The sequence below is a fragment of the Artibeus jamaicensis genome, unplaced genomic scaffold (assembly GCF_021234435.1).
Source record: "Artibeus jamaicensis isolate MK-2021 breed Jamaican fruit bat unplaced genomic scaffold, CSHL_Jam_final contig_388, whole genome shotgun sequence".
Lineage (NCBI taxonomy): Eukaryota > Metazoa > Chordata > Mammalia > Chiroptera > Phyllostomidae > Artibeus > Artibeus jamaicensis.
The window spans coordinates 4,090,678-4,379,035 of record NW_026521813.1 but is presented as its reverse complement, the minus strand read 5'-3'; the positions used below and the strand labels follow the sequence as shown (position 1 = coordinate 4,379,035).

At 33.7% G+C, this 288,358-nt stretch overlaps 1 protein-coding gene, 1 non-coding gene and 1 pseudogene across 2 annotated transcripts; 2 read left to right on the top strand and 1 right to left on the bottom strand.

The window, feature by feature from the left end:
• Positions 1-56,873: 56,873 nt before the first annotated feature.
• LOC119045428 (protein eyes shut homolog) lies at positions 56,874-236,616 on the bottom strand. Its single transcript, XM_053665001.1, has 10 exons — positions 236,472-236,616; positions 232,001-232,114; positions 136,314-136,462; positions 135,322-135,449; positions 110,141-110,255; positions 91,901-92,054; positions 83,122-83,261; positions 73,364-73,402; positions 70,752-70,896; positions 56,874-57,100 (listed from the first exon to the last, which is right to left on the bottom strand). The coding sequence occupies exons 5-10, from the start codon at positions 110,249-110,251 to the stop codon at positions 56,883-56,885; spliced, it is 807 nt and encodes a 268-aa protein (XP_053520976.1). The 5' UTR covers positions 110,252-110,255; positions 135,322-135,449; positions 136,314-136,462; positions 232,001-232,114; positions 236,472-236,616; the 3' UTR covers positions 56,874-56,882.
• On the top strand, positions 64,728-64,849 carry LOC119045435 (small nucleolar RNA SNORA61). Its single transcript, XR_005081782.2, has one exon. It is a non-coding gene; the product is annotated as a small nucleolar RNA SNORA61 (small nucleolar RNA).
• Positions 136,666-139,050, top strand: LOC119045425 (L-lactate dehydrogenase B chain-like; annotated as a pseudogene).
• Positions 236,617-288,358: the final 51,742 nt, after the last annotated feature.

The following is a 288,358-nucleotide window of genomic DNA, read 5'->3' as shown; positions in this document are numbered from 1 at the left end:
CCTAACTCTGAAAAAAAAGTACAGATACAATGTCTATGGCCTTGAATTGTATGCAGTGAAATGGAAGAGAAAAAGCAAACATCATTTTAGTGTATTTTCTAAAAATCAAAAACTTCCTTTTATCTTCAGGAACTATTTTTGTAACAAGCAATGATAATAAAATAATTATAGGGATATTTTTGTAATATGAGTGACTTAATTCAGAGAACAGCTAAATCAATCAGTTACCCAAGAGCCCCACTGTGAGGTGGTAAGATCTTTTAGAAGCTTGAGAACACAAATACACACACACACACACACACACACACACACACCATCACTTATCTAATAGAAAATAATTATATTTCTTTAATAAAAGGTACATTGGGCTGTTATCATGTAGAAAAAAAAAGTCAGTGTTTTAAATAAACTAGGATTTTTATACAGTGTAGTATAAAAGCCATTTCCTGGATCAAAAGGAAACTTATTAAGGTAGAAGTTACTGTAAAAGCACTGTTAGATACTCTAGAAATGCTAAAATTCTTTGATTTTAGGTGGTGATTGAAAGTTCTAAGAATTTAGTGTAATTTCTTTAAATAGGTCAGTTTAATGAACTGGAATTTACCAATTTAAAAGGTCATAAAATAACTACCAGACCTATTGCTACAAGTTTACCAAAATGTCTACACCAATAGCTTCAATAGCTCAAGTACTAAAAGTGGCTTCTTTCCTCATTGAAACACTGTGAAACTACTGGTAATATGAGGAATGCAGTTATGTTTTAATACTTGAGACCAATACTAAAGCAACAGAATAGAATTACCTACTCCAAAATATCAAAGGTATCAAAATCTATAAAACATTTAATGCAGAAAATTGAGAAAAATATTTATAGATTTTCTATCTAATATTTTCACTTATTTTTAAAGTTGCATCATAACCTTTGTATAGCTAATAATTATGGCAGAAATTAGGAATGGATTTTAAGACACAATAAGATTCACCAAAGAATAAAACTCTCACCATATTTTTTCAATAAAATATATTTTAAATAGCAAATCTCTCTCTTATGAAACTTTCAGCTACTTTCTCTCCTCAAGGCAACTCCCACAGACAATGAATAATTTAGTAATAATTCTCATTAAAAACTGAATAGGAGCCCCACAGTATGTATGAGTTATAAGGCAATGCCACTAATTATTTACTTTCATTTATGGTCTGAAATAGTTGTGGGCAGCTTCTAAAATGTATGTGTAGAATTAGCAATCCAGACCAAACCAGTTTCTCAAAAATACCATTGAGCTATTACTGATTTCATAATTATTGGGTTTTATGCACTTTTCTAATTGCCTTTACAATTTATACCCTTCCCCCCTTTTCCAGAAAAGTACATTAACAACAGTTGTGGATTATTCATAGCTGCCCTATTAAATAATCTTCATGATATCCATTCAATATAATAATAATTATTGTATTAATAGCTGATCTTTTTTGGGAACTACAATTTAACCTTTAAGTTTTTACTGCATTCATTTCAAATTATATACCACAAAGTCTAGTGTGCTACCCATGATAATGACGTTAAACAGAAACAGAAAGTATTTCACATGTAAGACTGCAATGTCAGATGTATATTTCTACACATTTGGCAGAAGCCATTATTACCTTAGTTTTGCATTAGGCAATTTCTGGTACTGAAAAGGAATTGCATGGAAATACTTTACACACACACACACACACACACACACACACACACACACCCTTGTCACCCACTCCCAGGACAAGACAGAAAGTGATCATTTGACCTTATTCACACACCCAATGTTCATGAAAGTGATAAAGCTAAAAAATTCCACCCAATCAGATTGGTTAAAGATTTACCTTTAAAATGTTGCTTGACACACTGTAACTTTGTATATCCATTTCTTATCCATTTAAAACCAATAGATAAGAAAAGTACTTAATTACTTTAAAAAATTACATTTTTATTAAAAACAGTTCTTTTAGTTTATTTCACATTAGCTTAAACTCTTATACACCATGATCATTAAGAGTTTAAAGAACTGTATCAACTTGGAAAACAATAGCACAATATCAGAAAAACATGACAATAGAAATTTGTCATATTCTTAAAACTCAATTATCCTTTTGAGATAAATTGTATAGACAAAGCAAATAGAAAACTGACTTTCAATTCAGTCTCTTGTTTGTACATAAAGCCCCAGTAGTCATTGAATTTTTGCATAATATCACAGCTGAGTTGATAATTTATTTTTATAAAACTTTGTACTTTTGATTAAAATAATCCCAAGGTAAATTTATTAACTCATAGAAGGTAAATTGAGTTATAGAAAATATTTATCCAGGCTCAGCCTTCTAAAACTAAGAAGAAATAGAGAAAGTTGGCTGATATAGACAGATGCACTGAGTAACATCACATTAACTTCTTGCTCTAGTACAATTTTGAGTTTCTAGTCCTAGACTGACAAAGAGGGGCAGATACATGCTCATAAGAATATTTATTACAAATTGTCATTTGGATATTCCAAACACTAATAGTATTGCTGATTCTGCTAACTGAAAAGGAGAAAATTAACTAGGATATACCTACATTTTACTACTACTTTAGTTGTTGAGTTACTGAAATAACATATCTATGATATTTATGTTTTAGTTGTTTTAAAAATATTCCATACTTATATTAAATTATTTCATTACTTTATATTCCTAATACAACAGCTTGTCAAGAAGAGAATAGGGAGGAGGATGTAGATGAACAGCTCATAAAATCTAAAACAATATTTTTAAATTAATTGTGCAATATAATTGATTGAATGCTGCCACCACATTTTAAGAAAAACGTAAGCTACTTCGGTAAATCTCTGAGATTAGCCACTGTCCACTCCTTTCGTATGAAGGAGAATTACTTTCTGTTGTCAATTATGCAGGTTGGACCATGTATGAAATAATGTTTGCAATTTTGGTTCTTAAGAATTTATTGAGAAAATATTGAAGGGCACTTACGTGAGGTTATAGTGGCTCTGATAGATCTACTTTATGATTGTTCCAAATAATATATTTAGGATATTTTCATATTTAACTTAGGAAGAGAATAAAGTCTTTGACATTGCCATAAAACTTAGACAGCACAGAATTTATTGAGTGTGTTAGAACATAAAATAACACAAAATGTGGTCAGTCTCAAATTTGTATTGTTAATGTAAATAGTTTGTATAATTAGTGAATTAATGCAAATTAATTAAGTAATACAAATATGTTATATTGTTTATGAAAGCAATGCAATTCCTAAGCCTGGAAGTCAGAAAATTTTATACTTTTATATACAGCGTATGTAAAGGAATATTAAAGATGGACCTGAAGAATATTATGCTAAGCAAAATAAGCCAGTCAGAGAAAGACAAACATGTACTATAGATGTCACTCATATGTGGAATTTAATGAACAAAAAAAACCCCAGAGCATGGATACATGGAACAGACTGACAGATCTCAGAGGGGAGGGAGATGGGGGGGACTGGAAGGGATTAGCCAAAGAACACAGATGCCTATACTCAGAGAATAGGACACAGGCAATAATGTGTTTGAAGGCCAGGGTGCTGGGGCTTGGTAGAAGAGGGGAAATCAGGGACATCTGTAATAGTATAAACAAAAAAAATTGAGAAAAATAGAATATTTTTAATTGAAATGTCCTCTACTATATTTTGCTGCTTTATAATAGTGAAAGAAAAAAGAAGGGAGAGATTGGCTGGCTAGGATTCTTGCAGAGGACTCCATTGTATTAACCTACATATTACAATAAATAATCTCATCCTTTGTTAAAGTAACATGATGCTGTGATAGCCTTACGGCTTGTTATATTATAGAAAATGCTAATCTTCATTTACTTTTTCCGTATCTTTGGTAATTTAGAACATGCTTCTTAAAAATGTGATGGTTTAAAAATAATATTATGTAGAACTGTAAAACACTTAGTAGAAGTCAATGAAACACAAAGAACTTCTTGCTACTTCAGTGTAAATCTACAAATCTCCCAAAATATAAATCATAAAAAAAAATACTGTCATTCTTATAAGGGGGGGTCACTTTGTAAGTTATACAAATGTCTAACTACTATTCTGTACACCTGAAACTAACATAATATTGAATGTCAGCTCTAATTGAAATTTTTAATTAAAAAATTGAAAAATTCATTTTATTTCATAAAAATGAAATTCTGACATAAAAAAGAATAAAATACATATTAAAATAGAATAGGAGACTCATCAAACCAAGGTTAATAAATGCTAGGTACTATTATTAAACACTAATAATTCTTTCTTCACATCTAGTATTAGCATTAAATTTATTAAAATAATTCACTAAAATGCAATACATATGAAAACCCATTTCAAACAATTATTATAAAAATACAATAATGGTTTATATAATAAATCTTTCATTTTCATGTAAGAATATAAATAATTTCAATTATTGTTTTTTAATTTTATTAAAGACATTAATGAATATTGCATCCAGATTTAACCCTGGCAAATCATAAGAAATAAAACAATATTCTATCAGTAAAATTAGATATGTAATTTTGTATAATGAAAATTATTATATTCTTGAATGAATTATGTTGCAATTATACTACTTAGTTTTTATTGAAATTTAGCTGTATCATAAGGCCAAATTTAAAGGCATATGTTACAATTACATTGACAGATTAAAAGAGTTTAACTAAAATTTCATATATATCCTTAATTATACCATTGAGCAATTACAATGTATACAAATAACTTTTTAAGAATATATCATGGATTTTGACTTCAAAGGGATTGGATAATAATATGAGAAATAGTACACACCCACACATATGATAAAAAATAATAAAAGCTGTAAAACAGAAAATTCTATAGTTTGGGTATTTTAAATGCTAAAATTCACCTCAAAAGAAACAGATAGTATATATCTGTTTACATGTCAAAATAAGTCTCTGAAAGAGAACATAATTTTATATGAAACATGCTCACATTAGATTAATATGACTATAAACATCACGTAGGAGGCTTTCCATTGTCCATCATTGTTTATAAATACCTCCTTTCCCCCATTATATGAAGCAAAAGATGAGTTGTAAATAGTTCTAGAAAGAAAATTTCAAATATAATTGTCATTGCTCTTTCCACCTTCAGAAATGAAACTGCTGCCAATTTCTTTTTATTTTGTTTTACAAATTTTATAAGTCTTTGTGAACAGAACAGAGTCTTCCATGCTTGCCTAACCTAACCACTAACAATTTATAACCTTTTGAAATTAAATGATATGTCAACATAATCTGAAAAATCTTGTGGATTTTACAAGTGACAAGATCTCTTAGTGGGTGTTTATGAGATAATTTGATCTTCTAAAACTTTATCTGATAAATTTAAAAGAGAAAAGAACTGCTTTTCTTTTTGGCAAACTTCTGTTTTCTATGTTCTGTAGGTTTGATTGATTAATACAATTGTTGCAGATCATCTAAGCGGAATTCTAAGTAGAATATGAAAAGTAGAACACTGAACATTTTCAAGATAAAAAACTGTGTGTATATTATAATAATATTACATATGCAAGAAGCAGCACATTTAAATCTTATATAGCAACTAAACATTGGCAGATGTTTTGAAAACTTCAAGCATGGGTTATTAACAAAATGAAATCTATTTTTCTTTAAACTAGTTTATTTATTTATTTATTTAAAAATTTTTATTTTAATTGAGTACAGTTTTCTGTCAAAACATTTATTTTTTACTCATGGATATACATTAAAATGTTATTTATTTATTTTAAAATATATTTTATTATATTATTACAGTTGTCCCATCTCCCCCCCTTACTCCTCTCCACTCCCACCTGCATTCTCCCCCTTTAGTTAATGTCCATGAGTCGTACATGTAAGTTCTTTGGCTTCTACATTTCCTATACTATTCTTAGCCTCCCCCTGTCTATTTTCTACTTAACATTTATGCTACTTATTCTCTGTACCTCTCCCCCTCCCCCATTCTCCAGATGATAACACTTCCTCTGTGATCTCCATTTCTGTGATTCTGTTCCTGTTCTAGTTGTTTGTTTAGTTTGTTTCTATTTTTTTTTAGGTTCAGTTGTTAATAGCTGTGAGGTTGTTGTAATTTTATTGTTCATATTTTTTAATCTTTTTCTTAGATAAGTCCCTTTAACATTTCGTATAGTAAGAGCTGGGTGGTGATGAAATCCTTTAACTTGACCTTATCAGGGAAACACTTTATCTGCCCTTCCATTCTAAATGAAAGCTTTGCTGGATAGAGCAATCTTGGATATAGGTCCTTGTCTTTCATGACTTTGAATACTTCTTTCCAGACCCTTCTTGCCTGCAAAGTTTCTTTTGAGAAATCAGCTGATAGACTTATGGGAACTCCTTTATACGTAACTGTCTTCTTTTCTTTTGCTGCTTTTAAGATTCTCTTCTTATCTATAATCTTGGGTAATGTAATTATGATGTACCTTGGTGTGTTTCTCCTTGGGTCCAACTTCTTTGGGACTTCTGAGCTTCCTGGATTTCCTGGAAGTATATTCCCTTTTCTATATTGGGGAATATCTCCTTCATTATTTTTTCAAATAAATTTCAGTTTCTTGGTCTTCCTCTTCTCCTTCTGGCACTTTTAGGATTTGGATGTTGGAACTTTAAAAGTATCCTGGAGTTCCTATGCCGCTCTTTTTTTTTTTTCTTTAATTTTGTTTCTTTATTCTGTTCTGGTTAAATGTTTCCTTCTTCCTTCTGCTCCAAACCAATGATTTGAGTCCTAGTTTCCTTCCCATCACTGTTGGTTTCTCATAGATTTTTGTTTATTTTGCATAATGAAACTTCATTGCTGCCTGGGTCTTTTTTATACTATTGAGGTACCCAGTGAGTTCCTGGGGCATCTTTTGAACTGTGAAACTGATAGGTTAGCTATCTGTCATTTAGTTGTGTTTTTCTGGAGCTTTGAACTGTTCTTTCATTTGGGCCATTTTTTTTTTTTGTCTTGGTGCACCTGTTATGTAGTAAGGGGTGGAGCCTTAGGCATTCACCAGGGCGGGGCAACCCATGTGGCTGTGTTATGGTGCCATCTGAGGGGAAAGGGTCCAGGAAGGAACAGTGCGCCTTGTTCCACTCTCTGCTGGTTTTTAGTCATTTCCCTCACTATCCACAATCAAATTGGACCCTTCTGGTGCTGATTCCCTGGTGGGTTGGCTTGTGTACATTCTAGGACCTTGTGGGTCTAATGAGCTCTCCTGTGAGACTGGGAGTTTCTCCTGCTGCCACCTCAACCCCCACAGGTTTTTTCAATCAGAGGTTTTGAGGCTTTATTTCCCCATACCAGAACCCTGGTTTGTGCAGTCTGTTTTGCTCCCTAGTTGTTCCTCCCAGTTTATCTGCATGAGACTGTGGGACCACCCAGTCTACCAGCTGCCACATCATTGAGTCTGCCAGCTGCTGCCCTGCCACAAGTCCTCTCACTCCCAGTTTCTTGTCTTTGCCCCTCTACTTGTTTGGATGAATATTTCTTCTTTAACTTCATGGTTGTTGGACTTCCATACAGTTCATTTTTTTGTTAGTTCTGGTTGTTTTTTGTTTTCAAATTTGCTGTCCTTTTGGTTGTGTGAGAAAGCATAGTGTGTCTAGCTATGCCACCATCTTGAGAAGAAGTCCTAAATTAAAATTAAAAAAAAAACACTTTTTTTCTTATGGAGAGTTTCATTAAGTTTACAAAAGCCAGCCTGAAAATGATGTCAGAAATGAAAATGAAAAACTTTTAGCAAAAAGAAAACACTTTTGTTTTTAATAATAGTGTTACTGAGTTATCTTAAAGGGTATTATAGAGAATAAGAAAAATGTTTTTACACTAAACCAAAATGTTAAGGTCAAATCCATGGTGAGTAAGAAAGATAATATTGGTCATTGTATTTGAATTTAATGGAATTTAGGCACACAGTATTTGAAACATGGATAGAATGTTCATCTAAAAGAGGTTATCAAGATTTGGATATGCAAGATAAATCAAGGTAGGAGTTGGGCTTCTGTAACCCATAGCACCGATTATTGCACAATTTACAGGCCATTGTTTAAGTTATAAGATAATCATGATATCCCAGGTTACAAAAAATGGAGAAGGGAAAGGAAAGACACTTGAAGGGAATATACATTTAAGTAGTATGAGGAATGAAAGAAAGGATGGAAAAATCTGGTATTAAATAGAGGTCTCAAAAAAGAATAAAAATAAATAAAGAGAATAAAGAATGAGAAGAATCTTGCTTTTATGGTGGTAAATGGCTAGGTAGTGAATTTCTAGTAGAAGATTTCTCACTGGCATTTACAAATAAGTAGCAAATATGGATGAACAGGATCACCTCCTTAAACCGGAGATTATATATAAAGATGAAGATCTTGACAAACTGAAGTTTAAGTTTTACCATAAATTCAATATTCACTCTGAACATCAATATGTTAATTTTTGAAACTAGAATATTTAATTTCTACATCTAAGGCTTTTGTCAAGATTAAGTTAGTTGATTGAAAAACACCTCACAAATTATTTCTTTTCCTGTGTTAGTTCATATATTTTCTGTAACAGAAACTTGGGTATAATATTTGCTTGCTTTTTAATATTATAGGTCAGTAAATAAAATAATTTTCCTCAGATATTGGCCATGCTGAATGCATTAATTGGTTATTAGCGCTGTATTAGGTAATTTAGTATGATCAACTTCCTTTCCAAAATGCTTCTTTTGAAAGAACTTTATTTAAACAAAAATTACTCCCAAATATTTAATGTGCATTAAAGAAATGTATTTCTGGCAATTTGTGAAGCTAATTGAAGCTAACATAGAGGGGGCGGAAACACAGTTCAAAAGAGGATTCAGTACTTCTTGATACGGAATTTTTGGGAAAAAATCAGATTACTCCTCAAGCATGCAAACATTTAAAGTAAGATAGTAAGGGCAGTAAGTGAGAGCATGTGGTATGTCTTAGTACACTGTGTGCTTTTACATTATGCTTGAGTCACTGGTAGCTCTACAGGTACTACAGCTCTTCACTTTGGGGACTCATCTCTGCATAGTGACAGAACAGGAGGGAGGGACTCAGAGTACAGTGACGACATAAATGAAATGGTGCAAAGATACTTTGGAAGGGAGATGATAGAATTCACTATACATTAAGGATCATTTAAAATCAATACACACAGTTATCTTCTTAAAAATGTACTTGTCATGGGAATTACATCTTTTAAAATATTGTTCTTAAGACGAGGGGTTTGGGCAGGATAACCACTGGAAATGTAGTATAACCTCCAGCTTCTGAAGGCATTTTTTAAAACCAAATGGGAAGGCATTTTTTTAAACCAAACTTTTTAAAGTTTCATAGTTGTTCCCATGAAACTTTAAAGTTTGAGAGACTCTTGTCTCTCCTATTGATACTGGATCCATCCCTTAAATTCTGCCCCCAAAATCCAAGTTTTATTTATATTGAAAGCATGCCTAGGCAAGTAGCCCTCCTTTCTGATATTGTTACATGTGAAAATCTCCCTCAGCATCTTTAACAACAGCATTCATCTCTGTCACCTTGAGGGTGGAGCACATGCAAATAGGTTGTAAATGGGGCAGCATTTGGGACTGTATGTTAAAGTTTAGACAATGGCAGTCTGGCCACATAAATTTTGTGATTTAAAAAAATTGTTATTTAAATATATTCTTTATGTTGTCCATTAGAATTGCATCACATTTATCCTGAGCAATACAAGTTTCCCCTACTATTTGAAAATAAAGCATTTTTATGAAGCCTTTCATAAGACAAAATGGCATAAACAGTACATCCCCCACTTTCAGAAAGTGCATGACATACCACTTTGCTTTTACAAAGACCTACATTAGCGCTTGGCTTTTTACATAAAAATGAAGTGGTGCAAGGTGAACTTCCAAAAAGCAGGGGATACATTTATAACATTCTATTCAATACTCAATTTACAAATAGAATTCATGTGATTGCTTAGGATAGTTTTTTGAGGTTGTACATTAAGTAAGATTTAATACCTTCAATCAAGGAATAAAGCCACCAAAGATGGATGGGGACAGGGTAGGATGAAAGAATAGAGGTGATATAACTTTCTCTCTATTTCAACTTATAGTTTTTATGTCAATTATTTAAATAGCATGTCAACTGTTTTTCTATATATTCTAGGCTCAATTGCTACTGGTAAGAAAAACTCATGCCAACATGTCATTTTACAAACACAGAACAAGAAATAAAATAACATAGCCAGAGTAACAGACATTTTTTGCTAGAATAAGAATAAATTCAACCCTTTGATGCAGCTATAAGTTCTATTGAGGTATAAGGGCTTGTTCAGTTGCTATTTTGTGTTTGCTATACATTTTATAAATGTTGTCTGTCAAGTAATTAAATAAATACCATTCTCCATACTATGAATCTTGAGCAATAAGAATAAAAAATAACTTAGCTTGAAAGAACAAAGTCTCCTTAATCAGTTAAGAGATATGTCTATTGAGGATAAGTTTTTCCAATCTTGAAAAACAATTCTGTAATGACAGCTACCACTTACTAGGAAAACCTATTGGGAATGATGGTATTCATACATAAATATTACAGATTTTATTCTTCATAAATTAATTTTTGTATTTGACATTAACTTAGTTACTTAAAATTAATAAACTGCTTAGTTTTCCCCTTCTCATTTTGCTATCCTTATATATAACAATGGCTTTTCACAGTACACATATGATATATTATAGAGTTTTATAGTTGAAATCTATATAATTTTTAAATCAATTATCACCCCAAATATTCAATTAATATCACAGCTTGGTGTATGTGATCATATGATAACCACAAAATAAAATCAATAAGAGCTACACAAAAATAAAGAAAAAATCTACACAAGACATTATAGAAAGTCATCAACAAACAAAAGAGTAAAAAAGGAACAGAGAACTACAAAAAAATCAGAAGACATTAATAAAATGCTAATAATAATATATGTATATGTATACATATATATACACATACATATAGATTTCCATTAAATGTAAATATTTAAATGATCCAGTCAAAAGGCAGTTTGGCTGAATGGATTAAAAAAAGAACAAAAAGCAAGACCCATACATATGCTGCTTATAAGAGCCCCTCTTCATATCAAAAGACACTCAGACTGAAAGTAAAGAAGTGGAAACTGTTTTTCATGCAAATGGAAATGAAAAATTAAAAGCTAGGGTAGCAATACTTATATCAGGCAAACAGATTTTAAAACAAAGGTTGTAATAAGAGAAAACAAAGGGTATTTCATAACAATAAAGGAATATTCCAATAAGAGAATATAACTCTGGTAAACATGTACACACCCAACATAGGAGAATCTAAATATATAAAGCAAATATTGATGGACATAAAGGAAGAGGTTGACAATAATATAGTCACAGTAGGGGACCTCAATAGATAGATCATCCAGACAGAAAATCAATAAAGAAACAGTGGCCTTGAAAGACACATTAAACCAGATGGATTTAATTTATGTTTTTAGGACATTTTACTCAAAAGTGGAGCACATGGAACATTTTCTGCGAGAGACCACATTAGGTCACAAAACAAGTCTCAATAAATTTAAGATTGAAATCACATCAAACATCTCCAATCACGGTGGCATAAAACTAGAAATCAATTACAAGAAAAAAACTAAAAAATACACAAACATGTGGAAGCTAAATAACATGCAACTAAACAATAAGTTCACAACCAGATCAAGGAAGAATCAAAAGATAACTTGAGACAAATGAAAATGAAAACACAGAGGCCTAAAGTCTATGGGATACAGTCGAAGCAGTTCTGAGATAAAAAATGTATAGCAATACAGGCTCGCATCAAGAAAAATATCAAAGAAACTAACTTTAGACCTAAAAAAAGCTAGAAAAAGAAGTACTAAAAAAACTCAAAATGAGAGGAAGAAAATAATAAAAATGAGAATGGAAATAAATGACATAGGGTAATTAAAAAATAAAAACAGTAAAGATCAATGAAATCAAGAGCTGGTTCCTTGAAAACATAAAAAGTAAATGGATCGGCCTTTAACCAGATTCATCAAGAAAAGGTAAAGAGCCCTGGCTGGGTGGCTCAGCTGGTTGGAGTGCCAACCTGTACGCCAAAAAGTTGTGGGTTATTCCTGGTCAGGGCACACAGATAGACTGCAGGTTCAGTCCCCAGTCCAGGCGTGTGTAGGAGGCAACTAATTCTATGTTTCTCTTTCACATCAATGTTTCTCTTTCACATCAATGTTTCTCTGTCTCTCCCCACCTTTCTATATATCTAAATTCAATAAATGTATCCTCACATGAGTAATGGGAAGGGAGAAAGGAAGGAAGAAGAAAAGAGAGAGGGACCAAAAAAATAAATAAAATCAGAAATGAAAATAGAGAAGTAACAACCAACAACACAGAAATTTAAAAAAAAAGATTATAAGAATATACTATGAACAATGATATGCCAACTAATTGAACTGGAAGAAATGGATAAATTAAAACCTTCCAAGTCTGAAGCCAAAAATTTGAACAGTAATAAAAATAAAAGAGTTCCAACAATGACAAAAAAAGCTCTGGACTACGATGGCCTCCAGAAACTGAGAAAGATAAGACAATGGATCATCCCTTAGTGCCTCCAGAAGGAACACCACCTAGCCAGTATCCTGATTATCTCACTGAGACACATTTCAAACTTCTGAGTTACAGAACAGTAAGGTAATAAATTTGTGTTTTTTTAAATCACTAAATTTGTAGCAATTTGTAAAGACAACTACAGAAAAAGAATACCCCATTTCTGAGTCTGCATCTATCTTAATTGGGTAATTAATTAAAAATTTCAAAACTTATTTACAATGCAAGCCCCTAGAAAGTGTAAGCAATATAGACAGCAAGTGCATAAAAAAAAAGGCAAATAAAACAGTATAAAAAGAATAAGCAACTAATACCCTAAGCCTTTCTTATGGAAGAATATATATAATATACAGAGTGGGGCAAAATTGGTTAACAGTTATAGGTATAGATAATAATACAATAATTAATAAAGAATAATACAAAAATAAACTGTATTTTGTATACTCACAACTCTAAATCTACTTTTCTCCTACCTTATATATGGTATAATATATATTTATAATAATAGTATTGCAATAATTTAGTATGTTTGGAATAGAAGTTTTAATATACCAGTCTAAATAATCATTGCAATAAAAATAATCCTGATCAAAGATAGTCTTGAATGTTGTAAGTCAAACACACACTGTTCACTATTTTGGAAAACTTATTTCATAAGTTTTATAGGCTGATAATTTATACTTATTTGCCATTTGCTCCTATACTATCAAAAGAAGTAACAGTAGCCACAGCGTGTGTCACTCTGTGGAACATATTAATACAGTTCTCGGGGTGCATGTTACTCGGTGCTTCCTTGTAATAGCAGTTTAATGTTAGTACACAATGTCGAGTCATTAAAGCACCGAAGGGAATAAAATAAAGCAAAATCAGCACAAATAAAATTCATTAATTGTGTATTTGCTATTGAACCTGTTTCCTTTAAGTTAAAGAAGCTTAAAATTGACAGGCACATATACTGGAAATGATGGTGTTGCTGCTTATTCCAGGTTGTGCTGCTTCCTGGATCACAGTTGGTTAGTTATTATTACTTAATGTTGTAAAGTGCTCTGAAGCTGAAATCACTCCCTAGGTGCTGAGTAGGATCATTGTGCCTGAACAAAACTAATGCTGAAAAGGCATGTGTTATGATTTTCTAAGCTTTTTTTTTTTAGGAAAGTGAATACATTTATCATCAAAAAAATGAAACAAGCAAGTAAACAGGAGAGAAAAAAAGTTCAAAGAAGTTGCAGACCAATTTAAAAAGAAACAAAAGTACGCTTCTTCAGTTCAAGCTCCAGTGACTGGTCCTACTGTGCTAACCACAAGAACCAGACACCCAGGGGTACCTGCCAGAAGAGGTCATACAGTTCCTGCAGCCAAAAGAACATTCTGGTAAATGGGACAGCTCTAGGTAGTTGAGGTCTCATGAAAACAGTTCACCATCATTTTGCTATTGTCCTGATACAGTAGTGCATTCACTTACGAGCAGCAAAGCAAGTGATGGTAAGTGTGATTCTGCCTATGGTGATGGAAGAGCCATGTGAAGAATATTTATAGGTAGTGAGTTACATTATTGGTACTATTTTGTCTAGATGATATCCCTTATGTTTTGCATAAACTCTCACTACAGTTTTAGTGCAAGGAAATATGGGTCATGGGTCTAGTAAGATTGTTTTTACCCAGTGTACATGAGGGACCTAAACACAATGTCCAAAGAAAAAGCAAAAATGAGAATGAACCCTAATGAGGCTAGTAATGATAGACTAAACATAGTGGACTTCATCATATAGCTGTATGGTTTTATGGGGGCTTCATTACAAGTTTTGTGGAACCCAAATGTTTTTATATATGTGGGTCCCTTCCTTTCTCGCTCTCATATGTTATATGCAAAATATATTACATATGCAACATAATACATACTATATGATTAATATTGTAGGCTATGTGCATTATTTTATATTCATTATTATGTATCCTTATCAGACTTATTTTTCTTTGGTTTTTAAAATAACTTAAAATTAAAGCTTTTTCATGGGCCCATGAGCCCAGGCGCTATTCTTACCTGGTCTGATGCATAAGTTGCTTCTGGTTTATAACTATCTACTAATGTTTTTTTGTTCCTTTATATTCTCCAATTCTATATCTTTGATAACCAAATTTACCTTGGTAGTGATATATGGGCAAGCTAACTACTTCTAATTCAAAATATGAATGGATTAAGAATGTTATTTATGAAGGAGGACCCTCCTCAACAAAACAGAATTATCTTTTGAAGATCTGACCCCTTATAGTACAGGCTTCCCTCCACAGGTGAGTATTCTAGGAACCCATCTGTATCAGTGTACCAGCTGGCATTGTTGTGAGAGGCTGTGTTCAGCTTCTGTGACTTTTTTTTTGAAGACTCTTTTAACTAGTTTACCCATATTGTAATGGGTGATTTCCAAGTACGTCTGCCCACAACTATGCTGAGTGTTTAGCAATTTTTTACCCAAAAGTACATGACTCCCTCATGTCCAACCCTCACTATTCATCCAGTCTTGCCCCATGTGACTATTTTTTGTTTTCCTGGAGGAAAAAGTCTTTGAAGGGAAATATTTTGCTATTGTGGAAGAGGCAGAAGCACTAATGAGGCATCAAAATCTATGATTTCAAAACCTATTTTGAGCAGTGGAGAAACTGTCTTGATAGGTGTATTACATCAAACAGAGAGTACTTTGAAGGTGACTGAAGTTTAAACCTGTTGGAATAAATACACAATAAATAAATTCCAGGTTTTTGCCTCCAACATACTTGTTAAAGCCATTCAATTTTATCCTCTCTCTTTATTTGAAGTGTATGAAAATGTGTTTGAACATTACAAATATATATTTCATGAAAATATTCTATAATCTGCATGTTTCACCTCTAAATCAAACAAGTGAACATTGAAAATGAGTCTATTAGTCAAGGCAAGTAATACATGATAACTATAAGGTAAGGATATTACTTCCCCATGTCACCCTGTAGGGTATGAATGAAGAGCTGAACTAATGAAGAAGACACCTCATATTCTTATCTGAAATGTTTGCACTGACAGTAATGGCTTAAGATTGAACTGACTCCATCTCTGCCTTAGAAAACATTCCCTCCATGTGATATGTTTAGGTAAGTTAGGTAACTAGAAACTCTTAAGGGTCTAGTCTTCACTCTAAGACAAAGCAGTATTCTCAACATTTTTCTCTAGACTAAAAATATTTAAAATGATGTGTACTTTTGATTTTAGTGTGATTTCAGCCTTACTTTTTCTGAAATAAAGTGAATATGTGAGATTTTGTTAAATGTATATATTTAGGCTTGGCAAAATAATACTTACATCCTAGAAAATTGTGAATGTGATAAGAATATGAAATATGTTAAATATAATTTGACCTAAGGAATACTGGTTTTGTTGTTGACAGAATACAAGATGGGATGGGTATTTTAAAGCACAGTAAAAACTGTTCTGACACTCAGATAAATTACTATTATTTGATTTTCAGCATATTGCCTTCCTTTCAAGGAACTTAGAGAAATATGCTCACATATCACCTGAGTAAAAAGGAACAATTTATGTTCTTTCAACTGTGAACACCAATCACACACAGACATTTGCAGATTTACATGAGATGGAAAACAATTTCAAGGCAATCAACTAAACCACAATAAAAATTACACATGCATCAAAGCATTGGGAGAGGAATAAAACTGTGACTTACCAGAAAAAAAATCAGTGTATACATAACTATGCCTGAACAATACTAGGGCTCTGAACAACAAAGAATTATCTCTAGACCAGAGACACAGGAGACTAGACCGATGTGCTCACTACATCTGCAATAGGAACATAAGTGTCCAAGGACACAGTGCTATAAAGAAGTGCTCTGACCCTGGGGAAATAGGTCGCTTGCATGTTGCTTGGAGCCATTTCAGAACTGCCAAGTAGAAATAATTTGGACTATATTCAGCAGTTAATTTAAGGGTAACAGAAATTGTACTCAGCTGTACTTTCTTTTACCAAATTTAAAAGACTTCCAACATATAAATTGCTTTTAAAATCTAGTCAAATGGCCATTCAGGTTTACAATCAAAAGACCCATTTAAAGGAAAAAAATAAAAAACTCAATATTGTTAATTGGCCACATTAATATAGAATCCAGTTCCTCTGTGGTAGGAGTAGAGTACACTTCAAGTGTTTTTATGCTTAGGCTTTTGTTTTTCATATTTTTAAGTAATTGTTTACTCAGGGTTTGTTATTTAAGAAAATATAATAAGGAATTAGAAAAAAATATGTACCCTTGGCTGGTGTTGTTCAGTGGATTGAGCACTGGCCTGCAAACCAAAAGCAACTGCCAAGCTTTTATTATTTTAATTTTACTTTTTTTATACCTTAATAAATACCTTATATTTATATATTTAATACTCCATAGAAGATATTCTACCTAATCAACCCAGTAACCCAATGAGGTATGTATATTTTTATCATGTTTTATAGATGAGGAAGTTAAAATACACAGATTTTAAGTAATTGCTCAGGTTAACGGAGCTGGCAATTAATGTATTCAATATCTGAACCTACATAGTTTTTGTTAAAGTATACAGCTACCACTAGTTTAATAGAACATATCTTCTTTTGTAACCAACCCTGAAAGTCACTTATGAGAAAACTTGGATATTCCTCATACTTGCATGCTTATAAAAAGGGCAATGGATTAATGTGTTTTTTCAGAAAGATGGTGTGAAATCATAAGGCCAAAGAAAGACAGATAAGAGTGAGGACGTGATAATTTTTCCTGCTGAACTTTTGAAATGGCTTGAAAATAAGAATAAATTCCATATAATGTAGAGAAGTGCTTCCCAACATTTTATCCAGTCATTGTTTGTTCAGCAAATATTTATTGAGTGCCCTCTTCATGCCAGGCACAGTTCTGAAAACTTAGAGTATATCCAGAAACCAAACAAAAATCTCTGTCCTTATCTAGTTTATATACCGGAAGAACAGAGAGCAAACAGTCTAGTATATAAAAGGCTTATGTGATAGTGCAGAAAATAATAATAGTGAATACCCTAGAGAAAGATGTTGAGGCTGCTCATAACGTAGGTCTATAGGTGTACCCAATATAAGTACCTGAGGTAATGCAATTGACTTCTCAGAACACCTATGGGCAGACTAAATTAAGATGTATGCAATAATACTGCATTTTAAACTACTTCAGAAAACAAACATTTCCATTAAAGGTTGTTTTTGAAGAAATTTTACTTGTTCTTTATGAACAATTAAAACTGGCTAATTGGAATTCATTAAAAATTTTAGCCTAATAAAATAGGATTGTTTCCCCCAAATTTTGCACTAAGTATGGCTTGGACTAGTGCCTAAATCGAACCAAATTCTTGTTGTGGTAAGTTAAGAATATGTTGAAATGTATTCTTTAAATTGACAATATCTGAAACACAATTTGTCCATTTAACTTTTTAGTTTAAGAAGACTTAGTCCAGTTTAACTTTTTAGTTTAGTTTAAGACTATAAAGGAAATCAACCCAACAGACAACAACAAATATTTTCTCTTTTTATTTTACTGTTGATAAATTTTTATGTCTCCAGTGGTTTAAAAGTTAAACAAAACAATGTGTGAAGACAACTTCTAATCACATAGCTAAAAGTAATAACAGAGTATTTATTATCATATTTATTTCATGTTAATTTTAAGTGTTAAGATTCTAATTATTAATGCTTGCAATCATATATAGATACTTTATTACACTGATAAAATTTGATACTAATTTAGATACAAATTTGTGTTTTATTCCTCTTCTCCTCCCCTTCCTTTCCTCCATTTATGCTGGAAGCAGGCTCTGTGCTCCTTTGCAAAACCAGAAAGTTGTGGTAGAGTTTCAAGAAGAAATCATCATTATTTAAACATGTTTCTCACCTTCTGATTAAGCCTTTGTCCAGTAGTACTCTTGCTGAAAGGGTGAGGAGGGAGAGTTCCTCTGGGAAGAGTCAGGTAAGCAGGGAAGATTTTCATAACGCTAGAGAGAAGATCGGGTCCAGTGGAACTGAGGAGCAGGAGGGACCCATGCCTTTGAAAATGGTCTAAGGTGTTGGTACAACTTACAAAACCAGTGAGGATCTAAAGCTTGTCCAGTGTTCTTTTTAGACTTGTGTTGCTGATGGAACTCTACACAATTTTATACCTAGTTTAGGTCTTGTTCTCTTGGGTGGTCTAAGTTTACAGTGTTTTCCCCTATTTCATTAGATTAAAATAACCATATTAATTAAATTAGTGATTATAAAATATGGTCATAATGCTATTTATGGAGGAATTATTTCTAATTACTTACATTTCAATGGTATTAGATGTAACTTTAATTTTTTTTCCTAGGATGGGAATTGGATTTGAATATATGAAGAGGGAACCCCCTCCAAAAATATAATTTATGTATAAAAATTGTATATTTATTCTTACATGTTTAAACTTTAGTCACCTTCAAAGTACTCTCCATTTGATGTCATACACCTATTAAGATGGTATTTCTAATACTCAGTTTTCAAACTTGTCAATTGTGATGCCTTTTAGTGCTTCTGACATTTTTTGTTTTACCATTTTTTGTTTTATGGTAAATGAACTATCACCAAAATAGTTCCTTTTGAGGACTTTTTTCATCCAGGTAAACAAACAAACAAAAAACATTGCTTGGGGTAAGATCTGGTGAGTAGGGAGGTAGGGCGTGTGGGTCATGCCATTTTTGGTCAAAAACTGAACACGCAGTATATTGTGGGCAGGTGTGCTTATAAATTACCCATCATGAAATGGGTAACACATTGAAAGAGTCTTCAAAAAACAAAATCATGGAAGCTGAACACAGACTCGCACAACAACTCCAGGTGATACACTTATATAGATGGGTTTCACCTAGTGGGGGGAACCTGTACTATAGGGTGCCTGCCCTTCAAAAGATAATTCTAATTTTTGGGGTGCCCCCTAATACATGATGGGTCAAAAGTAAGTTTATAGTTGTTCCTATGAAAAATAATACAATAATTAGTAAATAGTAATATGAGAATAATCTCTGTGTCTCATGTACTCACAACTGTAAACCTACTTTTACCCCATTCTGCATTTTATTATATTAAGGACGTGTCCTTCTACTTCTTGCTTGCTTTAAAAATTTGGAATGAATTTTTAGTATTATTAACTGACTTTTATATATCTTTTGAAATCACCATCTATGTTTTTTCTCCATTTGACCTATTGTGATGCTGCATTAATTAATACAATTACCTGACAATTCCATCATAAACTTGTAAATTATTTTGCTGGATATTATTTGTTAAAATATTTAATATAAACATACTATTTTCATAAAACTCATTAGATGATGGGTTTTGAAACTCATTTATATTTTCCCATATACTAATATGGTTTTATTTTTGTAGCTACATGTGAATATTTCATAATTTAGATATTATTTTAAGATAAAAAGCAGTAATCAAGTAATCATACTATTAGATCTGCATATTTCATGCTTTTCTTTTATCCCTTAGAGAAGACTTGTTCATAATGCTATAGCCATATCTGCAGAAAGCGGTAAACTGAAATTAGATTAAGAAATTTGTGGATACTTAAGTATTAGAATGACATTTTACTAGAAATATTGAAGGGAGTCAAGTGAGTATTTTACCATCTTTCTGAGCACTTACTTGTCTGAGAGCGGCCAAGCCGTTTTTCATTTTAGTTGTGAGTATAGTGTGAGCACATCATATCCTTGTATCACAAAACAAAACCCTCTATTATTAATACCCACACAGGTATAGAGATCTACTTTATTTTAGTATTAGTGGAAAAATATTTCATACAGAACAAAATTCTGTCTCTCTGTCTAAAACAACTATGAAATAATAAATCACACAATGTGAATATTTCCAAAATAGACTTCTAGGATAAAAATTGCCAATGTCACAGACTAGCTCCCAGGAACGTCCACTAGCCAATCATCCATCTAGCACGCAGTATAAAGGATATCATTTGAACCTACAGTGGATACCAAATGCTTTAATATAATCTATTTTGAAAGATAATTGGATACAATTTGCTAAACAGATGTACCATATGTAGGTCAATAAAACAAATCATGTTATTCCACTAATATATTTTTGCTTTTCAATTTTTGTCAGTTTGCTAGAATATTGTTCACTCCCAATGGTCCTATTTCCCAGAAAAGTGCTCCTGGACTTTTACATGAGTTCTAAAAAAGGCAGATTATCTGAATTATGACTCACTAACCTTCACTTATAAAGAAATACACTATACTTAAGAAATATATTATATATTTTATATTCTCAAGCACAAATAAGATTTACTAATCCCATTGTCTCATATTAATTCTTACAATCCCCACTTATAATAAATTTAATAAAATGAAAATTTGTATATGTGTGTGTATATATATAATTATTTAATAGTTTATTCTACAAACATTCACTAAACTCCTAATCTTCATTCATTTAATCAACATTTTTGAGAAACTACCTTGTGCCAAACACTATACTAGGTGCTAGGAATACAAATTCCCCACCCTTTTGGCATTTATATTTTAGTGTAAAGATTGAGAAAGCAAACACATTTATTTAATGTGTTTAGAGCTACTATAAAGAAAATTAAAGTGGCAAGAGGATAATGAGTAAAGAAATTTTTAGTGATCATGGTAGTAGTAGTAGTAGTAGTAGTAGTAATAGTATTTTTCAAACATATTCATCACAAACCATCTATCTGTTAAGGTTACATTAAAGCAAGAAAGTGATCAATGCAACTTTTACATTTACAGAGCAAATAGCAGAGTATGCTTAGTATGCTGGAGGAATAACAGCCCAGCAGATTTACCAAACTAGAGTCAACACTGGTGTTTGTAATGGGGTTAGGGTAGTAAATTTCTCAAGTGAGAATAATATCATGCTCCATAGAACTTGCTTTGGTAGAACTTTGAATTTAACTCCATATAAATTGCATTTGAAACATAGATGTTTAAAAACATCACTGATAATTTTATGGAGAATAAATGCAGTTAAGGCCATGAGAAGCTCAATACAGTATGTTTTTGAACAAGATAGACAATGACCCCCCCTTTCATAGAACTTACAATCTAGTGTGGAAACACATGAGAAAGTTAAAGTAAATACATATAAATGATATACAAGGTAGTGATAAATGACAGGGTGACAATTAAAAGGAAGAGTGTGATGAGAGTGAAGACAGAGGGTACTACTCCTCTATGGAAAATCCAGGATCTAACGCAGAATTATACTTCCTCTGAGACCAAAATGTCCTGAAGGAGATCACCATGGAGACAGCTCATAGAGAATTCTGGAAAGAGGAACAGCATGTGACCTCAAACTTATGTAAGAACAAATGAAGATCAGCGTTTTGTGATTAAAAAGAAGTAGACAGAAGTTGATATTAAATGAGCAGGATAGCAGAGGAAAGATGGCATTGCAACTTTTATGCTTCAGTGAAGAGTTTAGCTTTGACTAAAGAGAACTGAGAAAGCCACTGGATACTTTTATGCAAAGAAAGTAACATCAGCTAATTTTTATATTTGCAAGATCAACTATTTGGAAAACTGACTTTGGTGGAAGGGAGTAGCAGGAATGGAGGCAAGAATGCCATTTTGAAAAGCTACTTAATTAGTCCAAGAGGGGTGTTTGGTGATTTAGATTAGATGATATCTATAAAGATGAAAAAAATGAATGAAGTTGAGATGTATTTTGGCAGTAAATATTATAGGACTCACTGCCTCATAGATACAATGCACAGATGGGGGTGAGGTTGGAGACAACAAAGATGCTTCCTTTGTATTTGGTTTGAGCAAACATGTGAATGGAAAACCTATGAATTGAGATGTGTAAGACACAGGTTTTAGTAATTGTGGGGATGGCATTATTTCTCTTTTGGGCATAGCAAACTAGAAATACAAATTAGACACACAAAGACTTGTATCAAGTAGACAGTCAAGCAGGCAGCTGCCCTACTCCAATTTAGTCTGAAGGGACATTTGCAGCCTACTTGAGTGAAATACTTTAATTTTATTGCACTAAAAATTCTATGCTGATTTTATATCAATCCCCAGTTTCTATCAATATTCTTGCATTTAGCATGGGATCAAAATATTTCCGTGGCAGTATTTCAAATTTGAGACCAACATCAAAGTTTAAGGGTTCCAATGTGGACTTGACATTTCAGGTTCCATTGTGATTTGTTTGACTAGAGTGGGTTTTACTCCCATACTCAAACCCAGGCTAAAACTTCAAGACATTGGCCTGACCCCAAGTGGCTACTTCAAAATCACCTTTCTCTGCTAGAAGTTTAAGTACTTCTTCTATAGGAAAAAAGCAAAGTTTTCTGTCACTTGCACAGGACATATTTTTTGAAGCTTCCAATATTTATTTGATATTCTTTCCAGAGCAGTGAAGCACTGTATTAAAAACTCAACAAGGTCTAAGACTGTAAGGCGCCTAGAATTTATCTGGAAATCAAACCATGTGATGGCATATTATGTGACATATAAATGGGAGCACAAATATGGGGGACTTTCATTCTGCTGAAAAGAGTTAAACAGGTAATAGGGGTTGGAGCATATGAGTTATATCTTGAAGCAAAAATAGTAATTTCTAAGAAGAAAATAAAAGAGAAGTGGTAAGTTGAATATACAGGAAAAAGCTACGAGCAAAAAAGAAAAAGAAAAATAAACTGATATTTGCATTACAGCTCGTCATTGAAAGGTACCTAGGATGCATGAAAGGTAGTTACAAAAGGTAAGGTGGAAAGATTAACTAGGCTAGACAGTGAAAGATGTTGGAGTCTTATAGAAAGAGCTTGGGCTGTGACTAATAAAAATAAAATGAGAGTAACATGATCACATTTGGGTTTGAGTGTCTATTTTTATATAATCCCTGATTTATTTGACCAAATTTATTTTATAATTGCACATATATGATGAATTATATTCTTTGTCTTAGTAACTGATATTTTTAAATTGAATTTATTGGGGTGACATTGGCTTGCAACACCATACAGGTTTCAAGTGTATAACTCAATAAGCCATCATCTGCACATGCGTCATACATATTTGGGTTTTAGAAAAAAACCTTTGTTACTTCATTTATAATGCAACAGAGAAGAGCACAAAATTTAAAGAAGAGGTGAATGAAATGGCTTACGACAGTAATAATGCATGCTATGGACTGAATGTCTGTGTGCCCCTGAATTCATATGTTGGAATCCTAACACCCAAGGTGATAAGATTACGGTTTGGGAGGTGAGTAAGTCATGAGTATGAAACCCTCATGAAGGAGATTTGAGCCTATAAAAGAGGTCCCCAAAGAGAGATCTGAATCCCGTTTATCATGTGAGAACACAGCCAGATGGCACTATCTGTGAACGTGAAAGCAGGCTCTTAATCAGACACCAAAACTGTTGGCTCATTGATCTCGAACTTCCCAGTCTCCAGAACTGTGAGAAATTAATTTATGTTGTTTATAAGCTATTCAGTCTATGGTATTTTTTATAGCATCCTGAGTGGACTAAAACAGTGAGATAATAGAGAACAGGATAGAATTATTAAAAAGTCTACAGAGCAACAATTTTTCACAACCTAGACAGTAAGTTGGTGTGTTTTTAGATGAGGGAAAGTTAAGTGTCAAAGATGATTCTGAGAATCTCTTCAGCTGGGACTGAGGGAATAGTAGTGTTTCCTGACTGAGAAAGAAAGTCAATTTGATGTGGAAGAAGTGCTGTTACAGAAAGAGTTCAGTATTTGGAAATATGGTAAAGATTATCAGTAAGCAGATGGGAATAAAATGAGTTGATCAAGACAGAAACAAAGCTTATATCCAAAGAACTGAGAGTAATTATCAAATTAAAAAAAAAAACACCTAAAAACTTCTGGGCTCTATGAATTCAGTAGAATCTATTAATTTGAGAGGGAAACCAAGCATGAAACTATAGGGAGCCTGGACTTTCAAAAAATAGGCAGAGGAAGCCCAAGTCAATTAGAGAGGACCTGCTACAGACAAAGCAGGGGCAAGAAGAGAGATAAACCAAGAGAACAGGAAGGTGAAAAAAAAACAAAAGAGGTAAGAACCGACCACAAAATAAAGTCACCATGTCTGAATGTGCACTTACTAGATTTATTTTCTTTTCTAATTTTTAACATTATTATTTGAGAATTCTATCTATTCCTCTGTTCTTTCTATCTCTAAAACTCCATGTGCATTTCTCAAATCCTGAAAAACAAATCTACCTCTTTATTTCCTATTATTTGTATTTAAGAGAAAACTTAAATACTTAGAAAATCAATAAAACTGCATAAAAGAAAGAAAAAAACTAAGACTCAAAAGAGAAATAAAAACTCTGATAATTCATTTTTTGAAACTGAAAATAAATATATATCTCAAATGTTTTCTATCCTTTTTATGTCCAAATGACACTTTTAAAATTCTCTCTAGAGGCTCTACATATAAGCTAGATTTTAGAATATAGTGGTGATTTATTTGGGGGAGGAAGCATTTTATATTGGGTAATTCAGTCATTTCAAATATTATATTGATCATTAACTATTTACTATAACATTGACTAGAACTGGGTGTGAACCAGAGGATATCCTCAATGCAGTGGAATTCAGCTGACTATAATACATGACAGGGGAGATCTACCCCTTTAAGAAGTACACATAAAGATCTAGAGTTTTCTGGAACAAAGTTATCTGAGCTATAGGAAAGAACACTTTATGTAACATTACAATTAAGTTAAAAGTAAATGCTCAATTTAAATATATGAAATATTATGTGATGTACATAATTGTTCATGCTATGCCAGTGATTTTCAAATTCTCATCTCATAGCACACATAAACTAATTACCAACATTCTATAGCACACCAAGAAAAACTTTTTTGCTGGCAAAAAAAAATAGTATAATAATTTTGATCTATTTGCAACAGATGGCTGTTGCTGTGTTGGCTGTTTTCATTTTTTTTTTAATTTGACAATCTGAAGGAAAAGAGGTCAGTTACCCTGAAGTCAGGTATAGCATGGCACACCACTCTGCCTTATGTGGCACACAGGTTGAAAAATACTGTGCTACGGTTTTAAACAATTGGAAGCACAATAGGTTTATTTAGATTACAATGACTACAAACATGTGCAAATGCGTTGTGTCAGGATGTTTGAACTGCTGTGATGTCACTAGACAATAGGAATGTTTTGGCTCCATTATAATATCATAGGACCACCATCATATATGCAGTCTGTTGTTGAGTAAAATATTGTTATGTGGTAAATGACTGTTAAGTGAATGAAAATCTTTTAATCACTTTGTACTTTGTTCCAGAGGGTTTCATTATACAAGGAAATATACACAGTACATGAGAAATACATATGATATATTTTAATGTCTCTAACTTCTTTTTATACATTAATTTCATTGTAGTTTTTAATAGTCCTCTTAATGTACTGTGAGTGGATATTTTGTGGTCAGGTTACTCATTAGAGTCTAACACTGCAAATTAACACTGTCTTTCACTTCTTATAAAAGCTTATAAAACTTCTTAAATGATATAATTCTTTTATTTTTAATACTCATGTATCGTTTCTACTCAGTGCAAGATACCAATGAATTTATGTAAACTTTAATGTTAATTTTATGCAATGGAAAAAGTATGTGTTCTTTGATTTGGTTTGCTTTCTTTCTATAACAAGCTCAAAGAGCTAATATGGCCCAGAAAGATAATGATGTCATTCTTTATGCTCCTTGTGGCAGGAACATTACATTGTAAACACTTTCAGGCTTGGTTTACATTCTGTGACATACTTAATACTAAAAAAAAAATTTGGCATGCTAATTCAATTTAAAAATTTTAAATTTCAAATAAAAGATATTTCAAAACAGATTAGGAACAATATAGGTTGATATATAACATTTTGATATTTATTCTGTTAGCTGTTACTTATTATCATAATAAAAGCTGGTACAAAATAATTTGTGAATTCTGGATATATATGTGTGTATATATACATGTATATATATGTACATGCATATATATACACACACACATATGTACAAATAAAATATATAGTGCTTCAAGAACATCGTGTTTGGTTGTGTTGGCTAGATTCATAACTTTTACAATAATAGATTCATGCTAATCTAAGGGCCAGTGAATGAGTAATTAGTAATTATTCAGCAGTGAGAAAAAACATAAAACTAATTCCATAATCATGAATATTTGTACTCACACATGATGTCAGATAAATTATTTATAATACATCAGAAAAGTAGGACTAAGAATAAAACATGAGCCCCAGCAGGTAGGACATATTTACAAATAAGATAATGGCTGACAATTAAGTTAGTGATATTTCAGTGTGTTACTACAGGGAATCAAGGGCTTCTGAAATAAAGCCTTACCTCTGTGTCCTTGGGCACATTCTGTAATGTAGAATAGCTTTATAACCTATAAAATAGGAATAATAATTTTCATATTTTTCACAAAATGTTTGTGAAAAGTAAATCAGATAGTAGTATGAAGGGTGTCATAAACAGCAAAGCCTGATACTTATGGAATTTATTATTTTATCTGAACTTTTATGGTTCCATTTATTACTTGACTCAGTAAACTGAACTAATCTTAATACTCAAAAACATCCCACACTTTTCACAATATTTTAAAAGACAGAATATGAAATAAAAGAGATGGCAATAAATGTTATAGCATTTAGCTTGTTGAATGCCATGTTTCTTTCCTTCTTCCTACTCCCATGTTTACGTCCACTAATAGTTACTGCTTTACTAACACAAAAGGGAGTTATGAAGAAGACAGAAGACTCATTTATTTTTATATTCCTGACCTCAGCTTGATTCTCAGGTCTAATTAAATTATATATTCATTTATTAAAAATATTGATTTACTTAATTTCCATTACATGTCAGGCACTGTTATTGGCACTGGTGATACAGCAGGGATTAGGCAGAAAAACTCTCTCCCCTGCCTGATGGAATGTGCATGCTTGTGAGAATATGACACAGAATCCAAGAATAATGTATGAGGTCTGTCCAGATGGTATCCAGCCATGCATACTGAAAAAGAGACATTTATTGAAGATACAAGATACAAAAAACATTGTGCATGGGAAAATGATGCCTCTGTCCTCTTCAGAGTAGGCACCTTGGGACCTCACACAGTTCTCCCAAGTGCCATCAGCTGCCCCATTGTATTTTCCTGAATCTCATCGCCAGTCTGAAATGTCTTCCCTTTCAAAGGTGATTTTAGTGTTGGGAAAATCTAGGAGTCACAGGGTGCCAGATCTAGGTTGTTGGGGGGCTGAGTCACCTGGGTAATTTGATGTTTTGCCAAGAAGCTGCACAAGATGTGATGCTTGTGTAGGCACCTGGTCATGGCGAAGTTGCCAATCACTAGTTGCCCATAGCCATGGCTTTCTGAAAAACGTAAATAGTTTCCTGGGCCCTAGATGGTGTAGCTCAGTGGATTGAGTGCAGGCCTGTGAACCAGAGGGTGGAGGTTCAATTCCCAGTCAGGGCACATGCCTGGGTTGCAGGGGACACACGAGAGGCAACCATACATTGATATTTCTCTCCCTTTCTCCTTTCCTTCTCCTCTAAAGATAAATAAATTTTTAAAAAATTTTAAGTGATCAAATCCTTAACAGAATGACTCACAGCTCTTGCTTTACTGTCATATAATTTTCTTCTACTTTTATGACATTGTGTTTCTATATTTTGATCCATAATTAGATTTTAAATCCAAAATAGAACAATATACAAATAGTTAGTGAATAACAGAGCATTGAGTCACCTACATAGATTTAGCAACCATATAATAAAATAAATGTATTGATGCAATTAGTGATGCCTTCCCATGTAGGCCCCTCCCATTCCCCTTCTTGTTAATGTTACTTCAGAATGCTGCATTTGTCTCATCTAACAAAATAACATTGATGCATTATTATTAAGGTTTGAAAAAAGTAAAATAAGATGGAATAACTTATATCACAGGTTTTTAAATGAAGCTGGGAGGCAATTAAGGAGGTGGACCATACGCACATCCTTACCAGGAAGACTGGACCAAACCACAGATATTTCAAAGACTCGGCAAAGAACGCTTTGCTCAGTGATAGCCTTAAGTAACCACCAATCAAAACTCTTTGTAAACAAATTATACATTCTTTTTCTTCCTTTTAAAGGCCCATGACTTCTGCTCCATAATTGGATAGTATTTGGATTGCTGCCCAAAATTGTATACGCTGATATGCAAATCTTTGATGCCAAATACAAGCTTTTACTTGATTATTGCCTCGTCATAATTTTTGGTTAACAAGTTCATACCTAGTTCAATTTTGCATAGGATTTTTTTTAACCAAATGTCCTTTTTTATTCTAATATCCCATCTAAGATACAACATTACCCTTTATCCAAATACATCACATTCTGAGGTACTAGATGTTAAGACTTCAGCATATAAATTGGGAGGGACCCATAAATCTGATAATAGCCCCCAAAGCAACCACTAATCTATACATCTGACTATTCTGGACATTTCATATAAATGGGTATATATATGTGTGTGTGTGTGTATATATATACATCTGCATATGTAATTACACATAGGTATATACATGTCATAATATATGTACATATATTATATATAATGGTGTTTGCAACTTTTTCTGTCACTTACAACGTTATTAAGACACACACGCATTGTAACTATGTCAGTACTGTTGAGACCCTCTAGTGAATTTTTCATTTCTATTATTAAAATTTGCATCTATAGACTTCCCATTGTGTCTTTTTATATCTATCTTTTGATATTCTGTATTTGATAAGAATTGTCATTATGATTTTTTTTAATTAATCTTAGTCCCCTTTGGTTCTTGGAACATATTTAGAATAGCCCATCTGAGCCCCTTGAAAGACAGTTTTTATTTTTTGCCTTTTTTCTATGCATGGGTCACATTTACCTACTTATTTGCATGTCTCATTTTTGTTGTTGTTGCAAAGTGGACACTTTTGTTAATATAATACAGTACCTGAACACGATCCCACCCCCAAACTGATGGCAGTTATTGTGTTGTTTGCTTGGGGATATATTTATTTAGTGACATGTATAAATTAACTCAATAAAGTATATTTTCCCTATTATGTTGACCTTGCTCCTATTATTGATTCTCTGTTTTTATTTTTAGCCCAAGCTACCCAGGGATTACTCCTGGGGTTGTGGGAGTGAGGTATATGTGTTAGTAATTTAGTGGTAAAAGGTTCTGCTTAAGTCCTCTTAGCCAGTTAGATTTTTCCCTTTTTACTGTTGGATGTGTTTGTAGCTTGGAGGCTACATCCTTCAAGGAAGGTAAACATCCTTCAAGGAATTTATGCACCTTTGCTTCACATTGAATCAGAGAGTATTATCTCAAATGTTCCCTCTCTGATTGTTCCTCAGAGGGTGCAACTTGGGTATGCACACAATCTTCCACGTTGGAGGGGGATAAGTATTATTTTATTTTTAGGCTGGACTCTTTAAGAGTAACCCCTAGGACAGAGTAGCTAATTGTCTAGTCAGTGTTTCTTTAGCAGTTCTATTTAAGCCCCTTTCTGCCCTGTGTTGACAGATCTGCGGGTGGCTTGGGGAATGTATTTAACTCCACCCTACATCCCGCCCTGATTGCTGTGAGTGGGTGCAGCCCTGCACATGCATACGGACTTCTCAAACCCTGAACTTGATCCTGATTCCAGCAGGCCTCTTTTGAGCAGTCTTTCTTCCTGAATCTGTTAAACCTCTGGCTTTTTGTTTTCCTTGTGTTATGAACCTATTAGCCTTTTCTTAATTGCTTGCCACCAAGATCTCCATTATTTTTGACAGTACTCTTAGGAATGGAATTCTCCATTCTCTGTCCCAACTAAAGTCAGTACCCTCGGGCAAAGTTGCAGAACTCTTTGTGCTACATTTCCCCTTTCCCATAGGCAGAACCCCTTGCCAGTGCACCAGAGCTGGAGGAGGAGCGCACTTTCTCAGAGTTGTACTCCTGCTCTAAGACTGGGTACTGGTTAAGGGAAGTGAAGTGGTCGCCCCACATCATTCTGGCTTGCCGCTTCCTTTACCACTGAGATGGGTCCTAAGCAATCAAGGCCTCAGCTTTCTGTCATCTGTCAGAGCCCTCCCATCCAAAGGCACACTTCCTCCTCGGGGGGCTGTGTAGAGGATGGTAGACCTGTTATTCTCTGCGAGCTACACCTGCCTGGAATAGAACTTTCAAAACATGGGGCTAGATAGTACGATGAGAAACAAGGGCAGCCTGCCTCCCCAGGGCTGAAACTATACTTCTTCCTTATGAATTGGGAAGAGAATGAGCCCAGGCCTTCTTGGCTATACCTGCTTGGAACAACATGTTTACAGTAGAAATTCTGTAACACAGAACTGAATGGTAGTGAAGGTGATGGATAGAACAGGTTATATCTCAAATTCTTGCTGTTTCTATCAAGATTTAGTAGAACATTTAATAAAGTATGTCTTTATTTACTGCATAGTAGAATATTTCTTTATTTGCTGAATCTTTTTTAGGACAGTTTACAGAGTTTAAATGATTGCCTTCTTATAATTTTCATCAGCTTAATGGTTATTCTGCAGGGGCTAAAGCTTCACTGAGCTTCTTGTTCTCCCATTACAGAAGGCCCAGATTTTTTTTTCATTTGTTTGTTTATGTCCTTAATTTAAACAACCAATCATTCATCCCTGGTCCCAGACTCACTTTCCAATATTTTTTTATCTTGTTATTTACTCTAGAAACATTCGACTCCTTATTTCATTAATTTGTTATTTTCAGCTCCTTCTTTCTCTATGGGTTTTCCTGTGTTCTGCTGACTGCAAGGATCTTTGTGTAAGATCTACACCTCACCTTATTACCTTCTACTCAACCTTCAGCTCTTCATTTAAACAACATTCTCTGGCCCAGGCTAGGTAAGTCATGCCCTTATGACTCATGTTTGCAACTTTTTTTTCTTTTGAATAACAGCCTTGATTTATTCTTTGTGTTAGTATAATGACTTCTGTTTTCTGGGAATAATGATAGCTCCCCTAAGATAAGAATCTCCCTACTCCCCAAATGTGGGCCCTGGCCCATACTGTAGTCCTGTAATTCTGGTCTTTTCAAATACCTAAATCTAGTAGAACCACTACCTAAATGCAGTGAGTACCTGAGTTAATGTGAGCCACCATAACAAAAACAATATATATGTGCTATCCATCTAGCTCTTGTTCCCAAAAGGACAGAGGTGAAAGATTTATCATAAAAGCCTTATCCATATGGGCAGATAACAGAGAATTCCTCCACTGGAGCCTGATGGAGAGTGAGCTCATCCCTACTGGTATTTAAGCTTGGATGAACAACCTTTAGGTGGCCACAAACTATAGGGGACACAGGCCAGTTGGCAATAGTCTTCTGAGAGTCCTTTACTGATCTGCTGCATGGGCTCCCCTCAGGTCTGTCAGCTAATCTCAGCATTACATGATTCTGCACTTTAAAGAATTCCATTTTGGGATGCTGCTTACTGCAGTATAGCAAAATATTGCTGTATTTACTAAATTAATTTTAGATATCTACTCAAACCTGAGGACATCTTGAGTTATGATATACCTTTTATACACCATGATGAAATTCACCTATATTCTATTTCATCTGAACATTGCTCCATCAATTTAAAAATTGATTTAAAACAGCAAGCCTGGCTGGTGTAGCTCAGTGGATTGAGTGTGGGCCTGTGAAGCAAAGGGTTGCAGGTTCGATTCCCAGTCAGGGCACATGCCTGGGTTGCAGTCTAGGTCCCCAGTAGGGTACACATGAGAGGCAACCACACATTGATGTTTCTCTCTCACTTTTTCTCCTTTCCAACCCCTCTCTCTAAAAATAAATAAATAAATATTTTTAAAAAACAATAAAACAGAATTTCTAAGAAACAATAATAAAATAACTGTTGGCTTTATTGTGTATCTTTATATAAATTCATGATTGAAACATTTTTAGACACCATTAGTTTCTACTATAAAAACTGATATAACTTGTAAGATCTAGGTTCAAAATTGCCACAATTTTTACGGCATAAAATATTATTCCAGTTTGAGTTAGATTACTTAATTTATAAATTTTTGTTTAACCTCTTCTTTCTAACAAGCATGCTATTAGGCACTTGAGAAGCCAAGGCACAACATTTGAATTCGTGGGGTTTATATTTTGATGCAGCACATATGTATAAAACCAGATAAACTATGTGATTTATTTGGTCAGTAAATAGGGATAGATATGTACAAAACATTGGTATAGTATGCAGATAACTATATAAAATATTTTGAAATCAAAAGCAAGCCCATGATTGGACTTCCATGAGTTAAAGAAGGCATATTATAGCTAGTGACATTTGATATGTTTTAAAAATTATACAGATGTTCATTAGAAAATTGGTAGTGGGATGCATAGAATTTTTTGCAATTAACAATATGAAATGAATAAAGTCACAGAGGACTTTGGAGCCTGGTTTATTAAAATAACTAAAAGTAGATTAGCATAGCTGAAATAAACATTAAGTGTGGGTTAAGGATATTTTAAGGAGCTTAAAATCCATCTTTGTAGAAATAAAATTGTCATAGAAACCAAGATTGCATTGCAAAGAAATATTCAAAAGATGAGTTTGAGCCAGACCTTCTGCCTTAATGCATTGCTGAAGAATTTTATCACTGTTATTACAGAGCATGTCAAGATTTCATTCTTTAACATGGAAAATAAAATAACTAATTTACATTGTTCAAGTTTCTCTTAAATATGCAGAGAAGTTGTCATCCACAGTTGTACTGTGGCTGAGGCACATTTAATCTGCTAGAGGTAAATTGAGATAAATGGAATATATATGACACTCTAAAGAGTGGAATGCATAAATGTGCAGTGAAAACATGTGGCTAAACTGCATGATAAGACACCTTAAGGGAAGAAGCCATAAGAAAAGTAGCTAGTATGAAAGTTAGGCAATTTTTCTACTATAGTTACTTTATATGTTACAGCTGTTTTATATAATTAATAATGCTAAGGGGTTCAAGCAGAGAGTGATAGTAAGAGAATTATAAATTAAGAGATAGGGGTTCAGTTCCCAGTTTCTTCATCACAATTTTGTCACTTCACACAATCTCTAATCTTCAGAGTTTGAGCTTTAATATGATAAAACAGAAAAATCATCTGATTCTGAGTAGTTTATATTATAGATAATTTAGCAAAAATGTATTTGTTGGTATTTCAAATATGTGTATACCTCCTAAGAGAATAAAGCAAGATATTAACTTAGTATTTTATAGTAAATATATTTATTAATGAGCTAGTAGACTATATCAATATTTCTTTCATATGAATAAAAACTCCTTAAAGGGAAAAAATTCTTATAGACCCAAATTGTTGATTTAAATTTTCACAATGTTACCAAAATTTCTATGGTATAGTTAAAATGTACATAAACAAAATCAGGCATATGTTTCTTGGGCTTTCAGAACAGTCAATTCAACCATAAACTAAAATAAATTTACAAACTGACCTGGCTAATGTGTCTCAGTTAGTTGAAGTGTTGTCTTGTGCACCAAAACAGCATGGGATTGATTTTCACCAGAACACATACATACTCAGGATGTAAATTTAATCCCAGTTGGGGGAACCTACTACAAGAAGCATCTAATTGGAATCTCTCTGCCTCTCTCTCTCTTCCCCTGCCCCTCTCTCTAAAAGCAGTGTTAAAAATGTCCTCAAGTGGCGGGGCGGGGGAAGCTGGGATGGGAAAAATAGACAAAAAACTGTACTTGAAAAATAACTAAATAAAAATTTAAAAAAATGCCCTCAAGTGAAGATACAAAAATAAAAATTAATATGACAAATTGAATATAAATCTAATAAAATGAAAATTATGACCAGAGGGGAGAGGGAAGGGAATTTCAGGGGAAAAGGGAATGGTTTACAGGAACTAGTATAAAGGACACATGGGCAAAAACTAAGGGGGGTGGAAATGGGAGGGAGGTGGGGAGCACTGGGGGGGTGGGCTAGGATGGGAGTAAAAGACAGAAAACTGTACTTGAACAACAATTAAAATAATTAATTTAAAAAATAAAATTATGATAACAGCATTGTTTTTGCAGATGATGGTTAGTAGCTATCAAATAATGTTAACAACACCCATGTGGTTGTTGATGTCAGGGATATAGCTTCTCTAAATTTTAATAAGTTGACATTTCATGTGATATAAATAGGGAAACTTTCCCTACTTTTCTCAATGCAAACTACTATGAAAGCTTTCTTCACAAAGCGAGTTGGGACACTTTCAATTTTTCCTCATGCAATCTAGATTAAATCATCCTTTATTTTTAATTTTTTCTCATACGTGACACACTTGTAACTTTTTCTGCTAAAGTGAATAATCATAAACATAAATTCAAGTGAATCATGAAATTTAATAAATTGTTTATAATGCAGGCACTCTGAAGATCCAAAAGAAGAAAGCCACACACATTTTCCTCAGAGGGGAATGGCTCATGGATGGGATGCCAATGGCAAAACTGAACTGGAAGGCTAAAGAAGACAGAGTAAAAGACAGCCCAACTGAAATCATAGCCGTAACTCGTGAAACTGTGTTGAGGAGACTAAAAGAGCTCTACTTTTCATTGTTCTACTCGCTCAGTCATTTTGAATGTGACAGCCACAAAGTACACATGCTCACTCAATGGCATCTGCCACCCCCACAACTGGTACAGTGAGGTCATCACTGTTCTTGCATGTGTATTCCAGTCCACTCTCTTTGGTGCCAGGTTCATTGATACTACACAAACTGTTCTCGTTATAATAACATAGTTGGTCTTTTTCCACACAGACCTCATATATGGTGCTGGAAGATGATTTGATTCTGGTAGGCACACAATGCAATATATGGATCATGTATCATAGAAATGTACACTTCTAAATGAATGTACACTTAATATAATCTTATTAACCAATGCCACGCCAATGAATTTAATTTAAAAATAAACAAAACAAGAAACCTTCAAGAAAATGTTAGGGGTCTATATGGTATACACTAAAAAACTGGGTTATCAACAAACTTTTGCTGAATCATAAAAAAGAATGACATTTTTAAATTTAATTTTTAAATTTATTGAGCAATATCTGTTATTAAGATTAACCACTCTTATAAGGGAATAACATTTCTTGACATTACTCGATTATTTATTTCTTTTGATATGTCAGAGGACAAAAGAACAACCAAGGACATTATTTGGCTTTGGACTTCTATTTAGTTTCTATCAATTATTATAATTATTTCTATGAGGAGTCAGTCTGCCTAACAGAAGCTTGGTGGTCAGTGATAAAATACCCCCCAGCTATATAACATTTTTTTATTTTCCTCCTTTTTGATTACCTCTAACATCCCTCATTTCTTCGTATTTTTTTTCTGAATGTAGCTGAAAGTACATTTCATGGTCGTCTTCTGGCATCTGTGTGGGAGATTCTTGCACCTGCATGTGCACCACACACTCACATCTTTCTCAATGGAAACTTTTAAAACTTCAGAGAACTCTGGATGAGCAGGTGACCACTTTCAGCAATCACCAAAAAGCCATTATTTTAGTTCTTTCTCTTTTTATTCACTGTGACAGCATATTTTTATACATTTTTCGTGTTACAGAGAGATAGCCAAACCAAAAGCCAAGAATGAATTCTGAAATGAAGAGGACTAAAGATCTTCACTATTTCAGGTATTGTTTTCTCAAAGCTAAGTCTTGTGGAAGAACAGGAAGTGATGAAGTATAAATAAAATAAATAGTTCACAGGGTGATTTTACATGTATTCAAAAGCAGATTCAGCATTATTGTAACTGCAACCTGTGAGTAGGGTTCACACAGGACAAATAAATAAGCCCTGTGTGAACCCTAATAAATAAATAAAATGTGGATGAATTTTCCACATTTTAAAAGAAGAAATGGTCTATAGTGAGGAATACACTGGGAGTAACTGCCTCTGCCTTTCTTACAACCTCAGAACAAAGTCCTTAGAATGATGAAGCATTTAGTAATATTTGAAAGTTGGAACATTTAAAATTCAGATGGTATTTTCAATACATATTTTTGCTAGTTCTTCTGATAAATCATTTAAACAAACTAAAATATTCTAACTAAAATTCAAGTACTTGTTTTTGGTCTATATTTGTCAATATTTTAAAAAAGCACTCAAGAAGGTTAATGAAGATAAAGTAACATTATTATTGAAACACGAATTTTATTTTTATCCTTAAGCATTAGAAAAATTCTCAGTACAATTTATTATCAAACTCCAAAGAGCTCTATAGGGGGCCATGCTATTAATCAATAGGGCATAAAAGATTATTAATTCAGCTTATTTTATTATTTTTGAGATCTGAGATAGAGTATCTACCATTAGAACCTGTTAGGGGTGCTTGGTCATTAGGTCATTACATCATTTCATTACTGTCAATTTAAAAAATTCTCTATTTTGAAAGAAAAACAATGGATATGCATGCTGTTATACAAATCCTAGTTTTTCATGAATCTATATGACATAAAGAATTGTGTTAATAAGTATTTTACTTCCATCAGCATAAAATATATGCATCATTTTTTGTGTAAACCAGTTCTAAAATTTTTATTCACAGTGCCTAATTTTAATGCCTATTGGTATTATTAAAATTGATCTAAGCATATTTAATATTAATATTTTTGAATATTATCTTATATGTATATAATTACTTGGTACTTAAATTCTAATTTAAATTCTCTATACCAAATCTCATGGAGGTATGGTAAAGGTGATTTTATAGATTTACCAAAAACTAGAGATTGCTTTAGAAAATAAGTTTTGCAATTTGGGAGTATATGGTCAGTATGAGTAAAGAAAAATGCACTACTTATAAAACATTTCATGGGGACAATTCATTATGTTAACTTACGTAATATAGTTGATATCCAGCTTTTTGAATATAGGCTTAAAATTCTGACTTTCATCAGTAGAATAAAGATAATAGTAACAATGATAAGACCCATAGCAGCAATTAATGTCATATAGTACCACAACCAGTAACATTACTCCCACTTCACTGCTGAGAAAATTTAACCACAAAGACCTTAAACAACTGTCTTTCTCCTGCTCCCTCCCCAGTTACCCTCATTAACTAAGCATTAAAAAAAATTTTGTCTTCTGCCTCATCTCCATTTCCCTTTTTTCTGTGATGTAAGCTGTATATAAGAGGGTGATGGTTTCTTTGTCTCCTAATATTTGGGGACTATTGCATTTATGTAACAGGTTGTCTCTTTTGTCCCAGCCCTCAGAGAACTTGGGAGATGTGCACTTTAGTTGTGTCATGCCTAATTGTGGTAATTTTCCTATTTCATTGGAGATACTGTTATTTAACATGTGAATTAGAGCATCTATAATTGTTTCCTTGTTTCATAATAAAGGCTAAATTACTTACAATGGCCTCCAGGAGGTCCCCTACCTCTCTAACCTGTTTTCCTACCATTCTTGCTCATTTCTGTTCAAACATAGAATCTTCCTTGAAAGTTCCTGAACAAAACCACATGTTCACCTGCCTCAGGACCCGAGCTTTAGGGGTCTGGAATTCTCTTCCTCCAGATACCTATTCTCTTATTTCTTTCATATTTCTTTTTTTTTTTTTTTTTCTTTTTTAAAAAATTTTTTAATTGATTATGCTGTTACAGTTGTTCTATTCCCCCTTTATTCCCCTCCACCCCTCATCCCCAATTACCCCGACATCTTTTTCCCTTCTTGCCCCCCCTTTTCTTGTTCTATTATTTCTTTTTAATGTCAGCTTGTCTGAGATGCCTTCCCCAACAATCCTGTATCATATAGGACTCCATACTCAAGCCATCTTATTGTTTTTTACTTTTTAAACAGTGCCTTTTGACTCCTAATTTATGATGTTTGTTATTTTGTTCACTGTTTGTCTTCACCCTAAAGTAAAACCTCCATTAGGAACCATAACCATATAATATCCTTACATTTCCAGTGAAAAGAACATTCCCTATGATATGGTGAACATGAAAATATTTGAAGAAAGAATGAGCTAACTTTGGAAGACTACATTTTCCTTCAATAACTACATTATGTATTTTAATATAATTACCAGACAGTGGCAAATATGTAACCCACTGAAGAAAATAAGAATATTTTCTTTCTTTTGTATCCTTATTTTGTCTAGAACCACTCCAAACTATTTTTGTCAATAAGCCATATATCAATTTTTTTTCCTGTAAAACTCACTTGTCAATATTTTGTTACATTGGAAATAAAATATTTTTAAAAATCACAATAAAATTTTACCAAAATTATTTTTTATATTTTATAACTATATTAGGGAGTAAAAGACAGAAAACTGTACTTGAACAACAATTAAAATAAAAATTTAAAAATTAAATAAAAATAACTATATTAACTAGTTTGAAAGATTTTCATTATGCTTGTTTTGATAAAAAAAAATTACATGTATAGCCCTGGCTGGTGTAGCTCAGTGGATTGAGCATGGGCCTGTGAACCAGAGGATTGCAGTTTGATTCCCAGTCAGGGCACATGCCTGGGTTTCAGGCCAGTTCCTGGCAGTGGATGCATGAGAGGCAACCATACATTGATATTTCTCTCCCTTTCTCCTTCCGTTCCCCTCTAAAGAGAAATAAATAAAAATTTAAAAAATTAAAAATTACAGGTATTAGAAAATCTATATTAAATATCAAGGTATTTATCTTATTGATTTTCCCTTATGATGTCTTCATTTTTTACTTTTTTAATTTATTGATTTTAGAGAGAGGAATGGTGGGAGATATGTATATATATATATTCTATGTGTATACATACATGTGTATTTATACACATATATATATAGAGAGAGCAATTTATTGTTCCTTTTATTGTATTCATTGGCTAATTCTTATATGTGTCCTGATGGGGGATAAAACCTTCAACATTGGCATATGGAATCAATGCTGTAACCAACTGAGCTATCCAGTCAAGGCCTGTATGATGTACTCCTAAAAACAAAACAAAAAAAAAAAAAAAAGAAAGAAAGAAAAGAGAAAGGAGAGGAGAGGAGAAAGGAAAAAGGGGAAAGGAAAAAGGAAAGAAAAGGTCCTATAAGATTATTATTTCCCCTGCTGGTTTCAGCAGCTCAATTTTAGCACTCCCCAAAGAGCTCTCAAACATTTTGTGATTTAATGTCCTGCTATTACTAAGCCAGAGATACTTTACTTTATTTTATGTTGTGATTGCCATAACTATTACATTAACATTTGAATAAAAAGCAATATCGCTGAGAATGTGTCAATGTATCTCTTAGTGAATTAATCTATATCCCTTGACGAGGACTTGCTCTTTGGCACATACTACATGTAGTAATAACAATGATAAGTCATTAGATATTCTGGCAGAACTGCCAGTGAGGGGTGGTGGGAGGAGGTGCATGGAAATGAGCTTGTTAAGAGACAGTTCAATGCAGGAGAAATGATATGCATCATTTCATCCCACAGTGAGATATGGGGATGGTCTCTTGTCAGCAATGTGTGCAAGTCTGGCATGATTTGAATCTCTGGTTGTGTTTCTGCTTACCCTACATAACACAATAACAATGGATCATTAAATCAGTTGTCAAATACCACAAGATGTATATCATCTGGAATAAAAAAGAGAGAAAACAATGTGGAAAAAAATAGAAAATACATTTCCCTGTAAATCAAATCTTCTAGCAGTCTATAAGGAGTATAAAACTTAGGGTAATATATTCCAGGGAAGAAAAAAAAATTGTATATGTATAAAAAATATTAAAATCTCTCTTTATATGCATGTTTATCTAAATATAAGAAATAATAGCATATTGCCCTAAAATTTAATATTCAAACTGACATAGATATGCTCATTCATTGCTTAGAGTGTACATGGGGCATGTTTTACACCCAAAATACCCTAAAGGAAAAAAAGGGGATCCATAGTGGCTGCTAAATACCTCTGTGGTACCCAGATTGGTTGTTGCAGTTCAGTGCACTGTGATGCCTTTCATTATTAAGGAGGATCAAATAAGTTATTCAGCAAAAAAGAAAAAAAACTCATGGGCACAGACAACAGTGTGCTTATTGCTAGCAGGGGGTGGGGGGCAGGTCGAGGTGGGAGAGGAAATACAGGAGATAAATGACAATGGAAAAAATACAATAAAAATGAACTATTACGATAAATAAGTAAATAAAAATATTTTATGGATTTAATAAAATGTAGTCTTACAAAATTGACAAGCAGGCATAAAAACAAAAAACAAATGAAACAAAATATCCCAACTGTAGAAATTAACAGTAATTAGAACACAAGTAAAAAATAAAATGACATTGCTGATATTTCTCAAATTCTGACTTTATCAGCCATATTATGAGTTAAAAATAATATTCTAATGTAATTTGATTCCCAGTTCCTCTAAAACTCAAAATTGCCCCAATTTAAGACATATGTATTTGTCTTTATAGCATGTGATACATAATGCTTTAGGGTGTTTACTGATAAACTGTATAGAGCAATAAAAATCAGTAAGTAATATGAAAACTAGGCATCTTAAATGAGAAGATAAACATCTTGTATAATATTTAAAATCATGTAACTTTCAGTTCAATATTTTATACAAGTTCATCCCAAAATCCTATAGACATAGAGTTCTATTTGTAACTTCTCACTTAATAACAAATCCCCCAAATTTCATTTGAAAAAAATATATATACGTTTTATGTTACAAATACTATTATAAAAACAATAAAGTGACAACTAAAAGTTGTCTGTAAACAATGTCAAGAAGATGCATAGAGACATTGATAAAATTTTGTAAGATTAGCATTAAAACAAATTTCTCAATGTTAGTGACTTTTTAAAAAATGTGGTTTTAAAATACAGCTACTTGGGACATGTTTTGCTTCTGGCATAATTATGGAAGACTGCTGAGAAAGATAGCTACTGGAGAAGATATATTCTTCATAATAAATTATTTCCCTATAGAAAAAGTTGTTGACTGTTTGCTTTACCAGCGTGAAAAGAAAGGGCCAGATCACTGAGATACCCCTACATTAAAGGATTTCATTGAATCAGTAATATACAAGCTACGTAGACTGTTGCAACAAAGAAGTTGATAACTGAAGGACATCATTGGAGATATGTAGTTTTAATGTTTGTATAATAAGTAAAATGATCCCTTGGGAGAATCATGCAGGAACCACACACAAAATGTTCAAATGTCAGGCCAAGGATTAACAGAAGCAGAAGAACATGTCGGCATTCAGAAATATTTGAGATGGAAAGCTTTAAGTTGTGCCTCACCAGCTAAAATATCTAGAATAGGAATGACCTTTCATAGTGATGAAGAGACAGATATCAATTCTCTGGTACAATCTTGGTTGAGTAATTAACCTCCTAAATTTAGGAATAACCTTGAAAACTGGATTGGAGATTATTTTGAAAAAGACTTACAATGGGTTCTGAAGCACGGTGTCTCCTGGAAATCTGAACATAAAATCATGTCCAAAATTTACCAAAGAGGTTTTTAATTGGGTGTGGAATCTCCTCCAGACTCTCACAAACCAATAGACCCCTACTATGACTTGAGTAAAGGACAATTAGCATCTTGGAAGTAGTCTGAAGAAGACATTCTTGAAGGAGTTTTAAGATTGATGAGTATGTTTGATATGTCTTAGGTGAGCATAAAAAGTTTTCTTGCAAAAAGAGGTGTGAGAGAAGACATAGCAACTATCGATGCACAAAATATTTTGAAGGAAGTAAGAGAGTATTGAAGACCTTCTTTTTAAAAATAAAGAATCTTTTAATCCAAAGAGTGCTAAGCATGGCAATATTTCAGCTCTTCCTTTGAGTGCCTGGGTTAAAATGAGTGTACAATATTCCTACGTCTTGGAACAAATTCAGCCTTTGGAAATTGAATGAGCAGGAATGGAATCAAATTTGAAGAAAACTGAAAACAGAAAAAAGGAAACTAGAAGAGCTTTTTAATTCTGCTAATCAAAAACTATCAGAACTAAAACAGAATTTCAGAGGAGGACTTCAGAGTAAGCCAAGCTTGAAACTGAATTAAGCAAAGCATGAGAAACAATTAAAGCTGCAGAAGTCTTAATCAATCAGCTTGATAGAGAACAGAAGAGATGGAATGCTCAGGTTGCAGAGATAACAGTTGAATAAGCTACTCTTCCTAAAAGAGATCAACTAACTGCTGCATTTATTACATATCTTTCTGCTGCTCCTGAGGGTCTGAGAAAAATCTGTTTGGAAGAATGGACCAAGTGAGCTTGTGTTGAAAAATTTGATCTAAGGAGATTTCTTTGTACCGAAAGCGAGCAGTTAATTTGGAAATGTGAAGGCCTACCATCAGATGACCTTTCCACAGAGAATACTATTGTTATCTTACAAAGTCGAGTATGCCATTTCTTTTAGATCTTTCTTCCCAAGCTACAGCATGGTTAAAAACACATTCAAAAGGCTTGTATTTGGAAGTTATTAACTGCATGATAGTAACTTTATCACCACTCTTGAGTTGGTAGTGCATTTTAGGAAAACCCTTATTATACAAGAGATGGATGGTATAGAAATTGCCTTTTACCCACTATTAAGATGAGATCTGGTTGCTCAAAGACCATGTTACATGGTACAAATAAGTGACAAAATGACTGACTACAATGAATAATTTCAGCTTTTTTTTTTGTCAACAAGAAACCCAAATCCCTTTATTTCACTGGATGCAGCTTCCATTATTACTAAGGTTAACTTTGCTACAATAAGAAGAAGATTATGAGGACAGCTTTTGGCTTTAACTATTCAGTGTGGAAAACCTGATTTAGAGGAACAGAAAACAAAACTATCACAACAGGAAGAAGACAAGGAAATACCATTAGTCAAGATGGAGGAATCACTTTTAGAGACACTTGCCAAATCTCAAGGCAATATTTTGGAAAATAAGAATTTGACTGAATCTTTGAACCAGACAAAAGGAAGCAGTGCACTTATTCAAGAGTCACTTAAAATCTTACAAATTCCAAATTTTTCTTGATCAAGAGTGGGATGCGTATCTTCCACTGATAGAGGGTGCCAGTAGGAAGTATGTCACTATCTCTGACTTGCCCAAAATTAATAACATGTACCACTTTAGTTTTGGTGCATTTCTTTGACTTTCCCAGTGAGCTCTGCAAAACAAACAGGATTCTGAAAACACAGAACAGCAAATTCAGTCTCTTATCAGCTCATTAAAATATGGAAAATGAATATGTATGCTGTTGTCTATTTAAGGCTGATCAGTTGATACTTGCTTTATATTTTGTTTGAGGCATGCATCTTGAACAATTTCAAGGAAATGAATGTGATACGGTTCCTAGTGTTGGAGACATGTTGCGGAAAGCTGACTCACCAAAGAGTACATGATCAACTTCCAACTTGGATAGTTAAGAAAAGAAGCTGGGCAGGGGCAACATTAAAAATTGCTCTCCCCGGTCTTTATCAGACCCTGTGCCTTGAAGATGTAGCTCTGTGGCATATTTACTATCATCATGCAATGTGTGAGCAAGAGTTTTCACCTATTCTTGCAAAGAAAGTTTCCTTATTTCAGCAGGTTCTTGGGTTAAAGGGTCTCAGAACCAGGCAGACTGCAAAGTGTCATAGCTATATTTGCATGTAAAATCCTGAGAATCAAAGAGTTATTCCCACTTCCTCTAAATCTCAAACATTTGTACAAAGAAACAATAGAAATTGAGCCCATCTTGATAATTATTTCTCCAGGTGCTGATCCTTCTCAGGAACTTCAAAAACTTGCTAATGCTGAAAGAAGTGGAGAGTGTTATTACCAGGTTGCCATGGGTCAAGGTCAAGCTGATTTAGCAATTTAAATGCTAAAAGAATGTGCCTACAATGGAGATTGGCTCTGTTTGAAGAACTTACATCTTGTGGTATCTTGGCTGCCAGTTCTGGAAAAGGAGCTGAATACCTTTCAACCTCAAAGATACCTTTTGTCTTTGGCTCACTACAGAAGTTGGTCTCAGCTTTACTCCTATTTTATTACAGTCAAGTTTGAAGATAACATATGAGTCACCTCCAGTTTTAAAGAATTAATGCATGCTTATACTTATGAATCTTGGACCCCTGACCAGATTGGCAAAAAAGGTAATATACATATAGCCCATGCTCCTTTCAGTTTTGCCTGTGTCATGCTGCATGTAAAGAAAGAAGAAATTATGTTCCACAGTGTTGGACCAAATTTTATGAGTTTTTCTTACCAGAACTTCAGACTGTGTACCACATTACTGAAAGGCGTACCGCAGGTGTACAAAGAATTTGTACATGGTTTACCTAAACATGCTATTTATTGAGGACATATAGATAACTGTTTTGACCTTAGAGTTCTTCCATCATGTCTGAAACAGTTTTTTTTTAAATTCTGTAACAATCGATGCATTTAACCAAAAGAACAAGAAAAGTGTTGTTCCATATTCCCTTTCTCTACCGAAGTCCTGCATCATTTTGTGCTATTGTGCTGTCATTGAAGAACTTCCAGAGGATGACAGACCTAGTTTCCTTGGTCTGCCTGCCACAATTGCTCACTCATCTCAGCACATGATCAGTTCTCAGGTTATTTCACAGTTGAGGATCGTGGGCAGATCAGTAACAGCAGGTTGCAAATTTAATAGAGAAATCTGGTCTAATGAACTTTCTCCTGTCTTCAGTCTCTAGAAGAAACTAAACCAGAATTTCAACCTGATTCATCAGAAAGTGACTCCTCTTAATGACTGACAAGAATCTCCACTATTGTCATTCATCACTCTTGAACAATTTAATGCCATTTGCTTAGTACAAAGGGTGATATATGTGATATAAATATGTCAAAGTTGCCCTGACCAGTGTGTCATGTGTCTCAGTTGGTTGGAGCATTGTCCCATAAACTGAAAGGTTGTGGGTTTGATTCCTAGTCAGGCCACATGCCTGGGTTGAAAGTTTAGTTCCTAGTTGGGTACCTACAAGAAGCAATGGATATTTCTCTCCCTCTCTCCTTCCATTCCCCCTCTTTAAAAATCAATAAGTGTGTCCTCAGGTGAGGATAAATATATATATATTGAAAAGTTATCCCTATTAAATGGGATACTATCCCTGAGTACAGTTGCATGTAGAATCTTAAATATGATCTTCATATAATTTCCATTTTGATATAATTATTCCAAACTTGGTTTTAACTGTTCTTTCTTCAGATTAGGTAACAACCCCCCGCCCCCAAAATACGAAGATTACTATGTGCAGAAAACTTAATGTGATATGTTTAATATTTGTAAAACTGTATTATACATACACTTAAAATTTTATTAAAATAAAAAGGAATCCTATGTAATGAGTAGTAATATCTCTTTTTTAAAAAGAATAAAAAATGCTTTGAATAGAAAGAAAAATACCCAAATAAATTTTCAATAACATGTTACCAATCTAGGCTGTGTAGCTTCACATTGAATTTAAGGCACATATTTTAAAATTCTATGTGGTTTTGGACTTATTGATATTTGATATAATTAACAATAGCTAATGGGATTTTGTAGCCTGGTAGAGTATGGGTTGAATGTCTTATGGTGGTCTTTTAATTTACTGGGGAAATTCAAAAAAGTAAAATAAAACCTGGAAATAAAGAAGTCTTATACTGTAGCCATATTGCCACTTTCTATTAATTGTACCAGTTTTCTCTCAGGAAGCTCGGAATTATTTTGGTATTTCTTATAATATTAATGTAGGACAAGTAGAAAAAGGAGAAATATACCAATCTATACAGTGAAAACAATTGGAAAAGGAGTAAACTGCTTTACAGAGATTATTGTCTCTAGATGAAGCAAGATCAAAACCCATTTCTCTAGTAACTACTTTGGACCAGAGTGGTTGAGATTTATGCTTATATTTTAATTGCCATTTGCTTTTGAATATTCTGCAGTGTACAAATGAGCTCAGCATAAATGATAAGTATATCAATGCAAATATCTCATGTAAGATGAATTTATTTGGTCATTCCCCTTGAGAAGTAAATTTGTACTAGTTCTGATGAAATGCTGCTCATCTTCCTTATTACAAGATGGTTATTTAATATAAATACTTGACCTTTAGAAATCTAGTTCTGCTGGAGAAAATCCAAGATGTGCATACAATTAAAACCAATGTTGAATATTTTGTGTTGCCAGATCACTAATTAAATTCATTCACATAACCTTTTTCTTCCTGAAATGCAACATTTACTAAATTATTTTCTAATTATGCAAACATTGTTTATATAGCTATTGCATTCTAATGAGTTTAGGCGAAACCACGATTTAGAATGAAATCAGAATCTGAAGAAAATATGTACCTTAGCTAAATAGCTGCCATCCAGTCATATTAACACGTTACTTTCAGTGATGCTGCAACTACTTTGCCATTTTAAAAGTCACATATTCTGTGTTTAACTTTTGTTTTCCTTTTTTGGAAGAAGTTTAAATAAACCCACAAAGGACAGATAAAAATCTTCCAGAGTGAAAAAAAAAACTAACTGTCCTCTTTCCCTTAGCTTTTTCTTTAATATAACTTCTCAGATATGTTTCTATTGTTTCTGTCTTCCATTTGGTGCGATCAGCCCTCAGAAAGCTCAAGGCCCAAGGACCACATGGGCAGAAATATAATTCCTGTCATCATTCCCCTGATTTCAGGAGAATTTCAACCAGACAATGAATAAAGAGAACAGTATATTATTTATAGGACTAATTATGCAATAATCATTAAATAAAAGTAGATTTTTATTACAGAATAATTATCTCAAAATATTTGAATTTGCTGATTTATTAAGTGTTTTGACCCTATCTACATTTTTGGTTCCTCAGAAAATAATCAGTATACAGGAACCTCAGACTTACATATGAGGGACTTCACTGAGTAAAGAACTAGAATGAATGGCTCAAGTTGTGGCATAAATTATGTGAAATAGTTGGTATCTCAGTTTTCTGAGCAGTTTGCTAAATCCTCTGTACCATGATACATATTATAAAATAATATAGAATCTGATCAATAGAAACCCAAGATATATATATATATATATATGTATATATATATATATTACTATATATTTTTTATTTTATATATATATATATATATATATATATATATATCATCACCAAAGACATACATCTTTAAATAGATGGTCACCGAGGCATATAACTTGTAGTTACAGTTCCTTAATTTCATTTAACTCATTTACTGATCTCTTACTATAAAATATCTTTTAAGTGTAATGATGAAGAAAAATATATTTCAATAGAGCATGGAGAATTCTTCACATCAGAAATGCTTTAAAGGATATACTAAATGGTGATTATCATACATTTGGTAAAATAAACTTATAAACTTGGAAATGTAGGAAGGAAATAGAAATAATAAAAAATACATTGTGGGTAAGTCTAAGTAAACACTGGCTGTATCAAATGATAACAATAATGGCTTCTGTAGCCTTAAATATATGCAAAACAACCTGTACAAAAATATGCACATATCAGAAGGGGTTAAATATGGTTAAAGTGTTTAAGATCTGTGCATTGTCTGGAATGTGATATAAGAACCAATTACTATTAAGATATGTGGACTAATTACAAAATGTTGTAAATGTAGGGAAAACACTCAAGGCATTCGAATAAAATAACAAGACAATCTATCCAAAAGAATATAAGAAAGAAGAGAAATAGAAAAGAATACATGAAAGAAAAGACAAACAACTAGAGAGTAGAAATGTACTTAAATTCAAATACAAAACAGTTATGTTAAATATAAATGATCTAAAATCTCCAAATAAAAGATAGAGGCAAAAGTAATACCTGATAAAGGAGTATCTTACCAATAGGTAAAAAAAGGGAAAATGTGTTTATTTTATAGCAATAAAGATTATGAGACAAACTGAAGATTTTTTAAATATATGCTAAAGAGCATAACTCAAACTTCAGTCCAAACTTTAGAAGAATGAGTTGAAAATTATTTAAAAATTATAATTTCATGAGGGCCTTTCATGTATTTACACAGTGTGTGTATGTGTACACATTTATTTATGTGTATGTTCATACTTATAAAATAACATAGGCAAGTGACTAACATTCTACTTTGCATCAAAGCCACATGGGAGATTAGTGGGGTGTCCAATCTGTGGCCCGTGGGCCACATGTGGCCCAGGACTGCTATTAATGTGGTTCAACACAAAATCATAATTTAATTAAAACATTATGAGATTTTTTTTTAGTGTGGAATTATATCACAATGTAGTTAATGTGTGGCCCAAGACAACTCTTCTTCTTCCAGTGTGGGCCAGAGATATCAACAGATCAGACACTCTGGCACTGAAACATAATTGTTCTTAAACACTACTTTTACACATTTAGATTTGTTACATGTGAGGTGGCACTTAAAAATCTATTATTCCCCCTCTACCCACAAATTGGGGCCTTCTTGTGCTGATTCCCAGGTGGGTGGTTTTGTGTACATTCTAGGATCCTGTGGCTGAGAGCCAAGCAAACAGCATTGTTTCCTCTTGGACCTCTCTCCCACATATAGCATTGCAACTCAGCAACGTGGATTGTCCCACCACAGTGAAAACCTGCTCCTTACTATGTAACAGGTAGACAGAGACACACAAAAAAATGCCCCAAATGAAAGAACAGATCAAAGCTTTAGAAAAAATACAGCTAAGCAATGAAGAGATAGCCAACCTATCAGATGCACAGTTCAGCCACTGGTAATCATGATGCTCATAGAAATGGTTGAGTATGGTCATAAAATGGAGGAAAAAGTAAAGGCTAGAAAAATGAAATAAAGAAAAATATACAGAGAACCAACAGTGATGGGAAGGAAACTGGGACTCAAATCAATGATTTGGAGCAGAAGGAAGAAATAAACATTCAACCAGAACAGAATGAAGAGACAAGAATTCAAAAAATAAGGAGAGGCTTAGGAGCCCCTGAGATAACTTTAAACATACCAATAACCAAATCTTAGGGGTGCCAGAAGGAGAAGAGGAAGAGCAAGAAATTGAAAATTTAGTTGAAAATATAATGAAGGAGAACTTTCCTAATCTGGCAAAGGAAATAGACTTCCAGGAAGTCCAAGAAACTCTGAGAATCCGAAGAATGTTGAATCCAAGGAGGAACACAACCAAGGTATATCATAATTATATTACTGAGATTAAAGATAAGGAGAGAACCTTAAAAGCAGCAAGAGGAAAGGAGATAGTTACCTACAAAGCAGTTCCCAAAGACTATCAACTGATTTCTCAAAAGAAACTTTGCAGGCAAGAAGGTGCTGAAAATAAGTATTTGAAGTCATGAAAGGCATGGAACTACATCCAAGATTACTCTATTCAGCAAAGCTATCATTTAGAATGGAAGGACAAATAGTGCTTCCCAGATGAGGTCAAGTTAAAGGAGTTCATCATCACCAAACTCTTATTATATGAAATTTTAAAGGGATTTATCTAAGAAAAGATTGAAAATACAAACAGTAAAATGACAACAAACTCACAACGACCAACAACCAACTGAACCTAAAAAAACAAAAATAAAAACGAATAAAGCAAACAACTAGAACAAAAACAGATTCGCAGAAATAGAGATCACATGGAGGGTTATCAGTGGGGAGTGGGAGGAGTCAGAATGGGGGAAACATATAGGGAATAAGAAGCATAAATGGAAGGTACAAAATAGATAGGAGGAGGTTAAGAATATTTTGGGAAATGTAGAAGCCAAAGAACTTATATGTATGACCCATGGACATGAACTAAGGTGGGGGAATGATGGTGGAAGGGGAGGTACAGGGAGAAGGGGAATAAAAAAATGGGACAACTGTAACAGCATAATCAATAAATCACATAAACAATAAAAAAGATAAAAATTTCTCATTCCAAAAAACCTCTTGAGATTATTCTTATCCCCAACTTGATATGTAAACCATTGAAAACATTTTAAAGAATTTTCACTGACAATGTATATTATTTTCAAATGACCAAGTACTAGTATTTAAAAGACTTGTCATATGCTAAATCAGTAATAGCAGATGAGCTAATTAACCCAACATTCCTTACTCTTTACTTCAATGCACAAACTGCTAACACATTAAAATACTATTTTTAAAAAATGTTTTATTTATTTATTTTTAGAGAAAGGGGAAAGGAGAGAGAAAGAGAAGGAGAGAAACATCAATGTGTGGTTGCCTCTCATGTGTCCCCTACTGGGGACCTGGCCTGCAACCCAGGCATGTGCCCTGACTGGGAATTGAACCACCAACCCTTTTTGCTTCACAGGCCTGCGCTCAATCCATTGAGCTATACCAGCCAGGGCTTAAAATACTCTTTTAGCTTGATTTTAGAGTTTTGTTTTTTTAGCATGTTTCCCTTCAGTCCCCTAATAGCCACCAATAACCTTCTACAGTTAAAAATTGTAAAAAATAATTTCACTTCTCTGTATGCTTCCAAAATAAAAATAAAACTTTAGCAAAAAGCAATTATTGATGATTATATTCTGTGTTAATGATGCAGTGACACCAGAAACAAATTACTAAAGAATAAAGAAAATTGCCAAGTTACTTAGAAATCTTATCTTAAAATCCCATGTTGACTTATAAAATCAAGCCTGAAATAGCAGTCTATTTAAAGAAGAGTATACATAAGAAAAATGTATATCACATTTCTATAACAGTCAGAAAATACACAGAATAATTATATATATGTATATATATCTCCAAAATTTTTATTACTAAATAACAAAGGAAACAGCAAATTAGCTAAGAGTTAATAATCAAAAATTAAACAAAGGACAAGACATTAACTCAGATAAAATTATTACTCTATGACAACTAACATTTTAAATGCCAAAATGATATTAATACTTATCTCAAGTAATACAATAATTACTAGGGTACCCTGGAAGGTGTTGAGATTATAGAAGATCTATTCTTACTAAGAGTAATAAACAGAAATGTTTGTAAATTATTAGCAAGCCCTAAGGAATGTTTGCATTTTTTGCAAGCAATTTTATTTTAAATATTTCAGACTACAGATTAAGAAGGAGTATTTTCCATGTCTTTGTATAAAATAAGCCTAAAACTCTGAGGTTGAAAATAAGTCTTAAAGTAAATAAAGGTAAATATCACTGTATTAAGTGACTATTATGCCTTCCCCCTCTATTCCTATTTAAAATGTTTCAAAATAGAAATGGAAAGATTTTATATTGTTTATTACCTAGTTAATATGAAGCCAACCTCATGTTGAACGGTAACAAAATCTAAAGGTTCATGAATTTCAAGGACGAGAAAAGGATTGCCACTATCACCATTAGTACCGTACTTTAGTCTAAAAATTTGACCGAATGATATTAAATAGCACCATAAAACCAATTAATATTTGAAGGTAACATGTGAAAGTATCTTTACATTATAAATAATGCTGAGAAGATGTACTTTCCAATAGAAAAAATAATTGGTGAATAAAGATCTCATAAAATTATTGCAAGTAAAAGAACTTCACAGTGTAAATACTCAAAGCAACCTTTTTTAATTACTCTAAGAAATGAAAATCAAAATAAGATAAAATCTTGAAATCAGAATAAAAGGAGTTAAAACAAATTGTTGATATAATGAATGTGTGACAGAACAGTACTCACACATACTGCTGGAGAATGTATAAGAAAGAGTAAATGTTTGGTTGTACAAAACAAAAACAAATAAACAAACAATAATCCACATGTATTTCCTTTGACCTAGCAATTCTATTTCCAGTTCAGTCCATCATCAAGTAAATACTTTGCAGCCACTAAAAGTAAGGATATATATCTTACAGTATTCCAGTGATGTTCACAATTCATGTATAAGTTTTAAAAAGTAGGTTGTAAATATATATACAAAAAATAATAAAACCCTTCTGGACTCATCTCTGGGAATTGAGGATGTTTGTTTCAAGCTACACATTTTTCATTATTAAATAACAAGATAAAAAACAATAAATTAACTGTGCTTATAATTGATTATAAAAAAATAAAGAGAGACAAAAATTATCTTTGGTATCTAGGTTCTAGGTTTAATAGAAAAACAATTAGAGAAGAAATGGGCATCCTATGACCCCAGTGAGCTCCATCATATAGAACAGACTCACAATGTCTTATGTACCTCATATTGGAATATGATCTGAGAAACAAGGGAACATATTAGAACACTAGTAATTAGGCATCGCTCTTTGAGAGTATATAGTGGTAACAGAGTTCCAGCTACAGTTCAAATTTGGTTGAAACATACTATTGAATTTCTATAAGAGTAGGAGTTAACAGATGAAAGGGAGAAAAATAGGTCTGTGAAAAAAATTGAGATGCATGAACTTGAAAATGTTCTTCATGCCAAGGTAACTTAAATCTTAAAAAGAGAAGAATAGTATCTAGCTAACATATGTGAAAGTAAAAACCACAGAACTGTGTGGGTCAAAATTGTAATATATAAGACCATATCAGAGAATGAGTTTGCTTAAAGATAGGAGTATTCATTATGGGAATCATTTGAAAAAAAAAAAGGCAGTATATTAAGCCTATTCCAAATAGGGAAAAGTTGGGTGTAATTGTATAGAATAACTTGGCTCCTCCCACTGGTCAAAGAAAACCTCCGTAGCCTCTTCCTATTATCAAGAAAATAGTCACGGGAAGAGAATTGTTACTCAAGTCAAGAAGCAGAAGAAACACTCGTGGATGAAAACAAAAACACAAACAAACAAAAACAATTCCAGGAGAAGTCAATTTGCAGGGTGATCGGCTCATAAACTCCCAACTGGGCAGGTCATGGGGGTAGTCATGTCCCAGGCATACAACTCCTTTACTAAAGGCTTATTTTTGCTTAAGCAAACCCTGTATATTGTTTCTGTGCATCTGGGTTAACACACCTTGGACTCCCTCTTTTCAGGCCCTCCCTCTGAGACATAACTACACTGAAGAGCAAAGTACCTTAACTATCCTATAATCCACTTGCCACCTTGCTTTCTCCCACCTTCATGTAATGTTCTTTACATACCTTCCTTAATTTCAAATAAATAAAAGAAACCACAAAACTCTTATTCTCTGTAGCATTTGAGATCCTACTTCCCCAGCAAGCTTATGGTTTCATATTGGCTCAAACAAACTCTTATAAATATTCTATAGAGGTTGAGTGCTTCTAGTAGTATAGAGCTCTTATATTTACTGTAAAGGATTTTAGAAATGACAGTGTTAGAAGTGTCAAATGACAAGTGAAGAAAATTAACTAAAAAATCAAATTTGCATCCATTACTAAAATATCATAAACATGGATTATATGGTCATTCCAGAAAGGCTGTGGCTTGAAAACATTTATTGGAATTATTCCCAGATCATTAAATATCCAGGGAATCTTATACAATAGCACTGGAATCAAATTTAAATCATACAGGAATCCATGCAAGTATATGTCCTTACCATATGATGGCATCACCTTCTGATTGCCAGGGTTAGTGTTCTCTACATGAGATGGTAGACCAGATGAGTTCCTCATCATCTGCAGAATGGTAGTTTACAGTTGAAGTTGAAAGTTAATTTGTTTTATCCACACTAAGCTCTCTTCATTAATATAACTTAATGGGTTAGAAGAGTAGTTCTCAAAGTTTGGCTCATGAAGCTGCAGCACCAGTGTCACCCAGCCTACTGAGCCCCAGAACTACTGAATGAGGAACACTGGGGAAACAATCTGTTTCATCAAGATCTCCAGGTGATTCTCGTGAGCACTAAAGGTTGTGATGCTCTGGGCTAGAGACCCATAGACCACAATTTGATTGTAAAGTAAAAATCCCCCAAAACATGATGGGGATCAACGGTGAGGTGATAATACCTCTGAAAGGCATGGAAACACCATACAAATCTTTATAGGAAATATGCAAGTTCATAGATGGACATGAAAACAGATTGAGAGGAAAAAAGACAGGGGTTAGAATAGAAATCAGGTGGGATGGGAACAAGGGGAAAGAGGTGAAGGAAATGAAAGGAGGAAAAACCAGGTGGAAGTGGGAGACTGAATCAAGTGGAATAATCCAGAAAAAGGTGGAGAAAACTGATGGAGAGAAAGAAACCAGGTAGCAGGAGAGAAAGGGGTCAGGGGAAGAGAGGAAGAGGAGCATCAGTATTAAACTGCACCCAAAATATTCTGCTTTAAGTGTAATTAACTCTGCATCTTTGGGAAAATTCAAATTGATCAGTTATTTTACATTTTACTGTGTGAAGTGTTGAGAAGTAGGACTGAATACTTTGAAATATGGACACATGCAGAGTTCTTTTCTATTCCAGGGAAGCAGACCTCATAGAAAATACCAGCCTTCCTGATAATATAGGCTGGTATCTTTTTTTCTACTTTGTATTGTTATGCAATTACAGTTGTCCCCACTTTCATGCCCATGACTCTCCTTTGCTCAGCCCACTCCGTCTCCCACGTTCGATCCTCCCACCCTGTCGTCCTTGTCTGTGGTTCCTTTATACATGTTTAGGATGGTATATCTTCAATTGGGGAGTGAGTTGTACCAATTTTCAGTTATAAGCCAAAGGTAAGTACTGTGTATGTGTATGATTTAACCATATGAAAAGTGTATATGTAACACATATTTAATGATCATACAATATATAACCAAAAAAGTCTTGATATAAAAGTGGTAGAATGCTCACTGATTATATATTTATACATATATTTAAGCATATGTACATATAGTCCATGAAAACATCAAGTGATTTTTTTCTCGTACAAGTGTTATTAAGAAGAGTTAAATTTAATCTAGTCTATTTGTGTATAGCTGCTACTTAATGTTATATTTTCACAGAAATAGAAAGGGGGTACTATGTTATAAAAGCAAGTGTGTATATATGTATATATATATGAATATATATATACACACACATATATATACATGTTTTTTCTAAGGCAATTACATATATTTCAACAATTCTAGCACATTTTATATTATTTTATTCTTACTAAAACCACATTGGAAATGTAAAATATCACATACTGTTACCAACTTTTTAGCAAACTTGCCAAAATTCATGCACTTAAATATATTTTCATCTTTGAAAAGCTAATCTGGATGGCCATATGTTTATTCCAATGATATCACCATTTCCATTTTCTGAACTTATCTTTTTAAATTGCCTCCAAAACCTTCAGCATATTACTTTAAATATCAAATAGAAAAAAATAAGTTTCTTTTTAAGATGAAAATCCAAAATTGGGTCAGTTCAATAAAATGAAATATCAAACTTGTAAAAATTATTTTACTGAAAATTAGTTGTGATTTAAAAGTGACACAAATAATTTCTTCCTGCATGGCCTCTGTGTTGCTTTCAATAGGCAATTATAATAAAGAAGTTTATTATGATCACTTCAATGGAACACCAAGCATAAAATTGCAAGTAACATAAATTTGAATGGTTAATTTCTTATATTTTTATATCAAAAGTTGCTTTATTACTATGTAGATGCTGTGAGTCTTATTTATGACTTTAAAGAGGAGATAGTATGTTTGTGATTTTGTTTTTATTTAAATCTTATTAATGCTGGGGTATAAAACTGACGTAGAAAATACAAAAACCAAGTTTTATTTTCAAACTAAAAAAAAAAAATTGGCCCTCAATGTGCTTAGGCAGCCACAGAGGAGGTTGAAGGGCAGTACTAAAGCTGTTTAGGAAAAATGATTGGGAGGTGGTAGCAGCCTGTGTTTTCGTCAGACCTTTGACATATACATCATTTTCTTAATGGTAGAGCCTGGCCTTATTAGCCTCATTTTCATGAGCCAAGGCCCTCTAGTCAGCAATGTAATTGTCCAAAGAAGCAATTCTATTACTCCAAGTGAAGACATTTTTACTTTGCCAAATGAGAAAGCGGAGTATAATGCCAATCATTAGACATATATGAGATGTTAAATATATTATAATTTCCACTAGATTATTTGATTTCTCAAGGAATACTTGCCTCTAAATCCAGGGACACAGGTGCCGAAGAAATAGCCACTTAAAATGATACCAGCCACTCCAGTTTTGCAGGGCATAGATTTACAATCTTCAGTTTCTGTTTCACAGATTTTTCTTTTATATATTTGCAGACAGCTACAGTTACAGCTGTGCAAATGGACTCCGCAGAGGCCATGTGATGATGTACTCCGGTTTCTGAAGCAATCTCCAGCGTTGAGAACACAGACTCTGTCAGTGTAACTGAGAGAACAGCTGCATCTGAAACATGCAAAGACAAAAACCCAATTAGTCTTAAAGATAACATATGTAAAATATTTATCTCATACTTACTCAAATACACAGGATGAGAAACATAATAAAGATGGCTGTGGGATTAAAAAATATTCTTGTAGAAAGCATCCATATTTAGCAAAGTTTAATTTTGCATATTGTGCAGAATATTGAATGAAAAGAAGTTTTGCTATAGACAGACCTAGATTCAAGTACAGGTTCTGCCACTTAATTGCTATGTAACCTAGAATAGTATGGTGTTATTAAACCTGCTGAGGCTAAATGACAGGAGGTATATGCATTTCAGGATTATTGTAAAGATATGCAGTAAAGTTTTGTAGTGAGTGTTTGACAACTAGTCTTTTTTTTGTAATAAAAGTGTTCTAGACCGCCAAGGCAGCTGCTTCACTGACCTTTATTTTTAATAAACAGATTGCCAGCTGTATAATCAGATAAAGAACCAGGCTGCACAGCCCATGAAGTTCCCCTTTTTAGAAAGCCCCAATTAACCTAGATAGCTGACTTTTTATGTCACCCCACTTTTCCCTTCAAGCTGTTAAATTTTTCCTCTTCTCTTTTACAGTCACAAGAAGAGTGAAGCTGGGAAAACTCAGGCAACCCTCCCCACCCTCAACTCCAACAGAGGTGAATCCCAGGTCTGCTCTCTATCTCTTCACCTAAGATGGGATTGATCTTGCCAAGTAGCCCAGCATGCCATGTATTTTCCAGGATTTGAGGTGATAAAGCTTGTGGTCTCAAAGTCCCCTGGTTGTCCTGAGGTTCATTTCATAATCATAGTAAGAACCACAAGGGCCAGTCCCGGGCCTACGGGAGAGCTCCAGGCATTTCTCACCAATGGCATCATTATCCATAGATAGAGAACTGCAGAAAACAAGTTTTAAATACCTAGTCTCATGCCTATAAAAAAAGTTTTTAATCAATAGTAGGTTCCATTGATAGTATTTATTCATTCATTTCTATGTTCATCATATGAATATGTATTTACATTTTCTCTCTCTTTTTTAAGATTTTGTTTATTTTTCTTTAGACAGAAAGGGAATGAGAGAGGAAGAGAGATATCAATGTATGGTTGCCTCTTGTGTAGCCCCTGCTGGGAACTGGCCTGCAGCCCAGGCATGTGCCCTGACTGGGAATTGAACCACCATACTCTGGTTCACAGGCCCGTGCTCAATCCACTGAGCTACACCAGTCAAGGCTCACATTTTTTTAAAAGATTTCTTTCTTTATTTTTAGAGGCAGGGGAAGGGAGGAAGAAAGAGAGAGAAAGAAACATCAGTGTGTGGTTGCCTCTCACACACCCCTAACTGGGGACCTGGCCTGCAACCCAGGCATGTGCCTTGACTGGGACTCAAACCTATGACCCTTTGGTTTACAGGCCAGAGCTCAATCCACTAAGCTGCACCCAGTATTTGCATTTTCTATGTGATTAGTATTGACCTAAGTGAATTGATACTGAGATAAAAAACAAAAAACACTTCTGGTTCTACTTTACTTCAAAAGGTATGCCCTATATCCTCTTCTTGCCCTAACATAATGCTAATACATTTTATTACAAATGCTTGAGTATCTCAGCTCTTCAGTGGCCTATAATGTAAGTACTTGGAAGGCAGGAATGATGGTTGTCTTATTCATACTGAATCCCTATCACCTCTCATATATGCAAATAAATGTTAGTGCCTAGCATAGAGAGAACCCAAGTGAATGTGTTCAATGAATAATAATAAAATAAATAAATGAGGTGCTAAAAGACACTTAGAATTTGTGGGGGGAGGGAAAGAGGGAGGTGATAAGTATTAGAATGTATTAATACCTGAAGTTAAATTAAATACAAATATTCTGGGAATTCTTAAAAGGAAATAAACCTTAACCTGACATGATGAAATGATGAGGCAGGAGGAATCTTATAATATATTGTTTGTGTATGTTATTATACACAACACTCAAACTTAACTTTTTACTCAGTGTAGTTATTCATCTAAGATAAATGTAGGGCAAAACCAAATATTTTTGGATACTATTTTAGAAAGCTATATTGCTTTGAATTTTGAAGTATATCTATCCTTGAATACATGAACACAATCCATAGATTTATTTACTTTTAATTTTTAATCATTGATTTTAATTAATTCTAAGATCCTGATGAGACTTTGCTTTAATAATCACAAAATTAATTCCTATAGTAATTCTAAGTTAGCTAATATTTTTTAATATTTTATGCATTTTTCTCTATTATAAAATAGACTATTTTGTGTAAATGTATTTGAAATAGTTGCAAATTTAAAGGTGTTAGCCAGACTAGCTATCAACAAGAGACGAGTATTTTTCCAGAGTTAGAGAAGCACTAGCTTTTAATCTATTTTTCATTTGATTTGTACACACACAGCTTTTCAGCACCTCAGTTATTCATTAAATACATTGAACAAACATTCTTGGGTCTTCTCTGCATTCTAGGCACCACCTCTAGGTATTATGGGTTATTCATTTTAATTTGATTGTACGTTATCTAACATACATATTTATTCCTTTCTACATGGCACCTATATGTCAATAAAACATATGAAAAACAAAGCATAAGGTAATAGAAATAACTGAAATCACAATGATAATCTTTGGTCCAAGTAATTTTTAAGTATCTTTTGCCAACTATCCAAAGGGCACTTAAGATAATTATGTAAACATGTCAATGAATTGAGAAGAGCAATGTCAAATCACTTTGCTTGTTATTATTAATGAAAATTAACCTACTGAACCTAAGTCTTTACACTCATAAATTTATGTGATGGTAGGTGTTTGGAGTCAGCTAGAATGTTAAAGGTCTTTTAGTTCAAACCTTTCTTCTTGTGTTTGCAAAAAACTTGGCCATTTAATGAAACTTGCCAAAGATCGTTGAAATTAATAATGGCAGGCAATAGAGTTAATATTTTTATATATTCAAAGCACTGGCCTTGGAGAGGGAAACTTGGTTCTAATTCTTCTCTAACTTATTTCCTAAATAAGTTTCTCTGTGTCCTAGTTTTCTCATCTGAAAATTATTAGTACTACATCTATTTCACAGAATAAGATTATATTTATTCATTACTAAGCAGGTAATGGTGACCAGCCAAACAAAATGTGTATGTTTACCTGAAAAAAAGTTACAGAATACAGTTTCTTCCCCTCAATGACCTCTCGTTTGCTCTGCCCACTCCCCTCAAAATCAACAATGACAAAATCTAGGTAAAGTATAAACAACTGTTACATGGCATATAATTCTGCCTGTTTCATACCATGTTTAAGCATACTTTGTAGAACAATTATTAATAGTGTTCATGTACTTTAAGAGCATTTGGGTTGGAATGGTAAATTACATAGTGTCCTACATATATTACTAAGATAATTATGTAGCTATGTGCCTCAACTATACCGATTTAGTCATAGTACGAGTTGTTAGTCCATAAATATAAAAAGAAAATGAAAGTTTTCCTAAATGGACAAGATATTCTGTGTGAGAATCAAAAAGGCCTATCATTTAATTCTTCCTAAATTAATCTCTAATTTAATGAAAGCTCAATAAACCAGGAAATAATGCAGTGATTCAAAAATATATGATCATAATGAATGAGTAGGAACCTTGTGGATGGTGAGGAGTGTCCATTCCAGCATATATTTTGAAAAGATAATTTGCCATATTTACTAATAGATTAATGGTAAGATATAGGAGAGGAAATTAATTTAGAATGACTACTTCCCTTTAGGTCTTAGAAGTTTGGGACTCTAGTACCTTTTATATTGAGAAAGATTTAGTAGAAACAATTTTTCAGATCTAGAAATCTGCATTTGGCCATAAGAAAGTTGAGAAAGTTATTATACATATAAATCCATATGTCTACTAATCAATTGGAAATATAAGTCAGTATCATTATCCAGTAGTAGGCCCAGAATGGATGGACAGTTTGCCTATAACCCCACACCCTCAAAACCTTCAGTCTGTGATTCCTTACCATCTCTTAAAGAAACAAATTGCATCAATATTTTTTGTTTATAATATTTATGTTATTGTAGTACTCTCTTTACTTCATACAATAGTATTTATAGGCATAGCCTGTCTACACAGGCTACAGTATTTCCAAATATTTTGAAAAGTCAAGTTAATGACCTAACTGTAATACAAGAAGATATACAAATATTAATTGTTATTGAATGCATCCATACATAAAAATATAAGAATACATCCTTTGTGGAAATGACTGAACTAGAAGATACATGCATGTGGTTAGCCCTTGGCATTTATACACAGAATTACCATGATTGTAGTACCTATAATAGAGGCTGATGATAATAGTTAGTTAGAAATTCAAGTAGGATGATATGATTTTCTAATGTAGTTAACAAAGCCTAATAAATTTTTGAATAAAACATCCACTTGATTAACATGAAAGTTTCGTTTCTAGTTAATCCAAGGATTATTAATTTTTTTGTGAGAGTATTTTGTGTCAGTACATTAAGTGAAGTTCTTGGCTCGGATATTTATGAAGGGGTTTTATATTTATATTGTATTAATGTATGTGGGAACTTTTTAAATCATGCAAACCTTGTAATACTTTTTTTTATCACTGAACCAGTGTGTGCATTGAAGGATTTACTACATATATCACCTACCACTCACCTCGGAAGTGCCAGCTGTTTCCATCAGTTCTACTGATTAGAGAGACAGCAGAAATTTCCAAATAGTCCCTAAGATGAAAGTATAGCCCTTTGAAAGCCATTAATCTACAATAAATTTCTCCGGTTTACTAAAGCACTCACCACTTCTTACCCTATTATATACCAGGTTGCCAAGCACTTTTTCATCATAACTAATAATATTCATTTAAATGCTGACAGAGTCCAGTACAAATAATGTCCCTGTTTGTTTTTAACAAAACTTTTTATTACAATATTATAAACATGCAACTCTGTAATATAACAATACCACACTCAAGCACAACATATAACGTTTTAGGTGAAATGTTCAAATTAAAACTATAAATTATTATACCCATATTATTACCCCACCACCACACTTGGCAGGCCTTACTTCTGCCAGACACTCTATATGTGTATATGGATACCCAATGCTAAGATAAATTGATATTAAGTTGAAAGCAATTCAGTGACAAGTACATCAATTTTGTAAGAAAAAAAGTCAAGAAAATTAGAGTTATAGTGATCTGCATACAGTGTGGGATGAAATTACGTTTACAGTTGCAAATACATGAAACATATTTTTGTATTATTATTTATTAATTATTATATTATTTTCCATATGGACAATGATAAACCTACTTTTGTACCATCCCGTATAGTATTAAAATTTTTTTAATATCCTTATAATTTAAAAGACAATGAATGTATTATTACCTTCATTATTAATTATCATGTTGAATTATACTTAAATTTGAAACAAGTGAATAATATAATTGAAAGGCTAAAACAAAAATGTATTAGGTAAAAGTCTAAGTTGAAAATATAGTCTCATATTTAAATATTGCAATTTAACTTTTATCATTTGTATTTTTAATAGAAAAATATTCTAGGGATAGAAGAAATTAAACATATTCCTTTATTTATTACCTTAAATTTTAATATTATAATCCATATGCCTTATATGTGGTCAATGCCCATTAATATTGTTTGACTATATAATTATCCAATTTATTTCAAAATTGAGCTATTCTCTGAGAAAGGTCATCTTAAAGGTTCTGAATAAACAGCTTCATGACATTTCAAGTCAAAGAAGATAATTTGAAAAGCAATTCATAAAGGTTAGGCCTATAAAAAGCTATTTAGATAATATCAAGTAAAGTTAAAATCTGGCCCAGGTACACAAAATCATATAACATGCATAAAATTTTTGTTTGATATATAAATTTGAAGTATAAAATCTCATAAAGCCTGAAGCTATAATATAGTCAAACCTTCACTTTATGTGCATAATACATGTATTGGGTCATATCCAAAAGAATAAAAAAAGCTACATGAGATACAATATTTAATACATTAGCTATATTTCAACTTATACTATAATGTAAGCTGAAAATTAATTTCACAAAACTGCTTCTTTTTCTGAGGTTTATTATAATTAATTTTCAGCATGTATATGGATATTATAATATCTACTTTAGAATTGTTTAAATGGATTAAGTAAGTAAAGGCCTCTGTATCATTTTACTATAAAACTTAAGGAAGCAAGGTTATTTAAGTTTTTCATGGCAAAATAAAGAGGAAAATCATACAACAGTACATGAAAATGAATAGAATATAAGGATCTGGACACTAAAAAAAAAAGGTCTCTTAATAGTATTAAGACCATCCAAAACCAAAAATACACCCATCATACACACACAGTCCAGTTTCCTTTTGTTTTTTTCTCAAAGTAAAATGTAACCCATAACTTTTACCAGGAAGGCACAAAAATTTGTGTGGCACATCCAAAATTTAAAATATAAACAAAATAAGAAATTCAGCTTCTTAAAAATGTCACTAACATCATGGCAGAAAGTATAATGATCTGGAAATTCATAATTATTAGAATTGCTGGTTCAGAAATAATTTAAGAAAACTCTGATCAAAGTATATTATATTTCAGTGACAAATTCACATAAAGCTGTATTAATACAAGCCTCCCAAGTCTACAGAAATATATTTTGTAACTAGATTTGAATTTATCATGGAATTTGAGATTTTACACTTCAAAACAGACTTCTTACTTATAAATGAATAGTGTTTGGGTTATATTTAGCTTTACATGGCAAATGCAAAAGTACTAAAATAGCCCACAAAAGAAACATTTAATTTATAAAGAATCCAGAAAGTAAGTCAAAAAATTCATTGCTATAACACAAACTACTTGTATGTTTAGGAAGTAAAAATAATAGTTGTTCTAGTAATTTAAAAAGATGTAGGCTTTCTAAATAAAATGAAATAACCATGAAATATGTTTTATGGAAAATATTAATTTACTGATGGATGGTACATTGCAAAGGAACAGAAGTCAGATCTCATTTCTACATTTTTTAGTTAGAAAATACTCAAATGCTTGATAAATGTGTGAATGAAAGGATATTCTTTTATTTTGATATATCTAGTAGTAGGTAGGAATTAGTGACTTGAGCATAAATCAAAAGCTTCGTAAGTGTATTGGGCAACAAAAACCTCACAGTCTAGTGTTGAGGAATTACAATGCCATACTTACCAAGAACTATCCTATCCTGAGTGAAAAAATGGCTGGGGAACTCTCCCTCAACCCCTTTAAGGTTATCCAAATTCTTCAGAAATATTTTTGAACATTTAAGGCAAATATGCAGTAATAGGACTCAAACCTTTGTAAAATACTTCATTTATATTATGTCCTTTAAGCTACAATAATAAAAGTATACTTCAATAGAAATATGTTTAGGCATTAATTATCAACTGGTAACATTATTATTACTTTTGTCATTGTTACATTGTTATAACATTGTTATTATTGTTGTTAGTATCTTTCATTCAGAAGAATTTAATGTTATTACATTACTCTCATTGTTTTACTTTATGTTATACCTTGTTAGTTTAGTTTTAAAAGTTCTCCATTCCAACCCTCTGGTCCCTTTGCCATTGAATCAGATAGGACACCGTCTTGGTGGTCATAAAAGGAGGGAAAGTAACACTGAAGTTGGCCTCACAGCTCTGTAGCATGTGGGCTAGCTTTAAACAAGGTTAAAAAAAAAGGTCTCCATTCTAAAACCAGGGACATTTTCCAACATTTCTTTTAGTTACATTTTAATCTTGCTTTTAAATTATAAGTCAAATTGTTTCTCTGGTATCAAATGCTACAGCATTCCATATATTTTTATTAAATTACGGACAAAAATCTCATATCAAGATCCCATATGTATATGGGTTTTCTCAAAGCTCTCTGTTAGTTATTCATTTTGACAGTGGCACCATATGAGTTTTATAGTTGGCATACCAGATGGTACATGAATTCCCATCCCATTATCTTTTATTAAAAAGATAACTTAGTTCTTTATAAATTATTATCTTTTTATAGTTTTTAGAACTTGTTGATTCATTTCTAAAATAAAATGCAATATTTTGGGTATAGCATTCAATGTGTGAATTATTGAAAAAATTGATCTCTTGGCCAAATTAAGGCATCATAACTAAATGCATGGATTATATTTTAATATAATCAGAACATCCATTAATTTTCTATTTTTGTTTGATAGGCTAATAAAAATTTTTATAGAGAACCTGAGCATATTTTGCAAGTTAATTATAAGATTTTTCATTTCTTTTGTTATTATAGAAATATAATAATTTCCAGATATTGTGACTGATATAGAGAAACAATTTTATATGAACTACTTGTATGGGCAATCTTTATAAGGCTCTACTTTAAATATTAATTGAGACAATGTCAAGAGCCATAATGAATTGATAATTTTAACTATAAAAATTCCAGGAATTTCTGAATGTCATAAAAAATTACCATAAACAAAGAAATAAACACAAACTCAGGTATAACAGTTATACCACAGAGCAAAGGAATATTATTTTAGTAAACAAAAATATCCTAAAAATCATTGTGAATTAAATAAATATTTATTGACTTCTCCTACATGCATCATTTGTGACTGGTATCCTTCCCATAACAAAATATTTTATAGATTCTTTCATGTTGTGGCATATATTAGTAATTCATTCATTGTCATTGATGAATAATATTCTACTGTGTAAATATAGTAAATCTTATTTATTTATTCATCATCAGTTGACAAACATTTGGGTTATTTTAGTTTTTTGACTACTATAAATAAAACTATAAACATGAATATTTTTGTGTGAACATATATTTTTATTTTTCTTGAGTATATACTAGAAATAGGAGTGGCAGGTTATATGAAAAGTCTATGAGTAAATTTTTGAGTAACAGACACTGTATTTTTAAAATACCTGTATGTACCATTTTACATTCCACCAGTCTGGTATAAGGGTTCCAGTTTCTACAAATTCTCACTAATGGAAATATATATTAACATTTTTTTATCTCTATGTGGATATAAAGTTATATCTAATTGTTTTCATCTGCATTTTTGTTTTTTATTATTAAATGTAATGCTATTTTTTCTGTTTTAATTTAAATATTTTTATCAGGTTGAGAAAGGTCCATTGTATTCTTTATTTGCTGATTATTTTTATCATGAAAGAGTATTGGATTCTTGCCAAATAATTTTTTCCTGCATCTATTGAAATCATTTTGTGTTTTCTTTCTTTTTCCTCACATTCCATTGATGTAGTATATTATGTATATCCATTTTAGGATGTTAAACCAACCTTATATTCCTGTGATATATCCTATATGGTCATGGTATGTAATCCTTTTTATGTGCTGGATTTGTTATGCTATAATTGCATTGAGGGTTATTACGTTCAGACTAGTAAGCTATATTGGTTTGTAGTTTTCTTGTGATGTCTTTGGCTTCATTATTCTTGTAATATTGGCCTCACAGAATAAGTTGAGAAATGTCCTCTCCTCATTTATTTTTGGAAGAGTTTGCATAAATTTCTATTAATTTTGCTATAAATGTTTGTTAGTATTTGGCAGTAATGTCTTTTAGGTATAGACATTTCTTAGTGTAAATATTTATTTATTTGTTTGGTAAGTAGTGATTTAATATATTTAGTTGTAATAGATATATTCAGATTTTCTATTTTTTTTTCAGTTTCTTTAAGTCATTTGTATTTTTCTGGAAATGTACTCATTTCTTCATAGATATTTGGAAACACAGTTGTCTCTGGTGTTTTCTAATACTCTTTTGCTTTCTCCAATTTCTGTAATAATGTCCTTTCTCATTCCTGATTTTAGAAATTTGATTCTTGTCTCTGTTTTTCAAAGTTTTAGTAAGTTCCACTCATTTTGTTATTTTTTTCAAAGGATAGACTTTTGGTTTTACAACATTCTATACTATTTATACTCTAACTAATTTCACACTGCAGTGTATGATTTTCTTCCTTTGGCTGGCTTTAGGTGAAATCTCCAATGGATTGCATGTATTAAGGTGAAAATTTAGGATATCAATTGAGATTTTCCTTGTTTTTTAACACAGGCATTTATAGCTATATATTTTTTTTATTATAAGCACTGTTATAACCTATGTCCCATGAGTTTTGACATATTGTGTCTTTATTTTAATTAACCTCAAATAATTTTGTAATTGTCTTTGCCATTTCTTTTTTATTTATGCACATTGGTTTATGTGAATTGTTAATTTCTACATATTTGTGAATATACCAAATTGCTTTATTGTTTTGGTTTTTAATCAAATTCATTGTGGTCAGAAAACACACTTTTTATTATATTGCAGCTTTTAAAACATACTGACTACATTAAAAAAATGTTGTTGTGCATTTGAGAAAAATGTCAGTCTGATGTTGAATAGAGTGTTCCATAGCTATCTGCTGTAGTATAGAGCTATCTGCTAGTTCTAGGTAGTATATAGCATTGTTCAAAGCTTCTATATATTCATTAATCTTCTGCTGAGGGTTATATCCACTATTGGAAGTAGGGTATTGGGGTCTTGAAGTATTATAATTCAATTGGCTATTTTCCCCTTCAATTCTAACATATTTTTAAATTATTTTATTGTTGTTCAATTACAGTTATCTACATTTCCCCACTCCACTCCCCCCACCCCAGCCTAAACCACCTCCCTTGCTCCCCCCTCTGGTTTTGTCCATGTGTCCTTTATAGTTGTTCCCGAAAACCCTTTCCCCCGTCGTCTCTTCCCACTTCCCCTCTGGTTATTGTTAGATCATTCTTAATTTCAATTACTATGGTTATATTTTACTTGCTTTCTTCTTTTGTTATGTTCCAGTTAAGGTTAGATTATATGGTATTAATTCCTCACCACCAGATTTATTTAGTTTACCATAATGCTCTCCAGTTCCATCCATGCTGTCACAAAGGGTAGAGCTCCTCCTTTCTCTCTGCTGCGTAGTATTCCACTGTGTAAATGAACCAGGGTTTTTTGATCCACTCATTTACTGATGGGCACATAGGTTGCTTCTATCACTTGGCTATTATAAACTGTGTTGCTATGAACATTGGGTGCATAGATTCTTTTGGATTGGTGTTTCAGGTTTTTTAGGATATAATCCCAGCAGTGGAATTGCTGGGTCAAAAGGCAGATCCATTTTCAGTTTTCTGAAGAAATCCATACTGTTTTCCATGGTGGCTATACCAATCTGCATTCCCACGAACAATACACTGGATTTCCCTTTTCTCTGAATCCTCTCCAACACTTGTTTGTTGGTTTGTTTATGATGGTCATTCTGACTGGGTAGAGATGGTATCTCATTGTGTTTTTAATTTGTATCTCTCTAATGGCTAATGATGCTGAGCATCTTTCATGTCTTTGAGCCCTTTGTATGTCCTCCTTAGAGAAGTGTCTGTTCAAGTCCTTTGCCCACTTTTTTAATTGGGCTGTTTATCTTGCTGGTATGGAGTTGTGTGAGTTATAGGGAAACATATTTGCCAGTGACACCTTGAATGAACAATTCTAACATTTTTTGGTTCATCTATTTTGGGTCTCTGGTGTTTGGCATATATGTTTATAATTGCCACATCTTATGATGGATTGTCTCTTTTCTCATTATAAAATGAAGTCTGTTTTGCCTAGTAACCATTTTTTCTTTTAAAATCTATTTCATTTCATATTAATATAGATAATCTGGCTCTCTACAGTTATTTGAAAGATACTTATATCTTTTCTCAATCTTTTACTCTTAACCTAATCGTACATTTAACTGTAGAAGGTGTCTCCTATAGATGGATCATATTTGTCTATATGATACAGGGTGCAGCCGGGGGGGGGCCCAAAAAACAGATTTGGAATGGTGTCCAGAATTCAAAGTGTATAGGAATATTGGAGAGACATATAAGATGTCCTCACCTCGCCCCCCCCCCCAGGGGGAAGAAAGGAATGGAGCCAGGCCATTGAGAGCTGTTTTGCATAGCAACACTTTTGCAGCTAACCTCTGGAATGATTATTTAACATATCTATAACCTTTAACTGGTTTCATAGATATGTTAAATAGCTGTGGCCAAGTTTGGAGCCAGGGAGAGGTAGTGGACTGGGACTCAGGAGGATGTAACTAAGGTCTGCACTCCTGAGTGAGAAGGGCTTGAGGACTCAAGATGAAACTAGGGGCTACGCTTCTGAGTGAGATGGCCTGGATGGGAGCTTGGAAAAGACTGGCTCCAAGACATGAAGGGTCCTCCCTTGGCCAGATGGGAGAGAGAGCCACGCGGTTTCAGCAGAGTGAGGACCCCCTCTTGGTGAGGTGAAAGAGGGAGCCACGTGGTTTTGGCGGGGTGCAGACCCCCTCTTTCCCAGGTGAAAGGGAAGAACCACGCAGCTTTGCCAGAATGGAGATCCCTGCAGCCAGGTGAAGAAGACAGCCACATGCTTTTGGTGGAGTGCGGACTCCTGAAGCTTTGGTAGAAGAGGCCCACGCAGCTTTGGGGTGCCCCTTTTGGCTGCGGGGCCTGAAAAAGCAAGAGAGACTTTGACTGGAACTGGGTACAAAGGACTCTTGCCAGTGGACCATGAGAGGGTACCACAGTACTTTGGATTAACTCGAGATCCTGCACAGTGACACAGCTGACGGTGCCAGCAGCCTGCAATACAGACGTGTGCTCTTTTCCTGATTACAGTACCCGGAGTTGGGACAGTGGGAGAAGGGAGCGCTGTGTGGGTGTAGGTGTATACCCTAAAGGACTTTGATATTTTAGTGGAGGCATTAGGCCTGAATAGCATTAAATAAACATTTTGTTTCCTTTTCACAAATCTCTGGCTTTAAGAGATGTCTTTCCAATTGGCGGCGGACAGAAGGGCCCAGTAGATTTTAGTATTTTGTTTTTGGGAGGGGCCCCTGTTGTATAGCAGTTTTGGGCATCCCTAGGTGGGCCAAATATTGTATTGCCCCTCCCTCGGACCACCTCTTGTTGTTTGGTAACATATACTCAGAAATTATGTGGACTGAAAATCTCTTTTATTGAATATTTAATCTATTTGATTTTTAATGTTATTATTAGTGTAGTTGAGTTTATGTATGTTATTTTCTTTTTTGTTTTCCTTATGACTCATGTCTTTTTCATACCTATAATATTCTAACAATGCATTCTTTTATATTACTTAAATATTTGTAGAGCAAAATTTTAATACCTATAATGTTATTTTTACCAGATTAGGTAAGTTATTTTCTTAATAATTGCTCTGGGGCTTATTATATACATCTTAATATATGAGACTCTACCACTATTTATTTACCACAAATACTAACTTATGTTTAGGATTATATAGAAAAATGATTTCCCAATAAGTCTATGCCTTTTCCAACTATATTTTGCTCATATTATTATACGTGAAAATATACATACTTTATAACTATATAGGTATATGTTTCACATAAAAATCCCAATATACTGAACAAAATGATTATTAAATATTATAAAATAATTCAATTATAGCTTCTCAGTACAATTAACTTTTTTATAAATAAGAGGTAACCTTTGCTGAAATAGTGCATAAATACCTGGATACATTAAGTTCACCATGAACAGCTTTAGGTTGACACCCACTTTCTTGATAGTCAGTTGTATTTTTCTGATTCATTTTTCTAGGCCTTCTATGAATACACAGACAAAAATATTCTTTACTATCTTCCTCAGTCAAACAGCTGCATCCATTTGCACACATCTATAAAAACAAGAAATGAGAATATTTTATATCTCCATCATACACTAAAATGTTAAAATTATTTCAATCTTGAATTCTATGCTTTCTGTTATTTATTAAATTATTGTGTTCCTTTAGCAAAGGTGAAATAAATTCAGTTTTGATTTATGTCAAATTCATAAATCAAATAAAAATAGTCAGTGTCATTCATGGCATTCAAATTATGAAAGAAATATATAAATTGTACAAGGCTAACTAAATAACCATCATACAATTGTTTTTAAAATATTTTTACATTTTTTGTTAATCATGTGTTTATAGGAACTGCTCATATGTTAACTGATATGGTGGAAATAACATATTCAGGCCCAGATCCATGGAAAATCTGTATTCTGTATCACTAAACAGTTTTTACTTCTTCAAAGTTATTTGAATTCACCTGTGAATTGAATATAACATTTTACTGAATCCTATATTAAAAAGTAATTAAATAAAGATTTTAACACATTTATTTTATATTTACATAAAGTCATAATTTTATCTTTTTAAAATAAAAATAATTATCTTTTAAAATATATTATGTTTACTATTCTGCAAGTCTTCCACAGTTATGTCCAATGGATTTACCCACAGAATTAATTATTTGTCAACAGAGAAGTGCACCTCTTGTGGAAAGCTTAAACCCAGGCATATATTTTCCTAGCTCTCAGAAATGAATTCAAAACATCTGTAGAATGTTTAAATAACATAGAATGCTTTGATCTCATTTTTTCTTTCTGATACTTTCACATTTCTGGGGGGGGTGGTTTATTTGTATCCAAAATTTATCATCAGTGACAACAGTGATTAGAAATTTGGTTTCATGTTCTGATCCTCTGATGATAGATGAATGATTTATAGAGATCTAGTTAGCCTCTGTTGGGTAAAAGTTAACTAAGAATTTGTTTTTTTCATTTTTCTGTTTGGTGGTCAAGTCAATTAAGAATTTGAAATCTGTTAGAAATTAGAGCAGTTCTTTCACATGGGCAGATGAGTTCTTTTTTCATATGTTATTTACCCTTAACCCATGGCTAAAATATTATAATTAAATCTATAAGCTTTCTATATGTTTGTCTGTATGTCTATGTGTTTGTAGCTCAGAAAATTCTTTATCCCTCAGTGTTTAAGCATGTTATCATTTTTTTTTATTTGCAGAAGGTATTCATTGTAAAGTTTCTTAAATTAAAAGAGCAATGCTATAATTGGATTACTAAGTAAGCACTTTCACAGGAAGCAACAAATATCTATGTTTTATGATACTGTTTTATTATTCTTTCTCCTTATACATATGTAAATACATATAAAACATATTGTTATATTTGTTTTATGAAATTTGTGAATGTATCACACTTTATCCCCAATTACTTTAGTATGTATTAAAAAAAAAAACAGAATACTCCACTTCCATGAAATTATCAAATTTAGGAAATTAATTTTGATCCAGTACTATATTTCATAACCTATACACTTTAACAAAATGTTCCAATTATTCACAAATGCTATATTAAAAAATCCAATATATACATTCTGCAACTTCAACATGACTAGAGAATACAAAATACCAAAACTGCAAATTAATCATGAGATGATATGTAGAAACCTGGATTATTAGCAAAGTATTAGAATAAAATTGCACCAGCCAAACCAAGCTAAAAAGTCAGGAAGGACTATTCAAGGTTATTGTAATAGAGATGAAACCAGTACTGCTGAAACAAAGACAGGAGGGTTTTTAAGGGCTGTCACGAGCTGGTAAAAAAGTTCTGTACAAAGTTGTGGGAGAGATTGATCAATAAGAGGTATAAGGTGCATTGAATTATTCCTGAGTTTGCAAAGGTTGTGCTCTGAGTACAGGCCTCCTGTGTTTGCTAATTGGCACCCCTGTCATGTGGACTAAGAGCCAGGGGTGCTCTCTCTTTCAGTATTTACATTTCAAAGAGCTGGTTCACAGGTCCCTGAGTTTAAACCTGCCAAGAATCTCAGAGAAGATTTCCATACATTTCAAAAAGGCAGAGAAAGATTTTACAATTGAATGTTTTCTGTAGTAAATTCTCTAACCAAAAGGAGGTTGAGTTTTAGAGTGGAACAGAAATTTACCTAAAGGTTAGTCATGGCAAAGGAAACATCAAGAATATCTCTTTCACATTCTTAGCTAAATAAAAATAGTTATGTACCACTCAGTGGCAGAAATATGTTCTGAGAAATGCATCACTGGGCTATTTCCTAGCTGTGAAAACATCAGAGAGGGCCATTATACAAACCTAGATGACATAGTTTACTACTAACCTAGGCTATAGGAGAAGAAAATTAATTTTTTCTGTACCCTTTTTGGTTCTTGGCTGAGACATCCCTGACATAAAAGACAATTAACAGGAGAAAATCTAACAGAAGTTTAGTAACATATATACATTCTATATACATGGGAGAAAACCAGGAAAACTGTGTAACTCACCAACACGGCTAGACCCACCACCTTAAATGTCATTTTTAGCTGGAAGACAAAAGAAGATATTGGGATGGGTGGAGTCAATTAGAAGGTTGACAGGAAAAGTACAATAAAAACAAGGGAAGGTTGTTATGCAGATTTATGTCTTCTTCCTTTGCATCCATAAGAGTTTCTAGATAAGAGGTCAACCCTTCTTCCTCAGGCCTCCAGGGAGAAACAAATGGAGATTTCCCTTACAAATGTAAATGTCTTTTTACAAAGGGTCACTGCCACTTTATTTTCAGGGCTTCTCCCATGTCTGCTATTTCCTTCAATTAACAAGTCTAAAACAATCCCTATGACAAAGAGACATATTTAAGGATGACAAATTCTCTCTTCCTACAGCTCCTAAGTTACAAATATGTACAGCAGATGACTGTACTAAATGCTTTAGGTAATTGTAATGCAAGAGAAGTGTGTGTATGTGTTTCACTAAGACTACAATGGCTAAGGCCACTAGGCGATAGAAACTTTTCAGCTCCATTATACCTTTATGGGGCCGCCATCCATCATCATGGGGGTCATGATGTAACATACCCCAATGCGAGCAAATGTCGGAAGCCTTCAGGAGTTTAAGATGGAACTTTATTGGCCAGAGTTTCAAAGTTTTACCTGCGCAGGGGCGAACTCTCGGGGTGCCTCCGGAGACACACGAATGCCAAAATGGCTGCAAATGAGAGTCGCCCCGAACGCTTACAGACTAGGGTTCTTATAGAAGCGAGCAAGCAAGGGATTTCCAGAAGCGAGAGGTGGCCGTTAGCCGCTGGTCAGGGGCTCAAGCTAGGGCCCGTGATCTTGCTGATGATTGGCCTGCAAGGTGCATGAACAGCTCGTGCTCAGGTTAGCCATTGGCCTAGGGGCTCATGCTCTACCGACTGAGCTAGCCGGGCTCACGCTAGGGGGTTAAAAACTTCCAGGAGGCTATCCGCTTGACTAGTTCTTATTACTTCATTGTTCTTTTCTTAACTTCTTAACTTCCTGGAGTATCTGCCCGAGGTGGGGTGTGCGGTTTCCCCCACCCAAGCTTGAGCAAGCAGCTAAGGTTGAACAAACAACTTAGTTTTCTTAAGACTATTTCCCATAGCCCCTAACAATGACTGATTGTATGTTGAGATGAATTAAAGTTCAAATTTACATTTGAACTTTATATTTACAAAAATAGGTAAAATTTGGTAGAGGTCTTTCCCATTCCAACTTCTAGTGTCCCTTTGTCTCTTCCGTGTTATTTCAAAAACATCCTCCATTCCTAATAACTGAAGACCGGGCACTTTTAACCCAAAATGACAAGAGAAAAATTCTGAATTATCCTAAACTAAATTATAGTGGTCCAGAGAATAAGGGAGAGACAAAAAGTAATTAACCAGTTAACATCAACGAACAACTGTGAAAGATAGCTCACATTCCTGAAAGTATGTTGGAGCTCAATCAACTTACAAGCAGCTATCTGACAAGAAGCAGCCAACCACCAAACAGAGATGCACCCTGCTTATTCGTGAACTTTCCAAACTGCTCCCCACAACCAATCAAAAGTAGAAAATATTTCTTCTGTGTACTTCCTTGGACTGTGTACCTAAAACCACCTGCGCTTTATATTTTCCTATTCCCTTATCTATAACCAATGCAAGTTCTTTCAAAACAACTTACATCTTTCTTCCTCAAAACATAACATATAAGAGAACTGTCAACTCCAGGTCACTGGATATGTTGACTTCCCCATTAACCCCATTGCTGGGGTTCAAACTGTATGCCCCAGCACCTGGTCTCTTTACTCGCTGCCATATGGCTCAATACACACATTCTTTTACAAAAGCTTTCAAGAATAAATTTTTTAATTTGTTTTGTTTAAGAAGAGAAATGAAAGTATACTTTTGAATGTTCAGTCTTTGATGATGAAAACTGAAATAAACCCAACTTCCTTTCTTATATTAAAAAAATACTGAGAAACAGCAAAAACATAACTTACTCTTTGCTTCATGAAATCCTTGCTCCTAAAAGTAAACTGAGAACTAACTAAAATAAATTATTTACCAAGCCTAGCAATTTACTCATCAAACTCACTTGAAGATTATCATCACATTGTGTCCACTAGAGCGAAACTTTATAAATTCTTATCAGTCCTTAGCAGTAATCTCCACCTCCTGCCAACCAAGGTTTTAATTATCTTCCCATAACTCCTCCCTTCTGAGACATTAGTAAGATTCTGTGAAGATGTTGTTTTCCTTTATTGCATTAATCCATGAGGATTATTTTCTTGATCAATGGAATGTCTAGTAGTTTTTGGAGGGTCAACCATAACCCAGCACGCATTTATGTAAAGATCTAGTTAAGGCGCCCTTACTACCAAACCTGAGGACCTCAGACTGCAAACAATGCCCCACTGTGAGACCATTAAATATGCTTCTTTCCAACTATGACCATGATATATGAATAGTATCAGGTCTGAACTCCAGTGTCTTTTCATCAAATCCCTAGTTACTAAGTTTAGTTGGTTTTCTTAAGAATAAGAAAATAATTTAAGAAGTATTTGATTATGTGAGCTAGTTGAATCTACAGAGACAAGAAATTTCTGTCAACTTCACTTCTTCTGGTGATCATATAAGAGGCGATCTGCTAGGATAGGGCAAGCACAGGTCTTGAAACTCCATCATCCGGTTGACCTCGGTAAACAGTGAGTTCACACAGTGACATCAGCCTGCATTTCTTGGAAAAATTTTTTCTTGAGTCATCTTTTCGAAATCTAGTGCACACTTTTGCCAGGCCCCTAGTTGATATTGACTGCTCTTTGAAACAAGACATGGCATTACACAAGCACCTGTAGAAGTTTTCACGCAGTCCTCTCAGCCTCACAGGCTTTGACACCACTCATTCCTTCCTTCATGTTGTAAGTCATGTACACATTTCTGTAATTGCTGATTTCTCAAAGGACAATATAAAATTGTAGTGACTACTCTGGGGAAGTTTTAACAAGAGACAGGGTTGTTCATTTAACAGATGTATTAAGACAGAAAAAGAAAAACTCTCACGAGGACAGTTTGTCTGTGTGTCTAATAGTGTTTAATGTATAAGAATCTCTCATTTTCATACTTCTAGGGTTAATAAGCACTAGATTTGTAGTTATGTAGCTCTACTTAATTGTCAATTTGTGAATTACTATTTCCCTTCCCCATGTTAATGTTACCGAACAAGAGGTCCGAGGGAGGGGCAATACAATATTTGGCCCACCCAGGTACGCCAAAAACTGCTATACAACAGGGGCCCCTCCTAAGGACAAAATACTAATATCTACTGGGCTCTTCTGTCCGCCGCCAATTGGAAAGACATCTCTCAATGCCAGAGATTTGTGAAAAGGAAACAAAATGTTTATTTAATGCTATTCAGGCCTAATGCCTCCACTAAAATATCAAAGTCCTTTAGGGTATACACCTACACCCACACAGCTCCCTTCTCCCACTGTCCCAACTCTGGGTACCATAAATCAGGAAAAGAGCACACGTGTGTATTTCAGGCCGCTTGCACCATCAGCTATGTCAGGCAGGATCTCGAGTTAATCCAAAGTACTGTGGTACCCTCTCATGGTCCACTGGCAAGAGTTCTTTGTACCCAGTTCTAGCCAAAGTCTCTCCTGCTTTCCAGGACATGTGGCCAAAGGGGGCACCCCAAAGCCACATGGGCCTCTTCTACCAAAGCTGTAGGGGACCGCACTCCACCAAAAGCATGTGGCTGTCTTCTTCACCTGGCTGCAGGGATCTCCATTCTGGCAAAGCTGCATGGTTTTTCCCTTTCACCTGGGCAGTTATCCCCTCATGTCCCAGAGCCCATCTTTTCCAAGCTCTCTCGCAGGCCTTCTCACTCAGGGTGCAGCCCCTAGTTACATCCTGAGTCCCAGCTACTCCTTTCTCCCTGGCTCAAAATTTGGCCACAGCTATTTAACATATCTATGAAACCAGTTAAAGGTTATAGATATGTTAAATAATCATTCCAGAGGTTAGCTGCAAAACTATTGCTATGCAAAAGAGCTCTCAATGGCCCTGCTCTATTGGTCTCTTCCCCCTGGGGGGTGGTATGAGAACATCTTATATGTCTCTCCAATATTCCTGTACACTTTGAATTCTGGACACCATTCCAAATCTTTTTTTGGGCCCCCCCCCTTGGCTGCACCCTGTATCATTAATAACGTATTCTTTCTGGGCAGGTGGGTGTGTTTGTAAAACTAATATTTTCTGCAGTTAAGACTTTATACTTTGCAGTGAGGATGATACAGGGTGCAGCCGGGGGACCCCAAAAAAGATTAGGGTTGGGGGCCAGAGTTCAGGGTATCCAGGAAATATTAAGATGTCCTCAGCCCCGACCCCCACCCCCAGGGGGAAGAGACAAATAGAGCCAGGGCCATTGAGAGCTGTTTTGCATAGCAACAGTTTTGCAGCTAACCTCTGGGATGATTATTTAACATATCTATAACCTTTAACTGGTTTCATAGATATGGTAAATAGCTGTGGCCAAATTTTGAGCCAGGGAAAAGGGAGTGGCTTCAACCCAGGATGTAACTAGGGGCTGCACTCCTGAGTGGGAGTGCCTGTGTGGGAGCTTGGAAAAGATTGGCTCCGGGACATGAGGGGAGAACTGCCCAGGTGAAAGGGAGAGAGCCACGCAGTTTCAGCAGAGTGAGGACCCTCTCTTGGTGAGGTGAAAGAGGGAGCCACGTGGTTTTGGCAGGGTGCGGACCCCCTCTTTCCCAGGTAAAAGGGAAGAACCATGCAGCTTTGCCAGAATGGAGGTCCCTGCAGCCAGGTGAAGAAGAAAGCCACATGCTTTTGGTGGAGTGTGGGCTCCTGCAGCTTTGGTAGAAGAGGCCCACGCGGCTTTGGGGTGCCCCCTTTGGCCGCAGGGCCTGGAAAGCAGGAGAGACTTTGGCTAGAACTTGGTAGAAAGAACTCTTGCCAGGGGACCGTGAGAAGGTGCCACATGATTGGATTAACGAGGGATCCTGCCTACATGGTGATACTGATACAGGGTGCAGACAGGGGGCCCCCCAAAAAAGATTTAGAAAGGTGTCCAGAATTCAAAGTGTATAGAAATATTGGAGAGACATATAAGATGTCCTCACCGCCCCCCCCCCCCCAGGGGGAAGGGATGAATGGAGCCAGGCCATTGAGAGCTATCTTGCATAGCAACAGTTTTTGGAGCTAACCTCTGGAGGAATGGTTATTTAACATATCTATAACCTTTAACTGGTTTCATAGATATGTTAAATAGCAGTGGCCAAGTTTGGGGCCAGGAAGAAGGGAGAATGGAGTAGCAGGGACTGAGGAGGGAACTAGGGGGACTCAGGATGGAACTAGCAGGGACTCAGGATGGAGACTAGGAGCTGCACTCCTGAGGGAGAAGGTCTTGGACTCAGAATGTAACTAGGGGCTGCGCTCCTGAGTGAGAAGGGTTTGGACTCAGGAGGATGTAACTAGGGGCTGCTCTCCTGAGTGAGAAGGGCTTGGACTCAAGATGGAACTAGCAGGGACTGAGGATGGAACTAGGAGGACTCAAGATGGGAACTAGGGGCTGCGCTCCTGAGCGAGATGGCCTGGGTGGGAGCTTGGAAAAGACTGGCTCCGAGACAGGAAGGGTCCCCGCTTGGCCAGATGAGAGAGAGCCACGCGGTTTCAGCAGAGTGAGGACCCCCCTGTTGGTGAGGTGAAAGAGGGAGCCACGTGGTTTTGGCAGGGTGTGGACCCCCTCTTTCCCAGGTGAAAGGGAAAAACCACGCAGCTTTGCCAGAATGGAGATCCCTGCAGCCAGGTGAAGAAGACAGCCACATGCTTTTGGTGGAGTGCGGGCTCCTGCAGCTTTGGTAGAAGAGGCCCACGCAGCTTTGGGGTGCCCCCTTTGGCTGCAGGGCCTGAAAAAGCAAGAGAGACTTTGACTGGAACTGGGTACAAAGGACTCTTGCCAGTGGACCATGAGAGGGTACCACAGTACTTTGGATTAACTCGAGATCCTGCACAGTGACACAGCTGACGGTGCCAGCGGCCTGCAACACAGACATGTGCTCTTTTCCTGATTTACGGTACCCAGAGTTGGGACAGTGGGAGAAGGGAGCGCTGTGTGGGTGTAGGTGTATACCCTAAAGGACTTTGATATTTTAGTGGAGGCATTAGGCCTGAATAGCACTAAATAAACATTTTGTTTCCTTTTCACAAATCTCTGGCATTGAGAGATGTCTTTCCAATTGGCGGCAGACAGAAGAGCCCAGCAGATTTTAGTATTCTGTCCTTGGGAGGGGCCTCTGTTGTTCTGTAGCAGTTTTTGGCGTCCCTTGGTAGGCCAAATATTGGCCCCTCCTTGGGCCTCTTCTTCTGTAACAAGGAAATAATTAACTTTCAACTTTCATGATTTCACATCTGCTTAGAACTAAGTCCCTCTCATTTCTTCATTTTTTTCAATATTTTTTTGTTTGGGAAAGTATAAAAATTATGATATTTTCTCTATCATTAGATGCATAATGTAGGACCACTGTTTGGGAAGCCAAAATACAAGAAAAAGGAAAATGATTGTGCTTTATTTCTGTTTGTATTTTTCTAAAAACTTAGCAAAGCAGAAAATGTGAATGGGTAAAGTAATTAGTCTTCTAGCTAAAAAGAAAATTAAGTCTCTAGATTTTTGGCATACACTTAAAAGTCTTGATTTTTTAAAAAAAATATTTGAACATAAGCATTCACTTATATTAAAAAGAGCTTATGTAATTTCCCAATTTAAAAAAGTATTCTTTATGCAAATAAGAATTATTAAATTTAACCTTGAAAGAACTATTCTATATAGTTATTCTATTATAACTATTCTATTATAGGTTAATGATTTTAAAAATATGAAGTAAAATAATTGACATTTTCATAATTGACATAATTTAAAAGGTTTTAATCTTGTGAATTTATTGATTCAATTACACTGATGAACTAGGATGTTTTATTGATGATACTGTTACAGAACAGGGCCAAGAATGGGTATGATATACTATTACTGAAAGGACCCCCCACACACTAGATTAGCTATGTCTGCCACCACAGGAAAGATATCTCTCAATGCCAGAGATTTGTGAAAAGGAAAGGAAATATTTATTTAAAGCTATTCAGACTTAAAGTAGTGACCTAATGTCTTCATTAAAATATTAAAGTCCTTTAGGATACCCACAGATGCACACAGTCCCTCCTTCTCCCTCTGCCCTAGTCTGGGGTACCGTATCTCAGGAAAAGAAGTAGAAGTCCCTGATTCGGACTCCGGGCACCATCAGCTGTGTCACTGCCAGGATATCCAGTTAATCCAAAGTCCTGGCACCTTCTCATGGCCCACCAGCAAGAGTCCTTTCACCTTTTTTCTTCCAGGCAAAGTCTCCCCTGCTTCCTAAGCCACATGGCAAAAGGGAGCACCCCAAAGCCACATGGTCCTCACTCTTACCAAAGCTGCCAGGGTCCCCACTCTGCCAAAACCATGTGGTTATCTCTCTCATGGCTGATGAGTCTGGGTTTAAATCCCTGTGCCAACCTTCCTTTGTACCCCAATTTCCAACTCCTCCTACAATCAGTTGCACCTGCCAGCATTCCTGTATTATTCCAAGTTTACTGGGCTGCCATCGTGCGTCTGGGCAGGTGCAGCCCCATGTCATGGAGCTAATCTCAAAGCTCTCATGCAGGTGCTGTAACCAGGGGGAGCTGCCCCCCAGTTACATCTTGGGTGGAAGTCACTTCCATCCCCCTGGCTCAAAGCATGACCACAGCTATTTAACATATCTGTGAAACCAGTTAAAGGTTACGGATATGTTAATTGACTGTGCCAGAGGTTAGCTGCAAGGCTGTGGCTGTACAAAACATCTCTGCATGTTCCTGCTCCATGTATTCCTTTCCCCAACTCACACCTCTGTGGGGGAGGAGTGAGGGCATCCTATATATCTTTCTAATATTTCCTGGACACCTTGAGTTCTGGACGCCATTCCAAATTCCTATTTGGGGCCCCCTCTTGGCTCTAACCTATTACAATACTACACATTGTAAGGACTTAACACGATGCTGTAAATTTTAATTTCCAAATCTTTGGTTAATATTAAGACCTACCTAACACTGATATTAAAATGAATTAGTAAATTATCTTTTAACAACTAAACAATTTTTAAGAAACATATACAAATATTAGTATATAACTATAGTTTAAAATTACCTCTTTCTTACATTAAAAAGTTAAGGCATGCAAATAGAATTAATTGATGGGTAGTAGTAGACAATAGTACATTTAGAGTTGTATGTGAAACAAAATCCATTTTTAAATAAAATATAAAACATATTTTTATTTAATAATTATTATATTATTTTCCATACAAACAATATAAACCTACTTTGGCCCACACCTGTATATTTATGTTTGTATTGATACATGCATATTTATGGTTATTTTGCTTAAAATAAGAGATGTAAAAGTTATATAAAATGGGGGATTATGAAAATATAAAATAGCTAAAACACTATTAGATTTCTGCCTTTGTGTTTTCTCAAGTGTAAAAAAATCAAAGCTATTTTCTTTAAGGTTGGTAATTATTTTCAAATAAGACAAAGGTATATTGATATATATACAAGATAAAATTTGCTCACTTGTGCTGTATGAGAAAATATACAGTTACTTAACTGGTAATTTTAATATAATATATAATGTTCTTTAATATGTTGATAAAGTTAAGTATATTCTAAAGGTCAAATCTTTAGTCATCTATGTGCATAGTGTTTTATGTTTCATTGGCTAAATGCATATATGTCAAAGTATATTAAACTTCATATATATGTTTATAAATTTTAAAAAGTAGTAAAAGATGTATTTGAGGGCATATGTGAAATTAAAAATTGTGAGGAATTTGAAATCTGCCTATATTTGTAATTCCTCTCAAGTTGGTTCATTTTAAAACAAACAGTATTTTTAAAATAAAACTGGCTTAATGTTAATGAATTTATTTATAATGAATCTTTATTCATAAAGACTCATAATGCATCCTTATTAAAATTTTCACATGAATGACATGGCAAACATAAAATTAAAATATGCTTTGGTTTCTATAAATTAACCAAATGAGTTTGTGTTCAGAGAAGAGAAATTACAAATATTCTGCTAACACTCTAAACTGTTTGAGAAAATCTTGAATAATTTTGACAAACTATTCATTATTTATTTAAAATAAATATCCTAAAGTTTTTGTTTCTTATATTTATTTGTTTAAATTATTGCCCTAATGTGTACAAGATGAAGGTTAGATGGGGAAAAAAAAAGACAACTCTGTATTCTTGCACTAGGCCTGATGACTGTTAGTGGTAAAATTGCACAGTATTAGAAATCTTCCAGAGATTTAAATATATCCAAAAAGACAATGGCAGTTTTTACGACCTGTAAACAAAAAGATGGCATAATTACAACTATGTCTGAGAGGCTTTATTTAGTCAGCAAATTATAACATGAATAGGACCCAAAAAGACTAGAAATAAGATAATTGTTAATACTCTTCATTACCTTTCTAAATTACAAATCTAACAAGTAAAAAAGGTTTCCAAGCAGTTTGTTGAAAATTTGTTTATGAAGTTCTATTTAAACTATGTATATGTTGAACCTTGAATTTGTAAACTTAACATTTCTAACATTTTTTTCAAATTAGACAATTAGGAGTTAAATAGGAATATGAAAAACTAGAACATATATTTACCTACCTCCTTTGGCTCTTCACATTGAAACAAATGTAGGTAACCAAGGTCTTCAGATTTGTTCATGTAGACTGCATCATCAGTACAATTTTCAGCATGAAAGGAGTAAGCATCAATAGTCACTTCATATTTTTCACCTTCGAATACTTTCAAAGAGATTAAAAATAACTTCTCGCAAGATTGAACTCATATAGAATTACTAAAGACAGTTGTCAAATTACCTGATAAGATTATTTTGACAGCACCTATCACAAAATTAGGTTCTACATCTACAGCTACTAAATATGAAAGAGACATAAAATAGAATCATGCCCAGTCCTTTCATTGTAAAAATAGCCTGAGAAATAAAGCATCAGAACAAGACCAAGCATCCAGACCAATCCATTTTTTAAAAAAATAATGAAATGTCAAATAAATTTTCAATTAATAATTAAAATAATGTAATAACCATAAACAATATATTTTATAAAAATACCCTTTTGTATATTATACTTGTATAGGTAGGGACCACTTCAAAATAAATATAAAAATTCTTTAAAATATTTGCAATAGAAAGATAATCAGGCCTAACTGGTTTGGGCCTCAGTTGGTTAGATCACTGTCCTGATATGCCAAGGCTGCAGGTTTGATTCCCAGGCAGGGCACATATAAGAAGCAACCAATGAATGCGTAAATAAGTGGAACAACAAAAATCTCTCTCTCTTTCTCTCTCTTTAAAAATCAATATTTTTTAAATGTTAAAAACAAAAAGAAATAAAAACAATCAGGACCTCATCCTCATTTTCTCACAGGAAGAAATAAAGGAAGGGAATATGTGTTTGTGAGTATGTGCAGGTATAGACACAGATATGCATATGCATATATATATAATATATAATTTACCTACTTCACACTATAATATTAGATATATTTGTGATACAATAAAAATAATAATGCGAAAAAGCAGAAGAATATGACCTATATTCAAGAGGAAATTTGGTAGACATACAGATGATCTTAACTTAGAATTATTTCATTTCATGAAAACTATATCTATGATAAATGTGTTGAAATATCTATAGAGAAATATGAATATAATTGTTAGACAGAAAATAAATTAGAGAGTGAAAACCTTGGAAATGTAAAAACACAAAATCAAATGGAAATCCCAGAATTCTGGGTATAGTGAGCTAATTAAGCTGAACTGAGGACCTATTATCTTTCATTAATGGATGTAATATTACAGGTGATTAAAGAGCATAGGAGACCTGATAACTAAACACAAATAAACATCCTAGAAAAATGATATTTTGTAGGGAGATATTATTCATCCTCAGAATCCTATAGTTAATACCTCTATTTTAGAATAGTTTATGATTAACAAACCTAAAATCTATGGTTCGTGAAGCATGACTTCCTGAGAATACCATATGAGCTATGCAACTTACAACTGAATTGTAAAGTAGAGATGGTTTTAAGCTGAACTCTCCCTGCTGTGCTCAGACCTTGTTTAGAAATCTCACATATCACTCTGAAAATAAAGGAAGAAGCTAGGAAGCCATACATAATGTTCCAAACCTTTTCAACCTGACCAATGTAATCCATCTCCTTAAAATCTTAAAAGTATAGAAAATTATTACTATATTGGTAAGAAACTAATCAGTGTATGAAACTATTATAAATGAGAACAAAGGAAATAAATTATCATTAAATTTAATATTGATAAAAATTACATCTTCAATGCGATCAGAGAAAATAATTTAAATATAGTATACCAGTTTTATATAATTGATTGATGAATGTTTCTCTGTTTTCTGGAGGAATTCAAGTTGTATTATATTTAATTCTTTGTTGAATATCTGGAAGAACTTGGATAGAAAACTATATATTTTCAGTGTTTTTTCTTCCTTGAAAGATTATTAAAAGTATATTATTCAGTGATTTTAGAGCTTATAGGATGATTCAAATTTTATATTCATCATTGAATCAGTTTGCCAAATATAATTTTCTAAGAATTTATTTATTTTATTAAATTTGACCTATTTATGACTTTGTTCATAATAATGTATGTGATTAAACATTTGACTTTAACTGACATATTATTGACCCTTCCTCCCAGAGCCTCAAAAAGAGGTATTAAAAATTCTTTAACCCATAGAGATTATGCAAGGGAAGATAATAATGAAAACATATTTTTAATACTTTTAAAAGCTGAAAAGCAGTGGTTATTTTAATTACAATTACTGTGGTAATCATTTTATATACTAACTAATCATTTGACATACTAATCATTTCTATATTTACTTATATATAATCATATTATTGCATATCTGAGGCTCCCATAGTGTTATATATCAATAACCCACCTGAATTTAAAAATTAAATGTAATCCCTGAACATCCCAACAGAGTGATATTTTAGAACACTAGGGCAAAAAACATAGAAAGAGCCTTTCAGAGAGATAATCACAAGTTGAGTATAAATAATTAAAAGGCAGCTTATTGCATGTGATTCTACATTATTTCATGCCTTCCCTTACTTTTCCCTTTATCATATGCATGATGTCATACATATGATAAAGGGAATGATAAAGGGATTCTATGGTATCATAGGCATAATACCATACATATGTAACCATATGTGGTATAACATATACATATACATATATGTACACAATTTTCCACACATATACTCACCACACATATACCACACATGGTATCACACATGATGGATGATGTGATATATGATATATGGCATGCATGGCACATGACATATGGCTACGGAATACTGACACTATTGATAGGGCATTGATTGCCCTATCAATAGTGTCAGTATTCCACAATCATTTGTACATCTGAGTTTATTCTTTTGTTCAAATAACCAAAGATACCATGTGTAATGTTGTATGTATATTACTCAGCATGCAGATGGTAAGCACGTGTGATGGAAAATCTAGGTCAAACAGTATATACATTTGTAATATTGCCCTGCTCAGATATTAGAGGGAGGTTACATTGTGCCTTCAATGGATAAAATCATCAAGTTTTCAAACTCTCAATTTTTTGCCAGACTCATAAAAGATGATATATTTATGATTTAAATTTTTTTCTTTACTCTCATGATGAGTAAAGCTGAGCATTTTCTCATATATCTAGAAATACCTTCCGTTCACTCTGTAGTTTTCTTTTGCTGTTTGATGGCTTCTGTGACATCTTTTACTAGCAGACATTTTTGTGTCTCTTGCAGTTAAATGACAAATCTTTTCTTTCTGATATCTAATTTTTTATTAAAAGTTATAAAGGTCTTCTCAATTCAAATTTATATAGCAATTCTATAACATTTTTCTGATAATTTTTAATCTTTAAAACTTTTGTATATTTGAGACTTTTATTTAATATGAATTTAACTTAGAGTATGTTGTAAGATACAAATCTGACTTTACAGATGATTATTGACATCAAGTATTGAATAGTTCCTATTTTCTCTAATGATTGAGATGGCAATTCTGTCACCTGAATACTTTCTTCATGATTTAGATTTGGTTTTGAACTTTGCATTTTGCATATTTTGGATTATGATTGCAAGTACCAGGTTTTTCATTATTGAAGCTATATAATATACTTTAGTATCTATTAAAGCTAAACTCTATCTCATGTACCCACACAGTGCACTTTTTGAATATACCTTGTGTTATTTTATTTAATTTTCTATGTAGACAATAAAAACAAGCATAAAGGCACTCCTGTTATTTTATTAAAATCTTTTTTTTAAGTGTTGTATTCTTTTTTTTCAAGATTTTATTTTATTTTTATTTTTTAGAGAGGGGAAGGGAGGAAGAGAGAGTGAGAAATATCAATGTGTGGTTGCCTCTCACATGGCCCCCACTAGGGACCTGGCCTGCAGCCCTGGCATGTGCTCTGACTGGGAATCGAACCAGCAACCCTTTGGTTTGCAGCCCGCACTCAATCCACTGAGCTATGCCAGCCAGGACCCAGTATTTTATTAAAATCTTAATAAATATATGTAATAATATGGAGATGGTAAATTTTTAATACATCTTTTCTCAGACAGCATGGTTTATCTTAAGAATTTTTTCAGATTTTTTGTATTTGTAACTATACAGTGGCAATGAAGTTTTCCCAATTTAGAACTTATATGTGTTTGTTCATTTGAGTCCCAAGCATTATAATATTGTAACTGAACTGCTATTTTTATGATTTTTTTTTGTTTCCATTATGTCATTTAATTTGTTCTTATCTATATATAAAAGCAATTCATTTCCATTTAGTATATCAACAAAATTTTGTTACTGGAAAAATATTTGAAAACATTATTATGTGTAGAGTGTAAAAAACTAATATACACTTTAAAACTTTTCTTCTAAACTCAATGTTTTTTAACCTTGAAGTTAGGCCCTTATGTTCTAAAGAGATAGAAAAATAATAGATGGTATTAACAAAAGAAGACTTCAAAGTGCAGCAGTATTGTAAGAAAAATACTTTTGTTTAATAAACAAAATAAACTAGGGAGCAAAACAGAACCAGAGGCATGGCAACAAGAAACAGACTGACTGTGGCCAGAGGAGGTGGGAGTAGGGATGAAGAGGGTAGAAAGAAGGGGAAGGGACTAATCAAAGAACAGGTATGGGTGACCCATGGACATAGACAACAGTGCAGGGATTGACGGTGGAAGCCGGAGTTGGGATGGGCAGAGGAGGGCAAAGAGGAAAAAATTGGGACATCTGTAATAGAATAGCAATAAAATATTTTTTAAAAAAACAAAAATACTTTTAATAAAAGTATTGATTTGGGGGTGTGGGAGTTTCTACTCTCACAATTATTATAACATTTCAAAGGTAATTTATAATGAATAAATTGTAATTAATACCTTATACTATCTTCTAGCAAAAGTATTACCCACCATTTTATTTTTAAAAAGAAAATTTAAATGATATTGGTTTACAACATAATTCATAAATGTAGCAATCACTATTCATTTAGAAAAGAAGTTCACCGGCACATATGAAATGTTTAAATGTGTATGTTTAATTTAGTCAAGAAAACTGTAATAATCATAAGCTTTAAACAAAAAAAAGGTGTTAAAAGAGAACTTAACTCTTTTTTTGCTATGATTTTGTCTTTTCTTAACTATAATTCATATTCTTATTTCATTTCACAACTCATTATCCAGTCTATCAGGATCTTCCTTTTTCAAACCTAATAGTACATATAATGAACATAGATGATGACATTGAAAAGAAACAGTGCATGTCAGCTCTTTCTCAAGTTCTGCACTCTAGACCAACTGTCCTTGAAGGGGCTGCTTCTAATTAATTACCATCCCTTTTTGTAGAGCAATCATATTGGCAAGAATTGATTGGGCGTGTGAGTCACTCATTTAGTTGGTAGAAAATTATCTTAATTAAAATTATTTTACTGCTGATAAAATTAATGCACCACATGCAAACTTACCAGCTTGATTTTAATGTTTCTCTTCAATGATATTTTATGAAAAAAATGAAAATAAGATCTCAACAGAAACAACCAGAAAAATGAGAATTACATAAAGTGTGTCATTCTATTTACATATTCCTTTCCTTTTTCACTTATCCTAAAATCTGTTTGTTTTTTTTTTAAATTTAACACTACTGAAAGTGTTTACAGTGCTGAGTCTTTGTATTAACATTAAAAAACCATGTGGATGGCTCTACTCAAACATTTGTTGACTATTGAGCTGTATTACACTGACTTCTTTTGCTTGGACAGCCAAATCCTTTAGAATCTCAGATATGAAGGTCACATAATTCTTATTTTTGTAATAATTAGCTATGTTTATTAAGGTCTGACCATAGACTCATGAACTTATGTTGACTAAATATGGTTATATTACTTTGATGATACTTGCTCTAAGCTGATTTATCCATGAGCAATTTTGACTTCATATTATCCCCATCTCCTAGGAATTATTTTTTTTATATTACTGTCATTCATAAAATTAACTCTATTTGCTTAGAGATCATTTATTCATGAGCAATTTTATTCTCTATTTACTCCTATTTTTCCTAAAAAATACATTTACTATTTTATTGTTGTGACTATGTTATCTTTAGCCATTTTTAGTTCTCAAAGAATTTTAATGCTTACCATTAAGTAAATGTATACATACATTATTCCTACTTTGAGATAAATAGAAATCAAGCATAAAAATAATGTTGTCCCTAAAGTCCGTGAACTGATTTGGCTGGTAAGAGTATATTATGTTTCTCAATCTGCACGTTGAAAGCATTTGGGGAGACTTCACAGATCTCTCATGTCCACCTCACTACAATTGATTGTTCTGTACTGGAGGTCACATGGTAAAAACCATTAAATGCTCCTCAGGTGACTGTAGCATGTGGCCAAATTTTAAAACAATGGAGCTAACACAATTGCTAAATAGTCCCTGAGACCAGATGTTTGAGGTAATTTCCCTAAGCGTAGCTGTTCTTGTTTGTTTTGCTCCTGTCATTTGTGAAAGAGTAGTAACACTGTCTCTGAAGTTCTTTTTCATCACTAACAATGTAATCAACAAGCCATTGCTCTCTTCTACCACGTTTGGTCTTGTGTGATTTGCTTAATGAACCAATAACTATTTCTGTCATTAGGGGTTGTTAACTCTCCTGAATACCATTTTATGAGCATGATGGAATAAATTATCATGCCTTCTCTTTAAAAGACTGTTAGATTACTTCCACACTGTTTTAATGTAATAGTAGTCTTGTAAGTGCAGCTGCTGCCAGTTGAACATAATAAGCCATTATTTGAGAACAGACATATCAAACCATTTAATTTACTGATTGTTGATAAGCTGTAATGCCAAACTATCACTGACAGAGGAAATATTCTCTGACAGAATTAAAATTGGAGTACCATACATTTTTAAGAATGTGGATTAATTTGCATAAGCTAAATAAGAGTATTCAAAGTGTAAGCAAAGACCAGAAAATTATGCTTATCAAAATTGATTTTGAAAATAAGAACTTCCAGATTATAAAACAATAAAGTATATATTTAATAAATATGTATGAGAATTATTTCATTTAAAGTTCTAAGCCAAACAACTGGAATTCTTATTGACACCTCTAATCCCTGGCTCTCCACACACAATTCATGAACGAGGACTCCCAGAGTCTCACGATATGATTACCACTGACGATGTGGTTTCTACCCTTGCCTGCCTATTTCTCCACTCGATCTGTTAAAAAATGTGTCAGACTCTACCATGATTTCATATTCATTTTAGAATAAAATATAAATATTTAAACCAACATTTAATTGTAGCATTGCCCTTTCCCCAAGCTCTATTTTTACTCTTGCCTTCCGAGTTCTAGCCAGGCCTTCAGAGAATTCATCTCTTCGGTTTTGTATTTTTGGTTTGTTTTGTTTTTCTACTTGTTCTATTGGAGATATGATTGATATACGAAAATTGTTGATGTTGAATATATGCAACTTGAAAGGTTTAGACAGAGGTATTCGCCCATGAAATGTAATCACAATGATTACCAAAAAATTATTTATCATCTCCAAAAATGTTTCCCAACCCTTTTGATTCCTTTGTTTGTTTTAATTATTTTTCTTTTGTTTTAAAAGCATAAAACATAAGGTCTATCCCCTTAGCAATTTTTTGTTTTATTTTTTTATTGTTCAAGTATCGTGTGTCCATATTCCTCCCACCACAACCCTGACCCCAGCCATCTCCACATCCTATCCTAGATCCCAGCCCCCTTTGGTTTTGTCCATGTGTCCTTTACCCATGTTCCTGACAACACTTCCCCCTCTTCCCCCCATTATTCCCTCCCATCTACCCCCCCCCCCGTTACTGTCAGTTTGTTTTTTATTTCAATGTCTCTGGTTATATTCTGCTTGTTTGTTTTGTTGATTAGGTTCCACCTAAAGGTGAGATCATATGGTATTTGCCTTTCACTGCCTGGCTTATATAGCACAGTATTAATCATAGGCCCATGTTATACAGTACATTCCCAAAACTTATGTAACTTGCATAACTGAAACTTCGTATCGTTTAAATACACACACACATGCACAAACACGCGCACACACACACAAAGTTTAATTTCCTCATTTCTCCCACTCCTCTACCTTGGCCTTATTCTCCAAATCTCTATTCAAAGGTCATTTTATCATGGAAACCTTATCTGACCTTCCAACTTACTCTCCCAATTTCTCCTTCCTTCCTTCCTTCCTTCCTTCCTTCCTTCCTTCCTTCCTTCCTTCCTTCCTTCCTTCCTTCCTTCCTTCCTTCCTTCCTTCCTTCCTTCCTTCCTTCCTTCCTTCCTTCCTTCCTTCCTTCCTTCCTTTCTTCCTAAAAAAATTTCTTTACTCACAAGCAGTCATGGGAGGATCTCCTTCTGTAGGAACATTTTTACTTCAATTTACAATTATATCTTTATCACTGTATTTGACCAACAATGTCCCTCTTAAAAAATAGATCCATGAGAGTAGGGAATAGTTCTAGTTTTCTTCACAATTGCCCAGGGTAAGGCAAAAGTAAGTTTATAGTTGTGGGTACACAAAACACAGGGTTTATTCTTGTATTATTATTTATTAACTATTGTATTTTATTTTCATAAAAGAACTGTAAGCCTACTTTTGCCTCATCCTATAGATCTTGAGACAAGTGGAATTTCTGAGATGTAGTAGGTGCTAAGCATGTGTTTGTTAAGGGAACAAATCAGAGAATAAGCCTATTAAATTCATGTAAATGTTAAAGTGGTTCAAGCAAATAAAAATAAAAAATAATATTTTATTACCTGTAAATCCCAATTGCCATACATATTTAAGTTGAAGAGAATGAGGAACTTCTGCCTGGCAAATATCATGGCTGATGGATCCACAGTAGCAGGGGTACAGATAAATTAAGCAAATATTCTTCAGAAACCAACAAGAATTTCTTGTGCAGGCATCCTAGAAAAACAAAGTAAAAAGAAATAATAAATACCTTACTGCAATATTTCTGTATATACTTTGGCTTATAAAATACACACCTAAATTCTAAAACCACCAATTAAAAACAAGTTTACAGGACACACCTTTTATTTCATATTTTATATATTTTATTATTTTGACTTGTCTTTCTGTACCATCTGTCACCATTTTTATATTCAAAATGCCTATATAAAATGTTTTGGGCTTTGCCTCACTTCTCAATCGATAACTATAGTCTACAGTCTTCTGTTTGCTGAGCTATAATTTTTTTAATCAAAAGTAACTGTGGTATAAATGATCAGCCGCACTACCTAAAACATGTATGTCCCAGTAGGATTAGTACAATGAAATGCCAAGGTACTATTTGAATTTGTTAATATTTAAATTTTAAATTAATATTTTAATGTAATTAGGGCATATCTTCTAACAAGATGATACATCTATGGTAATCTTTATTATTTTAAAAAACTGAATTGATCACTGGTTATACCCACAATTAAATTAATTACATTTAAATAATTTCAAGTCACGCTTAAGCCATCACTAATTTTAAATACAGGGTACTCTACTGAGGTTTTAGGATGAAATAAACCAATAAGACAATTTTAAGCTCTGGACATGGAGCAAGGTTACATATTCTGTTTAGAGCATACTTGAAAATAATTTCTGCTTCTCTGAGTTTCCAGTGAGCAAGTTCTTCACAAATTTGGCAGAGGGAAGCACAGCTGAGTCATGAGGCACAAGGAGTCAGTAACGTCTGACATTTCCTTTAATGCAATTACTACACCATTTAAACTTCATTCTAATTGTCTGAAGTCATAACCTTCTATCTGGATTCACAATACGATTTCTTAGTGGATACACAAAGTTAAAGTCTGTCTCTGTTAATTAATAAATGACCATATAACTAACTGGAATCAACTGCTAAAGATTAGAAACAATCAGAAAAAAACATTACTTCATTATATTGAATGACAACAAAGAGTACATTTCTATAATTTTTTTAAGTCTCAAGGTTACCAAGAGCATTAACCTTGTAACTTTTATACTAAAACTTAGAATTTCAGTTTTTCTAATGGCATCCACTAATCTTCACTGTCAGTGAACATTGTGTCTTACATGATTTGTTTATTTTTTGAGATAAATATAAGGTATACTATATTGGAATTTATGACTGCACAAAATAAATTTATCAAAATAGAATGTTATGATAGAAATCTATAGAGTCATCTCTTCCCTTCAAACCAAACCAAACAGAGGACCCGAAACACCTCAGTTTAAAAGTCATCTTTTAGGATTTGTTTGTTTTGTATTGTTTGGTTTGTGGGTACGTGTTTTAAACTAAGAAAATCAGAGGCAGCTGCACTGAAGATATACAACCCTCATTTTTGTCTGGCATACTCAGGAGGACGGAATCCACTGAGAAACAAAACTTCATACATTCTCTAGCAGCTCAGGGGGAGATGGAGCAGTATGAACTAGGTACTGACTAATGGTGATAGATTCAAGGCAAAATGACAGGAATTATGTTGGTTCCTGCTCACTGTGGTGTGATGGTGCTCATGTGGCTAGTTTGAACATTACTTGGAGACAAAACAGGTTTCTGACTTTTCTGAATTAAAAGAAAAGTCCCTCACACAATAGGCTTCAAGATAAGTCAAAATAATATATCTGTTATCATACCACCCTATCTTGAATGAGGAGTCTGAAGGTATCCTGACTTAAGACAGCCTGGATTTGCAGGCAGTTATTTGGGATGGGCAATTGAAGGTCTTGTTACCATTTACAAATTATGGCAATACCACTGAATTGCCATTGATTTCAAACCTGTATGTTAGGAGCAGTTTATTTCACTAGACCATATGCAGAAGTTATACGATGCAGGTCTATTTCCGAATCTGACCTCTCATTTATGACTTGTGTGTTCACATGAAAATTCAGACACATCCCCATGCTCCACAACAACAATAAGAAATGTGAAGTACAATATAACCTTTAATGCAGGTTAATAAAACATGAATAAAGTAAAATAGTGAGATGAAAGGGTAGAGGCTTTTGAACAAGAAAACGAAAACCTCATCTTTAAATAGCTCTAAGCTTTTTAGCAGCCAAGGAAAAAGAGAAATCATGAAAATATAGCATTATTCTTTGTATTTATTAGTTTTATTTTTTATTCATTCTAGTTTATTGAGACAATCATATTTGTAGACAATATTCCCAAGAAACAAATGTCATATTGTGAATAATGTTAAACCATTAATCATGAAATGATATTTATGTGGAAAATTATGTGTTAAATTGACCAGAAATTCATAGAGTTTTCCTTGAACAGTGTTACATATTAGAAAACTTAACTTTGAATTTCAATAAGCATTTAAGAGCATAAATTTGGTAAGAAAGTAGAGAAATTAAGACAATGATGAGCTAGTTTCACAATGACAGTAAAAACAAGCAAGAAAATCTAGAAATTTGTTCATAAAAAGAAAAGTAATTTATTTCTTATATCACATGTCAGTATGTGTTATATTAGAAAGGAGCGAATTTTTCAGCACCGACATTCTGTGACTTTTATTTGACACAAAATACCTATTCATAACAAACTTATTACCCTGATTTAACATATCACATGCTGAATGTGTTTGATGATGCTTTTCTCAAGGGTTTTCTTTTTTATAAGGGGCAATCAATTTTGAAGGACAGTATGAAAAAAATAAAAAAAAAACACTGGATGATTAGTTCTTATTTTAACAGCTTCATTTCTGAGGCAAGAAATGGTATATTTTAGATAACCAGCTTCTCACGCTGTATTAAGCATCTTAAACTCTCTCTCAAAGAAACTCTCCCTAAATCATGGCCTATACCTATCATTGCAATGTCTATTTGAAAATGACTCTATTTATATTCATTTTAAGCAATTACTAATTTTTGGGAACTGTACAATAATATGTAGAAATATTTTCTTTTATATAATGAAGATATTTAAAATAGGAATAAGGGATACCTCATCTCTCTCTTTCTCTCTCTCTCTTCTCAAATCCCACCTCTCTTTCTCCCTGTGCATGTATTTGGGAGAGAAATACCATTTTAACATATACATGTGTGCATACATACATATACATATACACTTTATCATTGTTCAAATGGGTTCAAAAATATTATTTTCTTTAATTTTTTTCATGTGAATTTTCAACAGCCTTGAAAGAATTAGTCATATTATATTCTATTCCTTAGTAGATTTATTCATATTATACTTTATCTATTAGATAAAAAGATGACAGTTATGAGGTTCTTTATTCTTTTCTTAAGTTTATATACCTCAGTCTTTACAGGGCTAGAATATAAATCTATATACTTAAGATTGAAATGTCATCATCTTTTACTTTATCATTGTTTCTTCTTTACTCTTAAGTAGAAGTAGTACTGGTGCAAGTGTGTTAATTGATTGACAGAACTAATATTTTCACTAAAAATAGGAAGTATAAAATCTTATAAATCTGAAGTTTGATTGTTTTTCTGACACCACATTTACATTGTCATTTATTTTCACTCATCATTCTTTTTTTAAATTTCTATTTATTTATTTTTTTAGAGAGAGGAAGGAAGGGAGAAAAAGAGCAAGAGAAACATTAATATGTGTCTTGTGCATCCCCTAATGGGGACCTGGGCTGCAACTCAGGCACGTGCCCTGACTGGGAATCGAACCAGGGGCCCTAGGGTTTCCAGGCCTGAGTTCAATCCCTTGAGCTACACTAATCAAGGTCATTTTCACTCATCATTCTTGAGTTAGTACTCATAATTAACATTTTATTTATTTGTAAAACATTTTACCTAGTTAAAAAACTTAATAATTTTTGAAAAAACAGTAATTATTAACCCACACAGAAGAAAATTAAAACTATTTAATTAAGACTCAATTAAGTTTGAAGAACACACATAGACTGAGAGCAAAGGAGTGGGAAAATATTTTAATCAATAGGAAAACAAAAGATAGCAGGGATAGTTATCCTTATATCAGACAAAATATAGTTTAGAAATTTAGTCAAAAAGACAAAGACAGGCTATAATAATAAAAGGATCAATCCATCAAGAAGGTATAACATTTGTAATTTGCATTTAAATTTGGAGCATCTAAATAGCTAAAGTAAATGCTAAAACTATTAAAAGGATAAATGAATAGCAATGTGATTCTACTTGGGGACTTTAATACCCTACTCACAATAAGGAATAGATCAATTCAGAGAATCAAGAAGGAAACAACCGTTTTGAACGAAACTATAAACCTAATAATGTTAATAGTCATACAGAACACATTCTATCCAATAGAAGTATAATATATAATTCTCCAAAGCAGACATGGACATTTTCTAGTACATTTCATGTCCCCTAAACAAAGTCAGCAAAGTCAAGAAAAATTATATTGAGTGTATTTTTTATCACAGTGGTGTGAAGTAAAAGTAAATAACAAGAAAAGCCAAAAAATCCATAAATATATAAAAGTTAAACAACAAACTAATGAAGAACTGATGGATCAATGACAAAAATCAAAGAAAAAGTAAATATATCTTAACACAAGTGAAAACAGAGACAAAGCATTATAAAATGTATAGGATGCAACAAAAGCAGTTCTAAGAGGAAAGTCTGTAGAGATAAATACATACATCAAGGAGAAAGAAATATCTCAATTAAACAAACTTTGTACCTCAGAAAACTTGAAAGTGTGAAAGACCAAAATTAGGAGAAGGGAAGAAATAATAGATCAGAGCAGAAATAAATGAAATGGAGAATAGGAAAATAATAGAAATGATTAACAAAACTAAGATTTGGTTCCTTGACAAGGTTAAGCAATATTGACAAATTTTAGTGAGACCAACCTGAAAAAAAAGATGATGCAAATAAATTATGAATGAAACATTAGATATGTCATCTTATACTGAACAAATAGAAATATAAGAGACTACTGTGAATAAGTGAACATAAATTTAATAATCTAGAAAAAATGAATAAATTCCTAGAAATATACAACTGCACAACACTAAATCATAAAGAAATTAAGAAATCTGAACAAAAAACCCCAAAAGATAAGGGGATTGAGTCAATAGTTAAAAAACCTCTTAATAAATATATTTCCAGAATCAGATCATTTTACTGGTGAATTCTACCAAATATTTAAAGAACTAACACGAATCTTTCTCAAACTCTTACAAAAAATAAAATTAGGTCAGTATTACTCTGATACAGAACAATATCCCTGATAAATACAAATGTAAAAATTCTCCACAAAAAATTATCTAACCAAACTCAATACCATGTTAAAGATCATATATTATGATAAAGTGAGATTTAGCCTTAGGATATAAGAATTGTTCTGTGTATGTAAATCAATACATATATGCCACATTAATAAAATAAAAGATAAAATCATATGATCATCTTAATAAGTTCATAAAAAGCATTTGACAAAAACTCAACATCCATTCATGATAAAAACTCAGCAATTTGGGAACACAAAGAATGAATGCTAAAATAATAAAGAGCATATATTACCAGCATATAGATAACACCATACTCAATGGTAAAAAGGTTGGCAGCTTTTCCTGTAAGATCAGGAACAAAACAAGGGTGTCCACTGTCATTACTCTTATTCAGCAGACTACTGAAAATTCTAGTCAGTTCAATTAGACAGGAAAGATATTCCATTTAAAAAGAAAGAAATAAAATTTTTTCTGTTTACAGATTACATAATCTTTTATAAAGACTCCACAAAAAAAAACTATTACAATTAACATTGAAATCAGTAAATTTACAGGATATAAAATCAACATGCAGAACTTGATTGTGTTTCTATACACTGACAATGAATTTCCTTAAGAAATAAAGAAAATTTTATTTTTAATGGCATTAAAAATACTTAAGAATTAATTTAACTAAGGGGATGAAAGATCTGTACATTGAAAACTCTTAAGACATTGATAAAATAAATTGAAGAAGAAAAACTAATCGAAACATATCCTGTGTTCATGAATTGGAATAATTGATATTAAATGTCCATACTACCCAAAGCCATTTATAGATTCAGTGCAATTTATATCAAGATTTCAGTGATTTTTTTTTACTGTACTAAAAAAAGTTTCTAAAATATGTATGGAACAACAAAAGACCCCAAATAACCAATGTAACTCTAAAACAAAATATAGCTTAAAGAAAAAAACAGTTCTTGATTTCAAACTATACTGCAGAGCTATAGTAATCAAAACATTATGATACTGTATATGTGTAAAGAACTCATGGGCGAAGCCAAATGGAGGAAGGATTGAGGGTGGCAGTTGTTGGGGCAGGGGAAATGGTAGCAGGAAAATGGAGACAACTGTATTTGAACAAAAAAAAAGATAAAAAATAAATGGAAAAGAATTTGAGATCCCAGAAATAAGCACAGGCTGTATATATAGAAATAATTTTTGACAAAGGAGTCACAAACATACAATTGAAGAAAGAAAGTCCATTTAATAAATGGTTCTTGGAAAATTGGATAGCCAAAAAAGAACCTGCAAAAAAAGAACCTGACCACTCACTATTCATCACCATAAACAAAAATTAATTCAAAATTGATCAAAGACCTAAAGAAAATTAATGCTGTTTTTCATGGTATGGTCACTCTTAGTTAATACTGTTGCTACCCCAGAAAGACTAAATCAGGCTAAGAGTGGCTTAAATACCCTTTTTTACTTGCATAAGTTATTAAATTTTAATACAAATTTAGTTATTGTAGCATTTTCTTAAATTACTTCAACTCATCTGTAGTTGGCATTTTGCCATTAAACTAAATATTTAAATTAAATATTGTATTAAATATCATTTTCATCTTTAAAAATATACATTAAACTAAATCTTTATCCAAAAAAGTCATATGATTTTCCAGTATCATTTTTGCATAATCAATCTTTTACCACACTGATTTCAGTTTTTACATGTAGAAACTTAGACCTTGTTTTGTTTCTAAATAAACTCCTGAATATTTTTCTTAACCTTTAGAAGCTAATTCTTAAGTAATTTCATTAATGTCACATGAATTCTAATTTTTTCTATATAAATCTCTGCAATGGTTGGTTATATCTTTTAATAAATTACCATTGAAGTAACATGATTTTCCTCAGACTAAATTTACTTATTTTGTTTCAAGTCATAGCAGGCATATTGAGGCAGTCTCTTAAATGTAAATTTTCTGAATTATTCTTAATTGAATTTAAAAATTATTTAAAGCAATAACTAGAAAATTTTCTCACATGAGTAATATTTAAAAATAGTAATATACAAATTCTATTAGTCATTAAGTAGAAAACAATTATAGATTTGCTAAGTTATTAGTACTGAAATGCAAAAGGAATAAAACTTTAAAATATGGTAATTTGTCATTAGCTAAAATAGCCCACTTTATTGTCAGCTATGAGCTTAAGGATTTAATTTTAGGCCATCATAAAAGGAAGTATGTTGGGTTTTTATTAAACATATTAAAATTCACCGTGATATTCTTCTCAGGGGTGATTGTAGGTAACTTTATGATTTCTTCAGGTCTTTCTTATATCTACCTTTTATGTCAGGAGTTTAATGAGGAAATTAGGTGATGGTATGCTTCTAAGAGTCAATTAGGGTCATTTTAAAATTCAGATCATTCACTCTGGATAACACCACCAAGCTCTTACCATCATTATTAAAAAGATAGAATGCATATTAAAAATATGTCTTGGCCAGTTATAACTTTGTGGCATAAGAGGAGAGACACCTAATTTAAAAAAAACTGAAATTTAATTTGTTTCCTAATTTCTGTATTTACTGTTCAATAAATAAGTGTCATTTTAATTTTCTTTATATACAAATTTAACTGAGTGATAGTGCATAGCAAGCTGTTTGGTACAATGATCTAATTAAACTTTGCACCTCACTGTAAAAAGTTCTAATCATCAAGATATTGTCAGGAGCAAGTGCATGAAAGTTGAGACAGAGTGCTTGCAAAAGACATATTAACTCTCATAACAGATGGAAGAATAATCAGGGAGTGACCCAAATCTGCTAATAATAATCCTATTCAAAATACAATAGCAACAACCAAAAAACAAAATAAAACAAAACAAGCAAACAAATAAATAAACAACAATAACATCTGTCACTTCTATTCTCTTTCTGGACCTACATTTCTCTAGGAGCCGTCCCTCCATCTGCCTGTGGCTCTAAATCCCTAAATCCCCAGACCGTTCAGCTCAAGCACAGATTGAGCTAGAAAAATGTCATGAAGAACTACAAAAAGGAGGCAGAAAATATACTTGCATATATTTAAGTATACTGAAATATATGCTTAAATATTTGTTTTCCTCCTGTCTGTCTTTCTTTCCCTTTGTGTCAATTTGAGGAAACAATCCTTCCATGTAATAAGTGGACACTATTATTGAACCTAAACTTTGAGTGACTATTACAAAGCATGAGAAAGGATCCTGGTCTGTCTTGTTCAGCAATTTGTGTCTGGGGTACAGTTTCCACAAGGTTTTTCAATAAACTTACTTTCAATGAGAACAACTAGTGATATGGTATAAATAAGTAAGCAAAGACACCTTAGAGATTAAGAGCAAAGGATAGAAACATTTTGCATAAAGGTACCTGACAAAAGATTTCACCAACAGTTATGAGGAAGAAGGAAAATTAGTTAATCCATGGGACTCTTTAATTCCTGTGAGTACATCTGTAATCAAGATGCTGGCTGTATAATAAATTATACGTGGTTCTCTCTTTGCAATGTGCATTGCTTCGTTTTTAATAAATGCCTTCAGCTGGTCTCTTAGAGGACCAGGTAAAAACATTCACTTATAAATTGTTAAAGATAACATCAAGGACATTGAAAATTAATAAAATTGGATATGCATTTTGGAAAGGACAGCAGTTTAACTATGCCTGATGTCTAAACCAAATCTAGTTCAATACCTGTTATACCAACCAAATAACTGGTAACGCTTCTTTTCTCCAATATATCATGTGTGGATGATAAATAGTAAGTCATATATACATTTAGGATATGGCATCAGCAGGACCAATTCCTGTCTGAGTGATCAATAGGAGACTAAAATGTTAAAGGACCACATCTTACTTTATAAACATGGGTGCTGCTTCCCTAAGTAAGTGACAAATGGACCCACCACAATATGCCCACCATTGTAAAGCCAATGGGGAATTTTAACCATTGAACGATGAGACTATTCCTTCTTAGATACAGAACTGAGCAATCATCCTGCTGCTTTTCTTTTATTCTGACCTGTTCTAATGCTCCTGTGTCAATTAGTACAGATGGCCTTAACACTCCAACTGGAAATGGCCACTAAGTGTGTTTTATGAATATCTTTTAAAGAGGAACAAACACCATTTTTACCATCGAATTTATGTGTTCAGTTTGAGAGCTTCTCTAATCACTTAAATCAGAAAATGTATTTTTGTGTTAAAAATAAAATTTCCTGAAATCTCTGTGGATGTGTTCTTTTGCTGCTGTAATAAATTACTCATATTCTTATAGTTTAAAACATTCCGTGTATATGTGTTTCTTGAATTCAGGAGTCTGAAATCACTCCTACTGGGATAAAGTAGATTTCAGGAGGGCTAGTTGCTTCTGGAGCTTCTCAGAAGAATTGATTTTCTTTGCCTTTTTCAGCTTCTACATGTATTCCTTAACTTGTGGACACTTTCTGCATCTTGAAAGGACATCACCCCAATCTTTGCTTTTGTAATCACATCCCTTTTCTGTCTCTGACTCCTTCCACAGCCCCCTTACAATAACCTTTGTACTTACTTCAGACCCATCTAAATAATCCAGGCAAAGAATCTCATGGTAAGAAACTTGTTTTGATTATATCTCCATTCTCTTTTTCCACATAACATTAGTAGGGTCTGAGGATTAAGATAGGAGCATATCTGTGGTGCCATTATTCAGTTAACCATACTCTAGATTGCCAGAAATGGTTTGTGAAAGTTTGCCTTCAATTTATTTAACATTTACATTTGACATCTCTTCTTAGGTCTACAGCCTTAGTATTATAAGAGATATTGTGGCTTGAACTCTTATTAATGAGCTTCTGGGGGGGGATGACAACTCAAAGATCCAAAACATAATATGAATGACATTAACATAAATAACAATTTTTATAGCTTCACCAGCAATTTCTCCTTAATTATGAGTCAAAGTTTTGAATTTTTAAAACTTCTGAAGGCACTTTTTATACTATTCACTCTTTAATTTCATTATTAATAAAGATATTTGTCACCTTTAGTTTCCCTAAGGCATTTAAAGTGTTTATATTTGTTTCTTTTAAATATGAGCATCTGAACCATTCACAGGGATTACATTAATTTAGATAAATTAAGCTGTCACTTCTTATACTTAAGATGTTTACTTTATTACTTGATATAAATATTCTGCTGTCATACAAAAAATTCTGCTGAAAATAAGCAAATAAATAATTAAACATAATGAAAATCCTCTCCATTCTTACTCATACATGAATAATAGTATCAAGTTACTATTATTCTAAATTAAATATAGAAGATATGCAAAAAGTTTCTAATCATATTCATCACTTAAAATCTTTCTATTATATAACTAGTACTAATTATTACAATCAATCAAAAGAAAATATGTGGAATTATAAAGTACTCCTTATTATATACTCATTAATTTCTATGCATTGCATATGGAAGTGACTTTGACATAAGCACTAATCCCTGAGGGTTTTTATTGTTGTCCTAGATTCTAGGACATGGAACTACAGTTGAATATAATTTTTGCATATGAAATCCCTGACATAAATTGGACACTGTGCAGTAACCTTAATTTCCATTAAGCCTTTAATTTGAGAACATCTGTTGCTTCATTACTGCTTGCTGTTTGTGAAAGAAAAGTCAGAAGGACCCAGATAATACTATGGAAGTTTAACTTTAAAAGAAGTTCCTACCACTTTTTGTGAGTAATAATTGTGGGATAATAAAACCATTTAAGAACTGCTTAGACATGAAATCTAGGCAATATTTTTTGTTTTTTTGAAAAAATTATTCTAAGTCAAAACATGCATTAGTTTGCTGATTTACAATATGACAATGATTCAAATGATTAAAATAGATCTAAGCACTAAAATTGAGATATAACATAATACACATGAAAAAGACTTATATTCTAGTGTGAAGATGTTATTCTCTTCCAAACACTTTTAGGCAGAGTCAGCTTTCCTACCAAGACCCTGAACAAGAGCAGTATAAATAATTCATTTAACGAAGGAGAATCAGAAAACCATTAAGAAATATGTCCATGGAAAACAGACAGGAGCGGAGGAGTAACTACCTAGGACCGTAAGACATGGGCTAGGAGATTATTGAAGTGGATCCTGATCATATGGCATCACTGAAGCTATTTCTAGAAGTTCAGTGACTTTTTAATTTACCCACTTTATGCTTAATAAATCTGTAATCTTACCTCCTCCTCTCTTTAAAAAGAAGTGGAAAGAGTTTTCTTTCACTATTATACTAGGTCATGCTGCCTAAAACAACTTCTCCAAACTTTTCATGTCAATGTCCAATAATATAAATAAGGAGAACAAATCCAAGTGCCTTTAATATAAGTGAGTATTTCAGAGAGAAGAATTGAGAAGCAGAGTTCTTGTGACCTAGCAGCATAAACCTCTTTTTCTGAATTGGATGTACACAGTCTGGTCTCAACAAAGGAAGGAAAAATAATGTAAAAGCAACTTGACTTAATCAATTGCATGGACATAACTCTGAGACCACATGTACCAGTCAAACAAAGACTTCTCAGCCTTGGGTTCACCTTATGTTAGAGTCTACTTTGAGACAAGCTTTTCCTTTTTTTTTTTTTTTTTTAAGATTTTATTTATTTATCTTTAGAAGGGAAGGGAAGGAGAGAGGGAGAGAAACATCAATGTATGGTTGCCTCTTGTGTGTCCCCTGCTGGGAATTGGCCTGCAGGGAACCAGCCTGCAACCCAGGCATGTGCCCTGACTGGGAATCGAACCGCGATTGTCTGGTTCGCAGGCCCGCGCTCAATCCACTGAGCTACACCAGCCAGGGCAGAAGCTTTTCTTTTTTAAAAAATTGAGATTCTTTAAACTTTCACAAAGTATAGTTTCTTGTTGGGAACTGCTTTGCCGGGTTTCAGGAATTGTAACTACCTCCCCCCCCCCCATGGCTAAGGCTCAGTGAGCAACCTCCAGAATGGGAGGCACTAAGGAGACAAAGTTTGTCTCTGGTAGCAACACTGCTTCAGCTTATACACTGCCCCCAGTGCTTGGTCGGTTAGTCTATGACAGGTACGACCCTTCAGAGGAGGGGCAACCTAAGCCAGACACGCTCACAAGGGTGGCTCCTCCCTTGGGAGCCTATCCCAAAGAGGGAGTGATGGACCCTCGCCCCCAGGCTATTCTGACATAGCCCGAGTCCCCATGTCCTCTGGGAGAAGTGCTTCCTGGCTCTTAACCACTTAAGCCTGAAAACCTATGATGGGGGAGGCAGTGTAGCCCCTTGCCAGTTAGAGCAGGATCAGGGGTGATTGGCATAAGAAAGAATTCCTAATGTCCTGTGAAGCCTGCTTTGTTTGCTAAGAGTACTTTTATTCATATGATAAGGGTCCCAGCAGGAAATGAGTGTCTCCCAAAGTTTCTGCAACCCCCTTACCTGACAGACACTGACTCAGATTAAGCCCTCAGATTTCTTTGAAATGTTATCTACTGTTTGATCCTTGCCACCTGTATTCCTGTGTATCACAACCCAATAAAAGCCCCTTGAGGAAGGGGCTCCTGACCTTTCTCCTCTGAGAGACTGGCCACCTCTCCTCCCCAAGCAGATCATGTCTTGGTAGTTTCACTTTCATCTGTGGTCGATGGGGGGACTTTGTGGGCAAAGTTGCCCCCACAGTTTCTCTCTGTGCACAAGTTTTGTGATTTTCTAACTTCCATGGCCTACCTTCCTCTAAGGCAGGTTTTCTTAACCACAGCATGTAGATATTTTGGAATTGATATTTCTTCATTGGAGGCTGTTGTGTTATTGTAGAATACTTAGAAGCAGACTGAGCCTCATATCCACTAGGTGCCACTTGCAAAACCAACCCTAATTTGTAACCAGACATGTCTCTGGACATTGCTAAGGATCCGCTAGGAAGCGCAATCACACCTGGTTGCTCCAGTGATCTTATACTTGACTTGAACAATTCTTTTTTTTCAGAGATGTCTGTGTAACTGAGCACAGACTATGGCACTGCCCAGCCATTTCTTCACCCTGAAGAAAGTGTTTCTGAGGATTGATAAAAAATGGAAATATCAGTGTGTTTTTCTGGTTGAGGGTACAATTAGAAGGGGGAGCTTAGAAAGTATTTCTTGCACCAATAGGAGATAGTTTCTGCTTTTCTGTTAAATTTAGGCTTTGGTAGCAGATCGTAGTATATATTTTTTTAAATTTTGTGTATATGTGTAAACTAGTATTTTCTGTGTTCATAACATACTAAGTTAATCCAATCCCCCTTTTTGGTTTGTTAACTTTTGTATTTTTTTTTTTTACATAAAACACATTACTGATGGGTAATTTGTGCATAATTCTTTGTACTTTTCACCAAACACACCTCCTCCAAATTCCATGTTAAGCTAGCTCCAACTACCTCATTACTAAGAGAGAGGTCACCTGGTGGTCAGTTTTTGGAGTCTGTGCTTGTTGTACATAGAAGTATCCTTCCAAATAGGTTCTCATCCACTATATCTGGCATAACTTGTCATTGCTGGAATTTTGTGGACTTCTCTAAAAGGTTATTACTGTACAAAGAAACAAATGTATCTACCTTCATAGAACTTGAATTTTGGCATAAGATAGTCTCATAGGCAATAAAAAATACATGAAGAACTACTTATATTGTTATCTGGAAAGCAGGATGGCAATAGATGTCAACATATTCAAGACAAAGGCTATGAGGCAGGAGCATGCTAGGATTCCTCTAGGACTGTCCAAGAGCGCACTGTTGCTGTTTTAGGGTGACCTAGAAGGTATGTAATTGAATCGAGTCTGAGGTTAGATGGTTACCTGGTCTATCTAGCCCCTGGAAGGTCTAATTATGTAAATTGTGTGTGTGTGTAAGAGACAGAAACAGAGAGATTCTGTTGAGATTTACTGGTGTTTCAGATAAAACTCTAAATCCTATCCCAAATGCAAATTTCACTCATATGGAATACTCATTTGAGCTTACTTCTTTTAGCGTGAGTTTGCATATAAGTCACGCTTGTTGAAAATAATTGTTAAAAAATTAACTAGAGGATGGAAATAGAAGAGAGAAATAAAACAGATGGCAAAGTTAAACTAGACGGATTTTCAAGGTTTTTTTCCCTGCTGATTCCCCTATGAAGACTTTAAAAGATGAGATAAAACAAAAACTTCATTCTTTATCTGTGTCCCTGAACCAGTTGAAAAGGAAGAGAACCAAAAGAGTTGTATATAAAGCTCCCATTGCATTTTCTTTGATGATAATAAAGAGAAGCAGTCAACAATTCTAAGTCATAATAACATCAGGAACTTATAAAATATTTGGATTGACACAAACCATATATTGTGGCTCCAACTATGTGTATTATCCATTAAAAATAAAATCGAAATATTAGTAAATCATTAAAACTCTAAGGAAAAGAAATCTTGAATCCCTGCTGAGGTGATGTGAATAGTTCTTAAATGCATAATATTTGCTTTTTTACTTTATTATGTGCATAACATCAATTGTGTTCTTTATTTTAGTGGCTGTCATTTATTCATTTTTATAAATATGAAATGACACTAAGAACCTTTTGCCTTTTTATGCCATGAGCTCTTAATTTCTTTAATGATTTATTCTTACATGCTGGTTACTAGAAATCTGACTCTCATTTGGGAGCTGACAATTGTTTTATCATGGGCACCATTTACATTATTAATGTTGAGAATGCAATTGACATTGTAAAGTGTTGATTAGAAATTCCTCATCACAATTTCAATGAGAAAGTTCACCATTCTTATGCCACTTTTATTATAAAGAAAATGAATTGAAAATAGAGAAATTTAACTCATAATGAAAAGCATGGCTTAGAATTAATAAGGTTTTGACCTTCAGGGTTTTCTTTTAGCTGCTAATGTTGTCTAGCCTGTTATATTTACTGTATACTCTTAACCTTAAAGTCATTATAGAGCATGTTTTATTTTCATATTATTTCAATTAAACATACATTTAAAAATATTCTTCTGATTATAATTTTAGTCTAATCTTATTAAGAGGAGGAAACAACGGTCAGATTGTTGATTTGCTTCATTTTAACCTGTATAAACACAGGCCCCAAAGGCCACCAAACTCTGATTAACCTTGGGGTTAAGTTAGCTCTGACTTCAACTCAGAGCTTCTCTGGGATTTCTGGAGCCCTTCTTCCCCATGACTGTCTCTGGTGCTCTGCTTCTCTGTTCCTTTGTATATTAATTTGTGCCCAGGTCACAAAATTCATATATTTTACTGCTTCCATAAAGTTATTGTGAATATATTAAGGGCATGTTATGTCAATTAAAAATCAGAAAGCCCTGAATGATTATAGTGATGGATGTCAGTTTGTGTTATATGTATTGTACAGTTCTGCTATTAAATGTATCATTTCATCTTATCAGTTGATCCCGTTATGTTTATGAAATAAAGTTATTCCTCCTTGTTATTTCCTTATGTTGAAGTCTTCCTTATTAATAAAGCTACACTGGTGTTCATTTCACTTAATTTTTATGTGATATCTTTCCCATGATTTTACTTTCATTATATCTGTATCTTCTTATATGACGTGAGTCTATTTTTTAAAAATATTTGCCCTGGAAGGTGTAGCTCAGTGGATTGAGTACAGGCCTGCGAACCAAAGGATCTTGGTTCAATTCCCAGTTAGGGCACATGCCTGGGTTGCAGGCCAATTCCTAGCAGGGGCCAATTCCCAGCAGGGGCCACATGAGAAGCAACCATACATTGATATTTCTCTCCCTCTCTCCTTCCCTTCCCCTCTAAAGATAAATAAATAAAATCTTTAAAAAAATATTTTATATACTTATAGAGAGAGGAAAAGGAAGGGAAAAAGAGAGACAGAGAAACATGAAAGTGAGAGAGAAACATCAATCAGCTGCATCTCCTACATGCTCCTATCAAGGACCAAGTCTGCAACCCAGGCGCCCTGACTGGGAATCGAACTGGCCACCCTTCATTTTGCCAGACAATGCCCAACCAACTGAGGCACACCAGTCACGGCAAAAATGAATCTCTTTTAAAAAAAAATATTTGATTAAGTCTTTCTTTATGTGCCATTAACAGTCTCTGTCTTTTAACTTATATGTGTAATCAATTTATATTTACTGTGATCTTGGATATAGCTGGATTTAAGTGCATCATATTACTATTTGCTTGTTTTATGCCCCCTCTATTTTGTTTTTCTCTAAGTGTAAAATATATTTATCTAAATGGGAGAATGAGTAGTTTACACCACCTCCTAAAATATTATAGCTCATCAAATAGTCTCTTTGAAATCAGTTGACATATTCAAAAGTTAATAATATAAATATCAACTTAGAAAAGCAAATATTAGTTATAGAATTCTAAAAATATTATAACCTATATAAATTCATGTTATATTTACATGTTAAAATAAATTCATTATACAACATTTTATTTTATTTAATATGTTACATTACTTAAGTATCATGAAGAATAATAATTTCTGTCATGTACAACCATCATATAATTTGAAAAACATATTTTAAAATATGCAAACACTTTAATATAAACTGTATGTATAACTCAATACAGGTAAATTGTGATGATGAATTAATAGGAAAAACATACTTTTGATGAAATATTATAAGTTAAAACATTTATTAATGTACATTATCATTATGATCCCCTAAATTATAACCAAATGAGAAGTCTGATAACAGTCCTTTTTCACTAATATTTAATCCACAGGAGTTAGCAAACTTAAATTATAATTTTTTAAAAAGTCTGCAATGTGATGAAAGCTCCAGCCATACTCCTTAAAATGGAAAGTCAAATGGGTTATAGGGTCCATACATTGTTGAGGCAGTGGTTGATATCTCCCGGGGAAAAGTGTGATAGAAGAATAAAAACTTGAAAATAAAATCAAAGGTAAACACTCAGAGACCATCCTGAAATGGAAGAGAACTAAAAACAAAAACATAAACAAGATAACATAAAATAATTTGAAACCAAAGTTATAAGAGACATTTCAATTAGAACATTTCATATTAAGGATAGATAAAATTTAAATGGAAAAATGGTGGCATATACTTTTTATTGCAAATAGATATGTGTAGTACTTTGAAAGTATGTATTCTGGGGTCATACAGAACAAGTTTAAATCTAGGCTTATTTATTGCTATTGATGTGTGTAAGCTGGAGGAAATATTTCAAAAGCTCGGTGATTATTTTATTTTTCTGTAAAATGGAATGGGATTTATGTGCAGGTCAAATAAGGTCATAACCATAAATTATAAGGTCATAATCATAAATGATAATTTCTCCAATAGACATATCTAAAAATGGAATCTCTAAGTTGTCGGACATGCTGGACTGTGTGTAGTACACACACCATATTTGACAGATTATTTTAAAAACTATCCAGCTAAAAAAGTATATTTTTATATTCTGACTAACAACTACCATACTAATTTTATGCCCCATCTAGTTTAAGAGCTTAAGGCATAGTTACTGTGGTCTTACATAAAAAGAAATATATCACCAGTACTCAATTAGCTATATTCATATTATGAAATATAACACTGCCTAGAACATGTATTAATACTCTCTCAACATAATTCTAATTAGTTAAAGATCTCTATTACTAAATTACATATACAGGATGTTTATAATATCCATATAAGGATATATTTCTCTGGCTTAGAATGATATAAGCATTCAAAGTACAGAGTGCCTGAAGCTCTTGTGTTCTGACATGCTAAATTACTTTGCCATGTATTAAATTACTTACTCTGAATCTTCCAATTATATTGAAACACCATTCTTCATTCAGACAGTTGATGCTGAGCAGTCTACAGTGGTCAATTACTTTCTCACTGTTCTTTCCAGTAAATCTTGGCATACAACTGTAAATACATCAGTGTAAATAAGAGAAGTTGCAAATTAAATATTTTAACTAAGGTCCATTAACGATTTGCGAAAAATAATGATGCTTTGTTTGAATTACGTTCAACATATATTATTACATGATATATTCAACCATTAATTTTGTCCGTGCATACTTGTGCTCTTAGCAAGGGAGAAAAGATTTGTCTATTTAAGGGGAATTAGAGTGAAATACGTTTTCATTGATGGTGTTCATATTGTCTTTTGAGAACATAGATCAACTTTGGTCTAACTGGATAGTAACAATAAAATATAGGTTATAGGAAACTTCTGAAATAAAGGAAACCATTATTGAATATAAAGAAAAAGATGATGAATGAGACTTTTAATCTTTATTGGAGCTCTTGGCTACAGATGACACACTACCGGAAACTGATGGCCCGTTGGAACTTTAGACAGTGTGATGAGTAACAGTGGAACACAACAGTATGGCCATGTTTAGGCCTACTGCGGAGTTTTGTTTATTGTCAATTTTACATTTTTTAAATAAATCCCTCTTGTAGTGTATGTTCCTGATCATAAGTTGTTTTTTTTTTTTATTGTAATGTAAGTGCCTGACTTTAGGCTTTTGATTACTGAGGCATCCATTTCAAAGACATCCATTTTGATCAAAAACACATAGAGAAAGGTCTATGAGAACTACTAGCTATACAGGGAGATAAGCACCCAGGCCTCCCCTACCCATGATGTGTCCCTTTTAGAAAGCCTTGGACAGCCTGGATAACAGATCACTTGAATGACTCTGCTATTTTCTTCCCACTCCCTAATTCTGCCCTTATGTTTTAAATTCAGTAATAAAGAACTTAAGACACATGGACATGAACTAAAGGGGGGGAATGTGGGAGGAAGAGGGTGTGCAGGGTAGAAAGGAATGAAGGGGGAAAATGGGACAACTGTAATAACATAATCAATAAAATATATTAAAAAATAAAATAAAGTGTGAAAAAAAGAGTAAACTTTCAAAACCTTATGTATATCACCCTCAACTCTAATAAAGGCAGAGCCCCAGGTCTGCGCTCTCTCACTCTCTTTCTCTCTCCCTGTACCTAGCTGCCTGACCCTTGGAGCTGCTATTTATTTCCCAGGGCCCGTGAGTAAGAATCCTCCCATTTTCAAGTTCCCTTGTGGCCGTTGCTGTGCTTCTCCCAATCATAAGAACCACAATGGCCAGCCCAGCGACAACACTGGCTCCAGTTGGAAAGATGCCTGTGGAGACTCACCACAAGCAGTGGGGCCCAGGCAAGTGTCCCAGGAGTTCCTAGACTGATAGAGCAGAAACGAATTGGATTTCTGTTCATTAGCTGCAGTCAATAAGGTGCTGAAGAACACATGCCACTGTCATGACTTCTTTTGCCCTCACTCTCATTAATTTGTGAAAAAATATTCCGGTACTTTAAATCACATTTAGTAATCAAATGGAGGTCCAAACTAAGGGAGCTCTAAAGTAAACACTAGAGAATAAGGAGCAAAACTTATATTTGTTAAGACTACATTGTTACAAGCTGACTTAGTAATAAAATTAATGATACTATATATTTCTTACTTTAAATGTCTCATAAAAACAAAGAGATAATTTTATAAAAAGAAAAAAACAAAGGTCATCTTAATATAGTTCAACTGAATAGTATCAGTAAAACATTTTTGCAAATGACCTTTCCTGATATTCAAGGCCCAACTTTGAACTTCCATCTTATAGAATTAAATCATTACTTCATTTATATCAGTAATAACATTCATTGTTTTCAACACCTATTATATGCCAGCCACTAGATTAAGTTTACACAATTTATTAATTGTTTCATTCAATCCTTATAAACACCATGTAAAATATATCATTACCACTATCTTATAAATGAAGAAACATGTTCTGAGAAGTTAGTTGCTTTGGTCACATCACTAGTTTTATAGCTGGTATTAAAGTTAAATACATTCTGACTTTACATGTATTGTACTCTAGATACTCCATTGATGAAACCTGTTAAGATATGTTTGCCTAACTTGTCCCATTCTGAGGGCCTAACCAGTGATCTGGAATCATTCCAAACACCACTCTCTTATAAAAGGTGCATTCCTATCCTTTCTTTCTTGTGGTAAGAATGGCGGGAAGAAGGAAGCACTAGAATGTCAAACACCGGTGAGTTGTGGTTCCCATACCTCGGTGTTCCTTTTGAGTAGGAATGAATCGAATTGGCCTAGACTAACTAAGGACATGCATGGAACTTGGGTTTATATTATTCTGGATTCCAGTTTCCAAAGATGGGGGAGGGCAGAGCTATGAATGAAATGAACAGCTAATATTCAGTCATTGAGGACATCAGATCAACAGGTTATTGGATGAGATTAGGCAGCAACAATTCTGAGAAGGATGTTTCTAAACGGAGCATAGTTTTCTGGTCATAAAAACTTGGGCCAAAGTATTAGCATTTTCTCTACACACTAAGGAGGAAGCCCCAAAACACCATCTGTGACACCTGGCCCAGGAAGGTTTAACCCAAAGTTTAAACTATGGAGGAAACTATAGTTACAAAATCTTCCTGTTGAGTCATAGGCTATCAACCCTCCAGGCATCCAGTCCTACTCATAGCTTGAAATCTAAAATATACACAATGGAATTCTATGCTGCAGAGAGAAAGAAGGAGCTACTACCCTTTGCAACAACATGGATGGAACTGGAAAGCATTATGCTGAGTGAAATAGGCCAGGTGCTGAAAGACAAATACCATATGATCTCACCTTTAACAGGAAGCTAAACAACAAAACAAACAAGTAAGCAGAAAAAAAAACCCCAAAAAACAAAGACACTGAAATAGAGAACAAGGGGATAGTGACAAGAGGGGGAGAAGGAAGGGAAGTTAAGGGGAAAAAGGGGGGAGGGATTTGGAGGAACAAATAGGAAGGACACAGGGACGAGAACTAAGGGGGGGGAGGAAATGGAAGGGAGGTGGGGAGCAAGGGGCAGGGGAGGCTGGGATGGGAAAAATAGACAAAAAACTGTACTTGAAAAATAACTAAATAAATTAAAAAAAAAAAAAGAAATCTAAAATAAGCTCCTGAAATACATCCATAAGACAAATGGCATCCTATCAATTCAACTGCAGTGAGGTAAAGAGAAGGCTTAAATAGAATTCTTGCCACTGAAGAATTTAAACCAGAAAAACAAAAACAAAGGGGGGAAAAAAAGCAAATTATAGAACAACATGGATCCTTTAAGAAGTTCTATTACAAAATTTTTCCTTTGTAATTTTCATTTACAATAGTAAAACTGAGACATTTATGTGGGAAAAATACCTAGAGAAAGAGAAACATTTTAAATAACATCAATATTTGACCCAATGAGTTATACAGATGTGATTTTTATAAAATACAATATAGACAATAATATAATAAAATAATACTTAAAAAGGGGTGATTTAGTGGCTAACAAAATTTTGAATGGAGTCAGATGAGTTAAGAAAGAATTATTTAAAATAACAGTAGATTAAAATAATTTATTCAATGTAAGCAATAAAGTCAGAATTATCAGCTTAGCACCTTCCAAACATCAAAACATGGTGTACAATTTATATTTGAGAAAATATAACAGAAAGTGGGAGAAAGTATGAAAACTAACATTTATTTATTTTTGTCTTTAGTTTTTATTAATTAATTAATTAATTTTAATTTAAAATAGTTAATTAGACTATTTTAAAATTGATAAGGGTAAAGATATATTTTATGAGAACTTGTCTGCATAAATATCAGAATCTAAGAAGCTCTATAATTAAATTTTGAGGATTAAAAAATTCTATACCACCCTGGCTGATGTAGCTCAGTGGACTGAGCATGGGCCTGTAAAGCAAAGGGTTGCCGGTTCGATACCCAGTCAGGGCACATGCCTGGGTTGCAAGCCAGGTCCCTAGTAGGGGACATATGAGAGGCAACCACACACTGATGTTTCTCTCACACTCTTTCTCCTTCCCTTCCCCTGTCTCTAAAAATAAATAAATAAAATATTTAAAAAAATTTATACCTTTTATTTTGGTTTTCCTACTCTTTCTTAATTCATATTTCAAATTTAATAAAATAAGCTATATTAATCTAATATGCTACTGATTACATTACTATAGTTGTAAATATTAAATGTAAGTGATCTTTTTTAAAAAAGAAAGATTTTCTTTTCCAGCACATATGCAGTGCCCAATACTTACATTTTGAATGAATACTTAATACAATATTACATTGACTACAATTCATATTAAGAGAAAGGTGCTACAATTAAGAAGGCCACATTCATTTTTACAGAGAGCATGAGGTAGATAGTCTTCTGGAATCATAATTTTAAAAAATTAAGAAAGAGAACACAGATATACAAACATAAAAATGCCAACAGGAATACGAGGAAATTGAGAAGCTGATAATATTAGATATTCCAATGTATAATTATGCTAAAAAGTTTATGTCAAAATATAAATTGCCAAAATTAAATTAAAATAAAAATAGCTGAATAAAAAAATTTGATGGAAAAATAACTCTAAACCATGCTTGGCTCAATTATTTACATGCATGAAGATTTCAAATTTCTATGAAAGAAATGATTTTCATTCTGTATAAGTATTAAGCTAGGATAATTTATGCTACTTACTTATTACTTATAAGAATCATTAGAATTTTGATGTGAAATTCTCAAAAACTACAACAAAAATAGTCACGACCAAACTTGTATTTGAAACTAAAAACAATGTTGTATCCATTGACACAAATTTTTCTTCTAGGAATTTTTCCGGAAGATATAAGATATAATAAACATAAATTTATATCCACATTTACCTCATGATATTACAAATGAAGTATCTATAGGAAGCAGACATCACCTGATCTTAGCGGTGATCAATTCTAGTCTATCATATTCCCACCTGTAGGGTAAACGGAGTCAGTCTGGCTCCCTCGCCCACAGTCTGGGGAACTAAGATAAGCAGTATTCCCACAGCCTTGAGAGGGCCCGCATGTCTAGAATCACACTGTGTGATACAATATTTTGGCACCCTGCTGGCTTTGTGTATATTTAGTATATAAGAGACTCAGGGGCTTCCTGCTGTAGGACACATGACTTGTGGTATGTCTAGATCGCCACATCCTAGAAAAAAAGTACATTGGGTCTCCCAACAGCTCCATCTACCGCAATCCCTGGTGAAAACTTCCACCTTGACAGGCTGCAACATGCCACCCATACTGCCAAGAATCCAAGGCCACTATAAATAAGAAGATAATTCCTTTCTGAATTGTCCATTCTTTTGTAGATGCTGTGGTTATCAAATGGGACCATATTCATGAATTTGATTCTATTGTATAAGGAAGAATTTACATTATATAACTAATTTGATTATTTTTTCTACAGAGTATAGATTTTATATTATGCTATTGAAATGAAAAGAAACATGCTGTTCTCAGGCAACTGCAAGCTGTTCTAAAAGACTAGAGTTCAAAGCAAATGATGAGAATGGCAAAAGATGATAATAAAGAGCCGAGAAAGAGATTTGTAAGATACACCAAAATTCACCAAGTATTCAAATCCTAGGAGTAAAATCCAGGGGCTCGGAACTGCAGAAGGAGAATTAAAAAAAAACAAAAAAACAAAACGAGTATAAAAAATGTAAGAAACCTATGTGAATTAATGTTAATGTGCCATTAAACTGAAGACTATGATAAACTGAAATCACTACAACTAAAGTTTAAAACATGAATGAGAGTAAAAGGCGAGACAGAGAGACATCAGCCTATCAGATTAACATTTGGATCTGAAGTGGAAGTGAAGTGAAATTTGTTCTGCTTACTTTAAATCTTCTGTCCCCTTCAATTATCTGTCAATCTCTAGCATACCTGGGTTCCCCAAAATCCTCAGTGCTACTCATATTCTACTTTCCCTGGCACTGTGATCATTTCATTATTTCACATTCTTCAGGTCTGGAATTGCAGCACCAAACTTTCATGCCGGCTCTACTGAGATAACTACCACTCTGCCAGAAACATTACGCACATTTTGCTGCTTACATCTTCACACTTACTCTACTCCAACCAACCATGCCTTTCTCCTCTTCATGATGATCCCACTGTCAGTCCAAGCTGCTTTGCCTTTCATTGCCTGCAGCTTTTCTGACTTCACTGAAAACATCTGTTACTCAAACTTCACCTTTAAGGTAATTAGAGAATTGCTCTACCACCTTGGAGATCTGTGCATATGGAAGATTCCCACAGCAGGGGTCTACATATTTAGGTCCTTTTGGTCCACGCATTCTTTACAACCAGGAGCTCTGTGGATAAGCCCAGGCAATGGAGCTCATTCCCACCCTTGAGATTAATTCTTCTTCAGAGAGATTTAGGTTTCACAAACACTTTCTTTTTTCTTTTCCTTTTCTTTTTTCTTCTTTCCCCCTCCTTCCCTCCCTTTCTACCTTTTTCCCTTCCTTCCTTCCTTCCTTCCCTCCCTCTGTTCCTCCTGCCTTGCCACCTTCTCCCCTTTCTTATACATTTTCCAGTTCAACATATATTCCATTATACGCATCAATGTGTGTAGTCATGTTTGCAGTTAACCTTGAACAAGGTCTATTATTCCCATTAAAAATCAGTAAGTGCATATGCATACTTAATTCCAGTTTTGCTTAACTTCAAATCAGACAACTACATAACAACCCCAGCACCTGCAGTATATTTGACATGCACATTTTTCTGGATTTCATTTGGATTTGATCCTGAAATGTGGTGAAAGTAAAAACAAATTGAAATTTTTAGTAGTATGCCTAGATTATTCATAATGAGTCTGGCATGAAAATGGAGGTTAAATGTTTACAAGACTATGGTTTGGCGACTAAGCAGGGGACAATTACAGCAATACAGGATAAAAGAGATGTATTCTATAGCAGGCCAGAGAAAAAAATAGAAGACATATTCAGGAGGCACAGTGAACAAGAGGATGAAAACTTGTTGACATTAACAAGAAGGCAACAATGAAGTGTCAATTACTGTTTGCTAATTTTATTCATGTCTTTAATAGCTCTCATATTTAATAATTTTATGTTGTTTCTTTTCCTCTGGTTTAACTTGCTATTTATTGCACTTCCCTTCATAATATGGAAAAGATACCAAACATTTTTATTCCACTCATGGTATCCTTCTCCTTCCCTGATATATAATAAATTATATACTTTACTATTTTTTGCAAACAAAATTTTAATTATTTTACCAATGTAGACACATAGTTCTTCCTTACAGACAGCCAGATTTCTTCCTCCCAATGTTTCCTTTTTTTCTCCTTCTCACTACAAGTCTTGAGGCATTGCTTGAACAATTTATTTATTTTAGTTCTAGATCCTAAATACAATTTCCTCTACTGAATATCCCTTTTGTTTCAGGGCCCCTATTTTACCACCTGTGACACACACACACTTAATACATATATAAATGTGTGTGTATATACATATATATACACGCACAATACATTATATTATATATATAATCACATGCATCTGTGTGCATCTATGCACATGTATGTATGGACACACACATTTTTCCTATTCTAGTCCATTTTATATTTAGTAGAAATATGTTTTCTTTATATAGAGATCTGTATGATGGATTTTCTTAATTTTACATAGACATAAATATTTTTCTCACCAACCAGTATACAGTATAATATTTGGAGAAGGAAGTATTTTCTCTCAGTAGCCTACAGATGCTTCCCACTGTTTCTGGGGCTATAAATGCTATTTCACTGTCTTCGAGCTACCTGTATTACAAATAAACAATGTGGTGCCACACTGATTATTTTTTCTTTGTAAGTAAATTGTCATTTCTTCCTTGAAGCTTGATAGATATTTCTCTAGCAATCAATCTAGCTTGGATACAGAGCCTTTTTAATATGCAGACTCAGTTCTTTCTTCAACTCTGAAAAACATTCTACAGTTGATTAATTATTGCTTTTTCTCCATATGTTCTTGTTTCTCCTAGAACTGCTATCATTCACATGGTAGATTTCCTTGATCTATATTCCAAGATATGCAATTTCTTCATCATGATTCAATAATAAATTCATCCCTTAACTCCTCAACAAATAATTCTTGAGCCCCTATCATATAGTTATTTTTTCTAGGCATGGTGGATATTTCAGCAAACAAATGCCTTTCCCTCATGAAGTTTATCTTTCAGTGGGAGAGTTCATGGTAAAGTGGGTAAGTAGTTGCTGTTTTTCCAAAGTTTTCCAGGGACAGCTTTATGGGCAAATTACTACTTTATAAGTCCAGAAGAATTTATGCACATGGAGACAGAAGCAGATCCTCATTTCTTCATTTTAAAATATTTTTTTATGAACATACTCTAGATTTCCATAATTTGAGACAGCACTTCCTTTCCACTTTTTCAACTAAATTATTTCATCAAAAGGTATGTTTTCTAGCTGGATTCTTGGTGTGTAGGTAGGTATATGTGCTCTCTTGAGTCTCTTATTTTGACTATATATATCTCCTTTTTTAAGTGTTTGTAGGAGCTTTATTTATATTGACAAAATCTAGGAATAACCCAAATGCCCTCAAACGGGTGAATCATTAAACAAGTTGTGACATGTATACATTTCTCAGTAATAAAACAGAATGAACTATTGATACATACAATGACATGGGTGATTCTCAAAGGCCTTATGCTAAGTGTAAGAAGCCAGACCAGACAGGCTACATACTGTATGGTTCCTTTTTATATGACATTGCAGAGGAGGTAAAATTATAGAGACTATAGGGATGGAGAACAGATCAGCAGCTCCAGGGCTGAGTGGGACAAGGGGTTGGTCACAAAGGGGCACCCTGAGCGAATTTTTTGGTGTGATAGAACTGTTCTGGATCTTGATATTAGTGGTGCTTCCGTAACCACATGCATTTGTCCAAACTTATATAACTATGTACCACAGAGTGAATTTTGCTGTGAGCTTTTATTTTTTATTTCTCTAGAAATAAAAATATATATTCATAAATTTTATTTCTAGAAAAATAAAAAATAAAAGCATATGTTATGTGAGCTTATTACACCCTGATATTTTTTCTTAAATCTCTCAGATTTTGAGTGTTCAAATTTCTCTAGCATCAGCGCTTGTCAGAAGTAGATATGAGTCTGTGTATGTGTGTTTCTGTCTGTCTCCCAAACTCCAGTTTCCAAAAGAACAGAAATCATCCATACTAAATAATTCCTCCATCTCTGCCTCAGCAAGTCACCTGCATCTATTTGTTTCATAGTTACCTAAGTTGTTCTTTCTTTCAGAGATGCTAATACCTTCAAGTTGTATCTGTTTTGTTTTCACTCTATTTCTTTACTGAACATCTCTAGCTCGAGATATTTTTCTCTGCTAGCTCATCAGGTCTCAGGTCTTGTGCTATGGTGTTCTAAATGGGACATTCTTCAGTGAAGAGAAGGCCAGCTGGGCCAAGAGAGCTAAAGCAGTCCAGTCCCCAGTGCCCACCTGAGGGCCATAGACCTGGCTTCTGTGCTCCATGACATCACAGAGAATAAGCCCACTCTCTGCAGCTGAGAAGCTCTAGTCCATAATTTAGATAATTCTTCCAGGCAAATAATAAACAAACAAACAAGCAAATAAAAATAAAACCTTAAAGGGTTTTTTTGACTTTGACTTACCCTCAAATATTAAAAGTATTTATACTGATTAAGTATTCACTATTTTCTGTTTATTGCTCTGGTATTCCTTATGCTAGTTTACAAATGTTTGCTTAGCTCACAAAGCAAGAACAATCTGCATAACTCTCTTTTGTTGAGACTAAGACCTAACTCATTTAAGATATTCAAGGTGTCCAGCAGTAATTTTTGTCAAAATAGTCAGCAATTTTAAAAACAGGAATAGCTGACAACTGTAATTGAACAACAATAAAATAATTAAAAATAAAAAAACAAAAACTGGGGTGGGGAAAATGCTGTTTAGATAACCATGTTTCTTTTATATCTAAATTATAGTAATATTTCTATAAATAATTATTTTTATAATAAGCATGAAAGTATTAGTAAATCAGGAATGTTTTTGTGAGACTGGAAGGTAAGAGGGACTTATATAATAGTGTTGTGTGTGTGTACACATGTATGTGTATATACAGACATATGCACATAAATACATACATATGTATATATATACATACATATATATATAAAATGTAGAAAAGCAGAGAGGACCTGAAAAGGTACATATGAGGGAAGAAAATAAAGATAATGGGAATAATATGTTAGCAGAAAAGCTATGGTAAAACATTTTCATTATGTCATTTTCCCCCTGTGAAATTATTTCCTGTAACAGCCTTAAATTTCTATGATTAGATTGGATTTTATCAATTTGCCAATATTTATTGAATGATTGGGTTAACACTATTTCTTGGATAGAGTAGCATAAACTTTGTTCAGTGACTTATAGAATACATGCCCCTGATTTTAACAAGAAGTGTCAGTCTCTGTTGGGGACATTGCATTGTACAAAACAGAGTAATGACAGCAATACCAGAACAAAATTTTATAACCAGCATTTTGGTCAATATAGTACATGTAATGCAGAAATACAATATTATTTTTAAAGTACAGAGAAATCACAAAATAAAATGCAAACCAGTGAAACTAAACATATATTTTAAAATAATTTAAAAAATATTTTTCAGAAAATGAAGGAAACCATAAATTTAATAAAATTATACTATAAATGATTGCTGGAACATTATTAAAGTAATGCACTAAAATAATTAAGTAACCATCCTCAAGGCAAAAGAAAGTGGGAATTGAAAATGAAATATATTTGATTTTTTGAAAGAGCTACTTCAAAGGTAGTATGCCAACAATATAACTTTTGGATACAGAGTATATTCTTGCTTCAAGTTTTCCAGCTGCTGAAATAGCTCTTTCAAACACTGTACTATTCTAGGAAATGAAAAGGACATCATTACAAAGTAACTTCAAGTAGTTTTCTCTTAGTGATTTCGTTATCTTGAAATACTCCTATCACTTGTTTGAAGAGTTGGAGGGGTTTTTGGTCCTTTTTTTGTTTTTCCAGAACTTGAAACACTCTGAGTGAGTTATAATTTTTATCTTAATGAAAGCTCTGCAGTTTGCTTTGTTTTGTTTTGGTTTTCTTGTGTATAGATGGGGATTCTGATGCAGTTAAAATTTGTATCAGTTTCAATACTGTTGAGTGCCCATTCCACTTCTTGGGAAAAACAACTTTTGAGGCAAATAAGGACTCATCCTTCCAACAGAAGCTTTGCAATGCCACTATACGCTGACTTACTGCAACTTGCATGGACATAGATGAATGTCTAGACTTAAAAACTACTCATCTCATCAATTTATCTTTTGTACATTATCTGAGCAACTGAGTGATCATCTGGATCCCAAGAGGTAAATGAATTATATTTTGTAGTTCTTTAAACCTTAAAATTAAATGAGTAGATGAAAATAACTGTATTTTTGGTATTAACATGATATACTTTGATTTTAGATTAAAGAAAGCCAAATTGAAAATATTAAAATAGAAAAAATTGTCTCCTAGTTTACATTAGACCATGGGTCAGGATGGATTGTAAAGACATAAAAATATAATAATAAATAAGTGCTATAAAGTAAATAAATAAAGTCACATTAAAGTGGAGAGTAACAAAGAAGAGATATTTAAGGAATGTTTATCAAGACTGACAGAAAAGATATCTTTAGAAGATTTTTATCTGAGCAAAAGCCTGGCTGAAAATAAACATGGAATTGTAGTTTCTGCCAGAAGTTGAATAATCAGAGGGGATAGAGTAGGAAGTTAGAGTGGAAAGATAGGCAGGAACAAGATATGGCTACACTTGTAAGCATTTGTAATGCTTTAATTGAATTTAAATGTTATAGGAACAAACTCATTAAATGGTAGTAGACTGAAGTAACATGATTTTAAAACATATACACTTTTTGTGGGGAAAAAAGATGATAAGGAACAACTCATTTCAAATTTTCTTTTTTTTTAAATTTATTTATTTATCTTTAGAGGGGAAGGGAAGGAGAAAGGGAGAGAAACATCAATGTATGGTTGCCCTTTGCGCATCCCCTGCTGGGAACTGGCCTGCAGGGAACCGACCTGCAACCCAGGCATGTGCCCTGACTGGGAATCGAACTGCGATTGTCTGGTTCGCAGGCCTGAGCTCAATCCACTGAGCTATACCAGCCAGGGCTCAAATTTTCTTTATCTGCAGTTTTCATTGTATACGACAATGACAGCTAGAAGACCATGTCTTCTAGTTGCTCTGGCCAAAACTATAGAGACATTTTTATAAAGAGAAAAAAAAATTTATTTTATATACATTTACCTATTTTTCTCTTTATAGTATATATATATTTCTTCTCTTTAATCCATATAATATAGCTTTATAAAAATTCCCCTGTATTGGATTATTCCATTGATTCCACTTTTAAAATATATCCACAATTCAACCACTGGTTACCATGTCTTCTCTCCTATCTAGATTACTACATTATCTCCTAAAAGGGTTTTTTTGTGCATTTATTATGCATCTCTACAGATTTCCTTTTAACACAACAGCCAAAGCATCATTTTATAATATTGAATAATACCACTAATTTGCCAGAAAACAGAACAACTCTGCCTATTTCACTTGGAATAAAATTCCAAGACATTCAAATGATATGTGTGATCTGCAACTGCCCTGATCTCTGCTTCCTTCTCCATCCTGTCTGATTCTCTCTGCTTTCTTCAGACCAGAAACACAGGTCTCATTGGAATGATCTGACTAGGAGAGAGGTTTTGCGTTAAGAGCTCTCTCTGTCATAAACATTCCCCCCCCCCCAGAGAACTGCATAGTCCACCATCTCCCTTTAATCATTACCCAAATATTAGCTTTCTCAAAGAGGCTTTCATTCACTATTCTACCTATAACTTGATGAGTCAAAGCAAGGAGGTCAAGTGGAGGACTATTGAACTCTCCCAGATGGTAAGATTTGGTGGCTTGGACAAGAATGGTCTCTTCATAATAATAAAAGTGTTTATATCCATGATGTATATTTATGGGAGAGCTTGAAGGATTGCTGATGTGTAGGGAACTGCTTCAGAAGTCATGGGAATGTAGCTAAGCACCCACATGGAAAACCAGTGGGCAGTGAGTTGGTACTCAGAACCATGCCTGTGAAGAAATTCTTCTGTGGGAAATCAGGCCTGCATAATTCCCAGGCTGCTTTGTGACTTGCTCTTGCTAAAACTCTCTCACCCTGAGTTCAGGCAGAAAATGCTTACTCCATATCTTTAAAGTAACTTGCTGAAGTCTGTACTAATTCTCCCAAGCACTGAAGTTCAACCGGAACTTTGACTTTTATTGTTCCTTGTATTTGCAACATTTTTTCTTGTTAATCTGCAAGAAGTAATCAGTAACATCCCTTCCATTGCTATCTGTAAAAAGTAATTACCTGAAGCAAACCTAAGTATAATGAATGAAAACCTTCTTTGATGTATGCTATTAGAAAGCCAATAAAAGTCTGTCAAGGCAAGGGTGGGGTACTCTCCCCTTGAGAGAGTAGCCATGCTGACCCTTTTCCTCCACGGGACTCAGCAGTCCCTGTGAATTTGTCTCGTCTCATCCATAATGTCTTGGACACTGTGAGCCAGTGTCTGTGTCACTGATGGACAAGAAGTAGGTGGAGAGAGAGACAAAAACTTAAAAATCCAAGGAGCACTAACAAAAAAGCAGGTTTATTCAAGGATTGAATATCAACCATTAATTTGGAATATATGAAGTTTGAGATGCCACATCAGATATGCATGATAAACATAGGTGTACCTGGTGGGATGCAGAATTAAACCAGTTTGGTGTTTTCAGGTCAATAGAACATAAGAAGAGAGAAATAAGTTTAGAGTGAATATAAAGGTATGTTTTGTAAAAAAGGAAAATGAAGACCTACCAAGGGTGAGGGACAGAAGTGAGCAAGAGCGTCAAATAATTAGGGGTGCTCTTTGGTTACAGAAAAACATTACATCATTTTGGCAATAGAGTATGTGATTGAGTGAGCTCAAAATACATGAAGTCTTGATTAGAGAGTAGAAATATTTAAATCGAGATACTGGAGGGTGTGCAATTATAGGTCATGATAAATTATAATATATGACCTTGAGAAAGAGATCAAGAATGAGAGAGGGAGAAAAAATAATTTTAAAATTATTGTCAGAGTATTTAAGAAACCAAGGTGGGTGGATTTCCGAGATGCCAAAACCATCAGTGGAGAAGAGATAGGAATTGAGAGAAGAAGACATAGTTGAAAGGGAGCATTGGGAGGGAGAAACAGTGTTAGAGAGAGAAAGATAGCTGCTGTCATTTGCTAAAAATGAATAGACTTTTCTGGAGCATGAAGAAAATGATGTAGATATGGTAACAAGAACATGGCTCTCTGTACACTTTCTCACCAGGTATACACAGGTTGTGGAAAGGGAAAAGGTATACAAAAGAGATCGTGGTATTGGAGAACTGGCTGCTGACAAAGGGAGATCCTGAAGGTACAGTGGAAGAGTGCTGGATATTTGGAAGTGTTAGAAATTGTAGGGAGAATTATGGGGTTGGAATTCATACGATTAGTTATGTCCTTGAGCACTTAGAGATTACATGGTGTTAATTCAACCTTTATGTACGTAGGCCTGTACTAAATTCTGCCATGATGTTTTATTCTTTATTACTTATAAGAAAATACCCTGAGACTGGTATAGCTCAGTCCCTGGCTGATGTAGCTCAGTGGATTGAGCGCGGGGCCTGGGAACCAAACAGCCATGGTTTGATTCCCAGTCAGGGCACATGCCTGGGTTACAGGCCAGTTCCCAGCAGGGGACGCACAAGAGGCAACCATACACTGATATTTCTCTCCCTCTCTCCTTCCTTCCCCTCTAAAGATAAATAAATAAAATCTTTAAAAAAATCAACAGGCTCAGGACTCATGGGAGAAAAGTTATGCTAATGCGAGCATACATTGTCAAAGTGAAGCAGTTGGGCGATGAGATTTGAGGATGACTTCTGCCAACTCTACAGTATCAGAAAGTATTATATGAATAGTAGCAGAAGACACTTTTGATGAAGTAATGTCAACAATGTCCTAGATATATTCAATAGTATATAGTTCACAACCAGAATCTCAAATTATGAAACTATATTTAAACTTTAACAAGGTTTTTGTTTGCTAAATTTTAGAATATTTATTCGAAAGGGAAAGTTAGTCTTTAAATAGAATTATGAATTTCAAGGAAAGAAAAATGTAACCACTCAGCTTTGACATAATTAACTCAAAGAAATGGAGGTGTCCTGTTAGTTGAAAATTATTGAGTGACCAAATGGACACATTTAATTAATTATCAAGTTCCTCACTCAAATGTGTGATTGCTATTTTTAAAAGCATTTTTTCAAAATTAATGTAAAATATAACTTTATTATATGTTGACCTATGTGAATTCTGTGGTGCAATGTTCTGTTTCAAAGTCACAACGCCTGCCTAATTAGGTTTACTCTGACACAAGCTGAAAACCTTGACTCTACTCATAGCGAGACATCACACAGACTAATGAAATGTTGAAACTGACTTGAGAAAAATAAAGTATGTTAATGCATTGAAATGACACTTAAGCAGGGGGAAACTATAATTGTAATTCAGTCACTAAGAGAAGAGAAAAAACAGCAAGATGACAGAATAAAATAGAACATCACTTTCCCCTGAAATATCTTAGAATTTGAATAGAGAAAATAAAAGCTTTAGAAGTAAAAATGTGCGTATCACAAAATTTCAGTTAAGATATTTATATTTTTTAATATCCAGTTTTTGGTGTTTTATACAAAGATAACAGTAAATATTTGTTAAACCATTGATTGGAAAATAAAATGTTGTAAGAGAAAGACACTAGCTGTTTTTAGTAACATTTAGCTCCTGATTTGCATTTTCCTTTTTGAATTTAAACACTCAAAATGTGATCATCTTTATGTATAGACAACATTACCCATTGCATTTGTAAATATTAGAATAGATGTGTACATCTGTGCATGGATGCATTTGTGTGTATGCAATATTAGGAGTACAGTTAACTGTAGTCATCAGAGTCTTCATGTGGTCTTGGGTTTTGTGGATTGAATACTTCCTGCTGTAGTGTGTAATGAAGAGCTCGGAAACCTGCATTTCAGGTCATAATGCCTCTCCCTCCACTACCCCTGTGCCTCCATCAGATGGGTGGCCAGGATCCCTAGAAAGCTGCATTGGAGCTCTCTTCTGCTGTGTCCTGGATATTACCACCCATAAAAATGAAGTGGGGCCCATGGAGACCTGCGGCTTCAGCATTGCCTTTGAAGGAGTTTTCAAAAATTATCCATTAGCTCTATGACCTCCTGTCAATCCCTCACACCCATAACTTAATGCCAATACTCGTGGCTGCCCCCTGTGATCTGCCTTCTAAGCCATCATGGTTTACCCCGGTCACTGTTTACCTCAGACACCCAAGAAGCCAGGTGCTCCCAGGCCATTCAGCATGATGAGGATCTTTGTACCCACCCAGTTCTGGAAAAACTGTTTCCTTTTGACTGCAATCTCTTAAGTGGTGGCTACTCTTTCTCCCTCACCTCTCACATTTTAGAGCATGAATGTTAGGTAGGTGTCTCTGTTTTCTCATTTGTGTCATGTTTTTTTCCTAATAAATCTCAGTCATTTGAACTTGGTGCCATTATACCATGCCATTCCTATCTCCACCTGTTGTATTCATAGCTAACACTTCCTGGGCATCCCCTTTACTTCTACTTATTTAACATGTAACACCTGGTTATTATATCTGTCTTTTTTTTAAAATAATTTTATTTAGTTATTTTTCAAGTACAGTTTTTTGTCTATTTTTCCCATCCCAGCCTCCCCCACCCCTTGCTCCCCACCTCCCTCCCATTTCCACCCCCCTTAGTTCTCGTCCCTGTGTCCTTCCTATTTGTTCCTCCAAATCCCTCCCCCATTTTCCCCTTAACTTCCCTTCCTTCTCCCCTCTGGTCACTATCCCTTGTTCTCTATTTCAGTGTCTTTGTTTTTTGTTTTTTGTTTTTTTCTGCTTGTTTGTTTGTTTTGTTGTTTAGCTTCCTATTAAAGGTGAGATCATATGGTATTTGTCTTTCAACCCCTGGCTTATTTCACTCAGCATAATGCTTTCCAGTTCCATCCATGTTGTTGCAAAGGGTAGTGGCTCCTTCTTTCTCTCTGCAGCATAGAATTCCATTGTGTATATGTACCACAATTTTTGGATCCATTCATTTACTGATGGGCACCTAGGTTGCTTCCAACTCTTGGCTATTGTAAATTGTGCATAAAAACAGGCACATAGACCAATGGAACAGAACAGAGAGCCCAGAAATCAACCCAACTCTCTACAGTCAATTAATATTCGACAAAGGGGGCAGTAACATAAAATGGAGTAAAGATAGCCTCTTCAACAAATGGTGTTGGGAGAACTGGACAGCTACATGCAAAAAATGAAACTTGAGCACAGACTTACACCATACACCAAAATAAATTCAAGGTGGATAAAAGACTTAAATGTAAGTCATAACACCATTAAAGTCCTAGAGGAGAACATTGGCAAGAAAATCTCAGATATTTCACGCAGCAACTTCTTTACTGATATAGCTGTCTTTAATATGATCTCGGCCACACTTAGTTATTTTAATATTTGCAGAGTTGATCCACTTAAAACTTTGGCTTCTCTAAGGAGTAGACCATCTCACCACAAAAATCTTAATCTTCATTCTAACTTTCCAACTGACTCCCATACTCTCATATCATCATACCTAATTGTATTCCTTCCACAACCATAATTTCTTTTTTAAATGTATTTAATTGTTGTTCAAGTAAAGTTTTCTGTCTTTTACTTCCATCCCAGCCCACCCCCTCCCATTTCCACCCCCATTTAGTTGTTGTCCATGTGTCCTTTGTACTAGTTCCTGTAAATCCTTCCCCTTTTCCCCTGAAATTCCCTCCCCTCTCCCCTGTGGTCACTGTCAGCCTGTTCTCTCTTTCAGTGTCTTTGGTTATATTTTCCTTGCTTGTCTGTTTTCTTATTTAGCTTCCTGTGAAAGGTAAGATCATGTGGTATTTGTCTTTCAACACCTGGCTTATTTCACTCAGCATGATACTTGTCAGTTCCATCCATGCTGTCGGGTAGGAGCTCCTTCTTTCTTTCTGCTGCATAGAATTCCATTGTGTAAATGTACCATAGTTTTTAAATCCATTCATTTACTGATAGGAACCTAGGTTGTTTCCAACTCTTGGCTATTGTAAATTGTGCTGCTATAAACATTGGGGTGGATAGGTTCTTTTGGATTGGAGTTTTAGGGTTCTTAGGATATAATCCTAGCAGCGGAATTGCTGGGTCAAAAGGCAGATTCATTTTTAGTTTTCTTAGAAAATTCCATACTGTTTTCCATAATGGTTGTACCAGTGTGCAATCCCACCAACAATGGATTAGGGTCCCCTTTTCTCCACAACCTCTATATTTTAAATAACTTATAGCCTGCCTATAGCTTCATTTTCCTTTCCAGCTCACTTATTCTAGTTACTTTTTCAACAATAATTCTTCAACCTTACAAGTCATTGACTCTAGCAATTCTTTAATTCCCCATCTCCATCATATTCTTACTTCCTTACTTACCTGAATTATATTGCATGGTCCATTTCCATACTCGCTTCTTGCATACATCCTCAAATCAGCTAGCTCTCTTTCTCTATTATTGTAGCCTGGTTAAGACCAAACCCTAGCTTAATTTAATATCCAAGCTATTACTTGTGGGCATATGAGTAATTATACATGGTTTGAGGATGCCTCACTTTATTGTACATTGAACTCACTTCAAATTAATGTTCACTAACTTTTAAGAGACCCTTATTGCTATATATTAATAATACTGAATTTCCCTCCCACTTATCTGGATTTCTGTTTCACAGCTTCTCATCTCGTCTTGCTTATTTCTCTGAAAGAATAGAAGACACTTTCTAAATAATTCAATACCACCTATTCGAAACACATATCAGTACAAATATTCTACTTTTCTCTCCTACTGTAATTGATATAATATCTGCCATCTTATTTAACCAACTCTTTTGCTTGTATACTACATCACATTTCATCTCTCCCACAGTTTAAAAATGACTTGTTTGAACTTTCTTCACCTGTCATCCCCTTACTCTGTATTTTCCTTTTAAGAAAAGCCCATTTCTTTCCTTCTATTAACTTGCAAATTGGATCTCATCAATATTTTCCCCACGGTTCTGTCAAATTTTTCTTTTCAAGGACACTCTCATCTTTAGTTTTCAGTTGCAAAGATCAACTTTCATTTTCCTTTAACTAGATCTAGCCACATTCTTGAACTAGTACAGCATTGTCTTAATATGATTAAAATAATCCATTGTTTCTATGATGATGCTCTGTATTTTTCTCCTCTTAACTCACTGATTCTTACTTTTTAATTTTATATTCTTATCTTCTAACTCTCGGCTATAAGAACATCCAAGGCGCTAGTGTACCAACCTTTCACTTCCCTATCTAGCCTCACTCCAAGGTAATCTCATCAGTTTCCTGGGTCTCAGTGCCATGTCCATATTGCTGGCTTCCAAATGTACAAAGGTGGCCTCTTCTAAAATGGAAAATAATGTACCTGAACCTCTACCTTATTATTTCCATTTCTCTGTATTAGGTGTCTCAGTTAACATATTCCAAACTGACTTCTTGATTTTCACCCTTTTCAGTAATGTTTCTTTTCATAAATATTTCCTCATTTTAGAAAATAATATTCTAATTTTTAGAGTTACCCTTGGCATCCTATTATCTCTTGATTCACATCAATTTCTTCAGCAAAAATTGAAAATTGAATCTTCTTTAGAAACATATTCCAATTTGAGTCCTTAATTATCATCACCATTAGGTTAATAGACAAAAAAATATTCAGAGGATTCTTTAAAATAGTATGTAGCTAACTTCTAGAGTGTAAGTTTCTTGTCCTTCTTTTTTTCTTTTTTGGCCTGCTGCTATATAAGAGTTCCTATGATAGCAGAAATGTTTCTGAAAAAGCAGGAACTCAAAAATTTATCAGTAAGTTAACAAGTGAATAAGTTATTTCATGTCGCATCCAGTCAAGACTTTTCATCTTATTCAGTAAAATTTTTAAAAAATGTTTTGAAACAAATTAAATAGTAAATAAACTCTTGGTACAGTAATCTTGCATTACACAGTAAAAGGCTCCAGAGATACAGAAATTATTAAAACACTGTCATACTCTTAAGCATCTCACAGTAAAATAGACTTTCATAGTAACTGAAAATATTTATATATAAAATTGTCAACTGAATTGTAGGGATATTTTGGTTTATTTTACTAGATAACTAATAACTGGTTAAACAATAGAACAATTATGACAAAAGGTCATTTTAAGTAAGTGATAAAATAAAATTATTTCCACTGTATGAATGAAGATATTCAGTTCTAAACAACATAATCTCAATTCAAACACTGAACTGGTGGAGGATTTATTAGCTCAAGGTCAAACTGTTTAGGGAAGACCTTGCTCATTGCTTCTATCTCTTTTTATTCCTCTCAGCCCTACATTTATTTGTATTTTGGCTTTGTTCCCTTTTTAGATTTCTTCATGGTTACAATATGGCCTCTAGTAGCATAGCTACTTACTTCAAGACAGTTTTTTTGTTTGTTTGTTTCTTTTCTTTTTTATATATCATTGTAGAGTTTGATTGTTTTACTTTTTCTTAAAACCTCTGGCAGGAAATCCAGTATTACTCAAGTTGCAAAATTTAGCCGCATATTTTCTTAAGGTATCTAAGAGTAAAAAAAAAATAAAGCACCAAAAAAACTTAAAACAACTTCCTGTGACTAAATAAACAAAAAATACGAGGGTGGGGAAATTCTCTCCTCTTTCCATTTAGTAGACAGAAAACAAGTGATGGTAGACAAGAGTGAGAAGAATTCTTTAGTTTCTATTGCCCCATCTCTGTGCCAGCTGTGGTGCAGGAAATGCACAGATTTCTGTACCCCAGGATCCACCGCGAATGACCTTCCTGTGCAGGAGAGCTGACTCTTGAGTTTGGGCCATCCTTGTGGTCATATGATTGTATAGCTCGTAGGTCCCTGTGCATTTGCAAGTCATAGAATTCAGACCATGGTCTTCTTATGTCACCATATTTTAATTATATTTAGACTCAGAGTTGCCTTCTAGAAGATAGATCAAGGATTATGCTCCTCAGGAGCTTATAGACAGGTACAGATTCATCGCATTTTCATCTCTGAAAATATCTCTTCTCTTTTCACACTCTCTTAATACACCGATCCTTCCTTCCCCCTTCAGCATAATCCCCTCTAATGCCTTATAGCTTTTAATTTATTAAATTTATCTCCCATACGTTGCTTTGGCTACTAAGTGGTCTTCTATAGATTCTTTCTCTCCATCCTTCTCTATCCTGCACTGTTTCTCAGGATGCTGAGCAGTGGCCTCCACCTGGTGTCTGCTAATGTGGTGCACCAAGCAGAGGTCAGAATAGGTATGTACCATATTTAGTTCCTCTAGTGCCAGGTTGTAGGTTGGCAGTAACTGTGTTTATCTACATTAAGTTAATGGTTAATGTCAGACCGTTCCATACTACAGATACAGTTCTTATTTCTATTAACTACATGCTTGGCCTGCCCTTTCAGCATACAGAAGGGAAACAGCCCCCTCCCGCTCTGTTTCTAAACCCAGGATGATTCATCACACACTTTTGGTTCTTTTGGTTTCCCTAACCTCTCCCACCCTTTAGTATTTTCATTCAACTCCTTCAAATTTCTCTGAGTAAACCATTCTTTTCCTGGCAGAAGCTTAGCTGATTCCCTTTGGGTATTAAGATAAATTCTTCAAGCATTAAAAATAATCTGCAATTACTTTATCTCACAAATTTTATTTAATTTTAAACCATTAGCCAAAGTATTGTCACTCTCAACAAAACATCACTTGGTAATTTTAGAAAATCACCAACACTGGGCTCCACCTGTCTGATTTCCTCCAAGGCCTCAATGGTCTATTTTCCCTTCCCACCAGATTCCACCTGGGCTGCACCTGCTCCCAGCAATGCCACACCCAACACTTCGCCAGTTATTTACTGCTCTTAAAAATAGCATTTGTTTGGCAAATGTCCGTAGACACCTCAAGTTTTCAGTTCTCTAATTGTTAAAGGAAATGCTAATTTGTAGGCACATGTAAAAATTAACTCCATTCTAACACAGTTTTGCTGTGGTTATTAGGTATCAAATAAGTTCTCATAAACATTGTTTACTGATTTTCTCAAAGGGACAATTTTGCTTCAGTTACTCTCTCATCGAATAAGGGGAGTTTAGATCAAGTCTACATGTTAAGAAAAACTGATAATGTCATCACCTTCCTACTCTCCTCTCTTTATTTTACTCTATCCCCAACCCCACATTTTTTTCCTCCCAAATTCAGAATAGAAAATGCTTGGGTTGAGGTGTGTGGGTGTGGTAGGGGAATCAGAATAGAAGGATTTTCTGCATCGATATTATTTGAACTTAACTTGTCTTAATCCAGAATCCTCAAAGTATGGTTTCAGATCAGCAGCATCAGCATCACTTGCAAATTAGTTAGAAATGCATGTTTCCAGTCCCCATCACAGATTTACTGAATTAGAAATTACAGGGCAGGAAGTAACTATCTGTGTTTTAAGTTAGACCTGCAGGAAATTATAAAAATTTAACTTAAAGGCATTTAAGTCAATGGGCTATTATTTTTCTTATTATTTTCAGGGATTCTCTTAATCAATTTTGAGAAAAGAAAAATAGACTTTAAGACTAATTTTTTCATTGTTTCAACTTCATGCTTTATTAATTTATATTGACTATATATCTTTACTTTATCTGAGTCAGAAGTAGTAATTTTTTGACTGTCGGTGGTTAGTTTAGGGACTGGGAGTCTGAGGTCTAGAAATTTCTGCTTTTTCATTTAAAACTTTTTCCATCTTCTTATTTGTTCATGAGGCTCAATTTTATACTCAACATTCCAATTAGGCTATGTGCTATGTCTGCCCTTTTGAAGCAGTTGTTTAACTTTCCCTATAATTTACCCTCTATTATTCAGGGATCTAATTTACCCAACAGAGGGGACAATGTTTTCAATGAGGTAGATATGAAATGAGCAAAACATGTGTGAGACTCTTAAAGAACATGGACAATCTCAACAATGAGAACATGTACAGTGGCTCATATCAATTTCACAAGTAAATTTACATCCAAGTTGCTACAACTAACATACCTATTGGACATATTTCATTCATCTTTAGGGAACCTACCTTGAATTTCTACAACATTTGCCATATCTAAAACATGCTTAACAAAGATTTCTAGATTAAAATCCATCACTTTAAAATGGAATCAATTAATTAATAACAGAGCAATCAACTGAGGGATGGCAACAATGCCTTGGTTATCTAGTTTTCCCCTTGATGATGACATTTCAAAGAAAAGCCTTCTAGATGACAGAATATTGCTATTAATAAGAACCAGTAAAAGCATCATACTTAATCAAAACAAAATAAGTAATACATATGAATATATTTTCACCCATATTAATATAGTTCTATACCTATTTTTAAAGGTTGACCTTTTTTTAAAGTACATTCATTAAAACACTAGCACTATAAGGCTTAGAACAGAAGTTATAAATTAAGTCAGTATTTTTAAAAGGATAATAGTTGAATTTATTTGTAAGTTAATAGATTGCATATACAAATTTGACTAGATGAGTTAGATAATACAATATCTTCATATAATGATGAAGTTCCATTCTCTTTTGAAAATCACATTTTAAAATCTTAAAAAATATATATTTTTATTTATATTTAGAGAGAAAGGAAGGGAAAGAGAGAAATATCAATATATGGTTACTTCTTGTGTGCCACCAAGTGGGGACTTGGCCTGCAACCCAGGCGTGTGCCCTAACTGGGAATTGAACCAGTGACATTTTGGTTCACAACCCACGCTCAATCCACTGAGCTATATCAGCCAGGGTTGAAATCTTAATATGCTTTTTAAACCTTATATTTATATTTCTTAAAACTGATGAAAATACTATCCATTGTGCATCTATGATGTATACGCATGTTCTAAGTTTCTTTTCAATGTGTTTTAAGTCTTTCCTGTACAACAGCTTTTAACCATATTTTAAAATTTAAGCCTGTTTATTGCCTTTCAGGAATGCCCAACTGAACTTACTTTAAGCAGACAGCTAAAAGTCAAGCAAGTATGAAGAGTACAAATTACAATTCCTAATGGTGTGAGGAAGTACCTACAAAGTTATTTATGATGGATTAAAATTATAGGCCCAGATAACCAGGTCACTTCTGTCATTTATAAATTGATAATTTTTAAAGAAAATTCTTATTTAGGTAAAGCACAGTTTCTTAAAAAGTTTGCCTGAAGACCCTAAACGACATTCTTAGCTGAGGTCTGTAAATTGAAGGAAGAGATGGTCACTCTATACTTTCACAATATAATATTAACATGGTATGTCTACAATGGAAATAGTATTGTGGGGACTTACCTTTATCCCTTTTTCTACACCTTCAAATATTATTCAGTTATAAAAATCACCATTATAAAACAAAATATATGTTATTTATAACTCATGTCCAAGTTATGTATGAGAATTCCTTAAATATTTATTCAAAAGCAATACCACAATTAAACAACTCATGAAAACATTTAAAACTTTTTACTTGAACTTGAAGTGATTTTTAAAATCTGTGAATCAATTTTGTTATTGTTGTGCAAGTACAATTGTCTCCACTTCCCTCCACTACTCTCCCCCACCCCACCTACCCCCACCTGCCACCCTCAATCCTAGAATACTATATGTCATTAAATAAAATTTAAGTTTCAAACAGAACATGTCTTTAAAAGCCATGGATTTAATCAAATAGGAAATAAATCACCTATACCTGCAATGATAATCTTTCTTATAGTTCACATATGTGTCATTATTATTGCAAAGAAATGGATCCCATGGTGTTTGAAGTCCCTTACAAAGCTTGTCTGCAGATTTTGGTGAACAGATGCATATAGTATCCTAGGAAAGATTAAAATTTATTTTTATTAAAAATTTTAAGATCTCGAAAATAATGAAATAATTCTAACATGGAAATTCTTTTTATAAGCATGTAGTTTAAGTTTTCTCTGTGACATTGTGGGATATTTTGTTTTCCAAAACATCACAGCAATGTCTCTCATTTCAAACACCTTTCCTAGCTGTGTGAATTCCACACTCCTCTAAAGGAGACCTGGGGACTGTCCGTCACCCACTTGAATGTAAGAAATCGCTGACAGAAAAGAAAATGATGCTCTGTTGTCTTTCAGAGCTATGTTTAAAAGGCCACATAGTGTCAGTCTAATTATCTCGAAAGTCAGTCTCCAGGACATACAGGAGAGTTGGACTTGGGGTTCTGACTGACAGCCCAGCTGGGGTCGTAGACCACAGCCAGCACACCTGGCACGTATGTGAATGCAGAAGCCTTTAGGCTTCAGGTTGTGAATTCAAATGTAAATATTATCAAAATAGACAGCTAGTAATTGTGGGGACTACTGAGTATTTATCTAATGTTATTTATTTAAATGTTACATTTAAAAGTTGAAATATAAGAATATGCAATATTCAGATAACTAAAAGAATTAAAAAGTGATTCATAAAAAATGTCTGCAAAATTACATTGTTTACAACAGAGAATGATGGTGCAAGAGCAAGAAGAAAACTGAATGATGCACTTGAAAGTGTGGTTTCTATTTAAAACGGGAAAACTTAGGCAAGTAGATTTCTTGATTTTCCTGACTGAAATTATAATAAGTTAATGAAAACTATAATTATTTGTACTTTGAAATAGTACGATAATTGAAAATGTTTTCAAACCATTTTCTTGTATGTAATATTCAAACTTACATTTGAAATGTCAATGTGGTCAGCACCGATCTGACATGGTATCCATAAACACTTACTGACACCAGTTTCACAGTTTTGATTGGGAAGTCCCTCTGGGCACACACAAGTGTAAGCAGAGCTTTCATTTTGGCAAATTCCTCTTTTCCAACCTGATGGAGAAAAACAACATTCCACTGAGTCTTCACAGAATGGACCTTAAAAAGATCACACAGACAAAAAGAAAATATAAATGTATATATGTAGTAAATCTTACTGAAAAGTATATAGAAATTATGGAATGTTTTAAACCAGATTTTTCATAGTATAATTTATATATCATAGGATTAATCCATTACTAGTCAGTTTTTAGCACATGGTCATGACCCTCTTTTTGGTCGGTCACTCATTGTCTCCAACTCCAGTGCCAGTACATTTGCTTTGTCTGGGCATTTCATGTAAACAAAATGGTACAATGTGTTGTCTTTTGTGATTGGCTTCTTTTGCTGAGCATAAAAGTTTTGAGGGTTTTTGATGTTGTATCATGTATCAGAATTTTGTTACTTTTATTGCCAAAGAGTAGCTCACAAAACACATTGCTTATTCCTTCATCAGTTAATGAACATTTAGGTTATTTCCACTTTGTGCCTTTTTGTTGAGATATAATTAACATTTAACATTATATTAGTTTCAGGTTGTACAACATAAAATGTAAATATTGAGAAATGATCACAAGTCTAGTTAACATTCATTACTATGCATAGTAACATTTTTTTCCTTGGGATGAGAACTTTGAGATTTATTTGCTCAGCAACTAAGTTTTATAAATAATGAATTCAAACACAAATATTTGTGTGGATACATATTTTTATATCTCTTGGACAGAGTCTTAAGGGTAGAATTGCTGAGGTGTATGGTAAATTATGTTTACATTTTTAAGAAATTACCAAACTGTTTTTGCAATGTGGCTGTGCCATTTCACATTTGAACCAGAAATGAAGGAGATACCCTGTTCCCCATTTTTACTAACATTTGATATTGTCTATCTTGTTTTGTATAGCCATTCTAGTGGGTGTAAAATTGTATATCCTTATGCTTTCAGTTTTCATTTCCATAAGACTAACACTTTTGAGCATCCTCTCATATGTTCAATACCCATTTGTACATAATCTTCCAAAATTGCTATTTATATATGTAGTAGAGCATTTTAAAATTGTTGTTATTTTCTCATTATTGAGTAGTATTCTTTTTATTCTAAATATAATTTCTTTTTTTAAATTACAATATATGTGACTTGCAAATATTTTCTCCTCATCTTGCTTTGCTTTTTCTATTCACTTTCTTAGTAGGTAAATTTTAGGTAAAAAAGTTTTATTTAAGTCCAAATGATCAATGTTTTTATTTTATTAAATTCAATTGATAACTTTCTTTTTGCATATCCTGCTATATCATGCTTTTTATGTAACATCAAAGAAAGTTTTGACTAACCATTGGTCATAAAGAATTTCTTTTGTTTTATTAGAAATTTTATTATTTTAGCTCTCACATTTAGATCTCTCACATGTTTGAGTTAATTTTTGTGATTAGAGAAAGTGAAGAGGCTGCAGAGGGGGCTGCCCCCCTTCTCCTCCTTTCCTGTGGATCCTGTGTGGGGGAGCAGACCCATGAAGCAGGCATCGTCTCCTTGGCAGGACTCTTACTAAAATCTGGAGAGTCTTCCTTCTTTTGTGGACAGTGGCAACTCCTAAGGAAAAAGTGATTGCACCAATTGCAGAAGAGGCAGCAATCCCAAACCGTAAGATCAATGCCGTGGGTGTCGGACAAGTTGTTGTGGCATATGCCATCAGCGTTCTAGGAAAGTCTCTGGCTGATGAGCTTGCTTTTATGGATGTTTTGGAAGATAAACTCAAAGGAGAAAAAATGGGCGTGCAGCATGGGAGCTTATGTCTTCTGACACCGAAAATCGAGGCAGACGATGTTCACTCTGTGACTGCCGATTCTGAGATTGGGGTGGTGACCACAGGAGTTCCCCATCAAAAAGGAGAGAGTCATCTCAGTCTAGTGCAGAAGAGTGTCAATGTCTTCAAAATCATTATTCTCAGATCTTCAAGTACAGCCCCGACTGCAACATAACTGTGGACATTCTCACATATGGTACCTGGGAACTAAGTGGATTACCTAAACATTTTGTAACTGAAAGTGGGTGTAATCTGGATTCGGCTAGATTTTGCTACTTTATGGCTGAAAACTTGGCATTCATCCCAGCAGCTGCCATGGGAGGATATGGGGCGAACATGGGAACTCAAGTGCGGCTGCGTTGAGTGGAGTGAATGTGGCAGGCATTTCTGTTTAGGAACTGAATCCAGAAATGGGAATGGACAATAACAGTGAACATTGGAAGGAAGGGTATAAGACAGTGGTTGGAAGGGTCTATGAAATTATCAAGCTAAGAGGTACATCAGTTGAGCTTATCTCATTAAGTCTGGCTGATTTCATTGCATTAATATTGAAAAATTTATCCAAGATTCATCCAGTGTCAACGATGGTGAAGGGGGTGTATGGCAGTGAGAATGAAATCTTCCTGAGCCTTCCATGTATCCTGAATGCTTGGGGATTAACCGGGGTCATCAGTCAGAAACTGAAGGACGATGAGATTGCTCAACTCAAGAAAAGCAAAGATATCCTTTGGAACATCCAGAGGACCTCAAAGCCCTGTGACTTCAGGCTTCTAAGCTGTAGAAATGTAAAAAGTACAACGTGAATGACCATGAGCCTTTAGTTTCCATCCATGTGTGTGGATCAGAGTTTGCTTTTATCTTCCTATATATGAAATTTGGGCTCATAGAATCAAAGCCCATGTTTAGCTTAATGCTTGAAATATGAATCCTTGAACAAATAAAATGAACTATTACACTGTAAAAAATTTTATGGTGTGAGATAAGGATATGATATTTCATATACAATGTGTCTGTGTATTTGTATATGCACAGACACACACATATATATGCATATATTTCTTAGATGTTTATATAAAAGTGTCCCAATACAATATTTTGAAAGAAACTTTTTATCCATTTTATTTATTTAATTGTATTTTTTCATCACCATTTATTCCCCTTTATAAACCCTCCACCCCACAATCACCACAGTCTTTGTCCATGTCCATAACTCCTTTTTCCTTTTTGCTCAATTCCTCCACCCCCAACCTCCCACAGTTTTCATCCTGCTCTCTATGAGTCTGTCTCTAATTTGCTTGTTAGTTTAGTTTGTTCATTAGATTCCACATACAATGTTCATAATGTGGTATTTGTCTTTCTCTGAGTGGCTTATTTCACTTATGTGAAAGGTCCATGCATGTTATTGCAAAGGGTAAAATCTTCTTCTTTTTTACAGACAAGTAATATTCCATTAGGTATATGTACCACAATGGTTTTATCCATTCATCTACTGATGGACGCTTGAGCTACTTCCAAATCTTGGCTATTATAAATAATGAAGCAATGAACACATGGGTGCTTATCTCCTCTCAAATTAGTGTGTTGGGTTTCTTTGGATACATTCCCAGAAGTGGGATCGCTGGGTCAAAAGGCAGATCCATTTTTATTTTTTTGAAGTGTCTCTATATTGCTTTCCATAGTGTCTGCACCAATCTATATTCCCATGAAAAATGCAAAAGTGCTACCCTTTCTCCACATCCTCAATAGCACTCATTTATTGGTTTATCACTGATAGCCATTTTGACCAGTGTGGGGGTGTATTACGCTGTGGTTTTAATTTGTATTTCTGATGATTAGTGATGTTGAGCATCTTTTCATATATCATGATCTGCATGTCCTCTTTGGAGCAGTTATCTATTTAGGTCTTTTGTCCAATTTTTAGTTTGATTGTTTAGTTTTTGGTTTTGAGTTTTATAAGTTCTTTATAAATTTTGGACATATATCCTTCATCAAATGCGTTGGTGAATGTGTTCTCCCATTCCATGGGATGTCTTTTTACATTTTTTATGGTCTCCTTTGTTGTTCAATTTTTTTGATGTAGTCTCATTTGTTTATTTTTTCTTTTGTTTCCCTTGTCCAAGGAGATATATTAGAAAAAAAATATAGCTACCAGTGATGTCTGAGATTTTACTGCCTATGATTTCTTCTAGAATTTCAGTTCTAACATTTAAGTTTTTAATCCATTTTGCTTTTATTATTCTGTTTGATATAATGAAGTGGTCCAGTTTCATATTTGTATATGTTCAATTTCCCCAACACCATTTATTGAATAAATTATCTTTAGCCCATTGTATGTGCTTGCTTTCTCTGTTTAATATTAATTGATACAAATATGGGTTTCTATCTGGGCTCTCTATTCTGTTCCATTGATCTATGTGCCTGTTTTTATGCCAGTACCATGCTGTTTTGATTGCTATGGCCTTATAGTATAGGTTGATAATAGGTACTGTGATTCCTCCAACTTCATTCTTCTTTCCTAAGATTGTTGTTGCTATTGTGTGACATTTTGTAGTTCCATGTAAAATTTTCAAATATTTTTCTAATTCTGTAAAATATGTCATTGGTATTTTGATAGGAATTGTGTTGAAGCTCTATATTACATTGGGTAGCATGGACAGTTTTAAGTTGTTAATTCTTCATATCATGAACATGGTATATGCTTCCACTCATTTGTATTTTCTTTAGTTTCTTTCTTTGATGTCTGTCTTATAATTTTCCTAATACAAGTCTTTAACGTTTTTGGTTAGATTTATTTATAGCTGTTTTATTGTTTTTGAAATGATTGTAAATGGGACTGTTTTCTTAATGTCCCTTTTTGATAGTTCATTATTGGCATATAAAAATACTACTGATTTCTGGACATTAATTTTGTATCCTCCTACTTTGCTGAATTCATTGATCAGTTCTAGTAGTTTCTTGGTGGAATCTTTGGGGTTCTTCATGTATAGTATCATGTCATCTGCAGATAAAGAAACTTTTACTTCTTTTTTTAATATGGATGCCTTTTATTTCTTTTTCTTGGCTGAGTGCTATGGCCAGGACTTCTAGTACTATGTTGAATAAGAGATATGAATCAGATATCCCTGTCTTATTCCTGATCTTAAGGGGAACAGTTGCAGTTTTTGCCTATTAAGTATGATGTTGGCAGCAGGTTTGTCACATGTAGTCTTTGTTATGTTTACATGTTCCCTCTCTTCTCACTTTGCAGAGAGCTTTTATCATAAATTGGTGCTGGATTTTATCAAATGTTTTTCTGCATCTATTAATGTGATCATGAGGTTTTATATTCTTCATTTTTTTATGTGACGAATTGCATTTATTTACTTGTGATTGTTGTACCAACCTTGCATTACTGAATAAATCCTACTTGGTCATGGTATATGTGCATTTTGATGCATTGCTATATTGTTTGATAATATTTTGTTGAGGATTTTAGCACCTATGTTCTTCAGGGATATGAACATAGTGCCATGTTCATATGGTTTCCTTAATGTTGTGCCCTAGGAAAGTCACTTGCCTCCAAGTTCTCACTTTAAGATCATGTGAATAGAATAAGTAAAGTAGTGATATCAAGACCCCAGTCAGGCAGGTCCACTGCAGCTATCATAAAACTTAGATCAACATGATTCATTGCAGACTTAGTCAGATTGTGTTCAATATGTTGTCATTAGGCACATTGTAGCATCAATAAAAATACCTATAGTAGTGACCTGATATCCCTTGTTGCTTCTGTTAACTCCTAAATTTCCAAAGGAAAACATACTCTTTTAGTTTTTGTCAGCCAAAACAGGGCTTTGGACAATTCATATGTACGTGTTGGGAAAACCTGAATGGGGTAATACATGAATTCCTGCTAAAAATGACAAATTGTTCTCCAAAACTTATCTACAGAAATTTATTTTAAGGTCTTTGTACTTAAAAGCCATAAACTTGTCAAACAATTTACTGTATAATCCAAGGCTCAGAAGTATATGTGCTTATGGAAACAGAAAAAAAAGTTTATATAAAATTCACCATTATTATATGAACAGGAGCATCAAGAAAATTAAGCTATAAAGAATTAAGCTAATTACCAATAACATACAAGCCAAAAAAATCTCACTTAAAATATATAATGTTAATTGATTTGAAATTAGAATTTTATGCTAAATTCTAAAACATAAAGACATAAAGGCAGCATAAAATGTTGAATGACCACACCATTGACATTATTATATTAAAATAATTTAGCCTCTAATTTCAGGATATTAGTACTTGAATAATTATTTTGATCACACAAAGAAGAATGAACATGTGCTTCTCACGATTGTGCTACATTAGCATATTATGTTATTAAATAATTAAATATAGATAATATCATTCAATTGTATTTAAGATAAATATTAGCATCACGGTAAGATATTATTTGAATGATACTACTTTATAGATATGTAATGCTTGACATTTCCATGACACTTACATCCATATTAGAAACTAGGAGCTCCTACAAATTAATACAAAAATATGTACATTATATATATTAGCCAGTTTTATATTTGAATTTTTTAAAGTAAAAAGCTAATTTTACTAGAGGTTAAGCAATTTGCAACATATCACATGGTTGGTTAATTAATGCCAGATTAATAATAAAAATTGGTGCATCCCACATAATCCTATAATAACTTCATACTCTTCTCAGTACAACATATGCCCACGAGATCAGTTCCTTATAAAAGGTAGAAGGCACAATATCACTTGATTTTTAGCATTAATACAATATTCCTGCTTTAAGTTACAACATTATGTTGTTGGCATTAAATTTAGAATACAAAGAAGACATAAAAATCAATAAAACATTTATTTGGCTTTTTCTACAAAACCCCTCCCAAATACTCCCAATAGAGAAATATACCTTTACAGATATTTGTTATGGCAGTATTCATTGTGATCTACAGAGTGAAATGGTGAACAGTGATGTGCATTTTTTAGCATTTATTATGAAAGAATTCACACAAAGTTGGAAAAATAATATTAAAGTTTCTAGGTACAGTTAAATCTTGTACAACTATATAATAATATCAAAACTAGGAAATCAACATTAGTACAATGTGTGGGTAAAGTCCTATATCATTTTATCATGTGTGTAGATTTAGGTAACCACCACCTCTTTTAAGATACAGAACAACTTTATCATCATAAAGATTTCCTTCATGCTATCCCTTTATAATTTTTACTTATCCCTTTTCCCTCTGTCATTTGTAGGCAGTGGTATACATTACTTCTCCATCTCTATAGTTTTGTCATTTCAATATTGCTATATAAATTGAACCATACAATATGGGGCTTTTTAAAAGTGCTTTTTTACCCCCCCCCTCCAGTTACAATGTCCTTGAAAAACCCTTAAGTTCATATGGACTTAGACAATACAAAGTTGCACAAAGTAGTATGGGGTAGTGGCCCAGAATCAAAGTGACCAGAAATAATATATCAAATAAAAAGGAGTTGACAACCAGATAGCTGTCGTCTCACTAGTGACAACAGACTGGTTTTTGGAGCCCTGCAGCAAAGATGGGAAAGCTAGCCTCTATTCCAAAGCCTGCCTGAACTTCCATTATGTGGCACATATGTTCTAGCTAATGGGATCTTAGTAGAAATATTGGGTGTGCAGTCTGGGTCAAAGCCTTTTAGTGCTAATATTCTTCCATCTCTAACCCTTTCACTGGCCATGTGGAAGTCTTATGTTCTATTTGACTTATGTGAACTATTCTAGCAGACTGGACTCTGGAGTCATTACTTGGAAAAAATCTACAATGCAGAGGTACCAGATTTCAATGACTCTTTTGAGAGTTAGAAAAACATTGAGTTAAGGTTTATTTGTTCACTAAACATAATTGAGCCTAATATGACAACTATGAAATATTTTACCAAAATTGGAGTTGTACCATAAAAAGAACTTAACACTTACAAAATTAGATTACTGAGTGGTGGACAATGGGAAAACATAAAAGGCTGAAAAGATGATGATTCACATTATAATATGTCACTTGCTATATGTAACTGAGAAAAATTTGAATCAATGTTTATTAGCCAGCTATAGCAGAAGGGGTGAGAAAACAAAATTAGCAGAAGGTTTCAGTTGCTATTACTGTTTTGACGAGACAATATATAAAACAGATAAGTGGGAATATCTACAAGCACAAAGAAAATAATATATATAATTAGCATATTACTAGTGTATTTTATTTTTATATATCACATATATGAATTATTATATACCAATATTAGAAATAAAATGAAATATAACTCATTATGGTCATAAATTGGTATGACCTAGAAAATATGGGTTCTGTTTCTATTCATTTTGTTGAAGTAGTTGTACGACTCACCATGTGAAAATAAATCTTTTTATATCAAAATATAGGGCAGATAAAATAGCTGTTCAATATAAAAATAATTGCTAGAGGGTAAATTCAAAAGTCAGTGATAACATCTTTCCATTTTAGACTTCTTAAAGCACTAAGGCACATAGTTACTCCCAGTTAATGATGAATCTGACTAAAATGCTAAAAGAAAGCATAGACGGTAGGTAGAAAATAGACAGGGGGAGGGCAAGAATAGTATGGGAAATATAGAATCTAAAGAACTTGAGACACATGGTCATAAACTAAAAGGGGGGAATGGTGGGGGTGGGAGTGCAGGGTAAAGGGGAATGAAGGGGGGGAATAGAAAAACCGTAATGGCATAATAAATAAAATAAAAATTAAAAAATAAAAGAAAGCATAATATTATAAATATAATCTCTAAAAACACTACTTGGAACAATTAAACAATCACATTTTTTAAATAATAAATTCAATAGCTCAATAGAAGTTATTGAGAAAGAAAATAGTTTAAAGTTAGCATCAATAGTTGAGCTTCTTCAGTTTTTTGAAATTCTCACCTGAGGATGTGTTTATTGATTGTATATAGAGAGGAAAGAGCAGAGAGAGAGAAACATAGATGTATGTACCCTGACCCAGGATTAAAACTGAAACCTTTTTGTGTATGTGATAACACTCCAACCAACTGAACCATCTGGCCAGGCAGATTCTTCCGTTCTTTTTTTGTTGGTGTTTGTTTTTTTAAAAACTCAGACTAGTTATTTTTATTCAATAAAAATTAATAAACTTTAAATTCATTATTAGAGAAAAAGAAGTAAAATATAAGTGAAAATGCAAAACTTTGAAAACAACAAACCAGCAGTTTTTACACAATTAACATGATGAGATACTCTTTCTAGAAAGTGTGGTGTACAAACAACAAATGATTTCATTGTGACTGATTTGCATGTGGGCATCTACTCCATCAATGCATTAAGTGTATCATATATGCTGTGCATTTTAATTTATATTTTTAAAAATAAAAGTGAAATGTTCATATATTTTGTATTTACTCTGCAATAAAGAATGTTATATATCTGCTATAAATTATATTACATATATTTCTCATTTGAATATGATCTTGCAAAATTGCCTGATCACATCAGTTGTTCCTTTCAGTCTATCGGTTGATTTATATATCTGGGTATTACGCATGTGATGTTGATGCTTCTCTTGTTACTGTTTGTATTTAGTTAGAAAAGGGAAGCAAAGAGATTTATACGTTGAGTTCAATAAATTTGGGAACACGAGCCTCTCTGCTTGCCAGCCAGAAGCCGCAACTTCGCAGTCTGGGGATTACAGCATTTCTCCAAGGGGACTGACATTCTTTCCTTCCCCCCTCCAGGACCAGATTGCCAGGTGGGAGAAGAAGAAGGTGGCCACATGCATGACGGAAGTAAAAATGGCACAGGAGAAGGTGTTGAACCAAAGAGGCCGGCCAGTGTATACTGGGGAAAGAAGGCATTGGTTGGGAAGTGGACCAACCCTAAGTATGTCAAAGTTTTGGAAGTTGATTGGTCATTTTGAGAAAGCACATGTTAATAAAATTCCAGGCAAGCAAAAAAGCTTGTCTGCTGGTAACTCGTTTGCCCATTTACTCATGTGCTCTCTCATGTGGAAGCACTTGACCATGTGGGTTTAGCAGCTTCCAGGCCCAAAGGAGATGGCGTGGCCTCAAAAAGGACTAAGCTTTCTCCCCTTTACTTGTGACGCATACTCACATGGTGCACTCACCTGACCTCTCCATGTGACCCTAGCAGCCATATTGCCCATGGCCATACAATTCCACACACCAGCTGATGCTTGCACTGGCTCGCAGTGTCCACGGTGTCATGGATGAGACATGAGACAAATTCACACGGACTACCGAGTCTTGTGAAGCAACAGGGACAGCGTGGCTACTCCCTCAACAGGGGAGTGCCTTGGAGCAGCCTGGCAACTCTCTCAAGGGGAGAGTGTGCTGACCCTTGCCTAGGCAGGCTTTTATTGTTTTTTTTGCACAGGAGTTCAGGTACAACTTCTAATTATTGTCAGACAGTAAACAGTAGATAGTATACAAAGAACCATTAGGGCTTCTCCTAAGTCAGGGTCTATCAGTTAAAAGGCTACAGAACTTTGGGAAAATAAACTCATTTTCTGCTCAGGTCTTATTATTTAACTAAAAGCATTCTTAGAAAAGCAGGCTTCACAGGATTATTAGGGATTCTTTATGCCAGATCACCCTGGATTCCACTCTAGCCAGGCAAAGGGCTGCACTGCCTTCCCCATCACAGGTTTTCAGGCTTAAGTGGATTAGAGCCAGGAAATGCTTTTCCCGGAGGACATGGGGACTGGACTAAGTCAGAATAGCCAGGGGGCAAAGGTTCATCACTCCCTCTTTGTTGCAGCCCTCCAAGTCCTTCCATGATGCTCCCAAGTAATCGTGCCTGACCCCACCTCTGAGGGGTCATACCGGTCATCAACTATAGAACATGCTTTGGGGGCAGGGGAGGAAGCAGAGTCAGCCTTTGCTACCAGAGACAAGCTTTGTCTCCTTGTGGCTCGCATTCTGGAGGTTGATCACTCATCCTTAGCCATGGGAGGTGGTTACAATTCCTGAAATCAGGCAGAGCATTTCCCAACAACCAGCTCTAGGAGAGAGCATGAAATGGAAACACACACTAAGCTAACCAGATGCTGGACTACACTGTACTTTAATATGGAACATAAACTCTAGACACTTGCTTTTGTGTTGGTCTTACTGAAGACAAGATTGGACTTTCTCCATGGTGAAATAGAAGGAGATGGGCCATTACAAACCCAGAGGCAGCTTCCATCTCCACATGAATAAAATCATGCCACACCATGATCTCTTGTGTGTGGATCTTTGAAATACCTTTATCACGATCCCACGGAAGGACCTAAATTCCCATTGACAATACTTTGATCCTTTTTATAAATTTCCCATTGTTTTGTATTTACTTGAGGTTGGTCGATTAAACACTTCTAGAATTTCTAAGTAATTTTAGTACTTTAATGAACATGTTTTTAGAATATCTTCTCTTTATTATTAATCATGCTTAATAACTCTCTTGACTTTTGTACCCTACTCAAGTCTTTTTTCTTCAGAGCTCATCTTTTTTCTTATACTATTTTTTATTAGTGAATACCCTCCTTCCCATTGTTGCTTCATTCTAAACTTTCTATTTTATAAAAGCTGGTACTTTTGCAACTGTCATCTATGACACAAGTTTCCTCTTGCTTTTCCAGTTTGTAGTGCTTGTTACATTTATTTTAAACTTTGGGAAAAACTGTCCACTCCATCTTTTACTACTCTAGTAAATATACATGCTACTTTCAGGCCATATATGTGATTCTTAAGTGTGTGATCATGAATTTAATATCCAAGAAATATGACATTTTAAACAACTATCATAATATCCTTTTGAATGCACCTAAAATATTGAACTTTTCTTCTTTTTCCTTAATTAGTTCAGCTTTCTCTGTTATAGTCTTTACCTATGTTGAGTTTAGAATTTATCCTCGAAGTGTCAATTAATGTAATTCCTGTAGCATGTTTCAATTTTCTGATCATAAGGGAGGCATGCAATGTACAAATGAGCAGACATTTTGACACCTGACCTTCTCAGGGTGAGATCCCATAACTTCTGGCACCTTAAGTTCCATGAAACTCTGATTAGCATCACTATAGTCTGTACTTACTTGAAGGTTTTCTTTTGTCAGAAGCTCACAAAAAGCTTCTGAAATCTTTTTCTCAGTTCCTTTTTTATGTCTTTATTTTCTCCTCTAATTTCTCCTTCCGTAGTATTAACATAACTTTGAATTATCTTTGATTTTCTCTCTACTCTTCTTGCTCACACTAATACCCTTTCTGAAATAATTACCTCAAATATTCTTACTGGAGTTTTTAAGTTAATTTTCCAAAAGATTGCCCAATGACCCATCCTCACAAGTTGACATTGACCTTTGAATCTCTCCAAGATTTCAAAAAGGGAAAAATTGCTCTTTCTGCTGCCAAAGCATTTTGTAGTTCACCTTTAAACTGTGACTTTTCTCTGTCTTGTCATTTTAATCTAACTTACTCTAAATTTTCCCAGAATTTCTGAAAAAAGTCTGATAATGGTTGCCAGTTTATTCTTCGTCAGCTCTGTGGTTTTTCATTTTAATGGAATAATGTTCTGTGCAATATATGCATGTATGTTAGATCCCAACATTAATCAAGGTATTAGACTTTTCTTACTTAAAAATATTCCTCCCCACAAAGTGAGTGAAATAACACTTTGATACATTAATTCAGATTAATGCTGTGTTCACCAATACTTACTGTGTGACAGAGAATATTCTAGGTTCTTGTGTTATAGCAACATACAAAATAGATGTTCATGAAGACACAAGTTATAGAAAATAAAACATATGTAAAAGATAAATGGAATAAATATATCATATGCTTAGTGGTAATAAATGCTGTGGAGAAAAATATAGCAGTATATCTGGACAAAAGTTTCTGAAAGGGGTGATACTTGTGTAGAATGGTCAAGGAAATGCTCAATGATGAGGGCAACAACAGATCTGTAGAGAATAAAGAAGTGTTATAGATAACTTGATGGAGAGTAATTTGAACATCCAACTCCCCTAACATTTCCGTAATTTTCATTTTTAAGTACCTTCCAAAATAATATGGGGTCTGTCCAGAACATATCCAGCCATGTAATATGAAGAATAGAGGCATTTACTGAAGATGATACAAGATACAAGAAACATTGTACATAGGACAATGATGCCTCAGTCCCTTTCAAAGTAGGCATCTTGGGACCTCACTTAGTTCTCCTGGAATGTCTCCCTTTGTACAAAACACTGCAAAATTTAATGTCAAAATCACCAACAGCTGCCGCATGATATTTTCCTGATCCTCATCAAAGCCTGAGAGCTCTTCCCTTTCAAAGGTTTTGGGAAAAGCCAGAAGTCAGAAAGCACCAAATCTGGGATGTAGGGAGGCTGTGCCACCTGAGTGACTTGATGTTTCACAAAAAATCTCTGCACAAGACCTGATGCATGAGTGAGCACATTGCCATAATGAAGCTGCCAATCACCAGTTATTCATAGCTGTGGCCATTTTTGTTGTATGGCTGCTTTTAACTGATGAAGAACATTGAAGCAGTACTCCTTAATAATTGTTCAGCCTGGAGGAACTTAACTGTGGTGTACAGCACCTTCTCAATAAAAAAACACAGTTGACATAGTCTTGATCTTGCTGCATTTTGCCACACCTTCTTTGGGCACAAAGAACCAGATGGCTTCCATTGGGACTACTGGGCCTTTATTTCTGGGTCATAGCTGTAGAACTACCATTCATCTCTGGTTTTGTTCTTCTTGAGAAAATCTGGATCATCAGTAGCAATTTGAATCAAATCATTAGCAACTGCAGCATAATGTTCCTTCTTCTCTGATAGTAGAAGCCACTGAACAAGTTTTGTCACAACACATTTTTATGCTAAGATACTGCATCAAAATCTGGGACAGGATATTTTTTTAAATCCCCAGATCAGCTTTTAGTTCTCACACTGTCAATCACCGATTTTTGTTGATCACAGCCTGTATGTATTCAATATTCTTAGGTCTTCTACTTGTTGCAGGCCTTCCAGAACATGGATCACTTTCAACCGATTCTTGACCATCTTTGAAGAATTTGTACCACACTTTAATTTGTGCTGCACTCATTGCATCATCCCCAAAAGCCTTCTGAATCATCTGAATAGTTTCTGCAGAGGAATGTTCAAGCTTAACACAAAATTTAATGCAGATATGTTTATCTACTCATTCAGTCATTTTGAATGTGATGGCCACACAGTGCACATGCTAACTCAATGTCATCTCCCACCCCTACTGATTAGTAGAGTGATGTCATCATGTTCATGTATGTGCATTCCAATTCACTCTCCTTTACTACCAGGTTACATTGATGTCACTCTAACTGTTCTCATATTAACAATGACTGGATTCTGTCTAGACTGACCTCCATATATATTATAGTTTTGGTTTATGTTTATGACCATTCAAATGCAAGCTCCACTCAAGTAGGTTATTTTGTCAGTTTTGCTATTTTTCCACAAGTATATGAAACACTGCTGCCTGACAATACTTCTTCATAAATATTCAGGAAGGAATGAATGAATCAATCAACAAAGAGCATTTCAGTAAAGAAAAAGAAAAGCAAGTGCAAAGATTTTGAGTTGAGAGTATGCTTAGGGTATCCAAAAGCAGGAAGAAAGCTAGAAGACCAAGTTGAGTCAACAAGGAATACAAAAGGATTTCATAGAATGAAAGTCAGAAAGAATGCAGAGTGAGCTACTTCAGAGTCTTAGGCTTTCAGTCTTTTGATTTTTAAAATTGTATGGAAAGTCATGGAACAATTTCAGTCAAGGTTTGACATGATTTTTAAAAGATTGCATTTGAAGTAGATTGCAGATGGCCAAGAAGAAAAGTAAAGAGACCAGTTTTGGACCTTGAAAAAAATTAAGTTATTAATTTATTTGAGAGAGAGAAAGACTTTTACTAATACAATATTTTAGACATAGAATCTTTCAGACTTGGATTCGGTAATAATAAAAATAAGCAAGAAACATCAGGCTCTATATGTTGAAGGCAAAGCCTTCTTAATTTTCTGATTAATTTAAAAGAGAAAAAAGGAATAAGTCAATGTTTTTGTTTGTTTTGTTTTGTTTTATGTGAGCACCCAGAAAATGAGGTTTATTTATTTTTCTGACATGAGATAACTGTTACACATACAAGTGAAGATATCTTATAGACAGTTAATCATAGTGATCTGGACTTTAGAGGTGAGATCTGACCTAAATATTGTTGAGATTTTCCTGCATATATTGATATATAAGATTTACAATCAAGGGATTATAAATCTGATATCCAAAGTCATAAACACAGAGAAGAGGGCTTTGGAATTTAAATCTCAGTGCATGCTAATGTATGGTAGGAAGCATAGAAATAAAGCAGTACCTGAAAAGTGACTGAGAAGGGACAACGATGGAGTAAGGGAACAGACAGAATAAGAGTGTGGTGTGCAAGAAATTGAGCGGCAAATTTTTTTTTTAAACACAAATTGTACCAAATGCTGCCAATAGCCAAAGTTATATAAGGAATTAGACTGAATTAATTGGCCGTTAGGTTTAACAAGGGAGATTTAAATCCTTATTAGTAGTGATGTTTCTTTACAGTGGTGGGGATAAACAGCTATTTGCATGAGTCCAAGAAGAAATAAAAAAAAATGTATGTAACCCTTGGCTTTCAAAGTGTTGTCCCTGAACCAGTAACATGATTTTACCTGATTGATATCTCACTAGATGTGCAGAATTTCAGACCTCCCTCCAGACCTACTGCAGGAGAACTGATTTTATCAACATTCTCAGTGATTCCTATATCAATTATAGTTTCTGAAGCACTAATCTAAATGTCTCTTATGTTTTATTTTACAAAGAATAAAAGTATGAAATAACAACTAAGGAGGTGTACAGAAATTGTGAGAGCATGTTTGTGAATAAGTGGGTGGAATGATTTAGAGTATGAAGAGTGAAAATCTAGGCAAGAAAAAGATAGTTCCTAGACTAGTAGAGTAATAGTTTGCATAGGTGAGAGAAAAACATGAGATCCTGACCACAGGAAGAGAGATTAGCTGCAGGTAGGAAGAATTAATGCAACAGGAGAGAACAACAAATTACATAGTTCGAGATCAGTGGTATGCAGGCAGACTCCCTCCCTGTCTTCTCTGTCTCTGTCTATATCTCTCATCTCTGTCTCTATCTCTATCTCTCTTTTGATTGAAATGTGAAAGACCTCTGTGGAGGGTGATAAAAAGGGGTGAAGATCTGAGGAAAAAAAGGTATGAAATGATTGTCAAGGATATTGAAAAAAGGTACACATTTTAGAAATTTACTAAATTACTGCTCAATTCATAGAAATTTGTTGAAATTAGTTGATTGTATTTTAAAAGAGACCAGGAAGCAGAGTTACATGAGTATTTTACTGCAAACAAACAAACAAACGTCACGAAGGGATTAGGTACTGGTACGGAGTAAGTACAGACAAATATAAGAGGTGTGGGGTTTTTCAGAGGAGGTATACAATGGAGAGAGGCAGCAATAAGAAATCTGAGGGGAAGGGAAAGTAGTATAATGATGGGCCATATACTTCAATTGCGTAAGAAGGAAATGATGTCATAAGGAGTTAAGAAATAATAAAAATATGATAAAGGTTCAAAGTATTTTGGTTCTTTAAAAAGTGAAGAATTCATACAATGTGTAACCCTAGAAGCAATGAGAAATATGGGAATGGGAATAGAATGCTCTAACATAGTGATGAGATCGCTCTTATCAGCATGATAACTTTTTTTTATGTAGTGAGAGAACATATGACACATTCAAATAAGTAGCTATTTTTAAGGTGTTCATAATAAAGTAACAATATTCTAGGTTTGAGTAACGTAGTACATAAATCCTCAGAGTTTGTCTTTTTTTTTTTTGTAATGCAGTTGCCTGATACAAGCTTTGACTGATGAGGCATCCACTTCAAAGACTTCTACCTTGAATAAACACATTGTCAGCCACACAAGTAAACAAAGAGCCAGCCCGCCTCACACAGTCACAGAGGCTCTTTTGTTTTGGAGATCTTGGTCATTTCAATAATGGGCCATTTAGGCCACTTGTTTTTCATTTTCCCAGGCTTTAAATACATTTAAATTTAAATGTATTGTTTTAAATTCACATGCAAAGAGTGAGCCTAAAGAACTCTACCCTCAACCTCACTAAAAGCAAAATCCCAAAGCCCTGCACTCAGGAGAACATAGCTCTCTCTCTCTCTCTCTCTCTCTCTCTCTCTACCTGTGGCCTAGACCAGGTGTGATATGTATTGTAATTTCCAGATCCCATAATAAGTAGTGTCTTTAGTATCTTTACTTTTTCAAAGTTTCCTGATAGTTATTGGTGGAGACCATCTTTTAATTATGATAACACCAAGGGCCCATCCAACTATTACATTGGTTATTGAAAGGCTGAGACCTGCACAAACTAATTATTGTTTTTATATCAAAAAATAAAAGTATCATATACACATGGTCATACTAATATAACACACATAACTCACATAATTTAAACTGAGAATTTTAAGCAGAAATATTATAAAACTGTAGTAGACAGCTCTGCCTAGTTTTAGGAATTGTATCTCTACCCCTTGTGGCTAAGGGCGAGAGACGACCTTTGGAATGCCAGCCCCAGGAGTCAAAGCCTGTCTCTGGTAGCAAATGCTGCCTCAGTTCCTCTCCTGGCCCCCAAAGTATGGTCGGGAGCCAATGATGGGTAAGACCCCTCACAGCAGGGGGCAACCTAAGCCAGACTCAATCACTTGGGAAGCCTTCATGGAAGGACTAGGGGGGCTGCAACAAAGAGCAATGGACTCTTGCCCCCACCTCCCTGGCTTTGACATAGCCCAAGTCCCCATGTCCTCTGGGAGAAGCACTTCTTGGCTCTAATCCTCTTAAGCCTGAATACCTGTTGGGGAGGGGTGCAGCTCCTTGCCTTGCTAGAGTGTGTCCTGGGGAAAAATCTGGCATCACAAAGACTTGCTGATAAACCTGTGAAATCTGCTCTGCTAAGAGTGCTTTCATTCATACGCTAAGGGTCCAAGAGGAAATGAGTATGTCTCCCAAAGTTTCTGCAACTCTCTTCCTGACAGACACTGACTCATTCTCTGAAGCCCTCAGATCTCTTTGAAATATTATCCACTGTTTGATCCTTGCTGCGCTAAATTCCTGTGTATTACAACCCAATATAAAGCTATGGAGAAAGGCTTGAGGCCTTTTTCTCCTTGGAGAAACTGGCCGCTGCTGGCCTTTGTCTGCCCTGAGAAACTGGCCACAGCCCCCTCCTCCATCCCCAAACAGATCTCGTCTTGTCTCAGCCATATTTACTCATTCACACATGTCCGTGGTACCGGGGCGGGGGGGACTCACGGAGTGGTTGCCTCCACATAAAACATCTAAGTAAATTTTACTTAAGTGAAAATCATAATGGGACTTCCAAAAAACAAACTAGCTTTGCTATCCTAACAAGGTGCATGTATCCATAAAAAAATCAAAATGAATAATAGATCATTTTAGACCTCCATGCTTTAATATCACTTCAGCAAGTTCTTTTGGTCAATCTTTTAATGGAGTGTTGATAATTTATAAAGCAATTCTGAGTAAAATAATGCACTGCAGTCAGTCAAATATTTTATTCATGCAACTTCACTATAGTGTACTTTCATGCGAATGTGAAGCTATTATACTGGAAGGACAGCCAACACAAAGAAACCCCTGAATAGGAGCGTAATTTGCCTTTCATTCCTATGGGAAGAGAGAGATGGTTGCCGAGAGCACTGCTCAAGGACTAGAAAAGTGAAATAAGCAGCAAACACAGGAAAATTAAAGAAAGACAGCTGTGACTCATGTTTGATTACAGTTTTAAAACTTTGTCAAAATGCAGAATTGCTTCAAAATAGGAAAGGATATTTGATACAAATACTTAATATTTCAGAAAAATAAAATGACTATTTGACGTCATTCTTTTTGTATACACTTTAACAAATACTGTTTTGGAACACACTCCCATGTTACTCATTTAATTTCAACCACGCACGGTGTGAAATTTTCACAGTTAAAAATATTGACTTTGTTAACTGCCTAATGTGTGGCTCTCATGACTCTGCTCTTCCACTCAGATTCGCAGGATTGAGCACACGGTCTGTTGTAAAGGACACGGCTGCCTAATATTTTCTTGTAGAGCAGCAGTCAACTTTTTTTTTCCTCTAAAGAGCCAAATAGTGATTATTTTAGACTTTGTGGACCACAGGGTCTCTTGAACTACTCAGTTCTACTACTGCATCATGAAAGCAGTTGTAGCTGTATATGCAAATGCACAAGAATGACTGCTCTTATTTTGCTTTCTCATTATGATGAAAAGCAGACAGTTCTTTAAACATTTTATTAGAATTGATGTAGCAACTTTATGGATTATATATTGTCATTATGCCCATTGATATAGGCTAAATTTTTGTGCCTCCCCCAAATTTCTGTGTTGAAACCCCACCCCCAGAGTAATGATTTTAGGAGATAAGTGTCTATGAGGACTGGAGGAGGTAGGAAGGTGATGACCTCATAAATGGCACTAGTATCCTAACAAATGTCAAGAGAGATCTTGCTTCCTCTCTCTGCATTCTGAGCACAGCATACAAAAAGGACACCATATATGGATATAAGAACAAGTCAGTAATCTACAACCTGGAAGAGGGACTTCACAGAACTTGACCTGGTTGGCAACCTGATCTTGGACTTCCAACCTCTAGAACTGTGAGAAATAAGTTGTTTATAAACCACCCAGTCTGTGTTATTTTTGTTATAGCAGCTCAAGCTTAGACATTCATTATAGATGAGATAACTGAGGCCCATGGAGGATAGTTTAAGAAGTACACCATCCTTAAATCACTCATTAGAAACTTTTAGGTGAGGAATATCTGCGAGAAGCACAAAATACAAGACTGGATTTAGGAGTTTATTTAGAGACTTGTGCATTATGCTTATAACAACAACCAAAAAAAGTACATGAGAGTAAGTGAATATGCCACTAAAATGAATATGCCACCACACATTCACATCCTCAAGTTCCAAGTAGCCGAAGTGAGAAATTAGGAAGGCTACGTTAGGGTATGAGTGATACAGGGTGCAGCCGGGGGGGCCCCCAAAAAAAAAGATTTGGAATGGTGTCCAGAATTCAAAGTGTATAGGAATATTGGAGAGACATATAAGATGTCCTCACCCCCCCCCCCCGCCCCGGGCGGGGGGGAAGAGACCAAATAGAGCAGGGCCATTGAGAGCTGTTTTGCCTAGCAACAGTTTTGCAGATAACCTCTGAAATGATTATTTAACATATCTATAACCTTTAACTGGTTTCATAGATATGTTAAATAGCTGTGGCCAAGTTTTGAGCCAGGGAGAAGGGAGTGGCTTCTACCCAGGATGTAACTAGGGGCTGCGCTCCTGAGGTGAGGGCACCTGTGTGAGAGCTTGGAAAAGATGGGCTCCAGGGCATGAGGGCAGAACTGCCCAGATGAAGAGAGGGTCATGCGGTTTGGGCCTTTGCCAGAATGGAGATCCCTGCAGCCAGGTGAAGAAGAAAGCCACATGCTTTTGGTGGAGTGCGGACCTCTGCAGCTTTGGTAGAAGAGGCCCACGCAGCTTTGGGGTGCCCCCTTTGGCTGCGGGGCCTGGAAAGCAGGAGAGACTTTGACTGGAACTGGGTACAAAGAACTCTTGCCAGTGGACCGTGAGAGAGTGCCGCATAACTTTGGATTAACTAGACATCCTGCATGGTGGTACAGCTGACGGTGCCAGCAGCCTGAAAAAAGGACATGTGCTCTTTTCCTGATTTACGGTACCGGGAGTTGGGACAGTGGGAGAAGCAGGAGCTGTGTGGGTGTAGGTGTATACCCTAAAGGACTTTGATATTTTAGTGGAGGCATTAAACCTAAATAGCATTAAATAAACATTTTGTTTCCTTTTCACAAATCTTTGGCATTGAGAGATGTCTTTCCAATTGGCAGCGGACAGAAGAGCCCAGTAGATATTATTACACCATCCTTGGGAGGGGTCCCTGTTCTGCAGCAGTTTTTGGCATCCCTAGTGGGCCAAATATTGCCCCCTCCCTCGGACCTCTTGTTCGGTAACATGAGAAGGAATGTGTGGTGCAATCCATGTAAGACAGAAGAGGTATACCAAAAAGGAAGACATAAATTGCCTATCTCAATGTATAAATTTAGGTTAGGAGACACAAGGTTAAGTACGATCCATTAACCAAATTCGAGCGCACTGGAGGGCTTGAGAGTCACTGGAGGGCTTGTTAATAAATGCAAAATTTTCTGGTAGAGAAAATAAATTTTAAGTTAGAGAACTAATTGTGAAAAAAAGCAAATTGATATAAACTAAAACAAGCAGGAAGGGGACCTGCCATTATTACTGGTAGTACCTGCCTCAGGGTAACAATTTGTGTTCCACCAATCAGGTGAGAGAACAATACCTGTTTATATTTAATTTTTACTGTTCATTAAAGATTGGAACAGGGATCTGCCTAATCTCTGTCTAAAAGCACCTCAGTACTAAGTATTAGTCACACAGATATTTCTCAACGAGATTGAAAAAACAGAGAAAATACCCTACACATATGAAAAGAGTATTTCAAAAGAAGAGTTGAAAATAGTTCAAACACTAGTGTCTGTAGCAGAGATACTACTAGAGGGATAATTGGGTAGAAATCTAGTTTATGAATTAATAAATCAAAGCTTGTGATGTTATTTAAAAAAAATAAGATTTCAAGACTGGTAATACTTATCAAAAAGTAAAAGAGCATATTCACTTGATATTTAAGAATTAAAATGGTGGCATAATGTGTTTAATTATATAAATTTAAATGTGATTAAATACATAAGAAAATACTTCTATGCTAGTAAAAATTTAAAATGAAAAAAATGTACCAAAATATTACAAATAATTATAGAATAGTTAGAAATGCCAGTATACAAATATAATTAGTAAAAAAAAATCAGAACTATACTTCAAAAGGGTAATGAGACTGAATTTCTGAATCTTTAAAATATGTAAAACCTGTACAATTTTTTCATTATATTCTAGAATGGCCCTATTCAACAGAAATATATATTATATATAATTTTAAATTTTCTAGCAGCCATGTTAAAATTCTAATTTTAGCCCTGCCTGGTGTAGCTCAGTGAATTGAGCATGGACTGTGAACCAAAGGGTCACTGGTCCAATTCCCAGTCAGGGCCCATGCCTGGGTTGTGGGCCAGGTCTCCAGTGCAGGGAACACATGTGAGAGGCAACCGCACATTGATATTTTTTCCCTCTCTTTCTCCTTTCCTTCCTCTCTCTCTAAAAATAAATAAATGAAATAAAAACACACATTCTTTTTAAAAATTCTAATTTTAATATTACATTTAATTTATCCAAGTAGATCTAAAATAAAATTATTTCAAAACATTACCAATATAAAACATTGTTAACATCATATAATGCATTTTGTACTAAGTTTTTCAAAACCAAAGTTAGAAAGTGTATATATTGAACTTGTAGAACTTGAAGTAGCCAAATATCTAGTGCTCAATAGCTGTAAGTGGATAATGGTCCTCTACAGAAGAGAAAAAAAGTAAAGTTTCCAATCTCATCTCACAAAGCTATTTGAAACTTGAGAGCAGATACTTTACAAGCATATGTTAAATTCCTATCTAATGAATAGAAGCAGCTTAAATAAAATATAAGCAATTAGTAATAAAAACCACCTAGTTAGGTTTATTTGAAGACTAAAACTATTTAGATATGTATAACAAGTCATATCAAAGGAAATAAGCACCTACAAATCTGAAGGGTAATGAAGTTGCATTGTTTTAAGAGTAGTCCTAAGCCCTGCCTTTACTCTTACAAAACAGTCATTATTTAGTCACATTGTAAATTTAAGTGCAGAGGGTGAAAAATTTAGAAATAGGATTTCTTAAACATAAGAAATCATTAAATTTCATAAAAAATAAGACCATCTTTTTATTTGAGACACCATTTAGAGAGTGATAGCCATGTAAGAAAATGGATCAAAATATTTTAACACCTATAAGTAGCAAATACAGAGCATATTGGAGCTAGGCACTTCTACAGATTAATAAAACATGTAAATTATGTATATTATATATGAGAGTATATGTAGTATAAACACATATGTGTATATCAATTTAATAGAAAAAATACAGAAAAATTAGGCCCTTCACAAAAGATTTCAAATGCCCACTAAACATTCAGTTTTATCAGTAAACGTAGATATAAAATTTTATCTAAAATGAAATGCTACTATATACTTGCCAGAGGGGCTGAAATAAAAAACGTATAGCTAGAGTGTTGTGTGCATATAGAAAAAGGTAAGTTTTATACATTGCTAATAAGATTGCAAGTTGCAATCCCTTTGGAAACAGTGTGTTCTTATTTACTAATATTTAACAGACATATAAGCCACAACTAGAAAGTCCATATATGTATCTATACATTCTTGTGTATATACTCAAAAAGGCAATACAAGACAAATATGAAAAGCTTGTAGAAGCATCATTCATAATAGACACAAAGTAAATATTGCCTACATGATGTTCATTATTATCAGAATAGTTATGTAATTTTGATATGTTTACGCAATCAAAAACACAACCATGTATTTAGCTAAAACTAAAATAAACAATAATATACCTGACTCACAAACTTAACATGAATAAAATAAAATCTATACAGAATAGAGAACACACTGTAAAATTACATTCAGTTACAGAGCAACTAAAGAAACACAAATCAATTATATAAAATTGGGATGGTCTTTATCTGGGAGAAGGAGATGGGAGTTAGTTACTGGGAAAAAGTGGGAAGAGCATTTCTAGGACGATGGCTATATGTTATTTCTTGCTCTACATCATATATGCAAGGGATTTTCTTTGTGGAAACTTCGTGTTCAAAGAGTTAAATGCATTTTAAAGTAATTATTAAATCTATGCATAAAATTAAAAGGCATGTAACTGGTTAAAAATAACGTAGTAGATTTGACAGGAGGTCGTTCTTCCTTGTTTCTTTCTAGGTGTTTGCTATGTCATTGATAATGGAATGTTAGCTAATCTCAGAGTCACTGGAAGGCTTGGTAATAGATTTCGGGAGCTCATTTCCAATGCTTGTGGTTCAGTGGGTCTGCCCTTTAATACCAAAATTGAGAATTTTTATTTTTAATAATTCCCAGATGATGCTTATACTGTTTATGCAGGACCACAGGTTATAAACCTGTGGTTTATAAACCAGGTTATAAATCACTGATGTTTGTTATTCTCTGAGAAATAAACTTTCCTCCTCTTGTTACTAACTCACTCTTACATTCAATCCCAGTTCCAGCAAAGCCACGCAATAGAAGCTGTCCCTGCCCCCAACTGCAAGTATGACCTTTAGGGACCCATTTCTGTACTTCCATAATATTTTTTTTCTTAGAAACATACACATATACTTTATATTTCTGTCTAGGTATAACATACCTAATTCTCCATTATAATTTCTCTATTCCAATTTCTCCATTATATGTGGCTTTCTTCAGGGTTTATTTTACCCACTAGAATGTTTTTTAAATTATGTATGTTGAATATAGAAACAAATCCCATTGTGTTCTCAGTTTCTGCATGGTTTTTGCATTTTTCCTATTTTATAGCCAAATTCAAGCCTAGATTTTTAAGGGGCCCTTTCTTCTGTATCTTTAATGTGATGGATTTAAGATAAAACTTGTATCCTGACAGTTTCCTGCTTAGCCTAAGACTGCCAAGGAGTTTCTATATGTGAAAATTTTACCTGCATCTTTCCTGGTAGGGTGCACCTTTTCCCTCACTAAGCTGCTGGAAGATGAACAGTCCATTGCCCTCCTTTTTGTATGGCCACCAGCAATTTTATTTCTATTTTCTTTCTCCGTTTTCCTCATCTAAACTTGCTCTTAAGATGTTCTGATGGTCTGTGAATTATCTCTTTTATTTTTCTCTTTCCAATTTTGCTTTCCACAAAAACACTTTCAAAGAAAATAAGTATCTCCTGTTTTTACCCTCTGTTTTCAGAAACAATATTTCCTTTATCATCCCCTTTCCCAAATCCTTCTGGGTCATCAAAATTGCTTTTTCATACACAATAGTCAGTAAATGCAATCATCTTCTGTGCTTAAAAATAATAGGTTTTCCATGTTTAATGAAAAGTGCATGTTTCATATTTTACTAAATATATATATATATATTTATCAATCAGTACACAATTACATTTTTAAAGATGTTTGAAGATAACTATCTTAAATGTATAAATGTTTTAATATGTTGTTTCAGTCACTGACATTCAATTACTTTGGTATTTGGGTGATATGTTATATATTAATTTAGGAATGTACAAGTAATGGATTCCTCACCTCTGATAATGGTAAAAATATTATGTCTCCAACTACCTTCACACCTAGAAGGTATTTTAGTAAAGTCAGGGAAGTTTTTCTGTCTTTCAAAGTTCAAATACAAACAATTACTCTACATTTTCTAGTCAAATGAAATTCATGCCAAGAAGGTAAACCATAAGTAAAGGTACAGGGTTTCTTTTCATTTTTTTGTATCTTTGTGTCTAAGAGTTTTATTCCAGACTTTTTATAACCAATGAATATTGAACAGGTAATTAAACATGCAATGCTTTTACAAAACTCTCCTTTGACCAACTACCTTAGTCAGTCGCAAAGTCTTTAGTTATATAAATATGTATTTGATTACAGAGGTAATGTTGAATGCTGTGGTTATTCTTTCAAAAGGGCAAGAAAGCATTATTTTTGTATGTGAATAATGACTGAAAGTGATGCATCACAAAATCTTGAATGACAAATTAATCTGATCTATGTTCTCAGTGAGGAAATTTTACATAATCACTTTAAGGAGACTTAGTACGAATGTAAAAAAAAAACAAGTAAATTTTAAAATATGGTTTCTGGCCCAGTCAACACTGTGGCCTCCACCGGTATTTTCTTCATCGTTCGGGAGCACACTAAAAGGACAGCAGTACTCGTCTCGTGTGTTAAGGAGTGCCCGGGATCTCCGGAACCGTGACAGCAGAGCCTGCGTTGGTAACTTTGTTCTTTACATTGTTTCGGAAAACTTTTATACCTTGTAACAGAAGATAAGCTACTCTGCAGGTCTGTGTGTTTTAGAGGCATAAACAATGTCTAATGGGTTTAAACAAACTTGGTATAATTTAATCTCTCCTCATGAAACTTTCCTTCTTTCATAAGAAATTTGAAAAGTGAACAGAGGTTAAGAGCCTTTTTACTTTTCATAAAATTCTGGCTTTGATTGGCAAACCCTACTCTTATACACCAGCAATTCCAGTGCCCAGAAGATTGAGAGATTTATAATATGAACTCTGAACAAGAAGGAACAAACGTTTTGGCAATATGGTGATCTCAATATCAATAAATTTGACATATTGTATATATTATTAGACTAAAACCAAAAAGGATGAAATATAGTAAGAAATGAATAAAAATTCCAGGCCTTTGTATTCAATATTTATGTAAGCAATGGCTGGAGCCAGTATGGACTGACAGGTGATTCTGTGAGAAATCCAAAGCACTAGAGAAGTCCCACAACGTTGCTGTGGAGTAGTCAGTGTCATTAAACTCCTTTTTTAGAAACTTTGTGATTAGGTAACTACCCAAGTTAGAACTGGGATTTATGCCAAATCTACGCTCTTTTTTCATCTCTAGCCTCCATTTTAAACTATGAAGAGGCAAGATGGTGAACTGACTGCCTCAGAGCATAAAATTTTATTTTGCCTCACATTTCATGCATGTTTCCAGGTCTTCAATAAAATAAAGAAAATTATATAATATAATGTACCTTAATAAATTACATTATATAAATACAGAAGTATAGAGAAACTCCTGCCTCATTACCAGGTACCCAGAAATAGTGAAGACTTTCTTTCAAATATAATGTGATTTGGGACAAATTGCTGTAAAGATATGAAAACCTCTCAAATGCATCGGAGAAATGCCTTGATACATTGCAAATAAATCCCCTGACTGAGGCAGCAGGATGGAATTTCAGCCTATAAATAAAAGATGTTCTGGCACAAGACTTTTGGCAACAATTAACGTGAAGAGAAAGAACTTGGGTCCAGAGCATGGTGAACAACCAGAGCACACCACTTGGAATTCGCTTTTAAAAGCCATTAGAGCTCAACAGCTTTGGGAAGCAGTTCATCCAACCAGCCTTTTCTTCCACAGGGTATACAAAGTTAAAAAAACAAAATCAAAAGAAAAAAAAGGAACAAAAGAAAACGAGTGAGACAAAATGAGATGACTCATTGCTCAGCAGCCATGCAAATGAAGTTGTGTGCAATCAAAGAGAAAGCAAAGAAGTAAAATCTGACCTGTACTATTTGAGCTCCACTGTTCAGAAAGAGAAGTATCAAGCAATGAAATACCCTTTGTAGGATGCTCACTTCTGATCGCAGACTCACTCTTCATCTGTTTATTCACCTTAGTATCAATAACACTAGTTTGCCACCTAAGAAGGTGATACAGGCCCTTAAATGGACAATACAATGATCCAAAGGGGATACTCTGTGTCGTCTACAGAGTAATACCAGGGATAAAAGGTTCTTTTTACTTAATAATGAATATCCAGAAAATAAGTAAAAAGGATTTGAGGCTAATGACAATATCCTGGAAAATAAGTGAAGAAATAACCCTAGAGACAGAGAAAATACTTATTTTAGAGAGTATAATAATATTAGTTAATACTTTATAGTAGTGTTTTGTGTTTACTATGCTAGGCTGAGTTCTGCTAGCTTTACACAGATAGATGCTTTAATCCTCCACTCTGTCAGATAGTATTGTTATTCCTATTATAAATGAGGAAAATGAAGCACAGTGCAGTTGGGAAATTTGCTTAAATTGACACAGCTATAAATGCTAAAGTTTTGGGTGAGACCCAGGGGTCTGTCTCTATGTCCTGTGTTTAATGAGAGGTCATATTATATTTTTCTTGTACCTTTCTCAAGTTACTGCCTTAACTTGTACTGTTCATATTAAAATTTCTGGAAAGAATGCTCTATACCCACTGTCTCAAATCTGTAATTTTCCACATCATTCCAGGTTGTGGGCATGATCACTGACAATCATCATACTGCATAATCCATTAAACACTCTCAATGTTTTGTTAATTGACCTGTGGGCAAAACAAATTAAAATGTAGATTGGCCTATTTTTTAAAAGAATTGAGCACTTAACATGGAATGCATTTAAAGAACACTTAACATGAGGTGTACTATCATAATACATTTTAAGTGTATAGTACGGTGTTATTAACTATAGGCACTATATTGTACGTATATAGTATCTTGTATATTGTATATAGTATATGGTATATTGTATATTGTACATATATTATATATTGTAGATCACTGGAACTTGTTCGTCTTATGTAATTGAACTTTTACAGCCTTTGGGAAAATTTTTTCTCATTACCTAACCTTGGCATCCACTATTCTACACTATGTTTCTATGAGTTTGGTTATTTTAGATAATATCTTCTAGGTTCAGCCATATTGTTCATTCATGGCTAAATACTATTCCATTACATATGAATACCATATTTTCTTTCTCTATTTATCCATCAATGGACGTTTATATCGTTTCCATATGTTGGCTTTTGTGAATAATTATGCAATGAACATGGGAGTAAAAATACACTCTTTGGGATCTTGATCTCAGTTCATTTTGAGGCATACTAAGTAGCGGGATTGCTAAATTTAAGTAGTTCTATTTTTAAAATAATTTTTGAAGAGCCTCTATGCTGTTTTCTATAATGGCTACACTGTTTTACTGTTTCATATACAATGACAGGATTCCAATCTCTCCACACACTTTTAAAACTTACTGCTTTCTGTTCTTTTCATAATGTTCTCTCAATGGAACATTGTCTCTCAATGTTCTGCATTGGTTGAGAGATACAATACAGCAAAAATGGCTGCAGCTTTGGGCAACTGGTGACTGGCAGCTTTATCATGATGTGACCACTCATGCATCATGTCTTGTTCAGTTTTTTAGTGAAACATCAAATCACTCTGGTGAAACAGTTCACCCAGCCAAGATTTGGTGCCCCAAGACTTCTGGTTTTTCCCTAAACTAAAATACCTGCTGAAAGGGAAGAGATTTCATACTGTTAACGATATTCAGGAAAATACAATGGGCAGCTGATGGTGATTCCAACAAAGGATTTTACAGAGTTTTTTTGGGCACATGCCTGGGCTGTTTTGCACAGTGGAAGAGATGCTGGGAGAACTGTGTAAGTTCTTGTGTGTACATACTTTGAGAGGGATGGAGGAATCATTATCTATGTACAGTGTTTCTTGTATCTTGTGTCTTCTTCAATAAGTGTCTCTATTTTTCATAGTACATGGCTGGATACTTTCTGGACAGGCCTTGTATACCTATTTTGTTGACAGTTTTAATCGTGAAAAAGCATTGACTTTTGTCTGTTGGGATGATTGCGATTTTTTCACCCTTCACTTTTTTCATATTTTGGTTGAACCATACTCATATTTAAGGAATAAATCCCACTTGCTCATGTTGAATTAAGTTGGCCTAGTACCTTGTCAAAATGTTCACCAGGAATGTTGACCTGTGGTTTTCTTTACTTGTGGAGTCTTTGCCTGGCTTTGGTATGAGGATAATTTTGACCTTGTAAAACAAGTTTGGATGTGTTTTTTTCTTGAAATTTTTTGAAAGATTTTGAGAAGTGGTAATAATTTGTCTATATATTTGCTTTTATCAGTAAATTTTATAAATTCATGCTCCGGCCCGCGGAGCAATCAACTGGGGCTCGACCACCTACCTAGAACAAATGAGTTGGGGGGACAAGAGGCGCGAAGAATGGCAGCAAGACAAAACATTCTGATCAAGCTGCAAACTTTATTTTTCTGAACTGGGTATATATATAGGGGGGGAGGGAGAGGAAGGAGATTAGGTTGCTTGCTATTGGCTAGCTTGAGACAAAGAAGGGCCCACTTATTGATTATTGGGTGCAACTGGTACTCGTGGACACCTCATGTGCCTGTAGCCGATTGGCTTGGGGAGCGCATGCACACCTCATTTACCTGTAGCCGATTGGCTTTGTGGAGCGCACAGGTTCCTGTAATCAATGCAATGTTTTTAGCTACAAGCCAGGTGTAAGGTTCCCAACAAATTCATATGTTTCATTGTTGCTGTTTAGCTTTCTTTTTAACTTTAAAAACTCCCTTGAATATTCCTTTAAAAATATGTTATTTATTTATTTATTTTTTAGGAAGGGGATAAAGAGAGAGAGAGAAATATTGATGCAAAAAAGAAATATCATTTGGTTGCTTCCTTTATACACCCTGACTGGAGACCAAACCCCCAGCACAAGTAACGTGTCCTGACTGGGAAGCAAACTGGTGACCTTCGCTTTACAAGATGACACACACCCAGCTGAGCCACACCAGCCATGGCTCCCTTGAGTATCACTTTAATGCAGTTTTAGATTTAATAAATTCTACTTCCTTTTGTTTTCTGGGGAAAAAATCTCTTACTCTGCTTTACTGTCGAAAGACAGTTTTTCCAGGTATGGTGTTTTTGTCTGGTCGATTTTATTTTTCCTTTTAGTACTTTGACTATTCCATCCACTCTCTCTGGCCTACAAGGTTTCTTTTTTTTTTTTTTTTTTAAGATTTTATTCACTTATCCTTGGAGGGGAAGAGAAGGAGAGAGGGAGAGAAATATCAATGTATGGTTGCCTCTCGTGGGTCCCCTGCTAGAAACTGGCCTGCAACCCTGGCCTGTGCCCTGACTGGGAATTGAACCGTGATACTCTGGTTCGCAGCCTCGTGCTCAATCCACTGAGCTACACCAGCCAGGGCCTGACCTACAAGGTGTCTGCTGAGAAATGCACTAATAATCTTATGAGGACTCTCTTGCACATCATTAGTAACTTTTCTCTTGCTGTTTTCAGAATTTACTTTGTCTTTGACCATTGTACCTAAGTGTATACTTTCTGTTTTGTTTATTCTAATCTTTTGGGCTACATAAATATGGTGTCTACCTTCCTCATCTCCAAATATGGAGGCACTATTTTTTAAAGTAAGCTCTCTGCAGTTTTCTCCCTCTATTCTCCTTCTGGAAGTCCCATACTGTGCATCTTTGTTCATGTGGGGTATCTCACAATTTCCTTAGGCTTCCTTTACTCTTTTTAATTTTTTTCTTTTTTATTTTTGATTGAATAATTTGAAATAACTTTTGTTTGAGTTTATTGATTCTTTTGTTTGATCAAGTCTGGTATTTAAGATCTTTATTGAATTTTTTAGTTTGATTATGATATAATCCATGTCTGAAATTACTGGATTTCTTTTGCCTTCCATCTCTTTATTGATATATATTTTTTCATGTATTATTTTTCTGATTCCATGTAGTGACATTACTCTGTTCTCTTATAACTCATGAGCTTCTTTAACATGATTATTTTTATGTTTTAGGCACTTCAAAAATCTCCATTTGTGTAATTTTTATTACTAAAGATATATTTTATTTTATTTTCCTTGTATCATATTTCCCTGACTGTCCTTGTTCCTTGTAGATTTGCATTCATGTATGCACATTTGTAGAAAAAAGATCCCTCTTTCAGTTTCAATAGACTGGCTTTGACAGGGCAAGATCAACACAGAATCTCTAGCTGGACTAATCCAGCTAGAGATTCTGAACACCTGTCAAGTTATTTTCTACGGGTTTGTGTGCTCCACTTCTATCTCTTCTTCCTGGTGGAGAAGTCTTAGAGTCACGTACCTTCTATTCTTACAGAGCTGTACTTGCCATAGTAAGCTGTCACTTCCTTTCCTGAGGTCAGTGCCCTAAAATGCCAAGAATTTTGGGTGCATGCTCCACTCTCTTTCCCCCCAAGGGAGAGGTCAGGGGCCAAGGTAGTCTCTCTTGGCACTAAGCTGTGTCAATTTGGGAGAGGGGCTGAAGTAGGCAAAGTGTTGTTCTTTTTACTTGTTTCAGGTACTCAGTTTTGCCTGTTCCTTTGTTCTCAGTTTTGTGTTCACCATGGGTTCTACAGCTTCAAGTGGGAAGTCTCATTTTATTTACTCATTTATTTTGATTTATATAAAGTACTTTCATTTTTCTCCTAAAATCAATCAATACCAGAGAAAAAGCACAGCAATAAAAGAAAAAAAGAAATCCCAAACCGAGTTACAGCTTTGTTTCCTTTCTTCCATTTAATATTTAAAGAAATGACAGACATGTTATGTTTCACATAAATAACTACAATGAGCAAAGAAGCATCTAGTTGATTAACAAATGAATTTTCTTTGTTACTCATAAAGGTATTTTAATTCTTATGTTGTTAAATCGGTGCCACTATTGGAGGACAAGGACTTGGACTTCCTATTCTGCCATGTCTTTAAGTCACTCCCAATGCCCTAACTTTGAATGCTGATTTATTATATTTTTCTAAAGATAAAATAATAGAAATATTTCAGAAGTTGTTATGAGAGAAGGACATTTTCTAATGAAAATTATTACCAGAGGGAACTTCATAATGACTTTTAAAATCTGAATATACACCTACTTTCTACTTCAAATAGACTTGAATTTGTCTTTTCAATTAATTTCACTTACTTTTAATTTTTGTTTTGGCCCAGAGGCGAAAAGGAACAAGTTGAAATGCCAAGTTTTGTTTGATTTTGACACTCAGACCTAAAATGCAAATTATACCTCCTCTTCTAATCATTTCAGGAGTTCAGACAGTGATACCACAGACTTCTATTTCCCTTTGCCTTCATCACAAGTACTCTTGAAAATCTAACTTTCAACACAATCCTGGCTGATTTCATCCTCTTTTCTTTAAAACTGGCCACTTTGATCACATAACACTTCAGTGAAAATGAAAAAGGGTCAAGTAGCTGGGGAGCACTCTGGATGGTTGGGTGCTGGGGGCCCTTGGGGGCCAAGCTCTGTTAAATACCGTGGGCCTTGTGGAGGACATCAATCACTATCCAGAGATGGTGGGAACCATGAAGACGGCCACATAATATTTTGCAGATAGAAGGGGCAATATTAAAAATCATATATTTGTGGCATTTTTCAAAATTTGCATGGGATTTTCACATAAAGAAACAAACTCCTTAAAATATATCATGTTAGAATAGCTATACAGAGCCCAAATTTCTCCCCTTCCTCTTTCATTTGCTGGATAATACACATACTCCTAGAAACAATGGCATGTGCTGCTCCTTGAATCTGGAATGTCCCCTTAATAAAAAACCTATATCATAGTTAAAACCTTTATTTGTAGTCAAACCTCAGTTCTCAAATGTTTCCCATTTGAAATAATTTAGTTCTCAATCAAGTTTTTCATGAAAAAATGTTTCAGTTGTCAAACAAACATTTCATACTGATATCCGCATTTCTAATGGAAAAAAATGATTTGGATTTTGAACAAATCACTGCTTGAACAGCCTTCTGGAACACATTAAGTTCAAGAACCAAGGTTCCATTCTCTTCTACTTATTTTATTCCAATCAAGAGGTTCTCTTTCTTTTCTGTACTTTTATAACTCAATTATCTCATTCATAGCATGCATAATATTTATTATACATATATTCTTGGAGGCCAAAGAGCTAATATTCTATAAATTTTGCATTCTACATGTTGCTGGGTCAGTCACTTGTCTAATAAATGAATTAATAAATTAACATCACATCTGAACCTAAATGCACTAAATGTTATGTTTAAATAATGAAAATATTCTCACTGATTTAAGGAAAAATTGAAATACAAATTCTTATATGAATGTCTTTCATCAACTGATTAGGTTAGAGAGCTATAAAACAAAAATGTACCAATATTTTTTAAATGTTACCTATATTATAAAATGCTGTGCTTATGCTACAGTAAATGAAAATACCAGCGTAATCTTAATTATTTATGAAAGTAAGGGCTTAATGAGACTCGAAAGCATTTTGGTAAACCAAAGAATGTAATGCTTAACATTTTACTATTTGTTATTTCTGAGTGCTATTTTCATTGTTTTTTAATTGAATTTTGTTTTATATATGTAAGATAGATTTATATATATCATATATATATGTACATATATATGTGCTCATATATATGAGCATAAAATATACATCCATCATTAAAGGCTAAAGAACCAGGAAAAACTCAAAGTAAATATTATATATAACTTTTATAGTCACTGACAGAATGGCTGAGAAGTGGAAAGGGGGACACAGTTTAAAATTTCAAGTAAGTAGAAAACTAGATGAAAGGTAAGTCAGATTTCTATGTAGTATTTCTTATAACTGCATGAGTATCTACAATTATCTCTAAATAAAAAAGTAATTAAATATGCTCACCAAATATAACATTTCAGTCAAAATGCATTATGATCAAGAATACAAAAAGAGTCAACTAAAAAACAAAAACCATAAAATCATAGAGATATTCCTAAATCCGGTAATGGATGTTTACTAACAATGAACAACACGCTGTTTTTAATGGTGAATCATTATAAACATTTTCTTTTCAAATCAGGAACAAGAGAAGGAAGACTGCAATCAATGTATCTATTCAATGTTGTACTAAATGACTCAGCCAGAACAATATAATGATAAAAAAAGAACAAATTATGTTAAGATTGTCTTTTCAGTCCTCCCCAACACTTTTCATGTAGGGATACACAGAAATCGCTAAAGGAATCAAATCAGTATCTTGCCACAATTGCAACCCATTTGTGACACAGCGGTATTCCTCAATTGCCTGTTCAGTATTTCCCAGCACTTGTCATCTCAGGGGATGTACAGAAATTGCTAAAGGAATCAGATCAGTATCTTGCCACAGTTGTAACCCATTCACGACAAAGCGGTATTATACAAGCGGTTAATAGATCCTATTCTATGTAATAAAACACATTCTTTTTGAAGAAATTGTTCACTTAGTTTACAGGATAAAATATCAATATACAAAACCAATTTCTTGTATACATTTAACAAAACAATTTGAAAAAATTATTTAAGATACATATGGAAATAATTATCCCTTATAAAATCAAAAAGTACTTATATGTAGAAGTAGAGATGGATACAATATTTAATATTTAAAGAAAATATCATCTCAAAAGTTAATCTACAAATTAAATAAATTTCTAATTAAATACCTACAACTTGATACTGAAAGGTAATGTCAGAAAGAGCCAAGAGAACTTTGTAATAAGAAATGGTGGAGACAGATCTTATCAGACATTTAGAGTTGTAAACTTCATAAATCTACAATAATAAAGAAAGTATGGTATTTTGTTATAAGATTGGCTGAAGGTCAATGGCAGAATAAAAAGCCTGGGTAACCTTAGAATAAGGGTGAGAAAATAGTTTCATTGATCTTTTAAGCAATTTCTTGATCTACACTTTACTGCATACTGTTATATTCCAAACATTCCTCAGTGGAATGGGAGTGTTCTATGGATACAGTTTTCCAAGATGAAATATGATTAAATTCTTTGCCAAATTCAATAACATATCTGTACTTTGACCAATTTTGGAGATTTGGAGATTTACAACATGTGCTAGTATGTAAAATCACCAGGAAGAGAGCTTCAGTAAAAGAAAAGGTTTGACCTTAATACATTTTCTATACTTTTCAGGAAATGAACACATATCCCATTTGGAAAATCTATGATTACACACATACCCAACACACACATATTTATCCCAGAGAAAATATGAGGTGGAAGAATGAATTCTTATGATGTCTTTATATCTTTTATACTATGGTTCACATTGATTTTCTCTACTCTTGGATGAGCTTTGCCCACTTCTCCAAAAGCATCCTTGTTAAGCTGATACATAAAGCTGAAATTTGTTATTGTGTTTACAATATATACCCATGCACCAGAAGTAGTTATACCTTTAAAAAATTTCCTCTAAATAGTTCATTACATTATTTTATACTCCTTTGCCTCACCAGGAAGATAGACAACAATTGCCTATGGGGCAATTCTTGTTCATATATATAACCACAAAATATGTAAGAAAGTGTTTAACATAGCATAGGCACTAAATACATGGTTTAGAAAGAATGATATTAATTGATTACATTACTAACAAGTTAATTATTTGTATTTCTGAGCCGAGCAGCAGTACAAATGCATCCTTTCTCATCATATCTTTGCCACATACTATTTTATTCATATTTATGTGTGTCAAATTTTGATACATAGTGTGATATTAGGTTTTATAAGATTTATTCATTGTACATTATTCTTTAGCACATGCAATTTTATATTTTATTAGCACATTTAACATTTATCTTTGTGTAAGAAACATACTTTTTAACATTTTCACACTGTATTTTGACATTATATGTATTTATTATAAATGTGTTTTATTTATGAAAATCCATGAAGAGATTTCTCCAAATTACTAAAAGTCTTATTTGAAAATATACATGAAAAAAGTCTTATTTTAAAAACCATGGACACAATGCAATAGAATAAAAAAACTTACCAGTATTTACTATAAAATGAACTAAACTAATTTAGTCCTTCAACAGTTCTATATGCTGACAGACTACTGCAGACCAAAACTGTTTAAATTCTGTTATACTTTACATATTTTGAAAGATTACATTCCTACAATTACAATGCATAATATCCTGGGGAACACCATTTCTTTTCCTTAACATGATTTAAACATAATATCTATGAAATAAGGTTAAATAAGCAAAATATATATATGAAAAAAACCAGTAAAACTGGAAGAAACTAAGTATACATCTAGCCCAAACTCTGTTGTTTGTAGAGAGAAGGGCACTGAAACCCAGAGTAACGAACTGACTTTTGCAAAAACATTCAGAAATTCTATTTCCTGACTCCTGCACAGGCAGAGTCAGCAACGGTCTAGTAAAACCAAGGCAAAAATCACACATGAAGCTCTTAAATCTGATTGCTTGAAGACTAATTATAATTTCGTCATAGAGGCTCTCATTGAGATTGTTTTTCTCTAATGTCACATAATTCATTTTCAAATACTATTCCCCTGTAACTAAAAACCTGGTTTCTTTTCCTTATAAACCCAGTAAGAATCTTCAATTATTTTATTTCCTTTTTGCTTGCTTTTAGACAGAGAAGTGGTAATTTTCCCCATGAATCTGACACCTCTGTCAGCGCAGGTATCCTAACTCTCTGCTCTCCACTTTACCTCTGTTACCGGTGCCTGGAATAAGCATGATAGGAACAGAATAAATATTAATTAGAGGGATGAATTGATGAATGAGAGTTTCTATACACTCAGTGTTAATTTGTTTATCTTAATGTTTATAATTAAAATATAATTAAAACCTGCACACATGTATTTTTTTAAACCACAAAGACCACTGTGTTTTCTTCTTGATCCCACAGACTATAATTTGCCTAATTGTGAAAGTTCCCTGTTACACCACCTAGCTCAGCATTCTCAGAAAGGTTCATGAAGCACCTGATGCTCTACTGTACATCTGCATATCTATATTTTGCTACAAATTATCAAATCTTCAAGTCAATTCCTGAAACTTTCTCCTTATACTCATAGGATCAGCAGAAATTTTAATAATCTAAACTAGAGAAAATAATAACAGTAATAATTGATTTTAATAATATTCATAAAAGTAAACATTCATATGTCTGGGTCTGAAATTTAATAAATGTGACTTAATTAGAAGGCCACTAATTCTATGAGTATTACCGAAAATTGTGTCAAAGTCCACGGAGCCTTCTTATATGAGAGAAATAAATGTGCTGCTTAGAGAAAAGGCCAGTTTGGGGAATGGGCTGATGTTGTAGACTGCTCTGCCTAGTTTTAGGAATTGTATCTCCACCCCTTATGGCTAAAATCTGGCATCACAAAGACTTTCTGATAAACCTGTGAAATCTGCTCTGCTAAGAGTGCTTTCATTCATATGTTAAGGGTTCGAGCAGGAAACCCTAAAACTCTCTTCCTGACAGACTCCGACTCAGACTAAGCCCTCAGATTTCTCTGAAATGTTATCTACTGTTTGATCCTTGCTGCCCTGTATTCCTGTGTATTACAACCCAATAAAAGGCTATGGAGGAAGGGGCTGGAAGCCTTTTTCCCCTGAGAAACTGGCCACTGCTCAGTTCTCCTCCCCAAGCAGATCACATCATGTCTCTGTCGTATTCACTCTCATCCGTGGCACACTTGCAACTTTCTTCCCAAGTCCCCCCCACAGGCCATATTTGAATCCTCTCAAACATCAACTAGGTAACTAACTCTAAGCAAATTATAAAATATGTGTGACTCTTTTTTTGTTTATAGAAAAAAAGAGAATAGTCTCACTTAGTGACATTATTGTAAGGTTTGAAGGAGATGCTTTAAGAAATCACATAAGCCCTGGCTGGTGTAGCTCAGTGGATTGAGCATGAGCCTGCAAACCAGAGGATCGTGGTTTGATTCCCAGTTAGGGCACATGCCTGGGTTGCAGGCCAGTTCCCAGCAGGGGACACACAACATGCAACCATACATTGATATTTCTCTCCTTCTCTCCTTCCTCTAAAGATAAATAAATAAAATCTTAAAAAATAAATCACATAAAACCTGAACACTTATGTTACATAGAAAATTTCACAAAATATCCTCTATGATTCCCTATATATTTAGGAAAACATTTTGCTGGGTAATCAACCTTAGGTATTCTATGTTAGGACTTTCTATTCTAGCCAATATTAATATTTTAGTATAATTCTTATTAGTTTCAATTATAAAGTGTTCAGCTATTGAGTTTACTAGACCATTTTTCTCAATCCCTTTGCTCCAAAGCAAAGTAATAACATACATAAAATATCAAAATATATAAACTATTTGATTACATTTATCCTGAGGTATCAGAACATTAAATGTATATTCATATGATATATATGTGTGCATATATATTTATATATGTGATATATACAATGGGGCACCAAAAACTGAGAATTATCTTCTGGAAGGTGGGCCCCTTGTAGTTCAGGCCTGCTCCACTAGGTGAGTGTTCTAGGAACCCATCTGCATCAGTGTACTAGCTGGCGTTGTTGTGAGAGCATGTGTTCAGTCTCAGAGTCTCTTTTTTTTTCAGTTATAACATAGTAATTTACTAAGATTTAAAAGAGCATATTATTTTTTATTTGACTGATTATGCCATTACAGTTGTTCTATTTCCTTCCCTTCATTCTCCTCCATCCTGCACCCCAGCCCCCACCATTCTCCCCCCTTTAGTTTATGACCATCTGTCTCAAGTTCTTTAGATTCTATATTTCCCATACTATTCTTGCCCTCCCCCTATCTATTTTCTACCTACTGTCTATGCTACTTATTTTCTGTACCTTCTCCACCCTTCTCTTCCTCCCACTCCCCTGTTGCTAACCCTCCATGTGATCTCTATTTCTATGGTTCTGCTCCTGATCTACCTGTCCTCTTAGTTTGCTTTTGTTTTAGGTGTGGTTCTTAGTAACTGTGAGTTTGCTGTCCTTTCACTGTTAATATTTTTTATCTTCTTGTTCTTAGGTAAGTCCCTTTAACATTTCATATAATAAGGGCTTGGTGATGATGAACTCCTTGAATTTGATCTTATCTGAGAAGCACTTTATCTGTCCTTTCATTCTAAATGAAAGTTTTGCTGGGTAGAGCAATCTTGGTTGTAGGTCTTTGGATTTCATGACTTGGAATACTTCTTTCCAGCCCCTTCTTGCCTGTAAGGTCTCTTTTGAGAAATCAGTTGACAGTCTGATGGGAACTCCTTTGTAGGTGACTGTCCCCTTTATCTCTTGCTGCTTCTAGGATTCTCTCCTTCATTTTAATCTTGGGTAATGCAATTATGATGTGCCTTGGTGTGTTTCTCCTTGGGTCCAACTTCTTTGGGACTCTCTGAGCTTCCTGGATTTCCTGCAAGTCTCTTTTGAAGATACTTTTAATGAATTTGCCCATTTCATGATGGATGATTTACAAGCACACCTGCCCACTCTGCATTGAGTGCACAGCAGTTTTTGACAAAAAATGGCATGACCCCTATGCCCCACCCTCTCTGTTCACCCATTCTCATCCTGAGTGAATTTGTTTTTGTTTCCCTGGTGAAAAAGTCTTCCAAGGGAAACTTTTTGCTGGCATGGAAAAGGTGAAACAAAAATTGGCAGAAGGACTGAAAGGCATAAAAATTGACAAGTTCAAAAACTATTTTGAACAGTGGAAAAAATGTCTCAATAGGTGTATTGTATCAAATGGAGAGTAGTACATTGAAGGTGACTGAAGTTAAAACATGTAAGAATAAATACAAGATTTTTATAAATAATTCTGTCTTTGGCCTCCCCTTATATGCTATATACCATCAATATATCCCTTCTCTTTCTGAATAATATATTAAATTATCTCTCTCTTTACCTGTCTTCTCTGGCTCATTACCTGTGTACACCTAAGGTTTTGTCTTACTTAACAATGTATGTTCTGCATACCACTTGTATTTTAAACTGACAAACAACTTCAAGAATGAGTTATATTTTAGAAATTGAAAATGAATTTAATTCCTGCAAATCAGTAATTGAAAAGTGTCTGTCACTCTTCAGGTGTTTTATATGGTGGTTGTTAATATTTTGATCATTATTTGTATTAAGTTTATTTGGCTTCTCCTAATAGAAATCCATGGGGCCAGTTTTTGCTATCCACTGTGTTTAAGTATTTCTTTCTTCTTTAGGATTTTATTTATTAATATTTAGAGAGAGGGAAAAGGAGGGAGAAAAAGAAGGAGAGAAATATCACTGTGTGGTTGCCTCCCACGTGCCCCCAACTGGGAACATAGCCTGCAACCCAGGCATGTGCCCTGACTGGGAATTGAACCAGTGACCCTTAGTTTTGCAAGTTGGTGCTCAATCCACTGAGGCACACCAGCCAGGGTAAATATTTCTCATAACCTAATTAACTATGTGAAAAACAATCACTTTTATTAATCCTATGTATTAATGACATGGAAAATATTTAAGGCTTGCTTTTCACCAGACCACAAGTATAAGTAAATTTATTATGAATTCATAATAATATTTTCTATTTCATCTTAAGTTTTCTCATAATTATATAAAGAGAAGAGAGCAAAATATTTTAATATGTAATTTCATCACTCATTTTTTATAAGAGCATAAAATTCAATTTGCTAATATTTTAACACTTTCAGCTTTTATTATTTTTTTGCATCTCTTGGTTTTCTCTTCTGTATGTATTTAGATTCACTTAAAACTGTGTTTTTGATTAGAAAAAGTCTTGCTGACATAAACATATATTTGAAAGGACTGAAACACTGCACAATTATAGGTTGATCATGTGAGGTACACTAAGCCACAGCCTTAAGAATTCAGTAATAGAGTAAGAAGAGGGAAGATGGCGGCAAGGTAGGAGGGAGAAGATTTCACTTTCTCCTACACATGGGAGAAAAACCTAGCTGGTTTATGGAGGAACAGATCAAACAGACAACAATACCCCAGCATATATGAAGATAGGAGACCAAACATTGTAGTAGACATTGAAAAACCAGATGGTAAGGGGAGTGCTTCAGGACAATAAGGGCCCAGGGACCATGGCACCTGCAGCCCCAGGCCCAGCACACCGGATCTGCCACAGGGCTCTTGGGAGAGAGCTGGGTCATCTGTTCCCTCCCCAGCCAAGCAAGGTCTGAGCAGCACCAGGAAAGACCCGGTTGCTTGAAGTCACAGAGAGGGGAATGAAGAGTAAGTGTCAAACACACAGGGGCTGTGAGCACCCACAGAGTCTGGATTCCGCTGGGGAAAGTAGAGAGCTGGGCCATGCTGGGCCCTGACCCCGATAGTCCCCAGACTGGCTGGAGAATTGGGCTATGCAAGAGGCCAGCCTGCTGTACAGAGTGGCAGGCTTGAGTAGGAGGAATTTCTCAAAAAGACAACGTGAAAAAGAGACACTGTGTGGCGAATTCTCCTGCAGCAGCCACTCTGGCCTCCTCCCCACCCAGCCAGGCAGCATTCAGGAGGTAGCATGGGAAGCCCTGTGCACACTCATAGCCCTGGGTAGAGTGCACACCCTAACCGGAGGAACCAGAGGCAGCCTGGCAGAAAGGAGGGCCTGGATCCCACACACAAAGTCTTGGGGAGAGGCGACAGACTAGCTTGGATCAGAGTGTGCAGCTAACCTTGGGGAGAGGGGGGCCCTGAGGCTGACTGAGTGCCGATCAGGAAGGGAAAAAAGTGCAACCAGTCTCCCCTCAGCCTGCTACAGCCAGGAAGATCAGCAAAACCAGTTTGGTCAGTTTGACAGCAGCAAGAGGTTTATTATTTTTTTAAGTAACTATTTATTTTTTATTTTTATTATTTTCTTACTTTTCAACTCCTCTCCCCTCTCTCTCCCTCTTTCTTGTTTTATCACTTCTTCCTTTCTTTCCAGTTTTATCTCTTCTTTCTTTCTTTCTTTCTTTCTTTCTTTCTTTCTTTCTTTCTTTCTTTCTTTCTTTCTTTCTTTCTTTCTTTCTTTCTTTCTTTCTTTCTTTCTTTCTTTCTTCCTTCCTTCCTTCCTTCCTTCCTTCCTTCCTTCCTTTCTTCCTTCTTTCTTCTTCTTCTTCTTCTTCTTCTTCTTCTTCTTCTTCTTCTTCTTCTTCTTCTTCTTCTTCTTCTTCTTCTTCTCCTCCTCCTCCTCCTCCTCCTCTTCCTCCTTCTCCTTCCTCCTTCTTATCTTTCTTCTTCTTCTCCTTCTTCTTTAAATTCCCACAAGTGAGAAAAAAAACAACCCTGCAACTGTGAAAAGACCAAAGCTGGACACAAAGAAGGTGCATCCCAACAGCTGAGAAAGTGAGACAAATTTTACTTTGCTATTAGAGAGAAGCTGCAAGGTATTGCATATTTGTATTATTATTTTTTAATTTTTCTTACACCTTTTATTTTTATAATATTTTTGTATTTCTCTTTTTCCTGTTTAGTCTTCATTGTTTGGTGGGTTAAATTGTATTGTTCAACAAGTTTCCTCTGTTCTTTCATTCATAGTGTATTGCTAATTTACTGCCCTTTAGTTCCCTTGTGCTCCATTAGCACACTTCTCAAGGTCCTATACTCCCTATTCTTGTTATCCAGATCACATAGATTCTGTCATATGATTGTTGCTCTATTATTATTATTATAAATAATAGCTGTTCCATATATTGTAAATACTTTATGAACTCAATTACCGTAGTGGTTAACTCTATTCTCTCACACACTACAACTATTTACTATCCTTTATTCTCACCTTACCTCAGAATCTGACCTCTCGCTACCTCATTCCTTTCTAGATCCAACTCAGAATTTTTCCCTCTCCAACAAGAGTATTATCTTCTTTCCATCCTTTCTAAAAAGTGGCTAGTTGGGTGGAATATCACAGTTAACACTATACATAGCCAAAGGATCTCCTATCTCTTCTCTACTGGCTGCTACTGTAAATATCATAGAATACTCTCTTGTTATCTTAAACCATTTTGCCTTCCCCCTCCAACTGAGTATAAAAAAGAGTAGGTGGAAGTTGTGAACACCAGGATACCTGCTGGAAGAGGAAACCCAACAACAAAGGAACCACCAAAAAATAACAACAGAAGAAGGTGAAGGAGAAAGTGGAAGCCACACTAACCTCAATCTAGGACCTATCTGAAAATACAACTGAATAGTGGAGAAATTAACCAGAACAAACAACTGAACAAGAGCAAAAGAGAATCCTCAAAACCATGTACCATGGAAGAACCAGCTTCAACACAACCTGCCCAACCCAGCACAATAAAATACGAGAGGTAGTGGACAGAGTGACCCTCAGTTAACTAGCTGGTGGGAAGGACATAGCAAAGGCAGCCCCAACAACAATCAAAATCCAGACAAACACAGAGGCAACTTAAATGACAGCCCAAGACCAATGAGCTTGGGAGATCAAGGAGATGGCACCACTGAAACTCACAGGTATTCTACTGCAGAAGTTCACATCATAACTCCAGGGAGCCATAACAGATCAATTTAAGAAGCTGAAGCTAACAAGAAGAGTCTCACAAACAATGGGGAGACAAAGGAACAATCCGCAAATGAAAGGAAAGGAGGAAGCCTCAGAAAGAATGCAAAATGAAATAGAGGAAACTAAACTATCAGATACTGAATTCAAAGTGATAGTTATCTGGAAATTCAGTGATCTCACAGTGAATTACCAGAAACTACAGGGAAACTACAATGAACTCACTGCAAACTATATCAACATGAAAAAGGAAATAGAAACTATCAACAAGGGCCAGGGGGAAATGAAGACTACAATATCTGAACTGAAGAACACAGCAGAAGGAATCAAAAGCAGGACTGATGAAGCAGAATTTGGATCAGTGAGCTGGAGGACAAAGTCAAAAAAACACCCAGAAAGAGCAAGAAGAGAAAAAAGAGGCTCAGAAAAAACAAAGAGAGATTAAGAGAAATGCAGGAAAATATGAAATATAATAACATCCATATAATAGGGATACCAGAAGGGGAAGAAAAAGAGCAAGGGATAGAAAACCTATTTGAAAAAGTAATGATGGAAAACTTTTCTAATTTGATGAGAGAAAAAGTCACACAAATCCAGGAATCACAGAGAGTCCCAATCAAGAGGAACCCAAAGATCAAGACACATCACCATTTAAATGGCAAAATTCCAAAACAAAGAGAGAACCTTAAAGGCAGCAAAGGAGAAAAAGGAAATAACATACAAGGGAGCCCCAATAAGGTTAGCTGCTGACTTCTCAATGGAAATGCTCCAAGCCAGAAGAGAATGGCAAGAAATATTCCAAGTAATGAAAACCAGAGGCCTGCAACCAAGGCTACTTTAGCTAGCAAGGCTCTCAATCAAGATAGAAGGTCAAATAAAGAGCTTTCAAGACAAAAGGAAGTCTAAAAGAATATGTCTCCACCAAACCAGTCCTACAAGAAACACTAAAAGGACTACTTTAAGGAAAGGAAGGAAAAGTGAGAGACAGAGAAGAACACAGGTACAAAAATGGCAATGAATAAGTACCTATCAGTGATAACCTTAAACGTAAATGGATTAAATGCTCCAATCAAAAGACACAGAATAGCTGAATGGTTAAGAAAGTATGACCCTCACACATGTTGCCTACAAGAGATCCACCGCAGGACAAAAGACCATCACAGACTAAAAGTGAAAGGCTGGAAACAAATTTACCAAGCAAACAGACAAGAAAAAAAAAGCTGGGGTAGCAATTCTCATATCAGACAAAATAGACTTCAAAAAGAGGGCCATAAATAGAGACCCAGAAAGAAGGCCACTTCATAATACTCAAGGGAAGAATCCACCAAAGGAGCTCCTACCCTTTGTGACAGCATGGATGGATCTGGAGAGCATTATGCTAAGCGAAATAAGCCAGGTGGTAAAACACAAATACCATATGATCTCACCTTTAACAAGAACCTAATGAACAAAACGAACAAACAAGCAAAATATAACCAAAGACACTGAAATAGAGAACAGGCTGACAGGGATCAGAGGGGATAGGGGAGGGAATTTCAGGGGAAAAGGTGAAGGGTTTGTAGGAATAAGTATAAAGGGTACATGGACAAAATTAAGATGGGGTGGAAACTGGAGGGAGGTGGAGAGGGCTAGAAGTGTGGGCTGGAATGGGACTAAAAGGCAGAAAACTACTTGAACAACAATTAAAATTTAAAAAATAAAAGAAAAAAAACAGAATTCTGTAATAAACTAAGAAAGTATTTTTATAAAATATGTGCATTAATATAGAAACATTATGTCATTACTACATATATGTCAACCTCTGGAATCTTTACATTAAGTTCTGTTTATTCTATCCATATTCCGTGAAATTTATTTCTAAGCCATAATTTTTAAGAAGTTACCATATTAATTGATTAAAGGACTGAATTATTGGCTACCAAAATTTTATGACATGATTAAACAAAAATTTACAAAAAAATCTTCCAAATAGCTTATAATATCAGACAATTTAGAATTACTACTCATAATGTATGCAAAATAAAACCATAGGTACAAAGCAGTAGAGTTGAAAAACTCACACACAGTATAAATAACAAAGTTTTACCCTCAAGGGTTGTGAATCAGTCATGAAGCTGTTTTTGTTGTTGTTTCTCCTAAGTAGCCCTCTTTTAATTCAATTATCACCTGAATCATCAAACATATATCAAATTTATAGTTCTTCTTTCATTAAAAATCTATTAATATACAAGATAGTGCGTGAATATTGAGAAGTGAACATTTATAGCAGTGAGTTTAGAAAAACAATAAAAATGTAATACACTTATAATCAGGACATGAATTTTTCTTTAGCAAAGTAACCTTCAAAAGTTATGCCTAATTAACACTTTTCATCCAGTAAAATTTCATCAGGTAATATGTTTAAAGTATATTAACTACAAATAAAAAATTATCAAAACCAAAAAGAATTTTCTAAGTTTGAAAGGTTTAATATTAGTTATTGAATATATATTTATATATTGTATAAATATACAAATATAAATTTGTATAATTTATATTTGTATAATTTATGTACTTATGCAAATATAATTTGTACAAATTATATGTAAGTATATGTATTTGAGTATGTATATATACACATTTTTATATATAACTTTTGTGTGTGTGTATATATATATAAGGTTATATGTGCATGTGTATATATATATATATATATATGTATATATATATATATATATATATACTTCTTGATTTGAAGAGGTACCATTCTCTGTTTCCATGACTGATTCTTTGCTGTGTAGACAAAGTTGAACTCAAGTTAAAACTGAGAGTTATGGTAGCTGTTTACAATGATTAATGGTAAGAAAAGATATCAGGCATCTAAGAGTTCAGAAACTATTAACTTGGGAGAAAGCTGAAAAAGCCAGAGGGAAATAATAAAAAAAAACACACTAACAAAAGGGTAATGAAAAAGCAAGGCAATGTTCTTGATTGCATTTTGATGTATTCCTGCACCCATCCTAAATTATCAAAAGATATTTTAAAGTAGTTTTCATGTGGTCTAAATCTAAAGTTGCCTAGGAAATAGAACAAGAAACTAATACATCATTACAGAAAAAATTAAGAAATGAGACATGAAATGTAGTAAGTGCATTGTCTATATTTTTGGATATAGAAAACCTTAAGAACATTTAATTCTTAGAATCTCTAAAGATTTTTAAAGTTAAAACTTTAACTTTAAAAGACATGTTAATTATGATATGTATAGCTCTCACATAATAATAGTTACCAGTTATTAAACACTGCCTATGTTCCAGAAATTTTCTTAGGCTTTTACAGAACCTATCTTTATCCTCACAACATAGTCAGCAGTTAGGTTTTTGCTTAACTTTATAAATATTTTGTAGATATCATAAATGTTTTAAACTGAAATACAGAAACATTAAGTACTTTTTAAAGGTAGCACAATTTAAGCACTGAATCACAATTCAAATTGGTAATTAAACTTTGTTTTATTTACTTACTTACATCATCTGCATTTCCCAATAGTATAATATTTGTTAAGGTAGGTCTCAGACTATATATTTTTACTACTTAATATCTAGAAGCATGCCCAGAACCTGCATGAGTATATAAAAATTAAATATGCATTTAATAAAACAACTTGAAAATCTCTTTGTCTTTTGTACAATGTTAGTCATTTCTTTCAAATAATAACAAGTTATTTAGATACTATTTTCCCAAGCTATAAAAAAAAATTAGTCCAAGGGGTTGACTAAGAACTTAAATTAATCTCTGGCTGGTTTGGTTCAGTGGGATGAGCTCTGGCCTGACGACCAGGCCAGGTCCCCAGTTGGGGGTGTGTGAGAGGCAACCCACTGATGTTTCTCTCCCACATCGATGTTTCTCTCCTTCTCATTTTCCTTCCCTTCCCCTCTTTCTAAAATACAGATAACATCTTTAAAAAAGAACCTGAGTTAAAATTTTAAAAATTGGGGAAAATTAAACATATTACCACTTTAAAACATCTATAATCTTATTTTGGTCTACATATTTTATGAAAATAAATGTAAAACACTGCTATTCTATTTTTGTAGTTTCTTTTGGAGTTTAATAAATTATTATATATATTTAAAATATGAAATTCAGTATACTATAAACAGTTTTATATTTTTCTGTGCCGTTCCAAATATAATGTGATATTTCTTTCAAGGCAGGAGCACTTTCCCAAACCTAACTGAAATCTTCCTGAAATTTTCATTTGCTTATTTTTGCATATATTCATTCACTCATTCACTTTCTGTCTCTATTAGTTTTCAGTTTTCATTAAACATTCATTGGGTATATAATAAACACATACATTTAACTATACTGAAGTCTCCATATGCAAAGATAAATATGAAATACTTCATTATTTAAAAACAACGATCTGAAAACATGTAAAGCACATTGTAGGTGTACACATAGCATCAGTGGAATGTTTTGGGTCTCGTGCATGTGGAGAGGGAAAATAAATAATGAAACACAAGGGAAGCAAGAAACACTTTGTTGAGAAGCAATACATGGGCAGAAATTGGAAAAATGAGCTAGTTGCCCAGGGAGTTGAAGAAAAGAGTAGAATTTCAGGAGGGGTAATGGCTTATCGAACCCCATGTTAAAGAGAATAGGATGTTCAATTTGCCTGGGATGCTGAGCATATAGATTCGAATGGCTGAATTTAGATACAGTCTAATCAGATTCTAAGTATTTTTTAGTATTGGCACTACTGGCAAATTGAGCAATTCTTTGTCGTTCATGATAGTTCTTTGCGGAATGGTGAAGATCACTGCCCCACCCTTAGTAAATTCCAGTAGTACTCCCTTGTCCTTGCAACAAGATCAAACTACCCCCTCCCTCACTCCAGTCACTTCTACAGATGACTTCTATGGGAACTATGGTCCCACACACGTACATGCCCCCTGTCACTGTGGAGAGCTGAAGAATTTGGATAGTATTTAAAAAAATAATGATAAAGATGTTAGATAACTAACATTGACCTCATGTGATATCATCTCTGACATCATACCACATGATTGTATTATGCTTTATAATATTGAAAGCATAATTCATATATGTGACAAGTAGTTGAAATGGTAAGAGAAAATGGAAACCGTCCTTAAGTTGTAAAAACTTTTATTATTATGCTGAGTGAAATAAGCCAGGTGGTAAAAGACAAATACCATATGATCTCACCTTTAACAGGAAGCTAAACAACAAAACAAACAAGCAAGCAAAATATAACCAAAGACACTCAAATAGAGAATAGGCTGACAGTGACCAGAGGGAAGAGGGGAGGGAATTTCAGGGGAAAAAGGGGAAGGATTTACAGGAACTGGTATAAAAGACACATGGACAGCAACTGATGGGGATGGAAATGGAAGGGAGGTGGGGGCATGGGGCGGGGCTGGGATGGGAGTAAAAGACAGAATACTGTACTTGAAAAATAATTAAATAAAAACTCTAAAAAAATAGAAAGAAAGAAATTGTATTAGCACAAAAAAAACTTTTATTAAGATTCATTAAGAATCTTGTTAGGGAATGTGCTGGTTTTTAGGTTATAAGAGTTCAACACTTGTTGATTGCTACATCACTCACACAAAACTGCACTGGGGATTATCTTTATTTTATTAATGACTCTTCATGGTACTCAAAGATAAACATGACAGGATATTTAACTCATGTACATACATACACACATGTATATCACACATGAATTACATACATACTCACAGACTCACACACACTGCTGTATAATGCCCCCACAATATAATACTTACAAGTAAAAGTAATCTCTCTGAAATGATTTTATAAGTTTTCTTATCAATTTAGCAATTGTGAATACAATGTTTTCAGTAACTGCATTATGAAAACAATAACAACTTATGCCCTGTTAACACAGTGGTCAAAACAAACTTAGTTATATCTCAAATTATTTCAATCAGTGAAACTGTGTGCACAACATATGATTCTTTCAACATTATTAGATAGTTTGGCTCGATGCACATCATGCTTATGTCTTCTGCACCGTGACAGGTGGTGTGTAGTCTTTAAGATCTGTTATCAGTGATGGAGCTCTGTAACAGGTTAGAAGGGTAGAAGACACGCACCTCTTTTTTCTTCAATATCCTGTTATACAGGTTTTTCTTCTCTTTTCTTTTCCTTTTTCTTAACTATCTGGAGAAAAGGGGGTTTGACTCAGTGCTGTTCGCTCCATTCTCTCATTTCTACTCGTCATTAGCATTTGACTGGAAATCATATGGTGTATTATCTGGAAGCAATAGAGCTTGACATGCTAGTTAGAAACAACAGTTCTGACTAAATGTTAGGTTTGTGAATTTGATTTTCACCTTAGGAAACGAACACCCACATCCATATGCACCAGTTAATTCGTTCCCAGTGTGTTTGCTTTCTATCATAAGCTCTGGCCTAAGAACAAAAATAACCTAGTCCAAAAGATTCTTGGGGCCATCTGCTCCACTTTGCCTTATGAGACTTCTGTTGTTTTTCTTCACTAAAGCATGGCTTTGGTGATGTTCTCAATGATGTATTGTTTTCCTCTTGTTATTTTGGCTTTCTTTCTATAAGGAATTTGAGAATTGTCTCCAGCTTAGATAGCCAATTATACAACTTTAGCCTATTGGGTGCATATGGGATATGCAAAGTAGTTTTTAATTAAAAAACTTTCAGTTATCAACTCATAAAATAAAATAATTTCCTACAGGATTTTTCTACAATTTCATAACCATAAAAATGTATTGTGTGGTTAACCACTTTCTTAACTGTCTCCATTCGTACTGTAATGGGTGCAATTTAAAACAAATCATTGGACAACAGCGTGGTGATTGCACTGGGGGAGGGGAGAAAGGGGATAAATGGTAATGGAAGAAATAAAATAGAAAAAAAACAAAGAAAAAATGAGGGAGATATTGCTATCAGGAATGGTGTCTTACCTTAGACTGTCCCTATTAAAATTGCTATTCTACCAAAATAAAATAATGGTAATAGTAATAATAATAAAAATAAACAAAGCAAAAATAAAACTAAAAGTTGATATACATTGTTGCCTATAATTATTAACCATTGAAAACAGAAAAAAAGCCACTTATTTGAATTTCAGTCTTTGTTTAGATTCAACTGTGACAAAATAAAAAGAAATACAAAATTCAATCAAATAAACAGAAAATATTTTGTAGAATCTTGTTTGAAAGCAAAGAAACAAAAAATAAGAACTTTCAAAGAATGAAGTTTGTGTATTTCTTTTCTTTATTTTCCTCAAAATATTTTGTTTCTTTCTTTGGTTTTTCTCTTCTACCACCTCTGGTCCTTCATTCTTCCCTCTTCTGCTTCAAAGTAATTTTCTTTCTTTACTTATGCCCCTCTTTTTCTTGTTTTTCTTACAGCCTTTTTGGAACCTCTTCCTCATTTTAGATGCTAATTAGCACTTGCTAATTGAATTTTAAAAGCTGAGTATTATAAGTACTTTAGCACTTCACAAAATTCTGTGATCATAGGCAGATTTCAAAATAGTTTAATGTGTAAAATACAAGATGCTAAGGGCTCTACTGTCTTTTAAAGAAAGTGTGAAAAAACAGGATATGTGTCTAAATTTTACAGTTATTTTATTTTCACAGTGCATGTCTAATTCTTCCATTCTTACATAGTTTGAAAACAAACCAGGCTTTTACTGGTTACTGGTGTGTGTGATTACTGTCTTCAGAATCCTGGCCTATTAGCTCCTTTAAAGCACCACTTATTGAAGATTTTTAAATATTCACTCGAGATTCCACTATACCTGTGCTCCATAGTTTCTTACAGAATATCAAATATGTATAAACATAATAACAATCCTAGGTCCAGGGGGAAGAAGTGACCATTCTTAGGGTGCCCGACTTTATGTGCCATTTTTCCAGTTAAATTGTATTGAAAAAACATTATAGGTTGGTTTCTCTGGGGGTGAGCTGTTGAGGCAGAGCTTCATGTGTGGAAGGGAGGAGGGAGGGAAGTACCCCAGATAGAGGTAGAAATGGAGGGCCATAAAGTGACCAGAGCCTCTGCCGACCCAGGGGTTTCCGGAGCTGAAAATGGCTGATCAGCGTGGTCCTGCTTGGAATGGAAATGGCTGGGTCTTTCTCCTCCCTTCACGTGAAAGTATTGGATATGCTCTATCTTGTGAAACAGCGTGATGTTTATTAACTCTTCCAGCTGCAATGCTCTCTGAGGTGGCCGTCTGCTGAGGCCTGCAGGTTATCAGCACTGCCACCTGTCAGCTGGGTCCCTCCTTGGGTGACTTGGGTGATGCATCTCCACATCCAGCACCTAAGAATATTTCAAACCTCTGGATTTTTGCTGATGAATGTTGTTAAAAAGCCTGACATGTTCTTAGCTTATCATTGGAATAGAAATTTTATTTCACAGACATAGAACAAACACTTCAAAAATTTATATGGAACCATAAACAACCCAGAATAGCAGCTGCACTTTTGAGAAAGAAGAACAAAGTAGGAGGGATCACAATACCTGATATCAAACTGTATTACAAGGCCACTGTAATCAAAACAGCCTGGTACTGGCATAAAAACAGGCACATAGACCAATGGAACAGAACAGAGAGCCCAGAAACCAACCCAACTCTCTACAGTCAATTAATATTTGACGAAGGGGGCAGTAACATAAAATGGTGTAAAGATAGCCTCTTCAACAAATGGTGCTGGGAGAACTGGACAGCAACGTGCAAAAAAAATGAAACTTGAGCACAAACTTACACCATATACCAAAATAAATTCAAGATGGATAAAAGACTTAAATATAAGCTGTGACACCATTAAAGTCCTAGAGGAGAACATTGGCAAGAAAATCTCAGATATTTCATGCAGCAACTTTTTTTACTGATATGTCCCCTAGAGCAAGGAATATAAAGGAAAGAATAAACAAATGGGATCTCATCAAAATAAAAAGCTTCTGCGTGGCTAAACAGTATTAAATTAGCAAGACAACCAACTGTATGGGAAAACATATTTGCCAATGATACCTCACACAAAGGTTTAATCTCCAAAATATACAAAGAACTTATACAACTCCACTCTAAGAAGACACCCAACCCAATTAAAAAATAGGAAAAGGACTTGAACAAACACTTCTCCAAGGAGGACATACAGAACATCCAGAGACACATGAAGAGATGCTCAATATCGTTAGCTATCAGAGAGATGCAAATTAAAACCACAATGAGATACCACTTCACACCAGTCAGGATGGCTATCATAAACAAAGCAACAAACAACAAATGTTGGAGAGGGTGTGGGGAAAAGGGGTCCTTAGTTCACTGTTGGTGGGATTGCAGACTGGTACAACCATTATGGAAAACAGTATGGAATTTTCTCAGAAAAATAAAAATTGACCTGCCTTTTGACCCAGCAAATCCACTGCTATCATTATATTCTAAGAACTCCAAAACATCAATTTCAAAGAACCTATGCACCACAATGTTCATAGCAGCACAATTTACAATAGCCAAGAGTTGGAAGCAACCTAGGTGCCCGTCAGTAAATGAATGGATCAAAAAATTGTGGTACATATACACAATGGAATTCTATGCAGCAGAGAGAAAGAAGGAGCTACTACCCTTTGCAACAACATGGATGGAACTGGAAAGCATTATGCTGAGTGAAATAGGCCAGGTGTTGAAAGACAAATACCATATGATCTCACCTTTAACAGGAAGCTAAACAACAAAACTAACAAGCAAGCAGAAAAAAAAAAAAAAGACACTGAAATAGAGAACAAGGGGACAGTGACCAGAGGGGAGAGGGAAGGGAAGTTAAGGGGAAAAAGGGGGAGGGATTTGGAGGAACAAATAGGAAGGACACGGGGATGAGAAATAAGGGGGGTGGAAATGGGAGGGAGGTGGGGAGCAAGGGGCGGGGGGGGGCTGGGATGAAAGAAATAGACAAAAAACCGTACTTGAAAAATAACTAAATAAAATTTAAAAAAAAGAATTAGATCTAACTGTGACTTACTTACCATTTATATATAATTATTTTCAAATCTGTAATCCAGTAATTAATTCTTATATTACCTAAAATGTTTTATAGACATGTTATATTATTACATAATGTAACCCTATTGTAAATGGTAATGGTATCATTAACTTAGCTTGTTTTACTTATTTAGTGACTGTTTGTTCTTAGTTTACAGTTGGTAATTCCCTTTATAGTATGACTTGTACTGGGAAGTAATAAAACCAGATTTCTTTATATAAAAAAAAAAGAAATTTTGGGTATACTCAAAATTGACACTTCTTTGGTATTTCTCCTTTTAAAAAATGTATTTTAACTTTTACCTATGGGTCAGATACTTTTGTACCTACCTGTGTTTTTTTTACAATGTTTCTAAATATTTTTTCTTTTTTCTTCTTTGAAGTTCTTATAACTACTAGTAATAACAACTTATAAGTAAATTGTTGTTGTTATTCACTCTTTACTTTTCATGTGTATTTTCTACATTAATTTGGGAAAAACACTTTCATATAAATACTATAATCAACTCTATATGAGGAATAATAGGGTCTTTAATTCTGGCACAAAATAGAGAAAGATAATAAAGATATATTTATATTGTCATTTGAATGTTAACCCTGTTGTGAGTTTTCCCATTGCTGCCTCCACAGGGAGAAAGTTCTTATAATTAGAATTGCTTCTTAACTGTAGGTAAAGAGTTCTACCTTTTCTCTCTTTTAATTTAAATGCATATTCTACCTTTATAAAAAGTAATAATTTCAAATCAACTCTTCATATTATTTTAAAATTTACTTATGGGTATGATGTCAATAAATAAATTATTCATAATAATACATTTAAAACAGTCTTACATTTTTACCTATTTAAATGTTTAGAGAAAAATAAATGGTAATGGAAAAATACAAATAATTTTTAAATCATTCACAGAAAGTTAGAGAAGCTTACTAGTCTGACTTTTCAATATATATGCCATCCTTAATAAAATTTGGTAATAATAATTTATCTAAATATAATATGTCTATAACAGTGTCTGGTGGTTAGTGTAAAATTAAGTCTTCTTAACAAATAAGTAAACAAAAAACTAAACAGTGTGATAAAGCTTATCGGTAATAAAACTGACCAGTCAATTTCTAAAATTTAAGGAGTATTTTTATCCTTTTGATAGTAAATGAAAGGATTTATTGTACTCAAAACTATTTTGAGTACAATAAAATAGAAATCATTAATAAAAAACCAGAAACAAAAACCTAAAAAGATGACATTTTATAAAATTAAACTTTTCAAAATTAAATGAGACAAGCTAACATTGGACAAGATTGATATGCTGGAAATAATTAAGTTTCTTAGTGTATATCAGACATGTATATATTTGTCTGAGGCAAGATTAATTACATTACATCTTATGTATCACTTCACTCAAAATAATAATATGTAATTAGTTGAATTCAGTGGACATGTTCAACTCTTATTCCTAATTTAAACATTATTATATAATTGAAACTGATATCTGTCTACAGTCAAGATGTCATCTGGAAGACTTGCAGACTACTAGTAGAGTCAATGAGTTTACTCCCAAGTCAGCCCTAAGACAAGTGTTGCAATGAGGAGCCCTATGCCCCATTGTTCTTTCCTAAGGGAATTATGTGTTAGCAACTATCATTCCTATTCTAAGATACTGTGAGACACTGGTCTTATACATGACCATGCAATAAATTGCACTTAAATATATAATGTACCTGGTCCCATATCAGTAATGGTAGAAGATCTAAATCTATTGGGTGCAAAAGTGAACAACCATCCACTGAAACACAAACAAACTCTCACAAGCAATCAGTCTGATGATGGGCAATTCAAAAGAGATCTGCTTTTAAAGAAAAATTTGAAGCATGTCAAATCACATACAAAATCCACAGGCCCTTAAAAATAAATTAAGCTACAAAGCCCAGGAAATCTTTACAGATATTCAAACTGGGATTAATAACTTGTTCATTCACATTTTCCCAGTAACACAGTATAAGCACAATCTGCTATGAAATAAACTAAAAATGCAAAGAACAAATTTTCAAAAACATGTTTGGTGGGCAGAGATGAGTCAATGTTTAAAGCCCATATGCATACATAGTATACATTTAAGTACTCAAGCAAACTACACCCACTAATTGTACCATTTATAACAACTAACTAGTAAGTTTATACACAATTTTGCATTTATCCTCAAATATTAAAACAACATCAATGTTTTCATTTTATGGATAAAGAAACTTAGGTACAGCTGATTTTGAAACAAGTATTTCTGACTTCAGAACTATTGAAGACATTAGTATTGTTTGCTCATATTTCCGGTTCTCTTTCTGAGCAGTGAGGACAGATATTAAACCTCTATAACTCTTCGAGGTTAGGTATGACCTTGTGATTGGTTTTAGCCACAGAAAACATGCAAATAGGGTAATTAATTGCCAGTCAAAGCTTTCCTAGGGCTCTCTTTCCATGTAACAGCAAAGTTGGTAGAGTGGGAACATGAGGCTGGTCTGTGCTTTGCTCTAGAACGGCAGCTAAACTTGAAAATGTGCTTGTATGAGTAAGAAGTAAATCTTTCTTGTTCTAAGTCACTGCTATTGTGTGTTTTATTTGTTACTTTGGTATAACATCATATTCTGATTAATAAAAACAAATTCAAACTTACTCCAGTGTGTTACAATGTCAGTGAACCAAGATGAAAGTCATTCCAGAAAATGAATATTTTCACCTTAATCAAACTTAAACATAGATCTTTCTCACCTTAGCTAGGATTGCACAATCTTAGAAAAATTCTCAAATATCAATCAATTCTTCTGAATGAATGGCTCTCAGTGTCTCAAACTCAGCAAATACAAAGTGAGCTCATCATTTCATTTTACCCTCAAACCTGTGTCATCTACCTAATTATCTCAGCAGGGAACTGAGAAGTAATCCTGCTCCTTTACCCTTTTGCACCCCTCACCTACCAATACCAACTACACAGCAAATTACCTTGATTCTTGACATGTACCTGCACCATTGTTTCATTCCCATCGGCAACACTTAATTCAGGCTTGCATCTTTGGATTTTAATAACCAGGTTTACTCAAACCTCTCAAACTTCAGATTATCCTTTACTCAAGTTGATTAACATATTGTTCTGAAATTCAAATCTGATCATGCATAAAACACTTTAATGAATACTTGTCATTGAACCCATGAGCTTCTGTACCTTTGCACTACATATCTTTCCACTGTAATTTGTTTAAACACATCCTTTGTCTTTCTCCACCAACCTGTGACTTGCCCAAAGGCACAGACCACAGATTAATTTTTTCAATCTTAGGTATCATTTTATCCCTTACTCTCTCACCTGTGTCCTACTTGCTCACCAGCCAAACCTCAAGGAATCCTGGCTGGCAAGTGAGGGTGAAAAAGTAAGAATCCCTAAAAATAAATAATTCATACTGATCTGAATAATGCACCCTCACAAATGGTTTCAAACCTTGACAAATTTTCCAATTACAATTTATCACTTCAAAGATGAAAAAATGTTGCATAGCTTCATTAATAGAATGCTTACAAATTGGGATAGTGTTTTTAAGTTCAAAATTTGTATAGCCCAATTAAGTACATATAATACATTTAAAAAAACTAGAATTAGGGCACATTCACTATAAGCAATATTTTATATTTGTCCACAAAACACAAATATCTTAATATGACTCTTGAAAAATAGTTTGGGCAGACAAAGAATATTATTTTTAAATGCATGTTAGCACTATAATACTTTGCCAGCCACTGAGAAGGAATTGTAAAAATTCAAGTTAAAAACCATTTATAGGGCTATTTTGAAATTAAATAGCACCCTATGAGGTATTCTTACTTATATTTCCCTAAATATGTGTATAAATTAAAACTGAAACAATAGAGAATTTGCTAATTCAAATTTGTGTAGTAAGAAAAATGTACTTGCAAAATGATGACCAAAATTCATTAAAGAATTTTAATAGTGTTGATGTTTGAGAATATGTTTTCAAAAGTTGTATTTCTTTAAGAAAATCAGAAAAAACTTTATGCTATGATAGAATTATATACACAGTTGTCAATAGCTGATAAGATGACCCCTGCTAAGTGAGCTCTTTTAAAGTTAATTGAGGAAGATACATCTACATGTTTGAAAAGGCATCTGTAACAGTACATGAAAGAATGAGAGAAGATGTGCTGAGTGCATATGTCACAGAGATTGGGGATATTAAATTAATATTTCCACTTATTAGAAAAGATGAAGCAGTTGATGTTACTAGTGATATTAAATGTGAGGGACATTAATTTGAAGTAATTAGTCTCATTATGTTTATTATTTTGCATAAGTAAGCAGGTTGAATATAGAGACCTTGATAATTTAAATGTGAAACAAAATGACTAAAGAAACAACTATAATATCTTTTAGTATCAATATTAAGGATATAAAATTATTAAGATAATTAGAATGTTTAAGATAATGAAGATAATGAGATATCTTAAATCTTCCAGTATAGTATAATAAAAGGAATAATAAAATTAAAAATTCTTGATGTTTTTTTCTCAAAAGTGGTAAACAAGAAGTGCCTGATACATAGTAGATGTTTAATAAATACCTACTAAGTTAATGAATGAACAAAAGACTCTCAAATACTATTCCAAAGATCTTAAACATCTTTAGAGCTAGAACTTAGTTAAAAAAACAAACAAATATTTAAAAAAACGAATATGATTGAAAATATCTTCATAGTTATGAGGTAATGAGAGTATAAACATTTAATTTCTAATTTCTAGAGAGTGATCACTATATTACAGTTAATTCTTCCTTAGATTCTACCTTAGTGAATGGTTTAAATTTCAAGGACTGCTGCCATATTTACTTTCCTTTTTTGTATATGCATTTTTCATTTTTATGTATATGTGTACATGTAGTCTCCCTTTATCTGTGGGTGATATATCCTAAGGCCCCCAAAGGATGGCTGAAACCACAGATAGTACTGAACCTCATGTATATTATGTTTTTTACTATGTACGTATACTTATAATAAAATTTATGAGTTAGGCATAGTAAGAAATTACCAACACTAATACAAAATAGAAAAAAATGTTATACTGTAATAGAAGTTATGTGAATATGCTCTCTTGCTCTCTCTGATCACTGATCTGATAGCCAGGATGGTTGGTGACTAAGAAATGGGTAGTTTGTACACTGAACAAAGGGATGAGTGACATCCGGACTAGATGGAATGGAACAGTGAGAGACTCCATCATGCCACTCAGAACTGCGTGCAATTTAAAACATTAATTCTTTATGTCTGAAATTTCCCATTGAACATTTTTAGACCATAGTTGACTGCAGATAACTGAAACCATGAAAACCAAAACTGTGAATAAGGGGGACAACTGGGACTATTGTATATACATAGTTTTTTCCTCCCATATTAATACACTTCTCAAGAATAAAGAAGGAATGGCAAAAAGAAAGAGAGAGAGAGATTAAAATATATATTGGTCTTGTTATGCTATCCACTAAACTCCTTCATTCTCATCAAATTATGTCTTACTGGAAATAATCCCATCTTTCTAAATTTACATCTAACTAGGTAAATCCACAAAGTAAATAAATAAAAAAACACAGTTCATTTTATGTATAAAATATACATTTATACTTGCTATAATATAGATATTTACATTTTAAAAATGCAAAATGAAAATGTGACACTAAAACTATAAAGACATTAGGAACTTCTAGGTCTCCATCTTGATCATTATTTTTCTCTGTTTTCTACTGAAAGGAAGAAAAACTCCCCATGACTGTGACATTAAATATTTGTTTTGTCTCATGAGACTCAGACATTTGTATGTAATCACCAGGTCAGTTAGAAATAATTGTAGTGTTATAATACAGGGAAGGACGTTAACATAAATAATTAGTTCTTTTTATCATTTTTAAATGAATGTTTGGATACAGTTGTCTCCATTTTCCCACCACCACTTTTCCCACTGCATCTACTCCTGAATCCCACCGTCAATCCTACTCCTCTTTGGCTTTGCCCATGGGTGCTTTATATGTGTTCTTTGACCACCCTTTCCCTTCTTCTCCCCCCATTATTCCCTTCCCCCTCTCCTTTGGTTACTGTTAGTTTGTTCTTAATTTCAATGTCTCTGATTTTATTTTGGTTGCTTGTTTGTTTCATTGATCAGATTCCACCTACAGGCGAGATCATATGGTACTTGTCTTTTAACACCTGGATCGTTTCACCTAGTATAATGCTCTCCAGTTCTATCCATGCTGTCAAGCAGGGTAGAAGTTCCTTATTTCTTTCTGCTGTGTGTTTTCCATTGTGTAAATGTACCACAGCGTTTTTTTGGATCCACTCATTAGTTTCTTTTACTCATATTTACACTGATCCAGAGACAAAAGCTTGTTCCAGTGTACCCAGACCTCCCTCAGTCAAATCTCCAAAAATTTATTCTGGTGCTATCTAGTGATATTTTGCCCCATATAGATCAATGGACTACTACAAATGACTCATAGATGTAAAAGTAACTTTCAATATGTATCAATTAGCTGCACATAGACATATAGATTTCTACAGACTTAAACTATATTACTAAACTGACAAACTATTCCATCAATACAATGCATTCTTTCTACAGACTTTGAACATATTAATTTCTTAGCAAACTCCTAGCTCCACTTCTAGGTAAGAAAGTTTCTAAACAATCTGTAATACCATTTTGCATATGAAGGTCAAATTTTGTTTCTATATCAAACATTGGGATAGAAATTACCCAAAAGATGTATTTCATTTTTCTATCTTCCAAATTTAGTTTCTCCAAACATTAGTAAAATGATTTCCTTTTCTACAGAAAGACTATTACATAATTAATGATTGACTGAATCAAACATCCTTGACAGATCTATTTCCTTATGTCATATAAATGAACCAAAGATGGCCTCTTCCGTATGCTGTTCACTTTCCAGCAAAGTGGGACCATAAAGTTAAAACCTCACCACTGCCAAACTCAAATTTTTACACATCTAATTGATTTACATATACCCTAGTAAGCATTATTTTTAGCATATTAGAGCCTGCCTGTATTACATGTGTAGCAAAACTTCATCCAACAGGCTAGCCATATATAAAACATACTGGGACTACCAAAGACCCAGGCCTGTGCTTAGGAATTCCCTAACCTGGAGACTCCCAGCTTCTATTACCTAGGCACATGAACCTCCTTCCCATTTCCTCTCCCCTGGAGTTCCTTTGCCCTCTTTGTGTTCTGGGTGGTTTACTCCGAGCTCCAGTCTCTGAAAAGTCTCCTAGGATGAGGGGATCTTGTCTTCTCACTTCCAACATCAATCTAATTCAAGCTAAGCTCACTGTGTGCTAGTGCCACCCAGTGATTATGGCTTTTTCCTTGATTAGTCCTGAAATCCTGAAAACCACTACACCAGCTTGTTTCAAGACTATTAAATAAGTTTTAAATATGATTTAAAGAGATATCTTGCACAGCAATGAGCTACTGCTACACCCATTTTAGAATGGCTAAAATAATATAAATTAAAGAAAACTTAACAGGGTTCCAAGATGGTTGTGGAGTAGGTGGAAGCTATACTCACCTTTTCTGGTGCCAAACTGGATTTAGAGCTGAATTATAAAAGCAACTGACCTAAATAACCAACTGAAGGACAGCTGAACAGGATTATTATAACCACAGATTTACAGAAGAAGCTACATAGAAACTGGTAAGAAGGTCATAGATGCATAGGTCATAGATCCATCCATGTGCAGTGGCTAAGAAGCTGGAGATATATACCCAGACTATAAAAGTGCCCCCCTGAGAAGCATGGGCTCTCAACCTTATACCAAAATCTGTAATTTAGAGGATTAGGGCCAGGAAGAGGAAGTCACATAGCATTTGGTAGTAAAAATCAGCAAGGACTCTTGTTTGCCTGAAGAGGAGGGAGTCTGCTAAAAACTCAGGTGTCCTCATAAAGAGCCAAGATGCAGAATCTTGCTCACCTCCTGAAAGCCTAGCCAGCACCACTCCTACAGGAAAGTGTTTTGATCTGCCCTCCTCCTAAGTCCTGGTGGCCTGGCCTGCTGAGCTCAGTTCCATGGGGGAAGGCAGTGATGTTTAGAGCTGGGACCTTCAGACCACAGGAGTTCAGAGACTCTTGTCCAGGATTCAGATGGGTGCTGGGGTGTGCAGCTGCAGAGCAAGGAGAGGCAAAGTTCTTGTTCCCCTCTTGCAGGCCCTGCAGGGACCACCCCAACCAGACACATTTTAATCTGTCTTGCCAAGTCCAGGTGGCTCTGCCCTGCTGAGCTCACTCCTGCAGTGGGAAAAAATGGAAGGGTATGGAGAAAAAGGAACCTATGTTCACTGTGGTAATGCAGGTTGGGGCAGCCATTGAGGAAAATTATATGAAGTTTCCTCAAAAAATCAAAAATGGAACTGACTTCTGACCCAGAATATTGCACTTCTGGGAATATATTCAAAGAAATTCAAAACACTAACTTGAAATAATACATGTACCCCTATGTTTACTGTAGCAGTATTAAAAATAGCCAGATTTGGAAGCAGCCCAATTGCCCATCAGTAGATCAGTGGATAAAAAGCCATGGTACAATTATGCAATGGAATACTACTCAGTTGTTAAAAAAAAACAACTTACCATCTGTGACCACATGGATGGACCTAGAGTATTATGCAAAGTGAATTAAACCAGTCAAAGAAAGACAATTACCATATTATTTCACTAATATGTGGAATCTAAAGAACAAGGTAACTTAACAAACAAAATAGTAATGGACTTATAGATATATAGAACAGACTGACATCTGTCAGAGGGGAGGGGGTTAGGAAGCTGGGTGAAAAATAAATAAAACAGACATGGAACACAGTATGATGATTACCAGAGGTAAAGGAAAGTGGAAGGAAGTAAAAGAGGGCAAAGGAAGGATAAATGGTGGCAGAAAGAGAATTTGGTTGGTGAGTACACAACACAGTATGCAGATGAGGTGTTCTAGAGTTTTACATTTGAAACCTCTATGGTTTTATTAACTAATGCCACCCAATAAATTTAATGTAAAAAAATGAAATGATAAACCATTCAACTGAAGCTAGAAAAAGACATATGTAAAAGTGTGTAATAATGGCCGGAAGACAAGGATAACATGGACAGACCGATGACTAAATTTATTTTTATACATTTCTATATTTATGCAGATTTCCTACAGCTTGCCAAATGAACCAATTATGTTTCCCTAAAGAGACAATCCTTTTATTTTATTATTTATATGTACTCCAGTATATGTTTAACTTTAATTACATATATATTATAAGAAGAGAATGAGAGGTGAAATCACAACAACTGTATCTCAAATGAAAACTTATGCTTTGTTTTTCAAAAGAAAAAAAGTTAAGAAAGAAAAAGAAAAGGAAACTAGCAACACCAGTGTTAGTGAAAATGCTAAGTAACAAAAAGTCATACACTACTGGTGGGAAGAGGTGATACAGTATACTCACTATGGTACACAGTTTGGCATTTCCTTATAAAATTAAACACGCATTTACTATATAACCTAATAATGCTACTCTTGGGTATTTCTCATAGAGAATGGTATCTTATTATCCTAGAGAATGAAATATAAATTTTATGAATAAATGTTTATAACATCTTTATCCATAATCATCAAAAAGTGGAAATAACTCAAATATCTCTAAATGAGTGGGTGTGTATAGAAGCTTTTGTACATCTACATAATGGGATACTACTCAGCAATATAAAGGTATGAATTATGACTACATGCAATATGTGGATGGATTTCAAAAGATATGCACAATGAATAACACCAAATCTCAAAAGCTTATTAATATATAATTCTTTTATATGATAGTCTCAAAAAGATGGATTACAGTGACAATAATTGGTTGATGGCTGCCAGAGACTGGGGCAGAGCGGAGTGTGACTGTCAAAGGGGAAGTGTGAAGAAGGTATTTGTGATGGAGCTATTCTGTATCCTAACTGTAACTGGTGATTATCTAAATCTGTACGTGGTCAAAATTCATAGATTTGCAAAACACACAAAAATTCAATTTTATTATATGCTACTTTAAAAATAAAAATTAGAGGCAACTGCTGGCCAAGATGAAGGCATAGGAGACACACTGTGCCTCCTTGTACAACCAAAAGAAGGACAATGGCAATTTTAGAAATAAAAAACAACCAGTGGCAGCAGAAAACTGACAACCAAGGAGTTAAAGTAGACACACTCATCCAGACCTGTAGGAGGGTGGAGTTGGGCAGTCGGGAGGAGAGAGGTCCCAAGGAGGTGGCTGGTGGGCCCAGTGAAGGGGTGGATTGTGGAGGGGTGTGACACAGAAGGCAGCTGGCGGACTGGGTGGTACCACATTCACCTGTAGATAAACCAGGCGAAAATGGGGAGCAAAACAGACCTCGAAACCCAGGGTCCCAGTGCCCAAAAAATAAATCCTCAAAATACCAATTGAAAACACCTCTGGGGTTGAGGTGCCGGGAGAAACTCTCAGCCTTACAAGAGAGTTTGTTGGAGAGATCCACAGGGTCCTGGAATGTACTGAAGCCTACCCTCATGGGAATCAGCACCAGAAGGGCCCAATTTGTTTGTGGGTATTGGGGGGAGTAACTGAAATCCAGCAGAGAGCGGAGCAAGCGCCGTTGTTCCCTCTCAGACCCCTTTCCTAGGTACAGTATTACAACCCAGCCAGGTGGGTTGCCCCACCCAGGTGAACACCTAAGGTTCTTCCCCTCACTACTTAACAGGCACATCAAGACAAAGAAAAAAATGGCCCAAATGAAAGAACAGATCAAAGCTCCAGAAATAATACAACTAAGTGACAAAGAAATAGCCAGCCTATCAGATGCATAGTTCAAAGCACTGGTAATCAGGACACTCACAGGATTGGTTGATTTTGATCTCAAATTAGATGAAAAAAAAATGAAGGCTATGCTAAATAAAATAAAGGAAAATGTACAGGAAACCAACAGTGATGGGAAGGAAACCGGGACCCATATCAATGGAGTGGATCAGAAGGAAGAAAGAAACAATCAAACAGAAAAGAATGAAGAATCAAGAATTCAAAAAAATAAGGAGAGGCTTAGGAACCTCCAGAACATCTTTAAACATTCCAACATCCAAATTATAGGGGTACCAGAGAGAGAAGAGGAAGAGCAGTAAGTGGAAAAGTTATTTGAACAAATAATGAAGGAGAATTTCCCCAATCTGGCCAAGGAAATAGACTTCAAGGAAATCCAGGAAGCTCAGAGAGTCCCAAAGAAGGTGAACCCAAGGAGAAACATACTAAGGCACATCATAATTACATTACCGAAGATGAAAGATAAGGAGGAAATCTTAGAAGCAGCAAGAGAAAGAAGACAGTTACCTACAAAGGAGTGCCTGTAAGACTGTTAACTGATTTCTCAAAAGAGAACTTACAGGTAAAAAGGAGCTGCAAAGAAATATTCCAAGTCATGAAAGGCAAGGACCCACATCCAAGAGTGCTCTATCCAGCAAAACTTTCATATAGTATGGGAAGACAGATAAAGTACTTCTCAGATAAGGTCAACTTAAAGGAGTTCATCATAACCAAGCCCTTATTATATGAAATGTTAAAGGGACCTATCTAAGAAAAAGAAGATAAAAAACATGTACAGTAAAACAACAGCAAACTCACAATTATTAACAAGCAAACCTAAAACAAAAATAAAAACAAAAACAAACTAAGTAAACAATAGAACAGGAACCAAACCATAGAAATGGAGATCACATGGAGTGTTAGCAACGGGACTGGGAGGAGGAGAGAGGGAGGAAAAGGTACAGAGAATAAGTAGCATAGATAGTAGGTAGAAAATAGACAGGGGGAGGGCAAGAATAGTAGGGGAAATATAAAATCTAAAGAACTTGAGACACGTAGTCATAAACTAAAGGGGGGAATGGTAGGGGAGGGGGTGTGAAGGGTGGAGGGGAGTCAAAGGGGAAAATGGGACAACTGTAATAGCATAATCCATAAAATATATTTAAAAAATTAAAATCACTAAGCTTAAAAAGTATTTATTGCCTTAATAGGTATTTTAAATTGTGATTTACATGCCTCACACTTTTAAATACGTATACTTTGCATAATTATTGTCAGTACATATGTCAAATTTTAACCAGATATACCCTTTTCAATCTCTTCCATGTTACAGTTCATTTTGCTGAAAGTTTTTATCCTATGATTCAATAATTAAGCGTTTTTCCTCTTGATTTAAAAATATTCAAAATAATTTCTTTCATAATTTTTTTCTCATCTGGATTACTGCAGCATAATTTTAACTGATTTCTCTGCTTCTCCCATTGTCCTCACACCTGGTATATTTCTCTAACCCCATCAGCCAGAATGATTCTTTCAGATATGTCATGCCTTATTACTCCTCTGTTCAAAATTCTGTCATGTCTTCTATTTCAGGGTCAAAATTAAAATCTTTAAGGTGGCCTCTGATAGTATAACATTATTTTTTTCTGTTTTTACTCTACAGAACTTTTACTCTTCTAGCTACACTGCAGGTACACTGCTATTTAAGGGATATTGTATTCTGTTTCTTTTGCCTAGAACTTTCTTTCCCAAGCATATGGGAAGTTGCCTTATCAATAAAATATTTTCTCATGTATCACTTTTCTGGTGATACCTTTCCTGACCATCTTGTATAAAATTGGTATGCTCACTTGCTCAGCATTTGCTGATATTCTCATGCAGCTTTGCTATTTTCTATTTCTTAGTCACATATCACTTATTAATACATTTATTTATTTTTCTTATTTTAGTTATTATTTTTCTTTCTGTCCACTTGAATATAATCTCTATGAGGATTAGCAACATGTTTCAGTTTTATTCACTGATATTTTCAAGTACATAGTATGGTGCCTAATACAGATGCCTGATAAATATTTGCTCAGTTAAGGTGCAGAATGGATGAATTAACTTATACATTAAGTATTTTCTATCTACATATAAAATACAATAGTTTATGATCAAATATTGAGCAAAGATTTTATAAAAGTAAAAATAGTTTGCTTTCTTAAAATATTAAATATTATAAACATTTGTAGTTTAAAATACAAAAAAGTATGGTTAGAAACATAAAATCACACACAGGATTGTTGAGTCTAAAGTATTTAGAATATACTTCAATTACCTTTTAACCGTGTAATATATTATTTTAAAGTCTTTCATTCCAGGCAACTATGTAATTGCACCCATAAATGGATATAAATTGTCCTCTAGACTAATTTATACAATAATCCAGCTTCCCTTTATTACATAGAATATTCAAAAGTGCACCTATGATGAATTTAAATGAAATTTTATATATACAACCAAGAACATGGGAGGCATGGTGTTATAAAGCCAAGAAGAATTTTGATACCACTTGTCAGGTCTCAACACACAGCTATACAAGGCAGATACTTTTAATAATTTCCTTGACTATATCACTTATTCAGTTGTGTAATTTTATAGACCACAAAATAGTAAATTGTATTATCTGACTTAAAGGATATCTGAATTGTAATCAGTACAGTATCTCTCAAACCTGTCAAATACACCTGTGAAAACTGAAATAAGACTATAATTTAGCACAACTAAATTGCATAGCTCTATTTCTACAAACAGCAAGGTTAGTGCAACCAGAGGAAAAACAATATCTTGATATTGCCTAAAAGAAGATAAGAGGTCACATCATCCATTTTTTAATGTCTGCCCTTAAATAGGCAAGCCAAAGTCTATGCTTACAGGTGACCTTCTAAGAGATCAGAGAACTATCTCTACCTAACCCCTTCCTCTCCCTAATCTTGTTTCATTTACCCAGAAAGAGAACTCTTTGCAAAACTCTATGTGAGCGTATGGGAATATTAACATTGGAGAAGAGCATGAGAACTATGCAAATCAACTAAAGTCAAACTAACTTAAGTTGGGGGCCTGCTACGAGCTACCTGACATGGAACTTGATGGGCTGGAGTTGCATGAGTACCATGAGGAGTCTCCAGAATGAAGAAAATTTCTGCAAAGATTGATTAATAGCTACTTATCCATACTGTGTCTTTTATCCATAGCATGAAAGGAAAACACAAGGCCACAAAATATACCTTGTAAAGGTTAAAGTTAATCCCAATTTTTTCCCCATACCAGTTTTAATAATACCATGGGAACCTCAATACCATGTGATCTCCCGATGAAATGTCAGTGACTTTTCTGTTGGATTTGTACCACAGAGGAACTAAGGGTAGATCAGTAACATTAGAGCCATGAGTCTTCCTAGGACATTTTCCCCTTACCGGGAAGCCAGAAAATGTTGTTTCTGGAACCTTAAACAGGGAGTGTTGGCGAGAGATCTCTTCTCCTCCTAGTAATCCCTCCCTTGTTTAAGAACCACACCCTTTTCTTTCGGAATTAAAGCTAGGAAGAGGGAAACTGACGTCCATGTCCGACTTCTTTTTTTTCCCTTTCCCAGCCTCCTTTTCATGTTTTCTAAGGCAAGAATAAGGAAGGTTTTCTATCAACTTTCCTATAAGTATCCTTTGCCCTTCCCTGTGGTTACTACCAAGTTGGGCTATTCACAGATTATTTAAGGACCATTCAGTACACTAAGGGAGAAGTCTGTGATGTTGACTTAGCGCATGATTTACAGGTTTTTAAGGTTATTCATTTTCTTGATGTGAAACTTTGTTTTGTATGCCAGAAGCTGAATATAATCTTTCCCTTTATGACTTGCCTGTATTCCAATCTCCTCTGAAATAGTTGAATAGTTTGATTTAATTAGGGCAAAAGTGACCTATTCAGAAAGCAAAAAACCACACATCTACATACATATGATTGCAGTGTGGATTAAGTACTATTAGAAAACTGAAGAGGGTTACTTCTGATGGACAAATTTCAATTGTGATTGCCAGGTTTCAAGGAACACAAACCAAAACCAAAAGTCAATTCTTCTCGAAAGTACCTTATGCAGATCCCTGAAACATGTGGTTAATGTCCCACACAACTGTTGAAACTAAAATTCTATGTGACAAGACATCAGGAGTATTTTAGTATTTTTATCCATTTAATATTTCTGTGCTTTAGTTGGAGAAATAAAACTACTGCAGTGATCTAGAAGGCCTCCGTTTACTTCTTTGATCTAATTCACTTTCCTCTGAAGCAAAGAAGAAACAAAATCAAAATTCAAATTTCATTCTATGGTGCCAAATATATACAACACACCATTAGATTTGGATTTCAGATAAATACATTTTTTTTTCAAAATAGGTATGTCCTATACAAAGAAACAACAATAACAAAATTTCATAGATACAGACAACAGAATGGTGGCTACCAGATAGGAAGGCAGTGGTGAGGAGGAAGAAGAGCTTAAAGGGGGTCAAATAGGTGGAGACGGTGAGGCAGGATAATAAGGCAGGAAAACCCCTTGGCGAGTAAAATAGGGACACTGAGACAGAGAGTTTAACAGTAATTTTCACCCATCTAGTAAATCCTACCTTTTCTAGACCAAGGACACTTAAGAGTAAACGGTTTTCACTTTTCCTTCCCAATCAGAGGGTATGTAGCTTAAGTCGCCCCTATTAAGGAAAATTGATAGCAGATATCCTACTAGTGCCATATGCCAACCATATCCACAGGCAGATGAAGTTAGGGTATAAATCTCACTTTGGTACATCAGCATAAAACAAATGAATATTTTGCTGAGATTCTCCCCTACACTCACAGCTTTTAAAGCTTCTCAAAATGCATACACTCTCCTTCCTAGGAGAACACCTGCACATTTCCCCTCACCCTCTTCTCCCATAAGCACATATCTCCTAAACTCTAAGGGACTCCTGGGGTCTTGCAACCTGGGGGCAATGGGCAGCAGCAGGTCTGTCCCAGGTAACCCCCTGAACCTGACCCTGTCTCCCCTTTTCTCTGGCTTCCCTTTGAGCCAAAGCAGCCTAGTCCAGGTTTTTTTCTTTCATCTAACCTTCCTAGAGAGCTAGGCTCTCCTGCTGCTTCCACCATCCCAAACCCTTCCTTGCTCCACTGTCCCCAAATTTAATAAACATACATTCGAAAATCCCCTACACTTGTGCTATGAGACCTTTTCTGCACAAAGTGAAGACCCCACACACACTACCATCCAGCCCTAAGCAGACAAACTCAGGACCCGGTCCTCTTTCTGGTAAAAATGGAAGGAGATTAGATTTGGGTGGTGAGCACACAATACAGCATATACATCATATTATAAAGCTACACAGCTAAAATTTATATACTATTAATAATCAACATCGGCCCAATAAATATATTTTAAATGTATATTTTAAACTGGCTTTTTTGTAATTTTATTTGCTAAATTTGGAAAACCTAATAGACTTCAAATTTAGCAAGTCCACAAACTCCACTAAGTGTTATATTGCAAGCAGTAAAGTCTCATCAATTTTTTGATTCCTCAAGTAAACTATATGAAAATGGTGCAAATATTGTAAGTAGTTTGATATACAGAGTCTAAGGAAGTATTTTTATTTCAATGACATCCTTTCAGTTACACATTTTAATTCTTCATAAAATATTGAGTTAGCCAAAAAGTTTGTTTATTTTTCCTGTAAAATAAAAGATATTTTTTTTTCATTTTCACCAATAACTTTATTGATTTGGATATTTTGAGTATGCCGACTATCTCCTAGTTGGTATAACATTGACTATTCTCAGTGAATGTCTCGATTTGATCCCTGGTCTATCCACTATTTGATCCCACTATCCACTGGTCTGCCCCACTGAGGAGCATTGTCCAGCAAGAAATCTCCAGCATAAAACTTCACAAATTCTTCTGACATGTTGGATCAGTCACAGCACCTTCTCCATACACTGACAATTTAAAAAAAATTCATTTGTGTTTTTATCTTTCTTGAAATAACAAAGCATGGTATGCCAAAAGTTGCTTATTTTCTTTCACCTTCAATGTGGGTACAGAAAAGTACCCACATTGTGTACCCACAAAAGTACCCACTTAAAGTGGGTACACAAAAATTCACTAATTTTTATGTCTTTAAATGCATGCTGATGTGACAGCTATCATAATACAATCAAACAAAATTATTTTGAATGAAGTGAAAGACAACTAAGTGCTTCTAGAGCCATCTTATGAAAAAACAAACTTTTTTGTCAAACCAATATTAAAACATTTTCAATATAGTAAATGTAAATATATCTATTTTTTCTTTGACCTTTTCAAAAATATCATATTCTGTGTATCTTATTATTAAATGTTTTAGGTCAGTAAATTTAGAAATATGATTTAAAAAGAAAGAAGGTGAAAAGAGTAACCAAAAAGCATATATACATAACAGACACAGACAAGAGTATGGTAATAGCCAGAGGAAAAGGGGGTTGGGGGATAGATGGAGGTGGAAAATGGCAGGGTGGTGTACGGATGGAAAGAGACTTTGGGGCGGGGGATTCATGATACAGTATACAGATGATGTTTTATTGAGCTGTACACTTGAACCAATGTCTCCCTAATACATTCAATTAAGAAAAAAAGGTCTAGGTAGATTTGGTTAAGTGTGATGAATAGTGTTAGCATGAAAGTAATTTAGGGAGATTTTTACGTTTAATGATATCTGAGGCAGATGAAAACCATCTATTTTGGTTTTTTATATAGCATAAAATTACAAGTGGTAAAAATTTTTATTAAAATTATTGTGCTGGAAAAAACAAAGCATGAAAAATATGTGCTTTTGAAGACTTGTCGGTCAAATAACTTTCTGGGAAATTTAAATATTTTTTCTTTTTAAAATCATTCTTTTTATTTTGCACTTTATAATACGAATTTTCTTCGTATTTAACAAGGAAAGAGAGAATGCTTCCATTAACACTTGTGAATAGCACTCAGAATAAGAAAAAAAAAGTCCTGAAGAATTCAAACCTCAACAAATCCTGAAGAATTCAAACCTCAACAAATCTCTCACTGTCCTCAAAGAACTTTCTTCCTCAGCTATACATAGCCATCTCTTCTGCCAAGCATCTGTTGAGGAAATGATGTAAGTAAACTTCCAAAGATTTTTAAATCCCTAACTTTAGCCTAAGTTTAGAAATCACCAGATTGTACTGAGACTTAAAATCTTATCACAGAAAAATGCACAAGCTTTTTCCATTTGGCATTTAAAATTTTACATATGGATTTTAAAAATTATATATATTAGAGGTTGGATATAAAAATAACACTTTCTTAGGAAATACATGTTTTTAGAGCCCATGTTTCTTTAAAAATACCTGCATTAAAAGACTAGTAACAAGCAACAGAAGGGTCTATGTAAGTAAATTAAATGCTATCTCCAACTGAGAATTAAGAAGTAGAAAACTCTGTTAAATATTTTTAATCTTCAAAAACCTTCATCTACCACTAACTTGCTATGGTTCTAAGAATATTTTAAATTCACGAAATTTTTGATAGCTTCATTTTCTCTAATAAACATAATAGGAAGTATAATTGTACTTATTATGTATAATATTGTTTTGAGGATTACATGTAAATAATGTATATAGAGTATGGCCAGTATGCATTAAGTAATAACAACTATTATTTTTCATTATTATTTATTCTACATAAGTTTAATATCAGATTGGTTTTAAAATTGATGAAGCTTTATGTCCTTTAAAAAAAACTATAATTTTAATATGCATTCAAGTTATTTTGCATTAAAAACAATATTCATTTAAATGTTAGATGTTAATATACAGTTAACATTATGTTAGACAGACCAGAGGCATAAAAATAATTTGAAATTGGTAAACAACTGAGTTAAAGATTGATGTCATATAAAAATTGATGGCATAATAAAAGAGAGTAAATCATAAAACTCTAGCATTTGAAGAGTCATCGACATGAATGTAAAGGATATAAAGTGTGCTATCACTAAGGGAATTTGTTATCTTGATGCTAAATTCATATAGGAAGATGGATAGATATATAGTGTGCTGTTCTGACAGGTAAGGTAGAGATGTAAATAGGATAGCATAAAACATTGGCAGAAGCCTAAAAAAAGATACAGAAGAATACGGATGAATGTCAGAAACATGGTTGTAGACTGAACTGGTAGAAGGGGGAAATCTGCAGGTTTTAAGTCTTACACAAATTGTTTAGCATACCATCACTCACTCTTCACTAACTCTGCTCTGATATCATTGTCATTTATGTTGAGATCTGTGATTCAGAAAAAACATTTACTCCAAAATTGGAAAAGTTCAGATATTGCCCCATTATTGCTAAAGTCACAGCAACTAGAAAGAAATAAATTCCTGAATACAAGTTAAAGTGCCATGGAAAATAGAAGTTGACTGATTTTTTTCTTCTACATTGTATCAGGGTTTTTTGTTGTTGTTGTTTGTTTGTAGTTTGCTATTAGTGGAAATGAGGTTATTATATAAATTACTATTATATTTCTAGTAAAATATATTAGGATATTTTTAATCTCAAAATGCTGTGGTAATGGCATGTTACTTAAGCAACTTATACTACCTAATGTTCCTTATCATTTTAACTCTGAATGAAAGATAATTAAAAACTAAATATATGACCTAAATGATAGGAAAGATTTGGATGATTTATGTTATGTTTTATGCTGTTAATCTTTCTATAGATGGTTTGAATGTAGATAATTATACTTATTCACCATATATCTTGGCTTCTCATTATTCAGTTAATAAATAAATAGTACATTATTTGCACAAAATTTAATATTATATGCAAATTTTCATATAATTATATATTATATAATATTATATTTCATATAATTATAATTTCATACTTTTAGGGTAATAAGGGACATACTGGAATATGTCTTCATTTAATTATTTCTCAAAAACAAAATCCCAGACTTGGGTGATCTTTAGAAAGAAGTAGTATAGTAAATATGGAGATAAAGTACAATTTCATTTTTTGTCTAATTCTGAATGCAGTCTAGATCCAATAAAAATAATCACCCTGGAAAAATATAAGTATATTTAAAAGATCCACATTATTCTTGAAAGATATTATACAACAGTGATCAACTTGTATGTTCTATATCTAAGATGAACAAGTGTTATCATTACATTTTCAGAAACATATCCTTACAGGAATGTTTCTGAAATTTATTTTGATTTCAAAATTTCAGTACAAGTGCTTACAAATTATAATAAACTTTTGAATAATATGACTTGAATATTTTGAAAAACACTTCATTGATTATAACTTCTTCACACTTCTTTGAAATTCATTAGAGTATAGTGCTTAATCACATAACACATAAGTGGAAATATAAGTTATCTTGTTCCTATAAGTATCTGATTTCAATTACAGGCAAAACTGACAGAAGGGACACAGTCCACAGAGGAGAACAACAGCAAGCACTAAAGAACTAACTGTAGTGCCCTGGACAGCAGTCACTCCATTCCATTAAGTGATTGATTTTAGTTTTCTTTTTCACTTAAAATGTATTACTTTTTTTCCTAGATAATTCCAAGATTTGCTATTATATGTTTTATCTTTTATAACACTGTCTTTCTCCTAGTCTTTCTCCTTTATACTTTCTTAGTAATCTGCCTTCACCTGGTATTTCTTCTCTTATATGACCCCAAATCAAAATACACTTGCTTGGGCCCAAACTCCTACAAGCCTTAGACTATGTTTTGATGAGTAATGGCAAGAGTTTATCAAGTAAAATAATTTCTTCTCATCAGTAATCAACCCGCATCGAGCAAGAAAACTGAATTGAGCATAATTCCCTTAGAAGTAAAAATGCATATCTAATAATACATCCAACTTGGATAAATGTAAATTTTATATTACACTGTATGTAGGGGGAAAATTCGGATCACAGTGGTATTATGAATAGACCCATAAATGTAAATACAATTAAAGGAAAGGAAGTGAGGAATTACATGGGTAAAATTAAAAAATAACATAAAAGTTGATGAATATCATACTGGATATGTATTTTCCGTGTAGAGAATAAAAATCTGCTGCATGGATATGGGATGAGCGACACACTAGGAAAGAGAGGTTAAACAAAAAAGTCTGAGGTGTCAGGAAAGTAGCAGTAGATAAACAGAGGTTCCTGTTTATGTACCTAACAGAAAAAGAAGGTTAGCACTGAGAGTGCTGTTGAGTCTGAAGACTACGGATATGTTGGGAAGCCACACAAAATAGTGAATTTTTCTCCATCAGTGCTCAGTAACCTTGAAAAGGAACAGGAAAAAATACAATCTGAGTAATGCAAAGCTAACTATATGCATCATAGCTCATAATGGAAGTGCAACATCTGTTTTTTAATTAGTTATGGAAGAACAAAACAATTTACACAAGGTAACTGACAATAATCTAGTGCCTTCTGGATTCTAGGAACAGTATTTGTATTTTACATACAAGATCTAACTTACACTTCAATTTTAATTTTTTCTCAACTATTGTGTGTGAAGGAAAACCTTAGCTTTGGAAAAGTTAATGAAGGGTCTTGGTCAAGATTAGTAAACACCCAGTATGAGATCATATCCAAGTCTTTGAACTCTAAACAAAACTATTTTTCTATCAAAACAAGTTACCTGCTCAGGGAATTTTTCCTTGTTAATCTGAGATCAAAAAAGAAATGTAGAATGATTCATAAAATGAGAAATTAAAGGGATAACAGTATCTCAGGATAATGACAAGATTCTTGGCATTTTGTGAGTGGGAGTTGCTGCCGTGAAGTGGTTGTGATACTCCTTGGAGTTAAGAAAGTCGAAGATTTGAGATAAGATTTTAAAATGGTGACAACAAAATGTGTCATGGATAGATTATGAATGGTACTAGTTCTATCAATTAGTGATGAGGAACCAAGAAGACAGCAAATGGCAATGCTAAAAGCAGTAGCAAATCTGATACAATGTGTCATGAAGTTCAAAGGAGAAGATTTTGAGACAAATAGCTAAAATAATATTTTGGTAAATGCAGTTGTTGGCTAAAAGGAAGCAATAATGGCCTCATGGTGTATGTCACATCAGAGAATGAGTAGATTTCTCTAGAGCATGCTACAGAAGAAAAAGGCTCAGAATGCACTACATTTAATAGTATGAAAGATTTTTTAAAGTTTTTTTCGTAGATTATAAAAAATGACCATAGCAATATTTTCAACTGATAGGGTCTTCTAGAATACTCACTCTGCCCTGCAATCTGAGTGAAATTTTATAACAACCTCAACAAATAGAATATAGGAAGAATTATTTGATGTTACTACCAAGGCTAGGTCATAAAAGGTAACAACAACTCAATCTCCTAATTGCTTGATGTGAATCCAGTACCATATTGTGAAAAACAATGTCATCCAGAGAGGGTACAAACAAGCACTCTGGCTAATAACACCAACTAACATGTCAACTAAAAGTCTTGTATTTTGTCTGAGAATGGAAAGAGTATAGATCAAAGGCACAGGGAAGAAAATATGCTTGTGATAATGACCAGAAAACTGTTCAAGCTGTTGATAAAAGTCAGACTTTTTTCAGACTCAAATCTTTTATAAACATTGAAAAGAAATATTGCTGAGAGGTTACAATGTCTATCTTGGAAGAAGTAACCACCTCCCAGTTAAGAACTGTGAAGCTAACTTTCTGAATATGTATATGTTTACAGTTGTGAGTACACAAATCTCAGAGTTTATTCTTGTATTGTTAGTTATTATTGTATTATTTTCCATATGAATAGCTGTAAACCCATCTTTGCCCCTCTCTGTGTATGTATCTATATCTATTGATCTATCATCTTTCTATCTATCTATCTATCTATCTATCTATCTATCTATCTATCTATCATCTATCTATTATCTATCTATCCACCTACCTACCTATGTATCTTATTAATGATAATTATATTTATTTCTTAATAGAGTAAGTTTTAAGAATTGGATGATATCTACATAGGGAAACATTGTACAAACATCAAAACATTTGACAAATATAATGAGGACTTCTTGAGTTTCAGTCACAAATACAGACTATCTCAGGTTACAATTAAAATGGTGCCTCTCTCAGTTTGTGGATGCTAGTCTTATTTAATCTTTCTGCATTGGTCTTCTTTACATACACCCAGTGGAAAAACAAGTTCACATAAAAAAATGTTTCAAAGTTCTAAAATAAACTTGAAAAGTCAAAATTATATGGATAAATTTATACATAATGCTGTATTATCAAAATTCTATAAGGGATAAATATATGCATTTAAAAATAAATTTACATTTCATTGATGATATGTGCCAGATAGTAAATTTCTTATGAGCAAATGCAGAAAAGAATAGGGCAAATTTTTTAATTTAACATCTTAGATTTGATCCAAAACATATTGGTATGTGAAAATAATTCCAAGACATATATTGTTACAACACACTAAAAGTTTAGACTCATTTTATAAATTTTAGTGTCCCCACATCTCCCAAATATTATATTAATTGAACTTATTCAAGCACAGTGACCTTGACTCATAATGACTGGTAACTTTGGAATATCGTAGAATTGGTTCCATGAATTCAGTAAGCTAAAATGGATGTTTGCTCTGCAATTCTCACCCCAGTAAATAAAACTCTGCATTACACAAATATAATGCATGTTCATAGTAGTGATGTAAGGAGCAATTGTTCAGGGAAAACATATTAGGATTGCCAACTTGCAGCAGCAGGTGCTGCCCAAGAAGCAGGCACAATAGAAATAGTGAAGCTTCAATTCTTTGCAGCCAGCACCTGAAGGGAAATCTCAGTCCTGAAATACAAAATGGCAGGTGCATCTGCCATGATGCATGCTGTTTGAATTCTTTTTGAAACAGAAGAAAACTCCATGAGAGGTGCCCCTTAAAAGTTCTAAGTTCAAGTATATCCAATACATGGAGTATAGCCATTCATTTTGATCTTCCATTGACAGGTAGATAGATGGCACCATTAGAATAAAATCTAATGCATAAGTGACAGAAAAATAAATTGCAGTTGACCCTTGAACAACGTGGGTTTGACTTGCATGGGTTCACTTATACACAAATTTGCTTTCAATTGATATGTATTATTTTAAATATATTTTCTTTTTCTTATGATTATTTTAATAATATTTATTTTTCCTAATTTAATTTACTATAAGAATGCAATATATAGCCCTGGCTGGTGTAGCTCAGTGGATTGAGCGCAGGCCTGCGAACCATACGATCGCAGTTCGAATCCCAGTCAGGGCACATGCCTGGGTTGCAGGCCAGTTCCCAGCAGGGGACACATGAGAGGCAACCATACATTGATATTTCTCTCCTTCCCTTCCCTCCTAAAATAAATAAATAAATAAATAAATAAATAAATAAATAAATAAATAAATAAATCTTTAAAAAAAAAGAATGCAATATAGAATAGGTATAGCACAGAAAATATGTGTTAATTAATTGTTTATGTTATTGAAAAGGCTGCCAGTCAACAGGAGGTTATTAATATTTAAGATTTTGAGAGTCAAAAGTCATGTACAGTTTTGACTATATCGGGGACAGCATCTTTAAGCTGTATTGTTCAATGGTCAACTGTATTTTCTCTCCACACTTACTTAATTGATAATGTCATTTAAATGTTCATCTTAATTTAATTTATCATCTCATGTTATTCGCAGAGGTACTTTGGATTGGTGATGAATTACACTGAATTATGGCACAGCGTCATATCAAAATGTAATAATTTATTTGCAAATATTTGTCCTGAATCAGGAAATGATAATCTACCTCAGGCATTTTCAGAAATTATGTACTTCTGAACCTATAGAACGTGAAGTTGATAGAGTTGTTATGGTAAGCTTGTCCATAGTGAAGTAGATTTTTAAAAACTGGGATTTTTTATCACTGTAATCAAATTAGCATACTAATGAAATCAAGTATGATCATATCTATTGAAATGGTTGTTTATAATGACACTTTAATGATTCTTACATTGGGATTTTATAGCCAAAATGTGAAACTAATATTATTGAATAACAAAGACAAAATAAAGTAAAACAAATACCTGTAGGATAAAGGTAAAACATTTGGTAATTTCAACGTTCTAAATTTTCATTTCTTTTTTTTTCATTAAATGAAAGTAGAAACCATATGTTCAAAGTGTTCTTTGTCTGAAAAATAAGCTTATGATTTTGCCCCATAAAACACATTTCAAAGTCCCAAGATGAAGTAATTAGACAGTTTCTGCCTGGAATTCTACAAATTGTCACACCTGTTCAATTGAACAAAGAATGAGAACATGCAGACTTCAGATTTCTAGGACTCATTAAAATACACTACACCCACAGAGATTACTTAATATAGGAAACAACACATAAATCATTTTCAGGCAGACATCAAATGATTTTTAAGTCACTGAAACTGATGAATCAGAAGGGGGGAATCATTACAATTGTATAGGCAGTATTATTGCAATGTATAAAACATTTGTCACTAATGATAGCCAATTCTAAATTTTACAGACAGAGATAGTGCACTCAATATTACAAGGCTACAAGTAGCTATTATGTGTTTTTCACTTTAAAATATTTTTTATTGTTCATTCAGTATTGCCATTTCTCCACATTGCTCTCCTCTGTCCTGCCCTTCACCCCTTGCCCACATTTAATCCTCACTCCATTGTCCTTGTCCATTGGTCCTTTATACATGCTCCATGATGAACCTTCCCTTTCTTTCCCCTGTAATCCCCCCTGCCTTCTGGTCACCATCAGACTGTTCTTTAATTTCATGTATCTATTTGTCTCACTTGTTTGGGTTGCTGATTAGGTTCAACTTATAGATGAGATCTTACGGTGTTTGTCTGTCATCTCCAGTCTTATTTCGCTTAGCATAATACTCTTTGTTTCCATCCATGCTGTTGTGAAGAGTACGAGTTCTTTCTTTCACCTGTGCAGCAATCCATTGTGTAAATGTACCACAGTGTTTTTATCCACTCATTTACTGAGGGGCATTTAGGTTGCTTCTAGCACTTGACTATTGTCAATAACATTGCTATAAACATTGGGAAGCATAGGTTCTTTATGATTGGTGATTCAGGATTCTTAGGGTATATAATCCCAGCAGTGGAATTGCTGTGTCAAAATATCATTCCATTTTTAGTTTTTTGAGGAAATTCCACACTGTCTTCCAGAGTGGCCACATTCCCACCAATGGTTCCCTTTTCTCCACAACTTCAACAGCACTTGTTTGTTGATTTTGTTATGATGGCCATTCTGACTCATATGAAGTGGTATTTTATTGTGGTTTTAATTTGATTTTCTCTGCTGGATAGTGATATTGAGCATCCTTTCACTTGTCTAGGGGCGCCATGTATATGCTCCTTGGAGAAGTGTCTGTTCAGATCGTTTGCCCATTTTTTAATTGGATCGTCTATTTCCTGGTGTGGTATCATGTGAGCTCTGTATATATTTTGGAGATCAAACCCTTGCCCAAGGTTTCATTGGCAAGTATGTTTTCCCATACACTTAGTTCCCTTTTTGTTTTGCTGATATTTTCTTCAGCCATGCAGAAGTTTTTAATTTGATGAAGTCTCATTTGTTTATTCTATTCTTTATGTCTCTTGCTATACGGGACATATTTGGTGAAAAAATTGCTGTGTGAGATATCTGGAATTTTTTTTACCAATCTTCTCCTCTAGGATCTTACTTGTGCCATGATCTGTCTTTAAGTCTTTTATCCATCTTGAGTATATTTTGGTGTATGGTGTAAGTTTGTAGTTTAGTACCCCCTATTCAAATCCCCTCTGTTTGAATAGGGGGTAGGCACCCAAAAATTATGAACTGACCATAGAGATTTAAGTTTATTTATAAGCTTTCTATTCTGTTGCATTGATTAATGTGTTTGTTCTTATGAGAATACTACTACACTATTTTAATTACAGTGGCCTTTTAATATAGTTTGATACCAAGTATGCTGATCTCTGCTACTCTGCTCCTCTTTCTCCAAATTGCTGTAGCTACTTGGGGTTATTTATGGTTCCATATACATTTTTGAAATGTTTCTTCCATATCTGTGAAATATGTCATTGGTATTTTAATACATATTGTGTTGCATCTATAAATTGCTTGTGTTAGTATGAACCTCTTGATGGTGTTAATTTTTCCAATCCATGAACATAGTATATACTTCCATTTTATTTGCATTTTCCTTGATTTCTTTGTTCAGTTTTGTGTAGTTTTCTGAATACAGGTCTTTTACCTCCTCGGTTAGGATTATTCGCAGTTACTTCATTTTTCTTATTGCTATATCAAATGGAATTTTTTTCTGATTTCTGTTTCTGATATTTCATTGGTTGTATACAAAAATCCCTTTAATTTCTGAATATTGACTTTGTATCCTGCTGTTTTGCCAAATTCATTTACAGGTTGAGTATTTTTTTGGTGGAGTCTATAGGATTTTCTACATACACTATCAAGTCATCTGCAAACAATAACAGTTTTGTTTCATCTTTTCCAATTTGGATGCCTTTTATTTGTTTTTCTTTTCTGATTGCTGTGGCAAGAACTTCCAATACTATGAAAAGAAGTGGTAAAAGTGGGCAACCTTGTCTTGTTCCTGATCTTAGTGGGAAAGTGTTTAGTTTTTCCCCATTGAGTATGCTGTTGGCTATAGGTCTCTCATATATGGCCTTTATTAGGTTGAGGAATGCTCCCTCTATTCCCACTTTTCAGAGTGTATTTATCATAAATGGCTACTGTACCTTATCAGAAGCTTTTTCTGCATCTATTGATATGCTCATGTGATTTTTGTCTTTCATTTTGTTTATGGGATTTATTACATTTATTGATTTGTGAATATTGTACCTTACTTGCATCCCTGGGGTGAATCTGGCTTGATCATGGTGTATGATCTTTTTAACATAGTGGGGGATGTGATTTTCCAATATCTTGTTGAGGATTTTAGCATTTATGTTCATCAGTGATATTAGCCTAAAATTTTCTTTCTTTGTTGTGTCTTTATCTGTTTTTGGGATTAAGATGATGCTGGCTTCATAAAAAGAGTGTGGGAGTCTTCCATAATTTTGGATATTTTGGACTAGTCTGTGAAGGATGGAGGTTAGCGTTTCCTCAAATGCTTTGTAGGATTCTCCTGTGAAACTGTCCAGTCCATGGCTTTTGTGTGTTGGGAGTTTTTTTGATTACTGCTTCAATTTCATCATTTGTTATTGGTCTGTTCAGGCTTTCTACTTCCACCTTATTCAGTTTTCTAAGACTATGTTTTTCTATAAATTTGTCCATTTCACCCAGGTTTTCAAATTCCTTGGCATATGGTCATTTGTAGTAATTTCTTGTAATACTTTGTATCTCTGTGGTATCAGTTGTAATATCCCCTTTTTCATTTCTGGTTTTATTTATATGGATCCTCTCTATTTTTTTTCTTGATGAATTTGAGTAAAGGCTTGTGGATTTAATTTATGTTTTCAAAGAACCAGCCCCTGGATTTATTGATCCTTTGAATTGTTCTCTTAGTCTGTCATTTAATTTTGCTATGATCTTGATTATTTTCTTTCTTCTATTCCCTCTGGGCTTTGTTCATTGTTGTTCCTCCAGTTCTTGTAGGTGTAGGGTTAAGTCATTTATGTGAAATGTTTCTATCTTTTTTAGGTAGGCCTGTATTGCTATGAACTTCCCTCTCAGGACTGTTTTCTGTGTCCCATAGGTTTGGGACTGTCATGTGTTGATTTTCATATGTTTCCAGAAATGTTTTGATTTCTTCCTTTATCTCATTGCTAATCTATTCATTGTTTAATAACATGTTATTCAGTCTCCACGAATTTGACTATTTTTGAGGGTTTTTTTACTTGAGGTTGGTTTCTAGTTATAAGCCATTAGAATTGGTAGGAAAATTTGGCATATTCTGAGTCAGAGACTAGCAGCTTTTTATATTATGTATATGACTATTTGTCCCAAGATTATATTTTCTCATTTTTAAGAAAGGGTGTATTTTTTTCATTATTACTTCCAATGTCCTAATAAACACATACTAAAACTAATTTTTTCCTTTCTATACATGGCAAAAGGATTGTACAAAATTCAAATATAACCCTGTTACTACAGAATGGAGGAAAAAAGATTGCTTCATACCTATTCAAGGGTACAGCTGTCAGAAAATAGTCATAATTGTTTGAAATTTCATTAGGATTAAGAAAAACTACCTATCTCTGATTTTTGTGATTATGAAACTTTTATTCAGTACCTTACATTTATTACAGAATGGCACTATAAATTTGAGTAGATAATAGGCCTTCCTGTCAAGGACACCATATATCAGCAGGAGGAATAAAAGTAATTAATTTTGGAGAAGTAAAGAAAAGGAAGAGAGATTTTATTCTAAAGAATAAAAAAATTATGAGTACTCACAGAGAAATGTGAATGTGTAAGACTTGTTCATAACACAATTACTAGAATTGATTGTTTAGAGAAATAATGAAAAATAAGTTCATAAAAGTAAGTAGAAAACAAATCTAAATACTTGAATGCTAAAGAAATGAGGAGTCTGGATTTGATTATATTAGTTAAACAGAAGAAATAAATGATAGATGAAGGGTTGTAATATCACACAAGCAAAAGTAACAACAGCTACAATAATTTAATGTTCAGTATGTATCTGCCATTTTTACCAAGTATGTACTTAACATGGACTGTTTCATCTAATCCTTATAAAAACCCATGAGATGAGTATTAAAAATTCTCAAAATTTTACCAATCAGGAAATTAAAATTTAGAGAGCTTAAATAATGTTCTAAAGGTCATAGAGCCAGGGAGTTGTAGAGATTGTCTTGGAACACAAGTCTGCTTAACTCTAATAGCAATACTTTATTAACCACATCCACAATGCATTTCTTATTTCATTCATTTTACAGAGCAAGCAATAAAAGTGTGCTACATTTTCTTCACATTGTAGTTAAAGTAATTGAAGATTAGATAACTAAAATTCATCTATAACTGTTGTAGAATCTAATAACCAAGCTCACATAACTCTAATATCCATCTTTATGCTATGTAACATAAGAAAAGGGAAAGTAATTAGAGTGTTTTGAGAAAGCAGTGTCAACAAAGACATATTTAGAAAATAAAGTTGGTTGTACTAAATAAAATTATTTGGACAAGATTTGTATTTATTAAAGCTACTCAATTCTCTTTCCACAATAGTTCAGCATTCTGAGAGTGCTTTACACACTGAATCTGCCTCATTTATAGTAGTATCATCTAAAAATAATTACCATAGTAGTTAAAGTGAAATTGTAATCTCTTTGCCAAAACTAATATTTATGCCTAATTATAGATACTTGATATTTCAAAGTATATGTATCTATTTGAAGGTCCTTGTTTAGGTTCCTTGCAATTTTACCAATTTCAACATATACTTAGAAAACTCTGGAGATTAAAGAAGAACAAAGCAAAAAAAAAAAAAAACAGTATTGAGTGCAAAAGAAATACTGACATTTATGATCATGTTACTGGTGAAATAGTATTTTTCTTTTTCAGTGGAACTGTCTCATAGAAAGCACAAAATTTCATTTAAAACAGATATAAACACAAACTACACAAAGCCCTTGAAGAGTCGATAAAATAAACAGAATCAAAAGCATCTAGTAAATTACAAAAACAAATATGAAAAAGAACTAATGTGAGGAATAGAAAAAGGGAAAATAATTAAAGTAAAATAAATAAAGACAGAGAGACAAGGAGGAAAATAATGTGTTTATCATATGTACAATTATAGAAAGAAAGGAGAAAGTTTTTGGCAGTAAAACATAATGTAAAATAATGGCTTATACTATTATTTTAGAAATACTTTGTATAGCTCACAAATATTTTGAAAGCATTACTTTACACATGCTGGAAGGCTGGTAGTCTTTAGGTAAAACATATAAAAAAGAAAATCAGTGCTAGGGAAAGTTAGTCAATATTTAAAATATAATATTAAATCAGCTGGGTAAAACATATCAAAGAATAATACATAACTTTACCTGACTTTTTTAATGAGAAACAATGAAGTTTGCAAGACAGTAATGCCAAGTAAATAAATTATCTTTATGCTAAAAGCAGAAAACAAGATTAAGTTAAACCCAAAGTAATTGAAGAGAAAAAATAAGTAGAATCAGTGAAATAGAAAGCAACAGAATGCATTTGTTAAGCCAAAGTTTGTTACATTGAAAATCAACATTATGAGGAAAATCTTCATAAGACTAATAAAGTAAAAAAATAAACCAAGAATATATATCTTAAATAAAATAATAGTCACTATTATAATTTTAGAGATATTAAAAGAACAATAAGATAACATTATGAACATTATTTCAAAATTTAAACCACTAATATGAAATAAACAACTTTCTTGAATAGCTCAGATTCTGAAATTTGACAAGAATTAGAAAACATAAATTTTCTGTATCTCCTAAAGTAATTTAATATTACAAGAACCTTCTAATAAATATATTACAGACAAAGCACTTTCATTAGTGACCGACATAAAACATTCATATAATAAAATAATACAAAATTTATACAATCTCTTCCAAAAGTAGATTCTAACAGATCCATTACATCTACCTTAAGAAATTATTTTCAGAAAACTATACAATAATATTCAACATGAGTATAAGTGAAAAAGTTCTTAAATTATTTAACTGGTAAGTATATTACCAACTAAATCCAGAGCATACACAAATGATAGTTTATCACACTCAATTAAGATTCACTCAAGAAATGCAAGGTCAGACTAGTTATAAAACTCTATAATTGATGAATTAACCAGATAAAGAGACATCATAAGATCATTTCAACTGGTGATGTAAAAATACTTTACAAAATTCATCTTCCAATATGGATAAAAATTTGCCACAAACTATGACTAGAAAGAGTCTATCTTCATTTCACAAAGGATATCTGTGTAAAACTTACAGATAGCATTGTATTTAATGATGAAATACTAAATATTCTCCTTTTAACATCAAGAAAAAGGGAAGAATGCTCTTTTATTATTAACATTGTATGGAGGGTCTACCCAGTGCAATAAGACAACCAAATAAAACAATAGGAAGAATATTAGGAAAAAGTATATAAAAATAAACTATATTTACAGATTATAAATTTGTTTAGATAAACATTATAAGGCATATGGGGAAAATAAAAAAAATGCATTTATCGTGTAGTTAAGGTTTAATATATAGAAATATGAACTATATTTCTATATATATAACAGATGATTACAAAAGAATTTAAAGACAATTATATTTATCAAAAGATTAAAATACTTAAAATAAATTGAACAAAATATGTATAATTCCCCTCCATGAAAACTATAAAACATTGGTAAATGGGATTAGAAAAGATCTACAGAATTTGGAGTCATGTTTTCATGTTCACAGATTAAAAAACTGAATATTGTTAAATGGTCACCCTTCCAGCATTGAATGGTAGATTGAACACACTCTGAAGTAAAACACTAGGAGTAAAGTAAGTTTTAGATTAATTAGCAAGTTTATTCTAAGACATATAGAAATGTAAGGAATCTAGAATAGTCAAACAAATCTTGATAAAGAACAAAGAAGTTTAAGAATTCATACTACATGACATCAGGTTTAATATCAATCTATACTAAGTAAGAGAAGGTATTATTAGCTAAAGGAAAGACAAATAACTCAGTGTAATAGAATAGAGTATGGAAATAGACATACACATACACATAATATATAATTGATTTTGACAAAGAAAGCAAGCAAATTCAGGGGTAAATAGAAACTTTTCTACAATGATGTTGAACAAATCTTGCTCCCTACCTTATACAAAATCACAAAAGTTATCTTTGAATGAATCACCAACCTAAACAGGCTAAAACAACACATTTACTAGAATACATAAGAGAATATCTTTATGATTTTGGAATGTGCAAATGTTTCCTAAAGAAATGTACCCACTAGACACTAAAAGAAAAAAAAAAGATAACTTGAGCTTTATCAACATATAAAGTATCTGGTTATCAAAATACATGGATTACTGCATTTCAAAAGGCAAGCAGCAGATAAAGAAATATTTTCAACACACATATATCACTGATTACTTCTATCAAGGACATATTAAATAATTTTCTATAAATCAATAGAGATAGATAAAAATAGCCAAGTGGGTAAACTGGACTGATTTTGAAGGTCTTTAAAACATTATCAGTGTATACAAATATGCACTGACATTATCTCATTATTAAATATTTAATTAATTTGTCACTGAATAAACTAGAGACATAACACTGCATATTGGTTTAAGATCAATTATCACCAGAGTTAAGAAATTCAATATATAATTTCATTTCCATTAATTCTTCAAAAAGTAAAATAGGACAATTTTTACTATTTCATGAGCTTGTTTTCTGATAAAAAGGTACATAATAAGTAGTACTTAAGTATTTTATTTGTTGAATAATAATTGAAAGGCTTAAATTGGTATGTGTATATTTTATAACTTAAGCAAGATTATAGGCTTTATTGAGCATTTAATTCCTTAAATCTGTATTCAATTTATGCTGTCATTTGTTAACAAAAACATTCATGATCATTCTATGATCACATATTTATTAATAATTACCATTTATTAAAAGAACAATATATACTACATACTTAGTAGACATACAAATTACCTTGAGACAATTTATGGTGGGATGGGGAACACTTGGATGCATTGTTTTGTCAATCAATCAAAGAAGGATTAATCACAATGGAAGAAAGACTAATCAGAAGGCACAAAGGAAGCTTCAGTTATTTGTCAGAATGGAGTAGGGCAGCAAAGGAAATCACTAAGATTGTTGTTTGGGTACATAATCTGTGACTGTTAGGGTTATATTACTGTGGATCACACAGAATTTAAAACTATAGATTATCACCAATGCTGATAATGATCATAGTGACCAGAGAAGTAAGAAAAAATAGCTTAAAATAAGGTTTGACAATGTGGAAATAACAATTCAGAGAAAAGTACATATTCTTTCCTAGTTGATGCCTAAAACATTTATGTACAAGATTAAAAGTATTAGGTTAAATTATTTAACTATTTGTCATAATTTTAACTTTAATTTTAAATTTATTTTTAAATTTTAAATTATATTTTGTTATGGTATTATAGTTGTCCCAATTTCCCCCCTTCTGCTTCTCTCCACCCAGCACTCCCCACTCCCTCTGGCAGTCCCCATACCATTGTCTATGCCCATGGGTCAAGCATATAGGTTCTTTGGCTACTATATTCCCTCTGCTGTGCTTTTATATTCCCATGGCTATTCTGTAATAACAAATTTGTACTTCTTAATCTTCTCACTTTTTTAAATTTTTTTATAATTCCCAATTTTATAAATGCTAAGCTTCAATGTTGATCTTACACGTAATGTGCCTGTTGGCTCCTGTAAGGTGATTACTCACAGTACTTAACAAATTACTCTCAGGAGAACAAGGAATGGTTCAATCCTCTAAATGGCAGTGTTTCGAGCTGGAGTTGAACTGACTAGGAAAAATTTTCCAACCTCGATCAGAAGTGAGTTTCAAAATAGGATTAAAGTGTAATTATTAAAAATGAAAAAAATTATTATCTGATTTAGCTCTTTCTAACATTCTATTCCATGGGCAAAATACTGTTCTCCATAAATTCTACTCACTGATAAAGATTTTTAAAATGGAGAAATCAACTTTCCATTAAAAAGTATTCTGCCTGCCTTCTGATTTAAACAGCTGATGAGATAAATGCCTTACACTCTTCTCTAGTCAAATTGGACCTCTGGTTATCAGTCCAAATGATACTCGATTTTATCACATCCTGAAAAGTAATTATCCTCAGTTCATGCTGCTCTCTCTATCTCTCTTTCTGAAGTTTGTATTTTTAATTTTTTAAATTTTTATATTTTTAGAGAGAAGGGAAGGGAGAAAGAGAGGGAGACAAACATTGATCAGTTGCCTTTTCTATGTGCCCTGACTGGGGACCAAATCTACAACCTAGGCATGTGCCCTGACAAGAAATCACACTGGCAACCTTTTGCTTTTCTGAATGATACCCGATCAATTGAGCTGCATTAATCAAGGCTCTGTGGTCTCATTAAATTATTTTGTGGACAGAGATCCCACCATGTCTTGTAAAATGAACCTTCTTGAAACTTGGAACTAAAATTAATTTTGTAGCTGTCGGTCTTAAACTAAAACTAAAGAGTTTATTTTCTGACAATCACTTGCTCCTATATTAAAGTCATATCTGAAAAGTTTTGACAATAAGTCAGAAACTGACCACATACAGAATGAGAATGTTTATGGTTCAAGGAACTGCCAAAAATACATTATTTTTCCATAAACCTAATGAAGTTATAAAATTAGAGTAAATCATTTTATAATGGATACACACATTTTACATAACATTTTCAAATTTAGAATTACAATGAAGAATATATTTCCATACAGTTTTAGATTAAACCCTTTATTTTTAATTTTACTGTTATAATAACTGAGACTGCAGTTTGACCTCATTGCTAATTATTCTCATTCATACTCCTTCACAATATTTGAGGTATCTTAAAAATCAGACTTTTTTTTCTAAAGGCTCATTAGTTTTCAAATAGGATTGTTGTACTCTACACCTTATTTTTTTTGCATTGGATCATTAAACTGTTTCTAGCATAATAGCTTTAATTTCTCAAAAAATATTGAGTTCCAAAATTTTCAATTTGGAGTGAAAGTTAAGAGCAAAGGAAATTCGACATAAAGGATAACTTATGTAGTAATCACTGTTTGATAAGGCACTGGAAATACAAAGTTTTCGGACTTGTAATATGACTCTGAAACATTATAATCTCAATTTATTTATGAACCCTGTTCCATGTATCATATAATACATACTTATATGCATAGATCATCATAGTGGGCAAAAAAATTATGTATGTATTAGTTCTTGAAGGTTTTTGAAGAAACCAATTGGAAAATACACATAAGATAATTGAATAGGTCGATGGCTATATAGATAAGTGCATGGACAGGTGGACAGGTAAATACACAGATACATAAATACATACATACTTAAAAGTTTTTAAAATGTAGTGTTTCTTGTACATTTTTGGCTAAGGCTTCATGCCTCAAACTTGTACAATAGGTACCCCAAATATTCCAAAGTAGTATAGTTACTAGATCTTCCAATATGGTCATTATCCTAGTTTGCCCATAATAGCGCCACTTTATGCTCATGGAGTACAAAACAGAATATTGCTAAGATGTCACTTCTGCCTATTTACGACATTTCCATTTGCCCTGAACTTTCTAACCAAGTGCAGTTATTCAGAGTTGAATTAAAGTAAACAAGGATGTGTTTAACTAATCTCCACTTTGTTCTTTAAATTTTGCCATGAACCTTTCTAGGAGTGTGGAAGATATATAAACAGTGAATTATTATTATTATTTTTAAGGATTTTATTTATTTATCTTTAAAGGGGAAGGGAAGGAGAGAGGGAGAGAAACATCAATGTATGGTTGCCTTTTGTGCATCCCCTGCTGGGAACTGGCCTGCAGGGAACCAGCCTGCAACCCAGGCATGTGCCCTGACTGGGAATCGAACTGCGCGATCCTTTGATTCGCAGGCCCGTGCTCAATCCACTGAGCTACACCAGCCAGGGCCAACAGTGAATTATTTTAACATGAGGATAAACTAGCAAGTTAACCAGTGATAATCTACCTCTCTTTTCCCAGTCATTTCCAGATTCAAAATGTATCTGTCATTTAAGGAGAGCTTGTGGGATTTTAAAGACCCAAGCAGCCACAAAAGGCTGACTCCTGTTCTCAGTTGGCAGGGGGACGAGGGTCTGACGCTGCTGCCCTGAGACTGGAAAGCTGTCTGCCGGCAAGTAGGCTGCTGGGTCAGCAAGAACCACAGAAAATTATAGGTTATGTCTCTGTTTTATATCAGAGACAAATTGAGGCCAAGTAGTCCTACCATAGAATTTATAGGGAGTTGTCTATATGTTCCTGCTATTGAGATTTGGTCATTTATTGTATGATATAAATCAGGGGATGGTACATTATAACTGTGAGCCAAATATAATCTTCCACTTATTTTTGTAAATAAAGTTTTATTGGAACCTAATAAAATTTATTTATTTATATATTATCTATGGCTGTTTCATAGTACCACAGCAGAGCTGAGTTATTGCAGTTGAGAACATATAGTTCTGAGAGTCTAAAATAGTTACCATCTAACTGCTTACAGAAAAATATTATAAAAGCCCTTGGTATAAACATGCTAATATTTACATATTGTATTGTATGCTGACATTTATTTCTTACTTCAATAAATATTTAATGTGTTATAAGATCAAAAGAAACAATCTACAGTTTAATAAAAATATTTTAAATTTGTTTCACTATAAATTTGATAGTAAATATGTAGTTTTTACCTAAACTATGTTACTCTTCATAATTTCCATAGTGTATTAGTGACATCACTGTTTATATGAAAACTAGAATATACACACTAGTTAAAGATTCATCAGCATGTATTTTAAATATTATTTTAGAATACTGCTTGCCAATGCTGAGTTAGTTGCACATGCAAAATGTATTCTTCCATTATATCACACTGTGAAGCATGTCTTTTTATTTAATTTATTTATATATTTTTTATTGTCATGCTATTACAGTTGTTCCCATTTTTCCCTCTTTGACCTGGTCCATCCAGCTCACCCCCTGCTCCCACAGTCAATGCCCACACTGTCGTCCCCATCTATGGGTCACTCGTACGAGTTCTTTGACTAAACTCTTCTCCTTCTTTCCACCATTAAATCAAATGATGGTCCCAAAATTATTTCCCTTAATTTCTACTGCATGTGTTTTTACATACAAAAATTAAAGTATCCTTATAAATGTGTTGGCTCCGAGGATAGAATACATTTGCCTACAATTTAAACATGTTACACTAATGCTAGTAAAATCAGAGGCTTTGAAGAAATAATGTTCATTTCAATAATGGTTTGTTTTTCCATACAATTTATTAAAAAAAAACTACAAGTTTATTTGGTTGAAGGTAAGATACCTGATAATATTAGAAATGCTACAAAAATATAGTAAAAATTTTCAAAGATAAACTGGTTCTTGTGTTAAAATTATATATATATATATATATATATATATATATATATGACATTATAAGTACAGGATCAAGCAGATAACAATATAGGTAAATAATTTACAGTTTTAATTTCAACACTTCACCTAAAATGCCATGTGGTGAGCTTTAGTGTGATATCATTATGTTATAGAATTACATGCTTATAATTTTGTAATAAAAAGGGTATTATCCATGCTGAACTCAATATATTATAATATTCACACAATTGAAAATAGAATCTAGAGCTGAAAAATCCACAAATAATTTTAAATATTAACAACATAGGAACACTATTAAATTTTTGTGACAAAGCAGATACTAACAAAAAAATGTAACGTGGCAGAATGTGTTTTCTCTCATTATTATACATTAACATTTAGATTTTAATAATGTTTAAACTTCTGAATGATGGCTATGAAAATAAACCTAAGTATTTCAGGGATGTCTTCACATTTTAGTGAAATAATCCCGTAAATTTTAATCGTATATTGTTGAAAATCAGTTACAATAATTTAATGAAAACCAATATATTAAGCACAAAAATATTTATGAAAGTGTTAGTCAGTTGTACTTATTTTTAAAAAGACATTAAAGTGTATTCCTGCACAATGCAATGAAGACAATAAACTAATTCACTATGTTCAGAAGTGTACAAGATTATAAGCATTATAATTGTGCTTTGGAAGAGCTGGGCAAGGGTGATCCTGTACTTCATGGATAGATCTATGTGCTAGTACAAAATGGAAGTAAGTTGAGAAGGCTGAACAGGGGTGTCCAAGCCACTGTCCACAGGCCACATGTGGCTCAGGATGGCTATGAATATGGCCCAACACAAAATTATAAATTTACTTAAGACATTATCGGCATTTTTGTGATTATGTGTCACAATATATTTAATGTGTGGCCCAAGACAACCTTTCTCCCAGTGTGACCCAGAGATGCCAAAAATTTGGATACCTTTGGACCTTTGAAGTACCTAAGTTTCGCCAAACACTCAATGGAATGATGAGAATTATTTTTGAAAGTGTTTGTCAAAGAAAATAATTGTGTCCTGACTAAAATTTTAAATTAAACTTTCACAATGGCTACTTCTACTTCGTCTTGATACAATTCTATACCTTACCCAGAGATAATATATATAAATAATTTTTAAAAATTTTAGCAGCTTTCTTGTTTTCAAGCAACCTGACTGGTTAGACATTTCCAATTTAGAGATATATTAAATAAGCTCCCAAACTGCAGCTACATTGAGGAAGATATAGTATTAGTTGTTTAGAGTGGTTCTGGAATGGCGGCATGTTTTGTTTTGCTTTGATTTTGCTACTTTGTTTTCCACTGAATAAGTTTCCTCATAAATACAAAGCTGACAACAGTAAAATAAAATAAAATAAAATAAACCCTACAACAACCCTAGGAAAAAAAGAAAAGAATTCTGAAGAAAGTAAAATAGGGCTCTGATGAAAATATTTTTGAATAGAGTAAAAATAGGGTTCTGGTGGAAAGATTTCATGTATGTATTTTTTACAAAAAGTAGCACTGAGAATATTTTCCATTTAGATTTTCCTTTGAGATTAACAGAAAATCAATGAGTATAATAAATATTGTTTCAATTAAGAAGGGCATAATTAAGAAAAGAATTAACTAGAGGCATTAATAATTTTAAATTTATTAATCATAAATGCAACATTGAAAAGGATATAGATGATTTTATGAAAAATTTAAATAATAAGATCATATGGAAAACATACTAATTCTTCAAAAATATATTGACAACATGCTATTTGAGGTAAATGGCTAAACATAGTTTCTGCTGATACTATTTTACAATATTCAGAAAATATAAAATATGTTTTATTTTTCTTTGATTTATAGATATAAAGTTATTATTTTCTTTGAAAGAATTTTATTTAAAAGTAATTTTTAGATAAACTACTTCATAGGTCTCCCTATTTAATGAAACAAAATTACCAATCAATAAGTAAATGTTTCAAATATATAGTTGTAACTACTTTTAGCTACCTCTTTTGCCGAAAAATGCCAGTTTGAAAGGAAAATCATATGGTTACTATATGTATGCAGAACAAGGTAAGAGACTTTAAAACATTTTTCAACTCATAATGAGTCTCAAGGAAACAAAAAATTAAAGGAAACAAGGCCTGAAAAGACACATTTGAATAGAGTAGAGTTTCTTTCTTTCTTTTTTTTCAATTTAAGGTTTCATCTTTTTTTTTTAAGTTTTGTCAATTGACATTCAGTATTATTTCATAGTAGTCTTAGGTGTAAAACATAATGTTTAGAAAATTATATAATTTACAAAGTTATCCTCCCAATAATTCTAGTACCAACCTGGCTCCATACGTAGTTTTTACAGCATCATTGACTATGTTCTCAATGCTGTACTTTAAATCCCCATGGCTATTTTGTAACTATAAATTTGTACTTCTAAATCCTTTTACCTTTTTCATTCAGCTATCCACCACCCTCTCACCTGGCAGCCCTCAGTTTTCCCTGCATCTATGAGTGTGTTTCAATGTTGTCCGTTAGGTTCTTAGGCTCTGCATACAAGAGGAGTTCTTCCTGCCTGCAGTTACCATCCCCTCTTACTATGAGCAATGGCAGAGGTACTCTACCAGAAATTTCAAGTCTTTCTCAATTTAATTAGAAGGGCCTGAAAGAGAAATACTGTGGATTATCACCATTCTCCATAGTTTGGGAGCCAATCATATTTTGTTTCACTTCCAAAAGAGGAAATTTTAGGATATGTATCTGTAGCTAAATATACCACTGCCTAAAGATACTTTGAAGTAGGACATATACACTGATATTCATCAGCTACATTCCCTAGAGAATGGAAAACTGTAGAAGAGTTCAAAGGTATAGGTAATCGTTTAAATACATTTTCATTGTTAAAGCATTTAATCAAAGTTAAGAAACTGTTGGTTTAAACAATTATTTCATTTTACATCTTTAAATTCATTTGAAAAATAAAAAAGTTTATTCCTCATAAAATGGGATTTGTCTGTAATGGTATACCTAAGGAAATAAATTAGATATGACTATGCAGTTATCAGCAAAATATGCACTATTTCTAAAAATATTTCAGTATTGAAGAATAAAATATATTTTATCATAATATAAAAATACGTCACCTGGTATCCAAACTCTGCTATATTATAGAATATTTAACAGGATAATTAATCATTGTTAACCTAATAGATTTATTAATCTTATCCCTAAAATAGGTCAGTATACAAACTCTAAAATTATATTTTTAGTAATAAATGAAACATTTTAATTTAATTTAAACTAAATAAAGCAAAATAACAACTATTTGCATATATATGCATGTTTTTACCTGAATATGGTTCATCACACTCAGAAATGAAACTTTTTGCAGTAATATTGCTCCATTTCTCATGGAAACAGACATGTAGTTGATATTGCTCAATTACTTCTGAACAATTTATGCCTGAAAAAATGAAAGTAAATTAATTTCTAACTAGGTTAAAATGTTTCCCTTTTATATAAAGTTAATTATAGTCATTGATTTTTCTCAAATTTGTTAATGATAAGTAATATGAACATTTTGACAAAATGTAATTCTAATTAAGAAATATTGTTCCATGATGATGTATTTAAATGGAAAGAGTTTCAGTACACTTGAACATAAGTGTTTCCATCTCCTGGCCCTTATTATACTATCAAATATTTTTCAGATTGTTGATATTGGACCTTCAGTTAATTTTCATGATAATTTGAGTTTGCTAATCACGTTTTGAAAGTGGATGGCACATATAACTACCAGTTCTTCAATGTACATTTACAAAGGCCACCAGTGTAAATGTGCACTGGTAGCATTTACAAAGTGATGCATGGTATCTTATACATACCACCTAGTCAGGGTCACACTTCCAAAGTGAAAAATGGGAAAAACATTATACCATTTGAAGAGGAACCAGGGTATGAAATTTTAGTTAAGCAAGATACATAAGCTCTAGAGACCTGTTGTATAACCTTTGACTTATTGTTGACAATAATAGTTTATGCCCCTAAAAATTTAGGAGGGTAGATATGATGTTATGTTCTATCCACAGTATAATAACATCTAAATTAAGAGAAAAAAAGAGAAAAGGCTGCTTGGATTCTCAGAAGCTACACACAAAATTATAGATTCTATACTTTCTTGCCCTTGTTTTTATATCAAGTTTTCCAAATCTTACTTGTATAAAGTATTATGGTCTTACTATATCACATAACATAAAGTTGCATAGCATGTTTTTCTATGTAGTTAATCATCTCATAATATCCTTCATGAGAATGTTCCTAGAAATATATATTGCATGGCAATTGGAAAAATGTTACTATACAACAGTTAAGATAATTTGGCAAAATACTCCCCACCCCCTATTCTAATGAATTAATAATTTAATTTTAAAAGTTTATTGTCATGATCAATGACATCATTCATATAGCTTATAAACTGATATTCTTGCCTCAGAAGTCTTCTTCATTGACTTCCAGATAACCTCCAACACAATGAAAATATAAATACACATAATTGTGTGCCAAAATATTTTCATACATAAAAACTAAATTAACAGTATGATGTTTATAGGTCATGTCCTATTTCCATCTTAGGGAGTATAATGGGCTAAACTGCTACCACCTGTTTGTGAAATTCTAATTCCCAGGGCCTCAAACTTTGACAATATTTGGAAATGGTTTTTGGAGAGCAATAAAGTTAAATGAGGGCATTAGTGTGGGTCCTAATCAAATAAATGTGATGTCCTTGTAAGAAAAGAATATGTGGACATGAACACACACAGAGGAAAGACAATGTGAAGTCACAGAGAGATAGTGACCTGTGGACGAGGAAGAGGAAACCCATTCTGCCCATTCTGCAGAAAGCTTGATTTTGAACATTTAGACTCCAGAACTCCACAAATAAACTTAGGTTGGTAAAACCACTCAAACTATGCTATTTTTTTATGGTAGCACTAGCAAACTAATACAGTGAACATTCTCATGGACAACAGTGTAATGATTGCTGGGGGAAGGTAGGGTTGGGGAAGGATGAAGAGAGTATTGGGAAGAGAAATGATGATGGAAGGAGACTAAACTTGGGGCAGTGAACAGACAATACATGTAGTTGATATGTTGTGGAATTGTGCACCTGAAACCTATACAATTTTATTAATGAGTGTCACCCCAAAACATTTAATTAAAAGGAAAAAATAAGCAAATAAAAATATAAAAAATCAATAAAACCAATAAAATGGAACAATAATAACAAAAATATTTTGGTGATGATACATATTTCTGTATCTTATGAAACTTAAAATTGAAGTAATTATTAATAACTAAACTAGTATAATAGTACATTGTCAATGTTTTACAAAATAAATAATATTATTAGGTAATTTTATGGTGTTTAAATTTAATGACATAAATTATCTATGGTTGTGTTTCTAACAAACAAGTAAGCATTGGGTAAGAAAAAAAATCACCCTATACATTTACAATAAAATTATTGAAATAATGGTCCATGGCATAGGATTATATATGTCAACATTCTGATAGATGATAGAAACTTTCTGATCAAATATTCTTTAAAATTCTTTGGGAAGTTTAAAATGTATGCATAATGAGTAGAATGTTTTAATTATTTTATTTTTTCATTAATCTCAAATAAGCAATTTGAGTGTTTTCATTTTTTTCTTCTAAACTGCCTTAATTAATTTATTTTTTAAAGATTTTATTTATTTTTTAGAGAGAGGAGAAGAGAAGGAGAGAGGGAGAGAAATATCAATGTGTGGTTGCCTCTCGTGTGTCCCCTGCTGGGAACTGGCCTGCAACCCAGGCATGTGCCCTGACTGGGAATTGAACCTCAGTTGTTTGGTTCACAGGCCCATGTTCAATCCACTGAGCTACACAAGCCAGGGCTAAACTGCCTTAATTTAATTATGTGATATATTCCAGAATAGGTAGGGCGACATATATTTTATCACCAGGACAGTAGAGTCAAATGAGAATTTGTTCCCAGTTATAAGGAATGATGTTCAGTAGATGTTAATAAGCCAGGATTAACTTCTCAAATAGCCTTGGTACTTCCCTACCATAGAGACTAACCTCCATGAAACACTGGCTTCGATGAATTTTAGAATTTACAATGGCTCACTGAGTTCTTCCATCATATTTTTTTTTGCACAGCCTTCTCATATTTGGCTCCAAAGGCATAATCCCATGCTCCATGGAAGAAAGACTTTGTTGAAATCTCCTAAAGCCTGCCTAACAAAATTATAGTTGTATCCCTAAACCTAATCTACCTTAATCATCTTTACTGCTTCCACCACATGCAATCTTGTGACCAACATACACTACTAATTTGTGATTTGTTTTCTCATAGTATCATTGCCAGGCATACAAAGTATTTCACCTTGCTAGATCATTCTCGTTTTATCCATTATCCTTGTAATCAATCCTCTACTCTGTTTCTGAAACTATCATTTGAAAGAAACTCATATGAAGTCCCAGACTGGACATGTTCCTTACAATTCTCAATGTTTCTCTTCACTTTCCTCTGATGACCCCAATTCCCTAGGAAACTTTCAAATAAAGATAGTTTATTTTCTCTCAAATTCCTCACTTCCGGCTCAGTAGTATAGTTTATATTATTTTTAGATTACCCTTAATCTACTGGTTTCATCTACTCAACAAATATACTTTTACAACCTCATCAGTGCTTCTCACTTAGCTTATGATAATTAGTTATTAATTATATCATGCTCTTTCCTTCCTTAGTAGTACCTAGCAATTATTTATAGGTGCCACACTGACATCCATTAAGAACATTGTTTTGGTTCTTAATTATCTTTTCATCTCCAACTCTCCTGAGCAACTCCAGTGCCTCCCCTGCAACACCACATAGTTCATTATATTCCTCAACTCAGATTCACACTTCATTTCCACATCATCACCCAGAGCTTTTTTACCCCAAACAACCACATGCTTGGAAATTTTATTGAGTGACTAAAACATGTTTTTCTGATCTTATATTTTTAGTGAGAAATTGAGTTAATTTTGAGAAAGATGTGAATATAGGTATTTCAGTATAAAACTTATACAGTGTTTTTAAGAAATCTTAAATTAAGCAAAAAGCTTATTTTAGACACTGATATGATTTTTCTATATTCTGAATCCAAATTTATTTATTTTATTTATTTTTTATTGATTATGCCATTACAGTTGTTCTATTCCCCCCCTTCATTCCCTTCCACCCTACCCCCCGTCCCCGCCATTCCCCCCTTTAGTTTATGACCATGTGTCTCAAGTTTTTTAGATTCTATATTTCCCATACTTTTCTTGCCCCCCCGTCTATTTTCTATCTACTGTCTATGCTACTTATTTTCTGTACCTTCTCCCCCCTTCTCCTCCTCCCTCTCCCCTGTTGTTAACCCTCCTTGAGATCTTCCTTTCTATGTTTCCACTCCTGATCCATCTGTCCTTTTAGTTTGCTTTTGTTTTAGGTGTGGTTGTTAATAACTGTGAGTTTGCTGTCCTTTCACTGTTTATGTTTTTTTAACTTCTTTTTCTTAGATAAGTCCCTTTAGCATTTCATATAATAAGGGCTTGGTGATGATGAACTCCTTGAATTTGATCTTATCTGAGAAGCACTTTATCTGTCCTTCCGTTCTAAATGAAAGTTTTGCCGGATAGCTCAGTCTAGAAAACTGAGAATTAAAAATATATGTATGTAGCAGTTTGTAAATTCAGTTTATTTTTGTATTTTAATAAATAGAATATGTTATTTTTTAAAGTAGTCTTACCTGTAAATGGTGGGTGACAGACACATTCATATCCTCGCTTGTTCCTTTTTTCACTTTTATTAATGCAACTGCCATTATTTTTACATGGTTTATAAGAACATGCATCAAGTTCCTGGCAGTACTTTCCAGAAAATGGAGGCTCACAGTGGCAGTTGTATGTCTTGCTCCAAATTTCAGTAAGACATTTACCATGCCCTGAGCAATACTCAGAACTCAGATATTCCTGGCAGGACTGCTCTTTCACTGTCACATTTAGTCGAAGTCCCAGTTGACAAAGCGATGTACCACTTGCCATTACTGTGATAAAATAATGTGTCCCAATACTCAGCCACTTAGAATTAACAATGTGCATTCCTTTCAGCTTGCAACCAAAAAGTAACTGCTCTTCAGTTGTGGTGTTCTGCAGACAGTCAATGAATGATGCTTCAGAAACATTCATCAAATTTATTTCTGGAGATTGAAGAGATGGTTCAGATGAAATTACAAGAATATCTCCAAATTGAATTTGCAAAGGACAAATCTGGGGAAGAGATTTATTGCCTGAAGTACTCATTTTAGAATTTATGTCCTCAAACCAGCAATCTCCATAGACATCCATGCAGATGTTTTCGGATAGTGTCCAATTCACCACATATGATGAGGGTTGTGTATGCCATTCTTTCACCAATTGCCATCTACATACTGTTTTTCCATGTGTATACATGCTATGAAGAACCAACAGGCTTAGAAGCATAGCTGACTTGCTAATCATTATAGGAAACAGTATTTTATAACCTATCATAAAAATGATTGCTCAACATGGGATTTCAATATTGCTGGATATTTTTAAGCAGAGATTTTTTGTTCAGAGAATTCCTGGGAACTGGCTTTTTGGTTTTCTTTGTTATTCCCAAAATGCAAGTGAACTTGATGACTAGATATTGATGAAGAATCAGTAGGTTCAACCGTTTTAAATATCCCTTTAAACAGAAAGATACAACATTGTTAGTGAAGGTTTTCCTAAATTACTTAATGATACAAAAATGTCTTAGCTGTTTTATATAAGGACTGTGTCACTAAGAGCTAGGCACCTCCTTTGTGAAACAAGGCCAGGGGAAATGTGATTGTTACGTTGTATCTCATCCTGCCCCATGTAATCACCTGATTATGAAAAAGTTTGGTATCATCACATAGTTAAATTAGCAGCTTACTGTAGTCTTTTATATCAAGCTTGAATACAACTGAAACACAGCAAAAATTAAGATTCTTTTTTGGGTGGATTTTATTTCCTTCAGAAATAAGTATCTCTCTCTGATTAGTTTTAGGAAAAAAGTTTTTAGAAGACAAAAATATGAATGTAATGGTTTAAATATAATGTTCCTATAATATTTTCATAAAAATATTAGTCCTGAGGTATCTGTGAGTGACAAATCATGTTCTTCTAGTGGTAACCCAGGAGGTGGAAGCTCTCACATATATTAAAGACACGCAATTGTGCTGTACAAATGACTAAACTTAGAATGAATTGTCATTCAACTTCTGAAGGAATGGTAGAAGCATGGTGTGCAAAAAAGGGAAAAGAAGATGTAAAGTGGTGGAATGGAAGGATAATGAATAAAGGTAGTATGGTAGGAATGCTCTCTCTTCTATCACTCACCACTGGTGTGAAAGGGGGGTCAGGAAATCAAGTCTTTCAGAAGACATCACTACTCCCAGAAAGAAGGCAAGAAACTGAACTGGGATTAATGTATTCACCCAATTAAAAAGTAGTAACTACTACTCATTGAGGTTTTTCTCTTTTTAAATCACTATATTTAGAGATTAACAAAAATAAACTATGAACCTCACAACGAAACTCAAATTCAGAGAGGAAAGATAAATGACATAATGAAAATATATATTCTTTTATGTTATTATTCATTCTATTATGTTATTTGTTCATTCTATGTCCATAGTCCACATCAGTTTTAATTTGCTTTACTTTTATACAGTTAGGAACATCTTAAATATATTAATTTAAAGACACTAACACAGCAGTGTTGAATTAACAAGACAGTACTGAAGACTGAATTAGACTATTCAATAAATGGTAAATGGTACCTTTTATTATTGTCCAATTTAACAGGGCAATTAAAATTTACATTGGTCAGATTCAAATATAGATTTTATCCCAGCATTTCTATTACACCTGATTACCAATTAAATGTTGTTAAAACATTTTTTTTACCATTATAATGTATAGTTATTTGATATTAATATTAAATATTTATGGTAAGTCCAATATCTTAATGGGTATTTTAGATCAAGTAGAAATTAAATTTGAGTTATAAATTACCTCTTTGAAAATTTAGTTGTGGGTATTAGAAATCTATAAAAATATGAAGTTGCATATGTAACATATTACCTTAATGTACACAGAATAGGTTAAATTGTAACTTTCTTAAAACTAAATTTCTGTATGATTATGTTCATTTAAAATATATTAATCATAAATTCTGAATTTAGAATAATTAGCTTGCTAAAATGTAAAGAATATGCAAAACAAATCTATTTGATTCTAATCTATATGCGTGGAAATGTTCTAGGTACTATGAATTCATCAATAACCAAGTGAAATTAAATATCTATATAAAGAACTAAAAACTTAATGAAGGAGCTAGATTACTAAAGAAGGAACATTACCAATTTGTTATAAAAAATGGTCTAGAGAACTCTAAAAACACACAGGAGGTACATTTAATAGGAAAAGGGGTAAAGCTTGGACCATGAAATGGAGTCACCTGGGAAAATCGCTCAGGAGGAGAATGCCAGGAGAAGAGGTCTAGCTAAAGATTTTGAGATGAGTGTGATACTGGGTATGTTTGAAGAAGATAATTTGAGCTTTTAATACAGAGGGAAAATAAATTATCATAAAATATAAGCTTATGATTTTGATAGTATATCAAGAGGGGCAAGCATTGTCAGTAAAGGAGCTCACATTTAATGTTAGGGCAATGGAGAACTTGAAGATTTTATGTGGGAGATTAACAAGAACACTATTTATCTTAACGGCATCTATTTACTTGCAGAGTGAGGAATGTACATACTAGTAGGTACAGTTGGGGGAGTTGAGACATGTGGGGAAGGCAATAACACTTACTAATCTTGAAGGCTGTTGACCTAAGGAGAGAAAGAACCCCAGGAGGAACAGGTGAGAAACAAATGATAAGGGAGATTGGATATCAGAATAGCACATGCATATATGAAATTTGAAGCCCTTCTGAATGATTTTCTTATAGAAGTACCCAGATATCAATGGTAAACACACAGATAAACATAGATGAGAAGCTGAGCTGGAACTCTAAATCTGATCATACTAATCATATATTTTTATATTTCAATATGTATGTAAAGTTGTTAGAAATGTGTCCTAAAATGTGAAAGACTTTTCTTTAAATAACAAGCAAAGGATACATAGGGATATCACAAGTATGGGATAACATAAACAGCAATGAACACAGTGCACAGTAGGAGAGAAGAAGCAAGATCATTGTAGACTATTAAGGTTGTGACTTCGGAACTTCAGGAATTTATCATATGAGGTCCGTTTTCACTATGACATAGGCGGTGATTGGTAAAGATGGTGAGTTTCAAGGGAAAAGATTGGACAAGATTTAAAATAAAGAGTGAAGAAAATATGAGAGAATGTTAATTAAGAAAAAATAGAAGGATCACTAGGCAATATTAAAATACTTTTGTGGCTGTTAGTCACAAAATTATAGTAGTATCAAACTGCACAGTGCATTATTTTCCCAGCAGCCTAGTTGAAATGACACAATAAAAAATTAAGTAATAAATGGGTTTAAACAAATACAGTCACAAATTTATGTCCACATGAAAATGCTAAGAAAAAATTACATTTGTATTGAAGAATTAGGTCTGCGTAACATTTTTAGACTTGCTGCAGATGTGAGCTCATATTCTCGAGTGGCTAATCCCACGCTTCTCAAAATTCTCTGGGTCTCTAATTATTGTGCATTTATATTTTCTAAGAGAAAGTGACTTGAGTTTTACATTTCCATCGCAAGGAAATTTAAATAAATAAAAAAGAAGAGAGAAATAAGAACCCAGAAAGTTTCTACAAGGTCAATTTGCATCTATACATGCTGAATAAAAAATGCATTGAATTTTATTAGAACAAGATTATTATAAGCATCTCATACGGATACACTGGAATAAAAAGCTATAATTTGGACCCAAAAGATAAGTATAATAATTTGTAACTCAAATTTTAATTTACAAAGACATTGTTCTACATCTCACAAAGTTCAATAAGTTATATTTTAATTTCTATTTAGTTTAAAATATTTTTAAATTTGTCTTGAGATTTTTTCTAATTGATGTGCTATTTAATAGTGAATTGCTAAATTTCTAAATATTTGAACACCTATAAGTATCTTTCTGATACATAATTCTAGTTCTGATCCATTGTGATTTGAGAACATATTTTACATAATTTACAACTTTATAAATTTGTTCAGCTGTGTTTTAGGGCCTAGAATGTAATCTGTCTTGGTGAATGCTCCATGTATACTCAAAAAAGAGAAAATGTGTATTTTGTTGTTGGAAGGGGTATTCTGTCAATGCCAATTAGATCAAACTGCTTGATAGTGCTGAAACAGTCAGCCATATCTTTATTAGGTTTTTGCCTGTTTGACATAACAATGATTGACATGGGGTATTTGATGTCTCCATCTAAAATAGTGGGTTGGTTATTTTTCCTGTCAGTTTTATCAGTTACTGCCTAAAATCTTTTCACATAGTGTCCTTAGGTACATACTCATTAAGAATTAGTACGTCTTCTGGGAGCATTGTCTTCTTTATTATTATCTAGTACTCTTCATCTCTGACCATTTTCCTTGCTCTAAAGACTGCTTTTTTCTATAAATATAGCTACTCCAGCATTTTTTGAATTAGTGGCAATATGATACATTTTTCCAAATCTCTTTACTTTTAACCTGAATCTTTATCATTTAAAGCAGATTTTTATATACACAACAAATAATGTGCTGAGATAAATGGACTTTAGTGTGAGAATCTATGGTAATCTGACTGGGGCATGGGTGAGTAGTTGTTGTACCTGTGGGTATCAGTGGCTTCAAATTCCTTTATTGCCTTTGTGTTTTACTTCCTTCTTGATTTTGGATTTTCATAAGTACTTATCCCCAGAAACATTCGTCTCTTTCACCCTTTTTAGCTGTAATCTACTATTCTCCTATTGAAGTCCTTGTATCTTTCACCCCTTTTTAGCTGTAATCTATTATTATCCTATTGAAATCCTTGTATCTTTCACCCTTTTTAGCTGTAATCTACTATTATTCTATTGAAGTCCTTGTATCTTTCACCCTTCTTAGCTGTAATCTACTATTGTTCTATTGAAGTCCTATTGGTTTGGGGTAAGTGTGGACAAGCATTCTCTACACTTCAAGTTAAATCTACATTTTCTAAAGGGTCTGTGTCTCCATGCTGTGGCTTTTGCAAGTGATCTTTCTCATATAACTTCCCCTCTTAGGTGAGAAAGAAAGGCTAGAGGAGTCTGAAGTATGAAGAATGTCCTTACTCATTGTTCTGAGACAAGATCCAAGTAAAATTCCCATTGGTGAGGAAGATTTTGTTATAAAGAAAGCCTGCATTTATTTCAAAAGGATGACTCTTCCCATCCTTTTGCCTGGGTCCCAATTGGATCATTGTCAGATTTTTACTATAAGAACTCTGTGAATGTTCTCAAATTAAAGCCCATGAATATGTGGGGGACAAACGAAGCTGTGGCTCCCAGGAGTTCTCAGCCCACATTGCCTTCAATAATTCAATGAAATTCCCATTTAAGTGTTCATATCAGCTTATGCCTCCAGTGTTTTAGCTTCAAGATATGTGCTATGATTCTCTCCATTCATCTCTCTCTCCAGGTTCCAAGGTACCAGTTTGCCCTGAAAACTCAGTTTTCTGTGGGTTTAAGAAAAGCCATTGATTTTTATTTTGCGCAGCTTTATCTTGCAATGAGATGAAAATTAAAAGTTTCAGGTTCTTCATATGTTGGAGTTGTAACCCAAAGTCTACATTGAATTTTACTGATTTTTTACTTGCTTTTTTAGATATATTGGTCACTGTCAACTATGCAAAAAAGTGATTTTATGTACTTTTACTATAAGTAGGTCTACTTAGTACTTCATTATATGAGTATACCAAAAATTGTCTATCCATTTACTTGATGATGGTCATTGCTGCTTCCAGGTATTATATAATATAAGTAAAGCTCCTGTAAACATTTAATTAGAAGCCTTTTGTGGATTACAATTTTATTGGTCATATCTGGATTCCTAGGAGTAAAATGAATGATTCATAGTAAAATGTATGACTCAGATGGCTGGTGCATGCTTACCTTTAAAAAAAAATACTGCCAAATATTCTCCAAAGTTGTTTTTGCATTTTATATTTCTATCAGCAGTTTTTTGAGGTCCCAGGTATTTCAAATTACCTTCAAATGTTGGTAGAAGCAATCTTTTTATTTCAGTTAGTCAAACACGTATCTTTTATGGTTTGATTACTAATGATCTTGAGCATCTTTCCAATTTTTTTTTTTGCTATCTGTGTATGCACTTTGGTTAAGTGTTTCTTCAAAAGTTTTGCCTACTCTTAATAGGACCCTTTGTTTTCTTATTATTGAATACCGAGAGTGCTTTCTATTTCTAGATACAAATCTTTTGCTAGATATATTATGTGCAAATATTTTCTCCCAGTCTATGGCTTAAATTCTCATTTTGTCAATGAGAATTTAATAATCTTTTACAAAGCAGATCTTAATCTGGCATGTCCAATGTATCCACTTTTTTCTCAAAGCCCTTTAACTTAATGTAAAAATTCCACTGGGGATTATATCCTAAGAACCCTAAAACACCAATCCAAAAGAACTCCTATGCACTCCAATGTTCACAGCAGTACAATTTACAATAGCCAAGAGTTGAAAGCAACCTAGGTGCCCATCAGTAAATGAATGGATCAAAAAATTATGGTACATATACACAATGGAATTCTATGCAGCAGAAAGAAAGAAGGAGCTCCTACCCTTTGCAACAGCACAGATGGAACTGGCAAGTATTATGCTGAAATAAGCCAGGAGTTGAAAGACAAATACCACATGATCTCACCTTTAACATGAAGCTAAACAACAAAACAAACAAGCAAGTAAAATATAACCAAAGACCCTGAGATAAAGAACAGGCAGACAGGGACCAGAGGGGAGAGGGGAGGGAATTTCAAGGGACAAAGGGGAAGGATTTACAGGAACTAGTATAAAGGACACATGGACAACAACTAAGGGGGGCAGAAATGGGAGGGAGGTGAGGAGCACTGGGGGGTGGGCTGGGATGGGAGTAAAAGACAGAAACTACACTTGAACAACAATTAAACAAAAAAATTAAAAAACTGAAAATATGGTGAAATACAAGAGATGCTTTTTGTTTGTTTGTTGCCTCTCTGTAGACTTCCATCTTAGATCTCTGCGATCTGAACTGACTTCTTTCCAGATGGGAGCCCAGCTTTCCTTTTGGCACTTTCTATCACATCGTGTTGCCTTTCCCATTTGCCTCGCTTTTCTGTTGCATCTTTGTTTCCTGAACCGTGCATGTTGTTTCTGAATGTGATCCTTCATTTTTGTGGAGAACATTTTCCAGTAGGTCTCTCAGCAAAGGTAAATGGAAAACAAAATTTAAAAGCTCAAATGTCAAAAATTATCATTAGATTCATGCTTTTGATTAATATTTTGAGTATAAAGTGCTGGATTGAAGGTTATTTTCTTACAGGAAAAGCATTATTTCATTTCCTTCATTTTTTTAATGAAAAGTCCAGTGTAATTCTTATTTTTAATTGCTTGTATATTACCTTTTACTTTCTTTTTTTCCACTCACAAATCTTTTTCTCTGATGTTCTACATTTTTCAGTGATTAAGACTTGAAGTGTGGCATTTGGCACTCTTTAGATGTACCCCAAAAAGGTAGGGGTGTGTGTGTGTGTTTGAGTTATTTAGAAATTTATGTTATTTAATTGTAAAATGATGTTACTCAAAGCAATTATTTCATTTAGTGAATGATGTATTTATTCCATTGAGAAATATGATTAAACAGTATTGGATGATGAACATGATACTCCCTATTTGCCGCTTTTCTTCATGTTGAATTATAGAACACTTTTTAACTGTGCTTGAAATACTTAAATGCTAGTGTTTCTATTTGTGAGTTAGAAACACTTTTGTTATAATTTGTTAAGGATATGATTTTAACTTCTTCTGTACAAAGATTACAATTGCATTCTGGCAGTCATTAAATGAAATTGACAAACAGTAATTAGACTGTGCTGCTTTCATTTTTGTTTTTTGTGATAAAAATATATGATGCGTGACATTACTTAAAAGAACTACAGGAAAATAACACACCTGTCTATTTTTCTACTAACAGTAAATGGCATTTTTATATATTAGAGAGAAATTTAACTCCAACTAATCTACAAATAAACATATCTTGAAACAGATAAAATTATTAATTAAAATTACTTTTTAATGTCTACTTACTGCATGTATTTATTACTATAATTCATTATATATATTTAGAAACTACATGTCATAAGCAGAGTAGGGAAATTATTTCTAGTCTTCACAGATAGGCATTATTTTTCCAATCTAAAGATAAAAAAACCTGGTATCAGCATTAACAAATAAGTCCTTTAAGAGTCCATAGCTTGTATGTAGGAAGCTGAGTATTCATAACCATTCTAATATACTGGTTACCTTCAGGTCTATAACCTGTAAAATTTTCACTCACCTTCCCTTGGCACACTTAGACATTAATATCTACAGTAACCTGTCATGCCTTATAGATATTTTTATAGGTATAAATATGAGAAATTAAATACATTGCAGGATAATTTTAATTATAGGAATATTTGTAGAAGTATTCTAAAGCACTTGGGATGCAAATATATTACATTGTAAATGTATTACATTCCCTGACACATATTAAGGCTGAAAAATATTTATGGAATCACTATAGAAAAAAGGCAAAAAGAAAAGAAAGAAGGAACAATGGGAGAAAGTGAGAGAGGGAGAAAAGAAGGAATTAAAGAAGGATGGAAGATTTAAGACATTACTATACTGAAACCATTCAATGAGATGATATATGATAAAATCTCTAGCACAATTTTGGAAAATATTATTTAAATTTTAGAAGATGTGACATGTCAGATGTGTATCTGCCCACAAATATGGGGAAATATTATATTTATAGACATATACATTCTAGATGTGAAAGCACATGTTTCTCGTGTACATGTGTCTACTTCTAAGCAGTTAGGCCTACAGTTAGGCAAGAGTCCCTGAAAATTCAGACACACACTAAAGCACTTTTAAGTATGGTGAATTTAAGGTTCCTAGAAATATGACCTTAACAATTAAAAGGGAAATTAGGGCATGCAAGCAACTATCAGAAGTATCATGAATGATAATTTGTCTTTCAAGAGAAAATGCAAAGATAAAGGAAAATTAGAATCCCAAAACAGAATGAAATAATTTCTTAAAGTTATCAGAATAAGAGTTAACATTTAACTGAAGGCTTAAGCCATAAAGTTTTTCAAGCTTTGTTCTTTGAATCTTCAACCTTTAAAATTAGCACAATTATTTATCTCCATTTTATACATGAGGGTATGAAAAAGTACATGAATGTATGTTGTTACCACTTCCTCTTTCACCATAACTTCCTTAAAATTCTTCCACCAGAACTAATATTTTGGAGGCAATGTAATGTAAAGGAACCATGAGTTAATGAAACAAACAGTGGAACTAGATTCTGGTCCAGAACCTGCTACCTACAAGTCAAAGTACCCCACTTACTAGTCAGAGAATTCATTATTTTACTAGGAAAGAAAAAAGTTTAGATTACAAGATCTTCCATGCACCTTTTAGCTCTAACACTATATGCTGCTGTCATGCTTTCTATAAGATAATCAAAGGCAATATTTATGATGGCTAATTTTGTGTGTCCACTTGAATGGACCAAAGAATAAGCAGGTATCTTATTATTTTAATGTGTGACTGTGAGGGTGTTTCTGAGGAGATTAGCAGTTGAATTAGTACAAGGAGAAAAACAGATGTGGGTGGGAATCATCCAATCCAAGGGGCCCCAGAAGGATATGGACACTAAATATGTGAACCAAATCTTTTTTTTTTCTTAGGTGAAGCTGGGATCTAGCTACTCTTTTTGATCTTATGGTACTGCACCAGGGATAGGAACCTGGTGAGAGGACATCCCAAATCTTTCCTCCAGCTTCAACAAGTCTAGTTTCACATATGCTTGGGTACAGGAGCCTCTACAATCATTTCTGAAATTTGCACAAAGATAAATTGTCCATGAATTGTTGCTGAATTCACATGTTTTTGTGGGGAAGGAGGGTCTTGGTTTTCCTAGTCTGTCATTTTTCTGATGCAACACTTTATATATTTGAATTCTGTTGGATATAAATCACTATCCCCTAAATATTTTGTTTTAAAAAAATTAAGACACACAAGTGATTCATAATAAACAAAAGGAGAGAAATCTAATGTAATTTTTACAAAAGACATGGATGTAGACATTTAAATATAGTATATTTTTATAACAATAATAAGAATATGGTTAAGCTAGAAAGTCATGGGTTGGACAAGATAATTTTCTTTAGGATGCAACAAGAAGCTTACACACATACACACACATACTATTTCATACACACATTGGTACACAATAGACAAGAAGGATGAACTCATCACAGGGTTATTGTAATATCTAATCTACTCATAGTATTTCTAAGCAAGTCCAATTCTTTTGTTTACAAATACTTATCCTATCCCCTTGTTATTATTAGCATGGATCACCAATTTTACACAATGATAATTTCATTAGACAAAGGGTATTCTGGTTGTAGTACTAATTGCACATCAAAATATTCTTAGACATAACATATTACAGTCTTGCCATTTTCTCCATAATTCGATGTCATTTCTTGATAATTGGAGAGACATTTAAAGATCAAGGACGACATGCACCATACTCAGGATCAGAGATTTGGGGACACAAATAAAATGATTGCTAATGATGACTAGGATCCATATGTTCCAATTTTTGCTTGCAAGAGTTACCACTTTTTTTAATAACTCCTACTGTAAAGTATATAAGAATATATGCTGCAAAAAAGAAAAATATGATCTGTTCATGCATATTTAGATTTGAGTCTCTTATCAAAGTTTTCTGACATAAGACAGTAAAAAAGGCTTTCATTTAATACATGTAAAATATGACACAGAATGACTAGCTTTTCATACATGCATGTGTATTGCCTAAAATATGTAGTACTTAAGCACAGGAACTCTGGAATCAAATGCCCAGTTACAAATTTTGGTTTAATCTCTTTCTGCCCTTTCTACCTTCCCCATACTAGACAAATTAAAACAGTTTTTTCCACCTGTGAAATTAATGTAGTGATTGTTTTATCCCATATAGTTATTGTGATAAATAAATGACATAAATTATAAAATATGTTGATACGTATGACCTTTCAAATAGAAAGTCAGTGATATTTTTGTTTTGTAAAATAGTATATATAAATTTGGAAAAGTCAAATAACCCAATTTCTTTAAAATTATCTTTATTGTGCTTTTTTAGGCTAATTTATATAGTCATATGCATCTGCAAGTTCACATAAAATATCCATATTGAAGGCCAAAGATGGCAGAGGAATAATCAGAAGCTACACAAACCTCCTCCCAGGACCAATTTGGAATTAAAACTAAATTGTAGAGAAGTCATCCTGAATAACCAACTGACACTAGCTGGAGAGAAGCCTTATAACTAAAAATAGACAGAAGAAACCATTTCATGACACACGACAGGTAGGGAGTACAGTGGAGGTTGCAGAGGCCTGGCTAGACTCTCTCAGGCTTCGGCTGAAGTTCTGGAGGGATATTTCCATGACATGGGGTCTAATCCTCAAGCTGGGTCCCCAGCCTATAGCATCAGAGATGGAAATGAGCTCAGATAACATCCAGTGGTGAAAAGCAGCAGGGTTTCTGTCTGCCAGAGAGTGATGGCTGGAGATATGGAGAGCCTCTTAAAGGGTCAACACACAACATTTTGTTTGTAGCCACTTACCCTGGGCTCTGGCAGAGGGAAGGCAGAGTGGAGTAGAGATGCTTGAGGAGAATCTGGGGTTGCTGCCTCTGAGCAGAAAACTGAAGGAACAGTCACCAGGTTCTCTGTGCTGATTCATCTATGACACTGCAGAAGCCATCTTTCAGAACATCCCTCTGCAAGTGGCATCAGCCTGAGCAGAAGCAATAACCCACCCAAAGTAATTATTCTGCCCTGCCCTGTTGTGCTTATGACAGGCTTCTGAATTCAGTATGATTAGCTTAATGACTGATTAGTTTAAACACTAAGGCAGAAAGTATAAAGATACAGCCAAAACAGAGAGAGAAAGAAACAGACCCCAAATGAAAGAACATGAGAATTCTCCATAGTGCTAGATGAAATGAAGAAAAGTGATTTATTAAATAGAGAGATTAGAGCAATGATTAATAGGATACTCAACAACATGAAAAGAGACATTGAAACCATAAAAAAGACCAGTCAGAAATTAAGAATAAAATATCCAAAATAAATAATACACTGAAAGAAATAAGCAGTAGGTTAGATGAAGCAGAGGATGAAATCAGTGATTTGGAAGATAAGGTAGAAAACATATACCAATCAGAACAGCAAAAAATATAATAATTTAAATAATGAAGAAATGTTTCTTAAGAAACATTTTAAGAACCATTTTGAGCAACTTGAAGTGTAATATCTGCATCACTGGATGCCAGAAGGAAAAGGGACCAATCAAGAGAAGGAGAATCTATTTGAAGAAATCATGACCACAACTTCCAGTATTGTAAAGGAAAAAAAAATGCACAAGTCCAGGAAGCTCAGAAAATACCAAGCAAGTTGGACTAAAAGAGGCCTACACTGAGACACATTATAATTAAAATGATAAGGCTTGAAAACTAGAAGAGAATCCTAAAAGCCAAAAGATAAAAGTAAGCAGTTACCTACTAGGGAGCACTAATTAGACTGTCATCTGATTATTTGACAAAAACATTTCAGGCCAGAAGGGAGTGGATAGCAATGAAATATTCAAGGTGATGAAAAGCAAGGACCTACAATTAAGGCCACTTTACCCAGCAAAGCCACCATTTAAAGTCAAAGGAAAAATAAGGAGCTACCCATACGAAAAAAGCTGGGGGAGGTTTTTGGGTGTTTTTTTTTTTTACACGAAACCAGTATAGCAACAAATGTTTAAGGGAAAGAAGAGGAAAGAAGGAGAAGAAGGAAGAGAAGGAGGAGAAGGAGGAGAAAAAATAGAAAGAAAAAAAACAGAGGAAAGCAGTCTAGCAAAAAAAATGGCACTACATATGTATTGATCAATAATCACCTTAAATATAAATGGCTTAATGCTCCAATTACAATACTTAGGCTAGCTGAATGGATAAAAAAACAAGCCCCATAAATATGCTGCCTTCAACAGACCCATTTTAGTTTGAAGGGTACACAGAGACTAATGTAAAAGGATGGAAAAAGATATTTCAAGCAAAAGAAAAGAAAAAAGTGGGGGAGCAGTAGTTACTAGTATATCCAATAAAGTACTTTAAAACCAAGGCTGTTTTGGTTTGACAAAGGACGACACTACATAATGATAAAGGGAATAATACAAGAGGCTATAACCCCAGTAAACAATTATGTACACAACATGGGGGTACTTATGTATGTAAAGCAACTTTGATGGACATAAAGAGAAAGATTGGCAGAAAAAAGTCATAGCTGGGGATTTTAATACCCCATTGACTTCAACTGATAGATTTTCCAGACAGAAAATCAACAAGGAGACAGTGGACTTAAATGACACACTAGATTGAATGAATTTAATTGATATATTCAGAGTATTTCATCTCAAAGCATCAGAATTTTTAAGAACACATGAAATATTTTCTAGGATATTTAAATATCCTAGATAAATTTAAGAAAAGTTAGAACCACATGTTAGGACAATTAGAAGTCTTAATAAATTTAAGAAGATTGAAATAGTATCAAGCATCTTCTCTGACCACAATGCTATGAAACTAGAATCATAAGAACACTGAAAAATTCTCAAAGATGTGGAAGCTAAATGACATGTTATTAAACAACAAATGGGTCAACAATGAGATCAAGGAATAAATCAAATATACCTTGAAAAAATGAAAATGAGGACAAACAATACAAAATCTGTGGGATACCGTGAAATCAATCCTAAGAGGGAAATTCATACCATTTCAGGCCTATCTCAACAAACAAACAAACAACAACAACAAAATGAGAAAAAGCTGAAATAAACAATCTAACTTAACACTTAAAGGAACTTGAAAAAAATGACAGACAGCCCAAACTGAGTAGAAGGAAGAAAATAATAAAGATCAGAGTGTAAATTTTTTAAAAAGTCTAAAAAAAAGATTTAAAAGATCAATGAACCCAAGAGCTGGTTCTTTGAAAAAATAAACAAGATAGACAAACCTTTAACAAGATTCATGAGGAAAAAAAGAGAAATGATCCAAATAAATATAATCAGAAATGAAAGTGGAGAAATAACAACCGACAATAGAGAAATACAAAGGATTGTAAGAAAATATTATGAGCAACTCTATGCCAACAAATTAGACAACCTGGATGAAAGGGATAAATTCCTAGAAACATACAATCTTCCAAACTAAATCAGGAAGAATCAGAGAACCTGAACTGATAGAATACACCTAGTAAAATTGAAGCAGTAATCAAAAATTTCCAATGAATAATAGCCCTGGACCGAGTTGCTTCACAGGTAATTTTTACTAAACATTTCAAGAAGAACTAATACCTGTCCTTCTCAAACTATTTCATAAAATTCCAGAGGAAGGGAGGCCCCAATTCATTTTATGAGGCCAGAATTACCCTAAATCCAAAACCAGATAAAGATATTATAAAGAAAAAATTATGGGCCGATATCACTGATGAACGTAGATACTAAAATCCTCAACAAAATATTAACAAACCGAATATAGCAATGCATCAAAAAGTACATATACCATGATCAAGTGGGATTTATTCAGTAACACAAGGTTGGTGTAACATTCACAAGTCAATAAATGTGATTCATCACATAAAAAAATGAAGGATAGAAACCACATGATAACATCAATAGATGCAGAAAAACATTTGATAAAATCCAGCATCAATTTATGATAAAAACTCTGCAAAATGGGAAAAGAGGGAACACACCTAAACACAATAAAGGTCATATATGACAACACACTGTCAACATTATACCAAAGACAAAAACTACAAGCATTCTCCTTAAGATCAGGAATAATAGAGGGATGCCCACTTTCACCTCTCTTATTCAACACAGTACTGGAATTCCTAACCATAGTAATTAGACAAGAATGAGAAATAAAAGACATCCAAATTGGAAAGGAAGGAGTAAAACTGTATTTAGTTGCAGATGACATGATACTTTACATAGAAAACCCCAAAGAGTCTCCCAGAACCTACAAGAATTGATAAATGAATTGAACAAAGTAGCCAGATACAAAATTAATGTCCAGAAATCAGTTGTAACTTTTCATGCTAATAACAAACTAACAGAAAGGGAAATTATAAAAATAATTCCATCCACAATTGCTTAAAAAAGAATAAAACAACTAGGAATAAATGTAACCAAGGATATAAAAGATGTGTACTCAGAAAATTATAAGACAAGATTGAAGCAGATACAAGGAAGTGGAAGCACATACCATGTTCATGGATAGGAAGAATGAACATCATTAAAGTGCCCATACTACCCAAAGTAATCTATAGGTTCAATGCAAGTCATATCAAGGTCTCAGTGACATATTTCACAGATCTAGAACAAATACTTAAAAAATCTATATGGAACCACAAAAGGCCCCACATAACATTAGCCATGCTGACAGAGAAGAACAAAACTGGAGGTAATACACAACCTAATATCAAACTATAATGTAAGACATAACAATCAAAATAGTATGGTACTGACATAAAAACAGATATATGAATCACTGGAACAGAAATAAACCCACACCTTTATAGTCAATAAATATTTGCCAGGAAGCAAGCACATACAATGGGCTAAAGATAGTTTATTTAATAAATGATGTTAGGAAAATTAGACAGATACATAAAGAAAAATACTAGATCACCTTCTTACACCACACACAATAATAAATTAAAAATGGATCAAAGACATAAATGTTAGACCCAAAACCATAAAAATCCTAGAAGAAAACATAGGCAGCAAAATCTCAGACTTGGCTCATAGCAATTTTTTAACAGATGTATCTCCCCAGACAAGGGAAACACAAGTAAAAATAGACAATGGAACTACATCAAATTAAAATTTTTTGCATAGCAAATTAAATCATCAACAAAATAAAAATACAACCCATATAAAAGTAGAACATATTCACTGATACATCTGAAAAGGGGTTAATGCACAAAATTTACAAAATATTAACAAAATTCAACACCAAAAATTAAAAATCCCAATTAAAAAATGGGCAAATGACCTTAATAAACACTTCTCCAAAGAGGACATACTAATGGCTAGTGACAGGTGAAAAGCTTCTCAATATCACTAGCCAAGCCCTGGCTGGCATAGCTCAGTGGATTGAGCGCGGGCCTGCGAACCAGAGTATTGCGGTTCTATTCCCAGTCAGGGCACATGCCTGGGTTGCAGGCCAGTTCCCAGCAGGGGACACATGAGAGGCAACCATACATTGATATTTCTCTCCCACTCTTTCTCCTTCCCTTCCCCTCTCTCAAAAAATAAATAAATAAAATATTTTTAAAAATATCACTAGCCATCAGAGAAATTAAAGTTAAAACCACAATGAGATATGATTACTGGCTATCATGAATAAATAAAAAAAACACATGTGCTGGCAAGGATGTAGAGAAAGGAGGGCCCTTTCACACTGTTGGTGGGAAAGCAGAGTGGCGCCAGCCACTATGGAAAGCAATATGGAGGTACCTCAAAAACTTAAAAATGGATCTGTCTTTTGACCTAGTAATTCCACTTCTGCAAATATATCCAAAGGAATCTAAAACGTAGTTCAAAAGAAAAGAAGGATCCCTATGTTCATTGTGTTATTTACAATTACCAAGATATGGCAGCGATCCAAGTGTCCATCAGTAAATGAGTGGATAAAACAACTATGGGGCATTTACACAATGTAATACTAATTGACAATAAAAAGGAAGAAAATTCTACCCTTTGAAACACTATGGATGGACCTGGAGAACATTATGCTATGTGAAATCAGTAAGTCTGAGACAAATACTGTTTGATTTTACTCATATGTGGAATCTAATAAACTACTGAACTAACAAGGAAAACGGATTCAAAGATACAAAGCAGAATGACAGCCAGTGAAGGGGAGTTTGAGAAGTGGAGGGATTGAGCAAAAAAAAAAAAAAAAAAAGGACACATGGACATGGGCAAAAGTGTGGTGATTGCTGGGGGGAATGGAGTATAAGGGAATTAAATGGGAATGGAAAAAATACAATAAAAATTAAAATTTAAAAAATAAGAAATTTAGAAAATACACTGCCCCACAACAGAGAAAAAATGTCCATGTTAGAGAAAGTGAATAATTTATATGTGTTAAAAGTGATTAACTTAACTAAATTTACAGTATCCACTTCTTTCAGTCTTTCAGAGTATGGTATCAACTGAATGTGGCCAAAACTGATATGTTGCAGTCCTAAGTGCTAATGGGATGGTATTTAGAAATGAAGCCTTTGGGAGATAGTAAAGTTTACTTGAAGTTGGAGGGGTAGAGCCCTCTTGATGGGATTAGTTTCTCCACAAGGAGAGGAAAAGGCAAGATAATGCTTTCCAGTGCCCTCCTGCTCCCTGTCAAATGAGGATACTGTAAGAGGACGGCCATCTGCAAGCCGGGAAAAGGACTCTCAATGAATCTGTCGCACCTTGATTTTGAACTTCCAGCCTCCAGAGTTGGAAAATTAAATATTTTTTAAATGACTCAGTTTATGGTGTATTATTACAGTAGCCCAAACTCACTAAGACATGGTACTTATCACAATAATTATTAGAAGATTATAAATTTTTTTTTGTTTAATGCCAGTCTGTTCCCCAAAGTCCTCAAGTTATATAAGGGTAGAGATTCTAATCTGTCCTCTTCATCTAAATATGTTCATGTTTCCAGGGTCTAGCAGTGTCCTTGATATATAACAGATGTTAAATAAATATATTTAAATTTAATGAACAACATAATAAGTGAATGGATAATAATATAACTAACTTTTTAGTTATTAATTGAGTTTACTGTATAGAATTTGGGACAAATTTACTTCTACATTTCTTTCAAGTCTTCTTTTTGAATATATAATTATAACTTTTAGAATAATTTTATCTAATTCTATTACTATTTTATACTTTTCTTAGCACTTGTACAATTGTTACTCAGGAATCACCTATAAAATAGGAACTATAAATCTACAATCTCAGCTTTAAATTTTACTATACTTAAGTTATTTATCTGAAGCTTATAGTGATTTTCTGGTAAAGAGAATATAAAAATCTACCTATTCTGACCTCTGTGAGAAATTATATTACCCTACAGAAACAGAACATCTGTTTTTATAACTATCAATTAAATTAGTGAAATCATTTTGTGGGCAATGTTCTTAATTTTTGAAATATAAATGCATATATATGTATCAAAACACATGATAACATATATATTTTAAGAATTTATACCCCTTCTGCTTCCAAAATATATAATTGCTAATTTTTATTATCTAATATGCATATTGCATATAAACAATCCAAACTTCTTTGTGAGACTATTGAATATGTATTTTAGATAACTTAATCTTTACTTGTAGTCATTCTCACATAATTTTCACACCTTTTGTGCAGCATGTGCTGTAAAATCTAATGAATTCTGAAATTTTCAATAGGAACTGAACTTTTCATATTCTATCAGTAATTTTTTTAAATCTTTCCTTAGATCTTCCAGTTATAAAAAATTTGGTGTAACATTTAAAAGTGTAATATTTCAAAAAATAACAACATAAAAATCAAAGTTAAATCTAGCACCTTACATTTCACATTCAAAGTCATTTCAAACTTAGTTTGATTACTGTTACAACCTGGGAATTATGTTTCAACCAAATGTAAATGGAATTTTCAAATATGTATACTTAGAGAAGGAAAAATATCATTTGTTGATATAATGCATCAAAATCTAAGTACCTGTCCTATTAGATTTTCTATTTTTTTAATTATTAGAAGACAGGTAGCTGGCAATTATTTAGATAAATCAGGGGTAGTATACATTAATAGGTAATAAGCTTTATATTATGAGAAATTTGGTAAAAGAAGCTAAATGTTCCTCAACAATGTTATAAAATAAATTACTACACTGAATGTTAAGTCCAACTTGGTGGTTTCTACAGCTTTCTATTTTAAATGCAATATAAATATTATTAACCTATGATCTCTGTCAATAATATACCCAGTTCTCTGATGATATGTGCATTTGATTCTCCAAACCCCACTAGGAAACTTTCCGGTGACTATGAAGATGAGGGAATTGTAATCTCCTTGTCTAGTGGATGGAGATTAGTTCTGACATCAACAATTTGATTTCCCTTGTGTTTCCTTTTCTATATAATAGTTACAACCTCCACCCAAACTACAGGTGTTATAAAAATAAATGTATCAATAGATGAGAATATGTTTAGAAACAAAAGCATTTCATAATTATATAATGTAACTATAAGACCAAAAACACCTTAAAAGCAGGATTTGTGTCTTTGTAATCTATTCTTACTCCTCAAACTAATTGCCTTTCATCCATGACCAAAAGAAAAAAGCTCCCTTTGCCTGTAGATCATATATTAATCCCACATTTACAGGATAACATTTATTCTCCTTAGTACCTACTTCATCCCCACCCAGACTGTCTCTAGACTGGTAATTCATGTCAAGTAACTAACTTTTACCCCACTAGGCTAGTACAAATGCCACTCCTCCTCCCAAAAAGCCTGTAAACCAGAAAGTTTCAGGATCATGTTAATGTAGATTAACAGAGACTAGAATATGAAGAAGTGGGATGTAAAGAGAGGTCTTTGAGAATTTTCATTAACATGGGAACATCTCCTTTAATTTAGCAATGCTACTTTGGCAGGTCCTAAGGGGATAACTCCTTCTAATCGAGAATCGACAATAATTGAAAGGAAATTAAATAAAGATTTGGAAGTTTTATGAAATAAAGGATATCAGAATGAATCCAATTTGCAACTGAGACTAAAGGACTGACCCAAAAATCTGAGAACAGATGACTTGGCTAGGATATTCAGTTTACTGAAGCAATAAAGAATTTCATTTAGAGAGGCACTGTAACTGTGAGCTGGTCAGCTGTGGCTATTTCTTAGTTTATGCCTGTTTGGCAGATTGGGGAGGATGTCATGGAATTTTGCTTTCCTATTGTTAAGTTTTGGAATATAAGAAACCAGGTAGGTCCAATTTATCTGCCTACCACATTTATAGTTATTTCTACCAATACAAAATATATACCAGAGAAAGACATATTGAGCACCTGGCAGAACATTTATATGAGTCCGTTATGGATTATGAATATTATGAAAGGAAGAGCCAAGAAGAAACCCTTGTATTTGTCCATCTGCATATCAAGATGAGAAATCAGAAGAAGTGAAAAATACTATGATGATTACTAATATCAAATCCACAAACACATTCACCCGCCTGGTCCTTGCACAAACCAGCTAAATCATTGGAAATGATGGGGGGAGTAACAGAATAATTCTAAGTGACAACTCTAATTAAACAGCTGATGTGTACATGCCACATGTGGCAGCTGCGAGAATGCACCTCACATCAAGAGCAGGAAGCTTAACTGAACAAAGGCAACAGCCTCTGGGTTCTAAAATATTTCACTGCAATTTTACTAAGGCCACGATCCCCACAGGGTCCTCTCATCCAATAACTGAACGTGGCAGAAACATTAAGGCAGGTTCATTCCTGAGAGACACAGCATTCTTCCAATGGCCAACTGTGTCTTGAGAATTCCCAGATGGCCTTGCTGCATCTTATATTGATTCAGAGTGATCTAGGATGCTTTTGTTTAATCTTTATTCTCTATTAACATCTGTTTTACTCATCATTCTCCTTAGAAACAGAACCAGTAGGAGGTATATCTATATTTATATTTATCAATACCTCTATCTCCATAGATCTACATATCAATATACCTATAGTTGTAGGTACATGCATATCCAAAAAAGTGTCTATTCCCATAAGAACAAAACAATGTCATTTCCATCATGGAAGTGGTTCAATGTAAGCAATCTGCCATCAGAGGTCTGCCTGATCACCTAAGGGAGTGGTGCTGTATCAGGGACTCAGTGTCAATCTCTGTTGCTGTTATATTAAACATTCACCCATGGCTATCTTATCCATTCACCAAGGTCAATCTTAGTGGAAGCCTGTGCTGCAGATCTTGTGGCAGTATACACCTATGGGGCCATGAGTGGAGCAACTGGGCAAAGAGGCTGAGTGGCATCCACAGAACAGGTCATCTTATCTACTAGATCATTATAATCATCCTTTGCAGGTTCACCCTTTGGTGAACACACATAGGGCACAGAAATATCTTTGCTTCTTCAGAGGGTCTATCCACATAACTCTTTACCAAATATTCTCGTCACCAATTTTTAATAATTTTCTATGTCCCTGACCATCATCAAATGGTCAGTTTAGATCATGATCTGACAGCATTCTCAGCCTTCCAAACTCTCCTCCAATTATTGCCATATATATTTTTAAAGATTTTATTTATTTATTTATTTATTTTTAGAGAGGAAGGGAAGAAGAGAAGGAGAGAAATATCAGTGTACGGTTGCCTCTCGTGAGTCCCCTGCCAGGAACCAGCCTGCAACCCAGGCATGTGCCCTGACTGGGAATCAAACTGCAATCCTGTGCTTCACAGGCCCACACTCAATCCACTGAGCTACACCAGCCAGGGTACCATATTTTTTAATAAAAATAGCTTCATGTTTTAACCTATCTTTTTGTATGTCTCTTACATGACTCAGACTCACAGTGATATCTTTCCTGGAGAAGAGAAGTGGAGATTCTAGTATTTGATATGAAGCAACTAACTAGTGAATCTTTTGTTATTAATAACTATAAACTAGAAGAATCAGAAGTAGTTCAAGTTTCTAAGACATAGACGACAATGCATCTTAATACTCTTACATCAGGGCTGTTAATTCTCCTAATTTGGCTCATAGTTGTCTGCAGAAATCTTGATTTTTGGCATTCCACAAAACAGTACTCTGGTCAATTTATGGATTATATTTTTTCATTAGATTGTTTATAAGTAAATAACAAGCATCCTAAAATTATAATAATTAAATGCATGACAGAGAGTGGCAGGGGAAGCCTAAAGATCCAGGGGCCAACTATTAGTTAAATTTTTTGGAAGTCCATCTGAGTTACCTGGGAATATCTTTTTCCTGGTAAAGGACATCATTATTTTCCTTACCTAATGGGTCTCTTTGGATTCGTAGTCAGAAAACACTTTGAAACACTTGTACAAATTATTTTTCAGTTGACTCAAACATCTTCTTATTTTGAGACTGAGTAGAATCCCAATGAAAAAAAAAACACCTCATAAAATCCAGGTAGCTATTCAAGTTTTCATGACACATGGGTTAATTTATTGACATATTTTATGAAGCTAAAGGAATCTGTTGAAATAGAAGTGTGTGAGTCATTGGAAAATGAAAATAGTTTTTATAGTTACGATTCTAAGTTTCTGTAAGAAGGCCAACCCATTTTCTTTTCCTTAATACAAAAAATATAATTTCATGTTTGTTGTTGGACCAAACTAAGTGCCAGACTATGGGACTCAGTGACTTTTAATGAGGTGTCTTTAGTGATATAAAATCCTGAGGTTGGGTAACCTCAGCAGTCATCTGTTTGGGATAGTCTTAAAAACTCTCTATGGAATTTCATCAGTAATAATCCAATAAGAACACAATTACTAAACGTTCATGCCCTTAAGAGATGGGGTTCTTGATTTCTTTTGCAGACAAGCTTCACAGAAAAGTTTAAATATTTCCTCAGGTTTGGGAAATCCAGAATGGGTGTCCAGGAGGAAGATGATAAAAATTAATTAATGCCTCAGGAGACCTAAGATGGTGGGTTATGCAATTCAGTAAGTCAAAAAAACTATAATTGAATGGAACAAACTGACCAATGGTATACAATACAGAGAAAGAATAACTAGTAAATTCCCTATCTCTTACTTTCTCCAAGAAAGGCTCTGATGCAATGGTTTCTTCTCTGTCCCTTCTCCAGAGTTTTCTTGTGAGCCCGAAATGCATTTTATTTATGAAGGAGTAAGCACCTTGGTAACATATCATTCTGTGTTTGGTTTCTTACCATTCCTGCCTTGCTGAATTTTCCTCAGTCTCACTGCCTTGGGACTGTGTCTTCCAAAAGTCTTTAAAACCTAACCTCTAACTTCAGCTTCTGCTGTTTACAAAGGAACTAAGACAAATATAACCAGGTTATCAGCAATTGTCTCACCACCTGCCTGTTAATATTTAAAATGAGAAAATGCTGCAAGTGATATTATGTGGTAGGCTGATTAATGCAATCTTCTGATAGCTAGATTTCTCAATATCCATCAGATTTTAAATTCATAAGATATTTGATCCAGTTCCAAAGCAGAAGTAAGAAATCTATGGCCTACAGACAAAAACAAGCCCATTTGTATTTGTACATAAAGTGTTAAAGAATACAGCCGTGCCTATTAGTGTGCTTGTTATCTATGGCCATTTTTTTCAGCTACATCAGAGTTGAGTAGTTGTGAGAGCAACCACATTGCTTACAGAGACTAAATATTTACTATCTAAACTTAACAATTAGCAAATCACTGATTATCTTTTAAAAAGGCTTATAGAAAAAGAACTTTTTTTTTTGTCACTGCAAGAATTAAATTGAATTCATATTCTTTGTTTCCCATGCCTCATTTTTATTGTTCTGGTAACAAAATATATTTGCCATCTTAATAGAATCAATCTCAGCCATATTATTTAATTGTTTAACACCTCTGTTTCTGTGTGTGTGTGTGTGTGTATGGAAAAACAGCACATGCTTCCACTGAAATCTAAAGGAGATTATGTATGTACAGTGCTTAAACAAGAAAAAAATTAAGAACAGCTTTGCATCATTTTTGTTCCTGTGCTTATATATTATAGGCACCTAATGTCTGCTCCATATTTTTACCTTCAAAACTTTCAATAAATGTACTTCCTAAATAAATAAGGGAACTAGATAGCTTGCAAACTTTCAACATGCTAGTTAAGATATTGTCTGTCATTATTAGAAACTCTAGTGAACTATACAATTTTTATTTTTTGTTAGAAAAATAAAAATAAATTTCCCCTTTCAGTAGAAATATATATGAGAAATCTTTGTTTCTTCTGGCAAAATGAAAAGCGTGGATAACCTTACTCCAATTTAATTATTAAGGTCTTTAAAAACTTTTAGGTGCATGATATTTTATTGGTCCTTGATCAGAAAATAAAGAAGAAATGTCCACAGAATTCATGATAGAAAATCTGATAGAAATAAAAATTCTCCATACAAGAAATAATGGGCAGTGTATCTACTATAGAAAAGGGCTCCAGGAGACATGGGGTAATGACTATGCTGTCAGTATTGCATCTGCTACATTTAATGTGGTGAATTACGTAGAGGATGCCATAAATATTTTTAATAACTGAATGATCAAGTGAAAAACAAGGAAAGGATTGAGTTTAGCATTCAGAATTCTGTGATTAATTGGAACACTATGCAAACAGAAAAAAAATGTAGTGGATTAAAAATCTAACAGAACCAAAAAGGTGTAGGTAACAGAAGGCATGAATTAAATATGTAAATTACATGGGAGAAAATATTTTAATTCTAGTAAGCACATAGAAGAATTATATCATAGTTTCAAATAGGTAGAGAAATTAAAATAAATACTAAAAACTAACATAAAGACTAAAGCCAGGTGAGAGTCTAATTATTCCTGATTTTATGCAGGCTGCTCAGTACAAATAATGTTCCACTATTAGTTTGATGTAGTCCCATTTGTTTATTTTTGCCTTTATTTCTTGTGCCCAAGGCAATATATCAGGAAAAATTATTACTATGAGAAATATCCCAGTTTTGCCTGCCTATGTTTTATTTTACATTTTTTATGATTTTAGGTCTAACATTTAAGACTGATTTATTTTGAGTTTATTCTTGTATATGGTATAAGAATATTGTCAATTTTTTTCATGTGTCTGTCCACTTTTTCCAATGCCATTTAGTGAATAGACTATCTTTACCCATTGTATAGAGTTTCCTCCTTTGTCAAATATTTGAATATAAAGATGTAGATTTATTTCTGGGCTCTCTCTTTAGATTTAATTATCTACATGTCTTTTTTATGCCTGTATCATGTTGTTTTGATTAATATGGTCTTATAGTATAATTCGATATTCAGTAGCATGATACTTCCATCTTTTTCTTCTTTTTGAGGACTACTGAGACTATTCAGGGTCTTTTATGGTTCTATATAAGTATTTGGGATAGTTTCTTCTAGGCCTGTAAGATATGCCATTGATATTTTAATACAAATTGCTTTGAATTCATAGATTATTTTGAATAGTATGGACATTTTAATGATGTTAATTATTTTTATTCATGAACATGGTATATGTTTCCACTTATTTGTATCTTCTTCAATTTCTTTCTTCAGTGTATTATAATCTTCCAAGTGTAGGTATTTTACATCCTTGGTTAAATTTATTCCTAGTTATTTTATTTTATTTTATTTTATTTTATTTTAATTTTATTTTTAAAGCAATTGTGAACAAGGTAGTTTCTTAAATTCCCTTTCTATTGGTGCATAAAAATGCAATTGATTTCTGGATATTAATTTTGTATTCTGCTACTTTACTAAATTAATTTATCAATTTCTAGTGGGTTCTTGGTGGAATCTTTAGGGTTTTTTATATACAATATCATGTCATTTGAAAATAATGACAGTTTTATTTCATCTTTTCCCATTGGAATGCATTTTATTTCTTCTTGTTTGAAGAAGACAATCAACAAAATGGAAAGCAACACACTGAATGGGAGAGCATACTTGTCAATAATACTTCTGATAAGGATTTATAATCCAAAATTTATTTTAAAAACTTAAACAATTCAAAATCTCCCCCCCAAAAATCCAACTTAAAAAAATGGACAAGGTACTTGAACAGAAACACCAGTGTGGTGTCTGCACAGAAACATCAGTGTGGTGATTGCCAGAGAGAAAAGGTGGTAGGGAGAGGTAGAATGGCGTATACAGGGTGTACGGGGTATAGGGTGAACACCAAATACAACATACAGATGATGTATTATAGAATTGTATACCTAAAAGTATATAATTTTATTAACAATGTCATCTTAATAAAGTCTATAAAAGGGTAAAAATGAAAAAGAAAACAACAGAAAATAGTCACTATTAGAATCAAATGATATATTAACCTCTTGTTTCATCAGGAAGATTTAGATAATCTGGATTAAAAAATTTTTACTTTATTTTATTTTTTTTAAATATCTTTATTTATTTTTAGAGAATGGGGAAGGAAGGAAAAAAGGGAGGGAGAGAAACATCAATGTCTGGTTGTCTCTTGTAAGTTAACAATTGGGAGCATGGCCTATACCCAGGCATGTGCCCTGACTGGGAATGGAACCAGGGACCCTTTGGTTCACAGGCTGGCATTCAATCCACTGAATCACTCCAGCCTGGGATTGATTTTTTATACAGTTAATTAACCTAATTAATAAGAGCTGCTTTGGTGATGTCATTTCTCAATACTAGACTAGAATCTGCTAATGTTGTGTAAGTTGCTGTGTGATGCATTAAATGTTTTAATACATATAAAATGCTTAGAACTGTACAAGACACTAAGTGCTTATAAATAATTGTTTTTATTTTTATTATTATCTATGGAAAATTTATAAGAAATAAAATTAGAGATTTTAAAGACTTTTAAAAAGTTGTTCTTTTAACTTTTTATGGAAAAATAAAAATCAATTAAATGCACTGATATATACCTACTAAGTTATATATAATGGCATGCTTAGGAAAACCTGAACAATTTAAAAAATAATTTGCAGGAAAAAACTCTGTGATTAGAATTAGTATTATAATGCAAGATACAGGGGAGTCTATATTTATTATGGTAAATAATTTAAGACCTCACTATACCTGTTAAATCTGAACAGTCTAAAGACATAATATTACTTCTTGATCCTAAATTTTTGGTACCTCTATTACATGTACATGATGACAGAAATCTTCTTTCCTTTTCTCTGCTACGGTCTGGTGAATTAATTATATCTAACTCTTCTTGTTCTGATTTAGACTTGCTTCAAGATTGTATCAAAACATGAAGGATTACAGCTACATTCCCTGATGCATTAGTTCAAAAAGTAATGTAATATGACATTTTCATTTGTTTTCTCAAGCTATGTATCAAAACATTTTACAGTTAAATGTGGAAAAGTGAAAATCCCAGCAAAGAAGGACCAATTTCACAATAAGAAAATCAAGATCATTTCCTCAATTCTGCTGCCCTAGAACACAGGTCTAACAAACAGGAAAGATTATAAATTATTCTAATATATCATTTTCTAATAGTTTCTAGACAAATATGCATTAAAAACTTTAAAGTATCAATGTTACCCACAGGTAAAATAGTATCAAAAGTTTATTTTTAATGGGCAAAAGACTTGAACAGACACTTCTCCAAGGAGGACATACAGAGGGCTCAGAGACATATGAAGAGATGCTCAGCATCACTAGCCATCAGAGAGATGCAAAGTAAAATCACAATGAGATACCACCTCATCCTGGTCAGAATGGCCATCATAAACAAATCAACAAACAAGCATTGGAGAGGATGTGGAGAAAAGGGAACTATAGTGAACTGCTGGTGGGAATGCAGACTGGTACAGCCACTGTGAAAAACAGTATGGAATTTCCATAAAAAACTAAAAATAAATTTCCTTTTGACCCGGTAATTCCACTGCTTGGGATTATATCCAGAGAAACCTGAAACACCAATCCAAAAGAACCTATGCACCCCAGTGTTCATAGCAGCACGATTTACAATAGCCAAGTGCTGGAAGCAACATAAGTGCCTAAGCTCTAAGTGGTAGAGATCTGAATCTCTTGCTTTCTTTGAATTGATCAATATCTCACAAGTGAGAGAATGACAAAAATGGATGACTTAAGAAATTAAATATAAGAACAGACAACAACTAAATCATGTATAAATATGTAGCTCACAAATTCAGGAAGCCAAACAATAATCCCACAGAAATTAGACAAAAGTGACCAAAAGTTTATTAATAGTAATAGTTTTTGTTTTTTGTCCCTGATTCCAATTTAGGAGCAAATGGAGTAACCAAATTTGTACCCATTCCCAATCACATTGCATGACCTACTTCTAGTTAGCCTACCTAAAGCCTCCTTGTGCCAACAGTATTCAATCAGGGCATATATGAAGCCTTCCCTTGTCTGCACTATAGATCATCTCCACTTCTCTGCCTGTCTTTAAGTCTCTGTCAAATGCAGTGGATGGTTTTTGACTCCCCTGCTATATAACATGCTCCAAATAAATAGCTTCCACCTGCTGCTTGTTCTCATTTGGGAGGGCTTTGTTTATTTCCACAGTCATACTTGATTTAGTTGCTTCTGGATGATATGATATTCCTGTTCCACCTTTCAGGTCTCCTTTCAAATAACTCATTGGTGAAATAAAAGTAATGCTTACAAGAGAAACTGGGGAATAAGGTTGTATTAGTCAAAATTTTCCAGAGAAATAAAACCAAGTATGTCTCTGTGTGTGCATATATATATAAAATGCTTTACTAAAAAATCCAGTGCACATGATTATGGAGGCTGTCAAGTTCCAAGATGTGCATGGTTAATCAAATCGGAAAGTTGGACACCCAAGAGAGTTAATGGTCTACAGTTCTAGTCTAAGTCTGAAGTCTGAAGACTTGATGTTATAGTTCTACTCCGAAGGTTAGCAGGCTTAAGACCCAGAAAGAAAAAAATGTTTTACTTTGAGACCCATGGCAGTAAAAAAATGCAAACGTCCCAGCCAAAAGGCTATCAGGCAAGATAAATTTTTTCTTACTTTGGGTGAGTCTTTTTGTTCTATTCAGTCCTCTATTGACTGAATGAAATCTACCAATAACAGGAAGTACTATTAAGTTTTACTCAGTTTACAGATTTAAATGTTGATATCATGCAAAAACATTCTCACAGAAACACCCAGAATAATGTTTAACCAAATATTTGGGCACCTCATGTCTCTTTCAAGGTGACACATAGAATTAGCCATCGTGGTAGCATACAAGGTTTCTAGCCCCTGCTTTATAAGAGAGAGTAGAAAAGGTTTTGAGTATGCTATTCTTAAATTTATATGGCAAAGCAAATGAACTAGAATTGTTGAAACTAAACAGATGGGTATAGATTTATATTACCACATATCAAAACACATTATATAGAATATAATGGCATTCCAGTATATTCTTATTAAGATGAACCACACCTTAAAAACCCTAAATATTCCCTAAAATGTGTGTGTATGTGTGTTTGCAAAAAAAAAAAAAATCTAGAAGAATAACACCAAACTGTTAAGACTGGTCTCTCTGAAAGTTCACTGTTTTGGAAGTGGGATTGAAAGGAACTCTAGTTTATCTGTAGTATCTTATAACATGAATGTATTATTATTTGGAAAAAATTGAAAAATCATTTTAAAAAGAAACAGGTATTGAATAAGCAGACATCCTATGCTAACAAATGTTTTAAGAAAGTTGCCCCTGAAAGAAAGAGAAAAAGAAATGATCTGCTTAACAGGAAAGATTTACAAATATGCAGAGTATGAGAACGAGTTTGAATATTGATGGGAATGAGCATTGGAGAGAGTGCACTGAAGACACAGAAGATGAATAATGGAGAAGTCAAGATCCAGGAAACGTGAAGAGGGATTAGACTTTGCTGGGAGCATGAACCTTGCAGAGAGTGCTCAAGCCGCTAGATTTTTAATTTGTATTGAGAAGGGAATGATTAGCATAGTGATACTTTTTGGGTGAGACTGTTAGAGTCTGAATTTCCTGCTTCGACTTTTAGTAGCAGCGCGACTCTGGGGAGTTTACTTAACACCTCTGTGTGTCATGTTCCGCATTTGTTTAGTAGCAGTAAAAACAGAACTTCATTTAGAGGAATTTTTTTAAGATTAACGAAATGTATTTTGAACAATTTTTTTAGCACAATATGTGTTTAATATGGGCTGGAAACTACTACAATATACATATTTTATTCCACTAAGAAACTTGTGGTAAAATTATCAGGAATTGTAAAGGTTTACGTTTTGGGGAGAATTAAGAAAGCAAGATAAACGGCCGAAGAGCATAAAATAATAGAGAAAACAATGATTGTTAAAGTGCAAGAATCCATTAAAGGTTGGCAATTATGATTTTCTAGTTTAGCAAGCTGTCTACATACACTTTCTCCATACCGTAATACATGAAGAGATGATGTACAATTATCCAACACACACATGTTTATATTTAGCACTCCCTTTTACTAATCACTGTTGTTAAGCACTCATTACCTCATTTAATTCTAAAAACAAGTTGCTATATAAAATCAAGTAATTCCAGCTTTCCTTCTCTACCCTATATGATAACATTTTGAGAAACATCCCCCCAAAACTATATTCTTAAGCAGTGGACTCACCATCATTCGTGCTAACATTAAAACACAGCTGTGCTCTATTTATGACACAGAAGCCATGGCCATCTTTTCAAAGTATGAACAGATTATATCCTTTGTTTTGTTTCAAACCCTCCTATGACCTCTCCTAGGATTAAAAATGCCATACCTTAATAAGCCTTAAAGGCCCTTAATGATTCATTATCCTGTTAGGTCTATAAGATCATACCACTCTGCCTTCTATGACTTGAGCCACATTAGAATCTTGCTGCACCTTGATTATTGTAAGAATATGCTCAAACCTCAAAAACTGAAAACACAGCCTATTTTTATCATTCTGGCAAAATGTGTAATATACTTTAAGAAATAATTGAACAGAATAGAAATTAATAAAAAGAAATATAAAACTTACTGAAACAATTTTATGTTTAAATTCAATTATTCCTCCTCATAATTAAAATGTCTCCCTATTATTCTATTGTGCTGAAAAATATATACTCTGCAGGTTATAGATTGCCTAAGAGTGTGTTATTTCTGCTTCTTTACCCTCATAGGGGAAGCATAAAAAATTATGGCAGGTGCATTACTGAGGAGATGCAACATTTTCTTAAATTGTTTGACCTCAGAAAACATGTCATGGGAATAATGTTTCTCAGAAAATATTTTGGGAAGTGCTGCAGAAGTGCTTCTGTCTCTCTGTATTTATTCTGACTTGGAATTATATCACTATACAAGTTAAGAACATGGACCCATTATTCTGCAAAATTTTCTGTTCTAAAGAAACAAACAAGCAAACAAACTTACAGCTTACAGAGGAGTGGTTAATTAAATAATATTTTTTGAGAATGCCTGAATAAATGTAATGATTTGTGATTAAAAATGTTGCAGACATAAGAAAAATTAACTAATTCAAGGCATTAGTTGGATAATCATTTTGAAACTTTTAATCTATTCAGACTAAATGGTTACTGTAGAAAAAAATTGACATATTAAGATTATAGGTTTCAAACCATGCTTATTAAAGAATGAATCATTTAGGCACTACAGTAATCAAATCTAAACAGGTCAATGTACACACCCTCATGACAGAAACTACATTTTGGCATTAAATCAACTATGATATAATATTTTGGTTTAATCTTCATTAATATGAGTTTTCATGAAATGATGTGCTACAAATCAAGTCAGGGCTGATGAAAAAATTTCATTACCTGTCTGTGGGTATTTTTCCATCCTTGACATAGGTAGAATCAGAGAGAGACACCAGCAGTTGGAAGATGTATTAGCACTTACATAGTCCATACACCTCGTGGTACAGATGAGGAAACTGAGGCTTAGAGAATTAAAGTGTTTGGTTAAAATGAAAGCCTTTACTTGTGCTCAATTCAGAAACAGAAGCCATATCCTTTAAACCTTCCCTAGTCTTCTAACTTGTGCATATTTAATTCATATTTTTGTCTTGAATTATACAAATACACACTTTCTGTTTTAGAGTCACGCCTTTCAAATTCAAGATGAGAATTCCTCAATTATTTTATGTTCTTTATTTTTTATTTTCAATTTATTTTTAAATTTTAATATATTTTAATTGTGTTTCTGTTGCCATTTATCTCCTTTATTTTCCCCTACCCCCACAACCACCACATTGTCAAAATGATAATTCATATGAAAAAATAGTGAAACACTATACAAATGTAGTCTTTTTCATTTTGGTACTTTTGCTAGGGCAATCCTGTGTGTTGGGATCCTGGATACCCATCTGCTAACTGGGTGTCCTTTATAGGCATTTTGACCATTCTGAGCTTCATCCTCATCAGTTTAACATATCTTTGAAAATCATAATGCGCAGTGCAAATATAATAGACTGAACTATAGAGAATAATGATTGAAACCAAACAAAATAGTAACATATAAAATGGTTTAAAATAAAATGTATTTGCAAATCAGTATAATAATACTTCAGGTCATCATGTTAACTTATATAGACAGTCATATATCATTACAGTTCTGCTCATATGTACCAGGTAAATATTGTCAGATGTGAGCGTCTCCACTTACTAGGAATAAAATAATGTTTAAAAATATAACAGCTGTCAATAAAAATAGCAACTGTCAATAACAGTTTGCTATAAAAATCAGTTAAAAACTATGTTCTTGAAGTGCAATGGACTTGAATTAAATTTTAATTCTTGAAAGTATTAACAATATTCTATTAATTCAATATCTATTGATTCAGTTCTCTCTGAAGTATAGTTCTTCAAATACCTTCTGCCAGACATTTGATTCAACCTCTTATGTAAGTTCCAGTCAATGAAAACCAAAGGGAAAAAGCTCATAAAGCTTTGTAGCCACTATAGAATACCGCCATCTGTGAAGACTCATTTCAACATAATTGCTTTAGTGGGTATACATCTTTGCATAAGGAAGTTTGGATTAATATATTCCTGTGTGTTTGCACATACTACACATTTGCATTTGTAAGGAAGGGGAGTCCTATTTTGGTCTCCAAACAGTTTTATTCTCATTATAAATCCAGAAGGGACACAAGAGCAGAAATGGGTCTAGAATGAAACTTTCCTGCTCCCAACTTTAAGTTCTTTTCCAATAAGTCATTTTTCCAATAGTAGTATCTCAACTGTGTTTTAAAAGAATGGATCAAATTTGCTAAGCTGCCCCAACATCTAATTTCAGTGGTGTAAATTCTCTGTGACTAACAAAGAAAATGAGCTAAGGGAGGTAATAAGAAAAGGTTGGGGGCTCAATTTCAGATGTTTTTGTACTCCTCAACTATTCCATATTCAAGTGAAAGTCAATTCAAACATCAAATATTCGAGCCAATTTCCACTTCTAGAATTGAGAATAGTAGAGTTCATTGATCTGAATGATACCATATTTAGAAGAAAATTAATAATTTAAATTGATGCCAAATATAAGTAAAATTCTAAGTATGCCTATTACCCGTAACAAAGAAAATTTAACAAGCACATATTTTTGTATAGCAGACAGCAATAATCTTTAAAGATAAACAAGATAGTTTAAAATATCTAGTAACGCAAAATTGAGATAAAGTTTCATTAGGATTATTTTTATTTAGTGCATGTGTTTATTTTTTTACTCTAGTAAATATAATTGCTCACATGGTTTACATAAATCTCTCCATAGGCTCAGTCTCCCCCCCAGTTGTTTTCCTTCTGTTGGCCTCATATTTTTTGTGGGGGGTGCATATTTTCTAAGAATAGATCCCTGAAACTTTGGTGGTACTTTCTGATCACACATGCATTGAATAGTTTAAAATAATGACTTGTTTTTTTAATATATGTGTAATAAAGTCAGAAATTCTACATCAATTTTAAAATTGTCACTAATGGTATATAACTACAAATGAATGAAACCCTTTTTTTAAGTAAAAAGGTCTTAGTCTCAAGGATTATGAAAAGTTACTTACAGTTGTTGATAAATAAATATTAGGCTATTAGACAATTCATATTTTTAGAAGATAATCAAGTTGAGTTTTAGGGTGATATAATTAAGTGATTCTGGATCTTTTGTATTTGAAAACCACAAATAAGTCACCTATTATTTTTTATACTCCATGTTATATTTTAACACATCTTTCAACTTAATTGCTCATTTTATTTGAAATTTAAATGATGACTTTTCTGTCAGAAAAACTTATCTGCCTTTTTAAGATTTAATTATCAGATACATCACATTTAAAATTTTCCCCAGAGGTGGGTTTAAGCTGCCTGCTAAATGAGTGTGCTCTTGTCCCACAAGGACAGTGGTGCATGTATTAGACATTGCAGAAAGCATTTGGTTTGGTTGTAGTCCAACGACACTTCATCAACTAAATATATAATCTCCTTTCTCACAATGAAACAGTATACCCAAGAGATCCCTTTAATGAGTACTTACAGAACATGAAAAATCACAAGGTATTAGCCAAGGGCTCACTGTTGTGGAGGATGAAACGCAATTTCCCTGGAACCTAGATAGATAGGACCTAGATATTCTAATAAGCTATCAGTCTGGTAGAATATAAAATATGAAAGACAAACATGGCTGGAAGGCTGAGATGGAATTTACATAAATCAATAATATATCTATTTGATATAAATATTCTTGATAAAAATACATTTATGTACTACAAATTATACTACAGCCTTACAGATATTTAATGCTGTTCTGAATATAGACATATTTGACTATCTTTGGCTGTTTTGATTAGCTGTAAATTGTAAAATCACTTTCAACTATCTGATTTATCCAGACACTTTTTTATTCCCAATCAGTCATAAATAAATTACAAAAATTATCATTTTTGTTTCTGTAAATGTCGTATTTTTTTTATTGTTGTTCAGCTACAGTTGTCCTAATTTCCCCAACTCCAATACTCAATCCTACCTCCATTGGCTTTGCCCATGTGTCCTTCATACATGTTCCTTGATGATTCTTCCCCTTCTTTCCCCCATTATTCCCTTAACCTCTCCATTCTGGTTGCTGTCAGTTTGTTCTTTATTTCAATGCCTCTGGTTCTGTTTTGCTTGCTTGTTTGTTTTGTTGATTAGGTTCCACTTACAGGTGAAATCATATGGTATTTGTCGTTCACTGCCTGGCTTATTTCACTTAGCATAATGCTCTCCAGTTCCATCCATGCTGTTGAAAAGGGTAGGAGCTCCTTCTTTCTTTCTGCTGCATAGTATTCCATTGTGTAAATGAGAGTTTTTTGATCCACTCATTTACTGATGGTCATTTAAGCTGCTTCCAGCATTCGGCTATTGTAAATTGTGCTGCTATGAACATTGGGGTGCATAGGTTCTTTTTTATTGATGTTTCAGGGTTCTTAGGGTATAATCCCAGTTGTGGAATTGCCAGGTCAAAAGGTAGTTCCATCTTCAGTTTTTTGAGGAAATTCCATACTGTTTTCCATAGTGGCTACACCAGTCTGCATTCCCACCAACAGTGCACTAGGGTTCCCTTTTCTGCCCAGCCTTGTCAGCACTTGTTTGTCGATTTGTTTATGATGGCCATTCTGACCAGTGTGAAGTGGTATCTCACTGTGGTTCTAAGTTGCATCTCTCTGATGACTAGTGCTGCTGAGCACCCTTTCATATGTCTTGGGCCCTCTGTACGTCCTCCTTAGAGAAGCGTTTGTTCAGGTATTTTAACCAATTTTTAATTGGATTGTTTGTCTTCCTGGAGTAGAGTCCTGTGTGTTCTTTATATATTTTAGAGATCAGACCCACGTCCAAGGTATCATCCGCAAATATGTTTTCCCATACAGTTGGTTACCTTTTCATTTTGCTGATATTTTCTTCTTTTTATAAAAAAAAAGATTTTATTTATTAATTTTTAGAGAGAGGAGAAGGGAAAGAAAAACAGAGGGAGAGAAACATCAATGTGTGGTTGCCTCTTGCAGGCCCCTCACTGGGGAACCGGCCCCCAACCCAGGCACGTACCCTGAGTGGAAACTGAACTGGCGACACTTTAGTTTGCAGGCTGGCACTCAACCCACTGAGCCACACCAGCTACAGCTGTTTATTCTTTTCTTTATGTCCCTTGCTCAAGGGGATGTATCAGTGAAAATATTGCTGTGTGAAATATCTGAGATTTTCCTGCCTGTGTTCTCCTCTAAAACTTTCATGGTGTCATGGCTTATATTTAAGTCTTTTATCCACCTTGAATTTGTTTTTGTGTATGGTGTAAGTTGGTGGTCAAGTATCATTTTTTTTTGCAAGTAGCTTTTCAGCTCTTGGCTATTTGTTGAAGAGGCAAAAATAATTTCATAAAACCAACTAGATATAGAAAAGTCATCTGTTTGCCAATAATAACTAGTATCTCATTCAGATTTAAAAGATTATAAAGTATTTTAAAATTATCACTGCACTTATATTTGAGTCAAATTCTTACAATTATTGGACCATATCTCTTTTAAAAATATATAATATACTTTGCCAAATAGTAATTCATGTTGATAATTCTCACAAACTGTAGTTATGTAACAATGAAATGTGTGCAAAATCACATTTTGAAACCTTGAGTATATGCTTCAACACCAATAATATGTAGACTATATTTTAAAAAAGAATAATTGGTTTCAACAATAGGTTTGGTTATATTCTATACTCTATTTTTATTAATATCTTTTAAGAAGACTAAAAGCAGATTAACCTGATTTTAAAGAACTTAAGGGAAAGTGCAAAGTGTTACTACATATATATATATATATATATATATATATATATATACACTACATTTATATATATAGTGTGTGTGTGTGTGTGTGTGTGTGTGTAAAATCTGGGGAAGTTATGCATCTGGGGACCATAGAATTAATTTTATATATTTTCTAGTGTTTTTTGTCACAATGATTTCAGTAGACCTGTGAACATAGAAGTTTCAAAACAATGATTTTTCTCTGTCATCACTTGTATTATACAAATTCAGATGAGGTTCTAATTCCAATACAATACTACTGCATTCTCCATACCAAAGTGCCGGTTTTTCTAGTGTTTTTTTTTTTGATGCTCACCTGAGGACATATTTATCGATTTTAGAGAAAGAGGAAGAAAGAGAGTGGGAATCAAACCCATGACCATTTGGTTTGCCAGGTGATGCTCCAACCAACTGAACCACACTGGCCAAGGCTGTCAATTCTTTGTTTAAAATAAACAAATATAAAATAATGGACAATTTTATTAATATACTTTCTTAATATTGTGGCTTCATTTTCTTAAACATCTTACTGTTGAGAGGACTTTGCCTCTGGTCAGTAATCTATGGCTCAGAAATCCTCACTATCCTATATTTCACGAATATAAGTGCAATATAAACTGACAATTTGGGGGGTTACTGTTTTAATTTCCAACTTTAGCTAAGATACAGAAAAATACATGAGAATTATCATAGTTTTAGAGTAAATTAATTTTAAAAATATTTTGGACCCTTGTGAGAAAGATTCTAAGTTCCAATTTATATGACACCTAACCACCTCATTGATTCTATCCATCTGTCTGGGTGTTAAATAAATTAACTTGCCAGATAAACTGCATCTGTAAGTGATTAATGAACTGGAGTATTTCAAAATATGTATTTAGCATCATCTGTGTATATAGTTTCATTTTGGATATATGAGAATGTCTGCAGGCCTTCAACTATTACCTACTGTATTAATAGTTCACATACAGTTTAAAAAGAAAATGTCAATTAAAAGTAAGATTATTTAAGATCATCTGAATTATCAATCTAATCATCTCTGTTATGTGAAGTATTAGATGATTTTTTAAAAAATCAGGTGTTAAAATGGTTTTAATGATTTTAAGAGAACAGTGTTAAATTCTCAAATTTATATTTGAAGGAGTTCTACTTCTCATAATGATAGATACCTGTTGCTTAAGAACACTGAAAAAAATCTCCAAAATGCAAAAAGCAACCTTTTTAAAGACAGCAGAAAGCAGCAAGTAGGGATATCTTTATGGTGCCATGGAAGTTAAGAAGACAGAGGTAAGCCTGGAATCTGGATCCACTTTTCATGATCAGGAAGGTACATAGAGAGACCTAACACTTTTGACAATGTTAGGGGGTAAACAGATCTGGCCGTACAATGTAACACTCTCAGTGTAAAATACAAATATTGGGCTGCTGCTAAAAGTGAGGAAATCAATCTCCCCTACCCAGAGGCTCTCTGCCCCAACTATCTGTAAGAGGGATTTCAAACTGGAGCCTGTGAGTGCTCCATACTAGGATGGGGTAAGTGAAAAGCCCCTGCCTACCCCTTGTCAAATGCATTGTGGTGCTGCCGGCCTGAGGGAGAAAGGTTGCCACTTTGCTCCTCTCCGAGCCTCCTGAGGCCTGTGCTAGAGCCCAAACCTCTTATTCTCAAGACCAAGCTCTCTCGATGGTGGAACATGGATCTCCTGACCAAGGCACCCCTGCCAGTGTCCAGGGTGGAGGACAGGTGGCAGCCCCTGAAGAAACAGGACCATCAAGGAAGAGGACCAGCAGTCAAGGTTGGCAGGGAGCCCCTGTCCAGAGAATCCTGCCTTGGGGGAGAGACAGGATGCAGACATGTACTGTGCACCAAGCCCCTAGCGTATTGTCGATTTTTCCAAAAGACCTCTTCACAAAACATAAATCCAAAGATTCTTTTTGAGAATTTTAGTACTGTGATTGCAGATAATTGAACTTTTAAAGGCAAGCCATTTTTGCTTGGAGACCTGAGTGACAGACCCCACCAGTTACAATCCCATGAAGACAGTCCTGGGAATAAGGTGTCTATAGAAGACACTAAACTTTGCTTTTGTGCAACAAAAGCAGCCATAGACCACAGTAAATTATAAGATGTGTTAGTCCAGGAGTATCTGCTTCAGAACATCAAAGGCCCTTCCTTCCTCAGTTGTAGACCTGGATTTGTTTTTGAGCTGGGTTTTGGAGGCCTCTCTGTGTATTTGTGACTACAAAGGGATTCAGAGGAAGACTTGCACAGGATTAGTTTAATACTTAGGAAATTCTCTCCTGTAGAGCAGCAGAAAATAGAAGTGAGATTCATGAGAAAAAACATAGTCTTTGAATTATCAGGTCTAAATTGGCAGAAGTAGAATCGTGGACAAAAGGTGGAGTTAAGAGCCTGGAATCAGACAGATATTGCATTTTTGTGTTTTAGTGAATTGGTGACAAAGGAACAGATTGCATAATTGTGGGAAATTCCACTGAGTAGTTCCTTGTCAGCTTAACATCATAATATAAAGTAGGTACATATCTTTTTCAAGAGGCACTCTACTGAATTTATAGAATTCTGTAGTTATTATTATGAAATAAGTTGGTTAAAAACTTTGACTTGTTTTATTTTTTATATTTCCACAATACTAATAATTGGAAAAAACTGACATAATTAATTACATAAAACAATTTTATAGAATTTAGTTTCATTTTAGGTAAATGGAACTTATGGTATGAAACCACAATGATGAAAGAATATTTCATTTCTTTACACAAGTATCTTTTATCAGTAAATTCTGAATAAAGTATAGTGATGTTAGAAAATCCCTTGAATATTTTTATTGTATAGTTTTTAACAGTAGATACAATAGTATTTTTATATTTTAAAATAGAATTAATAAGGTTATGCCCATAATGTTAGATACTTTAAGGTGGAATAGATAATTAGATAATATTTATGGCATTAAATTCTCTAAACGAATCATTAAATACATCTATTTTTACATTTGAAAAATATAGACTTACATTTTATCATTCTATTTAGAATATAAAAAAGAAAGCTAATAACTAGCAATTTATGTGCTTTCTAAATGGTCTTATCTTTTATTTATCTAATGGCGTAATATGGTTTAATTTCGGTTCTACCGAGATTTCCATACAACTCCTGTTATGTGTCCTTGATACTCTGGCACTGAAAAAAAAACTACTAATATATATGCGCAATAAAATATCTTATTAAATTATTTTATGAAATAATTTTATTTTAAACTTATTTTAAGTAGTTATAATAAAATAGAATAAAATATAAATACTATAAACAAAATAATTCAGAATAACTACATTCTTTATTTTTAATTTTTAGTAAAGTCTTTGAAAGAATCAGTAAAGAACTAGTTGTTAGCCACTGCATTCTGACTGTCTAAACTCTTTGTCATGAAGGGGATCAAAGGATACCACCCTAAAATAAGTCTCTTTGGCCTAAGGATTATTTGAACTCATTATTAAAACAAAAACAAGAACAGAGACTGAAAAAGCTATGAAAACTGAGTTATAGTTATAAGAAAATCTGTATTTGTTATGGTTTTTCTCTGTACCAGGTAGAAAAGAATGACTCTAAATCTGTGGAAATTCCTATGGACAGGGAAGACAAGGACTTAAATCTGTACAAAAGTTTTATTCTTGTTTACTCTGCTTTGCCTGGCAACCTCATATAATGGGGCTCCCCCACAACATGTTACTTTATCTTAAGCTGAAGTGGGTAAAGTGGTGACTTGGGCCATTATAAAGAGTTACTAGGTTTTCTTGGGTCTCTCCAATGTATACAGGAGGTCTATATGCTATTAAGCTTCTGTTTGTTTTTTCTTGTTAATCTCAGAGGATTTAGGCAAGGAAGCTTGAAGAGTAGAGGGAAATCAGTTTTTCTCCCCTATAGTTACTTGCCTGTTAGTAACTTTCCCTGAATCATAATGTGTGTCCCTTATTAGATTTTAATTCCCTTCATGATAACAGACACTTAGATCTCTATCTCCTCCATTCCTGTGAGTCACTGTCAGGTAGCCCTTCCATTTTTACTGTCTTTCACAGTATGAGTCTGAGGTTTTAAATTAGGTCCTGTTAGAGTGAATAAGAGGAGGTCTCACTCTCCTTCTATGCCTTTCCTCCAACTCACTACCACACAAACAGACAGCATCATCGGGCTGAATCAGACTTCACTGAGGTGCTTCATGAAGACAGACAGTTCACTGTATAAGAAAGAAATACAGAAGGTAAATTTTTCTTCTTTTTTAATGGCCAAGTAGCTTCCCATTGTATAAATGTCCCATATAGTTTTATGCAATCAATTAATGATGGACATTTTGGCTGCTTCCATATCTTAGCAAGTGTAAATAATGCTGGAATGAACAAAGCAGTTTTGGGTTCTTTTTTTAAAATTAATTTATTTAATTGTTCTTCAAGTACAGTTTTCTGTCTTTTACTCCCATCCCAGCCCACCCTCCCAGTGCTCCCCACCTCCCTCCCATTTCCACCCCCCTTAGCTTTTGTCCAGGTGTCCTTTATACTAGTTCCTGTAAACACTTCCCTCTTTCCCCTGAAATTCCCTCCCATCTCCCCTCTGGTCCTGTCAGCCTGTTCTCTATTTCAGTGTCTTTGGTTATATTTTGCTTGCTTGTTTGTTTTGTTGTTTAGCTTCCTGTTAAAGGTGAGATCATATAGTATTTGTCTTCCACCGCCTGGCTTATTTCACTCAGCATAATGCTTTCCAGTTCCACCCGTGCTGTTGTAAAGGGTAGGAGCTTCTTCTTTCTTTCTGTTTCATAGAATTCCATTGTGTAAATGTACTATTGTTTTTTGATCCATTCATTTACTGCTGGGCACCTAGGTTGCTTCCAGCTCTTGGCTATTATAAATTGTGCTGCTATGAACATTGGAGTGCATAGGTTCTTTTGGATTAGTGTTTTAGGGTTCTTAGGTTATAATCCTAGCAGTGGAATTGCTTGGTCAAAAGGCAGATTCAATTTTAGTTTTCTTAGAAAATTCCATACTGTTTCTTAGAAAAATCCCGTATTGTTTAATTTTCTTAGAAAATTCCATATTGCAGAGTGGTTGTACCAGTATGCAATCCCACCAACAGGGAACTAGGGTTCCCTTTTCTCCACAACCTCTCCAACACTTATTGTTTGTTGATTTGTTTATGATCGCCATTCTGACTGGTGTGAAGTGGTATCTCAGTATCATTTTAATTTGAATCTCTGTGACACCTAGTGATATTTAGCATTTTTTCATGTCCCTGGATCCTCTGTATGTCCTCCTTGGAGAAATGTCTATTCAAGTCCTTTGCCCGCTTTTTAATTGGGTTGCTTGTCTTCTTAGAGTGGAGTTGTGTAAATTCTTTGTATATTTGGGAGATTAAACCTATGCTGGGATATCATTGTCAAATATGATTTGGATATATTCCCAGACATGGGATGGCTGGGTCAAAAGGCAGATCCATTTTTAATTTTTGGAGGCATCTCCATATTGCTTTCCACAGTACCTATGTCAGTCTGCATTCCCACCAACAGTGCAAAAAGGTTCTCCTTTCTCCACATCCTCACCAGCACTTGTTGTCTGTTGATTTATTGATGATAGCCATTCTGACGGTTGTGAGATGATATTTCATAGTTTTAATTTGAATTTCTCTGATGGTTAGTGACATTAAGCATCTTTTCATATGTAGATTGACCATTTGTATGCCCTTTTTGGAGAAGTGTCTATTCATGCTCTTTGCCCAGTTTTTAATTGGGTTGTTTGTTTTTTGGTGTTGAGTTTTGTACGTTCTTTATAAATTTTGGTTATTAACCCCTTATCAGATGTATCGGCAAATATGTTCTCCCATCTTTTGGGCTGTCTTTTTATTTTGTTGATGATTTCCTTTGCTGTGAAAAAATATTTCAGTTTGATGTATCTGTTGTGATAGTATGGATGGACCTGAAGAACATTATGCTAAGTGAAAGAAGCCAGTCAGAGAAAAACAAATACCATATGATTTCACTCATATATGGAATCTAATGAAGAAACTAAATTAACAAGGTATATGGGGACACACTCATCGATGGAGAGTAGCTGCTAGTGGGGGGTGGTTAGAGGGTGGAGGGATGGAGCAAAAAGAAACAAGGATTCATGGGCATGGCCAGCAGTGTGGGGATTGCTATCAGAAGGGAGTATAAATGGACTAAGTGATAATGGGGAAAATGCAATGAAGATTTTTTAAAAGAAAGAAATACAATTTTATTGATGAGAAATTCTCACCACTATTGCTTTCAAATGTATTTTTGAAGCTTCTTAAAAATTTTTTTTTCCCCCCCCCCGTTTCCCTTTTCTGCCAAAACCCACCCTTTTTTCCCCTTAAATTCCCTTCTGACTTACTATTCTAACTTCCTGCTGCCTTTTATTGTCTCCTGAAACCCCTAACTCCTAATAACTAACACCTAGTGGAGTTCTTACATATAATTTGTTAGCTTGGTTTTTACATTCCCATCTAGAAGATGTTCTTTCACTCCCTACTGAGGTTTTTTCTAAAAAAAAGGGTAGTGTTACTGGAGTAAAAAAGAAAACAGTAAAAGGACAATATTGAACCAATAAGAAAGGATGACTTCATTATAATCTTGTAATATACCCCAAACACAGAAGAGTACCTCAAAATGATGCAGAAACAAAATTAAATCATAAGTGGATATTAAAAAGCATGTGTAATAATATTTTCAAATAAAAATATGCTGCTTAGGTAAGGAGGCACTTTATTTTAAAAAGCTAATGCAATAAGGGAGATAGGACTTTGTAATAGGAGGAATGAGACTCTTGTATTAGGAAGAATTCTCTAACCATAAGACCTATAAATTTCACTAAGGCAGGCAACAAGAAAAAGACTGTCCATTTTTAGAAGAAGCAAGCAAGGCTAGAAAGACTGTGTGTAGGTGAATGGGATGAGTGGGTGGTGAGATAGGATGGTTGATGGTAAATAAAGGGACATTTTTGACTGAACCTAATTCTGACTAATATTTAGTCATATATATATATGAGTATTTATATTTATATCTCAGAATGGCTTCTAACCAAAAATATTAAACACACAATTTATAAAAATTATTTCTCTTCCTCTTTCTCTTCATTCTATTTAAAATATTAATATAGATTTCTTTGACATTTATATATTAAAGTTTATTTAAACTGACTTTTAATATTTTAAATATTATTTTAATTTGAAGCTAAATTTCATAAAAATTATCTATGCAGATCAACTCTATAAAATGACTTTAATGATTTAATTCAAAAATTTAGTTAATAACTAAATATGAAATTTTAATGTATAAGTATACCTAGTTCCTATTAACCACCAGGCATGTATTCTAGCTAAAAGAGCTTTCATTTAACGCTTAGAGGCAAACTGTTTCTCCCTAATATCTTGTAGTTTCTTTAAACTACTGCATGTCAGTTGTCTCTTTTCTAATTTATGTTTTCCAATAAAGCATAATGTATTTCTTCTCATTTCTTAGGTAAAATTAATTCAATGCCCAAGCAGCCTCCATAATACATTTTAATAAAACATTTGTTTTTCCATACAACTCGCAAACATTATTAATAATTTGCCTGATTATCCATTTTTTATTTATTCTATAAAAAGATTTTTGAAAAAATATACATTGATTAGCATGACGAAATATGTAAAGATTACAGTTGTTAAAGTATTATGTTAGCTATTTTTTGCCTAAATGAGGCACCAAGAAAAAAATTTATCAAATTAATTGGATTTCTTACATGAAATCTCACATTTAAAAATTTTAATAGTTTTTCATAGTTTCATGTACATGAAACTTTAAAAATAACTTGAGCCAAAGTTATTTATGAGGCACAACTACTACATTAGAAAACATACATTATAAACTGACAGACATTCTGCAAAGTAAAATAGAGTTAAATGAATTTGAAGAAGAAAATTTCTGGTATGCACTCTACCTGCTCTCGTAAGTAAACCACTTATATAAGCACTACCATAAAATATAAGGCACTACATGTAGAACACATTTAATTTCCAAAGCAAAATCCACATATGAAAAGAGTTAAATTTGAAAAAGAAAAAAAGAAAAGGAAAAGTTTTACATGATCTGCCAAATAGCATTTGTTAGTAAGTCATATCTTCTCTCTCCCTCCGAATAATGAATGAAAGTTTGATTCATTGTTCTCACTGCCATTTTCACTTCCTATCTGAAGCTAAGACTATCTCTACTATGGCCTTATATCCACCATGGTGGGGAGAGTTTACTATATCCACCATGGTGGACAGTTTACTATTTGACACAGCACACTTTTATAGAGCTGAGGTTGCTCTTTTCAATGTGTTATTTTTTTTCTAGAAAATAGCAAGTCATTAGTCACAATATTAAAGCAAAAGAGAGGCATGCACAAGGTTTGTCCAGAAGATATTCAGCTATGTAATATAAAAAATAGGGGCATTTATTGATGATACAAGAAACATTGTGCATAGGACAATGATACCTCAGTCCCCTTCAAAGCAGGCACCTTGGACCTCACAGTCTCCCAGTTGCCATAGGCTGCCTGGTCATATTTTCCTGAATCTCACTGACAGCTTGACATCTCTTCCCTTTCAAAGGTGATTTTAGTTTTGGGAAAAGCCAGAAGTTAACAGGGAGTCAAATCTGGGCTATAGGGTGGCTGAGTCACCTTGGTGATTTGATGTTTTGCCGAAAAGCTGCACCAGATATGATGTGTGACTGGGAACATTGTCCTGATGAAGCTGCCAATCACCAGTTGCCCATAGCTGTGGCCTTAAATCATCTGAATAATTTCAGTGGAGGAATGTTCAAGTTTAATGCAAAATTTGATGCAGATTCATTGTTCTATTTGCTGTCATTTTGAATGAGACAGCCATACAGTACATGTGCTCACTCAATAGCACCTACTGCCCACACTGAGTAGTACAATGAAGTTGTCATTGTTTACACATGCACATTCCACTCTCTTTGGCTGGTAGGTTGCACTGATGTCAAGCAAACCGTTCCCCTTATATTAACAATAGCTGAATTTTTTTCTAGACAGACCTGTATATTAAATAAATTAATCCAGAAAAGTATATAGTAGCATGAAAGAGATTCAGTTATCAAAAACAATTAAAAAATTTCACCATAGACAATAAAAGATCAGGGAAATGTATCACTATGAGGTTCTTTCCATGGGATATAAGTCATGCTATTTTTCTCTATGAAGAAAAACTTTAAAACTGTGAAAACATGAAAGTAAAATGATTAATAGGAAGCTATTTAAAACAAGAACTTGGACTAGGTTCATGTTAGTACTTTTGTATAAAGTGAGAATTCAATGATTTATATCTTGGAATGATACAGAACTATTGAGTGAAATCATGTTAATAAAACCAAATAGTTTACATATTTGTTTTTTTGCTGTTGTCCATTTGACTACAATTCATCGATTACATTTATTTTTTAGATTCATGTTTTAGAAATCTTGCTTAAAACACTTAAAGCAAAATAACTAATAAAATTTCTCTAAAATAATATAATTAATATTTATGAGAAAGTTATGTGAAATTATGTACAGTTTTTAATGTCTGTTAATGAATTAACATAGATGATACTCCCTGTTTTGAAAAAACCTGATAACCTAAAAAATTTTAACAAATTTTTGCATTTGCTTTATGCAAAATAAATTATTAAGTACCAATATAAATTAATCAAAATACATAAAATATTTGAAAAATATGTGAACATAAAGGTACCCTTCTTTTTTCCACAAGGGTTTTCCAGTGATATGTTATCCACTGGTTATTCAGTAACATCTTCATCACCTACCTAGGAATTCTTTTACTGTGTCTTTAGCATTACATCTTTGAATATGCAATTCAATAACCTCCCAAACACCTATCCTTTAAACTCCCTTATTTATTTCTTGGTCTACCTATAGTCAATCAAGAGGATATCATTTCCTTTAGGGATCCTTCTCTAACTCATCTTGTCTGGGTAAATGCCTTTGCTGCCTGACCCCTCTCTTTCAGCTTTAATAGCTTTTTCACACAATGCCATATTTGTCTACATATGCCTTCCTTAGTAATTACCATGTTCGATTTGTCCTCTCAGTCCTAATCAACACTTTCTCTTTGGCACTTAACTGAGTACCTGATCTATTACTGTTTTGTTGAATAGATGAAGTCCCTAGTTTATATAGTAATGCCCTACCTGAAAGATTATCAAGTGAGTAATAAGTGACTGATTCCTGTTTTATAAAATTGTATAAAGGCAAAATATTAAAAGCAATGTCTAGCCAGGAAGGAACAGAGGATATTAAAGTCAATTCAAAGAGAATACCACAGTCAATCTTGGAAATGTTTTAGTTTTGACTGGTGTCAGTGCCCTGATCTCAGCATCAGCTCACATGAAAGCTCTCCAATTTGCACGTCCATGCATTACTATGTGGCTTTGAATTTCTGCTTTATTCTACAAATACTGGTTTTGTTTTGTATTTTTGCAGAAGAGATTAAATTCAAAATACATTTAGTGTAATTATATTCCAAAGACTGGTACAAAGCAAATTTCAGAGTGGTAGCACAAGATAGTCATCAGACAATAGAATTTGTTGGTTATAGTCACTATCAATCAAAAGTAATAAAAATGATTTCTAACTGAATAGTAAAATTTATGTTTTCATTATCTTTATGGTACACCTAGAATGACCATGCAATAAATTAATTCATTTTTCTTTATGGGATAAACTGAATTTATTTCACACACCATCACTAGCAATTCCACTTTAATAGATTTATAAATTGCCAAATAACATTCCGGAAGAAGTATTCAGAAATAAATTTACCACCTAAGGTTTTATATCTTCTCCTGTCTCGCCAGGCCTATTATTGCTTAAATGTTTTATTTGTCTCTTTATTTTATAAAGTTATTTTGTAATATATTAATTTACATCATTTAGCAATAGATTTCCTATTATCACATATAATGTATTCCAAAAAGGCATTCTTATATAATTAAATTTTACTTCAGATAAAAATACCTTGAGACTCTATATTTTTTTGTTTATTTTTATGGAAGGAGACTTTGGGTAGTGAACACACAATGCAATAGACACATATGTATTAGAAAATTATACACCTGAAACCTATATAATTTTATTAACCAATATCATTCTAATAAATTCAATCAAACTTTAAAAATTGTAAAAACTATATGGAATTTTATTAAAAGCATCTACACTGTAATTTAAAGTAATTAATTTGCGAAGTTGTGATTATCCACAAAAGTTGTTTTAAATATTTTTATCCAATCTAAAAACATTAATACCATATTATTACCTTATAAACTCTTCAAAATTAATAACTATTTCATATTCTTATAATTAGTTGTTACTTTTTCAATCAGAGCTGTGCAATAATAGTGCACTGAGCATTGTTCAGATTGAGATATGTTAAATGTTAATATATAGAATTTTGAAGACAATAAAAAAATAAAGAACAATGCAAAACATCTCATTAGTAATTGAATAAAAAGTTTTGACAGAATGAAATACATGTTTAATATTAATTTACTTATTTCTTTTCACTTTTCTCTTTATTAGAAATTTTAAAATTGCATACATGTCTTGCATTTCTGATTAATACTAGATATACACTATATATTTTTAAAAGATTTTATTCATTTATTTTTAAAGGGGAAGGAAGGGAAAGAGAGAGGGAAAAATATCAGCATGTGGTTGCCTGTCACACACCCCTACCAGGGACCTTGCCCACAACCCTGGCATTTGCCCTTCCTGGGAATTGAACCAGCGATCCTTTGGTTTGCAGGCTGGAACTCAATCCATTGAGCACCATCAGCCAGGGAAGATATACATTATATTTCTACTGAACAATGCTGTTCTAGCTTTCACTCAATTACCTTTCTGCACATATTTTTATGAATGTTCCACAATTTTTTTTCCTCTGAAAACTTTCTAAAAATTGTCATTTCACTTTCTTGGTACCAACCTAAAATAGTGGGTCTCTTAAATTCTGCCTAATATTTTCACTATTTGATGAGGAGATGAGGGTTATTGATTTCATATGTGTGCATGTCTGCATGTGTCTACGTGAGAGAATTTTGAACATTTAACATGTCGGTCCTCTTTTTGTGATAGTATGTGAGATGTCTTATTTTAATCAAACAAGATCCATTATTATTTTTATTCTATAAATGAAGAATCTTGGGGAAGATTGAATAACTTGTCCAAGCTTAATTTTTTTAAGGAAAACCTTTTTTTTAATTGAGAAAACTTTCATGTTGCAATACATAATAGCTATTTTTGGAAAAAATTCTTAGTAATATTAGACTCTTGAGCATTATAAATTTCTATATTCAAAATGTCCTTTTACTAAAACCATGAGTAACCAAAGTATCCATAGTTTTATCAGGTATTCCTTAACTTGTTTCAATATGAATCATCTAAGGCTATGCTACTTTGATTTCATCCATTTTTATTTTATTTATATAGGCTTTTAGTGGATTATAAAGTACATCCGGAACTAAAAAGCACTAGTATTCAGCCTGAAGATTTTTCTTTAAAAAGGTAGTGGTCTTTTTTGTTTTGGATTGATTTTCTTATTTGTTTGTTTTTACCTTTAAAAAAATAATTGCTGTATTTTATTTTAATGGTTGCTACCTTAAATAATTCATAAATATTCTCAAATTAGACATTATTTTGTAGCTAGAGTGACTCTTAGTCTTGCACATATTAATCAAACATGTTTGAGAAAAGCCTAGAGTATCAATGTTATTTTTCTTTTAAGATCACTGATCGCACTAGCATGGACTTTTCTACAGGCAGGTTGAGGTCAATAGTTAGCTTAGATGTCATCCATAGGCAGAGATCATTTACAATAGTCTATTGAACATTTTCATGTACTATTATTATAATATTGTCTTGTAAATTGTACTACTAACATTGCACAGTCTATAATCCAAAATTTGCATAAAAAACTATTCCCACTCAGCAATAAACTTTCTTTTTTCTTTTTTAAAATTTTTTTAAGATTTTTTATTCAGTTATCTTTAGAGGGGAAGGGAAGGAGAGAGAGAGAGAGAGATATCAATGTATGGTTGCCTTTCATCTGTCTCCTGCTGGTAACTGGCCTGCAACCCAGGCATGTGCCCTGACCTGGAATCCAACCTTGATCCTCTGGTTCACAGGCGCATGCTCTATCCACTGAACTGCACCAGCCAGAGCTAATTCTATTTTAAATCTATTGAAATACATGCTTTTTAATCTTGAAAGTGCTGGTGCATATGTAAATATGACTTATTCAGTGTTAGTAAACAGAATTTTGCGTATATATTTGATAACTTTTCATAAAAAAGTAATTTTTAAAATTATCTGGTAACATAGCCAAGCAACATAGAGTATTGCTAACACAAATACTTTACATCATCCTAGTTTTCTCACCTAGTTTTTTCACTGTAATTTTTCCTTCTATTCTTTTCTATGCCACATTATTTTTTTCAGAAAATATACAAAGGATAATCATATACATGTATAGCATGCACATTTAATGGAAACAAAATAATTATTAATGTACTATCTGACCACCATCTTTCCTCTGAATAAGCTATCTTTGTTCAATAGATAATTTAAAAAAATATTGTCTTAGCAAAATGTTCTCAGTTAACATCAGAAATGAACAAGAAATGTAAGTGCAAACTAGCAGAAGAGAAAATGTCAAGTAAGTATGTCATCCCAACAGTAAAATCTTGTAGCAGTGTAAAAATGACCCATTGAGGGTCACAGACAAAGACTTTGAAAATGAAGGATTAATATACTAGTATTTGGTTGTCACCTGTAACTTATTGTAATATATTCCATACCATTGTCTATAATCCTTATGGAATGTAAAGAATTAAATAACTGAAGGAAATAAATACTAGCAAAATTTTATTCCCATAGCAAGACTATCTAGAAATATTTGGTTGGGGTATTTAATTTCTCAACATATGTGAGTTGAAGTTTGAAACTATTTCATTTTAAATTTCAAGAGACAGAGTTCCCCCAGCAAACATTGCTGAGACATAATTCACCTGACCTAAACGACAGGGAATAAATACTATTTTGAAGTTATTCTCATTTCTATAGTCAGCTGTAGAAGTTTTCTTTGGCAATCTTAAAAATAAAATGTGTTGTGATTTTAACAGTTCTCTGCATGAAGTACAGTTTAAATACTTAATTTTGTAAAAACATGTGATATTAATTGGCTAAGATTGCCAAGGCAATTTAATATCTGTGGGTGGTTTGAAGCTGATGCTGATCATTGATGCTTCATCAACTTTAATAAAATGATACAGCTATTTTTTTTGCCTGAGTAAATTCTAAGCAAATGAAGCATGTAGTACTAGTATTTCAGCAACACATCAAATTCTTACAATGTTAGTTCTAGAAGGATTTACCCTTTGATTCACCTTCTTCATTTTACTGGTAGATAAATTGTGGTCTGGAGAATTTAAGTTAACTGTCCAAACATTTTCATAACAAGTCCCAGCTGTACAGAGAGACTTGAATTTATATCTCTAGCTTTCTGCTATAGCCCACACTCCTTTTATAGCAAAATACTGCCTATGATTCAGTGAAAAAGATAATAGCAATTTTATTT

Excerpts from the sequence above, each read along its gene's own strand:
- LOC119045428 (XM_053665001.1), bottom strand. The coding sequence starts at position 110,251 with ATGCCAAGATTTACTGGAAAGAACAGTGAGAAAGTAATTGACCACTGT. Across the intron at positions 92,055-110,140 it reads ATATAATTGGAAGATTCAGA|GATGCCTGCACAAGAAATTC; the intron begins GTAAGTAATTTA and ends TTGTTTTTCTAG. Across the intron at positions 83,262-91,900 it reads ATGGCAATTGGGATTTACAG|TATTCGAAGGTGAAAAATAT; the intron begins GTAATAAAATAT and ends TCTCTTTGAAAG.